The sequence below is a fragment of the Ambystoma mexicanum genome, chromosome 10 (assembly GCF_040938575.1).
Source record: "Ambystoma mexicanum isolate Mex_15411 chromosome 10, UKY_AmexF1_1, whole genome shotgun sequence".
NCBI classification, from domain to species: domain Eukaryota; kingdom Metazoa; phylum Chordata; class Amphibia; order Caudata; family Ambystomatidae; genus Ambystoma; species Ambystoma mexicanum.
Window position 1 is genome coordinate 708794167 of NC_090932.1, and position 288358 is coordinate 709082524.

The window sequence follows — 288358 nt, forward strand, 5'->3', positions numbered from 1 at the left end:
TGAGTGGAGCGGACAAAATTATTCAAGTGGATGAAGCGCGTGGAGCGGATGAGTGCGTACAGCAGATGAGTGCGTTCGAACGGATGAGTGCGTTGAATGGATGAGTGTGTAGAGCGGATGAGTGTGTAGAGCGGACAAGTGCGTATCACATCTCCACGCTTACTCTCTTCTTTACACCACCACTGAACTAGAACACAGCAATAATATGACACCATTTGGTATAGCTGTTCTCATACCATCATCTGCCTCATACTCCCCATCACCCTAATTAAACACTGCTGGTTATACACCCTCCAGCCTAGGCGTTCTCGCTAGGCCTAATGCAGCCAGAATCAGTCTGGATAAAAAGCTGCCAGAATGAACACATACTCTTTTCTCTCAACCACATCTACCGCTAGAAAGCAGCTATCACACGAATGCCACACCAGCTGCACACATATCCGGTGCTCACACACACCGTTTGACTCTCTCTATTCTCTCTACTGACTTGAACTTCGGTTCCCGAGGGCGTTCAACCTACCAGTGCCTTGAGACTATACCAATGGTACATAAGGCACTATATGAATGCAAAATAGCATAACATAACAAAGAAACGTATTTCTACAACATGAACAGTGGCCACAGCTGAGGGCCATGGCTAGAGGGTCACAAGGAAACCTATTGGTGCAACATGTACAGGGGTCACGGATGAAAGCCATGCTTATTGAGCCCCAAAGAAACCTATAGGTGCAACATGTACAGTGGACATGGCCAGAGGCTAAGGCTAGTGGGCCTGTAGAGGAGCAGCTTCATGCCTCAGCTGGACATCAGTGTCACACATTTGTAAGCCAGGACCCATTTATATGGAAGAGAAAAACTATGTTACAGCAAGAATAAGTTGAAACGTGTAGCTGCCTTTTGAGGTTGTCTGACCTGTAGTCAAGACTGAAGCAGCCAAGGTCAGCTATCGATTCTAGAAAGGAGCAAATATACAAAGGATGAATCATCCCTTGTTAAGGTGCAAAGAAGGAACACCAAGAGTGGAATGTTTTATTCACTTGGAGTCCTAGAAATTGATAGTGAGTGCCCACACTCCCATGTATTCCCAGAGACAAGGATGCTTTGCAAGGCCAAGTTCAAAGACAATCTTCATAACAGATGGCTGGGGTGATCAGAGATGCTGGGCTAATTGGGTGGGGAGGTAGAGTCCGGTCCATCTCCTTGCACCTGGGTCTGGGCTTACGTGCTGCTAAATGAACCGAATGTTCCAGACATGTCACAACCATGCCAACCAATTGTACTGCTCCATATAACGAAGGAACTTATAGTTTTTAGTTTTAAGACCAATAAGAAACCATGTAAGTGATGTTTTTGAAGACGTTGTAGAGGTAGGCATATATTGTCCACCTCACAGAGGACAGACGATCATAATCCTAGTTCCTATGGAATGTGTAATTATTTGTTCCTCTTAAGCCTATCCCGATCCCCAGTAGGTTTGTTTATGATTTGCCATGGAGAATGACATCACGTCTGATGTGTTGTTTTTAGTATTTTCTGTGTTCTTTGAAACAGTAGTTGAGGGAAAATTTAGCGTACGTCCGTTGATGTTCATTGTAAGTCCCTGTTTTAGATAATTGTTTAGTAAAACAGTACTTTGCTGTCTTCCTGAGTTGGTTCAGTTATTTAGATCCAGAGTTATTCTGTGAACTCATCTGTTGCATGCACGTTCCCAAAGGGCCATAAGCTCAGGTCAAAAGGAACCTATTGGTGCAACAAGTACAGTGGTCAAGGCCGAAGCCATGGCTAGTGGGCCCCAAAGAAACTGTAGCATAACATAACCCTTGAAATTCAATGAAAAAACTTTAGTTAAAATAGAGTTACAGTGATCTGATTTAACGGGAAAAAACATAGCGTCAAAACCTTGAAATTCAGTGAAGAAACCTTGGTTAAGAGAGAATTAAGGTGATCAGGTTTAATGTAACAATACCCTTGAAATTCAATACGAGCATTTGAGGCAAGTCTCCCTTAACTTTGCTCCCACAGTTGCATAGCATATGAACACTGGCCTTGGCAGAAGGCCAGGGCTAGTGGGCCCCAAAGAAACCTATTGGTGCAACATGTTCAGTGGCCATGGCCAACTATCATACCCAGTGGGCCCCTATAAAATCTATTGGTGCAATACGTAGAGTGGCCATCAGGGTTGTTGCTAGGTCTGGAAAAGACCCGGGCTATGCTAATGTCAGAACTGTCGGGACTGGGGTCTAGCTAGCCTTTTGGTTGGAGCTCCTGAGATTCTATCTGTGGCTACAACCAAAAGACCAGGGGCTATAGCCCCCTTAGCACCCCCTAGCAACGCCTCTGGTGGCCATGGCATTTGGCCAGGGCCATTGGCCATAGCCTTATTCTATGGCTTTTTGTCGCAAAAAGTAAACTATTGCTTTAACATGTACAGTGGCCATGGCTAAAGGTCATGGGGAGCGGGCTCCAAAGAAACCTATTGGTGCACCCTGTACACTGGCATGGTTGCAACTCCAGATAGAAGCTCAGGGGCTACAACCAAAAGGCTAGCCAGCCCTGAGTCCCGAACATCCCGACATTAGTGTAGCCCCAGATCTTTCCAGACCTAGCAACACCCCTGGCTGATGGGCATGGCTAATGGGTGCCAAGAAACTATAGTTTAACAAAACCCTTGAAATTCCATCAAAAACTTTACTCAAGAGAGCTCTACTGTTATCAGATTTAACATGAAGAAAACATAGCAACAAAACCTCTGACATTCAGTGACTTTGGTTAAGAGAGAGTTAGGGTGACCAGATTTAACACAACAAAACCCTTGAAATTCAGCACTCGCATTTTAAACCAAGTCAACCTTAACATTGTGCCCTCTGTTGAGCAGCCTATGACCACAATGATGACATCACTAATTGCATCATGCATAACATCACTGATATCACTGGCTTGATGCATTACATTTTGAAATATGACAACTCTGCTTTGTTGCGTATCATGTATTTACATGTTTCATACTTACACAGTACATTGTAGTCTGCACTTGTTTCTTTACATGTAACTTACAGTATACAATTGTGCACACATTATAAGAAAGAAGAATAGTATATATGCATTCATGTACTTTGGAAGGAATTCTGTTATATTTATATACAAATTCATAATTTATTTTCAAAAGAAATTACTAAGAATATAAAGCAATACAATTGCTTTGTCTATAGTTCAATATTTACTTTCTAATATTCTTTCTTTTCTATAAATTTAATTATATAGTATAAGTAACTGATTTTGGAGGGTATATTAACCAAACTTCAAATGCATAGATTCTATACTATCACAATGCACTTTCATTTACATGAGATTATTTTTGATAAATCTTGTCTAGAAGAAAATGTGTTCGTATAATGTTATTACGGTAAGGAGAATTGTACATTTCAGAAATGTAGACACAATTGTATAGGAGTTTAAAGCATAGCAAATGGGCAGACCTCTGCAATTATCCCTTTCACCATTTTGTTCGTGTGACGCAGTTTTCTTCTGAGCACATTTTCGTTATTGTCACGAGATGCCCCCAATATTCCCCCAATAATCTCAAAACATTTGAACTGTAACTGGTTCCTCGGACCACCCCTAACTCTCCCAATTCACATGGGATACTATTCCCACTCCACAACTCTAGCCTGATGTAATTGCATCCATTTTCCTCCTCCAAATGTCTGTTTGTGCCCATCTTGTTTTGGCATTGCTGTAGAATTACGCCCCCTTCAGATATCTCCAAAACTACTGTATGGATTTGCCCCAAACCTATCTTGGAAATTAGGTCAACACTTTTTGCCCAAGTTGTTTCATATTTGGTCCAAATCCGCCCAGCAGTTTTTGGCCGTTGGCTTAACCAAATGAATGGGAATAAGCCAAAATAAGCATTTTTTTGCTTTCTTAATAACCTTTTCTTTTATTAACACATCTTTCCCAAAATTTCAAGTCAGTGGGGAGGCGGAGGTTGTGAAAAATGCCAGCCAAATCCATCCTGCAAGTCCATAGTTGTTAGCAATAGAAATTTTGGATTTCCTACGGCTCATAGATATCACGTTAACTACCGACCACTGCCCTATAATATCTATGTTAATCTCTGTGGCACCATCTAGAGGTATGCCTCTTACCACAGTCAATTCATTCCTCCACACCCAACTCACAATCACATTAATTACAAAGTGCAGAGAAATGCATGGAAATCCTAACTTCTCAAAACCAAGCACCAGAAAAATGCAGCACAGAGATAGGGATTGTCTGAGGTTGGGTTTTAGGAAGAGGCTCAATGAGTGGGTGTGAAGGAGTAACGGGTGTGTGGAGATGCTGCCTGCACTCTGCATGGGAATGCTGCAAGAGGAATTGTGACAGAGAACAAACTCACTTATATGATGTGGTCTGTACCTAAATGGCAACCACTGTGTTTGGTGTCCTAAATGGGAGTGATTTTAGTGATAGGTCATTAGATTTCTACTTGTTACTGCTGAAATATGTGCTCAAAATGTTTCCACAAGCATCAAGCCTTTCATAGGATTCACTTGCTTACGTTTTTTACTGAAACCTATATCTGGATACTGTCAGTCTACCAATACCTCCACACTTCTTATTCCATGAATGTAGGAGAGGTTGTTAGACTTCAGCTAATGCAAACCATTATTTCATTTTTTGGGGCTGATATCCCCATCGTTGAAATCATTTCATCTTTGTTCTATGAAATATACATGAACAGCTTGGACAGTCTAACCCTGACCTACACCAGGTGAATGATTATGGGTAACACCATAACAGACGTACTGCACAATGTTATTTTGTATGCATACTTAATATAACTTGATAAAATGTACTACTCTGTGTTTAGATTGTAGATTACTTTAAGGATGTACACAAAAGACAAAAGCAGGATTGATTGCTCATGAAGAGGGAAGTCTTCCCAAAATGCATAGAGTTGATGATCACATCTTGCTGATATTATGTTATCGTGTATATGAAAAATATTCTATTCTGTACCTTTTGATTAAATAAAACATATTTTCTTCTTAATGTGAAAGGTTCTCATATAATTAATGGCCCGAAAGGTAAATGATTTGTTCTGGTGAATTTTGGTCCTCCCAAGCCCGACCAAGCGACACGTGAGTCCCACAAGGAGCATGCCTATCAGCCCTCCTGTTCAATCTCTACATGCTGACCCTCCCACGAATAATTAGTTCACACAACATCCTGTGTTACAACTACGCTGATGACACTCAACTAATTCTAAAACTCCTGAACTCAAAACCCAACTGCCCACCTGACCTCGCCTCCTGTCTCCTCGACATAGAGCTCTGAATGACCAAAAACCACCTCTTGCTAAACCCCTCCAAAACTGAAATCATGTATGTGGCAACACCGAACTTCTTCCACACCCACTATACTGGCCATCTGCCATGGGCAACTCACTGACCCCCTCTAATTCAGTAAAAAACCTTGGATGCAACCTAGACTCTGACCTAACACTCTCGCGCCAAGTCAACAACATCTCAAAGTCCTGCCTCTACCACCTTAAAACTCTTAGGCGCATTTTTCCATACCTCTCCTTTCCCAACAGACTCTACGCGGTCCAATCAATTGTTATATCAAGACTGGACTACGCCAACCCCCTCTACCTCGGAGTCTACACTTACCAACTATATAAACTACAAAGAGCACAAAATGCTGCAGCCAAACTGCTACTAGGGCTCGGCCCGAGAGACCACGTCTCCCCAGCCCTCAAAACTGTTGCCCGAAGGGTGGCCTTCAAAACATTATGCATTTCTCACAGAGCACTGCATAAATCCGGACCTCAATATCTGCAAGACAAATTAAAACCCTATCACCCTCCACGTACTCTAAGATCAACCTCAGCCGGCCTCCTAGTCATACCTAAAACAAACTCAGGTTAGGCAGATCATCTTTCTCAACCATGGCCTCCATGCTGTGGAACGCACTCCCACCACACATCCGACTCACGGAAGACCTCATGTCCTTCTGCAAACTACTGAAAACTTGGTTCTTCCCCTAAAACCAACCCCAAACTCAAACTAACTTAATCTGGATAACAGCATCTCAATGACTTTACCAAATACTAGATCATAATTAGCAACACAGCATCTTGATCCAAACGAGAAATCGAAAACTAATTAACATCTATTGGTTAGCTAAAATGAACAAACACATAGAATAAGTAAAAAAAGAATCAAACCTGCGAAGTAGATAAAATGAATATGTTGTACAAGAACATCAAAGTGGCTGAAATTAAGGAAATTGTCAAAATAAATGTAATGGACAAGAGGAACAATGTGGACGTAAGGATAAAATGGATAACAACAATTCGACTAAACAAAAATACTAGATCTTAAATAACAATAAAACAAAAAACAAAACAACATCAAGACAAAAGGGAGAATTCGACAACTAATAACCGCTAGTGTAAACTAAAAGGACAATAAGAATAAAATGAGTAAAGCAGATCAAAGGAGTAAAGTGAAAAAAGAATAAATTGTACGAAAGCAGTAAAGTGCTTGAAATTAATGAAATGGGTGCAATGACTGCAATGAACGAAAGGAACAAAATAGACGAAATGAATAAAGTGAAGAAGAGGGAAAATGAATACAGGAGACGGATGAATACCAAGACAGATGACATGGAATGTATAAGTGCATAGTAAAAATGGAAAGTACAGAATAGACGATTCAAGTACATGAGACGGGTGTAGTGCATGGGACAGATGGAGAACACGTAAAGGATTTGAGTGCGCACGACAAGTGAGATGAGTTGAACCGATAATGCAGGATGAATGAATGAAGTGAGTGGAGCGGACAAAATTATTCAAGTGGATGAAGCGCGTGGAGCGGATGAGTGCGTACAGCAGATGAGTGCGTTCGAACGGATGAGTGCGTTGAATGGATGAGTGTGTAGAGCGGATGAGTGTGTAGAGCGGACAAGTGCGTATCACATCTCCACGCTTACTCTCTTCTTTACACCACCACTCAACTAGAACACAGCGATAATATGACACCATTTGGAAAGCTGTTCTCATACCATCATCTGCCTCATACTCCCCATCACCCTAATTAAACACTGCTGGTTATACACCCTCCAGCCTAGGCGTTCTCCTCAGGCCTAATGCAGCCAGAATCAGTCTGGATAAAAAGCTGCCAGAATGAACACATACTCTTTTCTCTCAACCACATCTACCGCTAGAAAGCAGCTATCACACGAATGCCACACCAGCTGCACACATATCCGGTGCTCACACACACCGTTTGACTCTCTCTACTGACTTGAACTTCGGTTCCCGAGGGCGTTCAACCTACCAGTGCCTTGAGACTATACCAATGGTACATAAGGCACTATATAAATGCAAAATAGCATAACATAACAAAGAAACGTATTTCTACAACATGAATAGTGGCCACAGCTGAAGGCCATGGCTAGAGGGTCACAAGGAAACCTATTGGTGCAACATGTACAGGGGTCACGGATGAAAGCCATGCTTATTGAGCCCCAAAGAAACCTATAGGTGCAACATGTACAGTGGACATGGCCAGAGGCTAAGGCTAGTGGGCCTGTAGAGGAGCAGCTTCATGCCTCAGCTGGACATCAGTGTCACACATTTGTAAGCCAGGACCCATTTATATGGAAGAGAAAAACTATGTTACAGCAAGAATAAGTTGAAACGTGTAGCTGCCTTTTGAGGTTGTCTGACCTGTAGTCAAGACTGAAGCAGCCAAGGTCAGCTATCGATTCTAGAAAGGAGCAAATATACAAAGGATGAATCATCCCTTGTTAAGGTGCAAAGAAGGAACACCAAGAGTGGAATGTTTTATTCACTTGGAGTCCTAGAAATTGATAGTGAGTGCCCACACTCCCATGTATTCCCAGAGACAGGGATGCTTTGCAAGGCCAAGTTCAAAGACAATCTTCATAACAGATGGCTTGGGTGATCAGAGATGCTGGGCTAATTGGGTGGGGAGGTAGAGTCCGGTCCATCTCCTTGCACCTGGGTCTGGGCTTACGTGCTGCTAAATGAACCGAATGTTCCAGACATGTCACAACCGTGCCAACCAATTGTACTGCTCCATATAACGAAGGAACTTATAGTTTTTAGTTTTAAGACCAATAAGAAACCATGTAAGTGATGTTTTTGAAGACGTTGTAGAGGTAGGCATATATTGTCCACCTCACAGAGGACAGACGATCATAATCCTAGTCCCTATGGAATGTGTAATTATTTGTTCCTCTTAAGCCTATCCCGATCCCCAGTACGTTTGTTTATGATTTGCCATGGAGAATGACATCACGTCTGATGTGTTGTTTTTAGTATAGTCTGTGTTGTTTGAAACAGTCGTTGAGGGAAAATCTAGCGTACGTCCGTTGATGTTCATTGTAAGTCCCTGTTTTAGATAATTGTTTAGTAAAACAGTACTTTGCTGTCTTCCTGAGTTGGTTCAGTTATTTAGACCCAGAGTTATTCTGTGAACTCATCTGTTGCATGCACGTTCCCAAAGGGCCATAAGCTCAGGCCAAAAGGAACCTATTGGTGCAACAAGTACAGTGGTCAAGGCCGAAGCCATGGCCACTGGACATGGCCGAAGGCCATGGCTAGTGGGCCCCAAAGAAACTGTAGCATAACATAACCCTTGAAATTCAATGAAAAAACTTTAGTTAAAATAGAGTTACAGTGATCTGATTTAACGGGAAAAAACATAGCGTCAAAACCTTGAAATTCAGTGAAGAAACCTTGGTTAAGAGAGAATTAAGGTGATCAGGTTTAATGTAACAATACCCTTGAAATTCAATACGAGCATTTGAGGCAAGTCTCCCTTAACTTTGCTCCCACAGTTGCATAGCATATGAACACTGGCCTTGGCAGAAGGCCAGGGCTAGTGGGCCCCAAAGAAACCTATTGGTGCAACATGTTCAGTGGCCATGGCCAACTATCATACCCAGTGGGCCCCTATAAAATCTATTGGTGCAATACGTAGAGTGGCCATCAGGGTTGTTGCTAGGTCTGGAAAAGACCCGGGCTATGCTAATGTCAGAACTGTCGGGACTGGGGACTAGCTAGCCTTTTGGTTGGAGCTCCTGAGATTCTATCTGGGGCTACAACCAAAAGACCAGGGGCTATAGCCCCCTTAGCACCCCCTAGCAACGCCTTTGGTGGCCATGGCATTTGGCCAGGGCCATTGGCCATAGCCTTAGTCTATGGCTTTTTGTCGCAAAAAGTAAACTATTCCTTTAACATGTACAGTGGCCATGGCTAAAGGTCATGGGGAGCGGGCTCCAAAGAAACCTATTGGTGCACCCTGTACACTGGCATGGTTGCAACTCCAGATAGAAGCTCAGGGGCTACAACCAAAAGGCTAGCCAGCCCTGAGTCCCGAACATCCCGACATTAGTGTAGCCCCAGATCTTTCCAGACCTAGCAACACCCCTGGCTGATGGGCATGGCTAATGGGTGCCAAGAAACTATAGTTTAACAAAACCCTTGAAATTCCATCAAAAACTTTACTCAAGAGAGCTCTACTGTTATCAGATTTAACATGAAGAAAACATAGCAACAAAACCTTTGACATTCAGTGACTTTGGTTAAGAGAGAGTTAGGGTGACCAGATTTAACACAACAAAACCCTTGAAATTCAGCACTCGCATTTTAAACCAAGTCAACCTTAACATTGTGCCCTCTGTTGAGCAGCCTATGACCACAATGATGACATCACTAATTACATCATGCATGACATCACTGATATCACTGGCTTGATGCATTACATTTTGAAATATGACAACTCTGCTTTGTTGCGTATCATGTATTTACATGTTTCATACTTACACAGTACATTGTAGTCTGCCCTTGTTTCGTTACATGTAACTTACAGTATACAATTGTGCACACATTATAAGAAAGAAGAATAGTATATATGCATTCATGTACTTTGGAAGGAAATCTGTTATATTTATATACAAATTCATAATTTATTTTCAAAAGAAATTACTAAGAATATAAAGCAATACAATTGCTTTGTCAATAGTTCAATATTTACTTTCTAATATTCTTTCTTTTCTATAAATTTAATTATATAGTATAAGTAACTGATTTTGGAGGGTATATTAACCAAACTTCAAATGCATAGATTCTATACTATCACAATGCACTTTCATTTACATGAGATTATTTTTGATAAATCTTGTCTAGAAGAAAATGTGTTCGTATAATGTTATTACGGTAAGGAGAATTGTACATTTCAGAAATGTAGACACAATTGTATAGGAGTTTAAAGCATAGCAAATGGGCAGACCTCTGCAATTATCCCTTTCACCATTTTGTTCGTGTGACGCAGTTTTCTTCCGAGCACATTTTCGTTATTGTCACGAGATGCCCCCAATGTTCCCCCAATAATCTCAAAACATTTGAACTGTAACTGGTTCCTCGGACCACCCTTAACTCTCCCAATTCACATGGGATACTATTCCCACTCCACAACTCTAGCCTGATGTAATTGCATCCATTTTCCTCCTCCAAATATCTGTTTGTGCCCATCTTGTTTTGGCATTGCTGTAGAATTACGCCCCCTTCAGATATCTCCAAAACTACTGTATGGATTTGCCCCAAACCTATCTTGGAAATTAGGTCAACACTTTTTGCCCAAGTTGTTTCATATTTGGTCCAAATCCGCCCAGCAGTTTTTGGCGGTTGGCTTAACCAAATGAATGGGAATAAGCCAAAATAAGCATTTTTTTGCTTTCTTAATAACCTTTTCTTTTATTAACACATCTTTCCCAAAATTTCAAGTCAGTGGGGAGGCGGAGGTTGTGAAAAATGCCAGCCAAATCCATCCTGCAAGTCCATAGTTGATAGCAATAGAAATTTTGGATTTCCTATGGCTCATAGATATCACGTTAACTACCGACCACTGCCCTATAATATCTATGTTAATCTCTGTGGCACCATCTAGAGGTATGCCTCTTACCACAGTCAATTCATTCCTCCACACCCAACTCACAATCACATTAATTACAAAGTGCAGAGAAATGCATGGAAATCCTAACTTCTCAAAACCAAGCACCAGAAAAATGCAGCACAGAGATAGGGATTGTCTGAGGTTGGGTTTTAGGAAGAGGCTCAATGAGTGGGTGTGAAGGAGTAACGGGTGTGTGGAGATGCTGCCTGCACTCTGCATGGGAATGCTGCAAGAGGAATTGTGACAGAGAACAAACTCACTTATATGATGTGGTCTGTACCTAAATGGCAACCACTGTGTTTGGTCTCCTAAATGGGAGTGATTTTAGTGATAGGTCATTAGATTTCTACTTGTTACTGCTGAAATATGTGCTCAAAATGTTTCCACAAGCATCAAGCCTTTCATAGGATTCACTTGCTTACGTTTTTTACTGAAACCTATATCTGGATACTGTCAGTCTACCAATACCTCCACACTTCTTATTCCATGAATGTAGGAGAGGTTGTTAGACTTCAGCTAATGCAAACCATTATTTCATTTTTTGGGGCTGATATCCCCATCGTTGAATACATTTCATCTTTGTTCTATGAAATATACATGAACAGCTTGGACAGTCTAACCCTGACCTACACCAGGTGAATGATTATGGGTAACACCATAACAGACGTACTGCACAATGTTATTTTGTATGCATACTTAATATAACTTGATAAAATGTACTACTCTGTGTTTAGATTGTAGATTACTTTAAGGATGTACACAAAAGACAAAAGCAGGATTGATTGCTCATGAAGAGGGAAGTCTTCCCAAAATGCATAGAGTTGATGATCACATCTTGCTGATATTATGTTATCGTGTATATGAAAAATATTCTATTCTGTACCTTTTGATTAAATAAAACATATTTTCTTCTTAATGTGAAAGGTTCTCATATAATTAATGGCCCGAAAGGTAAATGATTTGTTCTGGTGAATTTTGGTCCCAGTAGAGGACCGTTTACAATTGTACATTCAGAAGGATTGACTGTTATACAGTACTAATAGGTGTGTGGGGGACTCAAGTGCTCCACAGTTTGTGGTTACTTTTTGTTTGTCTGCCAATTATTTGATACCTGGATTTCAGCCAAATGCCCTATGTTAGGAAAGTCTATGACCCGGATGTTATTCTTAATTGATGTTTACTTTGCAACCCTGTCTATAGTCCACATTGGAAATTCACTACAGGTCCATGCCTGCCTATTCCTATTTAGTGTGTTTTGACCCTATATCATGCTCTGCATCTGCCTCAAGTCTCAAACGACCCATGCTATTGGTCATTTTCTCTCTTGCTCCTTTTATCACTAGTTAACTGACCGAGGCTCATTGACAGGCATTAGCTCTCTTTCTGTCATTATGGGATATGGTGGAGATGTAAAAGCCATGTATGTCCGTTGCAATGGATGCTGTCAGGCTGTGGACCAAGTCCCTGAGTAGAGTGGTCCTATCCCGGAGGGGCTACGAATTTGAACCATCTGTCAGATGGGAAAGCAACTCTAAAACCTGACCTCCTTACCATACAGATCACAGATAATGTATACCTCCATCTCATGTTCAGATTCCGTTAGCTTGGCACGGGCACCTAGCATTGCAAGACCTTTACCAATTCCCTGCAAGATTCATCTCTCTCTCTCTGTCTGACATGGTCATCCAGTTAAACTGCAGAGTCTCAGCCTATGTCTTAGTGAGTCTACGTATCCATACATGGGGCCTCATTACGACCCTGGCGGAATGGGTTAACGGGTGCCGCTAATGGATGCGGACCCGTTAAACCCATTCTACCTGATTACGAGGTCCCCTCGCGGGACCCGGTAAGGACACCTGGTAAAACCAGGCGTTGTTACCGGGTCCCGCGAGGGGATCAGGGAGCTAACAACGGGCCGGTCATAATCGGCCCGTTGTTAGCTCCTTGAACCCATTCCCATTGAGCCCTATGGGGGCTCGAATGGGAATGGGGAAGGTCCGGGCCCGGGTTCCCTGAGGGAGGAATTAACGGGCCCTCCAAACTCAGAATGGCCCAGTAATTCCCCATTTAGGGAACCTGGACCCAGTTTTGGAGGCAGCCATGCCGCCAATAGCGGCATGGCTACCGCCAAAGCCGTAATGAGGCCCATGGTGTCTACCATTCATGTATACTGTGGACTAAATAATATGCAACTAGCCCACCTGGCTTGAATGGGTTTTCCAGCAGCTCTGGAATGTTGGAGAATTTCAAATGAAATACAAATTCTATGCCACAGGTGCGTTACCCCTACTATAAAAATGAGGATCAGAGGGAGAGGATCATATAGTAAGGTTTACAATGTCTGTAAAAGTAGTAACATAGATATTTTAGCCATAGGTGCATAAATATAAGACGGCTGGTGAAAAATCCAAGTGGCAATGAAACGCAAGCAGAAATATGAAGTAAACATTATTCATGCAGGAAGGTTGCATGGTGTGTTGGGGAAATGAACAAGAAATGTTTCTGTGTAAAGTAAACCTTGGCCAGAACAAGCTGTTTCTATGCAAAAAGAGAGCAATTGTTTGTATGAATAGAACGTGCATGATAAATGGAGAAAATGTATCTAAAACATTTGCAAGCAGACCTAGAGGGGTTGTTGTTACAAAGTGGACCTTTTGTTTGAAAGTTAGCATTGAGTGAGATAGGGACAAATGTGGTATGGGAAGAGATGATGTAGAACAAAGGGGGTTCGAGTAAGGTAAGAAATAATATACATGGGGCGTAGCAAGTGGAAATGTTTGAAATATAATTTGAGAAAAGAAGGAGGAATTTGTGGTTGGGTTACTGGCTTGTGAAAGGCTAATTTTGGGATTTTCTGACAGCCATTGCTGCAACTGTTTGAGGGGCCTGTTTTGGTGATTTGTAGGAAAGATTTTCTTTTCTTTTTGCAACTTTCCCTCCATAGTTTTCTATGAAACTCCATTCTGTTTGACCCTGTCCTGACTCTTTAAGGGAAGTAAAGCCTCCCGCTTCACTTCCCTTGCCTTTTGCTAATTTGTTATGGGTTTCACTTTTGAATTCTTGCATTTTTACTTTGCCCATATTACTTTCCGGTGCAGTCCAATGGGGATACTTTTGTGCCTAAAGACAAGATGCTGGCAGAAGTTACAGTTTTACAATTTTTGCATTCTTTTTGGTGTGCACGTTTGCATTTACTGCGTATGGTTACTAAGCATGGCTAGTGCCCTAAACAGGCTGTGCCATGCGATTTTGAAAGTGACCACATTGATGACCGCCTTATGGTTCTCCGAGTGATTTTGACATTAACATTCGAAAGATCCGTAGAAGCCCTTGCACTCTTGGACTACAGAGCTGTGGGTCTCTTTATGGACACAAAATTGGCAGAATTAAATAACATTGTCGCAGACGATTGGGTGATCAATCAACCTGTTGAAGGGGTGGATGGGAGACCAATAAGTTTGGGTCACATTACCAAGAAGTCTGGAAGCATCTTGATGACTGTCAATTACCATCAAAAAGAGTTGACCTTTGATAATATTCGGGCAGCTCAATTCCTCCTCCTCTTGGGGATACCTTTGTTGTGGAAACACAACCCGACTATTGACTGGGCTTCTAACCAGATACATTTCACTACAGAGCAATGCTTGAAACAAGTTGATACTGTAATCTTTTATACATAATAACAAAATTAGATATTTTTACAGCTACGGTGACATTGTGGGTGAAACAAACACTGGTGACCGGGTTCTCTCATCCATGCAGTAACACGGGCCGACCCTGCTTAGCTTCAAAGTGAGGAAAAGGCCAATCCCCTCAGGCCATGGTGCCTAATAAGTGAGGCAAAGTTAGAAGACCACTTGGAGCAACATGGTCTGAGGGGTCTGGCACTTTCCTCACTTTGAAACTAAGCAGTACTGTGCGTATATTCAACAGGACCAGCTTTTGATTTTTGCTATGGGTGCAGAAAGTACCTGGGCATATGTTATTCTTGCAGCCGGTCATTTCTTTCCCATTTCGGTGCTGCTTAAATGTGGATAGTTGGGGTTGTGCGCTGTATCCCAAAAGTCAACAAGAGACCGGCCATAAAACAAGGGGGTTGGAGCATGTTGCTTAACGAAAGTGTTTGGTACATGGCAAATAATTTAATCTCACTTCGCATGGCTCCCCCTAGAGTACCTATAATTATTAGATACTTATTACTATGGCCATGGCCAGTGTCCAGATTCTTGGTGGCATGGTCTGTGGCCATTCCCCTAAGAATCTGGACACTGGCCACAACAACAACAACAATAGAATGGAATTATATCATACATATGCACAATACACATTCAAATAGCATGACTCACCCAGGACCCCTCCCAATACCAATAATGTCAGTATCATGCAGATTTTGAAAACGATTTCTGGGCTATTGGACATCAAGAATGTTTCTGCCATCCTGAGACTTCTAAGGAGTCCCTACGGTTGGGGGTAGGCCATGCACATGCTAGTACTCTGGTATGCATTAGACCTTGCCCCAGGCTCAGTGATCTTTCATCCTCTTATAGTCAGTTCATCCCACTTTATAGGAAGAGACCACTTCAGTGTGAATGGCCCTTCATGCCCCCTGTCTGTACACAAGACTAAGCACAGATAGACTGTAAGTTCCAGGAACTCCTGAGCATGTATGCTCCCAAATCTGGGAGCATGATTAAGAAATGCCTGTGTAATGGTGCTTTTGGATTCTTCTACTTGCAGGAAATGATTGCTAATGAGAGAAAACTGTCATTCTAGTAACTGGCTCTAGAACAAAAGAACAGTGTTCATTGTGTTTTGCCTTGAGATGACAGGGGCATCTCCCCGACGAAACATGATTGGTCAGAACACTACCTCCATAAGACAATTTCGCCACCAATTGCCAGTTGTTTCCTCTCTCCAGGTAAATTACTTTTTTATTGTGGCCATACATTTTCAGGCACTGTCATCTGTCATGTGCTGGCAACTAGGCGCATGTACTGCCATTTTATGGCAATTATTTCCCTACAAAGCTGGCTATAAGTGAAATATTAAGTACCACATTACATGTCCACTATTACTTCCAAACATGAATAATCACATGGGACATCCCGGGGGCGGGGCGGATGGGGTGTGGGATGGGGGAGAGGCCTTGCAGGTCATTTCATGATGCAGCAATTCCATTACACACAGGAAGGCTTCCCTTCGTCAGAGGTGAATGAGCTAAGGTAACATCTCAGTAGCATCAATAAGTTCTCATTGACGCCACTGAGATGTCAGTGAGACATTGGACTGATTATTGGGGTTCTGAAAAAGAAGTCCCAGCTGGAATGTTTCTTTTGGAAAGAGACCAAGCCTGAGTTGAATGTGATTTTCCATTCTGTAATGAAACACGTCTGGCAAATGATGGAACTAAACGCATTTCTAATTAGTACCAAGAATCAAATATTAGAAAACAGTACTAAATCTGTTTACAAAAAGCACAGAATCGAAAGCATTGCTGACCATTAAAGTTTAACTACATTTGGCACAGTAAACTAGGGAAGTTCAGTAACAGAATTCGGTTATTAGAATAGTTCATCCCTAATTACACTAATTACTAACATGTGCCGTGATGGCGTATTTTATAAGAGAGGCAAATAATTGTACGCCCATCTAACAATCTAGTCAATCAACTTGTATGCTCCTTAAATCAATGCTCTCAGTCGCAGAGTGCACATCTTTCCCGTCTCCCTCCAATGTTAGAGACTGGTAAATGAGAGGATGAGGTCACTGGGGGGCAAGGCATCTGGGGAGCACGCGCTCCACTGCAAAGTGCACTGCAGCATTTCAGAAGTCTAATGCTGCTACTCAAATTGGCAATCAAAGTTATAAGTGAACATTTTGGTAATCCAGAAAGTCGGTACAGCACTTGCATTGCTCGTGGGTTTTCCTTTTAAAAGGAGGAGCAATGAGAGATGTATGCAGTACATACCACCTAACACTGATCTGTCTTTCCTCTTTCTTTTGTTTTTTGCACCTATACCATCCACTGTAGCTCGAAAGGCTATTTCTGTGAGTTGGCTCTTACAAAACGCCCAAATAAAAAATGTTTTAAAAAAATTAAAACTCCACTTCCGGTATTAGGTTGCAAAATACATTAAAATCTTGCTAAAAAAATTTTCTAATCCTACAGGTAGTCCACTTTCAAACTAAGCAAGAAACATCAAAACATGAGTTCTTATATTCTGAACTAGCAGGCAGCATTTTATTTTATTATTTGTCTTCTTTGCACCAATCGTTCTGGCACGGGAGCAAAAGATCTGGTTAGCTATTATCATGGCTGAAGAAAGGCAAAAATGAAAATAAAGGAATTTACAAATTAGCAAATTGGCATTATACGTGTAATTAAAACGCTGTTTTTCATCTGGTCTTTGAAAATGTTCATAACAGAAAATAAATCTAATTAGAAGTGACAATTTACTATCTAACAGAACTATAGTTTCCTTTCATTTCTCCTGGACAGAGCACTTTTAGACACTTCAATATACCAGCAGAAAAGGTGTAATGAGCAATTGCATCATCTAAAAAAAAGTCCCACCATTGGTCCTGATGGCTTTATTGATGGATGTAAGACTTTTATCAAACAAATGTGTACCCTCATGCAGCTGGGTTTTAAAGGAATACGATAAGACACGATCTTCAAATTGATGTAGGTGGCAAAAGGCAAAACCTATTGTCTTTCAGTAGGCCAACATAGATCATAGGATCTATAAAACCAATTAATCTGGTTGACTTCTACATTTAAATGTAGAGTTATTGGCAAACATTCGCACATGGAGGTAAACAACAATTATTGAAAGGTCCTTGGCAGACATCAGCCTGGAAATTAAATGTCAAGGTTGGGAAAATGATACAAGCATCAAAATATTACACTGAGTGCACAACATCTCTAATATCATAGGAGGTGCATTTCTGAATGCAGCTTACCTTTTTATTATTTATTTTGAAACTTTCTGTTTGAAATATTTAAGTGTGTGAAATGTGTTTGCTAACTCATTGAATAACAATGTGTGAGTTTCACTGCTAGAATAGTCACCAATGGCAACATTTCATTTCCTTTTCCAATCAGTTGAGGGCCAAAACATGTGTGTCTGCTTTTATATTTTTTGTTTAATATCACCCTTCTCTCTCTTGAGACTGCTCCTGTGACTTATCCCTAGATAAACAGAATTAAAGTGGAGGTCAAGAATATTAGAAGCATCTCCATACCAATGCTTTCTTGATCTTTAAGTCTAAACTCTTAAATAGTGTGTCAAGACATGTGTCTATAATTGGTATTTATATTTAGCAAATCTACCTATATTACTTAGTAGTGTTATATAAAGATAAATACAATATTGACAAGAGAGGTATATGTTGTGGCAGTCTCCTTATGAGACAGGGATCCACTCCCTTTTAGAATCCAACACTCACAGAGCAGCATCGAATTAATATACTCTATTAACCTTCTAAGATTATTCAATCTATTTTCTCAAGTGCCAGATTTACTTGGCATTAGGAGTCTGCTTAAGGCAGATATCTTTCTTTTCTGTGCAATGTGATTGTAAAACTGACATTGATTATTGAAATGGACATTATTAGGAATAATGTGGACAAAGTAATCATCTTCCTATTGAACGTTAAGTGTTATAGCTCCGCTCAGGTTTTTTCTTTTTATGTAAACTATATTTTTCCCAGGTCAAGAAGTCTAACAACTCCTGCAAATGTATGGAACACATTGTAAGCCATGTCTCAAATTTGGCATGCATTTCCCGTGTGAAAACTCAGGAATGAATTTATATTTGACTATTGTCAGATAATATTGTATGCCTTGTACAATCATACATTCAGGGGGCTACAATCCTTAATATAACTCTATAATGTTTCTCTTACATCTTACTCCCCATTCAGTGGATAGCTTGTAAAGGATTCCCTTAAAATACTTTCAATTGCTGTCAGGATTTAAATTAATTCTGAGGACATAAGTCTAAGTGCATAGGGGGTTAGTGTTCTCACTTTCAATGTGCATTTTAAAGGTATAGGACTGATAGAAACATCAACAGCTCCAGGCAGCTTAACCAAGCAAGCTCTGCTCCCAGACTGTCCCCTGCTTTCAAGATCTCTCTCTGGCAATCTGGTTATATTTTGGACAAAGCTTCTGCATCAGACTACCTCTCGACAATACTTTCTGTAGGGGAACATCCATCAGCTCCATCCAAGTGGAACCGCAAATCAGCACTTCTGCTGTCATACAAGCTCCCGTTATCTGCAGACTTCCCAATAACTCCTTCTATTTCATGTGTTTTTGGCTTTAAATGCTTTATAAACTCCACCCATGCAACATCATTTGATGCAGAATGTTCTAATTGGGCATGGCTTATGATAGGTTCTCCTCAAATACAATACAATTATTCCCCCATTGTCTTTGATGTTCCAATTTATTAATCCATCTTTACAATGTAAGGTTTTTCTCTCCTCCCACCCAGAGTTATCATCAAATTGGACTGACATCTATTTTTCTATCACAATTTATGTTATGGTATTGAATTGTTATTGAGTCCTATATATTCAAAATCGCAAAGAGATTCAGAATCCAAACACATTCCTTAATGTTCCAATAACTGGTCAAATGAGAAAGTAATTAAATATGTTCATGTATTATAAATTCACACATTTGACACACATACGTTGTATACATTGTACATTGCATACACGGTGTTTACAAATGTATAATGGAGAGCTCTTTGCTGAATTCAAAACATGTTTTCTTTCAGATCAAGAAAAGCATTCAGAAATTATGGCCGATAATGTGATTTCATTTTGGTGCAGTTAAAACAATATATTTGTATTATTTGTGTGGAAATAGCTGTGCATTGTATTTTTCCATGTAGTCAATCATTAACCTAATGCTCCATTAAGGCCTCTGAAATTCAAGGCCATGAAGCAGACACACACTGGCTAATGGATTTTGAGTATGCCTAAGGTCAACAGATCATAAATGTATGAAAGTGTTGCAGGCCGATTCATGGAATTAATGTGCACCGAAAATCTCTGCGCAAGCATGCGAACGCCTGCGAATCGCAGCGCAAGTGCGAAAATCGCAGTGCAAGCGTGCGAAAGCCACGCACATCGATTTATGGAAGTCCGTGCACGTGTAAACACTGGGATGTGCGCTAAAATACTGCGTGGCGCATGTGGGCGCACACGTCATCACACGGCATGCGCTACGCACACAGCGAAAGTGCACATAGCGCGGCGCACACAACAAAAATAGGCGGACCACGGGGCGTAACATGCAGAATCAGGAAAAATGCATTAAAATGTGGGCGTTACGGGGGGAGTACAGGAGGCAAATGCGCGGAATGCCCACACACGCGCCTACAACATGTATTCATGGAATCGAACAGGGGAAACGCGTGCGCCAAAAAAGACGCGCTAATCCGGAAAGACGTACGCCAGCAGGAAGCAGGCGTACGCAGACCCGCGCAGCATAAAAGTGCGCGCAAACAACAAACAAGCTCAGACGCTACAATGAATATACCGTTCCTCGCAGCAGTGGTCGTGGGACACTGTTGGAGGAGGAGGATAGTCAGGGCCAGAATTTTTACACCCAGGACCAGCCTTTTTGGGATGCCTGATGACCAGGTGTATGGGAGGTACAGGTTTCCACCTCACATAATACTCGACCTGGTGAGTGAGTGGGAGGATGACCTCACATCACCCACCCTGTGCTCCCAAGCACTGAGCCCCTTGGAAAAGGGGCTCAATGTACTGCACTCTTGGCCACTGGTTCATTTCAGCGGACAAGTGCCATAGTGGGGGGGTTTCACAGGCCACGCAGTCATGCTGCCTACACCAGGTGTTGGCCATCATGACTGCATGCCCATCAGTCCGCAGGCACATATACCTGCCCAGAACACCTGCAGAAAGGCAGGCTGCCGTCCAGGATTTTTCAGGGGTGGCAAATTTCCCCAAAGTGCCAGGTGCCATTGATTGCACCCATGTGGCTCTACGTCCGCCCAGGGCAACTGAGCACATCTATTGAAACCGCAAGCACTGGCATTCCATCAACATGCAGGTAGTATGTGATGCCAAGGGAATCATCACCTCAGTATATGCCAACTATCCAGGGTCCACCCATTACAGTTTAATTTTCAGAATGTGAACCCTAAACTGGGACCTAGAAGCTGGGCGGCATGGTGATACATGGCTGCTTGGTGAGTATAAATGCCTCTGCACATGCATGCATGTCAGATACTGAGTAATGTCACAACCCCACTAATGATACCCATCATCACCTCCCCAGGGGACAGTGACTACCCTCTGAGCACCACATGATGACGCCAATTCGGAACCCCACCACACCACCCGAGGTAAGATACAACACAGCCCCTATTGCAACCCGGGGCATAGTGGAGCGCACATTCAGAGTGCTCAAGTCACACTTTCGCTCCCTTGATCGCTCTGGTGGGCAGCTGCTATACGCGCCCCCAGTAGTTTGCAGGATCATAGTGGCAGCATGTGTACTGCACAACGTTGCAACCCGCCGAGGCCTGCCGGTGGACATGGTGGTGCCCCCACATCCCCAACCACATATATGGCCGCTGCGCATGGGTGGGGAAAGGGCATGTGGTGAGGCAGCCCGTACGCAGCTGGTGGCTAATTATTTCACCTAAAATAACACCTCTGTGGAGTGCACACAGCCCTGGCACATACCAGCTGACAATCAATGATGATGATGGCATAAGGGACAGTCAACTGTCACAACCATACCAGCCTGAGATTGGTCACCTGGAAGAGTTACATTGTGTGCATCCCTACCTACCTAAAGACAACCAATGCTGTGTCACAAAAAGACACACATTTATTCTGCATGAATAGAACATGAAAACAGCGCCATGTCACCCATCCCCTCCCCATCTCCGCTACCCAACACACCATGGCATGTCATGCAATGTGAAAGCAAACAAAGGAATGCACGACACATGACACAAGTGTCACAAAGTTCACTGTCCAAAATGGAAACAGGCCACAGACAATATGCTCCCAGTAATCAATAACAAACAGCACACATGACCAAATACTTACCAGCGACACAATACAGCAACACAGGATGAAACATTACCCAAATATGACAGTACCAAATCAAAGTAGTGCAAGTTTTACAACCTGAATAAGCCAGCACATTCACCCCTTCCAACTGCAGAGTGTTGACGTCAGGCAAATGTGTCAGTGTACTGCATACAACATGAACTGCATCCGCAAAGGAGACGGCCTTGTGAAGACATGAAGAAGGTACCTGTGAATAAGGAGGAAGACATGGATGCACAAGCACATATCAAGACACCATGCACTGTTCAATACAACAACAATCCCCACTAGGGATGTACACACAGTTTTGACTACAGACTGCCCACACAGCTCATGGGAGCCCAATGTCACTTTGTAAGTCACTGTCACTTGGTCACACTCTTTGCAAGCCCATGGAAAGGGAAGCAGGAGGGGTGTGTGTGTCAGGAACCCAAGCATCTAACCCACAGACAGGACAAGCCTGCATGTGCCCAGCTGGAATACACAGTGGATGCCCACGGGAGCCTCACAAGGCAACACACTGTAAAAAAAAAATAATAATAAAAATCAAAAATGGCCATGTGGCGGCCGGGGGGGAGGCCACCCAGGAGGTTCGAGGACAGGGTGCACACCAACACCCACCTGTGTGGATGTTGCGAGAAAAAAAAAAGACCTCCAGGGGCTCATGGCCTGCACGGCTACGCTATTGTGGGAGAACTGCTGCTGTTGCTCTCTTCACCCTCTGCTTCTGCATCAGGAGGTGGTGGTGCAATGGGAGGCAGCCCACGCAAAGCCCTGGTATGGTTCTCCATGGCAGAAAGCATGCCGGTGTTGAAGGTCTGATTCTGGAGGATGATAGTGCGGAGATCCACATGCAGCACCTCACGGGTTGCCTGCATTTCTGCACGCATGGCCTCGTGTGATGCCCGGATCTCCTCCCGAGTTGCCTGCAGCTCAGCTGAGAGCGAATGTGTGAGCTGTTCCAGCTACTGTTCTGACCATAAATTTCGGGAAGCCTCAAGTTCACTTAAAGTCTGCCTGAGGAACTGGAGTTCTAACCTCAGGGCTTCCCTGTGGCCCTGTGACTCTACAGAAATGGCTTCCCACAGAGTCTCCAGTGCCGCCCGTCGGTCCCTGTTGGACGCCAACCTGTCTTCCCTGTGTGATTGGCAAATGGAGTCTGTTGCCTGCTGTTGTTGTTCCATCTGCCTTTCAGGGGGGAGAATGGAAGTGGCCACCTTCTCCATTGCCTGAGCCATCATTTCAACTGATGCTCCCTGTTGTGCTGCTATACCGTACATGGAGTTTTCCCATACATTATTGCCTGGTGGCGTATGGCCACCGCGTCGGCGGGCACCACACCTGTTTGGGGCAAGGCGATCTCCACCTTGCTGTGCTGGCACTGCCTGAGGCTGCAGGACTGCATTCCCCCTCTGATCTGCTGGCCCAGGAACAGGATCAGATGTTGTGGAGTGTGACCCTGCATCCGTAACTGCCAAAGGCGGACTTACCAACACTGACATCCCCATAGAGGGTTTTACCCCTGTTGTAGTTGGGTTGGACAGAACAGAATCCCTGCCAGAGGCACTCACCTGTGACAGCACATAAGTCTCATCATACGATTCAGCACCTGAATCATAGAGGTCTGGGGAGGAGCAACCTGAGACACCCCTGGACAGTATGGTCTACAATAAGATTGGGTTTTCACCCACCACCACACCACATCCTCAGCTGGTGCCCGGTCGTGCCTGAGATTCCTACTGGGTCTGCACTATCTCCTCAAACTCAACAGCATCAAGTGCGTCATCACCTGCATGAAAGACAACAAATGGAAACAGGCATGAGCACCATAGCACACACATAGGCCTGACAAGCCAGAGATCTAGTACATGATTTACACATGTCCCACATGACAATAACCCTGGCATGCATGCACTGTCAATGAGTTGGAAGGGGAGGCAAAAAGCAGACACTGAGGACACCAAGATGGAAAAGTAACACATTTGCTGCATGCTGGGTAGCACTGGCATCACACATTAGCCTGTCCAATACACATACATGACACATGCCAGCACACAGATGGCATGTAGCCTAGCCATGGTACATTTGACAAGTACAGTCATATGTCAGTGAATGAGTACTGTCACCCATCCATGTGAGATGGACATGATGAGATGAAAAATGCTAAATAGTGTGACAAAATATGCATGTGCCACACACTGCAACACATCTAGTGTACAATAATACAGTGATCACAGGCAGATGCACACGTCAATGGTTGGTCACTTCAACATGACAGGAAACAACTATCATGTTCCACATTCAAACAGGCCCCAAAAATTAATGTGAGCAGGCCAATACTCAATCAGCCTGAATGGTCTAATCATTCACATAACAAGGCAACAAATGTGGGCCAATGTGGGGTGTAATCAATGACAGAAGCATGTCACATATGTGGCATTAGGGCTGAAAAATGTGTTGCAAAAATGGGAGAATTGAAATAATCAGCCTGAATGAACACTGAAAAATTCAGAACAATGTTGTTGCAAGATGACAGTTCAAGGGCAACTGCAGTAATGTGGCGCTAATTGGCTACTGTGGGCAGAAGGGATACTGTCATACCCAAATCCAAGGCCGGTGAATGTTTTGGAGGAAGCACATGGGTGTCCCATACCACTCAGGAGTACACACCCTCACCTGGCACTCAATCAGAACCCGTCACCCAAACAACATACACATGGATTCCACACACATGCATGGGCACTCACCGGACAATGCGTTGTAATCTGGTAGGTCTTCCACGCCTTGGATCTGTTCCTCTGTGATGAAGATTCCAGCAACAGACTCATGTTCAGTGAATTGGTTGTCCTCTGGTGGAGACCCACCGCCAGTCACCAGAGTAGAGGCATGATTTGAGGCCAGCTTGTTCTTTGCTCTGCGTTTCAGGTCATTCCACCGCTTGTAGCAATCATAAGCTGTGCGCCTCACAAATCCAATCGCACTAATGTGGTCGGCGATGGTCTGCCAGTGTGCCCTACGTTGACAAGGTGTGGTCTTGCACCCTGCAGTCACCACCATTTTGCGGCTATGTGCCGACACATGGGCCACACGTGCATCATCAAGTTCGGTGTCATTAAAGCTAGGCTTCCTTGACGTGCCAGAGTGTGTAGCTGTGTCTGGGGTCTCAGCCTGTAGTGCCAGAGCACCCTTCTTCTTCTTTTTCAAAGGCGGTGTGGATCCTGAGTGGCTTACGCCGCTCTGGTCAGTAGGGGCAGAAGCGCAGGTGGACTGGGTACTAGAAGTGTGCGAATGCACAATGACCATATGTCTTGGTGCAGGCATTGGCTGCAGGGTGATGTTGGCAGGGCCAACGTCGGTTTGATGGAACTGGACCGACACTGTCCGGGCCGGGGTACTCAGAGCAGGGGTGGATAGAGCTGCAGCTGCCCCTGCAGCCTCCCTACCCTGCCTACTTGTGGCAGCAGATGACATTGCTGCCCCAGATCCACATGGCCTGGTGACAGCAACTTGCACCGCCACACGTGGCTTAGACTTGCTGACCTGGAAGTCAGCCTGGGAGTCATCCTGTGCCGGTTCAGGTGCCAAAATGGGCCAGTCCAACAAGGGCTGAGCTGGGATGGTGTCAGCTACATTTCCCACAACCGTGGGGGGACATGGGTGTCCCTGATTGGTCCTCCACACACGGGGGTCTAAGGGCACCCTGCAAATCCTGGCCACGTCCCCTGCCGCGCCCACCATGCCTACCTTTTGGAGGTTGGCCACCTTTGCCTCCCTTACTGCTTGGTCGCCTCCCAACCATGGCACTGATGTTGTGCGTATGGGAGTTGCAGTAAACAATTGTCCTGGGCAATTGGGGTGAAAGGGGTAGGGTACCAGGTGGAATTCATACCCTAGTCCTCTAGCAGAGCTGTATGTGACCCCTGGGGGAAGATCACGGGTCATGCAATGCACAGGCATCCCAAAAACAAAAACACACGTGCACGCAACACCTGGTAGACCACGTGTGTGGAAAAATAAACCTGCACTATGCTGTGGCACCCATAAACACAAAAATAAGGGTACGCGTGTTACACGCAGCCTACAATGACCTCTGAAGAGGTACGCGACACACGGGGGCAACCACAGTTAGAAAATACGTGCGTGACTCACCGTATGCCTTGAAAAAGAAAGTGAAAAAGACGCGCATGTGTGCGTAGGCAATACCCCTGCCAAAAGAAGAAAATTTTGAGGAAAGAGGGAGTATGAACTGGAAACGTTGTGAGGTAATCGCGTGTGAACCGACAAGAAGTACAAGATACACCCGCTCGCTCTCCACAAATAGCACGTACAAGGAAATAGCGTGATACTCGTACCTTTTAAGCCAGCCCACACGTGAAGCGTCACTTACACGCTTACACGCTAAGGCCCTTTACTTCAATAGCACGGTGATGTGCAGTTTTCTCACGTGCTGATTCACTATGCACCCGTGTTGTGGGCAATGCCTGCGCGCCTAACGTCACTGACGCGCTTACGCGCTAAGGGCCTTTCCTCGAATTACACACTGACGTGCAATTTTTTCACGTGCCAAATCACTCCGTATCAAGCTGGCCACGCAAATACACACAGAAGACCGCGCTCCTGCCCAAAAGGCCATTTTCCCGCCCCCCAGAGCCTCTAGCACTGCCTGCTGCCCACGTGCCCTGCTAGTTGCTGCCTGCACATCAGCCAGGGGTGCAGTTGCTGTGACCACCCCTGCTGCAACTGAAGACTCCCGACTGGGATACCATCGCTCCACAGCCCAGCCCCAGGACCCAGTTGCCCACCCACACCTGCCTCTGGGGTTGCCATGTCGGGCACAACACCATCTGACAGCACTGGCAACCCCCAGCCAGAGAGGCAGAGGGACACCAGCTTCAGTGCCGGGGAAGTTTGTATCCTGGTGGAGCAAGTCCTGGGGCAGTATGATGCCCTCTTTGGAAGTTTGTGCGCCGACAATGAAGGATGGACCAGGATCTGGATGGACATCGTGACTGCCATCAACGAGGTGGGGGTGGCGGTCCATGACATCAAACATGTCCAGAAGCGCTGGGAGGACTTCAGGTCCAGGACACTCGACAAGGCCCAGCACCTCTTGAAGGCAGCGGATGCCAAGGGGCGCCCGGGCTACCTGTCGGACCACGAAATGAGGGTCCTGGAATGCACACGCCCAGCGCTCCACATCCAGGTCCTTGAGAGGCAGACCCGTCTGGAGTAGAGCGGTAAGTGTACATGCATACTGATTGGACGCTGTGCGTGTTGTGGTGTGCCAGTAGTGTGCAGGTTGCACATGTGTTTTTGTAGGGCCATGTATGGATGTGTATGTACAGGGGCGTAAGGCTGAAACATGTGAGTCCTCTCTTGTGTGAGACACAAGGATGGTGTATGTGCTGGTAAGCATGCAGGCCAAATGCAGGTGTGGGAGCACACATGTTTGAATTACTGTGTATGTACGTTGGCATGGTTGTGGTATCACACATGGATGGTGGTTCCAGCTGCATGTATCTGCACTGTGTACATGTGCATGTGTGTGTGTATTTGACAAGTGTGCAACTGTGATGCAACATGGATGCATGTGACACTGACATGTAGAAGGCTGAATGGCAGATGTGACATGGATGACGATCTCATCACTGCGACAGTTGGTGGAGATGTACACATGCATGTAAGTGTGGTGGCCTGTGTGCATGTGTTGTGCACTCCCCGTGTTTCATGTGACATCAGGCTCACCTTCGGCTGCTTGTGCTGTTGTTTGTATATGGATGGTGCTGCCTGGTGCAATAATGCTGTTGAATGGCTCATGTGTGTGAGTTGAAATAACATGTGTGTTGGGGAGTGTGATGCCATGTCTGAAGTTTGACACTGACACTCATGTACAACTGTCATGTGTGTATCAGTCCATTGTCCAGTGCTCTGATGCCTGTGTTCTATCTCTCCCTGTCTGCAGCGTCAACTGATGAAGAGGGCGGAGAGGATGCTGTGGAGCAAAGCGGCAGGGATCGCACCACCAGCCGGAGACGCAAGGCCCGGCTCCCCTCCCAGTTTTCCATCTTGTCGGCGAGTGAGGAGTCTGGTGCCGCGTCCCAGGCCGCAGCTGCGGAGGGTAGCTCCAAGAGGCGGAGGTTGGAGGTGGACTCCTCGGCAGCAGAAGGGGCAGCTGAGACCCCACTGGGTCCGACGGAGGAAGATGGCACAGAGTCATCCAGGTTGGTGGGGGTTTGGTGGAGGAGGAGGCTGTGGAAGGGACACACGGGGTCTGAAGGTGGGGATTCCACTGGTGCTCGTGGTGCGGGGCTGGGGCAGGGACAGGAGGCAGCACAGGCCGCCGCGGAAGTGCCTGTGTGTAATCCTGTCCCCGATCCTGTGACTGCATCATCACGCACCAGCAAGGATACCTACGTCCAGACCCGTTTTCAGGGAGGGGATCTGCTTACAACAACTGGCCTTACTCTCCCTGCGGACGTGGCTATCCGGGACCGGGTTGAGCCTGTCCTGAGTGGGATGGCGTTGCGTCAACGGGGCATGTGAGGTGACCTGCAGTGTTTTCGTGAAGACACTGAACGTTATCTCGAATGCCTCATTGACCGCGTTGACCTACTGGGACTGGTCACCAGGGCTGGATTCCTCTGTTTGCTGGACCTTGTTCCGACCCCCTCCTCACCTGAACACCCTACGCGCCAGTCGTCCTCCATGCCATCTTCCCACCCATGTATCACCTGGCTACCCTGTGGAGCTGCCTCTGACCCAGCAGCCAGGCTGGTGGGGGACACATCCCTGCAACAGTCGGGAGTCGGACGTCCAGCAGGGGTGGCCACCACGACAACTGCACCCCAGCCTGAGGAGGAATTGCAGGCAGCAAAAGCAGGGGCACAGGCACAGCAGCAGCAGCAACAAGGTGGTAGCCCTCGGGGCCATGGAAGAGGACCGCCTCCAGGACATTGAGCGGGAATTCGATGATGCCCTGGCCAGGGACATCGAAAAGTGAGCCATTGGACTAGCCCGTCGCCATTGTAAATAGTTTTTAGTGTCAGGTTTCATTTTCATTTTCCTTTGATTTGGGGTGATTGGACTATGCCCCACACATTTGTATATCGTTTTTTTCTTAGGTAGTTTCTTAGGTAGGTTTACTTTCTTTCGTTGGGCTCATGGACCCTTGACAATGGATTGTACATAGTTGGACAATGGATTTATTTGAACTTTTCATTTGGATTTGAACATGGATTAATGGATTTTTCTTTTTACGTTTCCTTTGGATTTGCTTTGGTGGAGGGAGAGTTTGGACTATTTTTCTTTTGTATTTCTTTGGATTGGTTATACTTTTCATTTACTCATCTTTTGGACATGCTTTTCATTTCATGTTTGCTCTTTTTATGCTTTTCATTTCATGTTTGCTATTTTTTTATGCTTTCATTTCATTGCTTTATTTTTGTCCATAATACATTTTGATATTTTACTTCCATGTGTGCGATTCGCTCATTGGGTTCATGCATGTGAAAATGTGGGTTTACACAATCAATGACAACCAGTGTGTGTGTGTGACGGACATGTGTTGATGTACATAGTTGACTTTTGGTTTGTGTCTTTAGATAGGCATGTCAGTGTGGGATGGATTGGGAAATCATTGCGTCTAAAGACTGGGGTGGCGTGCTGTGGTATTTTGGTGTAGAAGTGGGCCATGATTGTCCATCTTTATGTCATGTAGGGGGGGAGACATGAGTGGGGGCCTTCTGGCAGGTGCCCCTCACTGCTGGGGGGTGGAGGTGCAGGGGGACATGAGTGGGGGCCTGCTGGCAGGTGCCCCTCACTGCTGGGGGGTGGGGGTACAGTAGGACATGAGTGGGGGCCTGCTGGCAGGTGCACTTCACTGCTGGGGGTGGGGGTGCAGGGGGACATGAGTGGGACATGAGTGGGGTCCTGCTGGCAGGTGCCCCTCACTGCTGGGGGGTGGGGGTGCAGGGGGACATGAGTGGGGGCCTGCTGGCAGGTGCCCCTCACTGCTGGGGGTTGGGGATGGAGGGGGACATGAGTGGGACATGAGTGGGGGCCTGCTGGCAAGTGCCCCTCATTGCTGGGGGGTAGGGGTGCAGGGGGACATGAGTGGGGGCCTGCTGGCAAGTGCCCCTCATTGCTCGGGGGTAGGGGTGCAGGGGGACATGAGTGGGGGCCTGCTGGCAGGTGCCCCTCACTGCTGGGGGTGGGGGTGCAGGGGGACATAAGTGGGGCCTGCTGGCAGGTGCCCCTCGCTGCTGGGGGGTGCGAGTGCCGGGGGACATGAGTTGGTGATCACTAGTGCAAGGTGACATGTGGCCCGGCTGGGGGGCATGCCCATGGTGGATGGGTTGCCTGCGGGACTTGACAGGCGGTGCAGGGTAGTCCCCTGTGGTGTGGGCTGCCTGCAGGGCCTGTGGAGGGGGTAGAGGGCACACCTGGGAGGACCCACACTGCCAATTCATGTGTGGGACTCCCCACGCACCCCCGAAATACATGTACCCCGCTCGCACAGGGCGAATCACATGTGAAACTTCCTGCGCACCCCCGAAATTCATGTACCCCGCTGGCACAGGGCCAATCGCGTGTGAAAATTCCCGCGCACCCCCGAAATACATGTAACCCCTCGCACAGGGCCAATCGCGTTTGAAACTTCCCACGCACCCACAAATCCACGTACCACTCTCGCACAGGGCCTACCGCGTGTGAAACTCCCCGCGTACCCCCCAAATACACACAGCCTGCTTGCACAGGCCCAATTGCATGTGAAACTCCCTGCGAACCCCAGTAATACACGTACCCCGCTCGCACAGGGCCAATCGCGTGTGAAACTTCCCACGCACCCCCGAAATCCATGTATTACGCTGGCACAGGGCCTACTGCGTGTGAAACTCCCCGCGTACCCCTAAATACACATAGCCTGCACACACAGGCCCAATCACGTGTGAAACTCCCCGTGAACCCCAGTAATACACGTACCCCGCTCGCACAGGCCCTACCACATGTGAAACTCCCCGCGAACCCAGTAATACCCATACCCCGCTCGCACAGGCCCTGCCGCGTGTGATAATTCCAGTGCACCCCAGGAATACACGTTCCCCGCTCGGCGTTTGCTGTGTAGCGGCCCTGTAAACTGGTCCAGGGTTAGCGCAGCCCTTTGTGCTGGATTGGGGATTTTGATGGCTTTTCCTTGCGCGAGAGGCATTCTTGGGGGCGTAACTGGCGCTGCAGGATGTTCTCTGCAGCAGGGCTCTTTTTGCCTTGGGAATGCCATGAATACGCGGTACGCCAGAATGCTGTTTAGTGCACACGGCTGGCGCACGCTGGCGCACAATCCCTCTCTGCGCTGCTCGCGTGCGCTGCCTCTGCGCTGAAATTTATGAATTACTTGGTCTTTTGAAGAATTGTTCCCCTAAGAAGAAACAGACCCATTATGTGTTAATCCGGCTCCCCTCATAAACGGCGACACACCACAAAACCTGGCTTTCTGCAATGCAAAAGACTGTATTTTAATGTATTTTTAAAGACCAATATATACTCTGAATAACCATATCTGTGTCTGGTTGGCCAAGGTAACAGATTAGTTACTGATAAATGGTGGGTTTTGTTAAACCAGAGTAATCACCTCCACACCTCTTGTCTTGGGAAATGGGTTGAATAAGCAGAGGCAGATTTCAGCTGTATGCAAGCATTTATTTATTCATTGGATATTTGTAAGGCGCCTATGCAGCAAATGAGGTTTCAGTTTGCCACAAGACAAAAAAAAGGGGACGGGGATAAAGGAGAAAAATAAAAATAACGGTCCTACTAGGCCTTGGGACATTCAGATCATACAAGTGCAGTAACAGGAAGTGTGAGGGTGGGGGGAGGGCTGGTAGGACGAAATGTGAAGTGATAGGGTGGGAGGGGAAGTGCAGGCTAAAGAGGAGAGAGTGCAAGTGAAAGGGGATATGGGGGAGAGGGCTACAGGGGCTTGGCAAGTGCTAAGGGGAGGAGAGGAGGCCAAGTGCCAGGGATTGCATTGGGTGCAGGGGGTCAGGGTACGCAAGCTAAGTGCGAGGGGTGCTGGACTGGGCGAGGGAGGGGCTTAGTGCCCTATAGAAGTCAGAGGGAACTTGGCGGCCAGCCACTGCAGAAGACAGGGGTGTTAGCAGGAGAGGGGGAACATGAATGTAGAAGAGAAAAGCAGGGTATTGAGGAGTTCTGGAACTTAAGGAAATCCATCTCAAGCCTGAGAGGGGCAGGAGGACCATTCCAGAGGGAGGCTCCTGTGGAGGAGAGATATCTACCACCTACTCTCTGCTTAGAAAACCATCTAATCTGCAGTGAGTTGGAGCTAGAAGACCGAAATGCTCTAGCAGGGAGATACTTAGACAGAGAGATATGTATGTAACAGGGTTCCAGACCCCAGAAACCTTGTGGATGATGCAGAGGGTCTTGAAATTGATCGTAGCAGCAACCAGGATCCAGTGAAGACATTTTAGGGCAGGGAGATGCGGTCCCTGGATTGAGACCAAGGATAAGTCTTGCCGTCCTATTCTAGATTAGGTGAGGGGGCAAAGGGTGGATAAAGGAAGATTGAGGAAAAGGCTGTTGCAGTAGTCCAGCCTATAGAGGACCAGAGCTCCAGAGATATTGAGTTTCTGGGGGAAGGTGAAGAAAGGGAGAATGCCAGTCGTTGATGTGAGGATGGAAGGAGAGAGAGGAGTCAAATATGACACCAAGGTTTTTTTGCCTCACAAGAGGGTGAGGGCAGGGCACACATAGAGGGTGACAAGAGGCTAGGAGGGAAGGTGGGAGATGGGGGCCCAACGAGAAGGATATCAGTCTCACTAGCATTAATGCAGAGATCATTGGCAATACACCATGCCTGAATAGAAGTCAGGCAGTCAGGGATGAGAGAGGAGGAAGAGGAGGCAGTAGAGGGAAGCTTTAAGGAGAGCTGTGTGCTGCCTGCATAACAAGTGAGGAGAGAAGGAGGAGATTAATTGGACCAAAGGGACAAGGCAGATGTTGAAGACCCACGGCGAGAGGATAGAGCCTTGAGGGATGCCGCAGGTGAAGAGTGTGATAGGGGAGAGAAAAGGGGCCACTTGAACCGGGGAAGGTCGTTTGGAGAGGAATGAGGTCAACCAATACAGTGCCAGTCCCGTGATGATAAGGGTGTCATTGAGCCGATTTGTCAGGGTGGCATGATTGACTGCGTCGAAGGCAGATGAAAATCCAGAAGGATAAGAACGGATGGAGGGTTGGAATCGGGATTGCATTTCTACTTACTCAGAAGTTCAAGGCATTTAATATGTAGTGTATAGGGATTGAGTTATTGACTTAATATTTTAAAATGCAGTTTATGTGTCCCAGTAGGTCATGTGTGTAACATGGCTGCCCAAAAGGAACAATGTATGCATTTAATATTTGCTTAAAAGTGCTGTCTTGTGAGATTTAGTAAGGTATCTTTCATTTAAATAAACTTTACAAGATTGAGAATGGTAAAAATGACTTAAAGTAAAGCAACACAGAGTGAGAACATACAACTGTGTGACATGTCAAAGCTGTTCAAAGAACTATTAAAACAATTAATTTGGTAGCATGACTCTAAACTCTAATACATACATTATTATTTTCTAGGGAGGTCCACTTGCACTGAAGCAGAATACATGATTCCCCTTTTCAAAAGTCGTCTTTGCCATCAGATGAGCTGCTTCCCTTTAACTCCATTTAAAATCTTTAGTTTCTCTATAAAAAGCTGAAATTGGTGAATGTGAAATGAATGCAAAGAATTATTAAGCTTAAGGACCTACTTGATTAGTTTTGAAGTGTCCTCTGGCAGGCAACATATCCCTTGCAGCTAACGCACTCAACGTGCACCACACTAGCTATTGATTACCGCAGATGTGGTGGAGAGCAGCAGCTATGCCTTCTGCACCTTCTCATGCATCTTCAAGGGAGGTGTGATGTCAAAATTGGAAGACGTAAGATAAAGAGGGAAATGGACAAGGTGTGGGAGGTGCTAGAATGCTCTCAAAATCATAAAAAAGAGGAACAGATGTTCTCTCGATCCCTGATCACAGACAACATGGGAATTTCATAAGTATAATGATGTTAACCATGATCCGACAGATGTAATGAAGTAGCACAAATGCCATTGACATAACTCTCCTCTTCACAGAGACAGCAGAGAATCCCCTCCATTGGTACAGTTGATCCTCTGAGGTGAATTAGCAAGTGGATAGGGGGATTATGTGGCAGAAATAACAGGCATGTAGGCAGGCAACATGTCAGGTAAGCTGAGTGTGGAGTCTCATAAGGCTCATAATGATAGGCATAGAGGTTCATGATGGGTATGTTATGCTCTGGATTCTTGCCTTATATTTTTAACTTCATATTACTTCTCATGGAATGTGTCTCTGTGGACATCTAGTGGGGTGACCAAGGGGGCATGAGAACCCCCAAGCTAGAGTTTGATGGTTCTGGGGTGGTGGGATGGTATGTCACAGTCCCTGACTCCTCATCATATGGCAGTGGACAACCACATAATTTATTGCCCCACTCCTCAGGGCCAAGAGCCTGCAGGTACTACTAGCAAAACATATGGTCCTACATAGAAGAAAAAACAAATACTAATTTACACTCAGTTTTGTAAAAAAAAAAACCCATTAAAACCAACACTGTCTGAAGGACTTACAATGAAGAATAGCTCATTGAAGTACCTAAAACATGCTTAAGGTCAAGTTTGAATTTTAAGATGGAGTTGTAGGGAGAGGTTTGTAGTGACTGGAGAATAACGCAGAGTACATGCAGAAGGGAAGAGGAGAGGGCAAGGTGGTTGGTTGAGTGTAGGCAATGGTGGAAATTGTTTTGGATAATTCCCAAGTGAAAGGGATGAAGAGGGCTATGTAGGCTAAACCACACATAGCTGAATTTAAATGAAGACATCAGAGGTTACAAGGGGGGCCCAGATTGCTGAGGAGGCAATGCCAGATTGACCTGTTCTGGATGAAGACCTGGGAGATGGAGAAGAGCTGGCCATGCCTGGGTGATGGAGATGGGAAGTAATGAGTAGGAGGCTGGTGACAGTAAGGTGGAGGTTTGGAGATCATGGAGGAGCTCTGTATAGTGAGAAAGAGTTTGGGAAACACCACAGGAGGATTTTGTGAAGAACAAGGAGATGTTTGGGGCGAAGACAAAGGCAGTTGGAGAATATCAGTAGTTGGATGATTTTAGTGAGAAGGAGCTTGGTGAAGAAGCTCATGAGCTGTGTGAATGTTATCAGAATGTTGGTGGTCCATACATGAGGAGGTTGCTGATAGTGTGATTTTGGTTTGTTGAGCATACTTGGACATTGTCAAAGATAAAAAGAAGGAGATGGAAGTATGTGCAAAGGAAGAGATGGGCACATATCAGGAGGCAAGGCATTATCAAGAGGTGTTAGATAGGAGGTGGCTAAATCTGAAAAGACATTGGCAAATTGTTTAGTGAGGAGACTAACAACAAGAAAGTGTGATGGAGATTGTTGGAAATGGTAGGAAGGATATTGGTGACTACCCAGAAGTGGTAGTATGACCCACGCACCAGAGTATAGGAAGGTGGTGTATGAAAATAAGTAGGGTATGGAAGAACATCAGGAGCAGATAGAGGAAATGAGGAGCTTGAAAAACTGTCAGGCAAGGAAGATTCCAGAATGTATGGTTTGTTCTAGGCATGTGTATTGGCGAATACATGAACAAGCACATGCCATGGAGTACATCTTTGGCTTGGTGAGGCAAAATAGGAGACCAAGACCAGGAACTTGGAATGAAGGGATGCGTAGGTCTGAAATACTCTGCCATTGTAGACAAAAGGATCCCTTTCCATGTGGATCTGGCAGTTACCAAGTGAACAGTGTCCCAATAAATCAAATTCGCCAGGGGGGCACTTGCAGCCCCCCCCCCACCGAAGAGGGGGGGGAACAAAACCAGCAGGCTGAAGAATAAGGTTGCAGAAATCCCTGTTCTAATACTGAGAGTGATAGAAGAGTGAGTAACCCCTGAAAGCCTGAAACGCTAGGGTACAGGAACCCCTAGCATCCCAAAATGGAGGGCTACTGGAACCTGGTCCAGAGTTTATCAGAGGCTTTTGGTTGAAAATGTTTGTGTCCCTTAGGCCCCAGGAGAGCCGCTTCCTTCCATTAAATAAAAAAAAAAAAACACTTCCCAGACCCTAGATAGAATATTCATACTGATCATTATACTTAGTAAAATACTATTTTGTGTTGTGTTTTGGCTAAGCTTTATATAATTACCCTCAATAAGATGTTGTTTAAAATGGCTAGTGAATGGATACTGGCAAACTTCATTGACAGGTGGTCCCAGAAGTGGAATCATTGGCATATGCAACCAAAATCAACCAAAGATAGGATCCTGTATTTACCACATGGGGAACCAAACTCCAACTTGAAGAGCCAGATTTTGATAAAAGGAGTAATACATAGAGCCCTGGGATCCTTCTACACTATTCCTATCCCTATTTAGTTTTGACCTGGTGGGTTTCCCCACTTTAGAAGACTGACTTCTTAGCCAAGAGGACTCAGACCAAACCAGGGAAAAGATCAAGACTAACCACATAGAAGGTGCAGAGAGGATTGTAGTTTCATTTCTCTTGTTTGGCAAAGATGGATTAGCTCCCACTGCTATGAATGTCATGCAGTACAAACTAGCAAATTATTTCACCCATCGAGCTAGAGGTTCTCGGTTATGCTTCAAAAATTTTAAGTCCACCCCGAGGGTAGTGATCTTTTAAAGTCCCTACGGCTTGCTTATCACATCTCGATCCACCTAACTGCTAGGGCCCTCCAGCTTTCTCATACTCTTGAAACAAATAGCCAAACAGGAGAACTGAATTATCTCATTTGGTACCGATCCAGCTTGCCAGTTCAGATCCTATAAGGGGAGGTAGTGATATGCTTGCAAGTAAAGCCCTACCACCATGCAAGGGATGTCATCTAGCAGAACACATAGGATGTGGAGCTGAAGAATCAAAAAGGACTCTTCCAGTGAGAAATATCATGGGTTAGGTTAAAGCATTTCTAAAGATCCCTTGCTGCCTCTTGTGGGTGTCAGCTAGCACTTGGCACAAAGACCCTAATTACCCAAGATAGATTCTGGCAGTTGCTGTTACCAGGAAGGCATGCAAACCATCAACCCAGAATCCCAGAAGCATCCCGGAGACTCACCACAAACATACCACCCAGAGGAGGGCAGATATTGTCAAGAGAGGGGTGCAAAATGAGAAGCCCCTTACAGGGAAAGAAATAACCACAAACCATGCAGAGAAAAGGAGGCAGCCCTGAGAAGTGTTTAGTGAAGCCAAAGAAGGACCATGGAAAAGATACAGGTGAACTGTTGAGTCTCACTATCAAACCTACATTCTCGACATGGTTGCATCATGTTAACAGCTTCAGGGCACACAGACAAGAGAGAATAGCCACCTTGTAACAACAGTTTCAGAACCAAAAACGGCAGAAAGCTTGTAAAAGCAAGAACAGGACCAAGGTACCAATGAATTGTCCCCGAAACATTGTCTCCATTTCTCTGATTGCTCCAATCCATTGTGGATAACTTAAAGTTTGGGATACTGAGTCCCTTGATGATACTTTGGAAGATCCTACCCTCCACAGACACTGGGGTATCCATCCCAAGGCAGAGATAAAGGCAAGGGTGGAGTATGTGACAAAGTCTCCTACCCTTCTCTGGGTACATATAGTAAGGAGATCAAGAGGACTAGGAGCCTCTGCAAGCTAGACTGTGATGGACCTGAGGTTGCAATGGGAGTATCCCATTGTATCTTCCCTTAGCCCCCTTTACATGGCAGGAATCAGTCACTGGAGAAATCTATTTGGAGACTTTCATAGGGAAAAGAACATAATGGCCTTACTAGCCAGGCCCATGTCCTACATAGAAAAGCAAACAATCATACAGAGTCTTCACAAACTTGTAAAAAATATAATTTTAAAAGCTACACTTGTATTGTTTCTAAAGTACCTGTAGGAAAGAATAACTCACCTCCAAAGCCCAGGGAATATCTCAGTGTGGCTTGAGTTCCCATGAGTGATACAATGCTGCCAGTTCACTGGTTACCAGCAGCCAATTCCAGCCAAACACTAACACCAGAACACAGGTACATCCAGGCAGATAGGTGTTTGGAGAGAGAAGGTCGTAGTTTGGAGAAGGAACTTGAGTTGGACAGAGAAGGAAGTCATAGATTGCACAATATGGAGGGTACAGAGTTAGGGATTGAGAAGTCTAGGAATCTGAGAGAGGCCAGGTACATGAGATCCATTAGTACCCGGCGAGGGAGGTGTGACGGCCTCCCAGCAAATCTGGAGGCCAGACAGTAATCCCGCCGCTCAGAGCCTCCTCAGGGCTGGCAGCTGCCATCTCCCCTCACTGGGGAATCAGGTAAGCCTTTCCCTACCCCCTCCCCCATCCACAGAATTCCCTTCCCACCCACACTTACCTTCTTTTCTGTCCATTTCGGGAATGGACGCGCTGGGAACACTTCTGTCCCCAGCACATCTGCTCCCAATCTGCGACATATCATCATGGAAAGGAAGTAGGGACTACACATAGTCCATTCTCTCCTTTCCCTGGCAACCATTTTTTTTTTGTTTACTTTTTTTTCTATTTTTTCGAAGGCCACCATGGAAAGGGAAAACAGTCGTAGTTTTACCTCCCCAGTGGCCATTTCTGTTAATTTTCTTTTCTGTTCCGAAACACCGGAGCATTTCAGAACAGAAAAGAAATGCTTTTAGCACCCCAGACTTATGGGCCGGGGTACGATTGCGATAAGCCCCTCACAGGGGGCATTACCACTTCAGGTAATGCCCAGGGGCCTTACTCAAGGCCCTCACTTCTCTCTGCCTGTAACTATGGGTAGTGAAGTGGTAATGCCCCCCTGCTCAGGGCTTATTGCTTGATTGGCAGATAAAAACCAAGGAGGCTGGTTTCCAGAAGGACTGGTGAGATAAATTGCCTGGGAGTCTTGAAGGAAGATCCATAGGGCTGGATGGCAACTGTGGAGACTGACAAAAAGATCTGAAGCCTGGCTGGAAATTGTGACAATGATGTTGGTGAGAGTAAGGTGATTTTAAAACGGCATGAGGGGGAGATTGGTGATAGTGAGGAGGGTGTTGGCAAACAGCAGGGGAATACTGATTATAATAAGTGAGTTGTGAATGGACAAGGAGGTTGTTGGGGAAATAATAAAAGAGGTTGGAGAATAGAAGCAGACGGGTAGGGATAGACTGACATGTATTCCCCATGTCTGCCCATATTAGACATGCTTAAAATGGCCTGTTGTCTGAGCCGGAGAACAGAGCTTCTTGCTAAATGCACTGAGCAATGAAAACACTTTAATGTTTGGTGAAATGCAAGCCACGAGATTTGCTTTTGCATGTTGTGATGAAGTACAGTAGAGTTTTTTCAAACAGCCCGGGCAGTGGCCAACAGCCTTGAGTGGGTACATCACACTCTTATTGTGTAAAAAGTACTGTTCACTGATATCTAGGATTTTTCAAGGATGAGGCCAGTGTTCATGCAAAATAAAAAACATAGATAACTGTAAACATTGCAAACTGCAAAATGCAATCCTATTTGTAGTGTTATTCTGTAGTTTTAAACAGGATTCTGTAGTTCATTGACACTTTATTGGAACAATTCCTAGTGCGGAATGACAACAAGTCCTTGGCCAATATTTTCACAAGAAGAATGTTGTCAGCTAAAACATATGTGTTGGTACAATTCCTACTACCGGATAACGCTTGTGTCCTCAATATTTTGTTTAGAAAAATGTTCAGCGCTGGATGAAGATTGGGGATTGTAGGCATGGACTAGGGATGACCCGAACAATATATAACAAAGTAAGCTCCGCCCCTGCACATAGCTCTTTTGGGTGGCCCAGCTGGCAGGAAGACGGAGTCAGACGCATAAGGCTGGTTTGAGTGGGAGCACAGAGGTTGCTAGTTGGGAAGGGCCAATTCCCTCTTTTTTCATTTGCTGGTTCTGAATGCCTTCCCACTGGCTTCTGGCAGTTTTAAAGCATTTTTGAGTCCCTAAAGGACTCTGCCATTGATTCTTGAGAAGAATCTGGATTTTGTTTGCGCTTCTTGGGAAACAATTGTGTTTTTATGCCCAAAGCAAATCACCTCACAACCTAAAGAGCAAACACCTTATTTTGGATTTGCTATATCTGGCACCATTGATCCCAATTGACATTGAATTATTTTGTGATGTTTGTTATCCTATTTTTGATACTCTTTTGATGAAAAGATCATGGTGCATAAATAGGTGGCTTTTTAATATTTGTGGAATTTTAAAATGTTTTTGCTTTTCTTGAATTGTGGAAAATCCCAGGCATCCAGTCTTCTCCAGCCTTCTACAAATCCCTACCTTCTAAAGTTACTGAGTATGAGGAGGACTTTTTCCCTTCATTTGATATCACATTGAGAAAGGTATTGAGGCATTGATTGTGGCAGATGTTTTTATGAGATTGCCTATCATGATTTGGTCAGGTATATGTGTCTATGAAGATTGCTTAGCATGGATTCTGAAGTTAGCTAGTAAGGCCTGCTGGGGTAGGTAGCTTGTTTATAAGGTGACTATGGTTTCCTGGAGAAGGTTGATTACTTCTAGTCTAGATCAGGAGTAGAGGCAACAAAAATGATTTCAGCATTTTCATTGATGACTTTTTGCATTTTTAGTGTCTTGTGTATAGTGACATTAATGATAGCACTGTTTATGTATTACATAGTTCTCATGATTAAAAGAATTACCTTTTACATGAGAGTGCAAGACATATTCATTGATTGCTCCTTACTGAGTGCTATCCTATCAGATGCCTCTGAACTTGAATATTAAGTGTGGGGCATCTATTTGAACTATTGTGTATTGATGTGTTATACAAGGTACATGTCTTTTAATGCACTAAGGGTTAATGCATGGTGTGAGCAGTGGACTATCAATAACAATATAATGTGATATTGGCAACCCTCTCCCGTGTTGGCAATTGAGAGCAGCCACCTACTGGAGCGATTGTTGCCTGCTCTCTTTACTGTTGCACAGTGACAGGTACATGATTTTCCCTACCCCTATTCCTACCACAACACCTGAGGGGACATGGACACACGACTGGAGAATGCTCTGAAGGTAGTGGTGATAACAACCACTTCAAGGTCGGAGGCCATTTGGGATATGGAAACCCATAGCACATCACCAAAAAATGTAATAGGGAGACACATGACTAAGATCGAGCAAAGTCATACAGTTGTACAGAAACAGGTTGCAAACTACTACAGTACCGTCATCCCAAAATTAAGGCACCCAAGAACATGAACCTCTGTGTTGTTATACTTTTTTAAACAGTAAGCTGCATACAGGAGAATCAGTATGATATATTTAGTTGGTTACATTAACAATGAACTTCCTAATGGTACATCATTTCAACCTTAGGCGGGCATAGCTTTACAACGCAATGATAACCGAATGGGTACAGTTCTGCTCAGCCCGCCTACTTGGCACAGATCACCTCTCTCAGAGCATCTTTCTATTAAAATGGGACTTTACTGCAAACTAGGCATTCATATCGTACATGTTCTGGTTCTTGGCCAGCTGAACAGACCATCATGATGTAAACCTGGCTGTGTACCTGGTGAACATACATCTAGAAAGGTGGCTTACATCATGCTTGACTGATCTTATGGGCATTCATGGGCATGGCAAACAATCATCCTTCTCTCTTTTTCATTGCCCTTAGCATGGCTGTGGCTGCCCTGTGACTGCCATAATAATGGCTGCAATTATTCTCTGTTCGCGGTTCATGCATTTTAAGATCCTACCAGCTTCCAAAGGGAAAACAAAAAGGTATTGTGTTTTGTAGTTTATCACAAGGTTGGTGGAGTAGAACATGAGGTTAGTGATAGTGTCATAAAGGTTGGTAGAGAAGACATGGAAGTGTTCAAATATCTTAAGAGGAAAGGTGGAGCATGACAGATGGAGGAGGCAGGTGAATATTAGGAGGTTGGAAATATCAGATAGGAGGTGGAGACTTTTTAGATGATGGCAGAGATAGTTTGGAGTGGAGACTGTAGATAAGGGATAGCTGGCTGGAGAAGGTAAGGAGGAGGCAGGACAATACAGAGAATGAGTTGGAGGAAGTAAGGAGGAAGCAGGAGAGTTGAGAGTGTCAGGAGATGGCTGAAGAGAAAAAATGGGAGGTTGAAGAACATCAGGAGAAAGTAGAGGAACTTAGAGACCAGAAAGATAGAAAGACTGGGAAAATTCTGGTAGGCCCTGTTGGCCCTAGGTATTTGTTAGAAATTGTAAACAGAACCAACAAAGAGGAGTGAGTGTATGCAATGTTTATAAAGGCAAATGTGGAGTCCAAGATCATAACCCTGGATGGAAGTGTCAGGTCTGGAGGACACAGTCCCAAGGGAAACTAGAAGACCCTCCATTGGGGCACTATCAGATGCCAGGCAAACAGTGTCTCCAAAAAGTAGAAATACCTAAAGTAGAAATACCTAAGGGTGAGCTGGATAGTCTGCTGATGTGTTAACTCTGGTGCCATCTGTCTCTCTCTCTCTCTCTCTCTCTCTCTCTCTCTCTCTCTCTCTCTCTCAGCAAGGTGGGCCACCAATCCGTCAGACCTGGTACAAAACAACCTAGTCACAATAAAAGGTAGCAAGCGGCAAAACCGAGACTGAGCTATTGTTACGGGAACCGTTGACTGAGAGCTGGCATCACCAAGGATCCAGAACACCTAGCACCCGCAATGGTTGACTAAGGGAACCCGGTCCCGGACTTATCAGAGACTTTCGGTTGGGATCTGTATTTCCCTTGAGAGACCATTCCCTTCATTATGTTACCAAGATATTTATCCAGCTCCTGGAGAAAGTATCCATTCAGATTATTTTAGCCAGCGAAAGCCTGCATTTTTGTTGTTTTGCAAACTGTACAGTTATAAGGTTGCATTGTCAAGTAAAGGCTCAGTACACTAAGGTGCAAAAATACAACCTCTTCATTCAAGTTACAGCTTCTGTTTGTTAGAAGTATTAGATATACAAGAAGCCAACATCACTCTACACCTCTCATTGGGATGGATCACTTAATCTGTGAAGGTGACAGTTCAATTTTGCACATACTTTTTCTTTGATCAGCACCATTCTGTATCATACATGTTTTCTTCCCATACACAATTTTAGCAGTACAAATTTTGCACTACATTTGCCCTTATTGTATTAATGTTTACACAAGTGTAAGTCTAAGGTGATTGTGAACATATTTTAACATTGACCAGTGTTATTCTGTAATTTGTACACCGTTAACTGGATTTATGAAGAATTTTTCAATGCGATTGTGCAATTGTAGAACACTTTTGTAAATCAGGCCCAGTGTCTGTACCACAGCTATAGCCAATGACTCTGTTGCAATGTCAGCCTTTCCTTTATTTACATCCCCCTTTCTCTTTGCTTCTTTGGTCATGATTTCCTTTTTTCTTCATTTCTTGCCATGTCCCATAGATTCCATCTCCCTTCCTCTAGTGTGCTTGCTTTCCTTCTCTTTGTCACTACTTCTTCCTTTTTACTTTCTTTCTTCAAGATTGAAAGAAGAGAAGACAAGCATTGGGCCTCATCATAAGTTGGGTGGAGCAGTAAAAATGCAGCGGTAACACTATTACTGCCTCATTACCATTCCCTACGACTATGAGTTGGGTGGAATGTCACCCAGCTTTACCTCCAGCTTTTAGCTGGAGGTAAATCTGGCAGGTTTCTGCCCATTTGTGGCGCTATTACCGCAGTGCTATTTGCGCTCGCGTTAATAGCACCCAACATGCCCCATAGAGTCCTCTGGGCTCTTAATGAAATGGGGACTTACAGCCTTACCGTGAGTTGCAGTAACACTATTTGCATTGGGCGGTATCCTGGGTGGATTTACTTGTGATGATGCCCAAAGTTATATTGAAAAGAGGATAAAGGCTACCAAATGTTCTGTTTCAGGTGCTAGGTCAGCAGCGTAAGCTCCTCTAGCGTAAATGTATTATTATAATGTTTAATAAAGCACAGACACAATTTCTTTTTATCAAACCCAAACTAACAATGGGCCTCATTACAAGTGTTGCGGTGAGGCAACAAAGGTGCTGGTAGTGCTACCAGCGCCGTTGTTACCTCGCCGCAACATTACAAGTTTGCTCGCAGGTGCCGCTCTGGAAGCCTGGTCAGACCAGATGTCCAGAGCGGCACCTGCGAGAAGACCAGGATGCTAGCAACGGTCGCGTCATTAACAAATGGAGTGCGGATGTGTTTGTATTGATGTTATTGCCGTATGTGCATGAGTAAACTATGTCCATGCAAATATTGCAGTAATAATGTTGCCAAATGCTCCTGGCGTAGGGACTCATTAAAAGAGTGTCAGTAGGGCTAAAAGAAATATCAATAATGGGATTGTTGCATCTTTTACGGCACTGCCAAGTTTGGCGTTTCAGCAGGGAAACTCTCTGAAAAAAAGTCCTGGTGCTGTGCATTTCTGAAACAGAAAAGCATTATCACATGTGACATTACCATAGTTGCTAATTACTGTATGCAGCTATTGCAATCGCAATAAGAATTCAGAATGGGGAATAACTAAAGGTTTCACCTTACCCTAACACATGTGGACCCTTCAATTTGCTGAATGATTACCACATGAGGTAACTGTACATACGTTAGGTGGGTATTACCAGAGATAACACCAGCACATTCTTAATGAGGCAATTACATTGTACCAATTACTATGACCGGGTCAGCCGATGGGCATACATATATATGGGAATCTTAAAATGCCAACCCTATCATGACAGTGGCATCGCCAAATTGAAGCAGGGTGTTGAAAGTGCCCACTTCTCTCTTCAATTGCAAATTTCCAGGAATTTGAAAAATATGCACAAATCACTTGCTGATTTTTAATCAAAATGATGTGTTGTGAAATTGCACATTTCCTTTAGAATAATTGTGGCATATTGCAGTTTGTTCACAAAAGATTAGTAGCCCTGCGCTGCCCACACATGACGGAGCAGGACTAATGTATTCATCTGGGAAGTTGCGCAAACTCAGGGCCTGATTTTGCAAAAGCTTTATTCAAAGGAGTAGTCCCATTGGAAAACTCTATTTACAAAGTCTTTTTCAATGGAGTTTTCACATTCAAAAGTGTTTTGGTAAACCAGCCCCTATGTGTCTTATGGTGCAGGCTGCACAATATGGCAATGTTGTGAAGAGTAGCCCTTGCAGATGATTGGATATTACAGCAGAACCAGTTCACAACATGCATCAATTGTCAGCCACTCGCTCATCAGGTTATGCACACAAAGAGTGCGATGTGGTTAGATGCTTCTTCCCATGACCACTGCATTCGTTGGAGGATGGAGGCAGAAGTCCACACTACAGCCGCTTCATGTTGTGTTGCCAGGCAACCATAGCCCACAATAGGATTGAAAGAGACACCCATCCAAACCTTCCAATCCTCTCTCTAATCTTCTTCAGAAGATTCACTGTATTAGCCATAGCTCTATATGGTATCATGTCAATGTGATTGGTGGAGAAGCACTGATGCAGGACTGACCGAGTTACGTGTAGTTTCTTATGAACAGATTTCCATTTACCAGCACACTACAATTCCTAAAATAACACACGCTACTCACCTGCAAATACTGTCATAATCAATATTAAAAATATTACCCTTAAGCCCATCCAAGTGCTAATGTGATTTCTCTTTTAATTGCACTCAAATTAAGAATATATTGTCCATACACCTGACCCAAAGTGTGCCCTGAGAATACAACAGAGGTTCACATCTTTCCATTTCAGCATCCCCTAGTTTCAATCAAGGGGAAATCCTCCTAGAATATGCCCTTCTTAAGTGTCAGGCTATCATGCAAATCTATGCAAAAAGGACGTACATCCTCGTCCTTGGCACTTAAGGGGTTAACTTAAATTTAAAACACCAAAAGGAAGTTATGTCAAGCGGAACTCCGCAGCGCATGAATTGAACAAAACTTCAAATAAGAAACTGTAAACAAATATAGTAGAGGCAAAGCTAAAAACAAATATACAATATAACGATTTTTATTAATATCAAATAGATAAATAGCATAGAATATATAAATTCATCTCATAAAAACATCTTGAACTTTCCTGATAGAAATAGAACACTGATGGCTAAAGTGCTGGATAAAGTGCTGTTGTGTACTGCGTGTAGACCCAATATATGGTCAACACTGGATAGTGGGAGCCAAGAGGACAGAACTTGCGCCAAGTGAAGGGGATCACGTGGCAAAAGGCTGGCACTCCTAATCCCACCCAACACTAAACTTCATGAATAAACATGAGTAATGTACAGTTAAATATTCATATTTTTAAATATAGCCAAAGACACAAAAAATACACATTCTATCAAAAAGTAAAGCACAAATGGTCCTCAAATGTAACCAGGAAGAGAAAAACGTGACAAATATACATTCTATCAACAAGTAGGGTGCAAATAGTCAACTACAAACTTCCGGGGACAGTAAGCATGAACATACACAATGTCAACCCATAAAAAGTGTATTAACAAATAAGTAGTTTCAACGGCATAATGCCAGTCGTCCAAATGAGTGTGAGTGGTTGCGAGCGGTGCTCCTATACTTTTTTAAATTAACTTCTACCGTTCCTATACTTTTATTTTAAAAAGAAAACGTTCCAGAATGGTTCCCTGTACACCCTCCACGGCCCCTGCAGGCAGCCCACAAAACAGGGGACTACCCTGCACACCTGCTCATGTCCCCCTGCACCCCCACCCCCCAGCAGTGCAGGGGCACCCTCCACCAGGCCCCCACTCATGTCTCCCACCACCCCACCCCCCAGCCACCAGGGGCACCCTCCACCAGGCCCCCACTCATGTCTACCACCACCCCCACCCCCAGCCACCAGGGGCACCCTCCACCAGGCCCCCACCCATGTATCCCACCACCCCCACCCCCCAGCCACCAGGGGCACCCTCCACCGGGCCCCCACTCATGTCTCCCACCACCCCCACCCCCCAGCAGTGCAGGGGCAGCCTCCACCAGGCCCCCACTCATGTCTACCACCACCCCCACCCCCCAGCCACCAGGGGTACCCTCCACCAGGCCCCCACTCATGTCTACCACCACCCCCACCCCCAGCCACCAGGGGCACCCTCCACCAGGCCCCCACTCATGTCTCCCACCACCCCCACCCCGCAGCAGTGCAGGGGCAGCCTCCACCAGGCCCCCACTCATGTCTACCACCACCCCCACCACCCAGCCACCAGGGGCACCCTCCACCAGGCCCCCACTCATGTCTACCACCACCCCCACCCCCCAGCCACCAGGGGCACCCTCCACCAGGCCCACACTCATGTCTCCCACCACCCCCACCCCCCAGCAGTGCAGGGGCAGCCTCCACCAGGCCCCCACTCATGTCTACCACCACCCCCACCCCCAGCCACCAGGGGCACCCTCCACCAGGCCCCCACCCATGTCTCCCACCACCCCCACCCCCCAGCAGTGCAGGGGCACCCTCCACCAGGCCCCCACCCATGTATCCCACCACCCCTACCCCCCAGCCACCAGGGGCACCCTCCACCAGGCCCCCACTCATGTCTCCCACCACCCCCACCCCCCAGCAGTGCAGGGGCAGCCTCCACCAGGCCCCCACCCATGTCTCCCACCACCCCCACTCCCCAGCCACCAGGGGCACCCTCCACCAGGCCCCCACTCATGTCTCCCACCACCCCCACCTCCCAGCCACCAGGGGCACCCTCCACCAGGCCCCCACTCATGTCTCCCACCACCCCCACCCCCCAGCCACCAGGGGCAGCCTCCACCAGGCCCCCACTCATGTCTCCCACCACCCCCACCCCCCAGCCACCAGGGGCAGCCTCCACCAGGCCCCCACTCATGTCTCCCACCACCCCCACCCCCCAGCCACCATGGGCAGCCTCCACCAGGCCCCCACTCATGTCTACCACCACCCCCACCCCCCAGCCACCAGGGGCACCCTCCACCAGGCCCCCACTCATGTCTCCCACCACCCCCACCCCCCAGCAGTGCAGGGGCAGCCTCCACCAGGCCCCCACTCATGTCTACCACCACCCCCACCCCCCAGCCACCAGGGGCACCCTCCACCAGGCCCCCACCCATGTCTCCCACCACCCCCACCCCCCAGCAGTGCAGGGGCACCCTCCACCAGGCCCCCACCCATGTATCCCACCACCCCCACCCCCCAGCCACCAGGGGCACCCTCCACCAGGCCCCCACTCATGTCTCCCACCACCCCCACCCCCAGCAGTGCAGAGGCAGCCTCCACCAGGCCCCCACCCATGTCTCCCACCACCCCCAGCCACCAGGGCCACCCTCCACCAGGCCCCACTCATGTCTCCCACCACCCCCACCCCCCAGCCACCAGGGGCACCCTCCACCAGGCCCCCACTCATGTCTCCCACCACCCCCACCCCCCAGCCACCAGGGGCAGCCTCCACCAGGCCCCCACTCATGTCTCCCACCACCCCCACCCCCCAGCAGTGCAGGGGCAGTCTCCACCAGGCCCCCACCCATGTCTCCCACCACCCCCACCCCCCAGCCACCAGGGGCACCCTCCACCAGGCCCCCACTCATGTCTCCCACCACCCCCACCCCCCAGCCACCAGGGGCAGCCTCCACCAGGCCCCCACTCATGTCTCCCACCACCCCCACCCCCCAGCAGTGCAGGGGCAGCCTCCACCAGGCCCCCACTCATGTCTACCACCACCCCCACCCCCCAGCCACCAGGGGCACCCTCCACCAGGCCCCCACCCATGTCTCCCACCACCCCCAGCCACCAGGGGCAGCCTCCACCAGGCCCCCACTCATGTCTACCATCACCCCCACCCCCCAGCCACCAGGGGCACCCTCCACCAGGCCCCCACCCATGTCTCCCACCACCCCCACCCCCCAGCAGTGCAGGGGCACCCTCCACCAGGCCCCCACCCATGTATCCCACCACCCCCACCCCCCAGCCACCAGGGGCACCCTCCACCAGGCCCCCACTCATGTCTCCCACCACCCCCACCCCCCAGCAGTGCAGGGGCAGCCTCCACCAGGCCCCCACCCATGTCTCTCACCACCCCCAGCCACCAGGGGCACCCTCCACCAGGCCCCCACTCATGTCTCCCACCACCCCCACCCCCCAGCCACCAGGGGCACCCTCCACCAGGCCCCCACTCATGTCTCCCACCACCCCCACCCCCCAGCCACCAGGGGCAGCCTCCACCAGGCCCCCACTCATGTCTCCCACCACCCCCACCCCCCAGCAGTGCAGGGGCAGCCTCCACCAGGCCCCCACCCATGTCTCCCACCACCCCCACCCCCCAGCCACCAGGGGCACTCTCCACCAGGCCCCCACTCATGTCTCCCACCACCCCTACCCCCCAGCCACCAGGGGCAGCCTCCACCTGGCCCCCACTCATGTCTCCCCCCACCCCCGCCCCCCAGCAGTGCAGGGGCAGCCTCCACCAGGCCCCCACTCATGTCTACCACCACCCCCACCCCCCAGCCACCAGGGGCACCCTCCACCAGGCCCCCACCCATGTCTCCCACCACCCCCACCCCCCAGCCACCAGGGGCAGCCTCCACCAGGCCCCCACTCATGTCTCCCACCACCCCCACCCCCCAGCAGTGCAGGGGCAGCCTCCACCAGGCCCCCACCCATGTCTCCCACCACCCCCACCCCCCAGCCACCAGGGGCACCCTCCACCAGGCCCCCACTCATGCCTCCCACCACCCCCACCCCCCAGCCACCAGGGGCAGCCTCCACCAGGCCCCCACTCATGTCTCCCACCACCCCCACCCCCAGCAGTGCAGGGGCAGCCTCCACCAGGCCCCCACTCATGTCTCCCACCACCCCACCCCCCAGCAGTGCAGGGGCAGCCTCCACCAGGCCCCCACCCATGTCTCCCACCACCCCCACCCCCCAGCCACCAGGGGCACCCTCCACCAGGCCCCCACTCATGTCTCCCACCACCCCACCCCCCAGCAGTGCAGGGGCACCCTCCACCAGGCCCCCACTCATGTCTACCACCACCCCCACCCCCAGCCACCAGGGGCACCCTCCACCAGGCCCCCACTCATGTCTCCCACCACCCCACCCCCCAGCAGTGCAGGGGCAGCCTCCACCAGGCCCCCACCCATGTCTCCCACCACCCCCACCCCCCCCAGTCACCAGGGGCACCCTCCACCAGGCCCCCACTCATGTCTCCCAGCGTGCTACGTGTATTTCAGGGGTTCGCGTGAAGTTTCTCACGCGATCGGGCCTGGGGGAGCGGGCTACGTGTATTCCAGGGGTGCGTGTGAAGTTCCACACGCGATTGGCCTGGGTGCGTGTATTTCAGGGGTGCGCGGGAAGTTTTACACGCGATTTCAGCAGGGTACGTGTATTTCAGGGGTGCGCGGGAAGTTCCACACGCAAATAGCCTGGGCGCGTGTATTTCAGGGGTGCGCGGGAAGTTCCACACGCGAATAGCCTGGGCGCGTGTATTTCATGGGTGCGCGGGAAGTTCCACATGCGAATAGCCTGGGCGCGTGTATTTCAGGGGTGCGCGGGAAGTTCCACACGCAAATAGCCTGGGCGCGTGTATTTCAGGGGTGCGCGGGAAGTTCCACACGCGAATAGCCTGGGCGCGTGTATTTCAGGGTTGCGCGGGAAGTTTTACACGCGATTTCAGCAGGGTACGTGTATTTCAGGGGTGCCGGGGAGTCCTACATGTGATTTGACAGTGTGGGTCCTCCCAGGTGTTCCCTGTACACCCTCCACGGCCCCTGCAGGCAGCCCAGACCACAGGGGACTACCCTGCATCCCTGGTCATGTCCCGCAGGCAGCCCACCCAACATAGGCATGCCCCCCAGCAAAGGCACATGTCTCCTTGAACTAATGAACACCAACTCATGTCCCCCACCGCCCCCACCCCCCAGCACTGTGGGGCACCTGCCAGCAGGCCCCCACCCATGTCCAACTCATGTCCCCCACCACCCCCACCCCCCAGCACTGTGGGGCACCTGCCAGCAGGCCCCCACCCATGTCCAACTCATGTCCCCCACCACCCCCACCCCCCAGCACTGTGGGGCACCTGCCAGCAGGCCCCCACCCATGTCCAACTCATGTCCCCCACCACCCCCACCCCCCAGCACTGTGGGGCACCTGCCAGCAGGCCCCCACCCATGTCCAACTCATGTCCCCCACCACCCCCACCCCCCAGCACTGCGGGGCACCCTCCACCAGGCCCTCGCCCATGTCCCATCCATGCCCCCCTGCACCTGGGTCCCAACAATCCCCAATCATGTCCGTAATGGCCATCCTCCCCTGCCAAAAGGCCCAACCAACTATCACATCCACCCACATATCAAAGGCAATTACATGTTACACACCCAATGTAAATAATGCAAATGAACACATGTCTGTCACACACAATGGCTGCAAGTGAATGTTAAAACACCCAACATGACATGCATGAAAGCAATGAGATGATACGACACATTGAAGGATGAAAATAAAAATGTATTGAAAATCAACTAGAATGGAAATGAAATTAGAAAAACCACAAAGCAAAACAACAAAAAGAAGATGAATGTCCATGAAAAAAATCCAAAAAAGCAAAAAATCCATAGAAGAACTATTTACAAGACAATCCCGGGTCCATGAGCCCAACCAAATGAAACCTAACTATGTCAACTAACTAAAAACTGAACTATATATAAGAAAGTGGCGCATTGTCCAATCGCAACCAAATAAAAAAAAAATAATTTAAAGGAAACCTACCACTAAGTATATAACTATATACAATGGCAGCGGGCAAGTCCTGCGGCTCACTCTGTGATGTTGCCGGCCAGGGCATCATCGAACTCCATGTCGATGTCCTGGAGGCGGGACTCTGTCCTGGCCCCGAGGTCTCGCAGGGATAACCCCATGTTCACCTCAAACTCCCTGCGAGCTTCCTCGAGGCACTCAGCCCGCCTCAACGCCCGACGCATGGAGAACTCCGGCCTGACCATGGTGAGCCGCTCCTCTTCTGCCCGCTGCCGCTCTGCACCTATCCGCTGGACCAACTGCTCCCACACGGAAGACACTACCATCCCAGGGTTCTCCTGCCCTCCGGCCGATGCCTGCCCCTCTGATCTTGATGGCCCCGAGCCATGATGCCTCCCACGTCGAGCCTGCTGCTGCCTCCAACGCCACTGCCTCTGCCAGCACGACGGCATCCAGGATGATGGAAACCACCGACGCCGTCGTGCACGTGCCCTGCCTGATGATGCTGTCACATCCTCCATCTGCTGGGGTCCAGTTGCTGTGTTGTCCACCCCTGCTGGACCTCTGACTCCCGACTGTGGCAGGGATGGGATCCCCACCGAGCTGGCTGCATTGGTCAGGGCAGGTCCACAGGGGGCCCTGGTGGCATCTGGGCCGGAAGACGGCAAGGAGAACGACTGGCGTATAGTCTCCACAGAGGAGGAGAGGGCCGCCAGATTGGCCGACACATGCAGGAAACCCCCGAACATGGCCGATCCCAATTGGGCCACGTCGGCACGGTGCTCTTCGTGATGACGTGCGTGCTCCTCCTGGGAAGCACGCACGGCATCACGAATCACAGCCGTGCGCATCGCGACCCCAATCAGGACCTTCTCCACACGGCCAGGGGTCCCCTCGTCCGCAGGTGGAGGGGAGTCAGATGACATGGACATCCCCTCTACCTGCGGACGGGCCTGGGACGGGGCATCCCTGCTGGTGCAAGGTGGTGCACCCACGGGTTCAGGGACAGCGACATGCACAGGCCCCTCCACGGTGACCTGTGCTGCCTCCTGCCCCTGCCCCTGGACTGCACCACTTGCACCAGCAGGGATGCCCCCACCAGGCCCCATGTGCGCCTCAGTGGCGGCCTCCTCCTCTGTGGAAACCACCAACCTGGATGGCTCCTCGCCGTCTACCGCCGTAGCAGGCCCCTGTGGGGGCTCACCCACCCCTTCCGCTGCAGCCGTGGGGCATCCCCGCCGCCTTGCTCCACAGTGCCGTCTCCGCCCTCTCCTTCACTAGCCGCTGCGTAGAGGGAGACATAGAACACAAGCATCAGGGTACTGTACAATGGTCCCCTAGACAGGAAGCAATAGCAGATGAGTGCCACTGTCAAAGTACACTTCCATCATGTCACACCACAACACATGTGTCAGTCCAGGCAAAACACACACAGTGACAGTCATGGTGCGTGCCATGGACATTTCAATGCATGTCCAATGGACTCTCGAATCATACAATGTAATGGGACTCACATGCATCATGGGTCATGCCTATCACATGCACACACTTCACCTCAGTCACATCCATCTGGCCCCGTACACCCCAATCACAGTGCATACAAGGATGACTAGGCTGCATCAGTGAATCTGTACATTGTCACAGACATGTGTCATGCATCCATGGCACTCACAAGTCACAGACACGCAGGTCAGGCACACAGACATGGATACCACATATGTATCTGGCATCAGCACCCATCCCTCGCCCCCACCCATGTCCAGGAACAGAGACTGCCATGCTCTCATGTGTGCAATCTGCACAGGGCTCCCCATGTCGCATTCAAACACATGCAACAACCGTGCGGTTCACACATTACAGGTCGCACATGCATTCCCATGATGTCCCTGCACACATACATGCGTACATGGCCTATGTCACACATGCAGGCAAGTATCAGACAACCAGCACACTGCAACATGCCCTGTCTCACACAGCAATGCTTGGCCACTTACCGCTCAACTCCAGACGGGTCTCCCTCTCGAGGACCTGGGCGTGGAGCACTGGGTGTGCGCGTTCCAGGACCCTCAACTGGATGGAACTCATGCGGCCCCGGCCCCCCTCCACGAGGCGCCGGGCCTTCATGAGGGTCCTGGACCTCAAGTCTTCCCAGCGCTTCTTGACCTTCTGGATGGTGCGGGTTGCCACCCCCTCCGCGTTGATGGCAACCACACAGTCGGCCCAGATCCTGTCCCGTCCTTCCTTGTTGGCGCGGGACGATCCGAAGAGGGCATCATACTGCCCCAGGACTTGCTCCACCAGGACACCAACTTCGGTGGCAGTGAAGCTGGTGCCCCTCTGCCCCTCTGGCTGGGGGTTGCCACTGGTGCCAGATGTTGATGTGCCCGACATGGCAACCCCAGGGGCAGGAGTGTGTGGGCAACTGGGTCCTGGGGCTGGGCTGTGGAGCGATGTTATCCGAGTCGGGAGTCTTCTGTTCCTGCAGGGGGGGACACAGCAACTGGACACCTGCAGATGGCTGATGTACAGGCACCAAATGGCAGGGCACAGTGGCAGCAGGCAGGCAGGCAGGCAGGCAGCAGCAGATGGCACGTGGGAGGCTGCTCGGGGCACTGGGGGGCAGTAATTCGGCCTTCTGGGCAGGAGCGTGGTCTTCCGTGTGTTTTCGCGTGGCCAGCTTGATACGGAGTGATTTGGCACGTGAAAATCCTGCACGTCAGCGTGAAAATCGAGGAAAGGCCCTTAGCGCGTAAGCGCGTCAGCACGCGTACGCGATTTCATTGGACCAAAGGCCCTTACAGCGTAAGCGCGTCTGTGACGTTTTGCGCACGGGCGTTGCCCTGGCAGGGCTTGGTGATCCCGCGTGCCTTTATGTTCTGTACGTGCTTTTCGTGCGGTGCGTGTGTTTTCCATCCGTTGGGGTTCACACGCTATTACTTCACAGCGGGTGTTGGCTACGCGTTCTTCTACACGCAAGGCAGACGGTGAGTGGTACCCCGCTCCCCCAGGCCCGATCGCGTGAAAAACTTCACGCGAACCCCTGAAATACACGTAGCACGCTCCCCCAGGCCCGATCGCGTGAGAAACTTCACGCGAACCCCTGTAATACACGTAGCCCGCTCCCCCAGGCGAACCCCTGAAATACACGTAGCACGCTCCCCCAGGCCCGATCGCGTGAGAAACTTCACGCGAACCCCTGAAATACACGTAGCCCGCTCCCCCAGGCCCGATCGCGTGAGAAACTTCACGCGAACCCCTGAAATACACGTAGCCCGCTCCCCCAGGCCCGATCGCGTGAGAAACTTCACGCGAACCCCTGAAATACACGTAGCCCGCTCCCCCAGGCCCGATCGCGTGAGAAACTTCACGCGAACCCCTGAAATACACGTAGCCCGCTCCCCCAGGCCCGATCGCGTGAGAAACTTCACGCGAACCCCTGAAATACACGTAGCCCGCTCCCCCAGGCCCGATCGCGTGAAAAACTTCACACGAACCCCTGAAATACACGTAGCCCGCTCCCCCAGGCCCGATCGCGTGAGAAACTTCACGCGAACCCCTGAAATACACGTAGCCCGCTCCCCCAGGCCCGATCGCGTGAAAATCTTCACGCGAACCCCTGTTATACACGTAGCCCGCTCCCCCAGGCCCGATCGCGTGAAAAACTTCACACGAACCCCTGTAATACATGTACCCTGCTGAAATCGCGTGTGAGACTTCCCGCGCACCCCGGTATACACGCACATGTATTTTTTGTCAGCCGGTGTCCGTGTTTGTGGGTACCCCTTTGCACGTCATTTTTCCTGGAGGGCCACAGTATAGGACATTCATCATGGCAGTATATAGGTGCTATTTGTTGGCGCACCTTTTGGCGCACATTTCTTACAGCCGCAGAGATGCTACCGCCTGCTTTCTTGTGGCGGTCGTGTTTGTGCCTGTGCGCTTGTTTGAGCGTGCGCTTTTTTCCCCTATTCTATTCCATGAATACGTGTTGTAGGCGAGCGTGTGGGCGTTCCGCGCACTTGTGCCCTGTACTTTCCCCCGTGACGCCCACGTTTTCGCAAGTTGTTCCCCATTCCGAGTGTTACGCCCGTGTTCCGCCTACTTTTGTTGCGTGCGCCGCGCTATGTGCGAATTTCGCTGTGGCCTGCCGCACACTTTTTTATCGCACATCCGCTGGTTTTCTCGCGCACGGACTTCCATGAATCGATGTGTGCTGCTTTTCGTGCGATTTTCGCACTTGCACTGCGATTTTCGCTATTCCACTGCGATTCGCACGTTTTTGCCCACTTGCGCCGCGCTAATTATTCCATGAATCGGCCTGTAAATGTTGTTGACTGAAAAACCGCCTGTTTTTTGTGGAGAAAACTTCATAATAAAAGCAGTAATCGTGTTTTTTTTTTCTGTGGAATCAATTATTTTATGACCCTAACGTCCAATGATCCTTTCTTTTTTTTATTTTTTTTACTGCAGAATGCGAATTCATAAATGGAGGCATTAAGAATAAACCGCAAACATATGTGCGAGTTCTCAAAGTTTGCCTTGATGAAATTTGAATATTATTTGGGTTGGCCCAGTGACACGTTTCATAACCCCTTCAAAATCCGCTGGCGGAATAAAACTGGCCCAGTTTCAACATTATGTGGACCTGTCATAACTTGTGACAACACATCTAGAGCAGGGAAGAAGCCAGTGCGCTATTATTAAGTTAAATGCTTGAACTTGTCTGCTTATTTATAGAGAAAGGATTTTAAACGCAGGACCAGCTGTCATCAATAAACCTTTGACATTTGCCTCTGCCTCTGTCTCTGCCCTTCGGGGGTTGCTCATAGAAACACTGTATTCCGTTGCGTATCGCCTACGAAGACAGCACACCCTTCAGAAGCTGATTTGAGAACAGTTAGCAGTTTAATGCACGCATCAGTTTTTAAATCGGGAAATCCTTTCTCTTAAGGACCTTCATGGTGTGGTGGCAGCGGCCGTGCCTTGCCCTACCTACATCAATCATCTTTTGGCTCACAGGTTCACTTCATAAGAATGCATGCAAGACTGTATTCCCCGAGCTCATCATCACACTTTTAATCAATGGCAAGACAATTGCTTAATGGTGTCAAGAGAAGCAACGCAAAAGAATTACATGAAATACATGTGTGTTTAAAGCTGCAGAATCAGCACGCGCCACTACATTGGCATGGCATAAACACATGTTCAATGGCAGTCATGTATTTTTATTTTAATAATTTGCAACTGCTCTTAACAAGTGCATTTCAAACTTTGACACGCTAAAATGCTGAAATCATTAGAAAACACTTGCCAGCGCTGGGAGCAAGACAATTTGATATTGAACAAGCGCTGAATCAGAATGATGACAGTAAAAGTGCACACATCTCTCCTGCAATGGAATTGGACTTGTAGTACATTTAAAAGTGGCAGGTCAAATCTAGCTGCATTGTTCCTTTCCATCCGTGCAAATAAATGAGAAACATGCAAAGGAAGAGGAAAGGCATGTGTTCCAGTGTATGCCTCGTGGCCCCTTCCAGAAAATAAGCCAATACAATTCTAAGCTACTATGCAAGTGAGGGTCATTGTACCTTCCATGCTACCTTCAATCGGGCTTCTCCAGATGAATGGTTTAATCCAGGGATTTTGGATGGGGGTCAGGGTCCAGACTTGCTAATTATGTAGGTAGTTTAGGGCAATGCTTCGATAAGAATGACCATAAAACACCTCTCTTTCAAAGAGGCCTCCATCTCCCTTCTCCTATAGAAACCATGATTAGATGAGCATAACTTAGACAACTGTCATGCAATCTCCAATGTTCCATTCATAGATCAAATCCTGGAGAATATTACTTAGCTGACAGAATACAGTAAATCAGGAGGACTAAATATTGACATAAAATCAGGTTGTGTGCCTTTTAAAAACACAGAATCCCCCCATATAGTTTCATTAGTGAATAAATCAAGAAAACTAGCTAACAACACCTCATCAAGCTTTATGCTCCAGTGCCTGCCAGCTGACTATGCCATACGTATCAAGACACTGCACTTTGGCTTTCCCATACAAGGGCAAGCCCTTAACTGGCTTGATCATTTACTCAGAGAGTTCAACTCTAGTGAATGTCGGTGAAGTCAGATGGAATCTCGTTACCTTGAGTAGAGGGGCCCCTTAAGGGTCACCCTTATCCCCATGCTCGTTAATAGCGGTATCAAACCATCTGCAGCTCTTCTTAACTCTCACCTACATCACAGTGTTATTCTGTCAACAGGCAAATTGCATTTAATTTGTCCAAGCCTAGCTCATCTCATGAAACTATTATCAGTTGCCTCCAAGCAGCACATGAAGGAATGAGAGCTAAAAGCTGGTGCCTAAATCTGAGCACAATGATAATCATCTTTTGCAGCTCATCTTCTCCCTCATCACTCGCGTGCACTCTGTCATTAGGCCCCTTTCTTTCTATTGGTTAGAACTGCAGATAACCTAGGCATCTCATTCTGTCCCATCATATCCTTCACTCCTCAGATTGATGAGGAGGCCATTCATCTGGAGAAGCCCGATTGACTGTAGCATGGAAGGTACAATGACCATTAAGCAAATTCACCTGCTACATAAGATAGCCGACTATCTGGATATGCCCCGCAAGCAAGGTAGATCGAACCAGAGCCTTGGTCCTACTACAATTGTCACACTACAGCAGCGTCTACATTTCAGTAAATAAATAAAAAAACATAAAGGTAGACATATTTTGCCACAAAGGGCATGTTCCTATACAACGTGCATGATCCCATTCCTCCCTGTCCAACAACCCTTTGCTTGTTACCAATTGAGCATCACATTCTCTTCAAAGTACTCAGTGTGACCCATGATTGACTTCATGACAGAGGCCCAAATGCCTCTTGTCACTTCTCAGACCTTAATGCATAAACAGAAACCTGAGATTCTCAGGATAGAATCTCTATGACACGTCCAATATTAAAAAGGCTTTCCTGTGGCGGTAGATCCTGCACAGTAAATACATTAAAAAATGGAATAAACTTCCAAATGCTATCACAGCTAAATCTAACTATTTTCGATTCAAATGTTCCTTGGTGAACCTCTGGTACAAAAACACTTTCTGTGTCTGCAACATGGCGAGGGATACACACCATGCAGGCTTTCTACTGTATAACTCACTAAGGAAACTTTGCACCATATATGAGTCACTAGAACCCCAGAATGTAACAATTCCAGAGGACTTCATTCTGAACACGTTCTTTGATTTTTCTGTCTTGTGTTTTGCGTAGTGTTAACCAGGAATTTCCTGTGCGTTGCAGGGTAACCAGATTGCTTAAAAGCATTCCATACATAAACTCTCTTCCCCGTTCCATCATGTACTACTGGGCATACCACAGTAAACTCTGTTTCAATTTCTTTGATTTTGCTTCATATTACTTTTTAATGTTAGTTTGGAATGTGATTTATTTTGTACGTTGCTGTGATAATAATTTGGCATTTATATAGCACTACGAACACTCAGGTATCTGAGCGCTGATTATTATTACCCACGTGTGTGGTGCTCATTTATTGACCTTGGAAGAATGAAAGACTGAGTTTGGCCTTACCGGGACTCGAACCTGCGTTAGCAGACTCTGCATCGGTGTCAAAGAAAGCCCTCTACTCGCTGAGCCACTTGACCGGCATAACTCGCTTGACTGTCCTTCCTTCCTTCCTTCCTTCCTTCCTTCCTTCCTTCCTTCCTTCCTTCCTTCCTTCCTTCCTTCCTTCCTTCCTTCCTTCCTTCCTTCCTTCCTTCCTTCCTTCCTTCCTTCCTTCCTTCCTTCCTTCCTTCCTTCCTTCCTTCCTTCCTTCCTTCCTTCCTTCCTTCCTTCCTTCCTTCCTTCCTTCCTTCCTTCCTTCCTTCCTTCCTTCCTTCCTTCCTTCCTTCCTTCCTTCCTTCCTTCCTTCCTTCCTTCCTTCCTTCCTTCCTTCCTTCCTTCCTTCCTTCCTTCCTTCCCCCCATTATTTTGTACTGTGCCCCCCAACCCGCACACTGTATACTTTAAAACAGCTTCGTAATTTGGCACTTTCTAAAGATAAAATAAAATACATGTCATCAGTGCCATTAGTGCCTATTTTCTTGATCCTCCTTGAATTTAGTATGTTTTCTTGGCGCCTTTTGGTTTTAAGAAACAAATTAAACTTATATGGTAAGATTTTGATGGGGGAGCATAATTCTTTATGTCAGATGACAAACCAAGCAAAGGTGGATGGGGACAATTTTGTGGTATCTCAATTTACTAAAAGGTGTGGCAGTTTACTAGCAGCTGTGTTGATTGGAAACCCCAATCTCATGGTAAAAAAAAATAATTATTGAAGAGGTAGACAATATCATCAATTGTGAATCTTTGTCAAACTTAAAAATTAAAACTGTATACATCTTATTAGGTTGCACTTACGACAACACAATCCCCTACAGCTTACGTTAAAAAATGTCTGTCGCCTGCGGCAAGGATGTGGCTTTAAAGATTTCGTTTTAACACATTGCAGACAATGGAAGTTTTAGGCCCCCGATTTAAATTATGTCTGACTGAGTGCACTTTTGGTGTGGACCTGTACTACACAGGTTGGTGGTGTGACTTAGCAGCCAGGCTTGTCCTAAGAGGGGTAGTGTGAGCTGTGGAGCTGTACAGTGGAGTTAGTTAATACAGGTATCCAAGTAAACACTTATGTACTTACATATGCATATTATAACTGTATTTATATATACACACGGATATTTAGACCATCTTTAACAAGCAGCAACTAATAGTAACATTAATCCCAAAGTTAGGATTCAGTTCAACAAGAGCAATAAAGTAGTTGAGTAAACTTGTTATGCTATACATATTCCAGCACACTGAGTAACGTCATTTGAGGTCAGTAATAACACTTATTCGGATTAAGTGGATGGTAGGAACGAGTGATGTATCTGGATCGAACAGGTAAAGTATGTGGCTGGAACCGGTGAAGTACGTAGATGGATGGAATAGATGAAATATGTGGAAGGAACAGGTGAAATATATGGAAGAACAGAAAAAATGGATGAAGTATGTGGAAGGAACGGGTGAAGTATGTGGAAGGAATGGGTCAAGCATGTTGAATGGAACGGGTGAAGCATGTGGATGGAATGGGTGAAACGGATGGATCAAGTTAAATATATGGTTGGACCAGACAACGTATGGGTAGGAACAGTTGAATTATGAGAGTCGAACGGATGAACTGGATGGAAGGGATGAACTGGATGGAACGGGTGAAGTGGGTGGAAGGAACGGGTGAAGTGGGTGGGAGGAACGGGTGAAGTGGGTGGAAGGAACAGGTGGAAGGAATGGGTGGAAGGAATGGGTGGATGGAATGGGTGAAGTATGTGGATGGAATGGGTGAAGTATGTGGGTGAAGTATGTGAATGAACGGACCGAGTGGGTGGAACGGGTGAAGTGGGTGAAACGAAAGAAGTGTGTGGACGAAATGGGTGAAGTGGGTATAAAGGATGAAGTATGTGGATGAACGGATGAAGTGGGTAGAACGGATGAAGTCTGTGGATGAACAGATGAAGTATGTGGATGAATGGATGAAGTATGTGGATGAACGGATGAAGTGGGTGGAACCTGTGAAGTGGATGGAACGTGCGAAGTGGGTGGAACGGATGAAGTGTATGGATTAAACGGGTGAAGTGGATGGAAAGGATGAGGTAGGTGGACGAACGGATAATGTATGTGAATGAACGGATGACTTATGTGGATAGAACGGGTGAAACAGGGTCTATAGAACGGGTCAAGTATGTGGATGGCTGATGCATGGAGAACGGATAACGTGGGTAGAACAAATTAAATGAGCAGACCGGATGATGAAGGGATAACCTACATAGATCAGACGAAGTGCATTGATCAGAAGGAATACATAGAACTGATCGAACTGATAGTGCGCATAGAACTGAGCGAGTACATGCAATGGATGGAATGCATGGAACAGACACAGGGCACGGAATGGACACTGTACAAAAATGGTTAGGTTGCATGGAACAATAGGAAGTGCATATACCGGTCAGAGTGCATAAATGGTTGGTGTGCATAAAACAGAGTGCATATAACTATGGGAGTATGCTCGATCTCAAGCACCAAGGTAAACCACCATATCACATCTCCACGCTTACTCTTTTCTTTACACCACCACTTAACTAGAACACAGCGATACTATGACACCATTCGGTATAGCTGTTCTCATACGATCATCTGCCCCATACTCCCCATCACCCTAACTAAACACAGCTGGTTACATGCCCTCCAGCCTAGGCGTTCTCCTCAGGCCTAACGCAGCCAGAATCAGTCTGGATAACAACCTGCCAGAACGAACACATACTTTTGATCTCTCAACCACCACACCTACCACTAAGAAGCAGCTATCACACGAATGCCACACCAGCTGCACACATATCCGGTGCTCACTCGCACCTTATGACTCTCTCTCTTCTCTCTACTGACTTGAACTTCAGTTCCCGAGGGCGTTCAACCTACCAGCGCCTTGAGATCATACCAATGGTACATAAGGAGCTATATAAATGCAAAGTAACATAACATAACATGTAGAATTTGTGAATCGAAGTAAATGGATACCTTGTATCACTTGATAATACAATGTCCTCCTTCGTCGGTTGCAAGGCATCAACTGTACTTTGTAATATGCGTTACTTCTCTGGGTGCGTATTGTTATGATGCTTTATGGTTCAGAATTATGGCTGAGTGACAATTGAGCCCATCTCTACCTTTAGTAGATTTTTTAAAGTATATTTTCAACATGTTGAATGAAGGGGTCGAGGATAGGTAAATGTTCACACTTTGCACTATGAATGTTAATGTCGATGTGATTAGATTAACTGGTATTAATGTATCATGGGTTTTGTATGTATTTGTATCTTTGAACTTTTATTCGTGATCTGCTTGAATTTATTTTTGTATAAAGGTTATGATTTTTAATCAGCATACAATAAACAATTGGCATACATTAAAAGAGGTGGAGCTATCCCCCAGGGCTGCATAATATGATTGCAAAGTGTTGGATTTTTATTTCTTAGCTCAAGAAACTTGGGATTTTTTCTTAAGTGTTCAATAGAGAAGTTATCTGTAAAACATCACGTTTAGCATCTCAGATACTGTTTTTCATTCATCAAAATAGCTTCTGATAATATGTAAATGTCAGAAACTATCTTACCAGTCTTTGGTAATACCTTGATTGTTCCTTCCAGTTACTCTTGATGTTTACTTTGTTTGTCCAGAATAACATGAATATAAGTCTATAGCATATCAAAAATAGCTTGTGTCATAGACATTTATGTCTGAAAAGGGAAAACAGTGACAATGCCATGCACGTAATTCTTCCCACTGTAGGCAGTGGTGGCTGTGTACTTAATTGCAGCAGTGTTCCTAATTGTAATGCATAGCTTGCCATAGGTTTCAGGAATCAATACAATTGTCATATGTAGCAATTCCCAGAAATGCTTTCTAGGTCTTACATACGTTGGCTAAAAATGATCTACCTCTAAAATAAAATGAATATATACTTGTGAAGCAGATTATCACAATAATTCAAAAGCAATGTTGGAATTCTGAAAATGTGATTATCATGGTCCGTAAATCTGCTGAAATGCTGCCAATTAGAATTAGTGTTAGTACCACTTGATCTTGCAGATTTACTGTGGGATTACAAGTGGCAGTAGGGTGGTGTAAGTCCCATTTTTTGGAATATATGCAGATTTTGCTGAGTGTTAGCCATAAGGTGGCACATTTCCATCTAGCTTTTTGCTGCAGGAATATCCTGCACTTCACTGCCAAACCTGTAGTAGCAAGGTGCTGTAATACCACAGTAATGCAGAGATAACAGAACTACCACTCTTTTTACCCGCACCCTGCTTTAATCATAAAAAGGCCTATTGTTTTGCCATTTCCAAAACGCTGAAGCACTCGCTCACGACATTATAGATTGTACGCTACATTAGTAAATATCCAATTTATATGTATAACAATGTTGATATACAACATCTCACTGTGTACCATTACAAATTCAACCATGAAACTCAAAGTATAAACACTTACTTAATTGCACTACAAATCAAACCTTAACACACATTTCAACTATGCTATTGATATAAACTGCCTTATACTTGAAGAGAAGTGAGTTTTAAGGTTTGATTTGTAGATGTGTGGGGTGAGTGTTTATACTCGAGTTTCATGGTTGAATTTGTAGTGGTATACATTGAGTATGTGTACCTCAACAGTGTTATTCTCTCTCTTTGTACACTTTTCTTTTTGTTGATCGACCTTAGTGCTGTTATTTGGGTATTCCCACTCTATGTACACTTTTTTGTTAGAATAACGTTACCCCTTGATTACAAAAGATTTTAAATCTACAATTTCAGTATTTTGTGGGGAGTACGATATAAAGCATGCAAGTAGTTGAGTGTTTATTGTATGAGTGCATTAGCTTATGATCGTATGGCATATATGCCATACACTTTACATTTACTACATGTACGCAATCGTTTTCATATCTTTAATGGCATAAATGGGCATAATGTACATCTTCTTTATGTACCTGTCCCAGAGGCAGCTTGCAAATATATGAACTGGAGGGATGTAAATGTATACGCCAAATATGTGTGAGTGGCTAAGCGCAGAAATGGAGCCCAAATAATCCAAGAGTGATTCGAGGGGGATACCCCCGACAACGTTTTATTTTTATAGGATAAAATGGGTCATTTTACAGCACTTTCTGTGGAAAATTGTGTAAATGGTCACACAGTTTGCAATCGACTTTGGCTGGTAGCACATGAAAAAACTCAATAGATATTTTCTTAATGTGGCATGCTGTCTTTTACTTGGCATGAAGGGTAAAGCAAATGTGATCAGTGTTATTAGGTGGCAAATCTGGCCTACACTAAATGTAGGCCAGCCTAGCCCTGCAGTAACAGTAATCATGTTTGCTTTACCATTGGTGCAAAGTTACTGTGCATCAAGGGTTAAGTAAACATGATACATGTTATACCGTGGCTAGAATCTAGCCACGTAATAACACTTAATATGTATTCATTTCAAATATGTTTGCTTTACACTTGATGCATAGTTACTGTGAAGGTTAAAGAAGAGATAATACATGTTTTTATGTGGATAGACTGCCTACATTGAACGTATGTCATTCTATCCACATAATAACCATTATGTTTGCTCTACACTTGATGCACAGTAAAGTATCCTTATTGTGCATAAAGCATCAATCAAACTGAATGCCCCCAACAGCCTTCATTCCTAAATTGAGGGGCCATGGGCTGAGTGCTAAATCTAGGGGTGAGGCTGGCACACTTACACACTAACCTACAACAGTTTCACCCAATGATTTACACAACCTTATATAAACTCCTTGCTTGCACAAATACATAATAACAAAAACACAAACAAGCAAACATATATAAACACACACATACAACATGTACACAAATTACTTAAAACACACTTACCTTACCTGCTCACAGCCTCCACATGTCTCTGTGCACCCAAGTAGGACTGGATGGCCAACCCCTCCTCTCTAAAATGTAAACAAGCTGACAGACTGGAGAGGACTCCTCTCTTTTCAGTCATTGTGTCTACACTGTTAGCATAACAATGAGAGGTGGTGGGCCAGTCTTCCAAAACCCTGCCACCTCTCCTTACTACATGCCACATTTGTTGCTGAGCCAAAAGGGCTCTGCAATAAACAAGCACATATGCATAGCAGATGATGTTCCCCTCTCAGAGGCAGCAACACAGCCCCCCATGTACATGAAGCACATGGGTGGGCTGTGCTGCCTGCCACTCAGGTGAGCGGGCAGAACCCCCTTGCCCACAGTGCTGGGCTGCCACTGAACTGTATATGTCATATAGAAGCTGTATATTGATTGTGTTTGTCATAATAGTGTGTGTTATAAGAATATGTCGCTTATGTATTTGTGGCGTAAGAGCATGTTGTGGAACAGCATGTGACGTAAGGGTATGGCTTCTAAGTGTGTGTGTCACAAGAACATGTGTGCTAGCATGTGTCACAGGTGTCATAGGTGTCATAGGTGTGTTTGTTGTTGGAACATGTGTTATAGGCGTGTGTGTCATAGGAGCATATGTGTTAGAGTGTGTGTTGTTACACTGTATTGTAAGGCATATGAGTGTTTGGTGTGTACGTGTCTGTTATCAATGTATGGCATATACATAAAGAGTATTTAGCACATGTCATATATGCCTCTTATACGTATGAAAACCTAAATGTAACTCAGTTTTGACATTGATGCATAGATGTACATTTACCGTGGAATTCCATTCTGATTTATTTCATGGAAGGGTTCAAGAGCTTTTAAGGAAAGATATTGGGCCTCATTACAACTCAGGCGGTCCGGAAATAACGGTGGCGGCAAACCCGCCGCCACTGTTGTTTCCGGACCGCCTGATCCCGACTCCTGCAGGCGGGAGGTGATGTTCCCGCCAGGTCTGACCTGGCGGGTTTAACACCGCCCGGCTGCAGGCGGACGAGGAAACACCGGCAGCATTACGAGATGCTGCCGGTGTTTCCATGAACCCGATTCCCATCGAGTCCCATAGGATTTAATGGGAATGGGGATTAACACCATTCCGCCTCCGTGATTCCCGGAAAACTGGGGTTGTAATGCCCCGGTAATTCCAGGAATCAAGGAGGCGGAATGGTAATACGAGTCCGGCGGTAACTAGGTGGTTTTACCGCTGCGGTTACCGCCAGACCCGTAACGAGGCCCATTTTCTGAAACTTCATAGATATTTTGTCTTAACCTTAATTATGCCATGCACTAGCACAATGTATATTAATATGTTGGTGCATTCCGTCCAAAGGCCTTCTCTTACTCCTCTTAAAAAATTCAGAGAAGCTATCAAAAGCAGCACCATTTTGGAGACAAGAAGCAGGGCAGTTGTTACCCCCTTTAACCTCAGATGCAAACCTTAAAACGATCCTGATGTGTAGATATGGTTCTTGGTTACACATATATGTAACTGTTAGGGTGAATGCTGCTAAATATGAAATGAGCACCAAACCCAGTGCCAGTTATGTACCTAGTGATTCAAGCATAGAACCATTTTATCATAGCCACATTAGTCAAACACAAAGATCTGTAGCCATTATTGTGTTAACTCCTTGTTTTTATGCAAAGCAGCCAGGAACCATAGTTGGTTCTATTTCCCCATTCCCGTTTTTCTTAAGGGTATTTCCAAAAAGACTGTCCATCTTGGAATGAAAAGTTCCTCTGAGAAAATAAAATAAACTGGTATAATAGGTATTGATAATGTGCTTTATCCAGTATTACAAGTGTAACATTTTTTTATATGACTACAATGTATACTGCAACTTACAATTAAAAATAAACATTACAACTTTTTTAAAAGACGCAGTTTAAAATGTTAGTGTAATTCATTATTGGAACTAATCGATGTCAGACTGATTTGAACCGCAGATGGCCAGCAAGCCACGAGCCACCTCCCTATCCAGGGCGAATCTTTATGATGCTCCAACGCGACCCCCATGACAACCCTATAGCCTTGAGAAAGACTTCGGTTGAAATGCGCGTCGGCTGTTTTTTCTGTGTTATCACCATGGCACACTGTGCCCCATGTGCCGCACTGCACTTGAATCAATAAATAACAATGCACAATCAAAACTCAAGACTATAGTGTGAATATCTACTGACAGTTCAGGAGCAACTAACAAGGTTTTGCCGCTGCACCAAGTAATTTATTATTATGTATTATTTATTTTATTGTGGTATAGTTTGATAGAAACCTTTCACACAATAGCAGTACTCATCCAATTAACACTCAGATGGGAAAGGAAAGAGAAGAGTTCATACAGTCATAAAATGATTAGATAGTAGTACTGCAGTATATCAATGTGAGAGTTAAGAAAGAAAAAAAGAGAGAAAAAGGTTGGAGATCGAAAGTCGGGATATCATGTCCCGAAGATGGCAATCAGTTCATATGTGAATGTCTAGTATGTTTGAGATCTTCCTCCACAGGAGTGTGAAGTGAACAATGCACACTTCACTCATACCACTTAAGTACAGCTTCCATCCTCCAGGCGTCATTTCCGTGTCTGTCATGCATATGGCCGACAAAGTTATCTGTCACAGTGTCCCAAAAGCCTTGCACTCAAACAAGAGATGTATTACTGTTTAGAGATCTCCTGTCCCAAACAGTCGACTTTCTCTGCATTCCCTATGGATACTGTGCCACACACCCTCTATCTCTCTAGGACTGACAGCATTGAACTTCAGTTTAATGTAGTCCCAGACAACGGAGATGCCAATGAAGTGTTGTGTAATTAATATTTGTATTAGCTTCTATTGTCTAGACTACACCCATTCTTTCTCTTAAAATGTCATTCCTTCTTGAGAATGCTGAAATCCGAATAGAACCAATGATCTGTCCCTTATGTGAGCACTAGGGAAAGGTTTACGTTTGGTGCTGGCCAGTGATTACTGCTGATGAACCAATTCAGGTGTGTCGAGAGTTGCCTCAAAAACTGACCCATGACCAGAAAATTAGAAAAGTAGTTAAAAAGGAGTGTACGCCTTTGCAAGAAGTAATGCAGTTTTATTCAGGGCCCCAGACGCAGTTGGAACAGCAAATTGAAACAGATCACAGAACTGAATTGCGTGAAAAGGCAATGTCAAATAAACATCCCTAAAACTAGAACTTTTAAACAATGCAAAGAAATTAGCATTCATGATGTGAGACATGAAAACATCTCCCCACACAAAGCTGATTGGTGTTTGCACTTTGAACCCTTATAGAAAACCATACATTATGTTCAATAATTGGGTCCAGGATCCTTCCCACACCGCCCTCAATTGCAACATGTGACAAAACAATCCACCCCCAATTCCCACAGCACAAAGTTATTTCATTTAAACATTTGAGACGACCTGCCAAACTTTAATCAACTGCCCTGGTAGCCTCACCTTGGTTCAAATGAGAAGCGCTTCTTACTACCATGTCACCGCCAGAGTCTTGAACCACGCACGCACTGCTATACAAATGTTGCATATCAGGGACACGATAAGCCTTTTCCCAGCGAAAAAGTACTCCGGAGAAATTTGAAACCGCAGTGGTTCTTTTCGGCTCCATTAGAAAATCATATTTTGCAAGTGATTTTGAATTATAAAATGGTCATGCATTTATTACTTGTTGATGGAACCTGCAAGCTCTAATCTATGACCTTGAAAAAAAAACAACCATTGTGTTCTTCTTTCAGTACTGGCCTGGGATCGCAGACTCTGCACTAAGTCACCAGCCACAGAAGCTTTTTCCACACACACAAGGCTAAGATACATTTTCTGCAAAAAACAAGCTCTTAAGGACTATTTACAATGTTTCGTCCTAACACTAAGTTTCATTATGCTTCCCTGTGTTCCCTCTGACCCTGTATTTATGAATTAGAATTATTATGGATTTTATTATAGAAGCATTAGAATGAACCCCCTCACATTTTACAGTGCTACTCTCCCAGCTGATAATTGTGTTCCTCCATACCGTGTTGAACTTGCATCTTTATTTCATTATTCCCCCTTTTATAAATGTATTAATAACTAAAACCTTTTAGACCTCTATTCCTTTTTAGCAATTTCATTTTTATGTATCCACATTTTTTCCAATCTTGTCATGTCGCCACCAGTCTCCTCCCAACCATTCAAATCTTCTGCTACTCATTTTGCTGGACCATTTACCCTGCAGTGCAATCTTCATGGCAGTGCTATTTCGAGGCACCACTAGTGCAGACTTTGCAAAGGGACGAGAGCACAAACTCCACTCGAGTCAGGCAAAAGCTGGGCAAATGCTTTGGATCCGCAGGTCCACTAAATAATCAATCACCACTGCTGTTCCTCGCGTCAGCGCTGGATTCTTCACCACCTTGGCGCTGCCACAATTAGTCCCCAGGAAAATAGACCCACTTGACCTGAAATACAAAGGGAATCGTGTAAAGCTCTTTATGTCAGCTGGTAGATGTTTTTCACGTAGTGAGGTTAAGACATACACATATTTTCCCGAAGTTGTTCTGCAGCTATCATTCAACTTGGCTGCCACCATTTGTTCAAAACACACCAATCCTTCAGCACGACACTGCATTATTCCCCCTCTCACGTGTCCCCATACTATACTGCTCCCTCTATTCTGATCATTGGGCCTGTATGACACCAGGGGACGCTTTGCCCTTATGGTCTCTTATTTGTAATTACCCCCTCTTCAGGACCTTTTGTCACATATTCTATTGCCTTGTTCTGCGTTTCCTCTTTTTCCATCATTTTTGTTCATTTCACATTATCTTCATATACCTACTTCACTTCATCCATCCACTGAACTATTACCCTTTTTCCTTGAAATAAACTTCTAGTTTGGCATAGGGACAAGTGCATTAGGTATCCAGCTTCCCAATGAGACACACCTTGGGGCAAGAAAACCTTGGGTGCACCTACTACATGTGGTATGAGAGAGCAGACATAGCACACGCCATTTACTCTCTCTCAATCTTCACACACATCATTTCATTGTACCACACATATTCAGTTAATTAATTGTGTTCTTCTTCAGTGCCATGATGGAAGCCTTCCCCATACATCATACTTCTTTTCCCCTGTTGCTTTTTTCTCTAAGATTCATATAAAACAAATGTATTAATGTTATACTAATAAAAATGAACATCATCACACTCCAAAAAACTGAAAATGTCTTTTTAGTTCCTACACATTTTCCATTTAAAATGTCAACACCCTCTTTTGCAGTTTTTTTGTAAATTCTAATGGCTGTAAAAAAATTGAATCTAAGCTCAGATATACTTGCCATTATGATGTACCTTGGGATACGGTTCTTTTGTCTTTGTGAACGTCGGTCATATGGTTCCATCCTCGCCAACCTTCAAGCTTGACCGCAGTTGGTGTTGAATAGGTGATGGTGTGTGGGCCAGTGAAGGGCTCCTCTTTCCACTTTCGAACATGGTTTCTTACAAGGACCTTGGGCCTCATTACAAGTTTGCCGGTCCAGTAGTAATAGCGCTGGTAAGCTACTGGCACTGTTACTACTGTACCAGCAAACTACGAGTTCTGCTTGCGGGTGACTTTCCGCCCATCAGGACTGACCTGCCGGGCATAGCGGCACCCGCGAGCATAGCATGTCAGATGCACCGGCAACATTCACGAATGGTCTTGGTGCATCCGACCTCCCCATTTCCATTGAGCCCTATCGGGCACAAATGGGAATGGGGAGTAATTATAACCGGCACCCGGCAATGGGGATGAACCGGGTCCGCTGTGGCTGGAATGCCCCAGTACATCCCCATTGCCGGGTTCCAGTAAAAAAACGAATCTGGCGGCAGCCCTGCTGGTAATTACCAGCACGGCTACCACAAACGTCGTATTGAGGCCCCTTGTCTCTCAGCTAGAGAAGTGCTGCTTGTGCAAAGTGTCCGTTTGAGTCACCTGATTGTCCAGATTAGATTTTAGGGCTTCTCTGCAAGGATATATATTGAACGGACTTGGTATGTTCTTTGAGAAATGTATTAAATTCTCCCCCGAGAATAGAGGAAGAAGAGTGTGCGTCAGAGATTGTATGCAACGGTGGAATAGGCACATGCATTCTCTGCCCTGTAACAATTTCATGAGGAGTCAGGTGGTGATATTTTCCAGGCGTATTTCTCAGCGCAAAGCAAGAGGCAAGCAGTACACCCATGATTTTTTAAGCATTTGCATAAGCTTTGGCAATCACAACTCAAACAGTCCATTCATCTTATCTACCAAACGGTTGGCTTGTGGATGCTAAACCGTGCATAGTTTATGCTTTATCCCCAGTAGTGTTGTTATTTCCTTTATTAAATCATTAGCAAAATATTAGCAATAATCAAAACAAATTTCATCTGGAATCCCCCACCTTGGTAACACCTTCCTCACAAGAAATGTAGCTGCAGAGTGGGTGTTATTATAGGCACACCTGTCAGCCTCAAGCCAATGTGAGAATGGACACACATACTTGTAACAAGTACATCTTTCTTGCATATCAACATAGTCGATATACAAGTTCCGGAAGGGGCCTCCCGGTTGCGGCAATGTTTCCTGTACAACTCTCAATGTGTGACATTACAAAACTTTCTGGCAGGTCATGCAGTTATTTACAAACTCTGCAACATACTCATACAAATTTGGCACAAACCAGTCTTCACTGATTCTTATAGCCACGTGCTCTGTCGACACATGGGCAGGGTAGTGAAGATGTTCCAATGCAATTGTAACTGTTTTCTCAGCATGACACCCTTTCCTGTGCTACCATGTCACCAGACCAAGTCAGAAAGGGAACAAAGAACATCTTCGCCTCTTCCATAGATCTTTTTCAGTATCTGGTGCTTCTCCCTGTGACTCAATTATATGCAATATTAGGGTTGCATTAAAGTTTTCTGGAAATGCATCTTTTTATTTGCTCACTTTTAATACTGCTATTAGAGATATTTATTATATTTTCGGCAGGGAACAGCAGATGTGACCCTTCTGGAAGATATGCTGCTTCTTTTGCTGCTCTGTCTGCTCTTTCATTTCCTAATGAAATACAACCTTGCCCTCCTGTATGGGCTTTGCACTTTATTAATGATAACTCTATTGGGAGCGGTAACATCTCTAGATGTTTACTCAGTAACTATGCATGCCTTTCCTTGCCAATCTTGCTAACCTTGAGTGCACTGTGCCAGTGACATAGTCTGAACCAGAGAGGATGTTCACTGCCTGGCCCTCTGACATATTTAGTGATTCAATCAAGGCCACTAGCTCTGCTGCTTGTACAGAGTGATGGTTTGGTAGTTGCATCTGTGAGTACACATAGAATAAGACAGACAGAGAAAGAGAGAGAGCGAGAGAGAGAGAGAGTGAGAGAGAAACACCAGCAACAACCTTTTTTTCCCCAGGGCATGCAACAAGGACGCCCAAGGAGGAGACCAACACCACAGGGACAACAAATGCGCACCCGCCAGTTGTATTACAACCAAGGACAACAGAGAGGATTCCAATCTTCAACTTATCCAATCACGTAATGACCCCTGCAGAACAAAACCTCCTGGAAAAAGGGTTGTCTTTTGTCCCTGCTGCAAAAGCTCAAGTATTCAACACTGAGGTCGAATTAAAATGCTTTTTCCACAACATTCGCCTTAAATACTTCTTCGAGGTGTACCTACCCGAACACTCACAATCTGGAACTGAGTGTCCAGATAAGATCAATGATAATACAACTGGACTCAAGGTGAAATCAACATTCATGCCTCCTCCACACACCAGCCCGTGTGAATTTGAGACCTATGAAAAAATTGTGACCCTCGCTATCCAGAAGGGCCTATCACAGAGAAACTTCTATCCAGACAATGTATCCACAGAATAAAGGAGTGTTCTGACCTTGCTTAAAGACAACCACAGCATCACTATCAAACCTGCTGACAAAGGGGGCAGAATCGTCATCCTCAATACCACAGACTATGATAACGAATGCCTACGCCTCTTAAGCGACACTTACGCCAATTTACCCCTACAAAGAGATCCAACAAAGGACCTAAAAGAAGAAATTCTGAGTTTGACCAACCACGCTCGACAAGAAACATGGATATATGATGATGAACATCGGTTTCTGAATAAAACCCATCCACGGATTCCAGCCTTTTACATAATTCCTAAAATTCATAGAAATTCTCAGAATCCTCCAGGTAGATCCATTGTATCTGCATGCGACTCCATATTTGAACCTCTGTCAGTGTACACATTTTTTTTCTCAAACCTTTCGTCAACCAAATGGCCTCATACTTGAAGGACAGCACTGACACTATCTTGATGCTGGGTGAAATCGTCATGAAACAAGAATGCATTTTGTCCACTTTGGACGTTGAGGCATTGTACACATCCATACCTCAACAAGAAGGACTGGAAGTGCTGAGATTGTTCCTAGACAAGAGAAGCAACTTCAAAGTCATTCCCACCAACTTCATACTCAAATGTGTGAGACTGGCAATGACCGAATACTTCTTTTTATTCAGAGACCAGCTATACAAACAAGTTAAAGGGGTCAGTATCGGTGCCCGTTTTGCACCTGATATAGAGAACCTGTACATGGCCCACTACGAGACAGAATACATCATGTCAGCAACCAATCCTTAAAAAGACAACATCGTACTCTGGAAAAGATACATCAACGATGTACTGCTGATATGGCAAGGTGACCATCAAGACTTAATCGCTTTCCAACAATGGCTCAACCAATGCAATCAACACATCAAGTTCACCATGCAGTGGGACTTCCATGGCATTGACTTCCTCAATCTACATATTTACAGATCTGGTGATCACTTACAAACAGAATTATTCCGCAAACCTACAGACCGGAACACATTGCTACATTTTGGGAGCTACCACCCTGAAAGCCTGAAGTATAATCTACCTTACGGCCAATTTCTCCGGATCAGAAGGAACTGTACTAATCAAAACACATTTGAGAAACATGCCACATACCTTCAAACCGATCTACTCGACAGAGGATACCCCAGAAAAGCAATCAAACACGCAAAGAAGTGGGCCTGAAAAACTGATCGAACCATATTCCTCACGAAAACAACTAAAAAAGATTTGGACAGATTGGTCTGCGTTACAACATACAGTCCCCTCAGCAATCTGATAAAAAATACCATCAAACAGCATTGGCCCCTCATTAGGAACTCGGGATCCCTCCAGAAAGTTCCGCTTTTCGCATTTAAAAAAAATCGGAACATCAAAGAATCACTGGTACATACCTTTATGGAACCACTAATACAAGGCCACTACTGGTGTGGCAAATGTACAGCATGCCAATTCACAGAAACTACCAAATTATTCAAACACAATGATATCAATTGGACCCTACAGTAACATACCAACTGCAACACAAAACAGGTCGTCAACATCATAATATGCCCATGTGGACTCCTATACATGGGCAAAACCATGAGAGCAGTGAAAACGAGGATGTGTGTACATCGATCTTGTATAAAAAACAAAGTTCCGGACAAGGCTCTTGTGGAACATTACATAAAAAAAAACATACCAACATGGACTTAAAGTGGTTTGTGTTACAGAAAATTACCACCACCAAGAGAGGTGGTGACATAGACAGAACCCTCACCCAACTAGAACGGAAATGGGTCAACAAACTAAACACTGTGAAAGAAGGCCTTAACATCACCCTAGAGTGGAAGCACTTCTTATAAATCTTGTGGAAAACATTATCCAAACACCATTGTAAATGTGGAAAGTCACTTTGAGACAACCCGATGTACTGCACACACCATTACAATGTGACTGTCACACCCAGCATTGTTCTCTTTAGTCCACAATAGAAATTGGTTGTTTGTCTCCTATTCACGCCATCTAAAGATGACACACGTCAGCTGTTTTTTTTTTGATGCAACACAAAAAGTGTCACACATTGGTGCATCATCATATTGTAAAACATTGAGATATCTTAATCAACAGATTGTTAATACAGAGAATAAGTATTCCTCCATGGTGAATGATTTGTATTGTAAATGAATGCACTACACTGGGCTCTCAGTGCCTCACACATACTGTAGCCTTCTGACGTGCAGTAGCCCTGCCCCCCTTTTGCCTGTGGCTGTCCTGACTGCGCCTGTACTTCTCACGGCCCAATGTGCACTGCCCACAGACAATTTACAACCTTGAACATGCCGCCTTACACATGCTACTGTGCGTATTTCCGAGGCTCCTCAGTCCAACCTTTTCATCAGTCCCCTCTGACACAGGCGCATGTAGAGACTGCCTTCCATGATAGCCCCCAAAATGGCTGCCAGATGTAAAGAAGCCCATCTCCTTGGCTTTGGCATGCACCGTGAGCCATTCTAGAGAAGGCAACGCGACTGTCGCCAACCATTGCACAGCGGTCCCACTCTCTTTGAACCAGAACGTGAGGTAAGAATGCCCAGACGCTCGGTCCTGAATCGCTAGCAAAGTCACGGCCATCACAATCCTCACGATCACCGCGTTAACTCCAATCCGCGGTTGCCTCACGTCTCACCGGGCACCTGTCACTCCCCATGGGCAACCTAATTCTCAATTATTCCATTACGACTTGTGGCTCTCAATACAGCATTGTGCCACAGGGCACCCACGGCACTGGTCGTGTATTAGTTGTGCACCATTAAGCACTTTCATAATGATTTGTCCTTATACAGTCTGCCTCCCACAGCGAGAGGCCTCTCACACGGAGCATACTTACCTGTTGGGCACCACAATGACCTCTGCCCTTCACATAGCCACCTCGACCTGGTATGCAGCTGATCCACACACCAGCACTGTCATCTTGCTCCAGTGTTTCTTCACTCACACTGCCATAGCACGGTGCACCACTGCACATTAGTCCTCCCCTAGACTCCACATTGAGCCTCATTTTTATTGTATCAACAGTGATGACTCCAACGGTCTCTCCCGGAACTTAAGCCATATTGATTACACTGCCTGCTATTAGAACTTCCTCCTTTCAGAAGGCTCTCAATAGGTAAGCCTTTCTCGCCTATATTACCACAAATTGTCACTAATAGATATAATACAGCTATTCATAGACCCCTTTGCCCTTCATTGATCTCCCCTGACAGGAATGGCCGCTCTTTACGGATAATGAAACCTCCTCAGTGTACATAGACACTTAGATGCATTGAGCCACTGTGCTCTCCAGATCCGGTAAGCTCTGGTATCTCCTTGTATATATTTACCTCTCTACTGCTAAACTGCCTAGAATTGACTGACTCCTGATATACTCTCTGTCTGTTTAATCCAACAGACCGCATAGGATACTTCTCCCACACGAATATCCCGTCCTGGTGAAGGCCTACACCACCAAAGCTCAGTTAGCTTACCCTTTGGCTGAAACACTGTCGTGTTGACTTGTTTGTTTTGTTGTTGTTGTTCAACCCTTCATTGTGTTCCATGCAATTACGCTGATGACCATGCTATTACTTCAGTAAATTCTCTAGTTTCCTTCCCAAGGAATACATAGAGAATGCAGAAGCAATAGAACTTTGTCTTGCAAATATTCAACATTTGATCCATGTGACTTAGGTATTATACCTTGTAAATTTATAAATGTTGAAATATCCTATGCTCTAGAAATTCAAGTGTATCCGAAACACCCACTGCAAACAAATTAAATCTGAACTGCAGTATACAGAATTTGCCTTTCAAAAATGTGTGTGTATGATTCTGTGTCCACCACACCAAGTAGTGACAAATTCAGAAGTTTGTTGTTCTTCTGTCAGCAGTGAGACTCATATGACCTTGCTCATCTGTTTTCTTTATATGATGATACCCTCCTGGGCAGAGTAAGGCATCAACCAGGTGCCCCTTTGAATATTGATTTATTTTATTTATTACATTTGTATAGTGCACGGCACCCCTTGGGCATCGAGGCGCTGCTACTTGCAAGGAGCTTAGTTACAGGGCTGGGGCAAAGGGGAGCAGTAGTTATAACTTAAGCTAATATACATTAAGATAAATATAAGCATGATACATTTATGAGGGCTCATGTTTAATTGGAGATAGTAGTGCATATCAGTTGAAGAACACCATTTTCATGGCTTTGCGAAATGCCATGAGAGATGCCTCACCTTGGAGGGTAGGAGGAAGGGCATTCCAATGAGGGTGCAAGGTAGAGGGAGATGAAGCCACCTGCTCTAGTTCTTTTTACCATTGGAACAGAGAACATGTTAGTGTAGGGTGTTCTTGCGGAGGTGGAGGGATGGATACTTTGTGAAAGGTATTCAGGCGCGCAGAGGTGGATGCACTTGTGGGTCAGTGTCAGGGTTTTGAATAAGATCCTTTCTTTTATTGGGAGCCAGTGGGCTGATTTACTGGTGGCAGTAATGTGCTTTCTTTTGGGGATGCCTTGAGCTGCGCAGAGTGCGTTGTTCTGGATGACTTTTAGTCTATCCTGGTTTTTAGTGGAGGTTCCTAGGAAGATAATATTGTAGTAGTCTAACCTTGAGCCAGTGATGGCTATGGCTATGATGGTGCAGTTCTTTTTGGAGAGAAATGGCATAGCTGCGTTAATTAGTTTGGCATGGTAGGCTGCCGAGGAGCCGAAAGCACTGACTTGTCTGTTCATAGACAAGTTGGAGTCCAAATAGACTCCGATGGTTTTGACTGAGTCAGATACTGGGATTTTTATGGAGTCAATAGTGAAGTGGCTAAACTGAGTGTCAAGGTGCTTTAGTGTCTTAGGGGCGAATGCCAGGAGAAGCTCATTCTTGCCAGAGTTGAGGCATAGTCTGCTGGCTGCCATGCAAACCTGGATGGTGTTGTAGATGTCGTTGAGCAAAGTGGAGTCTGTGTCGTAGTTGCCAGTGGAGGGTGAGGAGGTTCTGGGTATCGTCCACGTAGTTTGTGTAAGAGATACCCATGGCGTCAAGGATGAGAAAGAGTGGGCGAGTAAAGATGTTGTAGAGGGTGGGAGAGAAGCAGGAGCCTTGGGGTACTCCACATAGCCTGATGGTGGGTGAGGCAGAGGCCAAGTCAGAGAATACTTGCATAGTTCTGTCTTGCAGAAAGGAGGTGTTCCAAGTCGTGGCATCGGGGGAGAATCTGGCACTGGAGGAGAGGTGGTGGCATAGGACGTCGTGGTCTATGATGTGAAACACTAGGGAGAAGTCGAGGAGTAAGATTAGGGCTGGTTTGCCTACGTCTCTGGCATCGTCCATCTGTTTTTTTAGGTCTAGTAAGGCGGTTACTGTCCCGTGCCTTCAACGAAAATCAGACTGGCATAGCCCTAGGAGCTAGTTTTCTTCGATGAAGTGCTGCACCTGCAGGTAGGCTGCTTTGTCCAGTGTCTTGAGTAAGAAGGGGACGGTGGTGATGGGCCTGTAGGTAGGGTCGAGGGTGTTTTTTTTAAAAAAGGGGGCAGACCCAGGCTTCTTTGAGGCAGGAGGGGACTTTCCCAGTGGCAAATGAGGCATTGGCGAAGACGGTCAGGAATGGTGCAAGGGTATTGGCACAGTCTTTAATAATAGAGGCAGGGCAGGAGTCACCCTAGCAATTGGACGGTTTTAGGGTCCTCATGAGGTTGATCATGTCTTGTTCCTGTATAGCTTTGAATGAGAAAAGCGGGGCAGAGTCTAGGGAGGGGGTAGGGGTAGTAGTGACAGGAAGCAAATGTTTAGTATTTTGTATTTTGGTTTGGAGTGAGCTAAGTTTGTTGAGCATGGCTGATTGAATTTCATCACACCATGCCTTGTCTTTGGTGAAGTTCAGGGGGGAGGGAGTAGGGGTCTCTAATTCTCTGAAGATAGAGAAGATCTCTTTTGTAGTGGAGTTAGCATGGGAGATTCTGGATTCAAAGGATTTTGCTCCGACAAGGATGATCGCCTTCTTGTACTCTTTTGAGCGGGTGTTGAAGTCCAGTTTGTCTTCCTCCGAGTGGGAGGTTTGCCATTGTGTAAGGGCTGTCTGTTTTTATGTTCAGAGACATGCTAACGACATACTAACGTCATCTAAATTATATGTAAACAAATAGTTTGTTCACGTTGTTCCTTCATCAAAACACTTCACAGAATGGTAATGCAATTCGATAACAACATTCTTGAAACTGTATCGGGTACATCCATCCCACATGTTTCTGCAAACTTTGGGTTCTGCTCATTGTTAGAAACCATGCTGTTCCAACGGATAAACTACTTGCAGACTATCTTGACTCTACCAACGTGCAGACGTCATAAGGGTGATGTGCAAGGTAAGCAAAAAGCGTGTCCCCCGTTTTCAGTAACCAAAATGGTGACATCCTCTATCTATACATATATCCAATAAGACAATCCATGATCTATGTACGTATATGTAATATCTGAAGTGTGTATATCGGTCATTGCACAAAACCATACTTGTTTTGACTAATAAACCGTTCTCAATAAGAGTCTACCATATAAACATGCTGTCATAATAAAGGTGATGCACTGGTTTAAGTGCTGGCCAATAATGCATGCATATTCATACCAAGGCAGTAACATTTTCATCTCTAATTGTACTTCCAAAATACATTTAGGTTGATGCAAAGTTCAACATATGTATGGTACTTCATAAATGCATTTTGCCATATGGTCACTGCTCTTAATCGTATACCTAATTGGTCATCTTATTTCAATTGTAAAGCAGGCTTAATGTCAATGCCTTGGTGAACGAAAAATAACCACTCTGGAAAACCTCTGTTCAAAGCAAATGCTCCATCACCACATTCTCAAGTACTCCAATGAATACAGTATTTTCAGTATGTCTGAACCACAACCAATGTATATTACATTTTGTAGAAAACACATAAAATCTTTCTCTTCATCCACCCTGGATATAGGGAAACAAACAAGTCAATCCATAAAGATTGTTTTGCATCACTCTAGTCTCCACATGCCAGCTCAAGTCCCTTCTAATATTGAGCAACATTGCCCTCACTGGTGGTATGAGATGTAAACTGTATATAATGGAGCCGTTCAGTAACAATTAATTAAAGCTATTTTTGCACACATGGTGGTCAGACATAATTTTGAAAAAAAAAATTCGAAAGACAATAATGTCGAAACAATAATATCGAAAAAAAATATTGAATGTTTTTTTTTATTATATATTTATTTTGGGGCAAGGAAATAAAAAAAAAATGGGTAAAACAAAAAAAAAATTAAAAAAGGGGGGTTTGGGGGAACCCCCATGAACCCCCCATTTCGAATAAAAAACGTAATTAAACAAAAATCGAACCATTGTGGTGCCATAGGACTTTTACTAGTTGAATGAGATGCAAAGCATATATATTCTAGCTGTTCAGCAACAATTAAGGGAAACTATGTTTCTGATTTCTTACAGAGTTGAACAACTCTTTTGAGAGATATCAAGGCAATTAAAGGTACAAATGATATGTACATTTCTTAAATTACAATTTTATTTTTATTTTATTTATTTTACATTTATATAGCGCTCACACAGCCCGCAGGCATCGAGGCGCTGTTACAGGAATTAGTTGCGTAATTGTGCTTTTTTTTTTTTTTGTCTTAGTTACGTATTTATAACGCACTTAAACACCCAGAGGTTTTTAAGCGCGGACCCGGGGATCGAACTTTGTTGCTTCGTGTCGTCTTGCTTCCAAGACGCGCACGCTGCCGCTGAGCTATCCTCCCGGGACGATTTTTTAGGGTTATTACGTGCTCTATAGGTTTATTTTTATTTATTTTTATCTTCCTTTGTTTTTATGTACACCTGTGTGCCTGGTCTTAGATGATTCTCTTACATTTTGTGGGTGCTGATATATAATGTTTAAATGACCTCAATCCCCTGTTCCAAGGCCTGTAACGGGGGGTAACGGTCGGCAGCCCAAGTTATCGGCCTGAGCCAATCGAGGGCAGATAAGGAGGGCTCTGGCCATTAGCACCATTGCAGCCCTTGAAACGGGGGATTAAAGCAATTAGCACCCATGTTTGCCAAAGCAGTAACATGGGGTGCTAAAAAACAAGTATTTTCCTTTGTTCAAAGAAAAATGCTTTTCCAAAATGGCCACCATGGAAAGGGAAGGCGGGGCTCCGTACAGAGGCCCTCTTCCCTTTCCATGGAGGCCAATGGGAGCCAGGGAAAAGAAGCAGTGGTGGTACTCGGGTGCTAATATAAATTGATGACTTGCGTTGTATGGCTAGGTCCCTGAAGAAGGGCTGTGTTAGGTCTGAAATGTATTGGACACAGACCCTATGGTTATCTCTTTGCTACTAAATTAAACTGGATGATTTGACATTGTGGTTGGAATGTTTTATTTACTTATGACTTCTCACATGATTAACAATGAACATTGATTGGTTATTACTTGGCAGGTTATCTGCAAGGGACAAGGTGGCACCACGGGATGTTCTCTTGGTCTCAGAGTTTCTTAATAAGATTAGAGATAATCATCATGTAAAACACATTCATTGTCTGCCTGGGGCCTACTTACTGTCCTATGCATGTGCAATATGAGCTCAGGCCACACCTCAAGTAAAGTACTGTAGGAATATAGCACAAGGCTAAGGTCTACATATTCAGCACATTTAGAGTGTGTGTATCATGTTTTCAATGCAATATTACCAGATCAAAAGGCCTCTGATTAAAATTATCACTCTCACTGAACAAAAACAACTGCCCCGATATTTGATGGCATCAGTAATGTCAATAATGATGCCATTTTTTATGTCATATTTGATGTTCTGGGTGTTAGTCTATGCAAGCCCCACACTATAGTAAAGGTGTGTATCAAGTTCCACAGGAACCCTAAAAGTGAATAACGTTTAACTTGCATGATGAATGTGGATGCTATTTTGCAAACAAAAAAGTTCTTCAACCCCCCCGCCCCCCAGACTGGAAATCTTGGGGAAGATTTGTTAAAAAATGCAAAATGTATTAAGAAAGCAGTTAAAAGCCTGGGAATAGGTTCCTCATAGAGAAACAGTCCACATTTCTGCAATGTGGATAGAATTGGACCAGGTACGAAACAACTTGGCTATGAAGCGTTTTTCAATTTACATGAGGGGTCTGGTTTTATTCTGTCCACTAGTTGTTAGAATATTTGACGGGAAAGGGGATGTATGTTGATGTTTGTTGTGATGGATGGATTCGGATCACATTTTTAAAACAAAAAGTTAGTTAAGGGCCCCCAAACTGCAAATGTTGGGAACAACACTTTATAAAATGAAAAAAGATATTAACAAAACCAAAGCCCATTGATGTCCCAATAGAGAAAATGTTCAAATTTCACAGCAAAAACTACTCGACAGAATTGGACTATTTACAAAACAACTTGGGCACAAAGCATTGACTCGATTTCCAGGAGGGGTCTGGGGTTATTCCATCCAGTAGTTGTTAAAATATTTGACAGGGAAGGGGGTGACACCTCTCCCAAAATTATAGCTATACATGTTTCCTAGAATGCATCAGAGAGGCTGCAAAGCTTTTCAGAAAAGAAAAAGAAGTCCATGTTATCCCTAAATTCGATAACTAATAACTTTTGACTTTCTGTATAGATTTGGATGACATTTTCAAAACAGTTTGTCCAGCCTCCCCCTCCCCTCCCAACCTCATATTTTGGGAACAATACATTATAAAATGAAAAACCTATTAAGAAAACAAAATACCACAGTTTCAGGGTTTTCAGCCCATTCAATTTCTAATAGAGAAAAAGTGCCATTTTTATTTAAAAATTATTAATGTGATTAGCTCATATTGAGCTTTATGCATACACATTACATACCATTTAATGAGCAATGCAATGCAACACCATATGTTTACCAATGCTTCAAATTTCAAAAATCTTACATACACCTCGTTCACTACAAATATATACAACTATAAATAAAAACATATAATACATTACACAGTTTCCCATTCTTATTCATATGCTACATGTTCATAATTCATAATCACTTAAAATTAGTTTATTAAAAAACCTTTATCTTTCATTTTAAATGCATTCTGTTAGCCTTCATCTTAAACTTTAATCTAATCTATTATTCACTCATCAAAGAACACATTTTTGCTGCTACCATATACAATATAGCCCAATGTGCAGTGACTTATTCTTGGTGTTCAAACAATATCACCTGAAGTTATCGTCTCTGGTACAGTCGTAACAATTTACAAAACTCCCAGTAACGACATATACAGGGCAGCTTTTCCATGTATTTATTCCATTAACGTATGCTTCCCAGTTTCCTCCAAAGTTACCAATTTACAAATACGACATGTTCTTTCTAAATTGGCAATACCTTTTTCAGGCCCTATCATTGTCAGAACAGGCAGGCTACTGGTGCGCAGAAGTAATATAAATCTGCTCAAACTAGGGTCTGGACATAGCAGAAGATACTTCTTGGGCTTCTGAAATTTAGGGACTCCCCCTGCTAAGGGGTCATACGTTTTTAGGCTAGCCATATGATCTTAATTATTCGTCCAGCCCCATTTTCCTAATTTGTAGATGAATTGTTTCTCTCGCTTAAAGTATTCATTCCCCCAATTGGGACACAAATTAATCAGCACAAAAGGGGCTTGCACTAATAGTGTGTAGCTCTTTGGTTGCCCTACTTCAGAAACATGTCCCAACTGTTTTAACAAGGGACATTTTGGCTTGGTTCTCGAATTTTTTATGTAGAGAAGACCTCTCTGTTTTAGAACCAGTGACATCAAGCCAAGTTCTAAACTGAGTAACTCAATGGGGACACACAGAGCCATGGCGAACATTTGCCTCCAAAATAGTCTCTCGATCACCTTCAGCCCGTGAATCCCATATTGTTAATGCCTCTAGGCCATAAAGAATAATGTCATAGACACATTGTTTGTACCATGTCAGGATACACACAAGGCTGAAACCTGAAAACTCAGTGAAGTAAAGATGGACAGCATACGTGCGCTGTCTCACGCAAGGCAAAGGCAAGATACGATGGCAGTTTACAAACTGTCAACCGACTAACGTCATCACCTCGGTGCATGCAAAGGCATTCCAAAATATAATGCATGGTTTTCATCAAACAAACCGAGGGATAGATACTACATACGTTCCTCCTTATAGATAGCAACAACATTGAGGATTGCTCAAACAATAAATAGCATGAATCAACAATTACAAATAAAAACAGTTGGAAAGGTGGTAACTGTTGTAGTATAAAAGGCATAACAAACTATGATGAGCTAGATGTTGCTACGCTGGACTGCAGAATAATACACAGATGCAGAAAATTGTCACTTGTAGAGTTCACAGTCATCCAATTTCGTCGGTCCGTTTCACATGTGACCTGTAGTCACCACTAGAATACCCAGCAGCATCATTTTGTTTCCCTCTCAATGTCAGAGGCTTGAATACCGCCTCCTGGTGCACAATTGGATGCAGTTCTCTGCTCGCTCAGGATTGGTGCTCTGTTCCCCATCTGACTCTACTCTGCACTCCATCTCTTTGTCGACTGATCCATGTACCTTTCATCTTTTAAAGCATTGTAACATGAAATCTCCACAACATATTCCCTTACTTCGGGGTGCCTCACAAAAGCCACTCAATTCATGCTCCAATGTTTACCAAAACTGGTTACAACATGTTTCTCACCAACCTTTATCACTTTAATGGGTTCAAAGTATTTTGAGCACCCTTTTAGTACTCAGAAGTGTTTTTTAATCCTCACGACATCACCCACTCTTAATGCATAGTCCACCCTCAAACACACACGCCTCTCAACAACACAGTTATCCATCAACCAATTAGGGTATAGGTCAGAGCGCCTTCTCCTTCCCCTCATCATTTAGAACGGTGAAACCTTTGTCAACATGTGTGGGGTGTCACAGTGATCCATCAACATTTCACATATACCATTTTTCCAATCCATCCCATTCGCTCTGGATCAATCATACTATACCATTCAACCACTAACATACTCGTGAATATCTTACTAACCTTGGGCAAAGAGTGCCTGTTAACCCAGATAGACATGTTTAAGTCCCTTAAGCCTACACATGATCTAACCCGCCCATCGGGGTATCGTGTGACAACAATTGGGAAACCACTTTGCTGCTCTCACGGGCCACATAAATCTTCCCTTACTTTCTTTCTCACTCTTAAAGGGAGATTCCTCACTTTGTGCACGCACAGCATTGCCTGCAAAGACAACTGGATCTTTTGGCAACACCTCTTCCATTTACCTATGCCCTGCAGAAATACCTGTTTGAATCTGGACCCAACCTCCTTGGCAAATTTCTCTGCTTTGTTAAATCCAACAGATCTCACCTGTAGCTCTTTCCCTGGGTGCAGTTGAAGGCCAAGCTTACCTTGGTGGCACCACCCCAACAAACAATCACCCTTGACTGCCACATAGATCTTGGCCCTTATGTGTTTGGCACCATAAGCAATGTCACCCCACGCAAAACCCATTATGTCAATCTGTATAGCTCTGTATGCTCTTGGCCTTATGTCAGTGGTGTGTAAGACATGTGCCTCATCTCCACAGATGTCTTTGTACATTGCCTTTGAAATGATGGTATGCGTGGGAACCTGAGTCAGCTAAGGCTTTCACTGAGTATCGAGCCATTATGATCTCAACTTCAGGGAGAACATATTTCCCTTCCTCATCCTCCTCAACTAGACCCACAATGTGAAACATTTTATTGGGCCACTTGCCTTTATGCCCCATTTTATGCAAAAACAAGGGTGGTCCTGGGAGTCCCTCTGCCGGCCAATACGTCCCTGTTTTGCAAGTCTTAGCCGGATTCTTCAGCTCACTATCTCTTTCAGAGGAGAAATATCCATAATATATCAGTCTTTGCCATGCCCCGGGCAGTCCAGCACCAACATGTCAGCCAATTCTCCTCTGAACAGGAGTACTGATCGCAGCACCAGATATGTATTTCTGACTTGTTGGGCCACATGACTAGGGTGAAGCTGTGCCTATCTAAGAGCAGCGAGCAAGAGGTCCAAGTCTGGATTACCCTAGTTACAAAGTTACTTTAATTATGCAAAAACAAGGGAGGTCCAGGGAGTGCCTCTGTGAGCCAATAAGTCCTGGTTTCAAGAGTCTTACCCAGATTTGTTAGCTTACTATCTCTTTCATAGAAGATCAATATCCATAACATTTGTCCTGTCCTGGGGTAATTCTCCTCTGAACAAGAGAACCGACAGCAACACCAGACATATGTTTCGGCCTCATCAGTAGGGTGGAGCTGTGCACTGAGAGCAGTGAGCAACGGTTCCAGGTCTGGATTAGCCTAGAAACTTAGGGTGAGATCCAAAGTTACTTCAATTATGCAAAAACAAGGGGGTCCTGGGAATCCCTCTGCCAGTCAATAAGTCCCGGTTTCGAGAGTCTTACCCACATTCTTTAGATCACTGTCACTTTCACAGAAGAAACATATCCATGACATATCAGGCTTTGTCCTGCCCTGGGGCAGTCCAGCACCAAAATGCCAGGCAATTCTCCTCTGAAGAAGAGTGCCGACAGCAACCACAGACACATGTTTTGGCCTTGTTTATTTATTTATTTATGTATTCATTTATATTGCACTGAAGCCCACAGGTTATCTAAAGATTGATGTCTTTAGCGCTTTCCCAATGATTGCCTTTGGTAGTCCATTCCATATTTAGGCAGCTCTTACTGGAAACGATCTGCTAAGCCTGTTTGAGCACTTGAAGGAAAGGCATACAATTTGGCCCGAAGATTCAGATCCCAGCGAGCGGCCGGGAGTATAGTGGACTATCTGTTCTCTCAGATAGGCTTGAGACCTGCCATGGAGGCATCAGCAGACTATGGTGATGGTCTTGAATGTAATCCGTTCCTTGAAAGCCAGCCAGTGTAGTGCTTTTCTGTCTAAAATAATATGATACTTCCTGGTTTTCTTCTTGACAATTCTTACTGCACTGTTCTGAATAATCTGGCATTGAGCAATGTACCCTTTATTAGCTCCCAACATTAGAGCGTTCCCATAGTCCAGCATGGACAGAATCGTGGCCCTTGTAGTAGTGGCACAATTCCTTTTATTCGTCAAATGTCTGATGCGGTTTAACAGCCGTAAGTAATATTGGCAACTTCTGTTCATATTACTTACATGAGAGTCCACACTCAGTGATGCCTCAAGAAAGATACCCAGGGTCTTCACTTTTTCTAAGACCTGTATGGGGGAGTTTCCTATCGGATGGTCTCATATTCCTTGCTTAGTTTGGCACGTGCCTGTCGTGATCCAAAGATCATTAACTCTGTCTTATTCCCCTTTAGACACATCCAATTGGATGTCATTCAGGACTCTATGATGTTTTCTCACTGTCTCAAGTTTACGGGCGTCAGTCTCATGATTACCACTCAGCTCTATCACCAGCTGTGTGTCATCGGCATAGTTTGTAAAGAATGTTCTGATATTATCGAGCACTGTGCAGAGGAATCTCAGATATAGATTGAAAAGAAGAGGGGACAAACTAACCCCCTGACGCACTCCACACTAAATGGTGGCCAAAGGCAAAAAGATTTCCCCCCAGTGTCTTCGATTGGCCAGGAACAAAAGAACCCATTTTGTTTCCCTTGACGAGCAACCACCGATCTGCTCCAGTGAACAATTGAGTTGCTTGTGATCTAGTAAATCAAAAGCCAAAGACTGGTCTAGCAAAACTAGGATACCCTACCTGCCTTTGTCCATAATACTAAGCATGTGTGTCTGGAGGTCCAGCATAGCTGTTTCTGTGCTATGAGCCGTCCTGAAGCCTGATTTTTGCTTATGCAGTATTTTGTTGGCTTCCACTAAGGCTTGTATCTGCAGTGCAGCCGCTTTATCAAGAATCTTCAGTAGAAAATGACGGTTAATAATAGGACAAACATTAATCAGATCTCTGTGGTCCAAACCTGTCTTTTTTACTAATGGAGTTACTGTGACAATTTTAATGTCATCTGGAATATGGCTGCCACGAAATGATGCGTTTTCCAATCGGGTAAAAAATTGAATAAAAATGTCTCTGTGTTCTAATACAATTGTTGGGCCTCATCTTGCCACACCTCCTGCATTGGACTACCATGGCCGGACATTCTTTGGCATTCATGGCATGTTTTTCAAAACCACACCTAGAACATTGGCCATTGCGAATATCTTGTGCCGGTACATGGCTCCAACTCGCTGCAGAGGACTGACTTCCCCCATTTGGTCCCATTTCTGCTTGATGTTTTTCCTTACTGCACACACCTTTGCTTTATAAACTCCAGGTTCTTTTTCACCCACATGTTCTGCTATAACATGCATCAACTCCTTATTCTCTTTAGAATTAACCTCCTTCAAACACATGCTAATTAATTCCATTCCTTTTGCAATCGCTAGAGCTTCCAGTAGCGTTTTTTTTGCCTGCCACAAGCATTGCTTGAATTCTTTGTCTAAACGTGTGCATCATTAGCTGATCTCTGATATATTCTTCCTCTCTCTCTATGAATTCACAAGAATGCAATTGTATTCTAAGATCTGCCACAAATGAGTCCACCGCTTCCCCACTCCTTGTTTCCTTGAGAAAAACCTGTACATTTCCAACTCAATATTAATCAGTTTCATAAATTGCACCTGTAATTTGTTCATGGCCATGCCACACAGCCCCTGCCCATCCCGTCTGCCCCCATCTGTGTCCCCCTCTTCCACAACATCAGGCCGTTTTTATTCTCACTGCTTTTGCCGCTAAGCAGCACATCAATGTTGTGAATTTTTGCTCATCAGTATATCTTTCACCTCCTGAAGCAACAAAGTCAAAATTAAATATATCGCACCAGTCTTCCAAGGGGATTGAGGGTTCCCCTGGTGTGGTCCAAAACGTAGGTGGTGGCCCAAGATTCTGCATGGTGGTATCACCTTCCTGACAGAATTTCCACTATTACCCAGCTGTCTTCAGACAGGAGTATCTCCCACTGCCACCTACCGATTTGAGCTGGGAATGTCCAACCAAAGCTGCAGAAGAAGTTCCATTATTATAAGTAGATGAATAAACCATTATAAAATCTGGCTGGGGTTACTATCACTGATACAGATATATCGTGGGATCAAGCAGAATGCGCAGATTACTTCTTTGATATAGAAAATGAAATTGCCAGACTCAAAAATGGCGGCATCCATATGTTCGTACAAATGTCCAGGCTCTGCCTGTCCCCAAAATGATGCCGGCAAGAGCAACACTGTGGACTCCCACTAGGGGAGCCGTCGCACAGGAATATCCATATGGGGTGGGCGCACACTGTTTGACGTGCCCCACTGGTCCCTGCAAGGGGGACAAGAGCAACCTACACCAATTGGACCAGCAACACCTCTCACCTCAGGCTGTGCTGCTCCTGACACTGCCGCTGTCACATTCAGGTTGGGGCAGTTCGCCTCACTGTGATGTAGCCGCCCTGCTTACGGCATGATTTATGCCGCCTTACCTCCAAATGTTCTCCAAGAGATAGTGCAGTATTAGGCACTGCCACCACAGGGATGCGCATAATGCCTGTTCACCCCACTTCTGATCACCACAGCTGTACCCAGGCAGATTCTGGATCTCCAATTCAGCATCAATAGATTATCTGCCGGGAGCCCGCACCTCCGAGTCTCAAAAGTTGCCTGGGATTAGCTGGTGCAGTAACTGATAGGGGTGAAGTCGTCAACCACTTCACCAGAACCTGGCACCAGGTACCTGCAATTTGGGGTCTTCCTCCTTCGTCGCCAACCGTGAAGTAAAGGCGGACAGCATGAATAGTATGGTCCTGTACGTTTGTAAAAGGTAAGGTAAATATAAGACCCCAAATGCGCTCTCTCTCCCACAAAGCAAAGACAATATATGATGGCGGTTTAACCAACTGTCAATAGACAAATGTCATTGCCTCATTGCACTTGTTGGCATTCCAAAATAGAATGCAGGGATTCCATCACACGCACCGAGAGATAGATACTACAATCAGCCACACATGTGTTGATTAAAGATGTTAAGACCACTGCCTTCCTACTTTTGGCTGAGATTATTTTTGCGTAGTCACCACAAATAGTCAAATGAAGCCTCAAGTATATCTAATTCTCAGCATAATCAATACATTTCCTATTAACAACAAAGAATGGCTTTCCAGTATTCCAAGTGGAAAAATGCATTGTTTTTGTTTTCTCAGAATTAATGCATAAACTATTTTGATCTGCATATTTATAGAGGCCATCCAATACCCCTTTTACACCCGCATAAGTGTGATCTAATATCACAAGATCATCTGTGTATGAGAGGCTACAGATTTGAACACACGCTACTCTAGGAGAACAGATATCAATTTCTCTCATTATGCCAGGTAAGTCAGAAAAATATATGTTGAACAGCAGGGGGGCAGCAGGCAATCCTGTTTATCACCACCAGTGGTATCGACGCGATCTGTGATTGCACCCTGCTGTCCAACCTCACCTGAACACAGGTGTTCTCATAAAGATGTTTCATGGACCTCAATATAGAACCAGGGCATCCCAATATTTCAATTTTCTGCATAATCTCTAATGATTAACAGAATCAAAAGCCGCGCGGAAGTCCACCAATGATGCCTAAAATCCTGGGCTTTCTTTTTTTCTTTGCTTGAGTTATCAGCCTGTCCATAAGTGTAAGGTTGTGTACCACCCAAGAGCCTGGTGTAAAACCATTCTGAAACCTGTCCAGCAGTTGGGTAGAATCTGCCCATTTTTGTACTTCGTCAAGCAAAATGATGCAACTAGCTTGACTGTGACATATAGGAGAGAAAGCAGCTTGTAATTTGCTGTGTCTGTAGGTTGTCCATTTAAAAAAAAAAAACAGAAGTAATAAAGCTTTCTTCGAGGATGCTGCTATTGCACCATCGTACAAACCTTGTTGAATGAAATCTCCAATATAGCAGACCAGACATCTGGATGTTTCATTAATACCAAGTTTGCTAGTCATCATTATTAAGGTGATCACATATAATGTGAAAATGCACAGCAACACAACCTTTGAAATTTAGTGAAAAAAACATGGTTAAGAGAGTTAAGGTGATCAGATTAAACACCACCAAAACCCCTGAAATTCAGCAATGGTATTTAGAGCAAGTCCACCTCAACTATACTCCCCCTGTTGTGCAGAATATGACAACGATGACATCATACATGACATCATTGATGACATCACTGATGGTGTCACTGATTACACCATGCATAACATCACTGGTTTGATTAAACACATTTTGAAATATGATAACTCTGTTTTTTAACAAAACATATATTTACATATTTCATACTTACAGAGTACAATGCTGATCAAACAAACCTCATTGAGTGGTTGGATGTTGGTTTCCGATGGGGAGTGCCGTGCCTGAAAATTAAATATCTGTCTCAGATACTACTGATAGCACCCTCAGGGAAATCTGGACCACAAGCAGGGAAAATATCAACAGATTGTGTACCAATTTCTCCTGATTTTACTATCAAATGGATGACTCAATGTGACCCTAACAAAAGTCTAAATAGGTCAGACCTATTGAAACTGCTTAGAATGATTCAACCTTTAAGTGTTCCGGATACATCAGACTCTGATTTTGTGGAGCCTTTAAAATGTACAAACCAAAACATATCCTCTATACACTGTGCAACTGTAGAGACAGCGAATATGGTACATGAGCACAGTGTTAGAATAGATGGGTTAGGATATGAACTTAATGTGGAAGAAGGACCCAAACTATCAGAGGTTTTGACTAAGGCTGGAGATTTAAGTGCTGAAAACAGTTTGTGAGGGGAAAAGAACAGTGACATAACCCAGAATGATATCAGAGGTGTTTTAAAACTGTTGCTTGAAGTAGTAACAGCTATAGGCCAAGTCCAAAATTTAATCCATAGTTTGATTACATGGAATACGTGGTTTTATGCATCTGCTCAGCAAAGCTGGATCCCTTAGTACCCTAAAAAAACATGAGGTCTTCTTTTTACAAGAATGTTGGATTACTACTCCTATATTTATAGATGGATACCATATATGCGAAAGACTAGCCAAGAAAGGGAAAGAGGACATCCAAGCGGGAGACTGGTCATCAGAGTCAAGAACCACCTTTCAGTGGTTAATGTAGAAGCTAGTGGTCTTCAGCCCAATGTTCTTGCAGTAGCAATTGAGTATCCGGGAAACAGCTCATTAGGTTGTAATAAATGTGTTTGACCCTCCTGGTGGCAGCCAAGCGGAATCTATATTTGAATATATTGCACATGGATCTACGTGATTTTATAGAACCCAAAAATAGAGAATGAAATTTTAACGAACCCAAAATACCAACAAAAATACAGAAAATACTGCTCTCGGCATGTCTGCAGCATGTCTTATTATATGAGCACAGAAATTTGACTGAATGACACCATTCTTCACAAACTACATTGGCTTCCACTCCAAGCCAGGATACTGTTCAAGACAGAATGTATCATCTACAAAGCAGTCATGAGTATCACACCAGCGTACCTGCCGGTTAAGCTCCACATATCTAGTGACACACGCTCCTCGCACATCTTGCTTGAATAACAACTACTTGGCAAACAGAGGACCCACAAACAATCCTTCTCTTGTCATGCACCCACCCTCTGGAACTCGATTTTGGCATCAGCTCTGAATGCCCCCATAATTCTCCAATTTCATACATCTCTCAACACATGGTTCTTTCAACACTACCTGATCAAGGACTAATTCCAATGAGTGCACATACTGACATGCAGAACTCACAGTACTGTGTTACTGTAAAAAGATGGCAGCTCAAATGCCGGCTACACACACTCTGTACAGCGCTCTGCTGCTCTCGAGTTAGGTACATGCTATAAACATTAAAATAATAAAAAATAAAAAATGAAATTTCTTTTAGAGCCTGCCTCTTATTCAGGATATGAATATTTACATGACTCTAAGAAATTGCTAACAACATGGAATAGAGCATCTTGAGCTGCTCATACCCTGTAGACCTGCATGTTAAAGACACATATATATTTGTCATTGTTGTTAGCCAATAAAACCTGTCATGATGCCTACCCCCGGAGCACCAGGCCAGGCGCAGCACCCCCGGGAGCAGGCATCATGCCCCCGGGTAAAAGCCCAGCGGCCCCTTATAGGTGCTCTTTGGACTCTGTCCTGGCGCCTTTGGCACCAGGCTCATGAGACCTGAAAGGGACTATTTTTTCATTGGGACTATTTTGCCACTCGGGCGTGGCCAGGGAAGGATACTTACCTGGAACTACTTTGGGGGCTATTTAAGCCACGCCCAGACAGTAGCTTACGCTTCGCGTTGTTCTGCATCCAAGCAGCTGAACGCTCACCATGTCTGCTCTTGCATCTGGTCTCCAGCCACGCCCACCTCGATCCTGGAAAACCTGTAAGGAAAGAAGAGAAGAGAAAGGTGAAAACCAAGAATTTTATCAAACTTCTTACCTGCATCCAGAACCTTCACGCCAGCGTTCCTGAGAAAAGACTTTCATTTAAAAGCACCGCATTGCTCGCTGCAGCGCCGCGCTTCACTCACCTGTCCTGGGGAGTTCTTCTGGCTCCACCGCGACTGTCTGCACCGGTCGCCACATCTCTGCGCCTAGGGGAGAGAAGAAGAGACAAAAGGTGAGCAGAAGGAACATATGAGGAAAGCCTAATTTTCCGCCATAACACTTACCGGTCTTCTGTTGGTGGATCATTCCTCAATTCGGGTCGGCGCCGCTTCGTTTGCAGGTACCGCAGCCCGGCCCCTATGGGGAAAAGGAGAAACGACATTACTGGAGGAATATAAAGACATTAAGAGAGATCGCCCCCATCGCTAACTCACCTGAGTTTACCATCGGCAATTCAATCCCTCAACGCATCGCCTTCATTCTGCACCTGAAATAAAGGACAGATCACAGGTTAGGAAGGCAACAGAAAAGGAGGCTCAACACTTGAACTTTTGTAATCTTCATACTTACGGCGTTCCGCTCAGAAAAGTCAAGTGGATTTTGCCAGCGCCATTCTGAAAACCAGTGAAGTAACTGGACAAACACGCGCCCCTGCACCAGAAGCAGGATGGAGAGTTCATCCTTTCAAACCACAAGGTGAGCTTTAACCGGGGATTTCGGAGGAAGTTAGAGAGAACGAAGGGGGGAAGGGGGGGCAAGCACACTATTCTGCAAACTGTTAATCCCCTTTCTCATCTGCAGAAGGATATTCCTACGGGCCAGACAAGCAAGATTTGAGGGTCCTGTTCAGTCGGTGTTCCGAGTTCTGCGCATCATGCTCGAAGAGGCCACAGCAACCCAGACTAGACCAGCGCCTCCGTGGGAGTCAGGTGAGCGTTACAGAACGCGAAGCCTTCCTACAAATTCCCACCCAGGCGCTATGGAAACTTCTGAGACTGATCAGTTGGCCCAACTACTGGGGGAATTACGGGCCGAAGTACACGCCACTCGTCAAGAGACTAATGCTCTCAGGAGGGAAGTGATTGTATCAAAGGAAAGAACTGATGACCTGGCTAGACAGTTTTTGCAAGGTCAAGCTGGACACACTCCTCTACCCGGTTCCGGGGGGAACCCCGCTCCTGTGGTTCCAAGTAACCCTGTGCAGATTAATCTACCTGGAAACATGCCACTGGCCCCACCCGAACGCTTTGCTGGGGACCCCAAACGATTCGCCCTATTCATGAATCAGTGTTGTTTGCACTTCCTATGCAGACCTGGGGCCTTCCCTAATGACCAGACCAAGGTAGCCTTTGTATTGTCATATTTCAGCGGCTGTGCTGCCGATTGGTCAGTTCCACTGGTTACTCAAGATGACCCGATTCTCCGTGACTTTCAAGGATTTCAAGCAAGCATGGAAAGGTTATTTGCTTGACACACTCAGGGGCAGGCTCTGGATGACGAACTCCTATCCGTGCGACAGGGCAATCATGACCTCCTATCCTACATTGCAACCTTTAATAGACTAATTGTGGAAACTGGGTGGCCAGAGGATAAAAGAATCACGTTATTTATCGAGGTCTACGCGGAGAACTTAAAGATGTCCTGGCCCAAGTTGTAAATCCGCCCCAAGAATGCACAGAATATATAAACTTAGTGGTCCAATTGGATCACAGACTTCAAAACAGAAAAGCAGATCGGTCCAAGTTTGAGACCGCTAACCCCAAGGGTGCTGATGTCTCTGAGCCTATGGAAATCGGAGGGGTTAAAGGACCTTTAACTCAAAAAGAACGTGAAAGAAGACGGCAGATGCAATTATGTCTTTATTGTGGGTCCTCTGGACACTTTCTACGAGATTGCCCGGCAAAACCGCCCAAGAAGGTGGTAGGAGCCACTGATAAAAACCATGAAGACTCTGTTTCGGGAAACGACCACGCACGACATGCATAGGGGTCCGCTTGCCGAGCTTGAAAACTAACTCTCAGACCTCGCATTTCATTGTGCCAATGGTCCTCGTAGATCCGGAACAGCCTAAGCGGTTGCATGCAATAAAGGCATACATCGATAGTGGGGCTATAGGAAATTATGTGGATCGTGAATTGGTCTCTAGGATTAACCTCCCTCTGCGTCCTAAAACCAGCAAAGATGTCATCACCACAGTCGATGGAACCGAAATTGCCTCTGGACCGGTAACACATTCCACTGCTGAGGTGACACTTATAGGTCCGGAAGGCCATCGGGAGGCAGTTGTGTTTGATGTAATCAAGGCTCCACAGTTTCAGGTTATTCTCGGAATCCCTTGGTTAGAGACACATAATCCTCGAATTGATTGGCGAGCAAAGAGAATAACCTTCCCGGATTGTGCACAAACCTGCTACCCAGAGAATCTGAAGATTAGTCTAGCGTCTGTAACCTCTGTCTCCATGCAACTACCTCCGGAATACCAAGACTTTCAGGACATCTTCCAAAAGAAACAGGCCAACACGTGACCTCCCCACAGATCGTACGATTGCCAAATCGATCTGGTGCCCGGTGCACAACCCCCTTGTAGCAGGATTTATGCCCTTACTGAACCTGAGAATCTGCATTTGAGACAATATTTAGATCAATACCTAGCCAATGGTTTCATTCGCCTGTCAAAGTCTCCGGCATCCTCGGCTTTGTTCTTCGTGCCCAAAAAAGAAGGCGACCTTAGAACTTGTATCGACTACCGCGCATTGAACCAGATAACTGTTAAAAACCGTTACCCTCTGCCTCTGATCCCTGAACTCCTTGACCAGGTGAAGGACGCTTGCGTATACACCAAGTTAGATCTCCGGGGGGCTTATCATCTGGTGCGAGTAAAAGAAGGCGACGAATGGAAAACGGCCTTCCGTACAAAATATGGATTATTCGAATACCAGGTGATGCCTTTCGGGTTGTGCAATGCCCCTGCTGCCTTCCAATTCTTCATGAACGATGTCATTCGGGAACTCATCAATGTTTGTGTTGTCGTATATATCGATGACATTCTTGTGTACTCCTCTTCGGAATCTGATCACAGAAACCATGTCAGGGCCGTCCTTGAGAAATTGCGCCAGCACAAACTGTTTGCAAAGCTGGAAAAGTGCGTTTTCCATACCACCGAGGTTGAGTTTCTTGGATTCATCCTGACACCTAAAGGGATCTGAATGGACTCACGAAAAGTGGATGCCATCCTCCAATGGCCATCACCTAGTTCGGTGAAAGGTGTCCAAAGCATGCTTGGTTTTGCCAATTTTTATCGCAGATTTATCCCGGAATTTTCACGTGTGGTACAACCCATCACTGCACTCTTGCGGAAAAATAAACGCTTCGAATGGACCGAGGAAGCTGAACAGGCCTTTCAGGAATTGAAAGCAAAATTCACGTCCGCACCTATTTTGAAGCACCCGTGTCCCTATCTCCCATATATAGTCGAAACCGACGCCTCCAGCTTAGCCATGGGAGCTGTCCTGTCTCAGAGAGACCCTGAAACCAACCAACTGCACCCCGTAGCATTTTGGTCCAGAAAGTTCTCGCCGCCTGAGGTAAATTATGCAATCACCGACAAGGAATTATTAGACATTAAGTCCGCCTTTAAGGCTTGGCAGCATTATCTTCTTGGCGCCAGGCATACCATCACCGTGATCACTGATCACCGAAACTTACAATATTTAAAAACTGCAAAGGCTCAATCGTCACGTCAGCTCCAATGGGCTTTATTCTTTGCTGAGTTCAATTTTGTAATGACTTACTGCCCCGGCTGTAAGAATGGCAAAGCCGACGCGCTATCTCGAATAGGAATGGGAGAAATAGTCACAAACTCAGAACCTGTGCCGATAATTCCCGAACAAAGAATTTTGGGGATAACCTCTTTACAAACCCTTGAAGACATTCAAGCACGGGTAAAACAACTCCTGGACTCTACAGCCTTGCAGGATTGGATCCAAAGGGGGTCTTACTTTTCGGTCAATGATGACCTACCTTACTTCCAAGGATGCTTATTTCTGCCAGAAAAGGAATTGCAAGAACTGGTTATTTCCCGTCATCATGATACCCTGATGGTAGGACATCCTGGCATTGCCAAAACTGAGGAAAAAATTAAACGACAATTCTGGTGGCCTTCCTGGCAAAAGGATATTAAATCTTTCGTGATGTCCTGTGGAGTTTGCGCCCAAAACAAAGGCCAAAAGACAAAACCTGCCGGTCTTCTTCAGCCTTTAGACATTCCACCAGCACCTTGGCACACCTTGTCACTAGATTTTATCACGGACCCCCTTGTAATGGATACAATACTATTCTGGTTGTGGTGGATTTATTTTCCAAGATGGCCCATTTTATTCCGTTGAAAGGATTACCTTCAGCTTCTGTCCTAGCCAAGAAATTCCTCGAAAATATCGTCCGTTTGCATGGATTCCCATCCATAGTAGTCTCCGACCGGGGAAGCCAGTTTATTTCTCATTTTTGGAGAAAGTGTTGTCAACTGGCACAAATCGACGTAAGACTCTCAACCAGCCACCACCCACAGACCGATGGTCAGACGGAGAGAACGAACCAGACCCTTGAACAATACCTACGATGTATGTTGCACCAATCGGAGGGTAATTGGAAGGATATTTTATGGGTGGCCGAATATGCATACAATAACTCGGTACACTCTGGAACTGGTCAGAGCCCCTTTTATACCCTATATGGACATCACCCTCGTACTTCAGACTTGGACTCACCTCTGAGCCTTGAAATGCCCGCAGTGGACCATTTGCATTCCATGATAACTCAAGCCTTCAAGGATGCAACTGCACATTTGCAACAAGCGAAAGGGAAATACAAAAAGAATGCGGATCTGCATCGGAGTGAGGCGCCTCCATACCAAATAGGGGATCAAGTATGGTTGGCTACCAAACACTTATTGCTCAAGGGACCTCAAACTTTTAATCCAAGGTATTTGGGCCCTTACTCGATCAAAGCTATAATTAACCCAGTGGCAGTCAAGCTCGATCTACCAGCTAACATGCAGATTCACCCCGTTTTTCATGTGTCACTTTTGAAACCAGTGCAACCAGGAACCAGATTAATAAAGCCACCAGAACCAATCCAGATATATGGGGAGCCTGAATTCGAGGTGAAGAACATTTTGGATTCTAAGATCTCAAAATCAAAACTTTTCTATCTAATTGATTGGAAAGGGTACGGGCCTCAGGAAAGGTCTTGGGAACCCAGCGAACACGTACATGCACCTCGGCTGGTAAAAAGGTTCCATCGAAATTTCCCAAACAAACCGAAACCTCCAGAGGGAACGACCTTGGGAGGGGCCTTGGGGGGGAGTGCTGTCATGATGCCTACCTCCGGAGCACCAGGCCAGGCCCAGCACCCCCGGGAGCAGGCATCATGCCCCGGGTAAAAGCCCAGCGCCCCTTATAGGGGCTCTTTGGACTCTGTCCTGGCGCCTTTGATGCCAGGCTCATGTTGGACATCATAAAGGAAGGTGTTTTGTGCACTTACCTGATGCAGACCATGCTGCAATATTCAGGCCTCCCTGAGACCTGAAAGGGACTATTTTTTTCATTGGGACTATTTTGCCACTCGGGCGTGGCCCAGACAGTAGCTTACGCTTCGCGTTGTTCTGCATCCAAGCAGCTGAACGCTCACCGTGTCTGCTCCTGCATCTGGTCTCCAGCCACGCCCGCCTCGATCCTGGAAAACTTGTAAGGAAAGAAGAGAAGAAAAAAGTGAAAACCAAGAATTTTATCAAACTTCTTACCTGCATCCAGAACCTTCACGCCAGCGTTCCTGAGAAAAGACTTTCATTTAAAAGCACCACGTTGCTCGCTGCAGCGCCGCGCTTCACTCACCTGTCCTCAGGAGTTCTTCTGGCTCCACCGCGACTGTCTGCACCGGTCGCCACATCTCTGCGCCTAGGGGAGAGAAGAGGAGACAAAAGGTGAGCAGAAGGAACATATGAGGAAAGCCTAATTTTCCGCCATAACACTTACCGGTCTTCTGTTGGTGGATCATTCCTCAATTCGGGTCGGCGCCGCTTCGTTGGCAGGTACCACACCCCGGCCCCTATGGGGAAAAGGACAAACGACATTACTGGAGGAATATAAAGACATTAAGAGGGATCGCCCCCATCGCTAACTCACCTGAGTTTACCATCGGCAATTCAATCCCTCAACGCATCGCCTTCATTCTGCACCTGAAATAAAGGACAGATCACAGGTTAGGAAGGCAACAGAAAAGGAGGCTCAACACTTGAACTTTTGTAATCTTCATACTTACGGCGTTCCGCTCGGAAAAGTCAAGTGGATTTTGCCAGCGCCATTCTGAAAACCAGTGAAGTAACTGGACAAACACGCGCCCCTGCACCAGAAGTAGGATGGAGAGTTCATCCTTTCAAACCATGAGGTGAGCTTCAACCGGGGATTTCGGAAGAAGTTAGAGAAGAACGAAGGGAGGAAGGGGGGGCAAGCACACTATTCTGCAGACTGTTAATCCCCTTTCTCATCTGCAGAAGGATATTCATACGGGCCAGACAAGCAAGATTTGAGGGTCCTGTTCAGTCGGTGTTCTGAGTTCTGCGCATCACGCTCGAAGAGGCCACAGCAACCCAGACTAGACCAGCGCCTCCGTGGGAGTCAGGTGAGCGTTACAAAACCAATCCAGTTTGAATGACAGACTGTGTGCATGATAGTAGTCCCAATGAAATGTGGCTTCCACACCCCAGCGGGGGAGCAGACATGGCCGGTAATGCCCACCAGCCCGAACCATGGCAGGACCAAGCAAAGCAAAGGCATTGGTGAGGGCCATGGGCCATTACCGGCTACATCTGCCCCTGCTGGGGAATGAAAACCATGTGCACCCTGGGGTTCATCCGTTGAGTGAATAGATTTCTGTTTCATCCAGAGATTGGCTGCCGTAAGCAATGGCAATCCCCAAAAGAAAAAAAAAAGAAGCCAAGATGCCCGCTGCCGTAGTGAAAAGTGACAAAATCCCTTTTACATCTCTATGATGGCGGCAGGAGTGGGAGTTCCTTCAGGTAAGTGGAAAGGGAGGGAATGGGTAGGGAAGAGATATGGAATTTGGTTTTGTTGAGTGGGGGTGTAGGCAGGCAAGGGGGACAGACTCCCTCTTGCCTCCCCAAAAGGATAAATAATTGCACCACCCGGGGATCGGCCTCGGGTGGCTGGAGCAGTGGGCAGAGAATGTATATTCTCTCCCGCTGTTCCAGCCACATGATTGGCTGATGGCGCTTCCCCGGGTGCGAATTTGTACTTCACAACCATGAACTAAGGGATCAACATATGGATCCAGCCCATCAGATAGCAATGCCGTTTTCTGCAGAGCATTAAACAAACACAATGTTGAATATATTGACCAATTAATCAGCATAATCAAATATTATTTTTTCATAATGATGATACCTGGAACGTCACAAATTCAACAGAATACTATTAGTAGAAATCAAACAAAAACATTTGTTATGGAATAAAACATGTGAATAAACTCACAGCAATGCATTATACAAATAATAGTTTCATGTAAACAGATTTCAACCACAATTAAGTTAATGTATCCACAATAAGGTACCAACTTAATACCCCTATCTGCACATAACCCAATTTTATAAACTCTTCCAAGCGATTCAATATATCTACATAGAGCACCTTAATAAGAATTCATGCTCATGAAAAATGAATACGTTCACCAGCAACATATTCTTTTTTGAAACAAGGGGTTGCCAGCATGTCATCCTCCAGATGTTTAGGCGTACATGTCCCACGATTTTAGACCACTGAATATGCTATGTTGTGTGGATGGGAGTTGCATGCCAAAACAGGTGTATGACAGGTTGGCCATATCTGTTTAAGACTAATTTGATACCTTGAGGTGCAATCAACAATCTTTTTTTACTAGATCCAAGGAGAGTTTAATTGACTCATATAAATATATCCAAATCAACTTCGACATCATTTTAAAGTTTCATTAATTGATTGAATACTAGCAAAAGTACCAGTTCTCTGAACGGGATCTGTAGAAAGACATGATGAAACGCTCATTAAGGGCACGTTTCCTGGAAATATTTGCATTTAAAATAGGGGATTTGCACTCCAAACTGCGAGCCTACTCGTGTTAGTCGATCCATGGAATCTTAATGCAAGGGATTTTCCTTGGATTTACGTGGATATTGCAGCAGCCTGGCACACCCCTGTGAGTGGCCAAGTGCCTTGATCAAGACACCATGCAGAGCATGGGTGTGGCTTGCGCAGAAGTCGGTGAAGGAGGCAGAACACCGAAAATGGGGAAGAATATGCAAAAAAGTGGGGTTTCTGAGGAACATCCAAAGGCAGTTAATCACATGCCTACTGTTGCATGGAGCAATACGTATTCAGGGATCCGACAGTGCAACTTCCTGGCAGGGAAATGGCCATGCAAAACCCTCATAATATACGCGACTGAAGGCAGGCTCACAGACACTTGTACATAGGAATCACTGCACAGAGGTAAGATAGGGTGTCAGATTTAGGAGTGCTTGCACACAGCTGGGGTTCTGATTTAACTTCCATATGCAGTGTAGCTGGGTGCAGGAATGGTTTACAGGGGTTTGCATGATTGTCCGAGTTTTACCCACGTTACGATAAAGTAAAGTGTACGCATGTTGCTGGATACCGGTAACAGTTATGGGGACCCCGCGCAAGTTCCCCGAGATGCAGGCCTGCTTGCGGGGGACACAATGTACTCTTTTGAGGTTGCATGTACTCGCGCTCGGGGAGCACAGAAAAGTGGCTGTTTTGATTTTAGTGGTGGTGTGTCTGGGGCATTCCAGCCGCTACTAGCATGTACGGTTACTTTGTGCAAACAATTTCATGAATACACTGAGCACGCAGATAAACTTCTGCGCGCAGGCTCACGCAGTGATAGTCTCAGCACACGGGCGATGCAAGATTTCTGCACACTTCTCCATAGATCAGCCCCAAATTGCTGAAAATGAATGATCCTGCAGGTAACTGTTCCACCTTACCCTGGCATGGTGCAGTTCATTGCGATGCATTGTGGAGCAGATATCTCTGAAATCCTACATCCTGGGGCCTTGACACATGGGTTTAAGGTCCCGAGTGTTGTTCCTTGTGTCTGGACCGGTTGAGCAACAACATTTTAGTTTCCCTTCCTGGTGAACATTGTTTATGGCATCGTCGGCAGGCACCATCTTTCAAAAATCCTCTAAAAAAGTAATTTCACGTAATGCAGCAAAATAATGTGTTTGTCTTCTTGGTGAACAGGGTTTATCTCATTGTAAGGTTTGTTTAGAAACAACATTGTTCTTTCCCTTCCCAATGAACATGTTCTAACAGCTTCGTCAGCAGGCACCAATTTGCAAAAATCCTCTGAAAAAGTAATTTCACCTGATGCAGCAAAACATTTTAAACTTCTAGAATGCTACCTGCCTTCACCTTCACCTCTCAGGTCCATTTACCTCTCACACATGTTTTGAATCCCATCACGGTGAACATGGTTTATAGCCACATCGGCAGGCCACAGAGTCACAAACAAATGATCACTTTTGTTGAAATCCGGGGGTGGGGTATACAAATGTCATGTAGCCAGTAATGTCCAGAGGGTCCTAACAGGTAAGTATGCACAATATGGTGCATATTGGTGAAACAGTATGGAATTGTATTAGGAGCAACGCTTCGCAAAGCCACAAACAAATTTTGACTTGTGGTGAAATCCGGGGTAACAGGTGGGGTGCCCATAACTCATGTAGCCGTTAATGTCCAAAGGGTCCTAAGAGGTAACTAGTCAACATGTGGTGCAGACTGCTGAAACAGTTTGGAATTGTATAAGGAACAAAGCTGTGCTAAGCCAAAAACCCACAAACAAATGTTGACTTTTCCCAAAATCTGAGAAAATGGGTGGGGTGTCCAAATGTCATTTAGCCAGTATTGTCTGAAGGGTTCTAGCAGGTAACTATGCACAATTTGGTGCAGATTGGTGAAACAGTGCAGAAGTGTATAAGGAACAACGCTTTGCGCCACAAACCCACACACAACTCTTGACTTTTATATATAGATATAAAGCAGCAATCTGTATCGAATTTCATGTCATACAACAAAGGATGTTGAATTAAACATGTTTTTATTCAACAGTGTTGCACTGGTTGTAACACTTGACATCTGATTAGAATTTCAATAAACAGCTTGTCTAAGTCTCATCAGAAAGACAACAGCATAGGACAATCTCCATGTATCTCAACGTAAAATACTCAAAATGAATTGTTATTACAGATTCAGGAAGATTCCCCTCCAAGAGTCCAAGGATGCTTCTCAACACTGGTACTGATAACTTGTGCTAAAGAAGTAACCACTATCTGTTGGATGTTCCAGAAGCTACATATCCATTTAGGCCAATGCAATCACTATTTGTGTTAGCCTTTTGAACTCATGTCAGTTTTCTCCATGGTGGCTGTTATCTGTCTACAACACCATTCTCATTATCTAACTATCGTATTAGTTAAGAGACTAGGTAGAGTTTCCTAACTATTTTCATTTGTGGCAGCATGTCAGTTTGCAAGAACGTGCACTGACCTACCCCACAATGGAAAATATGTGTGTGTTTCTTAGCCAACAGTATTTACAAGGGTTCATGTTAGAAGGCACATTCTAACGATGAGCCTCGGTTACCATCTCATAACATAAGGGAACTCAATTTCCAAATTACTCCTCTGAAGTAGAATCTGCAGGAGAGGGGCTGGGAGAATAGCTCAGGGGCAACGTGCTTAGCTTGAAGGCACCAAAGAATAACAAAGATTCGAATTTCAGTCGCGCACGTAGAGACTGGTTTCTGCTGTTTAGTGTCCTATAAAAGAAAAGTTAATTAAGGCGAAGGATAACGTTAATGACCTAAACTAAATTGCCCACTTCAGCAGAACTGATTAATCAGATGTCAGCAATGCCTTCTGTTCTCCTCCACGCTCACGTTCATGCTCAGCCTCTCACCTCAAACTTCTAGAGTCACAGGCACTCCACATCACATCCCATGCAAGTAACGTTTCTCTTTCCAGCAAAATGAAATAACAATAATTTGTTCATAACATTAATACGTATTCTTCTACTTAAGTAAATGTGTCACAGCTTTTAAGATGGCACATAGCTCATAAAGACAAAGTAATATTTTTGTTAAAAAAAATGTTACAATGCCAAATAATAGGCAACTCATGTGCCAATTATATAGAGGGATGCCATTGCTCTGGATGGCACACACTTGAAAAGAAAAGCTCCAACAATGAGAAGTCTGTGTGTCAATACTATGTTGTTAGCTGCCTCTCTCTCATAGAACATGCATCTATTACTAAAGAAGGCCTTCTGAGCCTGGTCCAAATTAAATCATGGATAAACAATCAGATTACCAGTTCCCGTTCGTTTTACTGGTATGGTGTCTTCCCTTTCACCAAGGAACAGAATTCCCCCTCACCCTTGAGGCCTCAGCACCTAGCTTTTAGGTTTGTGCTAAATCTCATTCCTGGAATATTTATGTATTTTTTCTTGTTACCTCACAATATGGATATATGCGCTTAGTACCCCAATTTAATAACACTCAGTACATTTAAATATGGGAGCTAACATTTGGATCTGTTCATAAGCAAAGGATTGATGACCAGACATATGTTTTGTATTTTTATTAGGCTCGTAGGACCCACAGTCCTTGAACGGTTATTGATATAAAACAGGGGTGTGGGGGGGGGTCTGGGAAACACTCTCTACCAGCACAAACACAGCCCATTGACTTGTTATTGGGTGGATGGCCCCTGGGAGAGTCTCAACCAACTCTGTAGCTCACTGTTCTTTTCACAGAGAAGACATTTCCCCACACATCAGTCTTTCTCCTGCCCAGGGGCAGTCCAGCACCGAAATGTTAGGCAATTCTCCTCTGAACAAGAGTTCCACTGCAACCCCATACACGTGTTTCAGCCTAGTTGGGCATCATCAGTGAGGTGAAGCTGTGTCTCTCTATGAGCAGTGTGCAAGGGGTCCACGTCTGGAGTCAGAAAGGGGAGTATCATTCAGGGAGCGTGGATACGCTTCCTGAAGGGAGGGCTGTCAGGCAATGTGTTTCCTCTACTCCTGTGGGCCGCTTCCATCCTTAGTATATTCAATTCCCCTTTCATTGAGTAGAATTTCTGTTCCAGACCCACAAACTGAGTTTTCAGCTCCGTACATACCCAGAGTTGTTAGCTGTATTCTGCAGTCATAGATCTCAAGTCCGGTAGTAAAGATGAATTAATAAGACTGCACAGACCCACCATTGATGAGTCACTGGCTCCCACCTCACAAGTCTATTATAGGAGGGTGGCCGCCTGAGCATGGACTTCGGTTTTCAAGAGCTCAAAGATGCTCGCTAGTGAGTTGAGCACAAAGCTTAATGCAGTGAGCGTTGATTCAGAGGTGTTTGTTTTTGGGATACGGTCTATATGTGTTTCAGACTGCATTTTCTGTGGGCCCCAGGCCATGGATTACAATGTGCAGGACCCAATGATTTGGCCTTAATCCTGTCTGTGCATTGCATCTTGACCCCTTCCCCCATTCCAAACATGAGGTGGGACCTTCATTTCCAAGTCTCATGAAGCGTCTCCCATCCAGTAAAACATTATCATTGTGAGCATATGGCCATTGGGAACGTGTATATGCAACAGATGGGATTACAACAGAGTAACTCTGAGTCCAAATAACGGAACCAACTCAGGAACATGGCAAAGTACTCTTTTATAAACAATTATCTAAAACAGGGAGTTTACAACAAACATCAAGGTACGTATGCTCAGTCTCTCAATGATCTCTACACAAAATATGTTTTTATATGAAAAATACGTCAGAGTGATGGCATACTATGTGGCAATATTAAAAAACCTATCAAGGGTCGGGATTGGTTATGGGATACATATAAGTATACTTTTCTATTGGAGCTAGGATTGTTATTGGCTGTTGGTTATCAAGTGGACAACTTTATGCCTACCTCTAAAAACAGGTAATTTCAGAAACATCAGATACACAGTTTCTCATTGGTCTTCAAATGATAAGGTCTTTCGCTATATTGACTAATACAATTGGTTGGCACACTTTTGCCAATGCTGGAACATTTGGTTCTTTTAGCAGCACACAAGCCCAGACCTAGGTGCAAGGAGATAGGGCATGAAACTACCACACCACCCGATTAGCCCAGTATCTCTCATCGCCCATGCCGTCTGTCATGAAATTGACTTTGTACTTGGCCTTAGAGCATTCCCAATTGGGAATGCATGCGAGTGAGGGCACTCGCTATAGTGTCTGGGACTCCAAGTTCAAACTCTATTTCCATCCTTGGCTCATGTGATAGGAGACCACGATTTCTTGCACCTTAACAAGAGAAGATTCATCCTCCGCACACTCACTCCTTTCCAGAATGCTGACCATGGCTGCTTCAGTCTTGACTCCAGGCCAGACAGCCTCGCCATGCAGCTCCATGATCCTGTTATTCTTGCTGTGCAGAGTTTTCTATTCATTCTTTATGGGTTCTGGCTTACTAAATTCATGGTACCAATGTCAACGTTTCTGTACAATGGTGGTTTCTATTCACTATTTATAGCTAGCTTATTTGATCACTTAATCTATCTTGAATTTCAGCGTCTGTACATGTATTGAACTTCTGTTTTCTTCAACATCTTGTTTACTGTGTAGTTTTCTTCTTGTCTACATCGATAGTTCATTTGACCTCTTGCGTCATCATCTGTCCTCTACGATCCATACCGTGTCATACTTCTTTATCTTGAGACATTGTGCACACATCAAGGGTATATTTGGTAGGGTTGTCTCGATGGATATCTTACATACTGTATGACCTTCTTTTGTGTGCAAAGGGCTTCTCAATAGTCCTCTTCATTGATGAAGTTGAATGGGTATATTCCAAGTTCTTTCTTAACACATTCCGCAGTGGACAGGGCATTATGGGATTGAGGTCTGAGATCTTGTTTGATCTGGAGCTACTGTGATTTACTTTTGCAATGGTAAGTCAGAGAGCATTGACCCATTGACTTTTTTGGCCACCTTAGACCCCTTCAAAGTCATAGTGGCCGTCTCGTCTCACTCCATAGCCTTCAGATCGAGTATCCAAATACTACTCCCACTTCTCAGGTTGTAAATATTTGGCATTTGTTTATTTTCCACTTAGTACTGGGATCCTTTTCCTCATTCAATGCCTTTGGTCTTGTGCCGATGCCCCGGCTGCAGAGATAACTTGAGGGCAATCAAAGGGCGTACGCCACACCCTGCCTTTTTTGCTTAGAGAGGGGTGTAAAAGTGTTTGAGAACTTTAAGCAATTGTATGCCTTATGTAGACTTACTGCATTCTGTCAAAGAGCCCAAAATACAGACAATAATTTGGGGGAGCAAAAGTGCAAAAAGAAACAAAATCTTTACCTGCCCTTTAATGTCTGCTGTTCAATCTTACTTGCTTGCGTCTCCTCGTGATTCAAGTTAGAGGTACCCTGTAGCAGCCCATGCACTGCGAAAGTCCGGGAAAGCACAGGAACACACGGTAACACACTTCTGCAACACTCCACTATGTTTAGTTGCTGCAGCAGGTGATGGGGAGTAAGGACCGTCCTCTCAGTAAACACAGAAGAGTTGCTTCCAACAAGCTCAGCACAGCAGCACAAAAGCAAAAACGAAGGTGTCCACACGGTAACACAATCCGCGATTTCATTAGTGATACCATTCTGGCACAACCTGAATATCACTGGCTACGATTATGGTGCAATACGAAGGCTGATCTGACCCACAAGGTGATTATGTATTTAGTTCTTAAAGATCCGAATCCTTGGATCCCTTGGTTGGTGTTTGGCAAATCGAAGCTGGTGGACATAAACGCAGCCCAATATTTCTATTCATTCGAGATTTTTCCTCCTAGTGTGGCCAGAGCTGTATAAACTCGATTCTGTTGTCATTTTATGGAAAATAAGGATTCAATGAGATGTCTACGAACAGGAACTTTATGATTATCGCAGACCCAGTCCCTCACAAGTATTTGTTATGGGCCCAGGACCCCTCTCAGCAAATTCGGATAACAAGGGCACGTTTTAATTGTATTCCATTGAGAGCCATGGTGGTGGCTTGGGAACAGGAAAGTGATAGCCAGTCCTATCTTTTGTGTAATGACTCTAGAGAGGATTTGGGCCATTTTTTTGTTTTTTGCCTGGCTTTTTCTGATGCATGAGCAAATGCGATAAGGTCACTCTTGCATGAGTTGCACTCTGTGCATTACAAACTTGCTCTGTTTTATTTGTTATGGGCCAATATCCACCTTAGTTGACTGGGCTGTTTCATTATTCATAATGAACGCTTGGAACATAAGAAAATGTTTATTGGAATTTTAGAATATCATTTAATAGTTCTTAGTTTTTATATCGGTCTTTTACTGTATGATAGGCATGATGTATTGTTATGCTGTCCTGCAAGTTTCATTCAGTTTATCATGTTGTTGAATCGTTTTTTTGTATACATATATATGTGTTTTTGTTGGAATTGTATTTGATAAATCCTGAAATAAACTTTAAATGGTGATGATGAAAAAACATACAATCAAAATGTCCAACAAATAGTGAAAGGAAAACATGAGGGTGCATGGTAGTTATCTTTGGGGAGGAATGCAGTGTTTTGAGCAGAAGAAAATGTAATTAACAGAAGGGATACACGTGTCCCTTTTTGGCCTACAGACCTGTGATAGAAGCCAATACTATGGTGGTGGTGGTATTACGATAAGTCAGGTTATAGATGTGTGATGGTCCCGACACGTGCACAAGAGTTCCTAGAAAATGTGAGGGCTACTAAATTGATAATCATAATGGATACCAGGGGTGTTGCTAGGTCTGGAAAAGACCCGGGGCTACGCTGATGTCGGAACTGTCGGGACTGGGGGCTAGCTAGCCTTTTGGCTGTAGCTCCTGAGATTCTATCCGGGGCTACAACCAAAAGACCAGGGGCTATAGCCCCCTTAGCCCCCCCCTAGCAACGCCTCTGATGGATACACTTCTGCTGATGGCCAGAGGGGTTTCTGGTCACGTTAAGCGTGATAGTGGAGGTGTCAGATCCAGGATTTGTCTGCATGCAGAATGATCTCTGGGGACACAAAATGAGAGTTTGACAAAATGACAAAACGTATCACCCCAAACCAAACCAGATTAGGTGGGGAAGATGGAACAAGTGTTGCCTTGTATGCAGGCAGCTGGTAAACAAGCCAATGGAATGGAGAAGGAACACATACAATTAGAAAGAAGATTGAAAAACAATGCATGGCAGCATAGCTGGTTTAAAGGAGATATTGACAACAAAGAAAACACTGCAGTCAGCAACTGTCCATCTTTTTAACTATATGCAGTGGCTGTCACAACACCTTAAGCACATGCTGTATGAACTTTATGCAATGCATATTGAAGTGATACCCAATGGAGCAACCCTCTTTCAGCATCAAGCAGCCAAGAACAGCCAGGATACATAGAGAGGAAAGCTTGGAGGAACTAGGGGCACTATTAAATGAGGGTGGCATTAGTCTGTTACTCCACTGGGAAGCCTAAAGGTTCTTATGTTCTTGGAGCCTGCTAGGAGCGTAATGGGGATGTCAATGGAAGTGTGTGGGGTTGTATTCCTCTTGCCCTGAGACTGGGCTCTAAATGGCCATAATATGTATAATAGTCTTGACTCCCCTTCTCAACCTGTGCTGCAGCCTCGGCTTCCTTTTAATAGAGGGCAGCAAAGTAAGGGTAGTTTTTTAAGGGTTGTGGATTCTGCTTTGCATATCTACATTGGGTGATGTGGCCCTTTACTTGAACAAAGTGGCACTAACATGTCTTATTTATGTCTGTTTCCTGTTGCTCCTCAGCCTGTATCACCTTTTTACAAAGGCATAGTATGGTGTGACTTAACATGATGTGTCATATGTGCTTGTGTAACAAAACCAAGTGTATAAGTAAAGATGCACATAGATAAAAATGAAAAAATAGTGAAACTCACTTTAAATATGAAAAATAGGGAAGGAAGATTTGAAAAAAGATGGAAACTCTAGCGTGTGCATGTGTTTTTGTGGAAAGGGGGGCACTCCGATTAACACATGTGTAAGGAGGGCATTAATAAAAAAAAACAAAAAGGGTCAAACAAGAGAGTTCTCAACCCTTTTCCTTTTCAAATGTATGGGTGCAAGCTTACAGAATTGCATTCAAACCTGTCAAAACTCATATGAATGTCTTCCAAAGCAGACTCCCACACCGATGTGCTTTGCATCATCAGTATGAAAGGGGTATTTTGCATTCCATCGGCAGGTAAATCCTTCACAGGCCCTTTAAAAACCCAGACGGGACAGCAGTAAACCCCATGAAGGCTCACATGTATGTGCAGCAATCCTAATCCCCAGAGTATGCATCTTTCAAGAAACAAGAAAAGAGTCATTTAGCTCATTCAGGCCAAATATTTGCAAAGAGCTCTTCCCTTCAAGGGTTGTCCAGACATGGCCAGTTTCAGCATGAAACCTTCTATGCATTTGGTAGAACACACCCACCCAGAAACACACCCACCAAACCGTGCCTCCGCCCCTGCAGCAGTGAACAACCATTTCCTTCTAAAATGCTATGTCATGTCCTTAAGTGGAAGTAATGGTAAAATACCTTCCCCAGTTGACGGGCATTCAGTTACACGTGTGACCCACTCCAAAAGGGGACTCATGCAAGCATTGTTTGGTCATAAGCAATGTCTCTGTCTGAAAGGGAGATTGCGTCAGAGAGTAAGGGTGTGGTACACAACCAATGTGACCTGTGCATGATACAGTCTGCCAGTTGGAAAATATCAATTATTTCTGCCAGGGTGGATTTGGTTGACAATCACAACATTTAATAGGTGAGGACAAGGTAACAAGACACGTGATTCCAAATGAAATATTGCATCAGATTCTGTTGAATTACATTTACAGTGAGCCGTTTTGGAAGCATTTGTGTTTTGCTGTCGATTGTGCTGATGGGTTCAGTATGCAATGTGCATCACATGTCTTGAGAATTAAACCCAATATTTAACTTCAGATGCATACAAGTAGTTCATGTGAACCGTCCCATCATAGTTTATTTTAAAGAATAAAGTGCAATATTTGGAGATACATGAAAGAGACTTGAATGTGTACATGGGCCTTCATAATCAGCCTTTACCCATCAGTCAGTTCCCCATTGCAAGGCCCCTCTCCTCCAGATTAGAGACCATGTCAAAACATGGGAGGTGTAGCCTGCACTAGGATTGTTAATACCAATTAACAGGGTAATTCAGAGTGTCTGCGTGCGATTGTCTGCGCCAGCAGCGTGCGCTAAAACCGATTTCCGCGCACAGCGTATTCATGGATTTTAGGCTCCCAAACCAGCTGTGGCGCAGAATATCGCAGCGACCCTGCAGCAGCGCCAGTAACGCCCCCAAGAACGCCCTTGCGCAAGGAAAAGCCATCAAAATCGCTAAATCATCGCAAAGGGCTGCGCTAACCCTGGACCAGTTTACAGGGCTGCCAAACAAGGAACGCAAAGCGGGTAACGTTTATATCAGGGGTACGCGGGAAGTTATACACGCGATTAGCCAGGGTACGTGTATTACAGGGGTATGCGGGAAGTTTTACACGTGATTAGCCAGGGAACGTGTATTACAGGGGTACGCGGGAATTATCACACGCGATTTGGCTGGGTACGTGTATTACAGGGGTACGTGGGAAGTTTTACACGTGATTAGCCAGGGTACGTGTATTACAGGGGTACGCGGGAATTATCACACGCGATTTGGCTGGGTACGTGTATTATAGGGGTGCGCGGGAATGATCACACGCGATTTGGCTGGGTACGTGTATTACAGGGGTGCGCAGGAATTATCACACGCGATTTGGCTGAGTACGTGTATTACAGGGGTGCGCGGGAAGTTACACACGCGATTAGGCTGGGTGGGTCCTCACAGGTGTTCCCTGTACACCCTCCACGGCCCCTGCAGGCAGCCCACAAAACAGGGGACTACCCTGCACACCTGCTCATGTCACCCAGCACCCCCACCCCCCAGCACTGTGGGCCACCCTCCACCAGGCCCCCACTCATGTCCCCTTGCACCCCCAGCCCCCAGCACTGTGGGCCACCCTCCACCAGGCCCCCACTCATGTCCCCTTGCATCACCACCCCCAGCAGTCATGGGGCACCCTCCACCAGGCCCCCACTCATGTCCCCTATCACCCCCACCCCCCAGCCACCAGGGGCAGCCTCCACCAGGCACCCACTCATGTCCCCTATCACCCCCACCCCCCAGCAGTGCAGGGGCAGCCTCCACCAGGCCCCCACTCATGTCTCCCACCACCCCCACCCCCAGCCACCATGGGCAGCCTCCACCAGGCCCCCACCCATGTCTACCACCACCACCACCTCCCAGCAGTGCAGGGACAGCCTCCACCAGGCCCCCACTCATTTCTCCCACCCTCCACCCCCCCAGCACTGAGGGGCACACTCCACCAGGCCCCCACTCATGTCCCCTATCGTCCCCACCCCCCAGCCACCATGGGCAGCCTCCACCAGGCCCCCACTCATGTCCCCTATCACCCCCACCCCCCAGCCACCAGGGGCAGCCTCCACCAGGCCCCCACTCATGTCTCCCACCACCCCCACCCCCCAGCAGTGCAGGGGCAGCCTCCACCAGGCCCCCACTCATGTCCCCTATCACCCTCACACCCCCAGCACTGAGGGGCACACTCCACCAGGCCCCCACTCATGTCTCCCACCACCCCCACCGCCCAGCAGTGCAGGGGCAGCCTCCACCAGGCCCCCTCTCATGTCCCCTATCACCCCCACCCCCCAGCCACCAGGGGCAGCCTCCTCCAGGCACCCACTCATGTCCCCTATCACCCACATCCCCCAGCAGTGCAGGGGCTGACTCCACCAGGCCCCCACTCATGTCTCCCACCACCCCCACCCCCCAGCCACCATGGGCAGCCTCCACCAGGCCCCCACCCATGTCTACCACCACCCCCTAGCAGTGCAGGGGCAGCCTCCACCAGGCCCCCACTCATGTCCCCTATCACCCCCACCCCCCAGCCACCATGGGAAGCCTCCACCAGGCTCCCACCCATGTCTACCACCACCCCCACCCCCCAGAAGTGCAGGGGCAGCATCCACCAGGCCCACACTCATGTCTCCCACCCCCCACCGTCCCCAGCACTGAGGGGCAGCCTCCACCAGGCCCCCACTCATGTCTCCCACCCCCCACCCCCCCGGCACTGAGGGGCACCCTCCACCAGGCCCCCACTCATGTCTCCCACCCACCCCACCCCCCAGCACTGTGGGGCACCCTCCACCAGGCCCCCACTCATGTCCCCTATCACCCCCACCCCCCAGCCACCATGGGCAGCCTCCACCAGGCCCCCACTCATGTCTCCCACCACCCCCACCCCCCAGCAGTGCAGGGGCAGCCTCCACCAGGCCCCCACTCATGTCCCCTATCGCCCCCACCCCCCAGCCACCATGGGCAGCCTCCACCAGGCCCCCACTCATGTCCCCTATCACCCCCACCCCCCAGCCACCAGGGGCAGCCTCCACCAGGCCCCCACTCATGTCTCCCACCACCCCCACCCCCCAGCAGTGCAGGGGCAGCCTCCATGAGGCCCCCACTCATGTCCCCTATCACCCCCACCCCCCAGCCACCATGGGCAGCCTCCACCAGGCCCCCACTCATGTCCCCTATCACCCCCACCCCCCAGCCACCAGGGGCAGCCTCCACCAGGCCCCCACTCATGTCTCCCACCACCCCCACCCCCAGCAGTGCAGGGGCAGCCTCCACCAGGCCCCCACTCATGTCTCCCACCCCCCACCCACCCACCCCCAGCACTGAGGGGCACACTCCACCAGGCCCCCACTCATGTCTCCAACCACCCCCACACCCAGCAGTGCAGGGGCAGCCTCCACCAGGCCCCCACTCATGTCCCCTATCACCCCCACCCCCCAGCCACCAGGGGCAGCCTCTACCAGGCACCCACTCATGTCCCCTATCACCCCCACCCCCCAGCCACCATGAGCAGCCTCCACCAGGCCCCCACCCATGTCTACCACCACCACCACCCCCCAGCAGTGCAGGGGCAGCCTCCACCAGGCCCCCACTCATGTCCCCTATCACCCCCACCCCCCAGCAGTGCAGGGGCAGCCTCCACCAGGCCCCCACTCATGTCTCCCACCACCCCCACCGCCCAGCAGTGCAGGGGCAGCCTCCAGCAGGCCCCCACTCATTTCCCCTATAACCCCCACCCCCCAGCCACCAGGGGCAGCCTCCACCAGGCACCCACTCATGTCCCCTATCACCCCCACACCCCAGCAGTGCAGGGGCAGCCTCCACCAGGCCCCCACTCATGTCCCCTATCACCCCCACCCCCCAGCCACCAGGGGCAGCCTCCACCAGGCACCCACTCATGTCCCCTATCACCCCCACCCCCCAGCAGTGCAGGGGCAGCCTCCACCAGGCCCCCACCCATGTCTACCACCACCCCCCCCCCAGCAGTGCAGGGGCAGCCTCCACCAGGCCCCCACTCATGTCCCCTATCATCCCCACCCCCCAGCAGTGCAGGGGCAGCCTCCACCAGGCCCCCACTCATGTCCCCTATCACCCCCACCCCCCAGCCACTAGGGGCAGCCTCCACCAGGCACCCACTCATGTCCCCTATCACCCCCACCCCCCAGCAGGGCAGGGGCAGCCTCCACCAGGCCCCCACTCATGTCCCCTATCACCCCCACCCCCCAGCCACCAGGGGCAGCCTCCACCAGGCACCCACTCATGTCCCCTATCACCCCCACCCCCCAGCAGTGCAGGGGCAGCCTCCACCAGGCCCCCACTAATGTCCCCTATCATCCCCACCCCCCAGGAGTGCAGGGGCAGCCTCCACCAGGCCCCCACCCATGTCTACCACCACCCCCCCAGCAGTGCAGGGGCAGCCTCCACCAGGCCCCCACTCATGTCCCCTATCATCCCCACCCCCCAGCAGTGCAGGGGCAGCCTCCTCCAGGCCCCCACTTATGTCCCCTATCACCCCCACCCCCCAGCCACCAGGGGCAGCCTCCACCAGGCACCCGCTCATGTCCCCTATCACCCCACCCCCCAGCAGTGCAGGGGCAGCCTCCACCAGGCCCCCACTCATGTCTCCCACCACCCCCACCCCCCAGCCACCATGGGCAGCCTCCACCAGGCCCCCACCCATGTCTACCACCACCCCCCCCAGCAGTGCAGGGGCAGCCTCCACCAGGCCCTCACTCAAACCCCTATCACTCCCACCCCCCAGCCACCATGGGCAGCCTCCACCAGGCTCCCACCCATGTCTACCACCACCCCCACCCCCCAGCAGTGCAGGGGCAGCCTCCACCAGGCCCCCACTCATGTCTCCCACCCCACCCCCCCAGCACTGAGGGGCAGCCTCCACCAGGCCCCCACTCATGTCACCCACCCCCCACCCCCCCAGCACTGAGGGGCACCCTCCACCAAGCCCCCACTCATGTCTCCCACCCACCCCACCCCCCAGCACTGTGGGGCACCCTCCACCAGGCCCCCACCCATGTCTACCACCACCCCCACCCCCCAGCCACCATGGGCAGCCTCCACCAGGCCCCCACTCATGTCTCCCACCACCCCCACCCCCCAGCCACCATGGGCAGCCTCCACCAGGCCCCCACTCATGTCCCCTATCACCCCCACCCCCCAGCCACCAGGGGCAGCCTCCACCAGGCCCCCACTCATGTCTCCCACCACCCCCACCCCCAGCAGTGCAGGGGCAGCTTCCACCAGGCCCCCACTCATGTCCCCTATCACCCCCACCCCCCAGCCACCATGGGCAGCCTCCACCAGGCCCCCACTCATGTCCCCTATCACCCCCACCCCCCAGCCACCAGGGGCAGCTTCCACCAGGCCCCCACTCATGTCTCCCACCACCCATACCCCCCAGCAGTGCAGGGGCAGCCTCCACCAGGCCCCCACTCATGTCCCCTATCACCCCCACCCCCAGCCACCATGGGCAGCCTCCACCAGGCCCCCACTCATGTCCCCTATCACCCCCACCCCCCAGCCACCAGGGGCAGCCTCCACCAGGCCCCCACTCATGTCCCCTATCACCCCCACCCCCCAGCCACCAGGGGCAGCCTCCACCAGGCACCCACTCATGTCCCCTATCACCCCCACACCCCAGCAGTGCAGGGGCAGCCTCCACCAGGCCCCCACTCATGTCTCCCACCACCCCCACCCCCCAGCCACCATGGGCAGCCTCCAGCAGGCCCCCACCCATGTCTACCACCACCACCACCTCCCAGCAGTGCAGGGACAGCCTCCACCAGGCCCCCACTCATGTCCCCTATCACCCCCACCCCCCAGCCACCATGGGCAGCCTCCACCAGGCCCCCACTCATGTCTCCCACCCACCTCCACCCCCCAGCCACCATGGGCAGCCTCCACCAGGCCCCCACCCATGTCTACCACCACCACCACCCCCCAGCAGTGCAGGGACAGCCTCCACCAGGCCCCCACTCATGTCCCCTATCACCCCCACCCCCCAGCCACCATGGGCAGCCTCCACCAGGCTCCCACCCATGTCTACCACCACCCCCACCCCCCAGCAGTGCAGGGACAGCCTCCACCAGGCCCCCACTCATGTCTCCCACCCCCCACCCCCCCAGCGCTGAGGGGCAGCCTCCACCAGGCCCCCACTCATGTCTCCCACCCCCCACCCCTCCCAGCACTGAGGGGCACCCTCCACCAGGCCCCCACTCATGTCTCCCACCCACCCCACCCCCCAGCACTGTGGGACACCCTCCACCAGGCCCCCACCCATGTCTACCACCACCCCCACCCCCCAGCAGTGCAGGGGCAGCCTCCACCAGGCCCCCACTCATGTCCCCTATCACCCCCACCCCCCAGCAGTGCAGGAGCAGCCTCCACCAGGCCCCCACACATGTCCCCCTGCCCACAGGTCCTGAAAATCCTCAAGCATGGGCCTCATGGCCAGCCACCACAGCCCAAAGACACAACCAAGTATTACATGCGCCCATGATACTACTCCAATGGAAACAATGTAAATGAACACATGTGTCTCACACACACACAATGGTTGCAAGTGAACCTGAAAACCCATATCATGACATGCATGAAAACAATCAGATGAAACCACACATTGAAGAATGAAAAAATCAAAATAATGTATTAAAAACAACAGTAATGGCAATCAAAATTAAACAAAATACACAAGTAAAAAAAAAGAAAATTAAGCTGGCTGTCCCTTTTCAAATTAAAATCAATAAATGATAATCCGAAAAAATGTCTGCCAAAGTTCCAGTCCATAAAAAGTAAATGAAGGGAAAAAAGAAATAGAAAACCATTGCTCCATGGAAAAAACATTCATAGTAAAAAAAATATCCAAATGCAAAGTCCAACTATGTACAAAGTATTCAGGGTCCATCATCCCAACAGATGAAATGAAACCTACAAAAAAACTAAAATGGAACTATATACAAAAGGTGGAGCAGTGTCCGTCGACTCCAAATAAAAATAAACAATAAAGGAAACCTATCACTAAATAACTATACACAATGGCGGCGGGCCAGTCCAGCGGCTCACTCAGTGGTGTTCCAGGCCAGGGCATCATCGAACTCCTCGTCTATGTCCCGGAGGCGGTCCTGTTCCATGGCCCCGAGGGTCCGCAGGGACGCCGACATGTTCACCTCCAACTCCCTGCGGATTGCCTCGAGGCACTTGGCCCGCCTCAGGGCCCTCCGCATGGAGTTCTCCTCCCTGACCATCGTGAGCCGCGCCTCTTCCGCCCGCTGCCGCTCCGCATCTATGGCGTGGCCCAACCGCTGCCACATGGAAGACACTTCCCGTTCAGGGTCCACATGCCCTCCGGCCGATGCCTGCCCCTCCGATGTTGAAGGCCCCGAGCTATTGTGGCTCCCACCTACAGCCTCCTGCTGCTGCAGCTGCTGCTGTCAATGTGCCGTGTCCGATGGTGCCTGCACATCCTCCTCCAGCTGGGGTGCAGTCGTTGATGTGGCCACCCCTGCTGGACATCCGACTCCCGACTGTGGCAGGGATCTGTTGTCCACCAGCCTGGCCGCACGGTCAGAGGCAGCTCCACAGGGCACCCAGGTGACACATGGGTGGGAAGATGGCATGGAGGACGACTGGGGCATAGGGGGTTCTGTGGAGGAGGGGGTCGGAACAAGGTCCAGGAAACGGAGGAATCCAGCCCTGGTGAGCTGTCCCAGTGGGTCAACGCGGTCAACGAGCCATGCGAGAAGACGTGCAGACTCATCATGAAAAGACTGCAGGTCAGCTCGCATGGCCCGTTGACGCAACACCACCCCACCCTGGACAGGCTCAACCTTGTGCAGGATAGCCACATCCGCAGGGAGAGGAAGGCCAGGTGTTGTAAGCCAATCCCCTCCCTGAGAACGGGTCTGGAGGTAGGCATCCCCGCTGGTGCAAGATGATGCAGTGACAGGAGCAGGGACAGGATTGCACACAGGCACCTCCGCGGCGGCCTGTGCTGCCTCCTGTCCCTGATCATGCACTGCACCACTAGAACCAGTGGAATCCCCACCTCCAGACCCCGCCTCTGTCGCTTGCACGGCCTCCTCCTCCTCCAAACCCCCCACAAACCTGGATGACTCCGTGCGATCTTCCTCCATTGGGCCCTGTGGGGTCCCAGCTGCCCCTTCTGCTGGCGAGGAGTCCAACTCCAACCTCCGCCTCTTGGACCTCCCCTCGGCAGCTGTGGCCTGGGACACGGCACCGGACTCCTCACTCCCCGACGAGATCAGAACATGGGAGGGGATCCGGCCCTTGCGTCTGTGGCTGGTGGTGCGACCCCTGCCGCTGTGCTCCACAGCACCTTCTCCGCCCTCTTCATCAGTTGACGCTGCAGACAGGGAGAAAGAAAACACAGGCATCAGGGCACTGTACAATGGACTCATACACACATGACAGTAATACATGAGTGGCATTGGTAAACCTCAGACATGGCATCACAATCCCCAACACACATGTCATTTCAACTTGCACAAATGAGCCATACCACAGCCATATTGCAACAGCCAGCACCATCCATTCACATACAACAGCATGAGCAGCCAAAGGTCATCCACACATCACATGCAACATAGGGAGTACACTACACATGAACACACACCACCAAACTTGCATGCATGTGTACACCTCCGCCAACTGTCGCAGTGTTCCGATCGACATCCATGTCACACCTGACAATCATTCCTCCACATACTGTGCCATGCAAGCCCACACACACAAGCACCATCCATGTGTCACACATGAGACCGCTCGCATGTATCACTCTCACGGCCCTGTACACCCCCCCTACTTGCCCACATAAAAATACATGTTCAACCTGCACACTCCTGGCACACCACCACACGCACAGCTTACAATCAGTATGCATGTACACTTACCGCTCGACTCCAGACGGGTCTGCCTCTCAAGGACCTGGACGTGGAGCACTGGGGATATGCGTTCCAGGACCCTCATCTGATCTTCCGACAAGTGGCCCCGGCGCCCCTTAGCATCCGCTGCCTTCAGGAGGCGCCGGGCCTTGTTGAGGGTCCTGGACCTGAAGTCCTCCCAGCGCTTCCTGACACGTTCGTAGTTGCGGACTGCCACCTCCTCCGCGTTGATGGCAGTCACGATGTCCATCCAGATCCGAGTCCGTCCTTCCTTGTCGGCGCGCAACCTTCCGAAGAGGGCATCATACTGCCCCAGGACATGCTCCACCAGGACACCAACTTCGGTGGCAGTGAAGCTGGTGCCCCTCTGCCTCCTTGGCCGGAGGTTGCCACTGGTGCCAGATGTTGCAGTGCCCGACATGGCAACCCCAGAGACAGGAGTGGGTGGGCAACTGGGTCCTGGGGCTGGGCTGTGGGGCGATGGAAAAGCAGTCAGGAGTCTTCGGTTCCAGCAGGGGTGGTCACAGCAACAGCACCCCTGGCTGATGTGCAGGCAGCAAATGGCAGGGCACGTTGGCAGCAGGCAGTCAGGCAGCAGCAGATGGCAGGTGGGAGCATGCTCAGGGCTCTGGGGGGCAGTAATTTGGCCTTCTGGGCAGGAGCGTGGTCTTCCGTGTGTGAACGCGTGGCCAGCTTGATACGGAGTGATTTTGCATGTGAAAATCCAGCACGCCTGCGTGTAATTCGAGGAAAGGCCCTTAGCGCGTAAGCGTGTCAGCGCACGTCTGTACATTCATTGGCCCAAAGGCCACCAGCGTATGCGCGTCTATGAAGTCAAGTGCAAGTTGAATATGGCACACGTTTGAAATGTTGCGTGTTAAAAAAATGAAAGACACGTCCGAGTGTCAAAGCGTGTAATTGGTGGAAATGGCCTTAGCACGTACTCGCGGAAGTGACAAAGCGTGTAATTGGTGGAAATGGCCTTAGCGCGTACACGCGGAAGTGACGCTGGACATGTGGGCCTGCATAAAAGGTACGTTTAGAACACCATTTCCTTGTACGTGCTTTTCGTGGAGAGCGAGTGGGTGAAATCTGTACTTCTTATCATTTCACACGCGATTTACTTCACGGCGTTTCAAGTTCGTACTCCCTGTTACCTCTGACAGCTTTTTCTCTTTTTTCTCTTTTTCTGGTTTTCCTGGGCCTGTTCCCTCAAACAGCGTTCCCTTCTACTGTTGTCCTGTCTCCTCAGACAGCGTACAATTCTTCTTTTGGCGGGGGTGTTGCCAACGCGCACACGCGCTTCTTTTTCACGCTCTTTTTCCTGACAGACGGTGAGTCACGCACGTATCTAACATCTGTGCTTGCCCCGTGTGTAGCCTACCCCTTCAGAGGTCATTCTAGGCTGCGTGTGACACGCATACGTTCATTCTTGTGTTACTGGGTGCCACAGCGTAGTGCAGGTTTATTTTTCCGCACACGTGGTCTAGGGGGGGTTGCGTGCACGTTATCTCCCTTTTTTGGGCTTCCTGTGCGTTGCGTGACCCGTCATCTTTCCCCAGGGGTCACATTCAGCCTTGCTAGAGCACTAGGGTACGATTACCATCTGGTACCCAACCCCTTTGACCCCCAATTGCCAGGACAATAGTTTACAGCCACTCCCATACGCACATTAACATCAGTGCCATGGTTGGGAGGCGAGGAATCCGTAAGGGTGGCAAAGGTGGACGAGCCACAAGTGGTGGCCGTGGTGGATCCGGTAGGGGACGTGGTCGTTACTTTCAGGGTGACCCTGTCCCCCATGTGTGGAGGACTAGTCAAGGGCACCCATAATCCCCCCCGCCCCCCCTGGTTGAGGGTGATGTGGCTGACACCATCCATGCTCAGCCCTTGTTGGACCAGCCCATTGTGGCACCAGACCTGGCTGACTCCATGGCTGACTTCCAGGTCAGGAGGCCTATGACACGTGCGCTCGTGCACGTTGATGTCATCAGGCCACGTGGATCAGGGGCAGCAAGGTCATCTGCTGCCCCAAGTAGGCAGGGTGGAGAGGCTACAGGGGCAGCTGCAGCTCCATCCACCCCAGCTCTCACACACCCAGCCAGGACAGTGTCGTTCCTAGTCCATCCTGCTGACATTCCCCCTGATACCATTACACTTGAGCCAATGCCTGCACCAACTCCCATGCTGAGTGTGCAATATCACACTCCTGATACAGAGTCCACCAGGGCTCCTGCCCCTAGTGTCCAGAGCGGCGTAGGACACTCAGGATCCCCACCACCTTCCAAGCGGAAGAGGAAGAGTGCTCGTCCGGCACAGGCTGATGCCCCAGACACGGCTACACAGTCCGGCCCGTCGAGGAAGCCCAGCTTCACGGATGCTGAACTGAATGCACTTGTCGAGTATGTGTCCGCACATGATAACGAAATGGTAATTGTTGCAGGATCCAAGACCACACCTGCACAACGCCAGGCACACTGGCAGACCGTTGCGGACATCGTAAGTGCCCTTGGAATCGTGAGGCGCACAGCCAATGATTGCTATAAGCGCTGGAATGACCTAAAGCGCAGGGCAAAGAATAAGCTGGCCTCAAGTCATGCCGCAACTCTAGTGACTGGAGGTGGGTCTCCAGTAGAAGACATGGAACTCACTCCACATGAGTCAGTCGCTGGGACCTACGTCACGGAGGAACAGATCCAAGGCATGGGAGATCTGCCAGATTATGAGGCATTGTCCGGTGAGTGCACATGCATGTGTGTGTCATCCATGTGCATGGTGTGTGTGTGAGGGCTTCTGTTTGTGTGCCAGGTGAGGGTGTGTGCGCCTGAGTTGTTTGGGTCACCCATGTGCTTCATCCAATACATTCTGCGCAGCAGCATTTGGCCATAGCAGTATCCCTTCTGCCAACAGAAGACATCTAGCCCAACAGCACGCCAGTTGCCCTTGAAGTGTCACCTTGCCACAACATTGTTGCTTATTTTTCTCTGTTCATTCAGGCAGATTATTTGCATTCCACCACTTTTACTAGGCATTTCTCAGTCCTCTAGTCACATGTCTGACATGGCTATGGTAAAGTGGAGTGACTTTGTTACCTGGATATCATTTGTTTAGACATGTCCCTGTGCAATCGGACCATTTTGGACTGGCAGCTCCAGGTGAAAAATCAGACCTGTTTGAATTAGAAAAGCTGTTACATGAGGGAACTGGACTGAATGAATAAGTGCTGCCCTCCTCTCCATCTTCACTCAATAGCAATGGTACATGCCATCTGTGTGATGGCATGTGTATTTCACCTGGCAATCACAGGCCAATGTGTGATGCCACTGCTAGGCAGCATTCAGCAAATGTGTTGATCTTCCATCTTGGTGTCATCAATGTGTGCCATTTGCCTCCCCTTCATACGCAGTGAGGGTGCATGCATGGGAGGGTTTTAGTCATGTGGGACATGTGTCAATCAAGTACTGGTTCTGTTGCTTCTCAGCCCTAATTGTGTGCCATAGTGCTAATGCCTGTTTCCATTTCTTTTCTTTCATGTCTTTGCAGGGGATGACGCACTTGATACAGCTGGGGTTGTGGAGATGGTGCAGACCCAGGAGGGGTCTCAGGCCCGACCGACCACCAGTGAGGGACGTGATGTGGTGGTGGATGAAAACCCACAACTGCTGCAGGTCGTGCTCTCAAGGGGTGTCTCTGGGTGCACCTCCCCCGAGCTGTATTCAGGTGTCGATTCGGATGATGAGACCTATGTGGCATCGCAGGTGAATGTTCCTGGGAGGGATTCTCTTCTGTCCGACCCACCTGCACCAGGGGTAGTACCCTCAATGGGGATGTCAGTGTTGGCAGGTCCGCCTTTGGTGGTTACGGATGCAGGGTCACACTCCGCAACATCTGATCCTGTTCCTGGGCCAGCAGATCAGAGGGGGAATGCAGTCCTGCAGCCTCAGGCAGTGCCGGCACAGCAAGGCGCAGTTCGCCTTGCCCCAGACAGGTGTGGTGCCCGCCGACGTGGTGGCCGTACGCCACCTGGCAATACCGCATGGGAGCAATCCATATACGGTATGGCTACCCAACAGGCATCATCATCAGAGATGATGGCTCAGGCCATGGATAGGGTGGCCACTTCCATTGTCCCCCCCAGAAAGGCTGATGGAGCGACTGCAGCAGGCAACAGACTCCATCTGCAAGTCACACAGGGAGGACATGTTGGCGTCCAACAGGGACAGACGGGCGGCACTGGCGACTCTGCAGGATGCCCTTTCCATAGAGTCCCAGGGCCACAGGGAAGCCCTGAGGGTGGAACTCAGTCATATCAGGATGACCCTTGTTGAGCTTGAGGCTTCAACACACAGAAGGACAGAAGAGCAGCTGGAGCGTCTCACACGTACGCTCTCAGCTGAGATGCAGGCAACTCGGGCGGAGGTCCAGTCATCCCGTGAGTTGTTGCATGGGGACCTCCGCACGATTATCCTCCAGAACCAGACCTTCCACACTCGCATGCTTGCTGCCATGGAGGAGCAGACTAGGGCTTTGCGTGGGCTGCCTCCCATAGTGCCACCACCTCCTGATGCAGCTGCAGAGTCTGAGGAGAGCGACCACAGTGGTTATCTCACAATAGGGTAGCCGTGTCGGCCACAAGCCCATGGAGGTGTTTTTTTTTCCCAGAATCCACACAGGTGGGTTCTGGTGTGCATCCTGACCTCGGACCTCCTGGGTGGCCTCCCCCACCCCCCTGGCCCATTCATTGCCATTTTTTTTTAATTATTTTTATTTTATTTTTTTTCATATTTTTTTTTACAGTGTGTTGCCTTGTGTGGCTCCCGTGGGCATCCGCTGTATTGTGGCTGGGCACGTGCAGGCTTGTCCTGATTTTTGGTTAGATGCTTGGGTTTGGAAGACACACACCCCTCCTGCTTCCCGTTTCCATGGGCTTGCAAAGGGTGTCCCCAAGTGACATTGACTTACACAGTGACGTTGGACTCCCACTACATGTGTGGGTAGTCTAGTCAATACTGTGTATACATTCCTAGTGCATATTGCTGTTGTGTTGTACACTGCATGTTGCATAGATGTGTAACTCATCATCCATGTCTACCTCCTAATTTGCATGTCCTTTCCTCATGTCTACACAAGGCCCTCTACTTTGGAGATGGAGTCCATGTTGGCAGCAGTGCACCTACAACTCTACATGGCGGCAACACTGTACAGTTGGAAGTGGTGGGAGTGCAGGCATTTCAAGGTGGTGAGACTACTAATTTCTTACATTCGTAATGTCATGTTGATGGTAGTTTTGAGGGTCAGTAGCTGATAAGTGTTATTGCTAAATACCTGCTCAAATGTGTTCTTGGTCCTGCATTACTGTGAGCATTTCAGGTGTCGCGAGTTTCAATTAGGGACACTGGCCCTCATTACGACCTTGGCGGAGAACCATGGTGCTATTAGCACCATGGTCCATGGCGCTAAGCTGCCAACTCCGCCATGGTGGTTGGCGGACTTACCGCCCCATTCCGACCTTGGCGGGGCGGTAAGTCCCCAATCCCCATTTACCCTTCCCCATTCCCATTTTTGCCCCATAGGGCATAATGGGAGTGGGGAAGGCGTTAATTACGCCACCGTAAATTACGGTGGCGTAATTAACAATGAGGTCCATTAGCACCATGGATTTTAACACCTGCTAAAAGCAGGTGTTAAATCCGCCATGGCGCTAAGGGAACTCGTACTCAGGCGGTAAGGGTCGGCGAAGTTTACGCCGGCGTAAACCCCTTACCGCCTGGGTCATAATGAGGGCCACTGTACTTTGTGACACTTGTGTCATGTTGTGGGGATTACTTTGTTTGCCCTCACATAGCATGACATGGCATTGTGTGTCGTGTGGCGGTGCTGGGGATGGGTTGGGTGACATGGCACTGTCCTCATGTTGCATTTTGCAAGTGGGTATTCATTTTAGCTGCATGAATGTGTTTTTTCACGAAACTGCATTGGTGGTGTCTGTGTAGGTAGGGATGCACACATTGTAACACTTCCAGGTGAACAATCTCAGGCTGATATGGTTTTGACGGTTGATTCTCCAGACATTCAGGATCATTGTCAGGTTGAGTCATCATTGATTGTCAGATGGTATGTGCCAGGGCAATGTGCACTCCACAGGGGTGTGATTTCTATGTGAAGTAATTAGCCACTAGCTGTGTACGGGCTGCCTCCCCCGTGCCCTTTCCCCTCCCATGCACAGCGGGCGTGCATGTGGTTGGGGATGTGGGGGCACCACCATGTCCACGGCTAGGCCCCGGCGTGTTGCAATGTTGTGCAGGACACATGCTGCCACTATGATCCTGCACACTACTGGGGGAGCGTATAACAGCTGCCCGCCAGAACGGTCAAGGGAGCGAAAGCGTGACTTAAGCACTCCGAATGTGCGCTCGACTATGCCCCGGGTTGCAATGTGGGCTGTGTTATATCTTACCTCGGGTGGCGTGGTGGGGTTCCGAATTGGCGTCATCATATGGGGGCTGAGAGGGTAGGCACTGTCCCCTGTGGAGGTGGTGATGGGTATCATTGGTGGGGTTCTGACCTTGCTCAGTATCTGACATGCATGCATGTGCAGTGGCATTCATACTCACCAAGCAGCCATGTATCGCCATGCCGCCCAGCTTCTAGGTCCCGGCTTAGGGTGGACATTCGGTAAATGAAGCTGTCGTGGGTGGACCCGGGATAGTTGGCATATACTGAGGTGATGATTCCCTTGGCATTACATACTACCTGCACGTTGATGGAATGCCAGTGCTTGCGGTTCCTATAGATGTGCTCAGATGCCCTGGGGGGACGTAGAGCCACATGGGTGCAGTCGATGGCACCTAGCACTTTGGGGAATCGTGCCACACCGTAAAAATCCAGGGCGGCAGCATGCCTTTCTGCAGGTGTTCTGGGCAGGCAGGTGCCTGCGGAGTGATGGGTGTGCAGTGATGATGTTCAAGACCTGGTGTAGGCAGCGTGACTGCGTGACCTGTGACACCCCACCCACTATGGCACTTGTCCGCTGAAATGATCCAGTGGCTAAAAAGTGCAGTACATTGAGGACCTTCTCCAGGGGGCTGAGTGCTTGGGAGCACAGGGTGGGTGATGTGAGGTCATCCTCCCACTCACTCACCAGGTCCAGTATTATGTGTGGTGGAAACCTCTACCTCCCATATACCTGGTCATCAGGCATCCCAAAAAGGCTGGTTCTGGGTGTGAAAATTCTGGCCCTGACTATCCTCCTCCTCCTCCTTTGGTAGCCCACGGCCACTTCTGCTAAGAACGGTATATTCATCCTGGCGTCTGAGCTTGTTAGTTTTTTGCACGCAATTTTATGCGTTGCGGGTCGACGTATGCCTGCTTCCTGCTGGCGTACGTGTTTCTTTGCGCGTGTTGTAGGCGAGCGTGTGAAACTTCCCGAGCACCCCTGAAATCCACGTACCCAGGCAAATAGCGTGTGGAAATTCCCGCGCACCCCGGAATACACGTGCGCTGATGTACTCGCGTGTGTAAGTGCCCGCGCACCCCTGAAATACACGTACATAGGCCAATCGCGTGTACGCGCACTTTTGTCCGATCACACGCGATGACACTCTGACGTGCAGTCTTTCCACGTGTGCTCCGTCATCACGTGCTATGAGGGAAACACCCGTGCGGGTCACGTCACAGATGCGCTTACGCGCTGAGGGCCTTTGGTCCAATAGAATCGCGTATGCGTGCTGACGCACTTACGCGCTAAGGGCCTTTCCTCGAAGTTCACGCTGACGTGCAGGATTTTCACGTGCCAAATCACTCCGTATCAAGCTGGCCACGCGAAAACACACGGAAGACCACGCTCCTGCCCAGAAGGCCGAATTACTGCCCCCCAGTGCCCCGAGCAGCCTCCCACGTGCCATCTGCTGCTGCCTGCCTGCCTGCCTGCCTGCTGCCACCGTGCCCTGCCATCTGGTGCCTGCACATCAGCCATCTGCAGGGGTCCAGTTGCTGTGTCCACCCCTGCTGGAACAGAAGACTCCCGACTGGGATAACATCCGCTCCACAGCCCAGCCCCAGGACCCAGTTGCCCACCCACTCCTGCCTCTGGGGTTGCCATGTCGGGCACTTCGACATTTGGCACCAGTGGCAACCCCAGGCCAGAGGGGCAGAGGGGCACCAGCTTCACTGCCACCGAAGTTGGTGTCCTGGTGGAGCATGTCCTGGGGCAGTATGATGCCCTCTTCGGATCGTCCCGCGCCAGCAAGGAAGGACGGGAGAGGATCTGGGCCGACTGTGTGGTTGCCATCAACGCGGAGGGGGTGGCAACCCGCAACGTCCAGAAGATCAAGAAGCGCTGGGAGGACTTGAGGTCCAGGACCCTCGTGAAGGCCCGGTGCCTCGTGGAGGGGGGCCGGGGCCGCATGAGTTCCATCCAGATGAGGGTCCTGGAACGCGTACGCCCAGCGCTCCACACCCAGATCCTTGAGAGGGAGACACGTCTGGAGTTGAGCGGTAAGTGGCCAAGCTTTGCTGTGTGAGACAGAGCATGTTGCGGTGTGCTGGTTGTCTGATACTTGCCTGTATGTGTGACATAGGCCATGTACGCATGTATGTGTGCAGGGACATCATGGTAATGCATGTGCGACCAGTGATGTGTGAACCACATGGTTGTTGCATGTGTTTAAATGCGACATGGGGAGCCCTATGCAGATTTTACACATGAGAGCATGCCAGTCTCTGTTCCTGGACATGGGTGGGGGTGAGGGATGGGTGCTGATGTCAGGTACATATATGGTAGCCATGTCTGTGTGCCTGACCTGCGTGTCTGTGACTTGTGAATGTCATGGATGCATGACACATGTCTGTGACAATGTACAGATTCACTGATGCAGCCTAGTTATCCTTGTATCCGCTGTGTTTGGGGTGTATGAGGCCAGATGGATGTGACTGAGGTGAAGTGTGTGCATGTGATAGGCATGACCCATGATGCATGTGAGTTCCATATCATTGTATGTTTTAAGAGTCCATTGGACATGTATGGAAATGTCCATGGAATGCACCATGCCTGTTACTGTGCATGTTTTGCCTGGACTGACCCATGTGTTGTGGAGGGACATGATGGAAGTGTACTTTGACAGTGGTACTCATCTGCTATTGCTTCCTGTCTAGGGGACCATTGTACAGTACTCTGATGCTTGTGTTCTATGTCTCCCTCTACACAGCGGATAATGAAGAAGAGGGCGGAGACGGCGCTGTGGAGCAAGGCGGCGGGGAGGCCCCCACGGCTGCAGCGGAAGGGGTGGGTGAGCCCCCACAGGGGCCTGCTACAGCGGAAGACGGTGAGGAGCCATCCAGGTTGGTGGTTTCCACAGAGGAGGAGGAGGCCGCCACTGAGGCGCACATGGGGCCTGGTGGGGGCATCCCTGCTGGTGCAAGTGGTGCAGTCCAGGGGCAGGGGGCAGCACAGGTCACCGTGGAGGGGCCTGTGCATGTCGCTGTCCCTGACCCTGTGAGTGCACCACCATGCACCAGCAGGGATGCCCCGTCCCAGGCCCGTCCGCAGTTAGAGGGGATGTCCATGTCACCTGATTCCCCTCCACCTGCGGATGAGGGGACCCGTGGCCGTATGGAGAAGGTCCTGATTGGGGTTGCGATGCTTCCCGGGAGGAGCGCGCACGTCATCACGAAGAGCACCGTGCCGACGTGGCCCAATTGGGATCTTCCATTTTCGGGGGTTTCCTGCATGTGTCGGCCAATCTGGCGGCCCTCTCCTCCTCTGTGGAGGCTATACGCCGGTCATTCTCCTTGCCGTCTTCCGGCCCAGATGCCACCAGGGCCCGCTGTGGACCTGCCCTGACCAATGCAGCCAGCTCGGTGGGGATCCCATCCCTGCCACAGTCGGGAGTCGGAGGTCCAGCAGGGGTGGACACCACAGCAACTGTACCCCAGCAGATGGAGGATGTGCCGGCATCATCAGGCAGGGCACGTGCACGACGGCGTCGGTGGATTCCATCAGCCTGGATGCCGTCGTGCTGGCAGAGGCGGTTGCTTCGGAGGCAGCAGCAGAGTCAACGTGGGAGGCATCATGGATCGGGGCCATCAACATCGGAGGGGCAGGCATCGGCCGGACTGCAGGAGGACCCAGGACGGGAAGTGTCTTCCGTGTGGCTGCGGTTGGGCCAGCAGATAGGTGCGGAGCGGCGGCGGGCAGAAGAGGCGCGGCTCACGATGGTCAGGTCGGAGAACTCCATGCGGAGGGCCCTGAGGCGAGCCGAGTGCCTCGACGCAATCCGCAGGGGGTTGGAGGAGGAGATGGCGTTGTCCGTGCGGACCCTCTGGGCCATGGAACAGGACCACCTCCGGGACATCGAAGAGGAGTTTGATGATGCCCTGGCCCGGAACACCACAGAGTGAGCCGCTGGACTTGCCCGCCGCCTTTGTATATAGTTCTTTAGTTTTAGGTGTCCTTTGTTTCTTCTTATGATTTGGAGTCGACGGACACTGCTCCACTTTTTGTATATAGTTGCATTTTAGTTAGGGTTTTTTGTAGGTTTCCTTTGTTCAGTTGGCCTCATGGACCCTTGGATGTTTTGTACATAGTTCTTCATTGGATTTTTTTATTTTTTTAGTTTTTATTTATTCACCATGGAGCAATGTTCTTTGCATTTATTTTTCTCTCTTGGATTGATTTTATTTTTACTGTGACTTTGGACAACATTTTTTTGAATTGGGATTTGTAGTTTTAATTTTTTTTAAGGACATGCAGCTTGTCTTTTTTTTATTGACATTGTAGTTTGTTTCATTTCATTTACAGTCAATTTTTTTTAATACAATTTTGTTTTCATACTTTACTGTGTGGTATCATCTTATTGGTTTCATGCATGTCATGTTGGGTGTTTTCCCATTCAATTGCAACCATTGTGTGTGACGGACATGGGTTCATTTGCTTTATGAACATTGGGGGTGTAACATGTAATTTCCTTTTCCATGTGGGTGAATGGGTTACTTGGTAGGGCCTTTTGGCTGTGGAGGCTGACCATAACGCACATGATTGGGGATTGTGAGGACCTGGGTGCAGGGGGACATGGGTGGGAGCCTGGTGGAGGCTGCCCATGGTGGCTGGGGGGTGGGGGTGATAGGGGACATGAGTGGGGGCCTGGTGGAGGCTGCCCTGGCACTGCTGGGGGGGGTGGGAGACATGAGTGGAGGCCTGGTGGAGGCTGCCCCTGCACTGCTGGGGAGGGGGTGGTGGTAGACATGGGTGGGGCCCTGGTGGAGGCTGCCCATGGTGGCTGGGCGGTGGGGGTGATAGGGGACATGAGTTGGGGCCTGGTGGAGGCTGCCCCTGCACTGCTGGGGGGTGGTGGTGGTGGTAGACATGGGTGGGGGCCTGGTGGAGGCTGCCCATGGTGGCTGGGGGGTGGGGGTGGTGGGAGACATGAGTGGGGGCCTGGTGGAGGGTGCCCCTGCACTGCTGGGGGGGTGGGAGACATGAGTGGGGGCCTGGTGGCAGGTGCCCCACAGTGCTGGGGGGTGGGGGTGCAGGGAGACATGAGTGGGGGCCTGGTGGAGGGTGCCCCACAGTGCTGGGGGGTGGGGGTGATAGGGGACATGAGTGGGGGCCTGGTGGAGGGTGCCCCTGGTGGCTGGGGGGTGGGGGTGATAGGGAACATGAGTGGGGGCCTGGTGGAGGCTGCCCCTGCACTGCTGGGCGGTGGGGTGGGTGGTAGACATGAGTGGGGGCCTGGTGGCAGGTGCCCCACAGTGCTGGGGGGTGGGGGTGCTGGGGGACATGAGTGGGGGCCTGGTGGAGGGTGCCCCACAGTGCTGGGGGGAGGGGGTGGTGGGAGACATGAGTGGGGGCCTGGTGGAGGGTGCCCCTCAGTGCTGGGGAGTGGGGGTGGTGGGAGACATGAGTGGGGGCCTGGTGGAGGCTGTCCATGGTGGCTGGGGGGTGGGGGTGATAGGGGACATGAGTGGGGGCCTGGTGGAGGGTGCCCCTCAGTGCTGGGGGGTGGGGGTGCAGGGAGACATGAGTGGGGGCCTGGTGGAGGGTGCCCCTCAGTGCTGGGGGTGGGGGTGGTGGGGGACATGAGTGGGGGCCTGGTGGCAGGTGCCCCACAGTGCTGGGGGTGGGGGCGCTGGGGGACATGAGTGGGGGCCTGGTCGCAGGTGCCCCACAGTGCTGGGGGGTGGGGGTGCTGGGGGACATGAGTGGGGGCCTGGTGGAGGGTGCCCCACAGTGCTGGGGGGTGGGGGTGATAGGAGACATGAGTGGGGGCCTGGTGGAGGGTGCCCCTGGTGGCTGGGGGGTGGGGGTGATAGGGAACATGAGTGGGGTCCTGGTGGAGGCTGCCCCTGCACTGCTGGGGGGTGGGGTGGGTGGGAGACATGTGTGGGGGCCTGGTGGAGGCTGCCCCTGCACTGCTGGGGGGTGGGGGTGGTGGTAGACATGGGTGGGGCCCTGGTGGAGGCTGCCCATGGTGGCTGGGGGGTGGGGGTGGTGGTAGACATGGGTGGGGGCCTGGTGGAGGCTGCCCCTGCACTGTTGGGGGGTGGGGGTGGTGGGAGTCATGAGTAGGGGCCTGGTGGAGGCTGCCCATGGTGGCTGTGGGGTGGGGGTGATAGGGGACATGAGTGGGGGCCTGGTGGAGGGTGCCCCTCAGTGCTGGGGGGTGGGGGTGCAGGGAGCAATGAGTGGGGGCCTGCTGGCAGTTGCCCCACAGTGCTGGGGGTGGGGTGGGTGGGAGACATGAGTGGGGGCCTGGTGGAGGGTGCCCCTCATTGCTGGGGGGGGGTGGGAGACATGAGTGGGGGCCTGCTGGCAGTTGCCCCACAGTGCTGGGGGGTGGGGTGGGTGGTAGACATGAGTGGGGGCCTGGTGGAGGGTGCCCCTCAGTGCTGGGAGGGGTGGGAGACATGAGTGGTGGCATGGTGGCAGGTGCCCCACAGTGCTGGGGGGTGGGGGTGATAGGAGACATGAGTGGGGGCCTGGTGGAGGGTGCCCCTGGTGGCTGGGGGGTGGGGGTGATAGGGAACATGAGTGGGGGCCTGGTGGAGGCTGCCCCTGCACTGCTGGGGGGTGGGGTGGTGGGAGACATGAGTGGGGGCCTGGTGGAGGGTGCCCCTCAGTGCTGGAGGGTGGGGGTGGTGGGGGACATGAGTGGGGGCCTGGTGGAAGCTGCCCCTGCACTGCTGGGGGGTGGGGGTGGTGGTAGACATGGGTGGGGCCCTGGTGGAGGCTGCCCATGGTGGCTGGGGGGTGGGGGTGGTGGTAGACATGGGTGGGGGCCTGGTGGAGACTGCCCCTGCACTGTTGGGGGGTGGGGGTGGTGGGAGTCATGAGTGGGGGCCTGGTGGAGGCTGCCCATGGTGGCTGTGGGGTGGGGGTGATAGGGGACATGAGTGGGGGCCTGGTGGAGGGTGCCCCTCAGTGCTGGGGGGTGGGGGTGCAGGGAGCAATGAGTGGGGGCCTGCTGGCAGTTGCCCCACAGTGCTGGGGGGTGGGGTGGGTGGGAGACATGAGTGGGGGCCTGGTGGAGGGTGCCCCTCAGTGCTGGGGGGGTGGGAGACATGAGTGGGGGCCTGCTGGCAGTTGCCCCACAGTGCTGGGGGGTGGGGTGGGTGGTAGACATGAGTGGGGGCCTGGTGGAGGGTGCCCCTCAGTGCTGGGGGGGGTGGGAGACATGAGTGGGGGCCTGGTGGCAGGTGCCCCACAGTGCTGGGGGGTGGGGGTGCAGGGAGACATGAGTGGGGGCCTGGTGGAGGGTGCCCCTCAGTGCTGGGGGGTGGGGGTGGTGGGGGACATGAGTGGGGGCCTGGTGGCAGGTGCCCCACAGTGCTGGGGGGGGTTGTGGGGGACATGAGTGGGGGCCTGGTGGCAGGTGCACCACAGTGCTGGGGGGTGGGGGTGCTGGGGGACATGAGTGGGGGCCTGGTGGAGGGTGCCCCACAGTGCTGGGGGTGGGGGTGATAGGGGACATGAGTGGGGGCCTGGTGGAGGGTGCCCCTGGTGGCTGGGGGGTGGGGGTGATAGGGAACATGAGTGGGGGCCTGGTGGAGGCTGCCCCTGCACTGCTGGGGGGTGGGGTGGGTGGGAGACATGAGAGTGGGCCTGGTGGCAGGTGCCCCACAGTGCTGGGGGTGGGGGTGCAGGGAGACATGAGTGGGGGCCTGGTGGGGGCTGCCCCTGGATGCTGGGGGGTGGGGGTGGTGGGAGACATGAGTGGGGGCCTGGTGGAGGGTGCCCCTCAGTGCTGGGGGGTGGGGGTGGTGGGGGACATGAGTGGGGGCCTGGTGGCAGGTGCCCCACAGTGCTGGGGGGTGGGGGTGCTGGGGGACATGAGTGAGGGCCTGGTGAAGGGTGCCCCACAGTGCTGGGGGGTGGGGATGATAGGGGACATGAGTGGGGGCCTGGTGGAGGGTGCCCCTGGTGGCTGGGGGGTGGGGGTGATAGGGAACATGAGTGGGGGCCTGGTGGAGGCTGCCCCTGCACTGCTGGGGTGGGTGGGAGACATGAGTGGGGGCCTGGTGGAGGGTGCCGCACAGTGCTGGGGGGTGGGGGTGCTGGGGGACATGAGTGGGGGCCTGGTGGAGGGTGCCCCACAGTGCTGGGGGGTGGGGGTGGTGGGAGACATGAGTGGGGGCCTGGTGGAGGCTGCCCCTGCACTGCTGGGGGGTGGGGGTGGTGGTAGACATGGGTGGGGCCCTGGTGGAGGCTGCCCATGGTGGCTGGGGGGTGGAGGTGATAGGGGACATGAGTGGGGGCCTGGTGGAGGGTGCCCCTCAGTGCTGGGGGGTGGGGGTGGGTGGGAGACATGAGTGGGGCCCTGGTGGAGGGTGGCCCACAGTGCTGGGGGGTGGGGGTGCTGGGTGACATGAGCAGGTGTGCAGGGTAGTCCCCTGTGGTGTCGGCTGCCTGCAGGGGCCGTGGAGGGTGTACAGGGAATACCTGGGAGCACGCAGCCAAATCGCGTGTAGAATTTCCCGCGTACCCCTGAAATACACGTACCCAGCCAAATCGCGTGTGGAAATTCCCGCGCACGTACCCGGCCAAATCGCGTGTGGAACTTCCCGCGCACCCCTGTAATCCACGTACCCTGCCAAATCGCGTGTGAAACTTCCCACGCACCCCTGAAATCCACGTACCCTGCCAAATCGCGTGTGGAAATTCCCGCGCACCCCTGAAATCCACATACCCTGCCAAATCGCGTGTGAGACTTCCTGCGCACCCCTGAGATCCACGTACCCAGACAAATCGCGTGTGGAAATTCCCGTGCAGGTACCCGGCCAAATCGCGTGTGGAACTTCCCGCGCACCCCTGAAATCCACGTACCCTGCCAAATTGCATGTGAGACTTCCCGCGCACCCCTGAGATCCACATACCCAGACAAATCGCGTGTGGAAATTCCCGCGCACGTACCCGGCCAAATCGCGTGTGGTTGCACACAATGGTTGCAAATGAATGGGAAAACACCCAACATGACATGCATGAAACCAAGGAGGTGATACCACACAGTGAAGTATGAAAACAAAATTGTATTAAAAAAAATTGAATGCAAATCAAATGAAACAAACTACAATGGCAATGAAAAAAAGAAAAGCTGCATGTCCGTCCAAAAAAATCAAAACTACAAATCAAAATCCAAAAAAATGTTGTTCAAAGTCACATAAAAAATAAAACAATCCAATGAAGAACTATGTACAAAACATCCAAGGGTCCATGAGCCCAACTGAACAAAAGAAACCTACAAAAAACCCTAACTAAAATGCAACTATATATGATATGATATGATATGATATGGCATTTGTAACGCGCCTATACACAGGTGTTTCAAGAAGTACAGAACAAAAAGTGGAGCTGTGTCCGTCGACTCCAAATCATAAGAAGAAACAAAGGAAACCTAAAACTAAAGAACTATATACAAAGGCGGCGGGCAAGTCCAGCGGCTCACTCCGTGGGGGCCTCTATATTAAGGTCTTCACCTGCAAGGAGGCACATTTTTCATCTCAATTCCCTCTTTTGGTCACAAGTCTCCTGATTGAAACCATATTGATGGTTCTTAAGCGATTGCCACATATTGACACTTGGGTTACAAATTCCCAGATGAAATCTAAGAAGCCTATTGGGTTCATTAGTTCACTAGGGACCTGCCCATTATCTGGATTCCCAGAATTTAAAAAAACTGGGCATACAAGTGTCCAATGTTCTCCCGGACGGAAAATCACCTAAGAAAATATGGAGGGTTCTCAAATGGGGAGATAGGTAGGAGATTGGCGTGTGAGCAAAAGGTCAAGGTGAATGAATCTGGGCCAAAACAGGAACGGCAAGAGTGGTTGAGGAGACAGTGCATTTGGGAAATAAGGGTGGAGATAGAAACAAGCTCTGGGCAATGCTCCTTACTGACATCTTTCAGAAATTCAGTGGTTTGCAGGATGGGCTTTAGTTGGCGATCAGCTGAGGTTTCTCATTTGGAACATGCAGGGCTCCAGTTAGTTTAAGGGGAAGGAGATGAAGAACTTTATTTTTTGGGCACATGACCTGATTCTCTTCCAAGAAACCTGGTTGGTTGATGCCTTCAAATCAGACAGATTCACAATCATAGATCAAGTTGCTTTAAATGTCAATGGGGGAAGAGCCTCAGAAAACGTATGTGGTCTATATCATAGGCTGATAATAGGATCAAATCTGGTATTTGCCTTGTTAATGCCAAAATTGCCCCCTGATTCAGGTCTCCCCTCATCTTATTTTGGTCAAATTTATTGAGCCACACAGTGGGTAGAGCGACGGACTATTATCCTGCATGTTGGTTATGTTGTCCCCTTCCCTTCAACACGTGTGTATTCCTAGGTTCCTGCCGAGGCTCATGCTCATCGCCCCGTTGATTGTTTAAGCCTTCCCGTCCATCAGTACTAGTACTCCTTTCTCCTGAACATGCTGTTGTACAACCTCTTTTTTGGCTCTACAGAAAATTGATGCCAAACGCACCGGTTTTGTGCACACATCTAATGGGTTTATTGTTTGTAGACCCACACTAATTTTTGTAAGAGCCAGAGCAACCTCCTGATTTTTTTTTTTACACTCCGATCTATTGCACCATCTTTATCACCCTCCCTTACTTTCAGAGGAATAATGTCCACTTGCTGGGTAAATGAATGATTGGGAGCTTCCACGTTTTCAGTAACTGCTGTCTTATTTAAAGCATTGAACAATTGTCTCTTTCCCGATTTCTGTTGTTTTGGTTGTCTCTGATTCTTCATTTTTTGGGTCACTCTCGATGTCACCTCAATGGTTGCAGGAGAGCTTTGTGTCAGGGCTTTGTTTTTTTTCTTCATTTTCCTACCTTTTTTACTGCCCTCTGGATCTGTTTTAGTGGTAGTTGGCTCTGCAGTAGCCACCAGAGCCTGCCCTGAATGACAACTTGACTCACTATTTAAATCATTTTGTTCCTTTTCATTGGGCAGTTCACCCAAGGCTGAACTGATGCCCCTTGCTGTTTGTAGATTCTCCATGACAGCCACCCCAGTTTGTGCCAACCTATTGAATTCCTCCAGGGTCGATTGAGAAAGGGGAGTATCATTCAGGGAGCGTGGATACGCTTCCTGAAGGGAGGGCTGTCAGGCAATGTGTTTCCTCTACTCCTGTGGGCCGCTTCCATCCTTAGTATATTCAATTCCCCTTTCATTGAGTAGAATTTCTGTTCCAGACCCACAAACTGAGTTTTCAGCTCCGTACATACCCAGAGTTGTTAGCTGTATTCTGCAGTCATAGATCTCAAGTCCGGTAGTAAAGATGAATTAATAAGACTGCACAGACCCACCATTGATGAGTCACTGGCTCCCACCTCACAAGTCTATTATAGGAGGGTGGCCGCCCGAGCATGGACTTCGGTTTTCAAGAGCTCAAAGATGCTCACTAGTGAGTTGAGCACAAAGCTTAATGCAGTGAGCGTTGATTCAGAGGTGTTTGTTTTTGGGATAGGGTCTATATGTGTTTCAGACTGCATTTTCTGTGGGACCCGGGCCATGGATTACAATGTGCAGGACCCAATGATTTGGCCTTAATCCTGTCTGTGCATTGCATCTTGACCGCTTCCCCCATTCCAAACATGAGGTGGGACCTTCATTTCCAAGTCTCATGAAGCGTCTCCCATCCAGTAAAACATTATCATTGTGAGCATATGGCCATTGGGAACGTGTATATGCAACAGATGGGATTACAACAGAGTAACTCCAAATAACGGAACCAACTCAGGAACATGGCAAAGTACTCTTTTATAAACAATTATCTAAAACAGGGAGGTTACAACAAACATCAAGGTACGTATGCTCAGTCTCTCAATGATCTCTACACAAAATATGTTTTTATATGAAAAATACGTCAGAGTAATGGCATACTATGTGGCAATATTAAAAAACCTATCAAGGGTCGGGATTGGTTATGGGATACATATAAGTATACTTTTCTATTGGAGCTAGGATTGTTATTGGCTGTTGGTTATCAAGTGGACAACTTTATGCCTACCTCTAAAAACAGGTAATTTCAGAAACATCAGATACACAGTTTCTCATTGGTCTTCAAATGATAAGGTCTTTCGCTATATTGACTAATACAATTGGTTGGCACACTTTTGCCAATGCTGGAACATTTGGTTCTTTTAGCAGCACACAAGCCCAGACCTAGGTGCAAGGAGATAGGGCATGAAACTACCACACCACCCGATTAGCCCAGCATCTCTCATCGCCCATGCCGTCTGTCATGAAATTGACTTTGTACTTGGCCTTATAGAGCATTCTCAATTGGGAATGCATGCGAGTGAGGGCACTCGCTATAGTGTCTGGGACTCCAAGTTCAAACTCTATTTCCATCCTTGGCTCATGTGATAGGAGACCACGATTTCTTGCACCTTAACAAGAGAAGATTCATCCTCCGCACACTCACTCCTTTCCAGAATGCTGACCATGGCTGCTTCAGTCTTGACTCCAGGCCAGACAGCCTCGCCATGCAGCTCCATGAGCCTGTTATTCTTGCTGTGCAGAGTTTTCTATTCATTCTTTATGGGTTCTGGCTTACTAAATTCATGGTACCAATGTCAACGTTTCTGTACAATGGTGGTTTCTATTCACTATTTATAGCTAGCTTATTTGATCACTTAATCTATCTTGAATTTCAGCGTCTGTACATGTATTGAACTTCTGTTTTCTTCAACATCTTGTTTACTGTGTAGTTTTCTTCTTGTCTACATCCATAGTTCATTTGACTTCTTGCGTCATCATCTGTCCTCTACGATCCATACCGTGTCATACTTCTTTATCTTGAGACATTGTGCACACATCAAGGGTATATTTGGTAGGGTTGTCTCGATGGATATCTTACATACTGTATGACCTTCTTTTGTGTGCAAAGGGCTTCTCAATAGTCCTCTTCATTGATGAAGTTGAATGGGTATATTCCAAGTTCTTTCTTAACACATTCCGCAGTGGACAGGGCATTATGGGATTGAGGTCTGAGATCTTGTTTGATCTGGAGCTACTGTGATTTACTTTTGCAATGGTAAGTCAGAGAGCATTGACCCATTGACTTTTTTGGCCACCTTAGACCCCTTCAAAGTCATAGTGGCCGTCTCGTCCCACTCCATAGCCTTCAGATCGAGTATCCAAATACTACTCCCACTTCTCAGGTTGTAAATATTTGGCATTTGTTTATTTTCCACTTAGTACTGGGATCCTTTTCCTCATTCAATGCCTTTGATCGTGTGCCGATGCCCAGGCTGCAGTAATAACTTGAGGGCAATCAAAGGGCGTACGCCACACCCTGCCTTTTTTGCTTAGAGAGGGGTGTAAAAGTGTTTGAGAACTTTAAGCAATTGTATGCCTTATGTAGACTTACTGCATTCTGTCAAAGAGCCCAAAATACAGACAATAATTTGGGGGAGCAAAAGTGCAAAAAGAAACAAAATCTTTACCTGCCCTTTAATGTCTGCTGTTCAATCTTACTTGCTTGCGTCTCCTCGTGATTCAAGTTAGAGGTACCCTGTAGCAGCCCATGCACTGCGAAAGTCCGGGAAAGCACAGGAACACACGGTAACACACTTCTGCAACACTCCACTATGCTTAGTTGCTGCAGCAGGTGTTGGGGAGTAAGGACCGTCCTCTCAGTAAACACAGAAGAGTTGCTTCCAACAAGCTCAGCACAGCAGCACAAAAGCAAAAACGAAGGTGTCCACACGGTAACACAATCCGCGATTTCATTAGTGATACCATTCTGGCACAACCTGAATATCACTGGCTACGATTATGGTGCAATACGAAGGCTGATCTGACCCACAAGGTGATTATGTATTTAGTTCTTAAAGATCCGAATCCTTGGATCCCTTGGTGTGTGTTTGGCAAATCGAAGCTGGTGGACATAAACGCAGCCCAATATTTCTATTCATTCGAGATTTTTCCTCCTAGTGTGGCCAGAGCTGTATAAACTCGATTCTGTTGTCATTTTATGGAAAATAAGGATTCAATGAGATGTCTACGAACAGGAACTTTATGATTATCGCAGACCCAGTCCCTCACAAGTATTTGTTATGGGCCCAGGACCCCTCTCAGCAAATTCGGATAACAAGGGCACGTTTTAATTGTATTCCATTGAGAGCCATGGTGGTGGCTTGGGAACAGGAAAGTGATAGCCAGTCCTATCTTTTGTGTAATGACTCTAGGGAGGATTTGGGCCATTTTTTTGTTTTTTGCCTGGCTTTTTCTGATGCATGAGCAAATGCGATAAGGTCACTCTTGCATGAGTTGCACTCTGTGCATTACAAACTTGCTCTGTTTTATTTGTTATGGGCCAATATCCACCTTAGTTGACTGGGCTGTTTCATTATTCATAATGAACGCTTGGAACATAAGAAAATGTTTATTGGAATTTTAGAATATCATTTAATAGTTCTTAGTTTTTATATCGGTCTTTTACTGTATGATAGGCATGATGTATTGTTATGCTCTCCTGCAAGTTTCATTCAGTTGATCATGTTGTTGAATCGTTTTTTTGTATACATATATATGTGTTTTTGTTGGAATTGTATTTGATAAATCCTGAAATAAACTTTAAATGGTGATGATGAAAAAACATACAATCAAAATGTCCAACAAATAGTGAAAGGAAAACATGAGGGTGCATGGTAGTTATCTTTGGGGAGGAATGCAGTGTTTTGAGCAGAAGAAAATGTAATTAACAGAAGGGATACAAGTGTCCCTTTTTGGCCTACAGACCTGTGATAGAAGCCGATACTATGGTGGTGGTGGTATTACGATAAGTCAGGTTATAGATGTGTGATGGTCCCGACACGTGCACAAGAGTTCCTAGAAAATGTGAGGGCTACTAAATTGATAATCATAATGGATACAAGGGGTGTTGCTAGGTCTGGAAAAGACCCGGGGCTACGCTGATGTCGGAACTGTCGGGACTGGGGGCTAGCTAGCCTTTTGGCTGTAGCTCCTGAGATTCTATCCGGGGCTACAACCAAAAGACCAGGGGCTATAGCCCCCTTAGCCCCCCCCTAGCAACGCCTCTGATGGATACACTTCTGCTGATGGCCAGAGGGGTTTCTGGTCACGTTAAGCGTGATAGTGGAGGTGTCAGATCCAGGATTTGTCTGCATGCAGAATGAGCTCTGGGGACACAAAATGAGAGTTTGACAAAATGACAAAACGTATCACCCCAAACCAAACCAGATTAGGTGGGGAAGATGGAACAAGTGTTGCCTTGTATGCAGGCAGCTGGTAAACAAGCCAATGGAATGGAGAAGGAACACATACAATTAGAAAGAAGATTGAAAAACAATGCATGGCAGCATAGCTGGTTTAAAGGAGATATTGACAACAAAGAAAACACTGCAGTCAGCAACTGTCCATCTTTTTAACTATATGCAGTGGCTGTCACAACACCTTAAGCACATGCTGTATGAACTTTATGCAATGCATATTGAAGTGATACCCAATGGAGCAACCCTCTTTCAGCATCAAGCAGCCAAGAACAGCCAGGATACATAGAGAGGAAAGCTTGGAGGAACTAGGGGCACTATTAAATGAGGGTGGCATTAGTCTGTTACTCCACTGGGAAGCCTAAAGGTTCTTATGTTCTTGGAGCCTGCTAGGAGCGTAATGGGGATGTCAATGGAAGTGTGTGGGGTTGTATTCCTCTTGCCCTGAGACTGGGCTCTAAATGGCCATAATATGTATAATAGTCTTGACTCCCCTTCTCAACCTGTGCTGCAGCCTCGGCTTCCTTTTAATAGAGGGCAGCAAAGTAAGGGTAGTTTTTTAAGGGTTGTGGATTCTGCTTTGCATATCTACATTGGGTGATGTGGCCCTTTACTTGAACAAAGTGGCACTAACATGTCTTATTTATGTCTGTTTCCTGTTGCTCCTCAGCCTGTATCACCTTTTTACAAAGGCATAGTATGGTGTGACTTAACATGATGTGTCATATGTGCTTGTGTAACAAAACCAAGTGTATAAGTAAAGATGCACATAGATAAAAATGAAAAAATTGTGAAACTCACTTTAAATATGAAAAATAGGGAAGGAAGATTTGAAAAAAGATGGAAACTCTAGCGTGTGCATGTGTTTTTGTGGAAAGGGGGGCACTCCGATTAACACATGTGTAAGGAGGGCATTAATAAAAAAAAACAAAAAGGGTCAAACAAGAGAGTTCTCAACCCTTTTCCTTTTCAAATGTATGGGTGCAAGCTTACAGAATTGCATTCAAACCTGTCAAAACTCATATGAATGTCTTCCAAAGCAGACTCCCACACCGATGTGCTTTGCATCATCAGTATGAAAGGGGTATTTTGCATTCCATCGGCAGGTAAATCCTTCACAGGCCCTTTAAAAACCCAGACGGGATAGCAGTAAACCCCATGAAGGCTCACATGTATGTGCAGCAATCCTAATCCCCAGAGTATGCATCTTTCAAGAAACAAGAAAAGGGTCATTTACCTCATTCAGGCCAAATATTTGCAAAGAGCTCTTCCCTTCAAGGGTTGTCCAGACATGGCCAGTTTCAGCATGAAACCTTCTATGCATTTGGTAGAACACACCCGCCCAGAAACACACCCACCAAACCGTGCCTCCGCCCCTGCAGCAGTGAACAACCATTTCCTTCTAAAATGCTATGTCATGTCCTTAAGTGGAAGTAATGGTAAAATACCTTCCCCAGTTGACGGGCATTCAGTTACACGTGTGACCCACTCCAAAAGGGGACTCATGCAAGCATTGTTTGGACATAAGCAATGTCTCTGTCTGAAAGGGAGATTGCGTCAGAGAGTAAGGGTGTGGTACACAACCAATGTGACCTGTGCATGATACAGTCTGCCAGTTGGAAAATATCAATTATTTCTGCCAGGGTGGATTTGGTTGACAATCACAACATTTAATAGGTGAGGACTAGGTAACAAGACACGTGATTCCAAATGAAATATTGCATCAGATTCTGTTGAATTACATTTACAGTGAGCCGTTTTGGAAGCATTTGTGTTTTGCTGTCGACTGTGCTGATGGGTTCAGTATGCAATGTGCATCACATGTCTTGAGAATTAAACCCAATATTTAACTTCAGATGCATACAAGTAGTTCATGTGAACCGTCCCATCATAGTTTATTTTAAAGAATAAAGTGTAATATTTGGAGATACATGAAAGAGACTTGAATGTGTACATGGGCCTTCATAATCAGCCTTTACCCATCAGTCAGTTCCCCATTGCAAGGCCCCTCTCCTCCAGATTAGAGACCATGTCAAAACATGGGAGGTGTAGCCTGCACTAGGATTGTTAATACCAATTAACAGGGTAATTCATAGAATTTTGCAGAAAAGTGTCGCAAGCGGCTGGCGCAGAGTGTCCGCGTGCGATTGTCTGCGCCAGGCGCGTGCGCTAAAACCGATTTCCGCGCACAGCGTATTCATGGATTTTAGGCTCCCAAACCAGCTGTGGCGCAGAGTATCGCAGCGACCCTGCAGCAGCGCCAGTAACGCCCCCAAGAACCCCCTTGCGCAAGGAAAAGCCATCAAAATCGCTAAATCATCGCAAAGGGCTGCGCTAACCCTGGACCAGTTTACAGGGCTGCCAAACAAGGAACGCAAAGCGGGTAACGTTTATATCAGGGGTACACAGGAAGTTTTACACGCGATTAGCCAGGGTACGTGTATTACAGGGGTACGCGGGAAGTTTTACACGCGATTAGTCAGGGAACGTGTATTACAGGGGTACGCGGGAATTATCACACGCGATTTGGCTGGGTACGTGTATTACAGGGGTACGCAGGAAGTTTTACACGCGATTAGCCAGGGTACGTGTATTACAGGGGTACGCGGGAATTATCACACGCGATTTGGCTGGGTACGTGTATTACAGGGGTGCACGGGAATGATCACACGCGATTTGGCTGGGTACGTGTATTACAGGGGTGCGCGGGAATTATCACACGCGATTTGGCTGGGTACGTGTATTACAGGGGTGCGCGGGAAGTTACACACGCGATTAGGTTGGGTGGGTCCTCACAGGTGTTCCCTGTACATCCTCCACGGCCCCTGCAGGCAGCCCACAAAACAGGGGACTACCCTGCACACCTGCTCATGTCACCCAGCACCCCCACCCCCCAGCACTGTGGGCCACCCTCCACCAGGCCCCCACTCATGCCCCTTGCACCCCCAGCCCCCAGCACTGTGGGCCACCGTCCACCAGGCCCCCACTCATGTCCCCTTGCACCCCCACCTCCCAGCAGTCATGGGGCACCCTCCACCAGGCCCCCACTCATGTCCCCTATCCCCCCCACCCCCCAGCCACCAGGGGCAGCCTCCACCAGGCACCCACTCATGTCCCCTATCACCCCCACCCCCCAGCAGAGCAGGGGCAGCCTCCACCAGGCCCCCACTCATGTCTCCCACCACCCCCACCCCCCAGCCACCATGGGCAGCCTCCACCAGCCTCCCACACATGTCCCCCACCAACCCCCTGCAGTGCAGGGGCAGCCTCCACCAGGCCCCCACTCATGTCTCCCACCCTCCACCGCCCCAGCACTGAGGGGCACACTCCACCAGGCCCCCACTCATGTCCCCTATCGCCCCCACCCCCCAGCCACCATGGGCAGCCTCCACCAGGCCCCCACCCATGTCCCCTATCACCCCCACCCCCAGCCACCAGGGGCAGCCTCCACCAGGCCCCCACTCATGTCTCCCACCACCCCCACCCCCCAGCAGTGCAGGGGCAGCCTCCACCAGGCCCCCACTCATGTCCCCTATCACCCCCACCCCCAGCACTGAGGGGCACACTCCACCAGGCCCCCACTCATGTCTCCCACCACCCCCACCGCCCAGCAGTGCAGGGGCAGCCTCCACCAGGCCCCCACTCATGTCCCCTATCACCCCCACCCCCCAGCCACCAGGGGCAGCCTCCACCAGGCACCCACTCATGTCCCCTATCACCCCCACCCCCCAGCAGTGCAGGGGCAGCCTCCACCAGGCCCCCACTCATGTCTCCCACCACCCCCACCCCCCAGCCACCATGGGCAGCCTCCACCAGGCCCCCACCCATGTCTACCACCACCCCCCAGCAGTGCAGGGGCAGCCTCCACCAGGCCCCCACTCATGTCCCCTATCACCCCCACCCCCCAGCCACCATGGGCAGCCTCTACCAGGCCCCCACCCATGTCTACCCCCACCCCCCAGCAGTGCAGGGGCAGCATCCACCAGGCCCCCACTCATGTCTCCCACCGCCCCCACACCCCCCAGCACTGAGGGGCAGCCTCCACCAGGCCCGCACTCATGTCCCCTATCACCCCCACCCCCCAGCAGTGCAGGGGCAGCCTCCACCAGGCCCCCACTCATGTCCCCTATCACCCCCACCCCCCAGCCACCATGGGCAGCCTCCAAGAGGCCCCCACTCATGTCTCCCACCACCACAGCCCCCCCCCAGCAGTGCAGGGGCAGCCTCCACCAGGCCCCCACTCATGTCCCCTATCACCCCCACCCCCCAGCCACCATGGGCAGCCTCCATCAGGCCCCCACTCATGTCTCCCATCACCCTCACCCCCCCCAGCAGTGCAGGGGCAGCATCCACCAGGCCCCCACTCATGTCCCCTATCACCCTCACCCCCCAGCCACCATGGGCAGCCTCCACCAGGCCCCCACTCATGTCCCCTATCACCCCCACCCCCCAGCCACCAGGGGCAGCCTCCACCAGGCCCCCACTCATGTCTCCCACCACCCCCACCCACCCCAGCAGTGCAGGGGCAGCCTCCATCAGGCCCCCACTCATGTCCCCTATCACCCCCACCCCCCAGCCACCATGGGCAGCCTCCACCAGGCCCCCACTCATGTCCCCTATCACCCCCACCCTCCAGCCACCAGGGGCAGCCTCCACCAGGCCCCCACTCATGTCTCCCACCACCCCCACCCCCCAGCAGTGCAGGGGCAGCCTCCACCAGCCCCCCACTCATGTCTCCCACCACCCCCACCCCCCAGCCACCATGGGCAGCCTCCACCAGGCCCCCACTCATGTCCCCTATCACCCCCACCCCCCAGACACCAGGGGCAGCCTCCACCAGGCCCCCACTCATGTCTCCCACCACCCCCACCCCCCAGCAGTGCAGGGGCAGCCTCCACCAGGCCCCCACTCATGTCCCCTATCACCCCCACCCCCCAGCCACCATGGGCAGCCTCCACCAGGCCCCCACTCATGTCCCCTATCACCCCCACCCCCAGCCACCAGGGGCAGCCTCCACCAGGCCCCCACTCATGTCTCCCACCACCCCCACCCCCAGCAGTGCAGGGGCAGCTTCCACCAGGCCCCCACTCATGTCCCCTATCACCCCCACCCCCAGCCACCATGGGCAGCCTCCACCAGGCCCCCACTCATGTCCCCTATTACCCCCACCCCCCAGCCACCAGGGGCAGCGTGCACCAGGCCCCCACTCATGTCCCCTATCACTCCCACCTCCCAGCCACCAGGGGCAGTCTCCACCAGGCACCCACTCATGTCCCCTATCACCCCCACACCCCAGCAGTGCAGGGGCAGCCTCCACCAGGCCCCCACTCATGTCTCCCACCACCCCCACCCCCCAGCCACCATGGGCAGCCTCCACCAGGCCCCCACCCATGTCTACCACCACCACCACCCCCCAGCAGTGCAGGGGCAGCCTCCACCAGGCCCCCACTCATGTCCGCTATCACCCCCACCCTCCAGCCACCATGGGCAGCCTCCACCAGGCCCCCACCCATGTCTACCACCAGCCCCACCCCCCAGGAGTGCAGGGGCAGCCTCCACCAGGCCCCCACTCATGTCCCCTATCACCCCCACCCCCCAGCCACCATGGGCAGCCTCCACCAGGCCCACACTCATGTCCCCTATCACCCCCACCCCCCAGCCACCAGGGGCAGCCTCCACCAGGCCCCCACTCATGTCTCCCACCACCCCCACCCCCCAGCAGTGCAGGGGCATCCTCTACCAGGCCCCCACTCATGTCTCCCACCCCCCACCCACCGCCAGCACTGAGGGGCACACTCCACCAGGCCCCCAAACATGTCTCCCACCACCCCCACCGCCCAGCAGTGCAGGGGCAGCCTCCGCCAGGCCCCAACTCATGTCCCCTATCACCCCCACCCCCCAGCCACCAGGGGCAGCCTCCACCAGGCACCCACTCATGTCCCCTATCACCCCCACCCCCCAGCCACCATGGGCAGACTCCACCAGGCCCCCACCCATGTCTACCAACACCACCACCCCCCAGCAGTGCAGGGGCAGCCTCCACCAGGCCCCCACTCATGTCCCCTATCACCCCCACCCCCCAGCCACCAGGGGCAGCCTCCACCAGGCACCCACTCATGTCCCCTATCACCCCCACCCCCTAGCAGTGCAGGGGCAGCCTCCACCAGGCCCCCACTCATGTCTCCCACCACCCCCACCCCGCAGCCACCATGGTCAGCCTCCACCAGGCCCCCACCCTTGTCTACCACCAGCCCCCCCCCCCAGCAGTGCAGGGGCAGCCTCCACCAGGCCCCCACTCATGTCTCCCACCACCCCCACCCCCCAGCCACCATGGGCAGCCTCCACCAGGCCCCCACCCATGTCTACCACCACCCCCCAGCAGTGCAGGGGCAGCCTCCACCAGGCCCCCACTCATGTCCGCTATCACCCCCACCCTCCAGCCACCATGGGCAGCCTCCACCAGGCCCCCACCCATGTCTACCACCAGCCCCACCCCCCAGGAGTGCAGGGGCAGCCTCCACCAGGCCCCCACTCATGTCCACGATCACCCCCACCCCCCAGCCACCATGGGCAGCCTCCACCAGGCCCACACTCATGTCCCCTATCACCCCCACCCCCCAGCCACCAGGGGCAGCCTCCACCAGGCCCGCACTCATGTCTCCCACCATCCCCACCCCCCAGCAGTGCAGGGGCAGCCTCCACCAGGCCCCCACTCATGTCTCCCACCCCCCACCCACCGCCAGCACTGAGGGGCACACTCCACCAGGCCCCCACTCATGTCTCCCACCACCCCCACCGCCCAGCAGTGCAGGGGCAGCCTCCGCCAGGCCCCCACTCATGTCCCCTATCACCCCCACCCCCCAGCCACCAGGGGCAGCCTCCACCAGGCACCCACTCATGTCCCCTATCACCCCCATCCCCCAGCCACCATGGGCAGACTCCACCAGGCCCCCACCCATGTCTACCACCACCACCACCCCCCAGCAGTGCAGGGGCAGCCTCCACCAGGCCCCCACTCATGTCCCCTATCACCCCCACCCCCCAGCAGTGCAGGGGCAGCCTCTACCAGGCCCCCACTCATGTCTCCCACCACCCCCACCGCCCAGCAGTGCAGGGGCAGCCTCCACCAGGCCCCCACTCATGTCCCCTATCACCCCCACCCCCCAGCCACCAGGGGCAGCCTCCACCAGGCACCCACTCATGTCCCCTATCACCCCCACCCCCTAGCAGTGCAGGGGCAGCCTCCACCAGGCCCCCACTCATGTCTCCCACCACCCCCACCCCGCAGCCACCATGGTCAGCCTCCACCAGGCCCCCACCCTTGTCTACCACCACCCCCCCCCCAGCAGTGCAGGGGCAGCCTCCACCAGGCCCCCACTCATGTCCCCTATCACCCCAACCCCCAGCCACCATGGGCAGCCTCCACCAGGCTCCCACCCATGTCTACCACCACCCCCACCCCCCAGCAGTGCAGGGGAAGCCTCCACCAGGCCCCACTCATGTCTCCCACCCCCACCCCCCCAGTACTGAGGGGCAGCCTCCACCAGGCCCCCACTCATGTCACCCACCCCCCACCCTCCCCAGCACTGAGGGGCACCCTCCACCAGGCCCCCACTCATGTCTCCCACCCACCCCACCCCCCAGCACTGTGGGGCACCCTCCACCAGGCCCTCACCCATGTCTACCACCACCCCCACCCCTCAGCCACCATGGGCAGCCTCCACCAGCCCCCCACTCATGTCTCCCACCACCCCCACCCCCCAGCCACCATAGGCAGCCTCCACCAGGCCCCCACTCATGTCCCCTATCACCCCCACCCCACAGCCACCAGGGGCAGCCTCCACCAGGCCCCCACTCATGTTTCCCACCACCCCCACCCCCCAGCAGTGCAGCGGCAGCCTCCACCAGGCCCCCACTCATGTCCCCTATCACCCCCACCCCCCAGCCACCATGGGCAGCCTCCACCAGGCCCCCACTCATGTCCCCTATCACCCCAATACCCCAGCCACCAGGTGCAGCCTCCACCAGGCCCCCACTCATGTCTCCCACCACCCCCACCCCCAGCAGTGCAGGGGCAGCCTCCACCAGGCCCCCACTCATGTCCCCTATCACCCCCACCCCCCAGCCACCAGGGGCAGCCTCCACCAGGCACCCACTCATGTCCCCTATCACCCCCACACCCCAGCAGTGCAGGGGCAGCCTCCACCAGGCCCCCACTCATGTCTCCCACCACCCCCACCCCCCAGCCACCATGGGCAGCCTCCACCAGGCCCCCACCCATGTCTACCACCACCACCACCCTCCAGCAGTGCAGGGGCAGCCTCCACCAGGCCCCCACTCATGTCCCCTATCACCCCCACCCTCCAGCCACCATGGGCAGCCTCCACCAGGCCCCCACCCATGTCTACCACCAGCCCCACCCCCCAGGAGTGGAGGGGCAGCCTCCACCAGGCCCCCACTCATGTCCCCTATCACCCCCACCCCCCAGCCACCATGGGCAGCCTCCACCAGGCCCCCACTCATGTCCCCTATCACCCCACCCCCCAGCCACCAGGGGCAGCCTCCACCAGGCCCCCACTCATGTCTCCCACCACCCCCACCCCCCAGCAGTGCAGGGGCAGCCTCCACCAGGCCCCCACTCATGTCCCCTATCACCCCCACCCCCCAGCCACCATGGGCAGCCTCCACCAGGCCCCCACTCATGTCCCCTATCACCCCCACCCCCCAGCCACCAGGGTCAGCCTCCACCAGGCCCCCACTCATGTCCCCTATCACCCCCACCCCCCAGCCACCAGGGGCAGCCTTCACCAGGCACCCACTCATGTCCCCTATCTCCCCCACCCCCCAGCACTGAGGGGCAGCCTCCACCAGGCCCCCCTCATGTCTCCCACCCCCCACCCCCCCAGCACTGAGGGGCACCCTCCACCAGGCCCCCACTCATGTCTACCACCACCCCCACCCCCCAGCAGTGCAGGGGCAGCCTCCACCAGGCCCCCACTCATGTCCCCTATCACCCCCACCCCCCAGCCACAATGGGCAGCCTCCAACAGGCTCCCACCCATGTCTACAAACCCCCCACCCCCCAGCAGTGCAGGGGCAGCCTCCACCAGGCCCCCACTCATGTCTCCCCCCCACCCCCCCAGCACTGAGGGGCAGCCTCCACCAGGCCCCCCTCATGTCTCCCACCCCCCACCCCCCCAGCACTGAGGGGCACCCTCCACCAGGCCCCCACTCATGTCTCCCCCCCACCCCCCCAGCACTGAGGGGCAGCCTCCACCAGGCCCCCCTCATGTCTCCCACCCCCCACCCCCCCAGCACTGAGGGGCACCCTCCACCAGGCCCCCACTCATGTCTACCACCACCCCCACCCCCCAGCAGTGCAGGGGCAGCCTCCACCAGGCCCCCACTCATGTCCCCTATCACCCCCACCCCCCAGCCACAATGGGCAGCCTCCACCAGGCCCCCACTCATGTCTCCCACCACCCCCACCCCCCAGCCACCATGGGCAGCCTCCACCAGGCCCCCACTCATGTCCCCTATCACCTCCAACCCCCAGCCACCAGGGGCAGCCTCCACCAGGCCCCCACTCATGTCTCCCACCACCCCCACCCCCCAGCAGTGCAGGGGCAGCCTCCACCAGGCCCCCACTCATGTCCCCTATCACCCCCACCCCCCAGCCACCATGGGCAGCCTCCACCAGGCCCCCACTCATGTCCCCTATCACCCCCACCCCCCAGGCACCAGGGGCAGCCTCCATCAGGCCCCCACATGTCTCCCACCACCCCACCCCCCAGCAGTGCAGGGGCAGCCTCCACCAGGCCCCCACTCATGTCCCCTAGCACCCCCACCCCCCAGCCACCATGGGCAGCCTCCACCAGGCCCCCACTCATGTCCCCTATCAACCCCACCCCCCAGCCACCAGGGGTAGCCTCCACCAGGCCCCCACTCATGTCCCCTATCACCCCCAGCCACCAGGGGCAGCCTCCACCAGGCACCCACTCATGTCCCCTATCACCCCCACCCCCCAGCAGTGCAGGGGCAGCCTCCACCAGGCCCCCACTCATGTCTCCCACCACCCCCACCCCCCAGCCACCATGGGCAGCCTCCACCAGGCCCCCACCCATGTCTACCACCACCACCACCACCCCCCAGCAGTGCAAGGACAGCCTCCACCAGGCCCCCACTCATGTCCCCTATCACCCCACCCCCCAGCCACCATGGGCAGCCTCCACCAGGCTCCCACCCATGTCTACCACCACCCCACCCCCCAGCAGTGCAGGGGCAGCCTCCACCAGGCCCCCACTCATGTCTCCCACCCCCCACCCCCCCCCAGCACTGAGGGGCAGCCTCCACCAGGCCCCCACTCATGTCGGCCACCCCCCATCCCCCCAGCATTGAGGGGCACCCTCCACCAGGCCCCCACTCATGTCTCCCACCCACCCCACCCCCCAGCACTGTGGGGCACCCTCCACCAGGCCCCCACCCATGTCTACCACCACCCCCACCCCCCAGCAGTGCAGGGGCAGCCTCCACCAGGCCCCCACTCATGTCCCCTATCACCCCCACCCCCCAGCAGTGCAGGAGCAGCCTCCACCAGGCTCCCACACATGTCCCCCTGCCCACAGGTCCTGACAATCCTCAAGCATGGGCCTCATGGCCAGCCACCACAGCCCAAAGACACAACCAAGTATTACATGCACCCATGATACTACTCCAATGGAAACAATGTAAATGAACACATGTGTCTCACACACACACAATGGTTGCAAGTGAACCTGAAAACCCATATCATGACATGCATGAAAACAATGAGATGAAACCACACATTGAAGAATGAAAAAATCAAAATAATGTATTAAAAACAACAGTAATGGCAATCAAAATTAAACAAAATACACAAGTAAAAAAAAAGAAAATTAAGCTGGCTGTCCCTTTTCAAATTAAAATCAATAAATGATAATCCAAAAAAATGTCTGCCAAAGTTCCAGTCCATAAAAAGTAAATGAAGGGAAAAAAGAAATAGAAAACCATTGCTCCATGGAAAAAAACGTTCATAGTAAAAAAAATATCCAAATGCAAAGTCCAACTATGTACAAAGTATTCAGGGTCCATCATCCCAACAGACGAAATGAAACCTACAAAAAAACCTATCTAAAATGGAACTATATACAAAAGGTGGAGCAGTGTCCGTCGACTCCAAATAAAAATAAACAATAAAGGAAACCTATCACTAAATAACTATATACAATGGCTGCGGGCCAGTCCAGCGGCTTACTCAGTGGTGTTCCGGGCCAGGGCTTCATCGAACTCCTCGTCTATGTCCCGGAGGCGGTCCTGTTCCATGGCCCCGAGGGTCCGCAGGGACGCCGACATGTTCACCTCCAACTCCCTGCGGATTGCCTCGAGGCACTCGGCCCGCCTCAGGGCCGTCCGCATGGAGTTCTCCGCCCTGACCATTGTGAGCCGCGCCTCTTCCGCCCGCCGCCGCTCCGCATCTATGGCGTGGCCCAACCGCTGCCACACGGAAGACACTTCCCGTCCAGGGTCCACCTGCCCTCCGGCTGATGCCTGCCCCTCCGATGTTGAAGGCCCCGAGCTATCGTGGCTCCCACCTACAGCCTCCTGCTGCTGCAGCTGCTGCTGTCCATGTGCCCTGTCCGATGGTGCCTGCACATCCTCCTCCAGCTGGGGTGCAGTCGTTGATGTGGCCACCCCTGCTGGACGTCTGACTCCCGACTGTGGCAGGGATCTGTTGTCCACCAGCCTGGCCGCACAGTCAGAGGCAGCTCCACAGGGCACCCAGGTGACTCATGGGTGGGAAGATGGCATGGAGGACGACTGGGGCATAGGCGGTTCTGTGGAGGAGGGGGTCGGAAAAAGGTCCAGGAAACGGAGCAATCCAGCCCTGGTGAGCTGTCCCAGTGGGTCAACGCGGTCAACGAGCCATGCGAGAAGACGTGCAGACTCATCATGAAAAGACTGCAGGTCAGCTCGCATGGCCCGTTGACGCAACACCACCCCACCCTGGACAGGCTCAACCTTGTGCAGGATAGCCACACCCGCAGGGAGAGGAAGGCCAGGTGTTGTAAGCCAATCCCCTCCCTGAGAACGGGTCTGGAGGTAGGCATCCCCGCTGGTGCAAAATGATGCAGTGACAGAAGCAGGGACAGGATTGCACACAGGCACCTCTGCGGCGGCCTGTGCTGCCTCCTGTCCCTGATCCTGCACTGCACCACTAGAACCAGTGGAATCCCCACCTCCAGACCCCGCCTCTGTCGCTTGCACGGCCTCCTCCTCCTCCAAACCCCCCACAAACCTGGATGACTCCGTACCATCTTCCTCCGTTGGGCCCTGTGGGGTCCCAGCTGCCCCTTCTGCTGCCGAGGAGTCCAACTCCAACCTCCGCCTCTTGGACCTCCCCTCGGCAGCTACGGCCTGGGACACGGCACCGGACTCCTCACTCCCCGACGAGATCAGAACATGGGAGGGGATCCGGCCCTTGCGTCTGCGGCTGGTGGTGCGACCCCTGCCGCTGTGCTCCACAGCACCTTCTCCGCCCTCTTCATCAGTTGAGGCTGCAGACAGGGAGAAAGAAAACACAGGCATCAGGGCACTGTACAATGGACTCATACACACATGACAGTTATACATGCGTGGCATTGGTAAACCTCAGACATGGCATCACAATCCCCAACACACATGTCATTTCAACTTGCACACATGAGCCATACCACAGCCATATTGCAACAGCCAGCACCATCCATTCACATACAACAGCATGAGCAGCCAAAGGTCATCCACACATCACATGCAACATAGGGAGTACACTACACATGCACACACACCACCAAACTTGCATGCATGTGTACACCTCCGCCAACTGTCGCAGTGTTCCGATCGACATCCATGTCACACCTGACAATCATTCCTCCACATCCTGTGCCATGCAAGCCCACACACACAAGCACCATCCATGTGTCACACATGAGACCCCTCGCATGTGTCACTCTCACGGCCCTGTACACCCCCCCCCCACTTGCCCACATAAAAATACATGTTCAACCTGCACACTCCTGGCACACCACCACACGCACAGCTTACAATCAGTATGCATGTACACTTACCGCTCGACTCCAGACGGGTCTGCCTCTCAAGGACCTGGACGTGGAGCGCTGGGGACATGCGTTCCAGGACCCTCATCTGGTCTTCCGACAAGTGGCCCCGGCGCCCCTTAGCATCCGCTGCCTTCAGGAGGCGCCGGGCCTTGTTGAGGGTCCTGGACCTGAAGTCCTCCCAGCGCTTCCTGACACGTTCGTAGTCGCGGACTGCCACCTCCTCCGCGTTGATGGCAGTCACGATGTCCATCCAGATCCGAGTCCGTCTTTCCTTGTCGGCACGCAACCTTCAAAAGAGGGCATCATACTGCCCCAGGACATGCTCCACCAGGACACCAACTTCGGTGGCAGTGAAGCTGGTGCCCCTCTGCCTCCTTGGCCGGGGGTTGCCACTGGTGCCAGATGTTGCAGTGCCTGACATGGCAACCCCAGAGGCAGGAGTGGGTGGGCAACAGGGTCCTGGGGCTGGGCTGTGGGGCGATGGAAAAGCAGTCGGGAGTCTTCGGTTCCAGCAGGGGTGGTCACAGCAACAGCACCCCTGGCTGATGTGCAGGCAGCAAATGGCAGGGCACGTGGGCAGCAGGCAGTCAGGCAGCAGCAGATGGCAGGTGGGAGCGTGCTCAGGGCTCTGGGGGGCAGTAATTCGGCCTTCTGGGCAGGAGCGTGGTCTTCCGTGTGTGAACGCGTGGCCAGCTTGATACGGAGTGATTTTGCACGTGAAAATCCAGCACGTCTGCGTGTAATTCGAGGAAAGGCCCTTAGCACGTAAGCGTGTCAGCACACGTCTGTACATTCATTGGCCCAAAGGCCACCAGCGTATGCGCGTCTATGAAGTCACGTGCACGTTGAATATGGCACACGTTAGAAATGTTGCGTGTTAAAAAAAATGAAAGACACGTCCGACTGTCAAAGCGTGTAATTGGTGGAAATGGCCTTAGCGCGTACACGTGGAAGTGACAAAGCGTGTAATTGGTGGAAATGGCCTTAGCGCGTACACGCGGAAGTGACAAAGCGTGTAATTGGTGGAAATGGCCCTAGCGCGTACACGCAGAAGTGACGCTGGACGTGTGGGCCTGCATAAAAGGTACATGTAGAACACCATTTCCTTGTACATGCTTTTCGTGGAGAGCGAGTGGGTGAAATCTGTACTTCTTGTCATTTCACACGCGATTTACTTCACAGCGTTTAAGTTCGTACTCCCTGTTACCTCTGACAGCTTTTTCTCCTTTTTCTCTTTTTCTGGTTTTCCTGGGCCTGTTCCCTCAAACAGCGTTCCCTTCTACTGTTGTCCTGTCTCCTCAGACAGCGTACAATTCTTCTTTTGGCGGGGGTGTTGCCAACGTGCACACGCGCTTCTTTTTCACGCTCTTTTTCCTGGCAGACGGTGAGTCACGCACGTATCTAACATCTGTGCTTGCCCCGTGTGTAGCCTACCCCTTCAGAGGTCATTCTAGGCTGCGTGTGACACGCATACGTTCATTCTTGTGTTACTGGGTGCCACAGCGTAGTGCAGGTTTATTTTTCCGCACACGTGGTCTAGGAGGGGTTGCGTGCACGTTATCTCCCTTTTTTGGGCTTCCTGTGCGTTGCGTGACCCGTCATCTTTCCCCAGGGGTCACATTCAGCCTTGCTAGAGCACTAGGGTACGATTACCATCTGGTACCCAACCCCTTTGACCCCCAATTGCAATAGTTTACAGCCACTCCCATACGCACATTAACATCAGTGCCATGGTTGGGAGGCGAGGAATCCGTAAGGGTGGCAAAGGTGGACGAGCCACAGGTGGGGGCCGTGGTGGATCCGGTAGGGGACGTGGTCGTTACTTGCAGGGTGACCCTGTCCCCCCATGTGTGGAGGACCAGTCAAGGGCACCCATAATCCCCCCCGCCCCCCCTGGTTGAGGGTGATGTGGCTGACACCATCCATGCTCAGCCCTTGTTGGACCAGCCCATTGTGGCACCAGACCTGGCTGACTCCATGGCTGACTTCCAGGTCAGCAGGCCTATGACACGTGCGCTGGTGCACGTTGATGTCATCAGGCCACGTGGACCAGGGGCAGCAAGGTCATCTGCTGCCCCAAGTAGGCAGGGTGGAGAGGCTGCAGGGGCAGCTGCGGCTCCATCCACCCCAGCTCTCACACACCCAGCCAGGACATTGTCGGTCCTAGTCCATCCTGCTGACATTCCCCCTGACACCATTACAGTTGAGCCAATGCCTGCACCAACTCCCATGCTGAGTGTGCAATCCCACACTCCTGATACAGAGTCCACCAGGGCTCCTGCCCCTAGTGTCCAGAGCGGCGTAGGACACTCAGGATCCCCACCACCTTCCAAGCGGAAGAGGAAGAGTGCTCGTCCGGCACAGGCTGATGCCCCAGACATGGCTACACAGTCCGGCCCGTCGAGGAAGCCCAGCTTCACGGATGCCGAACTGAATGCACTTGTCGAGTATGTGTCCGCACATGATAACGACATGGTAATTGTTGCATGATCCAAGACCACACCTGCACAACGCCAGGCACACTGGCAGACCGTTGCGGACATCGTAAGTGCCCTTGGAATCGTGAGGCACACAGCCAATGATTGCTATAAGCGCTGGAATGACCTAAAGCGCAGGGCAAAGAATAAGCTGGCCTCAAGTCATGCCGCACCTCTAGTGACTAGAGGTGGGTCTCCAGTAGAAGACATGGAACTCACCCCACATGAGTCAGTCGCTGGGACCTACGTCACGGAGGAACAGATCCAAGGCATGGGAGATCTGCCAGATTATGAGGCATTGTCCGGTGAGTGCACATGCATGTGTGTGTCATCCATGTGCATGGTGTGTGTGTGAGGGCTTCTGTTTGTGTGCCAGGTGAGGGTGTGTGCGCCTGAGTTGTTTGGGTCACCCATGTGCTTCATCCAATACATTCTGCGCAGCAGCATTTGGTCACAGCAGTATCCCTTCTGCCAACAGTAGACATCTAGCCCAACAGCACGCCAGTTGCCCTTGAAGTGTCACCTTGCCACAACATTGTTGTTTATTTTTCTCTGTTCATTCAGGCAGATTGTTTGCATTCCACCACTTTTACTAGGCATTTCTCAGTCCTCTAGTCACATGTCTGACATGGCTATGGTAAAGTGGAGTGACTTTGTTACCTGGATATCATTTGTTTAGACATGTCCCTGTGCAATCGGACCATTTTGGACTGGCAGCTCCAGGTGAAAAATCAGACCTGTTTGAATTAGAAAAGCTGTTACATGAGGGAACTGGACTGAATGAATAAGTGCTGCCCTCCTCTCCATCTTCACTCAATAGCAATGGTACATGCCATCTGTGTGATGGCATGTGTATTTCACCTGGCAATCACAGGCCAATGTGTGATGCCACTGCTAGGCAGCATGCAGCAAATGTGTTGATCTTCCATCTTGGTGTCATCAATGTGTGCCATTTGCCTCCCCTTCATACGCAGTGAGGGTGCATGCATGGGAGGGTTTTAGTCATGTGGGACATGTGTCAATCAAGTACTGGTTCTGTTGTTTCTCACCCCTAATTGTGTGCCGTAGTGCTAATGCCTGTTTCCATTTCTTTTCTTTCATGTCTTTGCAGGGGATGGTGCAGACCCAGGAGGGGTCTCAGGCCCGACCCACCACCAGTGAGGGACGTGGTGAGGTGGTGGGTGAAAACCCACAACTGCTGCAGGTCGTGCTCTCAAGGGGTGTCTCTGGGTGCACCTCCCCCGAGCTGTATTCAGGTGTCGATTCGGATGATGAGACCTATGTGGCATCGCAGGTGAGTGTTCCTGGGAGGGATTCTCTTCTGTCCGACCCACCTGCACCAGGGGTAGTACCCTCAATGGGGATGTCAGTGTTGGCAGGTCCGCCTTTTGTGGTTACGGATGCAGGGTCACACTCCGCAACATCTGATCCTGTTCCTGGGCCAGCAGATCAGAGGGGGAATGCAGTCCTGCAGCCTCAGGCAGTGCCGGCACAGCAAGGCGCAGTTCGCCTTGCCCCAGACAGGTGTGGTGCCCGCCGACGTGGTGGCCGTATGCCACCTGGCAATACAGCATGGGAGCAATCCATATACGGTATGGCTACCCAACAGGCAGCATCATCAGAGATGATGGCTCAGGCCATGGATAGGGTGGCCACTTCCATTGTCCCCCCCAGAAAGGCTGATGGAGCGACTGCAGCAGGCAACAGACTCCATCTGCCAGTCACACAGGGAGGACATGTTGGCGTCCAACAGGGACAGGCGGGCGGCACTGGCGACTCTGCAGGATGCCCTTTCCATAGAGTCGCAGGGCCACAGGGAAGCCCTGAGGGTGGAACTTAGTCAGATCAGGACGACCCTTGTTGAGCTTGAGGCTTCAACACGCAGAAGGACAGAAGAGCAGCTGGAGCGTCTCACACATACGCTCTCAGCTGAGATGCAGGCAACTCGGGCGGAGGTCCAGTCATCCCGTGAGTTGTTGCATGGGGACCTTCGCACGATTATCCTCCAGAACCAGACCTTCCACACTTGCATGCTTGCTGCCATGGAGGAGCAGACTAGGGCTTTGCGTGGGCTGCCTCCCATAGTGCCACCACCTCCTGATGCAGCTGCAGAGTCTGAGGAGAGCGACCACAGTGATTCTTTCACAATAGGGTAGCCGTGTCGGCCACGAGCCCATGGAGGTGTTTTTTTTCCCCAGAATCCACACAGGCGGGTTCTGGTGTGCATCCTGACCTCGGACCTCCTGGGTGGTCTCCCCCACCCCCCCTGGCCCATTCATGGCCATTTTTTTATTTTTTTTATTTTTATTTTATTTTTTTTCATATTTTCTTTTACAGTGTGTTGCCTTGTGTGGCTCCCGTGGGCATCCGCTGTATTGTGGCTGGGCACGTGCAGGCTTGTACTGATTTTGGGTTAGATGCTTGGGTTTGTGAGACACACACCCCTCCTGCTTCCCGTTTCCATGGGCTTGCAAAGGGTGTCCCCAAGTGACATTGACTTACACAGTGACGTTGGACTCTCACTACATGTGTGGGTAGTCTAGTCAATACTGTGTATACATTCCTAGTGCATATTGCTGTTGTGTTGTACACTGCATGTTGCATAGATGTGTAACTCATCATCCATGTCTACCTCCTAATTTGCAGGTCCTTTCCTCATGTCTACACAAGGCCCTCTACTTTGGAGATGGAGTCCATGTTCGCAGCAGTGCACCTACAACTCTACATGGCGGCAACACTGTACAGTTGGAAGTGGTGGGAGTGCAGGCATTTCCAGGTGGTGAGACTACTAATTTCTTACATTCGTAATGTCATGTTGATGGTAGTTTTGAGGGTCAGTAGCTGATAAGTGTTATTGCTAAATACCTGCTCAAGTGTGTTCTTGGTCCTGCATTACTGTGAGCATTTCAGGTGTCGCGAGTTTCAATTAGGGACACTGTACTTTGTGACACTTGTGTCATGTTGTGGGGATTACTTTGTTTGCTCTCACATAGCATGACATGGCATGGTGTGTCGTGTGGCGGTGCTGGGGATGGGTTGGGTGACATGGCACTGTCCTCATGTTGCATTTTGCAAGTGGGTATTCATTTTAGCTGCATGAATGTGTTTTTTCACGAAACTGCATTGGTGGTGTCTGTGTAGGTAGGGATGCACACATTGTAACACTTCCAGGTGAACAATCTCAGGCTGATATGGTTTTGACGGTTGATTCTCCAGACATTCAGGATCATTATCAGGTTGAGTCATCATTGATTGTCAGATGGTATGTGCCAGGGCAGTGTGCACTCCACAGGGGTGTGGGTTGGGTGACATGGCACTGTCCTCATGTTGCATTTTGCAAGTGGGTATTCATTTTAGCTGCATGAATGTGTTTTTTCACGAAACTGCATTGGTGGTGTCTGTGTAGGTAGGGATGCACACATTGTAACACTTCCAGGTGAACAATCTCAGGCTGATATGGTTTTGACGGTTGATTCTCCAGACATTCAGGATCATTATCAGGTTGAGTCATCATTGATTGTCAGATGGTATGTGCCAGGGCAGTGTGCACTCCACAGGGGTGTGATTTCTATGTGAAGTAATTAGCCAATAGCTGTGTACGGGCTGCCTCCCCCGTGCCCTTTCCCCTCCCATGCGCAGCGGGCGTGCATATGGTTGGGGATGTGGGGGCACCATGTCCACGGCCAGGCCCCGGCGTGTTGCAACGTTGTGCAGGACACATGCTGCCACTATGATCCTGCACACTACTGGGGGAGCGTATAACAGCTGCCCGCCAGAACGGTCAAGGGAGCGAAAGCGTGACTTAAGCACTCCGAATGTGCGCTCCACTATGCCCCGGGTTGCAATGTGGGCTGTGTTATATCTTACCTCGGGTGGCGTGGTGGGGTTCCGAATTGGCGTCATCATGTGGGGGCTGAGAGGGTAGGCACTGTCCCCTGTGGAGGTGGTGATGGGTATCATTGGTGGGGTTGTGACCTTGCTCAGTATCTGACATGCATGCATGTGCAGTGGCATTCATACTCACCAAGCAGCCATGTATCGCCATGCCGCCCAGATTCTAGGTCCCGGCTTAGGGTGGACATTCGGTAAATGAAGCTGTCGTGGGTGGACCCGGGATAGTTGGCATATACTGAGGTGATGATTCCCTTGGCATTACATACTACCTGCACTTTGATGGAATGCCAGTGCTTGCAGTTCCTATAGATGTGCTCAGATGCCCTGGGGGGACGTAGAGCCACATGGGTGCAGTCGATGGCACCTAGCACTTTGGGGAATCGTGCCACACCATAAAAATCCAGGGCGGCAGCATGCCTTTCTGCAGGTGTTCTGGGCAGGTATATGTGCCTGCGGAGTGATGGGCGTGCAGTGATGATGTTCAAGACCTGGTGTAGGCAGCGTGACTGCGTGGCCTGTGACACCCCACCCACTATGGCACTTGTCCGCTGAAATGATCCAGTGGCTAAGAAGTGCAGTACATTGAGGACCTTCTCCAGGGGGCTGAGTGCTTGGGAGCACAGGGTGGGTGATGTGAGGTCATCCTCCCACTCACTCACCAGGTCCAGTATTATGTGTGGTGGAAACCTCTACCTCCCATACACCTGGTCATCAGGCATCCCAAAAAGGCTGGTTCTGGGTGTGAAAATGCTGGCCCTGACTATCCTCCTCCTCCTCCTTTGGTAGCCCACGGCCACTGCTGCTAGGAACGGTATATTCATCCTGGCATCTGAGCTTGTTAGTTTTTTGCGCGCAATTTTATGCGTTGCGGGTCGACGTATGCCTGCTTCCTGCTGGCGTACGTGTTTCTTAGCGCGTGTTGTAGGCGAGCGTGTGAAGCTTCCCGCGCACCCCTGAAATCCACGTACCCAGGCAAATAGCGTGTGGAAATTCCCGCGCACCCCGGAATACACGTGCGCTGATGTACTCGCGTGTGTAAGTGCCCGCGCACCCCTGAAATACACATACATAGGCCAATCGCGTGTACACGCACTTTTGTCCGATTACACGCAATGACACTCTGGCCACGCGAAAACACACGGAAGACCACGCTCCTGCCCAGAAGGCCGAATTACTGCCCCCCAGTGCCCCGAGCAGCCTCCCACGTGCCATCTGCTGCTGCCTGCCTGCCTGCCTGCCTGCCTGCTGCCACCGTGCCCTGCCATCTGGTACCTGCACATCAGCCATCTGCAGGGGTCCAGTTGCTGTGTCCACCCCTGCTGGAACAGAAGACTCCCGACTGGGATAACATCCGCTCCACAGCCCAGCCCCAGGACCCAGTTGCCCACCCACTCCTGCCTCTGGGGTTGCCATGTCGGGCACTTCGACATCTGGCACCAGTGGCAAACCCAGGCCAGAGGGGCAGAGGGGCACCAGCTTCACTGCCACCGAAGTTGGTGTCCTGGTGGAGCATGTCCTGGGGCAGTATGATGCCCTCTTCAGATCGTCCCGCGCCAGCAAGGAAGGACGGGAGAGGATCTGGGCCGACTGTGTGGTTGCCATCAAAGCGGAGGGGGTGGCAACCCGCAACGTCCAGAAGATCAAGAAGCGCTGGGAGACTTGAGGTCCAGGACCCTCGTGAAGGCCCGGTGCCTCGTGGAGGGGGGCCGGGGCCGCATGAGTTCCATCCAGATGAGGGTCCTGGAACGCGTACGCCCAGCGCTCCACGCCCAGATCCTTGAGAGGGAGACCCGTCTGGAGTTGAGCGGTAAGTGGCCAAGCTTTGCTGTGTGAGACAAGGCATGTTGCGGTGTGCTGGTTGTCTGATACTTGCCTGTATGTGTGACATAGGCCATGTACGAATGTATGTGTGCAGGGACATCATGGTAATGCATGTGCGACCAGTGATGTGTGAACCACATGGTTGTTGCATGTGTTTAAATGCGACATGGGGAGCCCTATGCAGATTTTACACATGAGAGCATGCCATTCTCTGTTCCTGGACATGGTTGGGGGTGAGGGATGGGTGCTGATGCCAGGTACATATATGGTAGCCATGTCTGTGTGCCTGACCTGCGTGTCTGTGACTTGTGAATGTCATGGATGCATGACACATGTCTGTGACAATGTACAGATTCACTGATGCAGCCTAGTTATCCTTGTATCCGCTGTGTTTGGGGTGTATGAGGCCAGATGGATGTGACTGAGGTGAAGTGTGTGCATGTGATAGGCATGACCCATGATGCATGTGAGTTCCATATCATTGTATGTTTCAAGAGTCCATTGGACATGTATGGAAATGTCCATGGCATGCACCATGCCTGTTACTGTGTGTGTTTTGCCTGGACTGACCCATGTGTTGTGGAGGGACATGATGGAAGTGTACTTTGACAGTGGTACTCATCTGCTATTGCTTCCTGTCTAGGGGACCATTGTACAGTACCCTGATGCTTGTGTTCTATGTCTCCCTCTACACAGCGGATAGTGAAGAAGAGGGCGGAGACGGCGCTGTGGAGCAAGGCGGCGGGGAGGCCCCCACGGCTGCAGCGGAAGGGGTGGGTGAGCCCCCACAGGGGCCTGCTACGGCGGAAGACGGTGAGGAGCCATCCAGGTGTGTGGTTTCCACAGAGGAGGAGGAGGCCGCCACTGAGGCGCACATGGGGCCTGGTGGGGGCATCCCTGCTGGTGCAAGTGGTGCAGTCCAGGGGCAGGGGCAAGAGGCAGCACAGGTCACAGTGGAGGGGCCTGTGCATGTCGCTGTCCCTGACCCTGTGAGTGCACCACCATGCACCAGCAGGGATGCCCCGTCCCAGGCCCGTCCACAGGTAGAGGGGATGTCCATGTCACCTGACTCCCCTCCACCTGCGGACGAGGGGACCCGTGGCCGTATGGAGAAGGTCCTGATTGGGGTCGCGATGCGCGCGGGTGAAATTCATGATGACGTGCGTGCTTCCCGGGAGGAGCACGCGCGTCATCACGAAGAGCACCATGCTGACGTGGCCCAATTGGGATCTTCCATTTTCGGGGGTTTCCTGCATGTGTCGGCCAATCTGGCGGCCCTCTCCTCCTCTGTGGAGGCTATACGCCGGTCATTCTCCTTGCCGTCTTCCGGCCCAGATGCCACCAGGGCCCGCTGTGGACCTGCCCTGACCAATGCAGCCAGCTCAGTGGGGATCCCATCCCTGCCACAGTCGGGAGTCGGAGGTCCAGCAGGGGTGGACACCACAGCAACTGTACCCCAGCAGATGGAGGATGTGCCGGCATCATCAGGCAGGGCACGTGCACGACGGCATCAGTGGATTCCATCAGCCTGGATGCCGTCATGCTGGCAGAGGCGGTTGCGTCGGAGGCAGCAGCAGAGTCAACGTGGGAGGCATCATGGCTCGGGGCCATCAACATCGGAGGGGCAGGCATCGGCCGGAGGGCAGGAGGACCCAGGACGGGAAGTGTCTTCTGTGTGGCTGCGGTTGGGCCAGCAGATAGGTGTGGAGCGGCGGCGGGCGGAAGAGGCGCGGCTCACGATGGTCAGGGCGGAGAACTCCATGCGGAGGGCCCTGAGGCGGGCCGAGTGCCTCGAGGCAATCCGCAGGGGGTTGGAGGAGGAGATGGCGTCGTCCCTGCGGACCCTCAGGGCCATGGAACAGGACCGCCTCCGGGACATCGAAGAGGAGTTTGATGATGCCCTGGCCTGGAACACCACAGAGTGAGCCGCTGGACTTGCCCGCCGCCTTTGTATATAGTTCTTTAGTTTTAGGTGTCCTTTGTTTCTTCTTATGATTTGGAGTCGACGGACACTGCTCCACTTTTTGTATATAGTTGCATTTTAGTTAGGGTTTTTTGTAGGTTTCCTTTGTTCAGTTGGCCTCATGGACCCTTGGATGTTTTGTACATAGTTCTTCATTGGATTTTTTTAATTTTTTTAGTTTTTATTTATTCACCATGGAGCAATGGTCTTTGCATTTAGTTTTCTCTCTTGGATTGATTTTATTTTTACTGTGACTTTGGACAACATTTTTTTGAATTGGGATTTGTAGTTTTAATTTTTTTTAAGGACATGCAGCTTGTCTTTTTTTATTGACATTGTAGTTTGTTTCATTTCATTTACAGTCAATTTTTTTTAATACAATTTTGTTTTCATACTTCACTGTGTGGTATCATCTTATTGGTTTCATGCATGTCATGTTGGGTGTTTTCCCATTCAATTGCAACCATTGTGTGTGACGGACATGGGTTCATTTGCTTTATGAACATTGGGGGTGTAACATGTAATTTCCTTTTCCATGTGGGTGAATGGGTTACTTGGTAGGGCCTTTTGGCTGTGGAGGCTGACCATAACGCACATGATTGGGGATTGTGAGGACCTGGGTGCAGGGGGACATGGGTTGGAGCCTGGTGGAGACTGCCCATGGTGGCTGGGGGGTGGGGGTGATAGGGGACATGAGTGGGGGCCTGGTGGAGGCTGCCCCGGGACTGCTGGGGGGGTGGGAGACATGAGTGGGGGCCTGGTGGAGGGTGCCCCTGCACTGCTGGGGGGTGGGGGTGGTGGTAGACATGGGTGGGGCCCTGGTGGAGCCTGCCCATGGTGGCTGGGGGGTGGGGGTGATAGGGGACATGAGTGGGGGCCTGGTGGAGGCTGCCCCTGCACTGCTGGGGGGTGGTGGTGGTGGTAGACATGGGTGGGGGCCTGGTGGAGGCTGCCCATGGTGGCTGGGGGGTGGGGGTGGTGGGAATCATGAGTGGGGGCCTGGTGGCAGGTGCCCCACAGTGCTGGGGGGTGGGGGTGCTGGGGGACATGGGTGGGGGCCTGGTGGAGGGTGCCCCACAGTGCTGGGGGGTGGGGGTGGTGGGAGACATGAGTGGGGGCCTGGTGGAGGGTGCCCCTCAGTGCTGGGGGGTGGGGGTGGTGGGAGACATGAGTGGGGGCCTGGTGGAGGCTGCCCATGATGGCTGGGGGGTGGGGGTGACAGGGGACATGAGTGGGGGCCTGGTGGAGGTTGCCCCTGCACTGCTGGGGGGTGGGGTGGGTGGGAGACATGAGTGGGGGCCTTGTGGCAGGTGCCCCACAGTGCTGGGGGGTGGGGGTGCTGGGGGACATGAGTGGGGGCCTGGTGGAGGGTGCCCCACAGTGCTGGGGGGTGGGGGTGGTGGGAGACATGAGTGGGGGCCTGGTGGAGGGTGCCCCTCAGTGCTGGGGGGTGTTGGTGGTGGTAGACATGGGTGGGGGCCTGGTGGAGGCTGCCCATGGTGGCTGGGGGGTGGGGGTGGTGGGAGACATGAGTGGGGGCCTGGTGGCAGGTGCCCCACAGTGCTGGGGGGTGGGGGTACAGGGAGACATGAGTGAGGGCCTGGTGGAGGGTGCCCCACAGTGCTGGGGGGTGGGGGTGATAGGGGACATGAGTGGGGGCCTGGTGGAGGGTGCCCCTGGTGGCTGGGGGGTGGGGGTGATAGGGAACATGAGTGGGGGCCTGGTGGAGGCTGCCCCTGCACTGCTGGGGGGTGGGGTGGGTGGGAGACATGAGTGGGGGCCTGGTGGCAGGTGCCCCACAGTGCTGGGGGGTGGGGGTGCTGGGGGACATGAGTGGGGGCCTGGTGGAGGGTGACCCACAGTGCTGGGGGGTGGGGGTGGTGGGAGACATGAGTGGGGGCCTGGTGGAGGGTGCCCCTCAGTGCTGGGGGGTGGGGGTGGTGGGAGACATGAGTGGGGGCCTGGTGGAGGCTGCCCATGATGGCTGGGGGGTGAGGGTGATAGGGGACATGAGTGGGGGCCTGGTGGAGGGTGCCCCTCAGTGCTTGGGGGTGGGGGTGGTGGGGGACATGAGTGGGGGCCTGGTGGCAGGTGCCCCACAGTGCTGGGGGGTGGGGGTGCTGGGGGACATGAGTGGGGGCCTGGTGGCAGGTGCCCCACAGTGCTGGGGGGTGGGGGTGGTGGGAGACATGAGTGGGGGCCTGGTGGAGGCTGCCCATGATGGCTGGGGGGTGGGGGTGCAGGGAGACATGAGTGGGGGCCTGGTGGAGGGTGCCCCTCAGTGCTGGGGGGTGGGGGTGGTGGGGGACATGAGTGGGGGCCTGGTGGCAGGTGCCCCACAGTGCTGGGGGGTGGGGGTGCTGGGGGACATGAGTGGGGGCCTGGTGGCAGGTGCCCCACAGTGCTGGGGGGTGGGGGTGCTGGGGGACATGAGTGGGGGCCTGGTGGAGGGTGCCCCACAGTGCTGGGGGGTGGGGGTGATAGGGGACATGAGTGGGGGCCTGGTGGAGGGTGCCCCTGGTGGCTGGGGGGTGGGGGTGATAGGGAACATGAGTGGGGGCCTGGTGGAGGATGCCCCTGCACTGCTGGGGGGTGGGGTGGGTGGATGACATGAGTGGGGGCCTGGTGGAGGCTGCCCCTGCACTGCTGGGGTGTGGGGGTGGTGGGAGACATGAGTGTGGGCCTGGTGGAGGGTGCCCCTCAGTGCTGGGGGGTGGGGGTGGTGGGGGACATGAGTGGGGCCTGGTGGAGGCTGCCCCTGCACTGCTGGGGGGTGGGGTGGGTGGGAGACATGAGTGGGGGCCTGGTGGAGGCTGCCCCTGCACTGCTGGGGTGTGGGGGTGGTGGGAGACATGAGTGTGGGCCTGGTGGAGGGTGCCCCTCAGTGCTGGGGGGTGGGGGTGGTGGTAGACATGGGTGGGGGCCTGGTGGAGGGTGCCCCTCAGTGCTGGGGGGTGGGGGTGGTGGTAGACATGGGTGGGGGCCTGGTGGAGGCTGCCCCTGCACTGTTGGGGGGTGGGGGTGGTGGGAGACATGAGTGGGGGCCTGGTGGAGTCTGCCCATGGTGGCTGTGGGGTTGGGGTGATAGGGGACATGCGTGGGGGCCTGGTGGAGGGTGCCCCTCAGTGCTGGGGGGTGGGGGTGCAGGGAACAATGAGTGGGGGCCTGCTGGCAGTTGCCCCACAGTGCTGGGGGGTGGGGTGGGTGGGAGACATGAGTGGGGGCCTGGTGGACAATGCCCCTCAGTGCTGGGGGGGTGGGAGACATGAGTGGGGGCCTGCTGGCAGTTGCCCCACAGTGCTGGGGGGTGGGGTGGTTGGTAGACATGAGTGGGGTCCTGGTGGAGGGTGCCCCTCAGTGCTGGGGGGGGGGTGGGAGACATGAGTGGGGGCCTGGTGGCAGGTGCCCCACAGTGCTGGGGGGTGGGGGTGCAGGGAGACATGAGTGGGGGCCTGGTGGAGGGTGCCCCTCAGTGCTGGGGGGTGGGGGTGGTGGGGGACATGAGTGGGGGCCTGGTGTCAGGTGCCCCACAGTGCTGGGGGGTGGGGGTGGTGGGGGACATGAGTGGGGGCCTGGTGGCAGGTGCCCCACAGTGCTGGGGGGTGGGGGTGCTGGTGAACATGAGTGGGGGCCTGGTGGAGGGTGCCCCACAGTGCTGGGGAGTGGGGGTGATAGGGGACATGAGTGGGGGCCTGTTGGAGGGTGCCCCTGGTGGCTGGGGGGTGGGGGTGATAGGGAACATGAGTGGGGGCCTGGTGGAGGCTGCCCCTGCACTGCTGGGGGGTGGGGTGGGTGGGAGACATGAGTGGGGGCCTGGTGGCAGGTGCCCCACAGTGCTGGGGGGTGGGGTGCAGGGAGACATGAGTGGGGGCCTGGTGGAGGGTGCCCCTCAGTGCTGGGGGGTGGGGGTGGTGGGGGACATGAGTGGGGGCCTGGTGGAGGGTGCCCCTCAGTGCTGGGGGGTGGGGGTGGTGGGGGACATGAGTGGGGGCCTGGTGGCTGGTGCCCCACAGTGCTGGAGGGTGGGGGTGCTGGGGGACATGAGTGGGGGCCTGGTGGAGGGTGCCCCTCAGTGCTGGGGGTTGGGGGTGATAGGGGACATGAGTGGGGGCCTGGTGGAGGGTGCCCCTGGTGACTGGGGGGTGGGGGTGATAGGGAACATGAGTGGGGGCCTGGTGGAGGCTGCCCATGCACTGCTGGAGGGTGGGGGTGGGTGGGAGACAGGAGTGGGGGCCTAGTGGCAGGTGCCGCACAGTGCTGGGGGGTGGGGGTGCTGGGGGACATGAGTGGGGGCCTGGTGGAGGGTGCCCCACAGTGCTGGGGGGTGGGGGTGGTGGGAGACATGAGTGGGGGCCTGGTGGAGGCTGCCCCTGCACTGCTGGGGGGTGGGGGTGGTGGTAGACATGGGTGGTGCCCTGGTGGAGGCTGCCCATGGTGGCTGGGGGGTGGAGGTGATAGGGGATATGAGTGGGGGCCTGGTGGAGGGTGCCCCTCAGTGCTTGGGGGTGGGGGTGGGTGGGAGACATGAGTGGGGGCCTGGTGGAGGGTGGCCCACAGTCCTAGGGGGTGGGGGTGCTGGGTGACATGAGCAGGTGTGCAGGGTAGTCCCCTGTGGTGTCGGCTGCCTGCAGGGGCCGTGGAGGGTGTACAGGGAATACCTGGGAGCACCCAGCCAAATCGCGTGTAGAATTTCCCGCGTACCCCTGAAATACACGTACCCAGCCAAATCGCGTGTGGAAATTCCCGCGCACGTACCCGGCCAAATCGCGTGTGGAACTTCCCGCGCACCCCTGTAATCCACGTACCCTGCCAAATCGCCCCGCGCACCCCTGAAATCCACGTACCCAGCCAAATCGCGTGTGGAAATTCCTGCGCACGTACCCGGCCAAACCGCGTGTGGAACTTCCCGCGCACCCCTGAAATCCACATACCCTGCCAAATTGCGTGTGAAACTTCCCGCGCACCCCTGTAATCCACGTACCCAGCCAAATCGCGTGTGAAACTTCCCGCGCCCCCCTGAAATCCACGTACCCGGCCAAATCGCATGTGGAACTTCCCACGCACCCCTGAAATCCACGTACCCAGCGAAATCGCGTGTGAAACTTCCCGCGCACCCCTGGAATCCACGTACCCAGCCAAATCGCGTGTGAAACTTCCCGCGCACCCCTGGAATCCACATACCAGCCAAATCGCGTGTGGAACTTCCCGCGCACCCCAAAATACACGCACACGTTATTTTTCAGTCAGCGGGTGTCCGTGTTTGTGGGTACCCCTTTGCACCTCATTTGTCCTGGAGGGCCACAGTATAGGACATTCATCATAGCTGTATATAGGTGCTATTTGTTGGCGCACCTTTTGGCGCACATTTATAACAGGCGCAGAGATGCTACCGCCTGCTTTCTTGTGGCGGTCGTGTTTGTGCCTGTGCGCTGGTTTGACCGTGCGCTGTTTTGCCCTATTCGATTCCATGAATACGTGTTGTAGGCGAGCGTGTGGGCATTCCGCGCACTTTCACCCTGTACTTCCCCCGTGATGCCCACATTTTGGCAAGGTGTTCCCCATTCCGAGTGTTACGCCCCGTGTTCCGCCTACTTTTGTTGTGTGCGCAGCGCTATGTGCGATTTTCGCTGTGGCCTGTGCGATTTTCGCTGTGACCTGGCGCACGCCGTTAGATGGCCTGTGCGCCAACGTGCGCCGCGCACTTTTTTAGCGCACATCCGATGGTTTTCTCGCGCACGGCCTTCCACGAATCGATGTGCGCTGCTTTTCGTGCGATTTTCGCACTTGCACTGCGATTTTTGCTATTCCACTGCGAATCACACGTTTCTGGCCACTTGCGCCGCGCTAATTATTCCATGAATCGGCCTGTTAGTAACCAAGACATTAGTTGCACAGACCAACGGGTTCAAGAATACACCCATTTCTTCATTACACTCAATTGCTTGGAGGTTTGTGCTTGCAATTGGATTAAAAGAAGTTTGTTCCTCTGGAAAGACCAGACTGGCACACCCCTTGTTAGTGTTTCCACCAGTGCTGCAACAATGTAAAGACTTGTTGGTGCCTGTTAACCCTCTCTTATTGCAGTGCAGGGTATGTGTATTTTGTTGCAGTAAATACAAATTAGAGTGCACTGCTTCAAACCCTTCTAAGATGGTATCACTTTCTGATGCTGTAGGAGCAAAACTGCGTGTGTTCGGGCATAGGAGGTGCTATCTATATATCTCTAGATAAGAATCACCTCAGTATGTTTGCCTTGATACACAGCAACATCTAGTCACACTCTAGGAAAGTGCTCCTTCTGTTTTCTTTTTAGCTCAACATCTGAGGGCGTTTCATTAAAATCATGTGTTCTGTGTTTAGAGCCTCTAGTACCATCTTCATCCTGTGTAACTGTTAACAATTAATTGTCTTAAGAGAAACCCCTATTTGCAGGAGAAGGCACTCCATCTGTCCTACCACACAGCAATTCTGATCTAAACGTATAAGGCGAACTTATGTCATTTAATTTAAAGGGGCTCCATTGGCTGCCTCGGTGTGGCTCTTATTTGTTAAATTGTGTTTAGGGTGGGATGTGAAAATGTGGACAAACCAATAATAGGCTAGATTCTTTGCCAAGACCCTTCCTTCCTATGGCAGTGTTTCAAGCAGAGTTCTGATATGATTGTGCTAAATAGTTTTGCACACTTGGAGTCAAATGATTTTTAGGGAGTAAAATATAATTTGGATTGCAAATTGGGGTATGTTTTACACATATGGAAATAGGTCTTAACTCACCTGGTATTTCATGCTTATTAAAGGTTTTGTTTTTCCTGTTAAAAGTTCTCTTCAGGTCATGCAGTAATATTATTATATATCCTTCTTATGCCACTGATTCAAAAAGAAATCTGTACAATTTTGCGGATAGAAGCAGGCCATTTGTATGTGTCCATAGTTTCTTTATTTTTGTTTATCATATTCTTACTTCCTGATGTGATGTGTACCTGCGTTTAGGATGCAAACATGACTGTTTTGCCACTTATATGCTCGGGCAGATTATTAGATGTTTTCAATTCTCTGTTCTCAGGACATGTAATAGTGATGGTAAGCATTGACACATCATACCCTTTAATGGAGCAATTGTGATGCAACTGTTCTTCTTTATACATTATGAGGGGCGTCTTTCCCTGACTGCTGAATTATGTCACTGTGGTGGCACACAAACTCTTTTTTTTAATGTTTTCTGGCACACTTTCTTCTGTTGTCATTTTTCCATCTGGAAAATAGCCTAGCATGTCTGAATTATTTAATTGGCAAAGGTAATAATAGGCAACATGTGTTAGATGTAACACCCAAGAGTGTCATGAAACATGTTCTGTATTGCCTCTGGGCAATATGGGCCATTGGCCCAATGAATAACCACAAAGTAAATCCATTGTTTATACTGATAGTATAATGTTTTCTTTTTCTCTGCACATGAGTACTTTTACTATGTAATGTGGCAGATCTTGAAGCCTCTTACAAAGCGTACAAACAACATTCAAATTAAACTCCAACACACCACTCCACTAAAACAACCAATTGCATACACCTGCACTGTTACCAACTGCACTCTGCACCTGCTCTCACACATGAAACCAATGAACTCATTAGCAAACACTCGCCACATATACTCCTTATAGAAACATGTTTCGACCCCCATCATACATCTATTATCCCTGACATGCTTCCTCCACAATCATGATATCTCATCCAACACAGCGACCGCCCACACAAACAAGGTGGTGGCATTGCCATCATATATAAAAAGGACACTCACATTTAGCAACCCTACACCCCCATACACATCATTAGAAGCACTCTCTCACACTTGCTCACATCCATCACACCCACACCCAACCTTTTCCATCTCATTTACCACCCCAACCATACAATCCCAACTTCGACACGGACTGGACTGACTTTACAGCTAACAACTGTAGCTCCCCCGCATCAATATCTACCTGTGTGACTAACCCTAGAAGTTCCCATCCAGACAGCAATCCCATACTAAAGATTATTGTCACACCACTCACCCCCTATGACCCCGCAGAATGCATCGCCTATCCCACACACACATCTGGAAACACACTGAACCTTTTAATTTCAAGCAAATATCATGCCTATGTGGAAAATCTAATCTGGGTGGCATGGTCAACCCACTTTGCTATCCCCTTCATGCTCACTCTACTGCACACCACTCTCCTAAACAATTACACTATCATCACACAGGCACTTTCCAAAATTGCCCCCCCCCAATCGCCAGTTTCCCACAGCAACCACCAAAAACCATGGTTCAACAACTCCCTCCTCTCTATCAAACAGGAAGCCTGATGCCTAAAAATAGTTTAGCAAATGAACCCTTGCACACCACCAGATGAACACTCATACTCTGCTGCAAGAAACACAAATCAGCCATACATAAAGCCAAACCCACCCATTACCACCAATACCTCAGGTTCACCAACAATTGCACACAGAAACTCTTCAACAATGTGAAATCACTCTCCAAACCACTATCCAAACCTCCCATACCACCGTCTACTGCAGTATTCAACTCACTCATGGACTACATTCAACTCCAAAATACAAAACATTAGGCATGCCTTCCCCTCTGCTCTCCCACTTCCCCACCCTCGCATATTCCAACACATGGGACATACTCCACTCCATTGACCAGACACCCTTACTACCAAAACAAAACCTGCACACTTCCTGAATAATGCATGGCCACCTGAAGCTGCATCCCACTGCATCACTACCCTCGCTCCCCACTGGTTAAATATCATCAGCTCCTGTCTCTGATTTCTCACATGGTACTATCTCCTCTGCTTTCAAAAGTGGACAAATCTCATCCCTCCTCAAAAAGCCACTTCTCGACCCCACACTCCTTGAAAATGACCGCTGCATCAATATCCTTACTTACCACGGCGGAATCATGGAATGGTTTGTCAATACCCAACTGCCACAATACATCAGCACAAAAAACCTAATCAACCCCTTCCAATATAGATTTTGACTGGAAAAACAGCACTGTAATCGCTACACTTCACTTCCATGATGACCTCAACAACATCACTGACAAAAGACAGACAACACTACTCATACTCTGCAGCCAACAAAACCATTAACCATGCCATTCTCATCAACATACTAAACCACAGGATGAAACTCTCAGGCACAGTCCTCGACTAGTTCACATCCTTCCTTGCTGACATGACACATTTTGACTATATAGCTCCCTTTTGGTCCGATCCCCTCAAGGTCAAGAATGGGTTCCTACAAGACTCCATCTTGTCTCCACTCCTCTTTAATCTATATGTTGAATTCATTGGACAGAGCCTTAGCAAATACAACATCTATTTTCAATATACAGATGGCACACAAAATACTTCACAATTTCATCTCCCTCACAACACCACATCCTAAAAAGCTGTCTCTCCACAAACACTGTGTGGATGGACACTGACTTCCTTAAACTCAACCATTACAACATGGAATATGTCCTCCTCTGCTTCCCAGAAACAAAGCCAAACTCACCCCCTTGATCAAATAACTAGCCATGGTCAATCCTCACACATCCTTCCCCACACCCATTAAATCCCACAACTTCACAATGGACCCCACATTTTCCTTCACACACCGCGTAGCTGCTGTTACCAAAACATTCAATTCAATGAACAACGACACTTCCTACGGAAGATCAGACCCATCCTCCCTCTGAATGAATTTGGCATTGCAGTCCAAGCACTGGTTCTCTCCAAGCTGGACTATGGGAATGCTCTACTCACTATACTTGCCCCCCTGCAAGTAATACAAAACACAGCATCCAGACTCATTGTCCACCTACCAAAACATGCACACATCTTCCTAGCTCTCTCCAACTCCACAGACTCCCCATATCACAAATAATTCATTTCACAGGACTGCATTGTTTTCAAAGTCATCAACCACAAAACTCCATTTTACCTTTGTGGCAAACTCAAACCCATCACCCACACAGACACCAGACAAGCAAGCTTACACATTCCTCTTTGCAAGCTAACATGAACACAAAGGCATGCATTTACCCACTGGAGATACAGGGCATGGAACACTTTGAAACATCAATCCACACTACACCCTCCATCGCCACTTTCAGAAAGAACCTCAAAACACACCTGTTTCCCCACACCTAACCCCCTCTCCATCTCCCCTACTACCACTTGTCTATTCTAATCTTTCTATCCTATCCTGGAAACATTTTGTAATTTCTTTTTCACCTCCCACCTTTTTAACCTTTGAACCTTGTAATGTACTTTGGGACCCTCTGGGTAGGGCCAGCATTTAACAAATATTCTAATAAAATAAAAAAAGAATGTCAATCAAAATATCTTTCCATAACCTGCTCAAACATGTAATGTTCTCATTTGCATTTTCTTTTTCTCGCCAAATCCAGACTTAAGGCAACGCTTTGCCAGCCCCACTCTTAATATCATTTTAAACATGTAATTTTCCCCATTGCAAAATTTAAATTTTCCCAGTTATATCTGTGTTCTTTTGAAAAGATCACAATATTGTAACTTTTCTTGCAAAAAGACAAAAAAAGGCAAGAAATAGTGGCTACTGAGCAACTATGATGAGAAAGAGTGAGGTGTCAGAAGTGGGGACTTTGATGAGCAAGAGTGTGGTGGGGTTAGTGAGGCACTGGGACAAGAAAGAGTGTGGTGAGCTAGTGGGGGACTGTAACAAGGAAGAGTAGGGGGAGTGGGAGATTGTGAAGGGAAGGAGGGATGTGGGCGTAAAGTTAATATTTCCATTGGGTATTGGATGAGGAAGTGGGATGCGGAGCTATTCGTAAAATTACTATTTAGTAGTGGGACGAGGAAGAAGGATGTAGGGGCTCAGCTAGGATTACTAATTAGGTACTGTGATGAAGAAGAGGGAGGTGCGATGATGTAGAGATCTTCTCTGCTGAAGTCGGGAGAAAATCAAGATATCACTGTTAAGTCACGTGAAATGTTTTTCCAATCAAAACAAAGGATATAGTGAGCAAGAATCGGCTTCCCTAGAACACTTTTATTTCATTGTAATCAAGCAAATATAAGTTTTTGAAGCAAATTTAAACCCCCTAAACACGAATAGGCCTCTTGTACTCCCCTGCCACACATTGTAAGTTACTTAAGGAAGCAATCCCTGTAATTATTTTTAACAAACATGGATTGCTTCCTAAATCAGCTTAAAATACCCATCTTCCCAACTAGCAGTCACATTGATTGTCACATCTCAATATATTATATTATTGAAGTATTTACTTTTTTTGGCACTGAAAACAAATTGAGATCTCAGCAAAACAGTTGAAAGAAATTAAAAAACAACACAATCTCCAAGCCCCAAACCTTCATAAATCATCCTTTCTTTTCCTGCTCACGAGCTCCCTACCATTGAAATGACCCTTCTTATTTCCCTTATATTATTCTAGGGCAATTTCAAAAAATGAATCTAGATCTTGACTCTCAAACCCTTGTAATAGTGGATTTTCAGAAATGAAAAGCCATTGCACAAGCAATTCATCATGTGCGATGTAACTAACTTTTTGGGTATCGGGGCACCCCACCGTACGCCAAATTAAATATAATCTACTGGATGGATTTACACCAAACCAACAAAAGCATTCCTTCGAGCGCTTTGCGCCCAACTTGTTTGTTATTTGGCACAAATCTGTCCAGCGCATTGGGCTGTATGCTTGATTTAAAATTGTCAATTTTCCCTATAGAAAAATGTATCGAAAAGTGAAAGACACATTCTTTGTTTGACCCTTTACATCTTTTGAACCGTAACACGGATTTGCACGGAAGTATCCAGAGAGGGAGAGAAAGGGCCATGAAGTGAGCTGGTCCTTTTAGGGAGCCCTGACCTTTTGTTACGAAGTTCAGGGGTCTATGAAAATGCATTAATTTTAGATTCAACCAAGATTCATCCTCCTAATAATATTCACGGGACCTTTGCAAATCAGTCTGAAGCTACTCCTAAAAATGTGTGGCTCCCATGGACCTACTTTTGGGAGATTTTTCCAGGCCTACTTAGTGGTCAGATGCTATTTGGAGCTGCAAAGGAGAGTACAGGGTGTTAGGGCCAGATTTAAACAATGCACATATAACTATAGGGCCTTACGTGCAGGTTTAGAATATAACTGGACATAAAACGTCTGTGACTCGGTAGGAGGAGGGCAGATACAATTTCGAACTACACATGAGAGTGCAAGGTCTCAGAGTCCATATTCAGAAAATAATTTCACAATCAAAAATAGGATCGTAGATGCTAAATTCAGAATACAACTGCATATTAACACTGGTAGTATTGCTCAGTGGCAAGGCACTCGTCTTGGAAGCGAGATGATGCAGAGCAACACAGGTTCAGGGGCAGGGTCAAGATCAATGGTGTCGTCACAAATAACATAAACATCAGAATGTGCATAGAGAAAATAAGACAGTGGACATTTCTCAGCCTCAGAGAAGCAAGCTCACATTGCAGTTCAGTACATTTAATTCTGAAGTTCAGGGTCATGGTGTGGATAGGGTGTGCCTATAGGTCCTTGCAGGGAAGAATAGTGATGTCAGGCATAGTGCCCTTTTCCAAGGGCCTAGTGGCAAAACACATTGGGGCCGTATTAGAAGTCATTTGCACCATGACAAGTGCCATTGTTCATGGTAGGATCACTGGGGTAAACATTGCCCTAGTGCAGAAAACATGCACTTTCAATGCATTTTAGCACAAGGGCAAACTTTGCCTAGGTGCAGCAATGCATTGGAAGCGCATGTTTTTGCACTCAAAGACCGGTGGATTGTCTTTGGAATGTTACTGTGAAAACACAATATACCTACTGCACAAAGATTTGCATGACCTTTCACCAAGTGACCTGTTGCTAATATTTTAGCTTTAGCACTCACCAAAAAGCTTGAGGTCCCTAATCAGAACATATTCTTCATGTGCACAACACTGTGCAAAATGTGTGGTGGCTGAACTCCTCATTTCCCAGGCTGTTCCCTCTGATATTCGGGGATCATTACAGATTGGGTGGTGTGGTATTAACGGGCCGGTAATTCTGTTTACTGGCACGTAACTGCACGGGTCAACTACAAGTTTGATTGTAGGGCACCTGAATTACCTCCAGATAAAAGCTGGAGGCAAGTCAGCAGCCCCACCAAAAAGAATTGCTAGTAATACCGGCCACTTATGGAATGGGGAGTAGCTGCCCTACTGGCACTTGGAATCTGGTGGTAATTCCGACAGACTAAGTGCAGGTAACGGTAATTCCTTTAGGGGTTTCCCACCGGATTTACTGGCGGGATACCACCAAACTTATAATGACGCTCATTGTTGCATCATATTTCTAAGATTGGAATGGAACTCCCTGAAGATGACTAAACTCCAACCTCTTTCATTCTGCATATGGCGTGGATCTATCCGTGTAAACTACCTTCAGTCTCACCCACCACCCAATCAGAAACCTAAGAAAGGACACTACCAACTAATATTGGGACAGAGTACCATCATGTTGTCTTCGTGTGAAGGAGATATCACAAAACAATTGTCTCATTAGGACCCTACCAATTCAGATAGTTGAATATTGTACACTTGTGTGATTTAATTCCCTTCTTCTTATGCATACCCTCCCTTCTTCAGCACTTTGAGGGGCCTTCTTCAGGCTTGTAAAGAGAATAAAAATACTAAAATAAAAATAAATACGAAAAACACATGAAATGAATCAAACACTGTATTTTGTTTGCCATTTGGTCAACCACAAATTCTGTCAGAACTGCAATTGACAACATGTATTTGGAGTTTGAAAACAAATACATATAATAATTTGATAGAACCATGGAAACAATTGTACACTTATTTTTAGTTGTGAAAGTAAATTCAAGTAGTTAGCATTTCTTTTACAAAATGCAATAAAAAAAAATACCAATTAAAGCTGCTTTGAAATTAATGGATAGTTGAAAGCCTTTAAAACGAGAACAGACCTTGCAATGCCATTATATGGAGCAAATGGCACGGGCACATTATCGTTATATTTCCTAGTAAATCTGCGCCTCCATTATATTCTTTATTGGCTGATATTCCCTTCTAGAAGAGTCCACATTTCATAACTCGAAAACGCTAATGTTACAAGATTTGTGTTTTATCATTGCAATGGCCTGCGAGCTGTCAGTGCCGAATGCTCGTCGTTGTGCACTGTCTGAGCTTCCACGCTTCAGCTGCTTTTCTCCAAAATGAGATTCTCTCTATCAAGAAACGACTGGCCTAGAGGCATAAACTGACATGGTACTAGGCTCAGAATTATTTTTTTTCTGAAGTGACATTTGCCAGCCTTTCCAGTGTGGTCACCTCTAAGGGGCATTGGTTTTAAAAGGTTTGTGCACACGTGTGTGTAAAAGCCACCATCCATTTAAACACCACCTAGAGCGACATACATCTAGTTTGAAGTAATGTAGAAGAGAAACAGGTGTAATGATGCCGTACCAAGGACCCTAAAGGGAGGTCCGCCATTTTATCTCTCCAGTACTTTATTTGTGCTTGTTAGTCTTTGCTGACATATCTCACAAACTGGGCGACATTCCGAGAATGTGTCTGCTGACAAAAAAGGCACACCAGGTTTGCAATTTTAAAATGTTGGGGCATATATTACAAAGATAATACTATATGTGCATGAAGGAAACATTCATCGTTTACTTAAATAATGGCTTCTCCCTAATGACTGGAGAGGAGGCCAGGGCAACGCAGCATTACTGCTAATGACACTCATGCATTTGCATTCAGTGCTTCGTGCCGGATGTGTCGCACTTGTAAGCGTGCCCCTTTAAAAGATGCCATAGCGACCTAGTGTTGCATGGAGATATGAGCCAACTCCACTGGGATTCAAACTTGTGACTACATGTTGCACACATTATTGAATGCAGTGTTTAACTTGCTGAGCTATCCCACTGGATGCAGTACAGAGGGCATTTGTGTTTAATGCTTGTGGGACATGGGCACCTTTAGCTCAAACATCGTCCATATCCAGGGTCGGACTGGGACAAGAAATAGGCCCGGTTACCCAAAAGAAAATGGCACACCCCTTGCCTCACGACCCTTGACCTCTGATGACATCACCGGAAGTGATGCCATTTGACCCCACCCCAAAGTAACATCCCAGGAAGTGATGAAACACGACCTTTCACCCCTTGACAAAACGGGAAGTGGCATCAAATAGCATTGTTTCTAAGTAAACTAAATTACTGTGAATCCAAGCAGACATCCAAGGTCAAATGATAATATGTTATTGTATAGCACTTACGCTTAAGCTCTTTTTTATAATATGCATACAATATCACCCAACCTGTGTTGGTACTTATTTGTCGACCTAAGAGAGGCTTTTTGGAAAAAAAAAAATGTTCAGTTTTTTTTTTTTAAAACCAGCCCAGGCAGAGCCTGAAACCGGCCCCCACTCCTCAGGGACGATTTCGGCCCGGCCACTGGCCGAAAGGCCGAGGGGCCAATCCGACCCTGTCCATATCCCCTCCTATTGTTAGCGATCCATGCCTGTTCAGTGCAAGGAGCTTTGTAGACACATCATTAACAAACACCCTCTAAAAGCTGTCTGCAACCATTACTGTTTGCCTTCGGCCTCAAGGGAAAAAAAGCTAAAGCAGTGGAGTGCATCATGTTGAAATGCATCTACACATGTTTTTTCAAACCCAAACTAAAATTGTCTTGAAGTGCATAAAGAGACTAACAGAGGGCAGCTTGCAATCAGAGAAGCAGGGACGTCATTTCACCAAAATGCCAGCGGTAGCGTAGGTGATGTCACATGACCCTGGACTTCGGATGCCATCACAGGAAGTGATGTCATTTGACCCCACCCCAAAGTGACATCATGGTAAGCAATAGAACATGACCTTTCACCACGTTAATGAGTCTAGCAATTATTGTATAGAATTCTAGAAAGACAAATTATTTGTTATTCATATTCTTTCTTATTTGGGGTCACCCCCGTTTTTTTTTAAAAAAAAAGAGGTGTCAACATAAATTCCAGACCATAGGGGTAGCAAGGGAACCCTCAGGGGTCATAGTTGCGACCCCTGTCGACCCCCAAATGACGTCCCTGCAAAGAACCTTGTCCATTCTTCCGAAACCTTTCGACAAATGGCTTCATATAGCAGGTATTGATTTTATCCTTCAAGGAAAAAACCGCCATTTGCCGCACTGGACGATTTCTGTACAATAACGTGTGCTGAAAAGTATCTCAGCGACGTTGCCTCACCTTTTGCATTGTTGGTCTATTCATGTCGAAAATATGAAACTATTTCAGAAGCCTTCAGGCTCCCGCGCTTCACATGAACAGTTAGGTGGTGTTCATGCTCACTCTGGCTGACGTTGCACTCAGTGAGACACTTGAAAACGCTGAGAGACATCAATGCAACTTTGTGTTCTTTTTTGTCTGGAAAACTCCAGAGGAAATTCCCACTACTCCTGACATTAGTCGTAAAAAAAACTCCCACCCAATTCTTACTTTACCACCGGATACAGTGTTAATGGCTGGGTCATTTCTTGAATACCGCCAGTGGTATTCTAACAATAACACTTGGAACACTAGTGCTTTTTGTGAATTAGGCTCATTTTGCACAGTGCAAAGTGACTTTTCTCCGCAAAAATCGACACTTTGCACAACTCTGTGAATTAGGCTTGGTGCAACTTGTTTGTTGGCAGTGCAAACTCACTTTGCACCATGCTAAACGTTCTATGAATTTGGCCCTCAGTACTGTGTTTAGTACATGTTCGCACAACCCTTTAGGTTCATTGATGCTGATATGTAAGTCCCTTTTTTGGCTAAACAGCAACATGGAATTCTGCCACATTGCTCGTGACTTATTTTAATAGCATGAATGGTGAGCTGGATTGAACCTTAATGCAACGGATGGTCTGGGAGATGTTGTTGTATTCACTTTTAGGTCAACAGAGGTGATGAAGAGCATTTTAAAATGGTCCCCCCTTTTTAGCTTTATGGATAAATCCACACATGAAATCTGCCCCCTACTGATGCTGTTAGCCCATGTCACATTCACATGGGGAAAAGAAGGGCAGGTGTGAGGAGAATTGAAGCCATGTGGCTAGTACACCACATGGGTTCTACCGCAGTACAAACAACTAGGAAATTGACGATCCCCCGAAATGCTGAAGGCCTGGCTATGGTTAAAGGAGAGGAGTTTTCTGTTCCTATATCAAATACATAATTGATTTTGACTTTGATGGATGATGCAGACTCACTGATTTGTGGTTAATTTCTGCATTTCTGTTTGTCCAATGATGCCCCTCAAGGGACATTTAAGTGAAGTGATGGTGTCAGGTGACTTGAAGTTGAAATGCATGAGTTACTTTATCATGTGCAGAGCATTCATTGCAAAATGGGGGGTGGATTTCCTTGAGGCTTGGTAGACTCTAATAGTAAGACCATATGGGCTATACCACAAACAACAATGGTTTACGGACACTGATGACGAGGGCTTACGTCTGTATTTGTTTATGTCTGCATAGGTACTTACATAAAGAAAGGGGTGAACCACGTTACTTAAAATAACACTTAGTAATACTGTGCAACCAATTTCTTACTGTCTGATTGAAATTAGGAGCAATTGTAAGACAACAAGTAGATACAATGTTGAGCCATTCACATTTTTATTGAAAGCTAAATTACAGAATCGTTTGTCACTCCTTCAGCTCAAAGGTAACAAGCAGGTTCATAACTGCAGCGCATCATACAACCATACAAACATTATCATTGAATATCATGAAATCATTCCGAATCTGGATAAACAAACATCAAACCGTTACAGCACGGATCGAAGTGAAAACCAACTAAACAATAAGAGAAAATAAAAATAAATCAATAATGGGTAATGCGACACATCAAAACATAAAATAGTCAACACTGGAGAGATTGACAATCTCGTAAAGGTCGCTCCGCAAGGTCATAACATCACAGTAGTGTAAACAAAACCATGTAATTTGGTTTATGATAAAGTCCAGGATTATCATTCTGAGCCACAAACCGGATGAAGGCCTCCAACTCAACAAGGAATTTAGACATTTCCCTTTTCAAGGTGGCTTCAATTATGCACATAGCAACAATAAACCACAGCTTGGCCCACCACAGGAAGTGTGTGAGTAAACTGGCTGACGTGGCAGGCAATTTATAGTGCCCTTCAAGGTCTTCATCCCCCAAGAGTAGCGTCAGAGGTGCCATAGGAAGATGTATCCTGGTAATTCCCTTAATTTGAGCTAAAACCTCTTTTGAGCAGGGCTAGACCACAACGCGTGACCACCAGTTAAGATATAGGGTCCCTAGAGCCTGTGGACATCTCAAACACTGATCTGGTATAGTAGGGTCCATCTTATGGAGCAGAGAGGGAGTGATATACTATTGAAATAACAACGTATAGCTGTTTTTCTTCAAAAGTATGCATCTGGTTGACTTAGCAGCCTTACTCCAAACATTGTATCATGTAAGATCCCACATAGGGACCTTCATCTCCTCTTCCCACTGCAACATATAGGAATGCAGGGGCTTGAAGCAGCAAGCATTTAGCACATGTTACAATGAAGAGGCCTTCTGGGATGGGGGTCAGCAATAAAGAGACTCTCAAATGGAGTTGTGTCCCTCTTAGCCTGATGGGAAACCTTCATGCCAGATATCCAATGGCTGAGTTGTATATAAAAGTATTTGTCAATGTCCCGAACCAGGAAAGCCTGATGACATTTCTCAAAAGTCAAAGGAAGCTCAGACTCAGAGAGTTGCCCCAGTCTCTCAAGACCAACTTCAACCCACCTAATGAACCTGACTCATTGGAAATCCAGTGGGAATTCGGGTGTGTTCCAAATACAAGTGATGGGAGAGGGGAACATTGTCCCCTGGTACTTAGAAGCTATCTTATCCCATTATTCCATCAGAACCTGGGTCAATGGGAGGAGATTGACTTCCTTCCTATGGATCAAAGGGGACATCCAACACCAATCATGCAAGGGAGTTTGTTGCCTAGACTGCTCAATAGTTAACCAATGCTTAGGATTATGGTCGCCGATCAAACTATCGAATAGCAGGGATAACTATGCCGCATCAAGGTAACTCTCTACATCTGGGACCGTCAGATCCCTTTTCTCTTTCGCAGACATCTAAGTATGGCGGGAGACGCTTGGGGATTTTTTGGCCCAAATAAATCTAAAAATAGAAGTTTGTAGGTCTTTGAGGGCTCGCTTGGGGACTCAAACCAGAAGAGCTTGGAACACACACAGTAGGTGTGGCAGAATTGTCATTTTAAGGGCCGCCACCCACTCCAACCTTTAGATATCAGTTTGTGCCTATCGAAGAAGGTCAACCTTGACAGAAGAGAAAAGTTCAGTAATATTCTACACCTAAAACTGGGAGTGAGAGGGTGCGATCCTAATCCCCAAATATTTAAGAGAAGTCTCGTCCTTTGGAAAGCAAACCTCCTCTGAAGTTCCCACTTTGTCTCCGGATCCACCGAAACATCGAGAATAGTAGACTTACTAATTCATCTTGAACCTCGAAACCTGTTGAAACAACTCTAGCAAAGAGACTATGTGGGGCTGGGTGGTCAGAGGATGATGTATAAAGAAGAGAAGGTTGTCAGCATAAAGCGCAACCTTATACTGGTATCCAGTTATATTGATCCGCAAATATCGTCTGACTTCCTAATCTTATTCACCATGGGTTCCATCAATTGTGAGAATAAATGTGGGCATAACTGGCACCCTAGACAAGTTCCTCTAGACAAGGCCAATGGCTAAGATAATGCCCCATTTAGAAAGTGAGTTTATACTCTTCGAGTAAAAAGTGGCCCAAACCACCCAGCACTTTGAATAGGTATGACCAGTCCACTTTTTCAGCATCTATAGATAACGCCACCAGTTCATGGTCATGTTTCTTCATGTACTCAATCACATCCCGGGTTCGTCGAACCTTAACACACATTTTACATCCTGGAATGAAGCCTGTTTGATCTATCTGCACTGTAACTGGAAGTACAGCTGGCAAGCAGGCCACAAGGACCTTAGAATAGATTTGGCAATCATAGTTCAGAACTGCAATAGGGCGGTATTTATTTATTTTATTTTATTGTTCATTTAGAACATGCTTAATACCAGCATTGTGGTTTCTAAGTGCGGGATTGGGATTCAAATCTGTGTGGCACTGTGTTTTCTTGCTTCCAAGACAAACACGTTGCCCCTGGGCTATCCTTCCTCACCTTGATGTGCATGATGTGCAGAGGGTAGGATTCTTATCCGGCTTGTCGATAAGCAAAAGCAAAGATTCACCAATAGTGGGTCTAGTCACAGCTTCATCAGTAAAACTGTTAAAGAGAGAAACCAGCTGGGGATCAAGAAGGTCTAAACATTTCTTGTAAAAAAGGGCTGAGTAACCGTATGGCCTAGGGGCTTTATTGTTAGGAAGGGAATGTATGACCTAGCTTACCTCCTCTAACATGATCGGATCCACCAGCCTTTGCCGATCTTCAGCAGAGAAAGAAGGTAAGTTAGCCTCCATAAATCTATCCTGGGCCCCCTCATCCAACCTGTCAGCGCTAAAAAGGGCTGCATAGTATTCCATGAGTACACACATTTTAAAGTCATCATCATCGCTCAACTAGCCCGCACCATCCTGCAGCTTAACAAAGGTGTTTCTAGCCCTATGAGCCATTAATTTGTACACCAGCTGACGTGTGGCCTTGTTGGATGTGCTAAAATAAAATTGATTGGTCTGAAGTAATTTGTAGGAAATATCTGATGCCCATAAAGCTTTAATATCAGCCCTAGCTACTTGAAGCTGCCTGTAGACCCTGTAAGACTCCCTCCCTTTTATATAAAGTCTCCAATTCTATCACATGCCTCTCTACTTCCTCCCGCCTTGGCACTAAAACATGTTTCATAGCGGAGGCCAGGCTAATAATCTCTCCCCGTACTTTAGGTTTCAGTGCATCTCAGATGGTTGAAATTGGCAGTTCCCCAGTAAGATTATCCTGAAAATACAAATCTATGCATTCAAAGATGGCGGTGCAAAAAGCTACATCAGAGAAGTCCTTCTGGCCCCTAGCGCCAGTATATCCAGCCAGAGTGTCACCGGGGCATGGTCAGAAAACACTGCCAAACCAATGGAAGTATCAACCACTTTCGGGATCAGGGAACGGACACCAAAAATAAATTAAGCCGGGAGTGAGTGCAGTGCACATGGGAGAAATTAGTATAATCCCTCTCTTGAGGGTGCTGCGACCTCCAAATGTTCACCAATAGTAAATCATCAATGGCCAGATGAAGTGATTCAGACCTCACTGTATCCACCCCTCCCGCCAGGCCGGACCTGGCCAGCTTTCTGTCAAGTATTACATTAAACCCCCCCCCACTATAAGCTCTCACACCTGAAATTGAGCAATGTGTGGGAGCGTTTGAGCATAAAACGAATTTTACAATTGATTAGAGCCATAAATCGAATAAAAAGTGATATCAACATACACAACCCAAACATGCAAGCCCAAATAACGCCCCTGTGGATCCCTAAGTGACTTTATCCCTGTACCATTTCTAGAATGAGCAAATAAAATAACAACACCTGCCCGTTTAGCTGGGGAGGATGCCACTTAGAGCGAAGCCTCTGACAAACTGCTCTCAGTAGATGTGTTTCCTGTAGCAGGACGACATTGGGTTCTACAAACTTAGCCAATACGCTCTTCCTCTTCCTAGGAGGATTAAGCCCCTGTACATTTAATGAAATCACTTTGAGATCACCCATTCCCCCGTTGTTTTGCAACTAAACATCTACCCAGTTCCAAACTACAAACCCAATTCCACAACCGCTGCTTAGAAAAAAACAACACATGATCAATGGGAAGCCGCCAAAATAAAACCCCATTGCTGTAATGACCAAAAAACCTAAAACAGAAAAACCTAAAACAGAGAAACATTTTCTTGTATGGGACGTGCATCGGGTCACCAATGAACCCTAGCAGGGCAGGTACTCCTGTTGCCCTGCCAATATATAAATGGATGCAAAAACATTAAGGAGCTTTATGAGCGTCCCCAATTGAACCCAACAAAGAGCCAACAACTGTAAAACCAGCAGACCCCAGCTAACACAGGTAAGATTAAATTTAGATCCGATTATCACACTCAGTCCCGCTCCTTTCTCGCCTATCCATGGAGGGTCATCTATGATCCCTGCATCTACTCTTCTTAGAGGAAGTCTTGGAGCACTCGTCCCAAGGGTCATCACATTGGGAATTCTCCAGGAATTGTAGCTCCGCACAAGGGATCTGCAACACCCACAACGCCGCAGCCAACAATATAAATTGATGCTGTACTCCTTTATAGCTAAACATAATACGAAAGGGGTACCCCAATTGGTACAGAACTCCCTTCTCACCAACCACTGAGTAAGTGGCTTCACCTGCCGGTGCCTCTGGATCGCCCCTTGGGCTAGGTCCTGGAATATTTTCAGTTCAACACCTCACAAAGTAATGCTAAACTGAGTGCTAGCTTTCTGGAACATGAGCTCCTTAGTACAAAAGAAAATGATTCTATACATCACATCCAGAAGGAGATTCTGGCACTGCTGAATATTGGAGTACACTCTACGGGTGCAATCCAAAAGTAAGTCAGTTTGTTCCGTTTCTCCCAGGATGCTGCGAAAGAAGTCGCTTGCATACGCCTCCAGATCGCAGTCCATAATCTCCTGCGAGATCCCATGAATCTGGAGATTGTTTCTTCGGGAGCAGTTCTTGTATCCTCAACATGCTTATCCGTAATTGCTTTATGCTGCTCCAATGCCACCACTCGCTGTTCAAATGGTTCCTGGGAGTTTGCCTCATTGTAGAAGGCGGTCTCAAGATCACTTAGATGGTGCTCTGATGGATGGACATTATTAGATAACTCCTGGAATGATCCTTTCAACTCTTGTAGAGTAGACACCATCTCTTTTTGAATGGACTGCAAAAGCTGCGCAATATCCCCTTTGGTGGCTGGCTGAGAATTCTGGTCTGACGCAATGGGCAGGTCCATACCCACTGACCCCAACGTGGCCAGATTGGATGATTGTCATTGTTAGGGAGAATTCTCACCCAAGTGCTAAATTACTTCTACCTTAGAGCCCTTTAGCTCTTGTGCTATATTTCGGGACTTCGAACTTTTCATTTTCAATGTGTTTTACTTTTGTGTTCTTTGGATATGGAGTTTTTAGACAAACTCCACAAGCATCATCTTTTTCTTGTGTGTCACACAGCACCTGCAGTGCAGTGTCACAGGGATGTCTTTCCGACTTCCCAATGTTTAAATACCTTCTCTGGGACTGACTACTGTCTCCCAGTGCATGTAAATTTAAATTGACTTTTCTAGTCTTTTTTAATTCATAGACCCAACACACACTATCTTCCTATAGAGTGCTAGAGGGGTTGCCTAGCATCCCCTGTGTCTAAACACTCAATGTACAGTCAAATGTTACCCTTTCCTCTTGAAATGGCTGGTGGCAGTGGTTTTAGAATGCACTACCATGATTTTTCCTGACCGCAAACACCGGTAGCTAAAAATCGGTTCAGCCATGTTTTTTAATATGGCACCCATGACCCCTCTGTAAATACAGACTCCGGTCATCTTTTTTCACTGTTTCTTTTAGGAAAGGCCCTTATAGTGTTTAACTCTGCATGCCAAAGCCAGGTTTGGTCCCTTTGTTTGATGCCCTTTTGCGGGCTTCAGTGCTGAAGCCCTCCTCTGGCGCTTGAGTGTCTGGGGTGGACAGGATGTGAGGGAGGTGCCCAAAACTCCCTGTGCTTAATCTCCTAGGAGACCTGAATGCATTCTGTTGTGATTGACTGGATGACTGTCCGTCAAGGACACCCACCCTGCTGGGTGAGTGGCAGCTAGGCTAGAATGAAATAGGAGAAAACTGTTTAAAAGCAGGTCTCTGAGACTTGGAAAGCAGAGTCGACCACTGGAACGAAAGAACCAAAGATGAGCTGAAGGAAGACGACTGCTGCAACTCCTGGACCGTTGGTTTGCCTGGTGAAGCCCTGCTGCAGGTCTGAATTGCATGAAAGTCTGTCGACAGAGAAGCTCCTTCAAGGACGACTTCTTCCCTTGAGCTGGTGGGAACAACCAACTCGTAACCCACCTGGACACCGTCTCCATACTGGTCGAATTTTCATCAGAGTGGTGTTGAAAACCGGATGGCCAGTGATAAGGATACCAGTTAGTGGACTTTAAGGCACTCCCACCTTAAAACCGACGCTTAGCCAAGCTTGTGGCCTCTTCCCTGGGCAGTGCAGGAACCTCCTGACGTCGCCTACTTGTCCCCATGACTGAAGCTCAGGAACAGCTAGCTCTGCAGGAACAACTGCCTCAGCTACAACTGTTCTTCATACCTAAGGTACTGTGCAAACGCGGTGTGGAAAGCTTTTCTGCCGTGGTGAAAATTTGTGAAACTTTCCCAACTTTGGAGTATTGTTCGCTCCTAATCCAACATATAACTCTTTTTCTGGCAAACTACTTCTTCGAACATTGGCAAAGACTTGACCGTTTACTACCAGAACTGTGTTATCCTAGCAAAGACTCTGAACCATTGACTTTGGCCCAGGCCTATTGAATTGAATTGCCATTTGTAGTGAACTGAAACTATTTGCCCTGCCCATGAAAGTAATTGTGCTTTAATTCTGTTTAACCTTTGTCTTTCTACCTTTTTTGAAAGTTACTGAAGTGCCATTTTGCTCCCACTTCAGGGGAGCCTAACTTGTTCAGAAACGTATTGGTTGTGTACTGTAGTGTATTCAATTGTGATATTGAGCTGTTTCTTACTAGTGGAATGTTTTCCAATTGACTGTGTAAATAAATGTATATTCTTTTACCAAGAAACCTTGAATAGTGTTTGTTTGAACTACCGTGATTGCAAGTCCTTTGTGTAACATCTTGTACTGCTCACATCCCTCCTGAGATAAGTCTGGCTGCTCAGCCACTGCTACCACATAACTGTGCAGTGCAGGCTTGTACCAAAGGTGAGATTGGGCTTACACCTGTAGTCTTAATTATGTGTAGTGTTCCGAAAGGGTACTGCATGCAATTCTGCCTAACAGTCATACATCTCTAATTGAGGGAGCAGAATTCTCCTTGGATTATATGGATTTTATGGCACACTAATCTCCTTACTGCGCCTCCAAGGACTAACTTGCATGGCTCAGCTCACCACAGCGCAGATGCAGGCACTCACTTGAGGAGGGGGAAGGTAACAAACTCAGCATCAGCCAAGCGGCCCTCCAAAATTCAACCTGCACATCTCAGAAACACAGTGCAAGAGACATTGGGAAATCAGTCCAAGGGTGAGAGCCACAAGGGTTTAGCAATGCCCAATCTCCCAAATGAGCACTAATCGAAGTGACAGTGCACAGTACAGTCTATATGATCAGTAGTCCAATCTTCAATTAGGCATGCAAACGTAGTGAGGGCAGAGGGTGCAGACAGCCGCGTCACCTTCCTGTTATCTATGTCTATGGTTCAAGCAGTATTGCTGCTTCCATAATGGCCATCCAGCTACGGCTGTACCATAATCACCATGTCCATACCCCTCTCCAGGACTTAATTGATGCTGATAATGCCTTTGTGATAGAAAGGAAGTTACACGTAAACATCTCTAAAATTGCTTGGTAGTCACTAGGAATTGTTCAGTTATGTGTTGTTCTGAAGACGAACATGTGGAGACAGTGAAAAATGTAATCTATTTAAGAATAGATTTTTCAAAAAAGATATCAGAGATTCCTCAGAATTTCAAGTATGCTCTTAATGAGGCCAAGGCAGACAGAGCACATTTTCGTGCATTTACGTTTTAAGACAAACTACAAATTCCATCCTGTGCCCTTACAACACACAAGCCTGAGCTTTAAGACTTTATTGGACTTAAAGATCATGACTCCTGTCATAGAATAGTATCAAACTCATCGAGGATGCAACTTCTAACAGAAATTTGGAGTAAAACATATGTCAATTATGCCGATCAAAATTAAGTGTATCGGTGATATATTTCATCTGAGACCATCGTGAGACCAGTGTTACTTTGGCTCTCACATTGGTGTCATCTGGCGGTGTCCTTTTCTAGTTTCATCTTGGGCGATGCTTGCTCTTTTGACCTTGTCAAAAAGCCATGGATTAAGTATGTTCAGCACATATAATGATGAGTGTGGGCAACAACTCACAATTACATCTCTCCTTAATAAGGGGGATAGGCACAGCCTGAAATGCTTGATCAGGCAAGGGACTGCCCCTAGAGGGAGAGTTTAGAATTGCAATAATAGAACTTAGTCTGCCCGTTATATTTTCACTTCCGGTGCTCAGCTGCAGAGCTACCTGACCTGGATATTAGACCTTGAGAAGAGGAAATGGCGAACTAGAAATATCCTTGTACTTCTCCCACCAGATAAAACGTATGGCTATGGCAGAATATAGGGGATCTCCCTAACCCTTGTACCTTCTATTCGTGTCAGGAAGAAATTGAAATTAATTGTATTCTATTTTCCCCAAAATGGATGATGTTAAACCATTTAGTTAAAAGTCTGTAAATTTAGTCAGGGGTGACCAGCTATGTTTTTGTTAAAATGATTCCCTAGTATAGCAACAGCGTGGGCGCTGTGATGTTTTTTGAGGAATGCCTCAAGAATTAGAGTAAAACCTATTAATACCATATGCTGTCATCACTCTTGCATAGTTTTTCTTTTTTAAAAGAGTGACATAATAAGGTATTATAACTGTTAGTGCCTGTAACTCAGTGAAGCATTTACTTCGTGGCCTAGATCAGTACATAGGCTATGAGGATGTGGAATGTGGTAGCTGTGTTGATGATGCTGTAAAGTTGTGTGTACGCAAGTACCATAGCAAGGAACTATTGGACCCATAGGCCACTCTTTTCCCAAAATGAACATAAACTGTTGCACTGATGTACTTTAAAGGGTTCAGCCACACGCACATGACGAGAGACTGCACAGTAAAAAATAAATGGCCATCGCCTCTGGAGACAATATTCAGAGCTTCCTAAATGTGTTCTATTGCAATGGTCTTAGGTTACCCATAGCTACATTGGCCAGTGACACCCAGAAAACTACAACAGTTGACTAGCCCGCTGTCCAACAGTATGATTGAGCTGCACACATATGTAATTTGGCATGTCCAGACTGATGTTCTAGATGTGGATGCACATGATGAGCATACAGATGTCTGCAAGCTTTGGATGGTATATTTCCATAGGGGTAGTTAGCAAGGATGTCATTTCAACAAAATGCCAGCGGTACCAGAAGTGACATCACATGACCCTTGATTTCTGATGACATCACAGGAAGCAATGTCATTTGACTCCACCCAAAGTGACATCATGGGAAGCGATAGAACACAACTTGTTCACCGCTTTAATGAGTCTAGCGATTATTGTATAGAATTCCAGAAATGTGTTATTACTGTTCTTTCTTATTTAGGATCAGTGCTCAAAGTGTTACACCTGTGGAACACCCTGTTTTGTTTAAGAGGTCTCAATAAAAAAAAATACCAGCCACTCCAGAGTCAAGGAGCCACATGACATTGGTTACAGCACAGGAGCTTCAATGTAAAAAACAAAATCATTTTTTTGTAGATTTTTTTAGATAAAGATCACAGGTTTAGGAAGGGAGACCTCAGGGATTGCAGATGTGACCCCTGGAAACCCCCAAATGACGTCCCCGGTAGTTAGGTTATAGTTGTGGCTGCTGTAGCAAGTAGTATTTGCTCAAGGAATATGCTTGCTATTCCTTTGGACAAGGATTTCTTGTTACGGGCCAGGCAGGCCTTTGCTGCACGCCACTTCAAAGGATGATTGTGGCTGCCTGGATAGTGAAATAACATGTTATGGTTCCTGCTTGTGTACCCACAATGGGGTGGGGGATGTTCACATTGGTATCTTGTGCCTAAGTTCTTTCCGAAGAGTAGTGTAGGGCCAGGTACCCATCTCCAATAGACTTGCTCGATTTCATCATGCCAGATGTTATGGCTGTATTGGCGACATCTGTAGCTGCAGACGCGGAGACGCTTCCCGACCTCCTGTTCAGAACGCTTGTGATAAGTGGAATGCGATCATTTAGCAGGCGAAGAATGTACTCCTCCACGAACAACCCACGGCTGCTATAAATTCCGACACTGATGTAGAGTTATGCTTGCACAAGTACACACACTGCAGAGATGAGTACACTATCTCCCCAGCTACAGCCTCTACTCACCAGAATGTCCCATGTCTCAGTACTTGACGGTATGTCTGGACAAAAATCAAGTACCAAGTCTGCACCCAAGGACTTCTGTGAAAGCAGTGCACAGATGACTGTAAGGAAAGTGGATTGCACAGCTTTCGAGTTATGATGCTTATCTGACAGAGCCAGCCCTGAAGAAGGACCTAGAGTCCGCAATGCATCGGCCCGGGCTTCTGCTGATGAACTTTAAATAAAGCCGATTTGATTACTTGCAAGTTTGGACCATTTGAAGAACATTGAAGCCTAATTAGGTTCAATAGAAAGATAAAAACTACCAACTATTGACAATAGATTTTAATTTCTTTTTTGAAGTAGTATTGTCTACACATCAGGCGTCTCCAAGCTCAGTCAGAGCTCCACTGAGCAACCCTTGCCTGTGTGGGCGAACATGCCAAGGTGGCACTCTGGCACTGAGGATAGCATGAGGTTACTTTTAGCTTGATGCTAGCACCCATTATGTGCTTTGCATTAGTGGCATAACCACATAGCAGCACGCGCAGGATAAGGATGTCTGGCATTGGCATTGCGAGCTAACCTGTCCACTGCTTGCCCACCAGCCGATAGTGTCCAACGCATGCTCTGCATTTACATCTAGCCCCCGTCATTGGGCAAATGAGCACTCACCTGTTGGTGCTAGACTTCCTGCACCTGCTTCAGCTGATCCTGCTACCTCGATGCTCGTCATGCGTATGTTTCTGGACCCCTTTTGGTCCCAGGGTGTGAGGTGCAGTAGCTCTGCAGTGCAACCTCCGGTGGCAGAAGTCTTTTAGTGAAGGGTAGCAAGGAGGCCGTGTACATGTCCCTTTAAATGGCCCCAGAGCCCGTGATGTCCTCAACATATCGCTGCACTTTCTCCCACTGGCAAAACCTTATTATATTTCTATTCCCACATTGCATGATTGCAGTGGGGGTGATAGTTGGCTTCTGTGTGGCAAACCTCAGCATTTGCCACCACCTCACAGCCAGCACCAATAGCTACTCATAATTTAAGGCTTTTGCAGGTGCAATTGACACATTTTTGGATTTACCTTGTCTCATTACTTTTTTTATTTATTTCATTTGCAAAGCACACAAACAACCCTGCAGCATTGAGGCGCTGTTGCAGGTACAAGTCAAGGAAACGTACATTGCCATACAGATGGCAGATTACGTCAGTCATGTGAACAATGGAGTAGTTACATAGAAGATAAGATGGTATCATGCATGTTAGTGAGCAGAGTGCTGATAATAAATACGAGACTAAGGGATGAGTGGGAGGTTAAGAGAAGAGCTGAGTTTTGAGAGCTTTGCGAAAGGTGTAGTATGATTTCTCAGGGAGGGTGGGGGTATTTTTCTAAGTTTCACAGCAAGGTAAGGGAAGCTTGGACCTCCTGCTGTGTATCTCTTGACTTTGGGCACAACTGGGCGGCCAGGGCAAAGGTAATACCACCCCACATATGTATCACCATTTGTGTCACCATACTGGTAACAAGGCCCCTATTTTAACCTGCCATGGCCATTTTTATAATATGGAGAGGAGACTATCTGCGGCTAGCAAGTCAGTGCACAGTAACAATCCGAGCATACATACAGTACTCAAAGCAGCAAGCAGAATGCGTATTCTGTGTTTTTCCATTTTTTATTTTATTGTATTGCTTGACGATAACAAAACGAACCAATCAAAATATAGTTTTAAAGAGGCCTATTCTGAAATGCATTGTTGGAGGTAGGATTCCAGCTCAGTTCTCCGCTGGGTTCTTGCCAATGGAGTTGAATGCTCTTACTGCTTCACAACCAATACCCTGACGGTGAAACCAGGAAAAGTATAGCAGGACATGAACCTTCTCCCATACATCACAATGCACTCTGCGACACAGTGCCCAATACAACTGCACCATACTGCAGTGTGCAATGCTCATGGCCTCTCTCAGTGTGTCTGTTTCTGTTTCCATTTATAATGTTACAACACCAACACAAACAAGCAATGGCACATCTAATGTTGGCTCTTATGTAGGCATTTGCCATATGGCAGTTATTGCCAGCATCTGCTCTATTGTTCACATCATATGTTAGTTTTTGTATCCCGTAGCAGCTATTACCTTGAACATTTCAAGTATTCACTCATTTCCAGGTTTTGACACCAAAAGTTCAGGCACTTGCACTGTGAAGCTGGGTTGTCCTCAAATGTGCATTCACTGATATAGTTGAACATATAAACACCCTCTTCTCTAGATGCCACAAAATAAAGGTTAGTCACCATGCTCTGCATTCATACTCATAGGATAGCTGAAGAGGTGGCACACTTTTTGTCTCTTGTCTATTGTCATCCCACCCGAGGCCTGCCCCTCCACCGTGCATGCAACCTACTGTACACTTGAATTCTCTCTCGTCTCTGCCCCTACTCCTATTACAGCAAAGCAATATATTTTGTGATGTAAAGACATTGCAGTTACCTTTGGTTACTAATGCATGTTAATGGCTACAACTCACTAATGGATGTTTGGTGGCTGTTCTCAGCTGTAGTTACATTTGTGATCATAGCCAATGTGTGATTATAGTAAAGGATTGGGTTGAGGGAAGGCAGGGATCACTGCTTTTAAAGGGTGATCAATTATATACCTTGTGGGTAAAACAATAATAGTTGCAAATGTGACTCTTTATTATTGCATCTTAATTGAAATGTGCTGCTATCATTTGGTCTGCCATTTTTCATGTCTTACTTTTCTTGCAGCGCTGTAAATGTTGGTGTCTAGTGGCTAGTATGGTGGAGATATTAACATCCTGTAAAATGCTTAATACTGTCTCTTCTTGCACCTTTCACCTGTTGACATGGGACCAACTTTCTGTGATGAGTGGCCTGCTGGGAACTGGGGGGTAGGGGGGTTAGTGAGCAGAGGGCAGCTTGAGCACTCAAAGAAATGCAAATAGCCTTAAATGTATCACAGCTTGTTTAGGCATCTGTTTGAATCGAGCGTGAAGAGCAGTGTTGGTTGTGACAGAGCACAGACCCCAATGCATGTTACACACAACACTGTGCAGTCTATGACAAGATTATGATATTAAGGGCATCTGGTCATTTAAAACCTTTATTTTGGTCTGCACTTTTGGTTGACCAGAATGCAACATGCTTTTTATAAGTATAAATGTGAGTGTATGTGAGGGTGGAGAAGTAGCGGGTGGGGAGTAGGAGGTGGGTTTAGAAGTGTTTGGTAGTGTTGCAAGGCCACATTGCGGGGAACCTAGAAAATAAAAACTGGTTGTCAAGTTTTTCAAAACAAGTAGAGTCAATATTAAGAAGTGTAGTGCATGCCTCTTCCCATTCCACAACAATAAAATAAACACAATGAAACGGATAAAGCAAATTAAAAAAGCCAATGATCAAGGCCATTTTAGGAAAACGTAGTGGATTGAATTTGGGAATGTAATCAAATAAGTAAAAATAAAATAAAATTGTCTTTGAATTGCAAGGGGGTTTGAAACATACGGATACATATAGAGCAAATGTTCCCGTTGGCGCACCTACCCGCAAGTTTAGTTGCATACTTAATTGTCCATGCTCTGAGGCTGTGTATTTTCATTCTCTTGTTTTGCAATAAGTAATATTAAAAAAAGACAAGCTCCATTTCAAAATATAATGGTAAAGGCAGTATTCAAAGCTCAGATCTTACAACACAACTGCTCCTCATTCATAAAGCCATTTTGTATCCAATCTCCTGTCCAACGCAACATGTGAGCGAAGCCCACAGGGGCACCTATGAGCATTTCCATTTTCCTCCGTCAACAGTACCATAGGGTTCCAATAAATGTTTATTATGAGACATTGGGGGTCATTATGAGTTGGGCTTTAAGGGATTACCGGCACCGGTAAGGAGACTGGTGCCGGTTGTCCCATACCGCCCAATTCCGAGGTCCCTTAGCGGGAACCGTAAGGAACGTGTGGTCTGACCACACGTCTCTTACGGGTCCCACTAAGGGACCAGGGTGCTAATAATGGGCTTGCTAGTTGCAAGCCCGTTATTAGCGCCTTCCCCATTCCCATTGAGCCCTATGGGGGTTCAATGGGAATGGGGAATGGTTTGTTCAATGGGGACTTACCAGTCTCTCCAGGGTCGGAATGCACTGGTAAATCCCCATTGAACAAGACGGGTGCCGGACCGGGTATTGGAGGCAGCCATGGCGCAAATAGCGCCATGGCAACCTCCAATCTCGGAATGAGGCCCATGGTCTTAGAGTATTACCTATACTCATCCTTATGCTTACTGCAAGTATACAATGAGATGGCGATGGCCTATGAACACAGACCTCCCCAAGTCAGATCCATTGCAGTCGACATGCCCCCACTGGGTCTCCCCTTCATTGCAGAGGAGGTAAACAGTGAGAGGGTTTGGTAGATCTCAGATACCAACGGCTTCCTCAGTCAAGTTTGTTGTGGAAGAACAAGATTATAGTCTCCAGAACCAATTTTGGAATTGTATTTGTAGGGATATATTTCTGGCCTCAGCAATTCCCTGACAGAACTTTCATTGAATTCAGACCAAAGATAGGCTTTGCCAACATCTTCTGATTTGCCATTAAAGCCCAGCCTTTTCATTACTCCAGCCTGGTATTGGCAATTCGGATGCATTCATTTATCTCTTGCCTTTGGATGGCTGTGGAAAGAAGATGTGTATGCCCATTTGGCAAAAGTCATCTCTACGCTTCCATTCCATACAAGCAGGCCCCCTGCTTTAGAGTAAAAGACCTAAACATGTTTGGGCATGCTTGTGGTCTCGTGCAGAAGCGATATAACCAAGCAGTGTGGGCTGGACTGCCCCTCTCTCAGCAACTGCGGCCAACTGCACCTGCTGCCACACATTCATCGCTGGCTTTAGGGCATAATGTTCTCAAGTGTGGCTCCCAATGTAGTCCTCCTGGAAACAAAGTAGTAAGACACCAGGGATCCCAGCACTCACCAACTACACTAGTAGTAGTGCACACAGTAACTTTAATACTACCAAGGCTAGCATTACTACCAGTAACATCAGTAATAATAGAAGTAGGCAAGTAAGTGTTAGTGTTGTAAGTACTACCTAAATAGTAATACAACTACTACTTCTAGATGTATTACTACAAATATAGTAGTAGCAATAGAAGTATTCATAGAAGTAGTAGTGGTGTTACTTCTGCTACTAATAAAAGTAGTAGTAGTAGTAGCACAATAATAACGTTAGAAGTATTAGCTAACAACTATTCTAGTAGTAGTACTAGAAGTAATGGTAGTATTACTAGTGGTTGTAAGTAATACCGGCATTACTAGTACATGTGGAGCTATTAATATTAGTAGTGCCTGTAAGACTGTTAATAATTGTATGAGTGAGAAAAGTAGCATCACTACAACCATAGTAGTGTGAGTGGGAGCAACATCTTGCAAGGTATGAATGATCACGATGCGTTGTGGTTGTTTCATTGAGTGTTGGGGCTAGATTGCCAGGTACACGTGCCTAGCTTTTGGGGACAAGATCACCGTGGAAGAATGAACACCTAAACATGTAAGGGAGCAAGATCCTTAGGTGCAGGATTGCTCGAAATAAAAATCAAAAGAAAACACAACTTTGCAACTGGAATGGATCTGGAAATGGAACTTACTTTCCTCACAGGTTGCCACTTTCTATTTCAGAGGTTGAAGGCAATTTGGAAAAAGCAAGGCAATGTAAATACAAATAACGGAGAGAGGTTTTGTCTGGAAAATCGGCAGCAGAGAAATGATTCATGTAAACAAGCAAACTATTTTGTTTTTGTAGTGGAAGCAAAATTATATGGAAGCAAGTCTAAATTAGAATGACAAAGTGGTCTTGGCGATAAAACACACGTTAGGTAACAACAGTAAGACCACGTAAGCATCATTCCACTAATTCAGGCGTAGAATCGTTACTCAGCACACAGTTTGACACCAGATAATGGACCTGATTTACAGAAGCCTTTTTCAATGGTTAACTCCTGGTGAGAAATGCTTTGTAAATCAGGCCCACCATATCGTCTTTGGCTTCTTCCCAGAGGATGCCTCGCAATTGCAGAATAATGGTTGATACTTCTTCTTAAAAATATGTGTACCCCTTTACACCAAGATAATGTACTTTTCTATGTCAATCATTTTATTTACACTTATGAGTTCTAAACTCTGTTTGTTGAAGGTAAATTACCATATTTCTGAAACTGGTGAAGGATCATGTGACTCCACCGTAAAGTCCCAAATATACATTAAAGGTTGTGACGTTTTATGACTTCTGATGAACTGAAAATTTGGCCTGCAAGGGTTTTCTTGCCGGTAATAGTAATAAACCTTACACCGACAATCCCACTATGAATAAGTGAAGATTTTTAGGGTTTCACCCATCTCAGCACCTCGGCGATCCAGTTGGACAACACCAGTCACAGGCTGCCATGGAGGTGCCTTAGTAAGGGCTCAGGGTTGTTCCACTGCTGTCTGCTACCGAAAAAGTGGCGATAGCTATCACTATCCCTGGATAGTTCCCTGCGGTGCTAAAAGGTTTTCCCATGTACCTAATTTTCCTTAAAATAAACTACAAATGAAGATGGCGACAATGGAAAATAATAAAGGGAGTAAGTCCCTTTACTATTTCCATGGCAGCCATTTGGGGACAGCAAGATGGATGAAAAAGAACTAAGTGAGTATGTTAATTGTAATTAGGGCGGTAAATGGTGCAAGTTGCGGGTCGAATACTGGAGGTTCCAGGGGGGTCTTGGGGAGATGCGAGATATGCTAATACATCGAGGCTTAAAAACATGGAAAACACATGGGGAAAGCATTGATGGCCATCATAAACGCGGGCAGTTAAAATGGAATTCCGCAAACATTCCAACACACCTGTTTGGCCATCACCTTTCATCGGGTGCTAATTATTCGTAGGTCATGCACATTGAAAGTAAATAAAGAGAACCATGACAGTTTTAATAAAATAATGTGTGCACTTCACATAAGAGAAATATCATCACATAGGAGGAGTGTGTCAATGACAGGAAAGCAATGACAAAACACGACATTTGGTGCATTTCTTTTATGGAGTTGGGGGCCATGCATAAAGGATGCACTATCCTTCCCCAGCTGATCCTTGCAAAAAATACCCTTGCAAATTTGTCCACATTGATTTAAATGCAGATGGGGTGGCTGTAATCCACAAGGCATTACGTTTGGTTTTTGCACCTGCAAATCCGAACAGAATTCATTGGGATTCGTGGACATGACATCATCAATGCCACGATTTTCGGATTTCATTTATAATTGTTTTTGTGTTTGAATGTAAAACATCACAGAAACCTGGGCCTACTCAGGGCCAGATTCTCGACTAGGGGCCTGATTCTCATGTAGGTGTTAAGTACCGAAAAGGACATTAAAAGGCTTAACAACCTTTTTCGGTACTTAAGACCTATTCTGAAGGTGGCGCATTCTTCCGAAGTCGGAAGGAATGCGCCACTTTCGGAATGCGTGTGGCGGTTGCTAGGATGGGTTGGAAACCAACCTAGCAAACGCCATATTCGTAAATTGGCTTTTTGGAAGCCTATTCTTGTGGCACTCCTCCAGTTTAATATGTGCGCTAAACTAGCGTACATTTACAGTACCCTTTTGGTGCCGTTAAACTGGAGGAGTGCCACAAGAAGCCTTGTTTGGTGTAAATGGAAGTGTCCATACACCCGTGTTGTATATGGACACTTTCATGTACACCAAAGCAAGCAGCTTCAACGTTGCTGCAACGTTGAAGCTGCTTGCTTTGGTGTACATGAAAGTCTTCATATACAACAAACGGGTGTATATGCATCGTTGAAGCTGCACGCTTTGGTGTAAATGAAAGTGTTCATATACACCGCAGAAGTGTATATGTGAACTTTAATTTACACCAAACCGAGCATCTTCAACGTTGCAGGATGCAACGTTGAAGCTGCTCGCTTTAAATGAAAGTGTACACCACACTGGTGTATAGGAACACTTTCCTATACACCACAGTAAGCAGCTTCAGCATCCTGCAATGTTGAAGCTGCTCACTTTGGTGTATACGAACTGTGTTCTCGGCAGTGCTGTCCGCCTGTTTCCATTAGAAACAGGCGGATTACAGCAAAAGCACTGTCGTGCTTTGCGAAGACGCCCAGGCCCATATGAGAATAGCAGTGGTGCCCGGGCGTGAAGAAATGGTGCAGTGAGTTGTGCTATTTAGCACGCTCACTGCGCCAAGATGAGAATCAGGCCCTAGGTGTTAATTACCGAAAATGTCAGATCATGATTTATGACATTTTCGGTAATCTGATGCTGTCGGATTTCACAGAGGGAGCCCACAATGGCCAGTTCAGGAACCTGTGAGCCCGTTTCAAGCATTGGCGGGACACCACCCTGACATCCTGCAGTTCTGCAAACCGGTCATTTGCATGTGGATTCTCGTAGCCTGCTTAGAAAAGGCTTCCTAAGTGGAAGTTTTGTATACAGTAACAAAAACAGTGGGTAATAAAGATTGCATGCTGAACGACATAACCAAAAATAAAATGATAATCAGAGCTTTTATTGCATCAGACATATTTAACAAACCATTATTTGATCATTAATATTGTCTCCCAAGCGAAAGGCTATGGGAAGCGTTGAAATAGAATCTCATTTTCTAGTGAAGGCTTCTTAATGTGCAGCAGAGACAGATTATAGCATCTTTCTTGTGAGAGAAGATTTGTGCGACAATATATTGCATGGTTAGGATTTGATCTCCAGCAAAACCATATTTACATATAGAAGGGGTGTTGATAATTAACTATTGGCCCTGTCCTGCTATGCAAAAGCAGCTATGATTGGGTCGATCCACAAAGCCTTTAAATCCAGGATTGAGCTTGACTTATTCTTGGAAATAGTACTGACCATCGTACGAGTGAAGTAACTCTGAATTTAAAGAAAACAACAACTTCCAAGGGATTCACAAACAGGGCTTTGCTTTCGTATTGGCTTACTCAAAAGCCAGCACGTGCGGTTGTTCCAAGAGGCTTGTTCGATGTTATAGAATGGTTTGTGTTTGAAGGGGATGTCTGAAGTGCAAAGCGGTATAAGTTCCAAGACGTATATGTTGTTCTAAGACCAGAAAATTGCCTTAGAACTATTTGTGAACAAACTTAAGTTACACCTGAACATTCCGAATGTAAATATTGTTTTCAGTTGTTAGTTACAACGACACAAGGAATAATTTACGCCTGTATCAACTTTAACCAAAACATGGATTCTGTGTAAATCTACCATTATTTCCTCTTTTGCTATACACCATGTGAGAAATTGGCATTCATAAGAAGGAATGTTACCATTGTATTTTAACTCACCATTTTATTTAATTTTGTTTATCCTGGAGAGCTTTTTTAGACTGTTAACGTCTTCACTGCTAGGATCATCTTTAATTGACCTGAAATCTGTCTCACTGCTGTTAAGGATCTCTCAATTGTATCTTTGGCTACAGCCACAGGGAACGCACGTGGTGTGTTAAATGCTCCCTTTGCATGCCGTCGGTAAGAAGTCATCATTAGGGTGCATCTTTTCTCTGCATTTCATTATCAATTCCTTATTGGCTTATAGGGAGAAGGGGACTATATTGCTTCAAGAGGTTACACAATGTCATCTGCATTAACTCTCAATTACTGCCGGATGAATTGCGGGAGAAGAGCAAAATACTGTCTGACAGTAAAACCCAGTCCACCAGATTACCACTGGTGGAAAAATATAGCCAGCAAAACTATGTTACCTACAGCAATTGCCATTATGAAACAAAATGCTGCCAGACTTTGATTGTATGTATTGTCCAGAGTAAGAGCAGCTAATAGCTGACAAGCTACTACATGGTCTTACATATGTAAACACCATCATTTGCTAGTGCCTTATGAAGAATGAGTCATGTGTGAAGAGTTTTGGGCGCTATGGATTATCTGCAAGACCCTAAAATGTGATAGTCTGCCCAGCTGTGTTTTCAACCCAGTGGCAATTATCCTAGCAATTTGTATGCAGCTGCTAGGAAAGTTTACAAATACGTAGGCTGCATATTTTAAATGCTGGCTGTATTTATCACTGGTGGTATTTATCTCCTGAGGTAATTTCATATTGCCAACAGTAATATGTAATTGCACCACCCCAACCATATTCAGCTGTAGAGCAGTAATGCCAGTAGCGTGGTGATTTACCCCAGGCAGTAGTATTTCCATGCAATACGGCCCAAGGGCATTACTGGAGGAAAAGGGGTAAGGCTGGCTTTTTGTGTTTCTTAACATTAAGAAATCACTTAATGCTGAGGTACCATGGAAGGGATGCAATCACACACATGAATGAGTAAACACAAGGTTGATATATCTTGAGACAGAACAATGGTTCTCCAGCCATCAGGATAACCACATTACTGCACCATGCCTCCATTCCACATGTGGGCATATCATCATGACACATCATTTTTTGTAGCTTCTAAAACTATAAAGACCAGACAGTAAAGAATCAGAAAACATAACCACACTACCTTCATCATGTCGAACAGTTACTTGGTTCAATTATCCACTAACTAGCAATGTGTCTGTGACTCTAGAAACATGAATCAAACATAAAATCATGTCTGGAAATTGCACATGAAACATCTAGGCCCCAGGCTACAGCGAAGCCAAGGAATTGATATATAGGGGCCAAAGTTACATGCCTCCCTAGCCGTCCAACCAAATGCTTCCTTTGTGACCCAGAATAATGCACAACAACACATATGACTGAATGCTTGGAAGAAATAGTGGCACTCTCACAATGTTATCCACAAGGTTCATTCATCACAATGTGTTGTGTATAGTCAGGTACGATTCCCTTGCTTTCAGTAACTCACACTCATCCTTCTCATCACCACTCCAACCTCACCCCTGATGCTTTCACACAGCCCGTTTCAAATCAACCGCACTCAGCAGACAGCCTTCTTGCCACTGAAAAGGTCAACCTCATTTACACAAACAAGTTTGATGCCATCTTCATCACTGAAACATGGTTCTCCCTCACCTCCTCCCACCTTTTTCAATGACTCACCACCCACACCAAGGTACAGCATGAAATATGCCAACCACATGGGGAAATTAGGTGGAGGTGTGAAAGTCCTCCACAAATCCAACTATGGCTGCAATATGCTCAAACAGCCATTTTCCATCTCATGTATTGCCTACTTCAGGTGTGAGTCATTCCTTGATGGCATATCTAATCTCATCACACTGGCCTCAACTACACACTCAACAAACATCTTCCTTGGTGATCTCAACTTACCAGGAACCCAAGCCATCAAAATCTCCAGGGATGGTCTGTGTCATCTCATGTAATCACACGCATAAAATAACATGTTATGAACCTTACCTATATGAGGGGAAACATACTCAACCTTGTCTTCTCCATGTCCTACCCTGAAAAGTTCCTCAAACCAATCCCACTTGACTGGATAGATCTTAATGCTATCTCAATTGTTGTTATGCTTATCTCCCCAACTAATAGGGGACTTCCTGCTCTTCCTTTGAGAACATTTTCTTAGACGTACTCGATCACAGTCTTGCAATTCTAGCTACCCAAGCCAACACAACACTGATGTCTTATTGCCATCCTTCAACCATGTCAAGAATGAACTGTTAGACACATATGCCTCTCTAAAATATCATCTCAGCTCGGTGAAACCTCCACCACTGGTGAACACAAGAACTGAATGACAATAAACACACATTCCAAAAACTAGAAACATGCTGCCACAAAAACACATAAGCAAAAGGACCTCCTCAACTTAAAGGCCTTTCTCAGTACTCGCCTAGCACCATCACAACTATTGTAACAGCTGCTTAGAGGAGGAGAGACTTCTTTGTGGCAGTCACACAGTGCTCTAACCTTGTGTCCAGACATTAATCATCTTTGGGTCCACAGGCAAAAGTAATGCAATTAACAACTTCTTCATCACCAAGACGTATAAAAAAGTCAATTTATCTATGCAACAACACAGGTTCCACCCTAACTATGACCCCACCTGTTGCAGCACAACAATCAACAAACTTCACATCCCTCACCCACAAGGACCTTGCTGATTATCTGGCATTGCTATAGTTTACCTCAACATATGATATCATTCCACCTGCTATAAAGAAACAATTCACAGGATCCGCCCTTACACCATACCTCCAAATGGCAAGGCTTCACTCAAATAGTGCCTCTTCGCAAGTACCTTAACAATGATTAATCTACCCACTGCTCAAAATACCCATTCTCGACCAAGGCAACATTGATAAATACAGGGGGATCATTAGCAGTCTGTTCACTAGTATAATTATAGAGAGTGCAGTTTTCAACCAACTCCACTAGTGAATTAACTAAAGTGAGTTAACTAAAATGGCCTGCTTTGTGGCTACCCATCTGGATAGAGACCCAGATGCAGTGTGGAAACTACCATCATCCAGGCCATAGATAGTCCTGGAATCAGGGACAAAGATGACTCCTGTCTCTTGCCTCTCTTTGCCCTCCCTGCCAGTTATCGTTGACTACCTCACACTTATTCTAAAATGGTTTGCCTCTTACCACTGAGTCAAATACCAAGCGGTCCAGATGGATAATTTTAGATCCGACCATTACTGGTATCCCGCAGAGTCACACAGAGATCGATTCTCTCTCCAGTTACCCCCAGTCTTAATGTAGAACAATCTAGGCTCATTTTCAATCAATACAGTGATGATACTCATTTATACCTCAAAGTAAATTGTACACAAGACAATTCAAGCCTCAAGAAATGCCTCTCCTGCATCCATGCTTAGATGCAAGCACCAAGCTGAAACTCAATCCCACCAAATGGCCAACTGCCCTGTATCAACTGCCACTCCAGGAGAATATAAACTCATTGCTCCCACCTGAGATTTTGAGAACCACAGCCAAAGGCTCTGCTAATCTCACACCTGGACAAAGGTAACACTGTCACCCCCAGCAATCCAGCCTCAGACTTGATGCCCTTTAGGGCCATTCAATATGCTGCTGAAAGACGCGTACCGGGAAATAAGGAATTTGGCCATATCCCCCAAATAAAACAAATATATTATACTTTCTATACATTTGAGCCTGGGCACTCTTTGAAACCACATGCAGCACATACAAAGCAACTACTGGCCGCAAACTAGACTACCTAGACACACAGAAATAGGTTCTGATGGGACACACTCCTCTGTAAGCCAGACGATTGTGTGGCTTGATGCTGAGTGAAACCAGGAAACAGGCCTTTTCTTCTTACACCGACCTACTGAAAAACTCTAATTGTCACAATCAAGACTGTTCCAACGCTCCTGCAGTTCAGGTAGGAACTGAAGACCATCAAGAAATACCTAGTCATCACTTAAGACCTGCTAAGAATAGGTATATGCAACGACTGTAGTTCAGGGCATCCAAGCAACATAACCTACAATCTCCCTTTTCACCGACCTCTGCTCACCGACCTCTGTTAACCACCAATGTCTTGCACTGAATTGTATTTTTCTTAGCTAGGTTTGCACTATATAAACCCAAATGCAAATATAAATACAAGGACACATATCATTGCCCACTGAAAATTCAATGTCAACATTACCGAAGCTCCATCTAGCCTCCCATGGGTCATGTCATTCCTCTGATTCACCCTCAACTGGCAGAGCCATCCACACACCATTCCCTAGCAATGCACATTGTAACATGCATCATTACCTTTCTGGCTAATATGGTAGGCCATAGACCGCTATATTTTTCCAAGGCTGGGCAGTTAATCAAGAAGTGTTTTGGGAATGCATGTGTATTCCAAAACACAAGTTCTTCGAAATGTTCACCAATTTTCAATGGATATATTAACTTGTTTAGTTTGCAATGATGTACCTCTCTGTCTGTCAAAGGCCTTACTTTGTTAGTTATACCACAGAAGATGTCATTATATCTGCCCACCCGAATGCAAATGTTGCCTTGCTCTGTGTCCAAGAAAACTCTCCAACACTTCCTATTTCGAGCCCATTTAGCCTACCACTGGAACATGGCACAGCTCATCCACAAACGCATTCAGTGGCGGCAGTTGACTTTGACAATCACACAACTCTCACAACAATACAACCTGCAGCTTTTAATTGCTGTGTGACTATGTTTTCTCATATGTTATGAAATTCCTCATGGCATATAGTGTTCATTCTAGTGTAATCAAAGCACACCTTTGTTCAAATGCTTTTTCATGTGCAATGTGTGTAGGGCCTGCCATTTGTCATGCCAATACCACAGTCTTCAGGAAACTCAGAACTGTGCAACACTCAATGCCCATACAGTCCATCACACTCTAAAGCCATACCAATAGCAGATCGTCACTTTATAAATAACATATAACTATAACTGTAATGGTAATATTCACACACATCTAGGATCTGTAAATTCAACCAAAAGTAGCCCACAGGTAAGCCATTAGTCACTGAGCGAAAGGTTTAGTGACCTCTAAGGTGTGCATAACTACTTACTCCCACAATGAGCACCATGGTCCTTCTTCCACACCCTCCATCAACCTCCAGTATTCCCTGGTGCCCTGCCCAGCCATAAAACATGTTTTCATGCAATAGAAATAGAAAACATGTTTAACACTTAGGGGGTCATTACAAGATTTTTAGAACCAAGGCAAGATTATGAAAGATTTCCACTGGTGCTAAAGAAGGAGCAAATGCTTAGATATTGCAAAATGGAGCAAACTGATTTTGTCTCAATCCATCTCAAAATGGTTGCACTATGGCAAACATGTATCATTTATTTTCATGCTACGCAGCAAACATAGCAAATAAAGCCACCTGCTCCTATTTCCCCCAGTGAAATATTTTTGAGAGAATACTGATTGGGGCTAAACCTGTTTGCTCCCTTCTCTGTTATCAGAGCAGCAAAACTAGTGCTATATTCATTTGCTCCACTTTTTTTGCACCAGTGCAAATCCTTGATAATCTGGCCCCAGGTGGTTAGAGTGTTGCTGGAACTGCCCTACTCACTCCTAAAATGGATGAGATTTCCAATTGACTTCACAGTGCAAATTAGAGAACAATAACCCAAGAGATGTATAAGTCAGATGTTGTGAAGGGCTTATTCCAAAGTTAATGTAACATTAACATTGGTCGAACTCTTGGTGTAGTATTGTTTGTCATTTAATGCAGATGAACTTCATAAGTCGGGTCTATTTTATATAAAGCAGCAACGTATGGTCTGTGGACACCGCTGTGACATAGTATCAGTGTTAGACAGTACCATGCAGCTCTTGCGGAATGCCTACTTTAACATTAGTGGAGTCTGGAAAATTCAATGCAAGGCATTTTAAAACCGCCATTTTCATATGGAGCTCAGAGTGTCAACTCCTATTGCCAACACAAGGGCATTGAATGGTAAATGTACAAGACCCATAGATCCTGATCTGCACCTTTTTAATGTATGAGTAAATCCTCATATCAATTGATGGTTGTGCCTTCCGGTGATTGAAGCTACATGTGTTTCTGTGCACAACAAAGATGCAAGTATCAGAATACAAAGCAAAACAAAATGATGTTCCACGCATATGTGAGACGACATTGTTGAGTTATTACTGAAAACGTTGCTAATGTGCCTTCCACTCGAGCATTTAGCTCACAACAGTGTCTAAAGACTACACACCATCACAAATTCTGGTTTCATTCTCGATATAGACAAATGTGCCACATATTAGACTGCTCACACAAACAAAGGGAACAGATATCAGTTACACAGTTATTAACATTAACTTTAAAATGTTTAGAAATGTCACGAACCTTGCAACACGGATGAAATTTTAGAAGTATATATTACAAAATATGTGGCATATGCCCAAGAGGACTTGTTTTAACAATCAAAAGAATTCCACCAATGGTAACACGTATTTCTCCATATCATTAACGAAGATCAGAAATGTAAGAAAATTTTAGTGAAAAATTGCGATATTTTACAGACTGACCCATAATTGGGAAAAGGGTTTTCTCAACAACCAATGTTGTTATTTGCAGAAATAGCAATCTAAAGAATTAATTGATAAGAGTTTGATTTCAATCAACAGTAATCATGTAATTAAATGTAAACTATTGTTATTTCCCTACTCAGACATGAAGATAATATTGAAAAATATTTGCTCTTCTGTGAGAAACAGAATGTATTCAATCTATTAAATGCTACTGCAGGCTATAGCATGTCCCAAAAACAATCCAACCAAAGTAAGGTGGAGTGAGAATCAATCAACCTTATGTTGTGAGGCATAATAGACCACTTTTGGAAACACTGCCATTATATTTCTCAGTTTGAGTTTCCAACTTTCACAAGCTTTACAAACAACATGGCACAAAGCAAATGCCATTTGTGTTATGAAAAAAGTGTTATTTTGTCAAACCCCTGAGAAGTTAAAAGCATATTGTCTACACAAGGAAGAAGACTTTATGGGACCAATTCACAAATAGGTTACTCAGAAGAACTAGCTGTTACTTTTATAGAAAACATATCCAATTGACTAAAAGACACCAGTGGTAACTTTGACTTACCTATGAGTTAATATTCTCTTTCCAGGATAAAGGGGACTAATCACAAGTTGGGCGGAGGTATAAAAAGGAGGCAGTGCATATTACCGCCGCTTTACTGCTGTGCCCAACTATGAGATGGGCTGAAAGTCGACAGCTTTACCTCCAGCTATTAGCTGGAGGTAAATCTGACGACTTTTGACCCATTTTCGGTGCACCATGGTAATTGTGTTGATACTGTCCCATAGAGTCCTCTGGAATCTTTGAAAAATAGGGAGTAACAGTATTGCCACATCTCGCGAGCTGGCGATATTCGTGCTGGACCGAGTTGCGGTAATGCTATTTGCGCTGGGCGGTATCCCGGCAAATTTACCGCCGGGATGCCATCCGCTGGGATATCTTCCACTCCTGATAAGGCCCAAACTCTGATTTATTGAGGTAACAGCTTTGTGAATCAAATAGTCTCTCTCCGGGAGTAAGTCAGGAGTAAGTCAATTTTGCCACCAGTAACATCTTTGTGAATCTGCCCATGTGTGTTTTGTCTAAGAGCTTTGGTTACCTGGAGTCATAGGCATCTCCACCATGTGAACATGTAGGATGTCTGATATAAAGATGGGTGAACCGGCTCGAATCAAATGGGTGTTTGAATCATCTGAAATATTTAAACCATTTGGATCTGAAGATCGAAATGGTTCAAAACAATCGGAATGGAATTCAAGCCACTTGTATGGATAGGAGCATTTGAAGATTAGGTCTGAATAAAACTCAATAATAATATTGAATTCTGGGATACTTGTGGCTAGTGAAATGTTGCAATAGGGCCATCATTTCCTGTCTGGTTCCATTCTGTTGGCGGGAGAGAAGAGAGACATACCTCAATGCGTTGTGTGCTGCATTACAAAACAGCCTTTACTCAGTCTCTACCTAGCTGAACATCTTTAATTCATTTTCGTTATTAAATCCTTTCATTTTAAGAAAAACATTTTTTGCTTCACTTTTGATACACTATATTTTAATATAGAATTAAAATAAAACCAGGACTTGCTTCATTAAGCCAAGGCTATGTCATTGGGCTCTTGAATGAGTCAATGCTTTTTTCCTGTCATTAGTTCATTTATTTTCAATACTAATCTTTTAAAATAAATGTCCTTTTACTTTTGGAAACTGGTCTTTTTTATTTATATTTTTAAAGCGCTCACACTGCCCGTGGGCATCAAGGCGCTGTTACAGGAATTCATTGTTTTTAGTTGCGTAGTTGTTTGTTTTAGTTGCATATTTATAAGGCGCTTAAATACCCAGAGGTTTCTAAGTGCTGACCCGGGGATCAAACCTGTGTTGCGTCGTGTCGTCTTGCTTCCAAGGCGAGCACGTTGCCGCTGAGCTATCCGCCCGGGAGAGCTCAGCAACTGTTTATAAAAACAATTGATCTTTTTTAAGTTTAAATCGTAAATGCTTTCTTTGGCAGGCAGCTGATTTGCTTGTGCCATTTATTCTATGTTATGTCAAGCCCCAGCACCAAAGGTTGCTAATTGCTGGAAACGTGTAAAAGAAAGGAAAGGGGGAGTTATTACAATTTTGAGAGCGAATCATTTCTGTACGCTAGAACTATTAGGATTTTTGAGTGCACAGCCTTTTCTAAGAGGTACCATTTTAATTTATCATGGATTTGCTTTTCTATGAAGCAGAGCCATTACATTATTCAAGAAGCAGCTTTTCTGCAAAGAAGAGCCAGAGCTAAATGTGTGTTTGAGAGAGATATTTTCTTTGAAATTCTGAGTGAGAAACTAAACTATTTCTCAGTGTTTAAGAGAGTCACTTTACTGAGTGATAGAGGGGGCTGTTTAAAACAAATACATGTACAGAATAACTGGACCACCAAAGCATCATCTGCTAGTATGCTGAAAGACAAACATATCTTGCAGATGACAGAACTGGTTGCTACAAACATTTCTATGGTGCTGCCAAGGAAATTGATTATCCACAAACGCTTGTGAAGGCACTGTCGCTAGAATTGTAGATGATGATCAGAACACTTCTGCAAGGATTGAGGCACCTGTGAAGTATCTATGACTAGTAGTGCAGCAAGACAATTTGTAACTAAAGTAAGAGGTCCCATTACTGATAATACACAGATGAACATGTGGCAATTTCTGAGACCATAGTAGAGATGGAGGGAGAATCTAATCCTGGTCAGACCTTGAATTAAAATTGGTTTCTTGAAAGAGGAACACGCAGTGATCTTGGTGACAGCACAGAAGGATTGGACACACATGTAGACTCTGATAATGTTTAGCCCCTGAAAAGTTGGACAGAAAGAGAAAACCAACAGGCTGATAGACAAGAGATAGAAAAAGATAGTAGGACAATGTTTCAATATTTTGAATCTAAAAGACCTGAAAACAAAGTAACAAGAATCCTGATAACACGCATAGAAAAACATGCCATAATTGCCCACCTCCAGAATAGACATTGGTATCATCTAAAAAACCTAGAAACACATGACACATTGTTCCAGGTTTGATCACTAAACCTCCAACGTCTAATGTTGGAGCCACTTTCAAATGAACCCTTGAAAGAATGTTACTGTAGCTATCTGTAAACTGACACTGAGCCATGGAAAACTGGCAGTGCTATTCAGTAGAACTTTTGTTAAGCACCATCTTGAACAATGTTATTCAATGGCTATTTTTAACTTCAAACTGACAGCACAAAGTGTGTGGGCAGATGGAATTTGTGGTTGGACATGACAAGGGCTGTATCTCCAGAATGTAGTAGAATATTATTTTATCAGCACACTATACGTGATGAAGTAGAAACAGCTAATCAAAAATAAGTCAGATTAAAAGTCTGGAAATCAAACCGTTAATTGGAGAGTTTATAACCAAAGAGATGTAGATACTCAGTGTTCTTTAAAAAGAAAAAATCAAATCCCTTATCAATTGCATTGCAACACACTACAACATTCCAAACCACTATTAAACAAAAACCTGAGAAAAAAGGTATTCTGCCAAGATGGCCTTTGAAAGGCATATTGTCCATTTAACAAACAATCTGTGTACCAGATCCAAAACGACAAATCATATGTGCATTACTGAATATTGGGTCTGTAGCAGTATACAAACTAAGACATATTTGCTTCTAAAAGCTTGCCTCTAAAAAATGCTTCTCCTCCAGAATACAAGCATTGGTATGCCGGAAATGACTGTTCTTTGCATCCATTTGTTTGTAAAAGTCACACTGCAAATAATATTTTAGATGAGCTTCCAGGTTGCATCAGACAAATCTACATGCACATTTGAGGTATAAGATTAAGGGACAAAAATCGCAAATAGCCATGCATTTTCTATTGCTTGAATGTTCTAGTACTTCACAAGAATCTGCAATTTGACCTAATACCATGTTTTTCTTCTGTCAATGTGGGAAAGTATCTATGACTGCTCAAATTGACTCAATGTGTCCTACTCGTCCAGTAGTCTTTCTACCTCTGATGTTAATTCTACAGCTGGAATATTGTATTCTATTATTTCATTTTCTTGGGATAATGTAGAATACACATGCAGCTCAATCATTCAAATATTCTTTATTTCAGCAAAACCCATGAAAGCTGAAAGAAATGTAGGCATGCATACACTTTTAGTATAGTTCATGAAATAATTAATATAACATATAAAAATCCTAAATCTGCCCAATTGACAATTCACTATGATACACGTGAATGAGTTGTGAAATCATCCACATAGTCATGTATGGCTTTTCTTATGCTTGTGGCAAATTCTAGATACTTTTGTAATGCCCAGGCTGCTGGTATATTTGGTATACGTAATAGACACATCAGAACAACCCAGCACTCTCTAAAATTTCGAGATCGGAGAACTGGCACCAATATTTGCTCCCTTATATTAAATTATTTTGGGCAAAGTAATACAAAGTGCATTATAGATTCTTTAAAATTAGGTCAAAATGGACAGAAGACAATTCACAAAGCCAGGTTTTGCCACACTAGCAGTACATTTAACCTAATACATTTAACCTAAAACACGTCAAGAAAAACCTGTCCTTCGACCGAGAGATCCAATTTAACTAAACCTCTCTTTGGATGTAAGCGGTCATAATGGCATGTGGTCAATTAGCCATCTTTGTCAGTTCTCTAAGCTCTCCACTATTAGCCCAATGTCTTTTAAAATTAGAAATAAAAATATGCTTATCCTCTCCTACAAGAGACAATGGAGCGATATATTTAATCTGTATTATGCAGTCATATTGAAATGATAGCCTAAAGAAGGTTGATGGGAAAAGTAATTGCAAGTGAATTTATATGAAAAATAGAAGAGTATGTTGATTGGAGAAGGGCTAGACCTTCATATTTAGTACCTAGCCCTAGGGCAGCTCAAAAACTCCAATTTGAATGATATGCTTACAGTTACGATGGAGAAAAGAAACGGCACACCAATGTGGTATTTAATCACATGCTTTTGTTCTGCTGCCTTGGCCAATGTATCCATTGCCCAGCTAACACTGCTAATAGTATATTGATGTATTACCAACCAAAACAGTTTGAAATTAATGATGATAAGAGTGTGTGAGTCTTAATTGTGTAATGAATACACTTGTGTGCTAATATCTTTTTTAGAGTGACCTTGGGGGACCAGGCTTAGCCGTCTCTTTATAAAAAACTATTCTGCTAATTGGAAGGAGTTAATTAATCTCTAGTAAAGTCATAGAATCTTCGGTTAGTTGCATTGGAGTCAATGGGCCTCATTACGACTTTGGAGGTAGCCGTGCCCTTAATAAGGGCACGGCTACCTCCAAAACCGTGTCTGGGTTCCCTGAATGGGGAATTACCAGGCCATTCCGAGTTTGGAGGGCCTGGTAATTCCTCCTTCAGGGAACCCTGGCCCGAACCTTCCCCATAGGACCTAAAGGTAATGGGTGCAGGAGCTAACAACGGGCCGATTCAGACCGGCCCATTGTTAGCTCCCTGGTCCCCTCGCGGGACCCGCTCTGGACGTTTGGTAAAACCAGACGTCCAGAGCGGGTCCCGCGAGGGAACCTCGTAATATTGCGGAATGCGTTCAACGGCTCCGGCACCATTACCGGCACCGTTAAATGCATTCCGCAATAGTTGTAATGAGGCCCAATGTGTTGAAAACCTATGAAAGGTGTTCATAAAGGGCATGCGTAACAAGGCATTGGGATTTCTTGGGGATTATCGCTATCCAGTTCCAGTGTTCACCTTGCAGTGCTGCTATTAAACATTATCAAACTGACCTCACCCAAGATTCCAGCCCCGTCTTTGATTTCCACAATGATAAGCTACAAATGCAATCTCCTTTCCTACCTAATGGCAAACCTCCTTGGACTTGCCCATCTGGAATAGTAAGTACATGTAGACCTCTGCTTCACTGCGCAGAATGTAAAGGGTTGGAAAGCAAATCCCTTGTGAGTTTGTATTCCTTTTCATAACTATACACATTATTGTTTGCCACCATTAGTGATGCCAAATTAAATTTTGTTCAGACTCTCATTTTATCTGATGGTTCTTCCCATCAACAGCTTTTTCCCAACTCTCACCCCAGTAGATCCTTCCTCAATTAGTTTAAATGAGTTTGCATCCTATTTTTTGAATACAGATAAAATGTTGGATCCCTCATAATCAAATCACCTCAAATATGTTTTTTGAATCTCTTCACTTATACTTCTTCTGTACCTTTTTCTTTTTCTGATATCTGAAATTTATGTGGCTCACATAATTTCACAATTCTCCCCCAATCGCTGCCCCTTTTGATCCTGTAACATTATCATTGGTCAACCCTATTTTTCATCTCGGTCTCCTTTTTTGGGACCTATCATAAAAGGGCCCTTCATCATAGTTTGTTTTCAGACAATTTCATAAGGAATACTATTATTCCTCTTCTGAAGAAACCCAATCTTGTTTATTCTAATCTGTCTAATTTTGTTTCCATCTCTCTTGTGCCTTGTGTATGTATGGTCTTTAAAAAGATTGTGATGTGCAACTTTACCCTGACTTAGATATTTATTCTCTACTGTGTTCTTCCCAATCTGGTTGTCACCATGGGTTCTCTACCAAGACCTGTCTTTTCAATGCTTGTAATGTAATTCTTCACACTCATCATCATAACTGTCCTCTTTTCTGTTTTAGTTAGACCATAGAGCTGTATTTGATAATGATTAGCATTCTGTGTTGCTTTTAAAGTTGTATTCTCTGCAGGTCTCTGGTTCAGTCTTGAATTGTTTTAATTTGAATCTTCTGAATCACAATTCTACTCTCTCTTGGAAACGTGATATGTCATTACCTTATCCACTTCCTTTCAGCAGGCATCAGGTTTCAGTCCTGGTACCTCTTCTTTTTACGATGTTCACTATCCCAGTAGCTTTAATAATTATGGTGTTTGGTTTTCAATCACACTACAGCAATGAAAACTATTTCTTTTTCTTTCTCTCCTTTACAGACAAACTACATAGAAAACTGACATTGTGTCAATAATGTATCAATTATGGTAAGGCTTATCTTTTTGTTGTCTTAATGCAAAGAGTACAGAAATGATTTTCTTCCTGTGTCTTCTTCTACTAACCCCCTTTATTGAATTAATAGCCACTGCTTTAGTTACCAAATTCTTAGCATGCCCATAATTGTGTGATTTATATTTGAGGCTAATCTGTCCTGCCAAGATCACATTCTCTCTGTTGCGTGCCTTTGTCCTTTTCAACATTTTAATATTTGTTAAAAAACATTATTTTACCTTTTCTTCCACTAAACTCTTGTTTCACACCTCAGTAATTTAGTTCAAATAAAGTTCAGCAGCCAAATCATGCTCTTTCTCCTTTTTCTCAACATCACATTTTCTTTTTTGGGGTTTCTGCCACTTGAATTTCTTTTTATTTGGCTCAGCTTTGCTGGCTTCCTATTCTTGCTCATTTAAAGTTAATTTCTTTCTGTATTACTTTTAATTGGCGCACCCGCTCATCTTTTTAATCATGTTTCTTCCTATCAGCCAAAAAGTCTCTTCACTCTTCAGTTTTTTCTTGCTCCTCACCGTCCTCTTTTTGCACCTCGTCATTTCTGTTCTTTGGGCTTTGCTTGTGGATGTCATGGACGGTGTAGATGTCGCGGACAGTGTGGATGCCGCAGACGGTGCCTATGGTGTGGATGTTGCAGATGGTGTGGATTGTGGCAGACGGTGCAGTTTGTGGAGGATGGTGCGGATGTTGCAGATGTTGCGGATGGGGGGAACACCTGTTTGCCATGTTGTTGCCATATATCTGTATCCCTATATATGCTATCTACCCGTATCCCAATATATATCTGTATCCCATATATACCTGTATCCATCATGTCGCTATATATATGTATGTCGCCATGTATGTCCCCACTGTCCTGCTTACGTGCCTGGTCTCAGGCACTTATACTGAGAACCACCATATCACACCACTATGCCTACTCTCTACTATACACCATCATTCAACCAGAACACAGCTATACCACTGTTAATTCGGCCTAGCTGTTCACATACAAACACGACTCCATGATCACCTCATCACCCTAATAAAACACAGCTAGCTGAGCACATTCGGGTTAGCTGCACACATAGGCATCCCTCAGGCCTAATGCAGCCAGAAAACCTATCTGGATGTCCACCCACAAGAATGAACACATCCAACTGATTTCCTCAGCACCACACCTATCGCTAGGAAGCAGCTAGCATCCAACAACGACACCAGCTGCATACATACCCAGTGCACCCACGCACCATATGACACTCTCTCTCTACTGACTTGAACTACAGTTCTTGAGGGCGTTTAACCAACCAGCGCTTTGAGGTCATACCAATGATACATATGGCGCTATACAAATGCCAAGTAACATAACATAACATAACATAACTTATCACTTTATAATTCTGGAATCCTCTTCCACTGGATATCTTGCCTTTCTTTGAATATATTTACAAAATGTGACTTTGCCTTTTCCTCATAATAATTTAAGCATACCTTTGATTTTAGTTTTTCATATGCACTTTTTCACCTTTAAGCTGACATGTTACAAGGTTCCTTTAATATGCTACCTTTTTGTGTACTGAATATTGTATTGTGCTGAGAGATTTGAATACATGTGTACAATATAGCTGTAATAACTGTAAAATAAATAAAAAAAAACATTACTCTTTGAAGAAGAACAGTAGAATTGTAACTTTATTTGTAGCTGCAGAGAATATAGTTAACAATTTTCACAGTTGTGTGAAGGCACAAGCAGATTGGCAAAATTCAAGCAAAAGCAAACTTACCATTTAACAACCTGTGCATGATGTGGGTGTTTGAATATATCTCATACACAAGACCCCTTTTTCAGGCTTTAAAGAAAGCACGGATAAATAAGGAGAAAATAGAATGGACCGAGGAAGGAGAGGACGGATTTCAAGAGTTGAAAAAAAGCAATTTGTATGGATTCAGCTTTAGGAATTCCCAATTATGCTGAAAAATTATTTTAATTGTCACACACTGATGGGACAGTTATGACAGCACAAATAACTACACTAGGGTATACACCCATGGCATATTACAGCGGAATGCTAGACCCAGTTATGAAAGGGCATTTTCTGTGCGAATAGTCATTTGCAGCTGCCAAGTTCACAATTGAGAAGTCTGCAAGCATTGTAATGGGTTGTTCCTTGACACTTTATGTAGAGCATGCTAAGGGTACATTGACATCTCAGAGGGCTTCCGTCTATGAAGTTATTACATCTTATCCAGCGACTAAAATTGTTAGATTTTGAATAGTGAAATGATATGAGAATTTTGATTTTCACTCTAATGCGACAATCAAGTTAGTTAAATAGGATTCGGTGAGGACGCTTCATATAGTTCAATAATGATCAAATTAAGTAAATCATTTCACCAAAGTCCAAAGTTTCTGTTCCAGTATACTTTAATCTTCAGTTTTCCTCATGTTATCACCACATGCTTTAAAACATAATCCAAATGTTCGTTCCACATCTGTTAGTTTGTTAAACAAATTAAACTCATCATTTTCCTTCAATGTCAAATATATTAACTCTCTACACGTGTTTCCCCATTATTGTGTAATGGTTCTTCAGGAGAGTAATTTCACTCAAGTTTACTGTTTACTCTGAAAATTTCTAAAAGAAAAAAAGAAACAACCACTGTTACTTCTATTTGCCACTAGTTGATTCGCTCATGAATCTCAGAAAATAATGTTTAGAATTAGCATCACTCACCTAGATTGATTCTTGGAAGAACCTATTTACTGGTTCTGATAATCTTAAATTCTAATGTTTGTTCTTGCTCATAACATGTTTTTCTTTGATCAGCTCACTGTTGCTGACTCCTGTCTGATTCTAAAAAGACAGAGAAGGCTAAGTTTTAAATAGTGAACCCTGCCACATTTGTTGCTGAGGCAGTGGCAGAGGATGAGCATGTGCATGATTGCACGAGCTACAAGGAGTTTTATGACCACACGTTAAAGAAAACGCACTGTCAGGGGGGGAGATTCCTTTTATTGATGGTGCTTCAAAAACTGATCAGACAAGTGGGAAAAGGCATACAGGTGCAGCTGTAGTGAGGCATAGAGGAAATGATGAGTGCGATGTTGTGGCAAGTGCAAGACTATGGGCCTCATTACACGGTATGCGGTAACCATGGCGCTATTAGCGCCATGGTTGCTGCCAGTATTTTACCGTGTCCGCCTTGGTGGATGGCGGAATTACCGCCCTACTCCAAGGTGAGCGGGAACGGTAATTCCCCATTCACCAAGGCACTTCCCCATTCTATTTTTGCCCCCATAGGGCTCAATGGGAATGGGGAAGGAGCTAATTACGGTACAGCAAATTGCGGTACCGTAATTAGCACCAAGGTCCCTTTGCGGGCCCGTTCCTTAATGGCTGGTAAAACCAGCCGTTAACGTCGGGTCCCGCAAAGGGACCTCGTAGTAAGACGGTATGGGTTTACCGGTACTGGTGCCCTTACCGGTACCGGTAAACCCTTACCGCATTCCGTGTAATGAGGCCCTATGTCTCACTTTTCAGCACAAGAAGCAGAAAATAGTAGCGCTTATTGCGTTGCTTGAAAATTACAAAGCACAGGAAGTTATGATATACAGTGACTCAGCCTATGTGACGTTGACTGTGCAAACAGGGTTAGCATATTGGAAAAGGAGGGGCTACCTCCAAGCAGACGGCACTCCAGTGCAACATGCATCGCTATTGGACAGGCTTATTAAGGCACTACAACTCCCAGTAGCCATAGTGATAGTTAAATGCGCTGCACATACTAAGAAAACTTATTTTATTTCTTGCGGGAACAAAGCCGCAGATGTAGAAGCCAAAAGGGTTGCATTTTCACCAGATATTTCAAGTTGTGATGCTCCAAATGTTAAAGAATAAGTGGTTTAGATTATGGTGGTAAATGAAGGGTTGAACCATTTATCAAGAGCTCAGTTAACAGAGATCCAAGGCAGTGTGCCACAAGAAGAGCAAGAGATATGGAAACTGATGGGGTGTTCTTTATCCCCCACAGAAACATTGTGGTGACAAGACAGTACCGGAAAGCAGGCGATGCCAGTAGCATTATTGAGGGTAGCGCTTGAACAGCTGCACTACCCAGCGCATGTAACTAGGGAGAGTCTTGCTGCAGCTATTGCAGAAGACTGGTTCATACCAAACCTGTTAGAACATGTTGCATTTTATGTAGTAAATTGCATCATATGTCAAAGGTTTACAACTGGGCACACACTGTGAACAATTAGAGGAGTGAGGCCTCGACTGAATTGTCCTTTTCAGCATTTACATATTGATTATGTTGATATGCTGCAAGTATGTAGTGGAAATTTACACTGAAGAAGGGACGGCTATATTGCCTGCCCTTAGCGCTATATGCCCTAAAGAATCAGCCTGGTTTGGAACATTACCTCACATGCCACAAATTAGTGACAGGGAGACAAATGAGAATGCCTTTGATTCCTCCATCGAGGAGCAGAAGTGATGCCCAGAGTTCTGCAAAACTGTTAGGAAATTAATTAAATGTGTACTTAGCATGTATGACTGCTAGTATCTCTGTCATTTCAGATCAACTCAAGCGCCATGGGGTTCGGTCTCCAGAGTTTCTAAATTATTATCAGCACCCAAGTTATTTATTGGTGACACAGTGCTAATTTGGAACTTTACCAGAAAATGGCTCAAGCCTAGATTCTTTGGCCTGTTTGTCATGGAAGACATTACTCCTTCTGCAGTAAATGTTCAAGGCAAGAGAGTCTGGATCCATTTTAGCGATGCTGAAACCTGCATTGGAGAGGCCGACAAACCCCTAAGGATCGATTCGGAAGCAAGACAAGAAGAAGAATTTCAGCACGTGCAGACTCGATCGATGACGAGGAAGAAGTACAATAAACCAATGACTTGTTCGATAACTGAGGATTTGCACTTGGAATGTCGCTCTCCTGAACACTCCTTATAGGTATTATAGCAGACATGCAAATCCATTTCGTGAGCCACAGAGTTCTTTGAAAATGAACTTTAGAAAGTTGTTGACACATTGTGAATATGTTTAAGAAGCAACATTTGATGAAATATTAGAAGCGTGAACAATACGCTGATTCTTTTCTTACAACGCAATCATTTGGTTGAATCTATGGTTTTGACAAACGACGATTCCTACTTGCTGTTTTCATATTTATACTTAGAGCTTATCCTTCTCTTGTTGGGCGTAGTGTCAACATACCTACTTTTTTGCATGATCGTAAAATGGCCCTGCGATAAGTAGGCTACTCACAGCAATAATTGAGCCGATCGTGCAGCTACCTGCTTTCCCTGAATTGTCTGATTGAAAAGGTTTTTGCCTTTCTTAAAGTAGTACACAGGCACAATCAGAAATCTTGAAAATGGTATGATTTTGGAAAATGAGTAAGGCCAAGAGATTCCACAATGGCACAAGTGGTGGCATATGTTAGTTTTTCATATATATGTTCGCAGTTATGCTTTGTGCTTTCCTGTCTCTTTTGATTTATTATTTTATCGATCCAAAGAAAGCAGAAATGTCTTTGATTCTCCCCGCTCCAGTAACTTGTGCAGATTTACCAACTACTAATCAACGTAGGTCTGGAGTGTTCTCTGCCCAGAGCAGAGTTGCTTTAGAATTATTTCCATGAGCAGCAACCATTCTGTTGGAAAGACGTAAAAGGGCACATATTTAGACACCATGGCACATTTGGGTAATAACATGCAGTATCAACACATGAAAAAGATGGGTGAAAAAACCTCTAAGGAGAGCTGCTAAGTTTGTGCACCCATAAATTATGCTGTGGTGGCCTCTAAGATCTTCATAGCTGCACACGTACCATTACAAAAAGCTCATTGTCTCACGCATCTTGCACTCTGCCAGGCACAAGGTCAGTTCCAGGGTCAAACAGTGTAAGTGATTTCAAACCAGCAATTCACCTACGTCATTGCCTAGCATGGGATGCACAACTGAAACCCTTATTTATTTATTTGTGTCTATAAGTTCTTTTATTCTGAAGGATGTACCACTGATATCACGCTCCTCTCTTTGAACCTCCCCTGTCACACTGAACCAGGAATCATGCTGGTTTGCAAAGATAAAATATTTATTTATAGATATTCACAATATAATCACACTATGTTTAATGGTTATACAATAATCACCAATGGGGTGATGTCATACTAATCAATCTCTTTAATCACAAGGAGTACTAATGAGCAAAAACAATGCAACAGAAATAATACCTTTGGTGGTATATTCAAATCAAATAGCAATGTGGTTACTCTTTCCCCCTGCACACCCCTCAATCCCCCCAATATGCAATATGAAGAAATAGGAAGAGAGAACAGGTTTCAGGAATGCAGAATTCAAGCAAATATATCAATCCCAATTTCCCCCCAGCAACACACAAGATAGAAACAGGAATAATTGGCAAACTGTCAAAATGGTTTTAAAGTTGGCTTTGAATGGAATAGGTAAAACACTAAAAATGGTCTAAATCACTCAAATTGTTTAAATTCTAATGGGAGCCACTTTATCTGGTTGTAGACAAACACTAGCAATGATGTGAGAGTAACAAGCAATGAGAAAACTTAATTTTGAGGTCGGGGGCAATGAAAAGCTATTTTACACGTTATAGATTTTGCCAAAGCGAAAAATTTGCGGCAAACTTTTCCGCGCGCAGTAATCGCGGGAGAACTGTAAGGATTTGGGATGCGGTTTTGGGTATCTGGAAAGCTTCGGATGTTAGCTACAAGCAGACACTTACATTTCATTTCTAGCATGAAGAAATTATGGACGTTTTCGTGGAGGTCATTTTTTTCAGATAGAGGCAAATTGTAAAACAAGGATGCGCTTTTAAAAAGACAGCAGGATTTCTTTAAACTAGGGATGGACTATGAATAAACAAATGACATGACATGACAGCTACCAGCCCAGGACGTCGCTGGATGGTTTTTGCCTGCCGAGACGCTCGCCTTCTTCAGATGAAATATATATCAGCACAAAGATTGGATTAACACTACTAGTACAGAAGATAATAGGGATGAGATAGAGAGTTCAGGCAGTTCAAAAGTACAATGCAGTACTGGATTTAAGAGAGGATGGGTTTGGATGGGGATGAATATGGACAGTACAGGAACTAGTGACAGTCCTATACTAAGGATACTCACTACGTAGATTTGGACAGAACCGTCAGGGATTCAGGTCAGTCAAGATTTCTGGACAGGAATTCTGCTGGGCACACCGGACTGGACAGCAAGATGCTCTGGTCTGCAATCAGCAAGGTGCTATGGTCACCGCACGGTAGAACTGGACTGATCTGCAATGGCTCTGGTTCACAGCACAGCACGGCTCTACTGGGTTGGGTCTTTGGATTCTGGCAATGATTCTTAGCAGGAAAGGAGTTACAGCACAGCCAGGCTATTCTTTGGTTCCCCTTAGAGGTCTGGGGTAAATTCCGGTTTCTGGAATTTTCAAGGCCAAGCTCTGAATGATTCAGCTCTGGAATGGGCCTTTCTGCTTGTCAAGTTTCTGGAGTCTGGAGCAAGGGAGATGTCACGTCCTCTGGCAGGGTGCTCCACCAGAAATCAGTTGGTGGGTGAATCTGTCTGTTTCTAGCTGTCTCTATGTATGCATTTAATAAAGGGGTGGGTATGCTGAATTATTTTAGGTGCACCCTCTAGGTAGTCTATTGACTGGAATCCGCTCTCTCCCTTGATTGGTGAGAAAACGGTGTGTCACCATGATGAGGTGGTTTTATGAGCCAAAACATCCTCCCGTTTGCCTTTTGAACATGAAATCTACTTTTGGTAAAATACCTATTTAAATGTGTGCAATCTTTATACCAATAACACACATAGATCACATATTTTTGGAGCAAACCCTCTTCCGTTGCTGTGGGATCTTAGATCTGGATTTGACAGACTTTCGCACTTTTTGTCCGGGACACAATATCTGATTTGTCCAAATATTGGTACATATGTGTGCATTGTCTATGGGCATAAGTGTGCAAAGTTTCATGATTCTGACATAAATACATTTGCTACAAAACCAGAATCGGCATCTTTTAAAATGTGCACCCAAAAATCACATTAATAATGCTATTAGTTCTATAATTTTTACAAATTCGCATAGTCCTTTATCAGTCTTTTTCAAAAATATGCTTTCTGTGCTTTGTGAATCCACAAGTGGTCCTCTGTCCCCGCCTCCTTTCCTCCTGGCAGGTCTGAAGCAATCTGCCCCCTTCCTTCTGAGAGAGGCCACTCTTGACACTTCACAATTTGCATATCCTATCAGCCAATGAAGGTCCATTGTCTCTTTCTGGTGCAGCCCAAGATCTCCTGCCCTGATTTAATTCTCACAAAGTTATGACTTCCTGGCCTTGGTAGGAAGCAGGAGAGAGATGCCTTTTGTTGGGGGGAGGCTGTGGAACTTGCTTGGGTGGCTTTGAGTTCAGCTTAAATTCAATGGGCTTCATTACACGTTAGGCAGTAAGGGTTTACCGGTACCGGTAAGGGCACCGGTACCGGTAAACCCTTAAAGTAGGGTGCCGCAAAGGGACCTCGGTGCTAATTACGGTACCGCAATTTGCAGTACCGTAATTAGCTCCTTCCCCATTCCCATTATGCCCTATGGGGACAAAAATGGGAATGGGGAAGTGCCTTGGTGAATGGGGAATTACCGCCCCCACTCACCTTGGAGTAGGGCGGTAATTCCGCCATCGACCAAGGCGGACACAGTAAAATACCGGCGGCAACCATGGCGATAATAGCGCCATTGTTACCTCCTACTGTGTAATGAGGCCCAATGCCATTTTCTTACATGTTTCTTGGTTTAAAACAAAACTTGCAATTTTCATACAAGCAGCTAGAACTCTTATTCCAGCTTCTAAACCATGGAAATTAAATAGGTCCAACCTAGGTTCCTCTTAATAACAGATCACTTAATTTCCAGACATTTGATTTCAATTGTACGAGTTTAAACTTCTGATACAAACTAACGACAGCTGTCATACAGGCGGCCGCTGGTACTGCGCCCATATTTTGATAGATCTTCACAGGCAGGCACACTTTTCACTGTGGATATTTTGATGAAAGATTCCTCTTTCCATGACATTGTAGGTTCATAATGATTTCTTAAAGGAGGTGAGGGGTAACACCCAACAAGGATATTGGATGTTTTGTGGTGTTTTAGGCCAGTATTTTGTATTTTCAGCAACCAAGAAAAAGGGATTTAAGGACAATTTCTGGGTTTTCTTCAGTGAAGCACTGCCTTTCATGCAGTTTCCATTTTTACTTGGTGGGCAGCCCAGTGGCATGGTTCAGCAGTGAGGTCTCCGTTCCACCACTGACACAGGCAAGGTAGATTTGGCAGCCATCTTTTTGTGCTTGGTAGAGTGCAATTTCCTTAGGTTTTCGCCCGCATGGGGTTTTCGCGGCCATTTTGCTGATTCTGGTGCCACCAGCACACAGTGATGCCACAGGGCAGAGCGGAGTGGGTTAAAACATCCCACAACAGCATCCTTGATATGGTTGACTGAGAAGATGTCCCCAAGAGAAGACAATTATGTACAAGATTTGATTACAAAAGAAAAGCCAGACACATGAAATCTAGTGATAAGATATGAACAGTCTGGAATAAATGGAGCAGGTATAAGAAGGGAAGAAAACAAGATGTTAGATTGTCAAGACAAGAATCCAGAAGCCATACGGAAATGCAAGGAAAGAGGCCAGTTACAAATTAAAGGAACAGTGTTTATTCCGGAAGGATGGGCGAAAAGCCTGATTGTGTGCAGGGCAGCAGCAATAACAGAATTTTACAGCAGAAAATGAATGCAAGCACCACCAAAGATTGTGAAGCTGTTAACATGGGTCAACGACAAAGGAGGACCTTTGCAGATAGTGCCTCTGGCCAGTGTAGCCCTATGCTTCAGAAATAATGGTACAAGGACGTTTGGAGTAAATCATCAGTGTGGCTGAATTTTTGATGTACCAGGCATGAAGGATGGAACAGTAGTTCTAATGGATCATTACTGGGCCTGTGGGTCCAGAGCTTATATGAGGCTTCCCAAGGATTGGGGAGGGATGTGTTCCTTAGTGCTTATTCATGTTCCAGCATTAGTGATCCTGAAAAGTGACGTGAGTATTGAAGAATTTCCAAAAGAAGATGCCCATTTGAGGAGGAGGCGATCCCTTGGATTCCTCAATCTAACCAATAGGGAGGATTATTTCTCTGCTAAATCAATAGAAGCCTTTGATGCTATTCTGTATGAGCACAGGTTGTTCAGTCAAACTTCAGCAGTCTTTACAGCTATCTTTTTGGCAGGAATCCAGATAATGTCCAATGCCAAATGGCTGAAGATTACCATATGGGAACTTTTTCAGACGATCAACACCACTATTCAGGGATTCAATGCGAGCAAGGAGGAATTGAGGGCCATAAGTCTAATGACCCTCCAGAACAGATATGTCCTTGATATGATCACAGCAATGGATGGAGGTGTGTCCGTCAAAATCGGAGAATCATGTTGCACATTCATACATTCTCATGATGACGAGAATGGGACTTTGACGGAGGCCATAACACTGCTGACAAACCTGCACAAAAAGATGGAAGATGAGACAGAAGACATTGTGGATGACAGCTGGTTTGTGTCCATCTTCTCATGCGTTCCACAATTAATGGAGAATATCTTCAAGCTCTTGGGAGCTATACTTGTGATGGTGATGATTGGATTCTGTTTAATAAGAATAGTAATTACACAGTGCAAGAAGAGAGCAAAGAAAGAAGTAGGAATGAAGATCATGACAGATGTTGAATCAGGGTTTGGATCCAAGGAGTTGATAGATGAAAAAATCAGAGACTACAGAAAGGCCTGTATCCTAGCAGCATAGGAAACCAAGTTCCTGCATCCAAGAAACCACAAGAAGTAAATGGTGCAATGGATTTACTGTAACCCGAATGGCTGATGTAGCCATATGACCCGGAGTATCAATGAACATGTAAATTCAGCACGATCTCTGAAAGGAGTAATTAAAATGTAGACTCCGAAGAAGCACCTTTCCAAAAATCGAAGTTGAGATGTTGAAACTGGTGAAGGAGTGGTCGATGAATTGAACAGAGGCTGGAGTGTAGAGGAGCAGCTGAGTACCTCTATAGGAAGTCATGTCCCTATTCTGCCTATATGCTGGAAACCGGAAATTGCAACATATGCAACGCCAGTAATTGTATCTATACCACAAAGAATCTTTGAGGCAAGGTATCCACTAAGAAAGCCCTATGTAAAGTATCACTGAAAGACTGATGGTCTCCTGAGTGAAGCGCCTGAAGAAGTCTGAAGATGTGGAAAGAAGAAGCTGGTGACATCACGAGAAATGAGTGTGATGCACTGAGAAGGATGACCAGAGAAGAGAATGCGATAGTGATAAAAAATCTGATAGCAAAGCAAAGAATCAAGAAGATTTTAATGTGCAGAATGAAGATTGCATGTGTGAAGAGCACTGCAGAAAACACAAGTCATTCTACAATTGTACAGACGCTGTAAGGCAAGTAGACTAAGTAATAATAAGGCTGGCCATACGTACTATATAGACTGCAGGAGGTGCCGCCAACATATATGTATATAAGAGTTCTGGACATTCAATGATATATTTTAGTAAGCAAGTCTCCATTAAGGAAGACGTATTGAAAGTTATGTGTGTCGCAGCAAAGAACAGGCTCAAATTTGAAGCAAGAACAAGGAGGCTGTCTGACTTGATGTCAAAGACTGTAAGCAGCCAAGAACTGGTTATCAGCTGCGAAGAACAGTAAAACGTGAGAAGCCAAGGCATCCCTTGATAAATTGCAAGGTAGAATACCATGAGTGCTAAGTTTCTTTATTAAAGACAATTAGGGCTATAAAACAAGCAAATTCTCTGATCACGTGAGCTGAGGCTGAAATAGGTGATGGGCATGGTGCACCAAATTCAAGATGGCAAGTGCTCACACTCTCTTAGATTCCCAGAGACGGGAAGCTACTACAAGGCCGAGTTCAAAGACAATGAGCATGGCTGATGGCAGGAGTGATGAGAGATGTTGGCCTAATTGGGTGGCGACACACAGTCATGTTCACCCACCAGCACCTGGGGTACCAGCGTATGTGCTGCTAGAGCATTGAATGTTCCAGAAGGGTACAAGGGTGGTAACCAATTATAGAAGGCGGTATAACAAAGAGCCTTATAGTTTCAGAGCCAATGAAGTGTTATGTTTCTAATCGTTGTCGAAGATGACTTGCACTATGACTTGCACTTGGGGTGGACATGCGTGCCCACCTGACTGTAGAGACACAATTACGATCCTATCCCATATAGAAAGTATACTTAGACGTTCCCCTTGAGCCAACGTAGGTTTTCTTAATTTTCTACATAGTATGATGTCACTTATTACAAACTTTAGTATAAGTGTGTTGTTTTTCGTGAAATATTTTGAGATTATGCTGTGCGACATCCATTGATGTCCGTTGTTCTCCATGTTTTAGACAATTGATATTAAAACAGAGTTATTTGCCAACTTCCTGAGTTAGTCTTATTATTTTGTTTGAGAAGTTATTCTCCGTCCCATCCATAGTACAACATGGTACCTTGAGTTAAAGGGCCTCTAGGGTTCAGGACAGTTATTACAACCAAATCCAATCTTTTTTCAGCTACAAAATAGACCAAGACCAGGTTTCTGGTAGAAAATAATCTGAGTGCAGGAATCTGGTGAAACATTGAAACGTAAGTTACTCTGGTGCAAAACCATAATAGAATCCTGTGGAAAGATTGCTTCAATTTTAATCTTATCTGAAGGTTGGGCAAATGCAACCCTTGATCCATCATGCATCTCTGCTGCATTAATTCTGTCCTGGAGGTGCTGCTTTGTAGGCCCCCATTGATCACATCCTAAAAAGCCTTCGGAGAGACTGTGAGTCACTGGAGGAAGTGGAAAGCTACCTTTTGCCGATAACAACATATCTGCAGACTCCACTGTAATGTTTTCCTTGGTTTGAATACTGGAAGAGATGGTGGTTGGTGCACTATTTGGGTTAACTGGTGGGGAAACTGTTTTTGAATGTCTTTTCTTTTGTTCAAGCCCATCTTTGGGGAGCCCATCAATGGGTCTTTGTTAGGCAGCTTGTCAACATCCAGGTCATCTGATTTGATACTCAGTTGGATAATCATCTCCGCTGGTCTGACTTGATTTTTGTAGAATAGTGCTCTAAAGAATTTAGTGGATGATGTTTTGTTCATTTTCAAGGGCTTTTGGTTTTTTGACTTACTTGGCCTTATTAGCCTGATGGGTCTTAACAGGTATGTTGAGCAACCTAGAGCTCTCCATGCGCAGAGATGATATACAGCTCACAGAGGTCAAGAATGGCACATCTGATTCACAAGGCAGCTTACTCAATCTATCAAAATCTTGTATAAATTATATTGAGGGAGGAGTCTGAGGTGATATCATCTGGGGTTGCGCACTGAAAGAGTATGACTTTGTCCCCTCATCCTCAGACCATGGACCCCCTTCGAGGTCAGCAGAAAAGGATCATGTAATTCTGCAAATATCTCTGTCAAGGAGAAAAAGCAGCTCTGAATGTCGTTCAGTAGTGTAGAATGTGTTTTTATTTTATTACAAGGAGGGTGCACTTATATCCTGGTGCTCTATCCCTGTGTAGAAGCCAGGGGTGACAGAAATGAACTCAAAGAATCCACATAGGAAAGTGAGATATTAGTTTGAGCCTCTGGTTGGGTTTGAAAGAGAGCTGGAGTATCCGGAAAGGCTCTCGGAGAGGAATCCCTTATGGGGACATTCCCAATGGGTCCTGCTGTAGGAAAAGTAATCGAGCTGTGGGAGCTTGGAGATCTAGAAGAAGGCAGGTCACCCTGTGATCCCAATGCAGTAAAAGACCTAGTTGACACAGGAATATCTCTCTCACTTACACTTCCATGTCAACAAATATTAGTGATTTTCTTTTATATTTGTGGGGGTGACATTATACTTCTCTAACCTCAAGACTGTACAGTGTGGGGATCTTAGGCTTCATCCTACACTTGAGGAGATGGCAAAGTCCCTTGAAGGGCTGCACTTAAGATATTTTCTGCAAGTGGACTCCGTTTTTTCCCAGCAGTCCTGTGTCTACCTGGCCACCATTCGCGATCATGTTACTACCATGTAAAAAAAACATTGCCAGCCTCGCTCTGTTTTCTCTAACTGCTCCAACTGCACACTCTTGCCGTACTCCACTGCGCTCTGCGTGACTGCTGTGTTAAATGGTATTCGACATTGGGTCACCAGCAATACAGTCCATGGTGCAACTAGAAGCAAGTCGCTGTCATGGCTATTGGCCCGGAACCACATACCCCTCATCATCAGGGGACGAGAGCAAGGGGTAACACAACCTTTTATTGTCCCTTGGGGACAAAACAGCATAGAGGGCCCAGCTTGACTCAGTCCTGGCGACTTGGCGCTAGTCTTATGAATAAGTGTGCACTAGCACACTTTTATTTGGTGCAAGGTACTTCGTTTCACAGCAGGGGCCTCCATGTGCATTTGTTCAGGCGTGGCTTATTGAGAGGGTTGGATTGCACGTGCAGCATCCTTCAGGAGTGGCAGGGTGGGGCCGGTGTGCCAAGACTAATGGGCGTGGCCAGGGCTAGACTATATAAGCCCGCCCAGCCTGCATGCTAGCGCTTTGCGTTATTCTGCTGATGGCAGCGTATCTCTCATTGCCGCCTGAGCGCATCTTACCTTGTTTCCAGCTACCAGCATGAGCGCATCTTACCTTGTTTCCAGCTACCAGCCGCAGCACTTACCTCGGAATCTGTTTTCGGCAAGCATCGTCGTTGACTCTGGTATTCATCATCCATCTCCAGACCTCCGGAAGGCAGGGCTCCAGGACGACACTACGAGCAATCCATCGGAAGACGGTGCCTGCAAGAGAAAAAGATATAAAGACAAGGTTAGAATTCGCTATGACATTACGTTTAAGGTTGCGCTTTGAAAAATCCTTGTGCTTAACCTTAAACCAACACTCACCTTCTGTTGGAGCATTGCGGACTCCCTTCTCTTCCCATTGGGCCTCGCTCCATGCACCGCAACTACCGCTGGGCCACATTTCATCTGTTGGCAGAGGCGGAGGAAAGACATCATTAAAAGATACGGACAATAATCAGGAATCAACATCACAATATTTTAAAGCCATAAAACACTTACCTTCAGGAGTGGTTAAGCCACAACTGGTCTGGGCTGCCACGCACAATGGGCCAGTGAAGGAACTCAGTCCACCAAGAAGCGCCCCTGCAGTGAGAAGCAGGACGGAGAGCTCATCATCATCAATCAACAGGTGAGACTATATGGGTCTGCGCATGCTTATCACATTTTGGGAAGAAGGGTTCGAGAAAGACAGAAGTCACATACCAGCATTCTCATGATCTCTCGTATCCATGTAGGAGCAGTGTCAACAATTGTCACAGCCCACAGCATATGAGCAGGGGAAGAAGCCTGACAAGGGGGATCCACTTCCAGGGAGGGCTGAAACCGTGCCCCTAGGTCCGTGCAGCGACCAGGTGAGCGTAACACACCAGTGGGGGTACCTCCAAATGCACACTCTCACCGCATTCTGCTGTGCTCTGTGCAGATGCAGTTTTATGTGCTACTCGACATTGGGTCAACAGCAATACAGTCCTTGGTGCAACGAGAATCAAATGAGCAGGGTTCCTGCTCCAACTGCGCACTCTCAATGCATTACGTCAAACATTCTTTTCATTGTTTGAACTGGTTTTACAGTCAATCACATTAAGGCCTGCCTACCCCTAGTCTGATACTTAACAGAGCTGAAAGGAACACACACTTCAGTTTAGTGAGTGATAAATGAGGAAATATTTTCAAATGAACAATAATGGAAGATGTTCGATTTTATAATAAATATTTACTTATTTCCCTTATTTACATTGTTCTACTGTATTTAACTATATTTTATTTAATCTACACGTATACAGGAAATAGCAAAACACAATAATGTTAAGCAATGAGGTACTAAAGACATGCTATAACTCAAACTGTGATATCAAATAATGTAATTCACATGTTGTTTGCTATTAAACAAGAATACACTTGGAGCAGTTTTCATTGAAATGATTGCGCTTCCACCACAAACAGTGTGTCATCTGGCAGTGAAATCACTGCAATGAACAATTAGTACATTCTGGAAAATGTTCTAAGGTTAGAGCATTGAGCTGTCAGCACCAACAAACGTTTAAAAAATGTCAAAATGTTCTAGATGCACATGAACAAGATATGCATCACACAGATACCTATATCATTTCATATCATAATATCTCTTGCAGTGTGCTATTTTGTAATGATTGGCTGTGTGTGTATTTTTCTTTGTGTTGTAACAAAAAAATAACAATTTGAACCTCATAGATCAAATATATAATGTATCAAATATTACCAGTATCCTTCCTTATTCTTTTCTGTGCATATATGGTGCTTTCCTATGGTAGTTTATCATCAATCCACATAAATACATCTATGATTGAATTGACTAACAACTGATAAAAAGGCAATACAAGAACAAGACCCTTGACGTTAAGAAGCCAGGAAAATGTGCCCTATGGCACACACCATGGCTGCACCCTAACTATCCACCCAAAATCAACCAGCCCAAATCAGAATTTTCAGTTCCAAATTGTATACATCAGGAAGTAATTCAAACATGGTGGAATTAATATGATAACCATCAGATGCACTATACGACCCCAGGTCACTATCCCACAGTCTTAGATGAGGTCCAGGATGATGGTTAGATAACATAACTTAAACTCCTCAAGTGGCATGCTCACACAAGACTCCAAGGATGTATTAATTACAGGAGTATTGCCATCTAGTAACCCCTGGTCTAACAATCCACAACTATAGCTTGCTTGGGAACAAACTAACATTACAAGCTGGGCATTAATTATGCAAACAGGTGTTACTCTGGCAAAAGAGAAGAAAAGTCACCATTCTAAACCCAATGTATGCTATCAGGGATTTTATATGGGTAAATACTCACAAAGGAAGCTGTGCCTACATTATTGCAAGATCTAATGATTTTTTGGAAGATGTGAAAGTAGGCAAGAATGCACCATGACTCTCACAATGCTATACCATGACGAACCATTCCTTGGGGCTCTGCTGCAACTACACCACACCATGTTTTTTCTGGCGCTTGGATTTGGGGAATCACCGGGGCATTGCAGCCCCGGCAGTCCTGGTAATTCCCCAACACATGGCGTCGGAAAATATTACTCCCCATTCCCATTCGAGTCCCATGGAACTCAATGGGAATGGGGAGGACGGATGCACTGGCACTGTGTGCAACAGTGCCAGTGCATGCGTCAAAGTCTGCGAGCGGGTGCCTTTCCGTCCGCCAGGTCAGACCTGGCGGGTGGAAAGGCACCTGCACACAGAACTCGGGGTATGCCGGTCCAGAAACAATGGTGCCTTACTGGCACCGTTGTTACCGGACCAGCATACTCATAATGAGACCCATGGTCTTTATTAGCATAACTGTTCAGAAAATACTGGGAGATGTCATCCTAGTAGGTTTTCTATTGATGCAATAGAACTCAAAATAAGAACTATGATAGATTATCCGAACTATTCAAAGGTCTGCTACTAACAGATTTTCTGGAATTCTACAGCATGTAAAAAATAATTGACATTAAATACATGTCACAGACCTCTGCCAATGTCCTCAGATTTTAACAACTAGCTCTGTAAGCGAGAGACATTTAATTATAATGATGGGTAGGTATTTATGTAAGAAAGCCTGGACCATCATGCTGCCTGTCAATGTCCAGGCAGAGGGCATTTCAGGTCATGCGCTAATGGACCATAACTGATGTCCCAAAGCTCTGTGTTAACTAGGTTTTGGGACTGCATAATCACTCTTCGCCCCGCCGGCACAGAAACTACTCAGCTACCACATAAAGACCACCCACAACTGATCAAGACCCACACGGGACAAGATGTACTAATGTTCTGCCCTGAGAAAAACCCATGGTTGAAACACGTGTCGGCACTGAAAGCACAAGCAAGCAGTTTATGACTTAAGTCTGAAAAATTGTATGCTAAGATGCATGTCACACAAGTGACAAATATTTCTAACTAACGTGCAACTGACCATCTGGCATAATAAATACATCTTATCTCAAAGCATAGAATGGTGTCAACTATCATTGAAGAATGAACCTTGAGCACTCCAAATTGAAACAGGTTAACATCTGATCCAGCGCCACTGCACAACAGGCTTCCAACCCCCAAACTGCTCTCTACTGCTCTCTAGAGTCACCTTGAGCACAAAACGAAAATGGTTGCACAGATATAGGAACATCTAAATTCTATTTTTCTAGACAAGGCATCTTGTCGTCAGGGAACTCTAAGGCATGCATAGCATTATAGTATTAATAAGACTGGTTGATAGGTAGCTATCAGTGTTCAGAGGGGAAGAGGTATGCAAGAGTAGTAGATACAGGGATAGTGCGCATGCAAGAAGATGGAGCGTTGTGCCTTATGGCAGCTTACCGCAGCGAGTAGAAGTTGCATCAAACAAAAAGTTCTACAAGTTTGGAAAAGGATTGTAAGAAGAGGTGCTCCTTCACCCTCGACAGGCCAGCTTCCTCACCTGCTGGCTACAGGTTGGTCCAGAAAGAGGAACAGTGGGCCAATGAGGAGCACTGCGATACCGTTGTCATGGTTACCCTACGAGGCACTCCGGTGCCGAGGAAGAGGGCGGCAATGCTTGAGTGGTGGAGTAGCCAACAGAGCTGAAGCGGCGTGCTCTTTGGTTCAGCCAAAGACACGACTAATGGGGTGAAATTGGGTGCTGGTGACAAAGGGCACTGCTGCTGCCTGGGAAATTATTTATGAGTGGTGTGCAGCACCACAAGGCAGCATGCGCCTGATGGGCTTACCTACATACATTATTGCAGGCCGAGTAAGCTGCCATCAGTGCAGGGTCGGGTTGTGGGAAGGGGAACAAGGAGATCCTCTCCCTTCGGTGAGCATCGTTGAAGGAGGCCTGATGGAGCAAGAGGCCTTGTGTGGGCCTTTGTGCTGTGATCGGCTTCCTCGCCTGCCAGCTTTGGGTTGGTCCAGGAAGAGGAACAGCAGGCCAATGAGAAGCATTGCGATACCGTTGTCATTGTTACCTTCTGAGACACTCCGGTGCCGAGGAAGAGGGCAGCCATGCTGTCGTGGTGGAGTAGCCAACAGAACTGGAGCTGCGCGCTCCCAGAGCCAGGCAAAGACAAGACTCATGGGGTGAAATCGGGCTCTGGTGAGATGCAGCGTGCACCCAATGGGCTTACCTGCATGCATTATTGCAGGCCGAGTAGGCTGACATCAGTGCAGGGTCGGTTTGTGGGAGGGAGAACCAAGAGATCCTCTCACTTCGTTGAGCATTGTGAGCACACTGTAACAAGGATGAGTGAATTGGTGGTAGTGGGGGATTGTGATGAGGAAGAGTGAGGTGGTGGTAATTGGAGACTGTGACACAGAAGATTGGGTTTGTGTTAGTGGGGTAACATGAAGACAATGTTATCATCTTCCTCAACAAATACTCAGAACACACAGCCTGATGTCTGCGGGTATTGGTGCATTATAAATAAATATATAAATAAATAAGGAGGGCTACGGACCATTATCTTCCATTGCAGTCCGTGAAATGGGGGATAAAGGCCATTAGCACTCCTGGTTCCCAAAGCGGGAACCCAGGATGCTAAAACATAGATTTTTCTTCCTATAGCGGGACGCCTGTGGCGTCCCACTGTAAGACGGAAGGATTATTCTTCCTACAGCGGGACGCCTGCGGAGTCCCGCTGTAGGAAGGAAAATCCTTTTCCAAGACAGCCAACATGGAAAGAGAAGGTGGGGCTCCGTACACAGCCCCTCGTCCCTTGCCATGGCAGCCTGCAAAACCCTATGAATATATTACCACAAGCACTTTTTTTCCCTTTCAAACCTATCCTACCTTCGAATAACTTTACCACATAGCCGGTCCCAGGTAGACATAGCCACTTTAACACAATTTTTTGGCACTAGCGGTCATGGCCAGTGGCCAGATTGTCCGTGTCATAACCTTATGCCATGACCCAGACAATCTGGCTACTGCTCAAGGCCACAGGCTATATACCTCAGTCACCAAAGGTATATGACAATTTTTTGTACCTACATTATTACACTTAAAAATAAAACACATGCACATTTGCAAAACCATGCTTTAATGTCCTTGCCAATGCTCTTCACGAGTTTGCTCGAAATCCGCCCATGTCTAATTTTAAAAAGTGTCAAAATGTATGTACATACAATAGTCATATAACTTAGACCCACTTTACAAATCCATTTTGTCACAAAATTGACACAAACATTGAAGGTTGGGTATATAATCTTTCTCAAAACTTTTTTCCACATTCGTCAAATAGCAACAAAGTTATAAGCCATCAAAAAATGTTAAGACACCCCCTCTAATTTCACCCCCTCTTGAGAAAATCCCACCAACCTTTCGAAAAACATGTATATCTAGATCCAAAATCATTTTGCCAAATGTTGTGCAGATTCGTCAAATGACACCACATTTATATGCCTTTACAGTATTTTGGGACCCCCCCTCTAATTTTGCCCCCTCTTGACAGAATCCCTAATAATTTTGCAAAACCATTCAGCATTAGTTCTAGAATAAAATTGCAAAATTACATGCAGTTTCATTGAGTGGCACAAAAGTTATAAGTCATCCAAAAACTGCTTTTCCCCAACACTGTAATGCAGTAATTGGGACGTATGTCCTCGGACATCTGAAGTGTCCGCGAACACCACAGGACTGCCCCAGGACATCTGGAGTGTTCATGGACTTTCAGGGGGTGAAACAACCCGTTTCTTGGCTTCTTACAGCCATATTCAATCCAATCCTCATCCCCCACATCCCCAGAGATTGTTTGTTGAGTTTGACAAGTACAATGCTGCTTTTTAAAAAAAATATTTTCGCCGCGCTGTCCATGGAATTCAAAAAAAGTCTGAGACACCAAGATGGCGGGCGTTTCGGGAAAACCGACGCATTTCACGTTTTCTCATCATCCAATCAGCGGGCGCGTCTGGTGTCCGTGGACCACGCAAAAGTCAATGAATTTTTCTGGACAGTGCAGCCAATCAGAGGCCTGTCCGCGGACCGAACAGGGAAGTGAGTCCGCGGACCGGACATAGATATCACTAATTTCTTTGCCTTACGTTTTGGTCATTTAAAAATGAAATACTGGACAGATTTACACCAAATTACCAAAAGCATGATTTAGGGACCAAGCCACCGCTCCTGCCACCAATTTGGTGAAAATCCGTCCAGCGGTTTGGGCTGTAGGCGTGAGCAAAGTTTTTTCCCATTATGTCTATGGGGAAAAAAAGACATTTTGGGACCCCCCCTATAACTTTGCTCCCCCTGGACCAAACCTCACCAGACTTTGCAAATAAATTCAGAGTGGGCCATATACTTCTTCTGCAATGTTTGGTGAGGATTTGTCGAGGGGGAGCGAAGTTATAAGCAGCCCGAAAAGTGCTCATATGCGATGAGCTACCATGGCCGTGTATTAACAGGACCTGTGGTAGCGGTCCTGTAGTTATAGTTAAGTTGCTCAACTTATAGTAAGAGCACTTTCTCGGTGGGTTGTAACTTTGCCTCACCTGGATGAATCATTATGAAAGTTTGCAAAAGAAGTATATGTCTCAGTCAGATTGATTCTCCAAAGTTTGGTGAGGTTTCCCCAAGGGGATGCAAAGTTATACGGGGGTCCCAAAACGTTTGTTTTTCCAATAGAGGCAATGGAAAAAATATCCTGCTCATGCCTACGCCCAATCCACAGGACAGATTTTTTTCCAAATTTGCATCAGCAGCGGCGGCTTGGTCCCGAAATCGTGCTTTTGTAAATTTGGTGTAAATGCCAGTAGTTGTTTTTTAAAACAGCCAAAAAGTAGATACAAACATTTGTGATATTTGGGTTCGGTGTGCGGACTCACTTCCCTGTCCGGTCTGCGGACGGGCCTCTGATTGGTCCAGAAGGTGCTGCAATGTCCGCGGACATCGGACGTGCCCGGTGATTGGATGGTGAAAAGCATGAGTTGCGTCATATTTTTTGGAAACGCCCGCCATGTTGGATTTATGGACAGCGCCCATTTGACGGCAAACGCCACATTAAAAATGTATTAAAAACACAACATTGCACTTGTCAAACTAATGAAACAATCTCTTTGGAGGTGAGGGGTGATGAGGATGGGATGGGATATGGCCATTAAAAGCCTAAAAATTGGTGTGTTTCTTCTCCGATGTTGGCAAACAGTCCGGGACAGTCCTGTGATGTTCGCGAACTCAAAGATGTTTGGGGACATCTATGCTTACTTGTGCATTACAGGGTTGGTGAACATCCATTTTTGGATGACTACTAACTTTGGCGCCACTCAATGAAAATGCATGAAATTTTGGAATTTCATTATCGACCTGACTCTAAATAATTCTACCAAGTGTGGTGCTGTTTTGTCAAGAGGGAACAAAATTAGAGTGGGGGGTCCCAAAATATTTTAAAGGCTTTTAAATGTATTGCCATCTGACAAATCTGCACATCAGTTTTCAAAAATATTGTAGACCTAGATATTAATGTTTTTGCAAAGTTTGGTGGGATTTTGTCAAGAAAATCGAGGGGGGTCTCAACATTTTTAGGTGCTGTTTAACTTTGTTGCCATTTTAGGAATGTGGACAAAGGTTTTCAGAAAGATTATAGACTCAACCTTGAATGTTTGTGCAAAGTATGAACAGATTTTTTCAATTGGGGGCTAAGTTATAATACTATTGTATGTATGTACATTTTGAGACTTTTGGAAAAATAAAACATGGGCGGATTTGCAGCAAACTCGTCTAAAGAGCATTGGCAAGGACCTGAAAGCATGGTTTTGCAAATGTGTCTGTGTTTTATTTTTTGAAAAGTGTCATAATGTAGGTACAACAAATAATGATATACCTTTAGTGACTGGGTATAGCCGTTGACCATGGGCAATGGCCAGATTGTCCGGGGCATGGCCTAAGGCCATCCCCCGGACAACTGGCTACTGGCCATGGACACAAGCGACCAGCAATGGGGTTAAAGTGGGCATGGCCATTAGGGACCTATGTGGTAACGATTTTTGAAATTGGGATCGGTTTGAATGGGAAAAGGAAATGTGCTTGTGTATACAGGTTGAAGAGTTGGGTGCGACAGTAGAAATATACAAGAGGAGGAGGAGCAAGTCCTTGAAAGCATGGATTTGTAATTATGTCCTGTGTTTTATTTTTTTCAAAAGTGTAAAATGTAAGAACACAACACAGTGTTATAACATTGGTGTCTGGGAAAAGGGACTGGCTGTTAGCAAGGAGAAATGTGTACTGTAATTTGGTTATTGGGGCATGCGGCATGGCCGAAGTGATAGGTTTGAATGGGGAAAACAAAATTCTGCTTGCGGTTACAGCCTGAAATGGTGGACTAGATTACAACAAACCTGCGTGAAGAGAATTAGCAAGGACCTGAAAGCATGTTTTTGGATATATGTCTTGTCTTTTATTCTTCAAAAGTGCAAGAATGTAAGTAGAAAAATTAGTGATATACATTTGGTGTGTGGAAAGTGGGCCTGGCCCTCGGCAAATGCAAATGATTTGCTTATTGGGGAATGCGGCATGGCCGAAGCCTATACCCCATGGCTGCAAGGCATGAGCACTAGCCATTGGTTACATTATTAGGGTATAGTGGACACTGAGCTAGAATGCAGGTTAGGTTTGTGAATACTAGGGGTGGTTTGGTTTGGCTGGTGTCATGGTGAAGCCTTATGCTATAGGCAATTGAACAATGAGTTTCATCCCCAGCATGAGTCGCTGATAATGACAGGCATAAGTATGTGTTGCAAAAAATATGTTTCTTAAACGAGGTTTATAGTTCTCTCAAATATGTGAAAAAAAGTATTATTAATAACTTATATATAGTGATGTAACACCATAAAACATTTTGAGTAATGAAAACCTATTAAATTGACAGAAAAAAACTTTGTTAAAGGGATATTACGGTTAAGATGCATCCCACCCTTGGGACTCTTCTGCTCCAGTAGTTAGCCAGTGGCATCCCAACTTGGCATCCCTTGGCATTTCCCTCCTGTGTTATCATGAGCAATTGCCCATTTGTACTGCCCCTTCTATGTAAGCACTTATCTCACTGCACAATGCATATGGGCATTTATAGGAGCATTGTGTACAATTTGTTTTTATAAGTAAGGGAAATGTAGATGCACAAATTTTTTTAAAAGATTGTAAAGTGGCAGTTGGTGTGTGGAAGCTGAGTATGGTCATAGAGTTATATGTATAGGTTATGGACGTTATTGGTGGATGGATGTGTGTCTGTTTGAAAGCAGGCATTGAGTGAGTGTTACAAATATAAAATAAAATAAAAAAAATTGTAGATGGGCTGCCCTGTGCGATGGTGTGCACGTGCCATTCGGGTCTTTTAATGATCCATGACCTGGAAAAGAAAAGGGACTGTGGAGACCGTGGATATTTTTATAAAGGTTCATCGATTATGGTCCTTATTGTATAATAGAGAAAAGTATTTCAGACACAAAATGGTTTCTGTCCTTTTATATTTTTCTCTAGTATACAATGGTCCATTAGCTCCCTGTACGGGGGAGCCAGACAATCAGGTAGCTAGGAACATGGGCATGAACCGCTTTTACAATCCCGTGTTCCAAACCACTTGATGGCTGGGTCTACCTGCCGGCATCTTCCCCCCACACTCCATCCCATTTTTTATTGATTTTTCACCCCCAACCCCTCGACTTACCTTATTTCAGCAGCAGTGGGTGACGCTGCCGCATTTGCTCCTTCTCTTTGACTCCTGCAGGGCATCATGGAAAGAGAAGAGGGGCTCAGTATGGCGTCTCACATTCCCTTTCAATGGTAGCCATCTTGGAAATGGATTTCCTTCCATCCCGCTGTCAAATCCATTTTTTTGCATCCCGGGTTACCATTTTGGCAACCAAGGATGCTAATGGCCTTCATCCCACTTTGCATTGGCTGGAATGGTGATAACGACCCAGAGACCTTGTTATCCACCCTGCTTCGTTTGGGCTGATCATTTATGCTGCCAGGCCATTATCCCCCATTCCAGCCCCTGTATTGGGGGATGAATGCCACATTTTTCACATTAGCGTAACACAAAATGCTAATGGAAATGTTTGAGAATCTTATTGGGTCTATCTACTTTATCGAGAAATGTAAATGTAAACATTTTTTTTTTTGCAGGACAAGCCAGAATGTAAGGTGGGGAGGGAAATGAAGGAAGATGCACCAACTACTAATATGGAGAGGCAAGTGGACAGGGGGAGATGTTGTGCATGTGTTACATCTAAGGTAAGGGGTAGTGTTTCTCATGCTCCTTGATTAAAACTTCAAAAGCACTTCGAAATTGCACCCCCATGCATAGTGGTGTGTTGCAGTATATACATAGTACTGTTGTCTTTGAAAGATATGATCAACATACTCTTTTATCTCTTGCAAGGTAGCTGGTGGGACTTTGTGTCCCACAGAAGTAGGCTGTGTGGTTACAGTATTGGTTGAGGAAGATGAGGTAGAGCAAGACAGCCTAATACTTGCTAAGAAATGAGCAACCTTTCTGAGAGCATTGCAGTGGTTGGATTTGGTGTGGCAGCACATGGAGGTGGTCCCATAGGAGTACTGTCGAGGTAGTTCGCGACTGAGTACAACGTTTCACTCAGTGCATTTTACTTTAGTAGCTTGAGCCTTTGGTACATTCCCAACAGTGGTAAAGAACTGCCACATAAATGACATTTGTGATGTCATCTTTCATGTCCTGGGTGTTAGTCTTAACAGTGCACAGTGGTCGGGCGAGTTATGGTTGCTTATCTTACAATAACTGGCGAACTTCAGAGGTTTTTCAGTTTTACATGTAACCGTAACGTCCCCTTAACAAAGTGTTTTCATTGAATTTAATATGATTTTATTTGTGCAACTTAACCATAACGTACCTTTAACAATGTTTTTTCAGTGAATACATATATATATTCAAGTAAAAGACTTTAGTTACAGGGACTTTAAGGTGAGAATTTAGTGCATCAAAACCCTGGAAATTCAGCCAAAGCCACCTTAACTCTGCACCCCCTGTTGGGCAGACTATGATCACAATGATGACATCACAGATCACATCACTGATGACATCACTAATTACAGGTTGTATGGGAGCACTGATGACATTATAAATCACAGCACTGATGCCATCACTGGTGACAACATTAATTGCATTGTATATAACTGATTCCATCAATAATGGCTTTAGACATAACATAATTTATAAGTTAGCTCATAAAAATGTTGATTACCTTTAGGCCGTGGACTTGGCCATGATAAGGGCTGGGGTCACTGGCCAGCACCAAAGGCCATAGCTAGTTTTCGGTTAGTGTTAAAAAATACCAATGTGCATGGTTAAAAGCCATGCCTAGTAGCTCATCACTGTTTTAAAATATACAGTGGGCAACGTTGAAAGCTGTAGTCAGTGACCATGTCTGGAGGCCATAGCCAGTGCTGATTAATATGTTAGAATATGCAGTCGGCACAGCCAAAGACCATGTCCACTGGCCAGTATTGTGTTGAAAACCATGGCTAGCGGCTGGTTAGTGTATATAATATACAGCGGGCACGTTTGAAGGCCATAGCTAGTGTCTGGTTAGTGTTATCTAATACACAGTGAGCACAAATGAATGCCATTGCTTATTGCATTTTATTATTTTAAAATGTACACCTGACATGGCCAAAAGATGCACAAACTGATCAAGGACAAAGGTCATGGCTAGTGGCCCATTTATATGTTCGAATATATAGTGGGCAAAGAGAAAGATTGTGGCCACTGAGCTAAAGTCCACAGCTAGTGCCTGTTCAGTGTATATAACAGACAGTGGACACTGTTGAAAGCCGCATCCACTGGTAAAGACCAACATCTACGGTTGGTAGCTTGTTAGTGTTTTAAAATATTCAGTGCACATGGGTGGAAATTGTGACCACTGTCCATAACTGAATGCCATGTCTAGTACCCATTCATATGTTTAAATATATTTGACCATGCACACTGACCATAGCTGAAGGCAATTCTTAATGCCAGCTACTGCTGTAATGCAATCAGTGATGTCATCAGTGATGTCATCATTGTGGTCATAGTCTGCACAACAGGGGGCTTGAAGTTAAGGTGGCTTTAGCTGAATCCACCTTAACGTCCCTAGAACTAAAGTTTTTTCCTTGAATTTTAAAGGTTTTGTTGCAAAGTATTGCTCACGTTAACATCCCTGCAACTAAAGTTGTTTTCCTTGAATTTCAAGGGTTTTGTTATTCCATAGATTTTAGAATGCTTCCAGACCACTAGCACGGTATTCAGCCATGGTCAATGGTCATGGCCTTTGGCCATGCCCACTGTCAATTTTAAAAAGCTATCAGACCAATAGCCATGGCCTACGTATTGCAGGATTTGAGAACTCACAATGTGTTAAAGTAATGTGCAATGAGATTCAATTATTTTCTATGGAGCACACACTTTGGTTAGGCAGCGTTCTCCAAGAGTTACACACCTTTTTGGCACCATCATTTTTGCACGGGACAATTTGGTATGCCCATTCCACTGCAGCGCCCATCCCGGCATGCACTTTTATACGCGAAAGTCATTCCGACATCGTTATTTTGGCACGAGGGATCTTTGGACGTAGCTGACATTGCAGCCACGTCTAAATGATCTCATGCTAAATAAGATCACAGGACTGGACTGTAACAAACGTCGCCACCTCCCACTTGTGTTGCTTTTCTTTTCATTATATTTTTTAAAAAACATACAGTCTTGAACCGTGGTCTGCCAGAGCTCGAGGCCCAGCATTTAACCTATAGGACAGAATGGCATGGTGCTTCATGTGGCATACATTTCATACTTATCCAATAATTTAATATGTTCAGTGATGAAAGGCTAGGTATGAAACTTGGGAAATTTCAAACTGTAACATCATTGTAGCATAATGGTTAAGTGATGTGTCTCAAAATCCTTAAGACCAGGTTTCTCTGATAGCAGAGTCCAGCATAAATGTGATTTTTTAATTTAATTTTTTCTGTTTTATATTGTTGCCCCGAGACGATGTAGTCCTATTTATGAATATATGTGCAGTGTAAGGGAGAATGTGTGGTGTGAGGTTGTGCATGTCATCTGAAAGTGTGTGCATGCAATGTGTGTGTGTTCGATGTGAGAGTGTGTGTGTACATGATGTAAAGTTGTTTGTGAGGGATAGCTGAATACAGTTTATAATGTTGCAGTAAATAAATGTGCTTCATGTTTAATACATATTCAATTCTGCAACAAAGGTGTAACACATGTCCCATCCTGTTTATAATGTTGCAGTAAATAAATCTTTTTCACGTTTAATCCATGTTACAAAATGTAAAGTGCCTGCAGGTTCATGCCAATTGCAACCTCTTGTGCCAAAACATCCTTGTGCCGAGAGGTACAAAATGCAAAGTCCCTGTAGGTTCATGCTGTGCCGATTGTGACCTCTCACGCCAAAACATCCTTGCGCCGAGAGGTCCCTACCCCAAAGGGCTGCGTTTAACTGGGTGCGCACAAACAGAACCTGCAGCGAAAAGGTCACGCCATAACTTCGTGTACCTAACTGACCATGCCGAAAATGTCCAATGACTGTTGTGTTACATCGCGCAACCCCAACTAACCACATATAAGCAGCATGGAAACAGGAGAAAAATGACTGGCTGCAAGAATAACATATGCCCAAGCACTTTCTGCACCTGTCGCGAAAATGAAAAGCTGGCACCCATGAATATATGCACTGTACTGCTTAGCTTCAAAGTGAGGAATTGACCAGCCCCCTCACGCCATGTTGCTCTAAGTGGGCTTGTTACTTTGCCTCATTTGTTATGAACCATGGCCCGAGGGGGCTGTCCTTTTCACCAGTTTGAAGCTAAACAGCGTCAGTCCTGGATACTGCATAGATGAGAGACCTGGATCACCAGTGAATTTTCACCCTCAATGTCACTGTAGCTGTAAAAATATCTATTTTTTTATTACGTATAAAACATTGCAGGCTTTTAGATCTCCCAATGTTTTTAGTTAATGAACTGTGTGATTAAGTTATTTTCAGAGGATAACACACTTTGGTTAAGCAGCGTGCTACAAGCCACTTGTTTCATGGCCGGTCTCTTGGTGACTGTTGTGAAACATTGCACAACCCCCACTACCCGCATTTATGCAGCACAGTAAAAGGTAAAAAATGATTGGCTGCAAGAATAACATATGCCCAGGTTCTTTTTCCCCCATAGCGAAAATCAAAAGCTGGCACCCATGAATATACACACAGTAAGTGGCCACATATTTTGAAGTGAAATATACAAATGTAGTTCAATTTACCTTCTGCTTAGAAGAAAGTATGCAAGACAAAAAAGCATTGGATGTTTAAAAAAAGTAATGAACACCGAAAAAAATAACCTGAGAAAGGAAATATTTCATAAATATACTGGCAAAGTATAAAAGGTGCTCACCTTTTAAATCCAGCAATCTGTAGTGAAATATTCTATGGAAACAAAATCCCAATATGAAACAAGTGCTTGTGGTCTTTTGGGTAAGCGTCTGCACTGGGAACATGACAACCTGAGTAAACTCCTTGTATCCAAATACTTGAGCAACCTTACCAAACCCAAAAACCCACGGGGTTGCATCCACCCTCTGAAAAAAAGTTATGCTGTCAACCCACATGTGTCCTTTACTGGTGCCCTGAAAAAGCAACCACAATCAGGGGAAAATAACTGCACCAGTGTCCAGGATTGCAAACTCCCTTGCCACATCGTGGGCAAATACTCATGACTTACTTGCCCTCTCATCATTTCCCCCCCACACCCACACGTCTGTCTTTCAACAATACTCTGCTTTCTAAAGCTAACTTCAAAGGTACACATACCATAGTGTCACTCAAATATATAAACCTTTATAGAACTATGTCAGCCAAAAGTGTATGATTGTCGCATTATTCCCCCATCTTGATAGTGAGACTACAAATACCAGAATGCAATGCAGCAAATGGCAAAAAAGTGTCTCTGAGTGCAAAACTTTCATGGACTGACAGTAGCACGGTTTAAAAAAAATAATGTGGATGCCATGTGTTATGAAATATTTAAAGCTTTAAGAACTCACAATGTTTTTAGGCAATGCGCAGTGAGATTAAATTAGTTACCATGGAGCACACACTTTGGTTAAGCAGTGTTCTCCAAGCGGTACACCCCTTTTAGGTGCCACCATTTTGACGTGGGCTGATTTGGCATGGGCATTCCGCCACAGCGCCCATTGTGGCACGCCCTTTTCGGCGCAAAAGCCATTCCAGCACCGTTATTATGGCATGAGGAATGTTTGGACATGGCTGACACTGCATGTGTTCTTCTAATTTGGAGCCCATATATATCACTCAACATGGCCTTAGTGGGCTAGGTCCTTCCTCACTTTGTAGCTATGAAGGGTTCGTCCCAGTTACTGCAGGAATGGGAAACCCACTGTTGCTGTAAAAATACCTGTTTTTTTTTCATTTTGTATTATTGACCAGGAGACTACAAATACCGGACTGATAGTAGCACAGTTTAAAAAAAGAAAGTAATTTAGATGCCCATTTGGTCGCCCATCAATGCAGTAACTGGGACTGACCCTGCTTAGCTTCAAACAGGGGCTTACCCTGCTTGGCTTCAAAGCTAGAAAAGGGCCAGCCCATTCCTCTAAGTGGTCTTGTTAGTTTGGCTTATTTATCAGTCAACATGGCCTGAGGAGGCTGGCTCCCCTCCTCACTTTGAAGCTAAGCAGAATCTATCCTGGTTACTGGATGAATGGGAGAGCTGGATGGCAATTGAGTCACTGGACATAGGCTTTGTTGTAAACAATATCTTTCACAAATGGACTGTTGGCAAACCAGCTGGAAATAAAATGCTTGCTCATCACCCTCGTCTTCTCTGCCTGCACTCCTCAGTCAACCTCCACACCTTCCATGCCCTCTTCCTTTCATCCCAGAGCACTGCTTTCAGATGTCAGCTACAAAAAGCTTTGTGTTGCAAACCAGTTCCTTGGACCCCCTCCAAATACCATCCCCCCACCTCTACTCTGATGGCATTTGTATGTTTTTTGACCTGCAAATAGCTCTCTACTGCATTTCATTTTCCCATAACCTTAGCTTTAGCTGCAAATTTCTCTGGCATTGAGAGAAAAACAAGATGGCAGTCATTTCATTTCTGAAAACCATGATCCTGCAATGCACCATGGAAGATATAACTATCATTTTTGGGGAAGGGGCCCCCCCTTCTCCATCAAATTTTAAAATAACTACAGTATGGAATAACCCCAAACCACACATGGATCGCTAGTCAATGCTTCGTGCCCAACTTGTTTTGGACCTGGTCCAAATCCGTCCAATGGTTTAGGCTCTGCGCTTTGGCAAAAATTGACCCTTTCTGTCAATGGGAAAATGAATGGGAAGCAGGCCGCAATTTTGGAGAATTTTTTTTTTACGCTTAATCACTTTTATATCTTTTTAACAAATCTTTACGGAACTTTGCAGTCCGGGGGGTCCCGCAGACTTTTAATAACTTTCGGAATTCCGGCCAAATTCATTGTCAAATTAAAAGTTATTAAAAATCGAATTTGGAGGTGTTCCTATTTGTCTCTGACTCACATTAACTATAGGGCGGCTATCGCTGCCCTATAATATATATTTAGATATATATATATATATATATATATATATATATGTATATTTATATATATATTCAATTCAGCAACCACATTTTGAGCAAATCCACCTTAACTAAGGGCCCATGTTGTATAACATATGACCGCATGGATGACATCACAGATGGCATCACTAATGACATCACTAATTACCTCATACGTGACATCACCCATGAGGTCATTCATTACATCAAATGTGACATTATTAATTAAATAAGTTAGAATATTTTGTGTTGAACTCTTTTGATACATATTTTATTGTATTACATTTAATAATAACAATATGACATGGAACAAAACCTTGATACTGAAGTATGATATGATTAGGTGTGGAGCAGTCGTTTGTAGTACTTATGAACTTATAAACTGTAAAAATAAATTATGTAATTCTGTAGAAATGGTTTGAATTGAATGTATTAGTAAACAATTACAATACTTCATTGCAGGGGAAAGTCCATGATTCTTGCAAGATTGGTGTTCTGCTAACAATTTCTGTCTGAATGCCAGCAAGACTGAAATCCTCCTCATCGGGACACCTTCTCCATCCTTTCCCCTCACTCTCTGGCCGGCCTCCCTTGGCCCTCCTCCTACTCCAACCTGGGAGCGTAAGAACCTCTGGGTCATCTTTGATTCTACACTTTCCTTCTCTACCCACATCTCTGAGGTCTCTAGAAAGTCAAACTTCCTACTGCACCTCCTCAGAGGTACTCTAACTTTCCTCTATTTCCCCCAGAAGCCCACTGTCTCCCAAGCTCTGGTTCTCACTAGATTGGATTATTGTAACAGCCTCTTTCTAAATCTATCTGCCTCTTCTCTTCTCCCTCTGCAACTAATCCAGAACAGGACTGCAAGACTTGTCCTTGGCCTCAAGCTCTGGGATTATATCTCTCCAGCTATGAATTCTATTAAATCTCTCCATTGGCTCCCAGTGGATGCAAGGATTAAATTAAAAACCCTCTGCATTGTCCACAAGGCTTTCTGGGGCCTGGGTCCAAAATATCTTCAGCTATCCCTCCAAAAATGCCTCCCCTCTCGAGCTCCCTCAGGGTTAGTCGTTTTTCTAAGAAACAAGCTGGGGGCAGATCTCTGTCTTCAGCTGGGACCTCCCTCTGGTACAGCCTCCCTGCCACTCTAAAACTTGAGGAAAACCATCTCGGGTTCCGGAAGCACCTCAAGACCTTCATCTTTGCTTCTGCCTTTTCCCCCCCTCTCCCCGGCTGATCTGTTCTCTCTTGGTACCTTGCATCGGGACACCCTCTGTCCTCTGGTCCCAGGTTCCTGCTCACCCTGACACCCTACCACACTACCTCCGAGCCACCCCTTACACTGGGGTTTGTATCTGTGCCCATACAGCCCCCCCCCCACCTTTTTTTCCCTCCTGCACTCATCAGACCCACCTTATCTGCTGCTGTAAACCTAGCACTTGCCACTTGGCTGTGCTACCACTTTGTGCTGATTTTATTATTTATTAACTTTATTATTAATTATTCTGTTTCTCCTTTGCTCTGCACTTTCCTCTTTCTCTCTCCCTTCCATGCACTTTTCCCCTCCCCCTCTCCCATGCACTTGCACGTTCTCAATGTCACTAGGCCTAGTAAGACCGTTGTTTTGTTCTCCCCTGTTCCCCTCCCTTGCCTTGTCGCGCTCTGAAACACCTGTGTATGAGAGCGATATTAATAAAATATCATATCATAGATCATATCATTGCAAATCTATTTCAGATATTACAAACATAATACCATACATACATGTTGTAATAGAAAAAAATAAGAATAGATAAAAGTAGAAACATGCTTAATACTAAGGCCCTCATTACGACCCTGGCGGTAAGGGGTTTACGCCAGCGTTAGCTGCGCCGACCCCTTACCGCCAACTACGAGTTCCCAGAGCGCCATGGTCACTTTTCCGCCCGCTTTTTGCGGGCGTAAAAATCCATGGCGCTATGGGACCTCGGTGTTAATTACGCCACCGTAGTGTACGGTGGCGTAATTAACACCTTCCCCACTCCCATTGAGCCCTATGGGGCCGAAATGGGAATGGGGAAGGGTAAATGGGTCAATGGGGACTTACCGCCCCGCCGACCTCGGAATGGGGCGGTAAGTCCGCCATCCGCCATGGCGTAAAGGGACTTTGCGCCATGGCGGAAAAGTCCGCCGATGGCGGAAAAAATCCGCCAGGGTCGTAATGAGGGCCTAAGTGTTATGAAAATAGTCAATGTTCACATTTAAATTTACAATTCTCCCTATCGTAGTAATATTACATAAATACATTATTTTAATCACATACAAAAGAAAATATGTGCCTGTGTGTATTGTGACAATATAGACTTATAGACATAGTAATGCTATTACTAATATTTCTTTTGAAAATAAACTATGAATGTTTACTCCAATATAACAGATTGCATTCCAAGGTACATAAATACTTACATACTATTCTTCTTTGTAATAATGTCTGCATTACTGAAAATTGTATACCATATGTTACATTTAAAAAAACAAGGGAAGAGTGCATTTTACTGTGTAAGTGTTACACATGTCCATATATTTACAAACACCCAATGCCCCATGCCCAGTAAATGTAGGCACTGTAGATGTTAAACCCTCTTTTTCTAACTCCTTTTACTTGTGATAATTTCACAGTAGTAATTTCCCAAACCAGAAATTCCTGCGGTAGAGTGGTGGGTAGGCGATTCCTGCGATAATAGGAACAATTGCTCAGAATTAAAATTGTCTTGCACGTCCTCACAGGCACTCAACATGTGTCACACTTCTTTTTGCCAGGTACCCTCACTCCATTCAATTGTTTTTTCCCTCCCAAACCCTCTCTCAGTACCCCCTTTTACTCATCACTTTGTATGATGCACATTCTTTCTGAGCTTGTCTTGCAGCATTGCAGCTGTAATTTAAAAAAATGTTCTACCCATAATTGGCTCCCCAACCAACTCCCAAATCCCTAAATTCACATGGTGTCATTTTTCAACTCCCAGCCTCTAGCCTGATGTATTTGCTATTGGTATTGGTATTTAAATAGTGCCTATGGCCAGGCCATCTAGGCGCTGTCGTTCAAAACAATCAGTGGGCCTCATTACAAGTCAGGCGGAATGTGTTAATGGGGTCCGCTAATAGATGTGGAACCGTTATTTCTATTTTGCCTGATTACAATGTCCCCTCGCGGGACCCGGTAAGGACGCCTGGTAAAACCAGGCATCGTTACCGGGTCCTGCAAGGGGACCAGGGAGCTAACAATGTCGTAATCGGCCCGTTATTAGCTCCCTCTCCCATTCCCATTGAGCCCTACGGGGGCTCGAATAGGAAAGGGGAAGGTCCGGGCCCGGGTTCCCTGAGGGAGGAATTACCGAGCCCTCCGAACTCGGAATGGCCCAGTCAGTAATTCCCCATTCAGGGAACCCGGAGCCAGTTTTGGAGGCAGCCATGCCGCCAATAGCGGCATGGCTACCTCCATACCCGTAATGAGGCCCAGTGTCTAACTAGGAGTGGCTACATAAACAGAAGAGTGTTGTGTCTTTTTCTTACATCAAGAACGTTATTAGACTCTGTAAGGTCATGGCTGAGTTCATTCCAAAGTTTCATGGCATCCTTTTTCCTCCTCCAAATAGCGTTTTGAGTTCTTTCATTTGCAGCTTCTCCTGGTAAAAAAAATGGTGGATTTTCATTTCTGAGAAGACTCTAAGCCTCTCTGCTACAAAGCACCAAGGCAGATATATTGATCCTTTAAGCAACAGGGGACACCCCCAAGTCTCAGTTGAATATATTAAATACTACTTGATGGATTCACCCAAACCCCAAAATAATGGTTCCATGTGCATGGCAAAGTTGATTACAGTGAATATGGAAGTGGGTAGAGCAATGGAGAAATGGCTGGCAAAGGTAGTGGTTTTTGTGGACTCACTGAGTGTGTTACAAGCTATAAAGGAATGGAATGATGATAGAAATTATTTAGGAACTGATGCATGGAATACTTTGTGTGGAAAAAAGGAACTTTGCGGGCCCTTCTGCATGCAAAACCCCCTTTGTTGATTCATGGACTCGACTTTGCAGGACTTTTCCGGACCTTGCAGTTACTCCGCCCAGGCAAGACACGTATCTGCGTGCAGTCAAGCACATTGCACAAGACTAAGCATGGCTGGGGCTTGCGCAGAGCCAAAATAAGGGACAGAATATGCATATACCCCATTTTCCATGTAGAATAAGGAATAATGTGGGCGTGTTGAGGGCCGGGACATGCAAAGCAATCACACACTCAATCCACTGCAACCCCAAATGAATTAATGGATTCCAACGTGCAACCTTACATCAGGAAAAGTAATACGCAAACCTTGTGATCCAACAGCCACATGATAGCAGGCATAGAGTTCAATGTGCAGAGGATCCAATGCATACAAAGCACGCCTTGCACACCATACTTAAGTCGCATAGCCACAATGAACGCTGCAATAGTGGGAGCCACCGTATATGGGCACAGAGGGAAGAGGAGGATGTCCAGGCCCCAGATTTTGCTAGTCGAACCATGCTGTTTGGGATGCCTGATGATGACCAGGTGTATGCCAGATACCGGTTCACACCCCATGTCATCCTATACCTTGCCAGGGAGTTGGTTCAAGACCTAGAATAACCTACCGCCTGCTCCCAAGTCCTTATCCCCCTTGAAACAGTTCTGACAGCTTTACATTTCATTGCCACAGGCTCCTTCCAGTGCACCACTGCCATAGTTGGTGGAATGTGACAGGCCACACATTCCCGCTGTCTCCACCAGTTCCTGGCCTGCATAACATCATGTGTGTGTCTGTGTAGGCACATATATATGCTGATAATACTGGAGGAAATTCAGAGAGCATGCCAGGATTTCTATGCAGTTGGACACGTTCCACATGTACTTGGAGCAATCGATTGCACACATGTTGTGCTACAGCCCCCCGAATGACGGACCACATATACCACGATCAAAAGCACTGGCATTCCATCAACGTGCAGGTTGTCTGTGATGCAAATGGAGTGATCATAAAAGGCAATGCCGATTTCCCTGGCAGCACACATGACAGCTACATTTACTGCCACTCAACAGTGTTTCGGGACCTGGCATCGTGAAAATATGGCAACACTTGGCTCATTGGTGAGCCAACACAGTCATAGCAAATGGAAACAACAGAATCAATGTAGTTGTCATGAAGCACATTCAGTCCCAGCCCCTCCCAAATGATTCACATTACGGAATGAACACTAACATATGGGGAATGCAAAGGGGTGGGCATAGTGGGGAAGGGAATCATGTGGGTAGAGGTGACTGGCAGGAGACACGTGTATTATAGAAGCACATACATATTCAAGTGAAAAGAACCACTTGCTTTGCAGAAGTGTCACATACAATAGATGGCATGAGCATGATGTACAGAACATAAGCTAACCCTGTATTCGACAGCAGGCCTCAATCCTTGAAGGCTGTGTTGGAAATACAGAAAAACAAGACCTCTTCACTTGCTTCACTATCACATCTCAAACCCCAAACAAGGCAGGGAACATGAATGTACCCACAAATACAAATATATCAAGTTACAACTTTGTACAATTAGACACAAATACAAGTAGTCAAATGGGAGTAGGGCTGTGGCCGATTGTGAAAGTCATCCCCATGGGAGCCAGGGCAGAGGTCCTGAGATGAAAAAACACCAGCAGAGATTTAGGACACCAGCACCCCGCAGGATAATGGTCATCCCATTTGAATCACCAGATGCCCAGGGATAAAGATCATGAATTTCTCATGAATCAGCTGGGTCAGTGTGATATGCAGGAACCCCAGGTCTTCCCCTTCAGAGCAGTACCTGACACTGGGGGTAACAAAGAACTACAAGGTCCATAATTTGTACCATGGACAGCAAAGGGCAATGACACTGTCAATAAGAAAGCCTACGGATAGGCCTGATGTGGGTGCATTTTTGATTGAGATGAGAAAACAGTTACCTTGTTTGCAAGGACCAGGCTGACCTCAAAGTTATCTACTGAACTCATGTTGATGGCCAGGTGCACATCATGTGGATAGACCCCAAGATAGAGTGGAGTAATTGAAAGCCACATCAATCATTTTTTAGTGCATCACCCAGAAGAAGTTGGAGGAGAAGATGAGACGGCAAATGGGAGAGTGCACAATATGGGAATATAAGCATGTAAAAAGGTGGTAGTCATTGAGGGTGGTGGCTGAACACTGTACATGAAATATGTGACACATGATGACTTACATGGTCATAAGATGCTGCTTACTTTGATTGATATGATATGATATGATATGATATGATATGATATGATATGATATGATATGAGGTTGCATTTATGACATGCCTGTACACAAGTGTTTTGCCAGGCGCGACAAGACAAGGAGAGGGAAACAAAGGGAGGACAAAATAACGATCTTACTAGACCTTGTGCCATTCAGATCATGCAAGTGCGGGGAAAAGGGAATGGGGAACTGCAGGTAACTCACAAGTGCAGCCAGCAGGTGGATCATAAGTGCTTAGAGAAGGGACTGTGGGTAGCAGATACAGACTCTTAAGTGCTTGGGAGACTGTAGGCAGTGGGAGGGCAACTGGACATGCAGGAGCCTGGGCCCGATTTCAGGCGGTGACCAGGTGACCATTGCACGGATCAGTCATTTGCATCGGCAGGAGAGAGGAAGAGAGAAAGTTGAAGCAAACAATAAGTCCTTGAGTTGCTTCCGGAACCGGAGGTGGTTCTGCTCAAGTTTGAGACAGGCAGGGAGGCTGTTCCAGAGGGAGGCCCCAGCCGAGGAGCTAGATCTGCCCCCAACTCTCTGCTTGGAGAAGCATCTGACCCTCAGAGAGTTTGAGGTGGATGAGCGAAGAGCTCGAAAAGGAAGATTATTGGAAGAGAAAGTTGGAGGTAAAGCGGTCCCAGGCCCCAGAAATCCTTGTGGACAATGCAGACGGTCTTGAACTTGATCCTTGCAGGCACAAGGAGCCAGTTAAGAGATTTCAGAGCTGCAGAGATATGATCCATGGGCTTGAGGCCAAGGTCAAGTCTTGCAGTCCTGTTCTGGATAAGTTGTAAAGGTCGTAGAGTACAGGCAGGAAGATTTAGAAAGATGCTGTTGTAATAGTCAAACCTAGAGAGGACCAGGTGCCTTGTACCAGTTCTCGAGACTGTGAGCTTCTGGGGGAAAGTGAGAAAAGGAAGAATAGCTCAGAGAAGGTACAGCTGATAGTTTGACTTCTTAGAGACATCAGAGATGTGAGGAGAGCAGGAGACGGTCAAGTCGAAGATGAAGTTTCTTAGCCTCACAGGAAGGAGCAGGAAGAGGGCCTAGAGTGGACAGCCAGAGAGAGAGAGAGAGAGAGGAAAGCAGGGAGCAGGTGTCTCAATGAAGAGGATCTCAGTCTTGCAGGCATTAAGGCAGAGATCATTGGCAACACATGATTCCTGATTTGGGGCTAGACAGTCTGGTATGAGAGAAGAAGTAGAGGTGGCTGAGGGGAGCCTGAAAGAGAGCAGCATGTCATCCACATATCATTGAAAATTGGAGCAGAAAGTAGCGATTCAGCGGGTAAGAGGTGCCAGGTAGTGGTTGAAGAGCCAGGGAGAGAGATTAGACCCCTGAAGAATACCACAAGTAGAGAGAGAGATAGAATAGAGGAAAGACCCTAGTTGGACCTGAGAGGGTCAGTCGGTGAGAAAGGAGGTCAACCAGGCCAGGGCCTGATCAGTAATACCAAGGTTATCACAGAGACGATTGAGCAGGATGGCATGGTTGTCCATGTAAAAAGCAGAGGATAGTTCGAGGAGAATGAGGACAGAAGGGATATTAGAGTCAAGATTGGAGAGTGAGTCTTCACGGGTGTTCATGAGAGCAGTTCCTGTGCTTCTGGCAAATTAAGACAGAGAGCCCTGTGATAGTGGACTAATAATACCCTGTCGCCATTTTCATATGTTTTAAACAAAACACAGTTCTTGTTCTTCCAAAAACGGGTACACCTAGCCTTTTTCCCCAGTGGGCTGTCAATTCATTGTCAGTCTGTTGTGAGGTTACCATGCATTGTCCACAACAAAGCACATAACTCAAGCAACAAATTCCCCAACCACTGTAACATTTTCCTCACTGAGTGCCATGCTACAAATGTAAACAATAACTCCCCAGCCAGCCATCACCATGTCTCCCTGCACCCAAGCAGTTAGATCCACCCACAAAACCTACACTGCCTGCCCCCCAGAGCCCCATTCAGTGAAGAACCAGGTACCACTTACCCCTGTCCTGGTGAGGGGACATTGTGAACACACACATCTGACTTGAGTCAGAATAACACTGAAATGACTCCCAAATAGAGATCACTGAGAGTTTGGAACCCAGGAACCCCTTGGAAGCACTCCCAATGTCACAAAATGGCATCTCCTGATTAAAGTGGCATCAGGACAGTGCAGTAAACACTGTTAGAGGAGCCGATAATGGACAGTCCAAGACGACAGAATGCAAACATCTCATGAATTGCATTGAAGATGGGATCTGGCACAAGCCAACTGGTCAAAGAGGCAGCAGTCATAAAGGAAGGCAGGGCATAGAGGCAACTGGCATACAACAGACAGCGAACAAGAGAAAGGATTGAGAAAAGGAGGCCAAGGAGACTGCCACAGTAAAGGGAGTAGGGAACAGGCAAGAGTAAAGGAAGGCAGAGTTCACAGGAACTGGAATGAACAGGGACCAATGTGCTGAGAACTGAAGGGAGTGTTCAGATGCACTGAGCAGCAATCAACAGGCATGCCATGCATGGAGCATGTCCCCATGGCAAACAACAACAGCAGGCCAATGGCATGTGCCTGGATCTGTGGTGATCATGGCATCCCCCATATGGCCTGCTGCATGCTGTGCTATGTGTGTATTTGTCTCGGTAAACCACCCCCAGGAGGGGCATAAGTACCTGACAGTGACAGCCTCCCTCACAACAATCCCCCTGCAACCAGTGCCCCATGAATGACATGCAGAAACAGCAAGCATGCAACCACCAGCTTACTATCACCATGTGTTCCTGCAGCCATGAAGCCAGACCTGCTCACCTCAGTAGAAGGAAACAAACAATACACCCCACACAGTGCCAGCTGCCCTGCCACCAACAACACCACAACAAGTGCCACCATGAGTGCCTGTGACTTACCTGCAGAAGGCTCCCAAATGTCTGCCATCCACAGCATACTACCTGACACAACATTCAGATCTTGCAAAGACATGCATTTCATCAATGTAAAGACACTGTACACCCATGTCAAATCCCATATGGAACATGGAAATAGCCATGACTATCCAGTGTCAATATCCGGAAGTACAAAAATCCAAGCGTCCTCAACTATCAACATACCAACAGCAAATCTCACCAACAGATCATTCACTGGCAGTGAAGCAAACAAAATACAAGCACAGCATGACATGCACCCTGGAAACAGGCGTCAGTCCACCCTGGTATGCTGCCACAAGTGGGGACAATATTTGCAGGCATACAAGTCCTGCACACCCACTGTCAGGTGTCACATGTGTCTTTGGGTTAACCATGGATGCAGGGGAGGAAAAGGACTCCAAGTGAGGAGGTGATAGTCCCGAGAGTGGAAGTACAAATGTGGTAGCTGATGAGAAGAATCACAGATTGCAAGAGTGAGACAGATAGAACACTGAGTGATGAATGTATAGCAGTGGAGTGGAGAGAGAGTGGGAATGGGGAATTGCTGTGCAAGGAGGAGACTGGCTTGTGGGGAGCTGAGGAGAGACATGTAGGTAATTACAGTGCATAAGGGGCAGAGAGAAGGAGGGCAAAAGAGGAAGACAGACACAGTCAGAGAGCCTAGAAGCCACATAGCTGGAAAACTAGCACATGTTGGGGGCGAGGCAGGACAAAAGTGGGTGATGGAGAAGGGCAGACTGGAAAACAAAGGCCATCTGTGAAAGGGATATCAGCAGCTTCACATCAAAGAAACAACAAGCAGAACCTACGATGCCATATAAACCAAACAGAGACTCATTGTGCAACATCCCTGCAAATAAGTGCCTCCAACCACATCCCCAAAACCTTCACCAAACCCCCCTTTGTTGGATATCACTGTAAATGGATATGAGGACAATACACAGCTGTTCAATCACCTTCCAACAGACCATACAACCTGGACGTGATTCTCCTAGTAAGTGTGCGTGGATCAGAGGGTACACTGGCCAAATCTATAGGGACAACAGATAGATGAACAGAAGGTGGGTAGAGTGGATGGTGTACCATATGCATGTGGACAATCGCACATCTGAACTAACATTTACCATGACTCAAACATTACACCCCAGAAATTAAATTTGTGAGAATGCATGCAAATATTGTGGTGACTACTATTACAGATAAAACATGAAAGACTGTGCTCATTCCTGTTGATAGAGCTGCCTTGATGTGATTCCCTCATCACCTCCACAGGAAACCGTACCTCCACATTAGTGAAAGGAGGGCCAATGCCTGGCAGAGGGAGTAGGGGGGTAAATGGGTGTAGGGTGGACCCCCATGGAGTGCGATCACTGGATGAATCAGGATCACTGCAACACCATAGGACATGGTATGTCACCAGCCATAGGACCAAATCATGCATCCAGCACACATGTGTATAAAGTCTATCAACTCATTGGTACCTGCATTTGTCTTCTTTCTGTTTTCAAAGCAACCATGGCAGTTGACACCAATGTGCATGGCTGCATCTCTAGTACTGCACTAATCATTCCTTTGAGAGGGCAACAGCACATCTTTCAAGGAAAACAAAATACAAAGAAAAAGTACATCTTGGATTGGGGAAAAAAAAAAACAAATGCATCTAACCTGGACATGGGTATTAAAAACTAAGAAATATGGCTCCATCCTGATCAAGGGGTCAACAAAAACAAAAAATCAGACCATACTGGTATGGTAAAAAAAAAACAATGTCCTTCCTGGACTGGGGTACAAAAAAATGTCTACGGAGGGGATAGGGGGATGGTGCATGTCAATAGCCACACAGGTGCAAATTCAAAAATAAAAATAAAAATAAAATCCTGCATTGGCTCATGGACATCACAGGAACATTGGTTGAGGGGACGTGGGTGTGCTGGGTCCCCCGTCCTACGGTTGATCTGCAGGTGGGTGTGGTGATGGATTCAATCCATGCAGTGCCAAGGCCTGGTCTTCATTGGCCAGGGCCAGCCTTGACACGGATGCATGCACCAGCATCCCAATGGCGGTGAGGTCATGATGCGCTTCATCATAAATGGCTACAGAGTCTGTATGTGCCCTCACTCATGACGCATGGAGTTGCTGAGACAGTGTCTGCCTCAAGACATCCATCTCCTTGTGGAGCAGTGTCCTTGTGGCTGAGGACTCATCATGCAGTGCAGTCCTCAAGCTCTCCATCTCACAGCAATGTGATCTATGAGATGCTGACTCAGGTCCTCTCTGGGTACCCTAGCATATGGAAGCAGGGACTCCTGCAGACACATCAGATCAGCCCATCTGCCCTTGATATTGGCCTTCACGCAAAGCCTCTGGCAGCAGCTTGAGTACTGCATGCTCTGCAGCCATTGCGCATCCCGGGCCACTGCTGGGGACATGTTCTCGCCCAGTCTATCCATGCCCTCTGCAATCCGATCCAACACAGTGCCATGCCGGATGGCTGTATGCAACATTTACTGCTCCCACAATGTCCCTCCAGCCTGCATACATCCACCACATGCACTGGGCCCACAATCCCATGATGCAGGGGACCAGGAACATTGCTGTGGTGCCCCTGTCATTGGCTGCAGGTCTGCATCCCTCTGTTGGTTATCAGCCCCAGAACCTGACACCAACTCATGGGAGGGTTGCCTTGCAGCCATAACCACTGCAGATGTGGGGCCCACCACTGACTGGCCTTATCAAGGCATCTGCACAGCCGCAGACCCAACAGCCCCATCTGACCTGCCCATTGGGCCACTCACCTTCTCCTTCAGTCAGACATCCACTTCTGGTTCTGTATCCAAATCAGCAAAGTCAAAAGAGGCCAGAGCATGACTGATAAAGGCCTGTGACACGTGTGGATTTTAACTGTGCACTACACCACGGCCTCGACTGGTGGAGTGAAATACCAGCACCTCTTCTTCATCCTCATCCTCCTCCTCTGCATCCACTGCATCATCAGCTGCACATGGACATAGATTGACATTTGTAGTCATGTGTGTCCTGACAAACATAAACATGGGCATCAAAGGGCAGACAGACACAAAATGGCAGGGCATCTGATTTTGTGACCTGGCACACTTTGAGTTGTAAGCCATGGATATATTGTATTTGTTGACATGCAGCACCACCCCACCCCATGCCCAGTCCATGCCGTTAGTGGACTCATAGACATACTAAGGTGGCAGACACAATGATGCAAGGGATAAAGCATGTGTCTGTCCTGCATCGACTGATGGACAAATACAGGAATATCACGTGAGACAGGTGTTACTATTTTGAACCATATGAACATATTTGTAAATCAACCATGCACCTACATGACATGCAATGCACACAGGCACACTCATTGGCCTTATTAATGCCCCTAACCTTTAGCATGGGATCTCTACAGTCATTTCAATTGGAGTATACCTGACTGCCCATGTTGCCATGAAGACCCAACATCATCCATCATTCACCATGTTTTGTCTAGTGTTGTCCCTTGTGTCACACAAGTCAAGTTGCATATTCACAAGGCCTGCTACACAGAGCAGTGGTCTGTGTGCACTGATTCCCTGGCAGACTCCTCACAGCACACAGTTTCATGGCAGGAGGTCTGGATGTACATCCTGACAAGGAATAGCGTAAGAATAGGTGACAATACAAACATTAAACTCTGCAGCATATGATGTGTGTGGTCGCGTATATCAAATGTACTTGATCTACAATGCAATGAGACAGGCACCAAAACTGTGGCAATTAACAATACATGTGGATGTGACATTGTTTGGCGTGACACAGAGGTGTGCCATGAGCGTGATATGTGCCTGTCATGGGTGCACGTCATGGGGAATTGCAATATGCACATGTGTCGGACAATCAAACCCTGCATGCAAGTACTGGCACTGCTATGGGGGCCAGCAGACAGTGATGTGTAAAGTCATGCTAACATGTGCCACATATGTGGGGAATGCAGGATAATCAGTGAACGCATGCCATGTGACAGAAGTGTACATGGTAGCAAACATGAATTGGCCAAGGATGGCTGACAACTGCAGCCGGCCATACTGTTACACAAATATAGGTAGGTCAACCCCTCTCCTGCCTCTGTGCCAATTATAAGGCTTCCTCCTGCCCTGTGCTGCCTCCTACTTTGTCATCTGCTGCTGCCTGCCCAGTTTGAGTGCCTGTTTCCCATGCGCACTGCCTTGGGAATGCCTGCTGACCTGCCATTGCCTGTGCAACTGTGTCTGGCCCTGTGACCACCTCACCTGCCATGTCAGACTCCCGCCTCTCATTTCACCACCACTATTCCACAACCCATCTCCAGGACCACTATGCCCACCCACACCTGCCTCAGGGGTTGTCGTGTCTGCACCATCATCCTCTGAACAGAGGAGCAACACCACAGCCGTGAGGAAGAGCGATACCAGCTTCAACTTGAGAGAAGTTGGTATTCTGGTGCACGTTTTCCACTCCCGACATGTGGGTCCTGGCGAGGTTCTACCCAAAGCTTTATCCCCAGATATGCAAGTGAAAACGGTGTCTGGATGCTTCTGGTGAGTAGCCATGTGGTGCACCTCTCTACAGTGCATGTGTGTTGTGCATGGGCCTGCGTGTTTGCAGTTACACACTTATGTGCAGCATGTGTGTTTCAGTGATCCACAGCAGAATGCCGCCCTCAGACAATGTTCCCCATTTATGAAGTGTGACATCTGTTCATTGGACATGCACTGGTACTTGCAGTATGTGTAGTTGTACAGACGCTCAAACCGTGCACTTGCAATGTCACTTGATGGTTAGACGTCTTTGGACAGCAAGTGGGCCAGATGAGGATGTTGTGCCCATGTGAGGGACATGCTTGATGGACATGACACAACAGTGTGGACCATTCCAATGTGTGCCTATCCACCCTCAATGTCTGAAGTAGACAAGTGTGTATGGATGTTTGGTGGTGTCACGTTGTGGAATTGACATATCGGGGACATTGATGTGATTTGTCATGCCGCTGCATGTGTGCATTGAGTTGATGTGTGTGCATGCCATGTGTATGTGATTGAGGCTATGGCATACTGCATCTAATGTGCCTTCCTGAGGTGGCAGTCCCATCAGTGTCAGCTGAGGTGGCCACCGTGCCTACCGATGCACTGACATGGCCACAGGCAATGGAGGATCAGCAGGCACTTTGGAGCAGTCCAGGTGCTGTGTGCCCCTGACAAATGGCATCAAGTTGGATGGTGTACCAATACAGCGTGCACTGGGCATGGCATCAGTAGATGGCAACTGCGAGGAGGAAGACTGTAACAGGGCAAACCACCCCGATGATGCAGGTGGCAGGAGGATGATAGGGGAGCCTTGATGGCCCTATCCTCTGTGTTCCTGTGGTATTAGGGGCAGCTGCGTGTAGAGAGGCAGTGTGCACAAGAGGCGCAGGTGATGCTCACCAGGGCTAAAATGGCACTTCATCGGGCACAGAGGCATGCTGACAGCCTGGATGTGACCTGCAAGTCGGCAGAGGATGCAGAGCATCAGTTGTTGTCCATCCTGCTACGGAGGCCCACCTGAGGCAGGATGGCGTGGCCTGTGACTCAGCCATGGTGGACATGTTGTCGGAAATTGGAGAGGAGGACTAGCCCGCTGCCTTTTTATATTGTTCTTTAGCTATAGGTTCATTTCTGGGGTTCTTTTCCCCCTGGACTTCAGAGACTTTCCTTCCCTGTTTTACATTCATACAGTTATTTTCAATACAGGTTTTCAATTAGTTAATTGCACACTTCACGCAGTTCATTTGTCTGTCTGTGCATTTGATTGTTTCAATTACACCCAGTGCATCTCTTCATTGCAGGACATGTGTATTGTGATGTGACTGTGTTTGTCATGTTTATGCTGTGATGTTTGTGGGTGGAGGGATACACATGTGCCTGACATGTGGGGTGAGGTCATCAGACAACTTTAAGCTACACTGGATGATTTTCTTTTTCCATTACGTGTTAAGCATCACTGTGTGTGTGGTGCCAGTGTGTAATGTGGTTGGCGTGTAGGCTTTGGTTGTGTGTGTGATGATGCACATACGGGTATGAGTGCAGTTATGTGTGGATGCCTTATGAATATTTTTGTTGGCTCTCATTGGGGATGGATTGCCACCTGTTCATGTGTATTTGCATGCTTTTGCATTGACTTCATTTCAGGTCCACTGTTGTTCATGAGTCCCCTTTGCACATGCTTGGGATTGAGTATGTGCCCACATTCTATTCACTGTATTGTGTATTTATCATTGTGGGTGCTGTGGTGGGAAGTGGCCATCTCTGTGGATGGGATGCCTGTACACATCAGTTGTGGATTTGTTATTTCATTGCTGTGTCACTCCCATGTCATGTCACAAGCCCACCGACATCTGCAGTCACACACTGCCTGCGTTCACGCTGTGCACCACCTCTGCCACTGGAATGCAGTTGTGTCCCGTGTTTGCTGCTTATGTATGGCAGCACACAGTTCCTGTCTCACTGAGTCATGCACTCTCTAACTGTCCTCCCAACACTCATGCATAATTCTTTCATGTTTTCATCCGTGACAGGGTCTTTTCCACCCCCGGCTACTTATGCACAGGCTGTAATATCGCCTAGTTATTATTCATGGATATACCCAATGTGTGAATCTGTGTTCTTCTGTCCTAAACACGCATTCACTTTGAAGCCTTTGCAATGACCCATGGCCAATATGCACATGCTCCTTTGCATTGCATTCACATGTCACATGTGGATAGGGTGCCCAGAGTGATGTTGGTGCAATATTGTGTTGTCCAGTTGAGGTGCTGCAGATTCAGGTCTGTTAGGGAGTGACAGGAGAAGCTCTGGTCCTGGATATCTCATCAGTGTTACCAGTTGATCGTGTTTGTGGTAGACATGTCAGGGGACTGCTTCATGGTGGAGGAAGACCACAGAGGTTCAGATGAGTTGCAGCTATACATTAAACTAGTAGGGCGTCAAACTGTCAGGGGGCTGGTGGGTGGTGTCTGAGCTTCAGGGGGATGCCTGGAGTAGTCTTGGAGGTGGAAGGGCTGGTGTGTGGTGTCTGGGCTTGAGGGGGCTAACTGGTGGTATTGGCGAGGAGAGGGGGCTAGTGGGTGCTGTCTATGCTTCAGGGGACTGCCTGGAGTAGTGTTGGAGGTGGGGGCTGGTGGGTTGTGTCTGGGCTTGAGGGGGCTACCTGGGATTATTGGTGAAGGTGAGGGGGGCTGGTGGGTGGTGTCTGGGCTTGAGGGGGATGCCTGGAGTAGTGTCAGAGGTGAGGCTAGCTGGTGGGTGGTGTCTGGGTTTGAGGGGGCTGCCTGTAGTAGTGTCAGAGGAGAAGGGAGCTGGTGGGTCAGGTCTGGGCTCGAGGGGGCTGTCTGGAGTAGTGTCAGAGGTGAGGGGGCTGGTGGGTGGAATTTGGGCTTGAGGGGGCTGCCTGGGGGTATTGACAGAGGTGAGTGGGGCTGGTGGGAGGTGTCTGGGTTTGAGGGGGCTACCTGGTGGTATTGACAGAGGTGAAGGGGGCTGTTAGGTAGTGTCTGGGATTGAGGGGGTTGCCTAATGGTATTGACGGAGGTGGGGGGCTGGTATTTGGGCTTGAGGGGGCTGCCTGGAGTAGTGCAGAGGTTTGTGCACAGGTTGGCCAATGGCTATGGTTTTGGTATGAATGGGGGTGAGTTGTGGGCATTCCTCAGGCAGCTCGGTTTTCTATCCAGGTCGGGTTGCTTTGCAGTTTGGAATCCATGAATATACGGCCTGCACTTACTTAACTTTACACGTGGGGCCGCACAGAGTAGTTTTTAGCACAGGGACTTTTTTGCGGGATCAATGCAGGCTTTTCTGGAATGGAGCCCATAGTGTTGCATATTAGACAGCAGCTGGAGAAATATGCAAAGTGGGAGGGGTGGGAATTGAGTTGGCATGGATCCCCAGTCATTGTGAGATATTGGAAAATGAGTTGGTGGGCAGGGCTGCGTATGAGGTCACTACTAGGGAGGTGGTGGATATAGAGAAGTATGTCTGAGGTTCAGGTGGCGGTGAAAGGCAGAGTTACCCGAGAATGGCATAGCAGGTGGGATACGAACAGGAAGGGGTGGCACTTGTAATGCTTTACTAAGGAACGTTCAGTGTAAGAGATGTGGGTGGAATGTAGAGTTGGCACGCAGAGAGGAAACTATCTCGAATTGGCTAAGAGTGGGCCACGGAGGTTTGAAAGGATGGAAATTAAAGATGGATAGAGTAACTTCTGTGAATTATAAGGCGTGAAGAATCCCAGAAACGGTGGATCACTATATGAAGGAATGCGAAAAACTCAGACTGCAGAGGGAATTGGTAATACCAGGAATGAGTAGCATTGTGGTGTCAGTGAAGAGTGTATCTGTCTTGCTTCACCTCAAAACAGGGTGAAAGGATAAGCAGTGCAGGTTCCTCCATCAGTGTCTTAGGGAGACTGGCAAGTGGGGAAAGCTTTAGCAGAGGTGCACAGCTGATAAGGGTGTCTAATGGCGAACATCATCTCCCCAGATGGCAATCGCTGGCTCCATCAATTGAAGAGCCATCCGTTGAAGAAGAAGAAAAAGAAGAAGAAGAAGAAGAAGAAGAAGAAGAAGAAGAAGAAGAAGAAGAAGAAGAAGAAGAAGAAGAAGAAGAAGAAGAAGAAGAAGAAGAAGAAGAAGAAGAAAACAACTGTCAGACATTAATGATTCTTAATAAAGGTGAACACCGGTATGTAGTTGTCCGCTTTATTAAGAAATTCTCATCTTGGGTTGATTAAGCAATATTTGAAGTAGCACTGCTTTGTATAATGAAGGCAATTTTCTGGTGCAGAAGACTTCCATTGGAGCTAATTTGCATACGAAAAAATGTCTTGCTGATGTGGCTCTGAACTGGAGCTGAACTTCCAGCGATGGTTATGAGGTGCTGTTGTGATATGTGTGACTTGGCTCAAATGGAATATGATACTTTTATATTTCAGGTGGAAGGAATTCTCTTCCCTTTTTAAACCCAACATAACTATATTGATGTTTGTTAAACATACTTCAACCATAAGCATGTCAACTATCTAAGATTGGTGATCCTTAATAAGGGTGAATCCAGGTTTGTAGCTGTCTACAAGTTTGAGAAATATCTGTTTTGGGTTGATTAAGCGATGCAGAAATTATCACTGCCCTTTAAGACAAAGGCAACATTTTGGATAAAAAAGGCTTGCATGTGGCTATATAATGGTGGTGAAAAACAAACAAGCTCACACCAAGCTCAACAATATTGAGCTAAATGTTCATACATTTATGCCTCAAATTTCCTCATATACTGTGGCATAAGGAATTCAATGTATCACCAATTCATAGAAAGGATTTTATTCTATGGTTTTAAAGCCAAGATGGCTAATGGCAGAGCTCACTCCTAAGTCAAAAAATTTAGCAACAAGCCAATGCATTTTGGAGTTCTACTCCATTGTCAGGGCTGTGTTTACATTATCACCACATTCATCACAATACACTGTATCACATTCAATATACATACCATTATTCATCATAGTTGTCCATATCATGTAAAAGAAGAGAACAAGAAAACAAAACATCATTGTAAGCATGTTTGGCAAACACTTACTATTGTTTACATGTGCTTTATGTTTCAAATAAATCCCAACGTGTAAGTCTATACGGGTCACACCTTAGTTTAGGAGTCTTCTCCCTATAAATCAAAGTGATAAACAGATACAGTTTGGATTATGTGCAGAGTGTTTTGGGTCCTTAGTAGACCTCCTCTGTTTATAATTTAGTTTGTATTACCTTGCATGCTCCGACTTCCCACGTCGGAATCACTTGATCAGGTACTCGATTGCCTGCAATATTAGTTTACATTAGAATGCTAACGTCCCAAGTATGTAGGGCTATGCCAGGGGCCCATAGATCTATAGAAATACTAACCTACGCCAGCTGTTCGTATCATCCCGCCGCCATGGCTAAACGCGTGTGCACGCGTCTCAAGGAAATGCTTTAAGCGTTACCATGGAGACCTTCTATGGTGACGCAATGCGTCAGCTGGAAACTGACGTGTCAGCGCCTCACATCCCACCCTCCTTTAGCAACGGGAGGGCGGGACTCTGTCTCAAGTTTAATGTTGTATTTCCATATTAATCTATATGCCTAGATGATATAGGGCTTTTAAACTTTGGCAGGGCAGTGCCTGATCTTACAGTCAGTTAATTTGTATCCAATGGCGTCTACGCTGCCCTTTTAATGGCTTAACCTTGTAAATCATGTGGGTCTGTGCCGACTACAGCAAATCTCATACTGCAGCTTTCTGTGTAGAGGACCAGAACATCCCTTTACAAATGTTGCCAATGCTGTGTAGCCCACGGTAGTTACTACAGTAAAACAGTGAACCCTTTTGTACTCTTCACTAATACTTATGTTGATCAAACTTAGAATAGCGCCTACAATATTAGTAGTCTTACAAGTGGGTATCACATTCTATATTTCCTATTTTTCTTTCCATTTGTTTTATGGCATACAACACTTGCAAAACATAATATATTTGTTTTTAATCCTAAACATAAAGAAAGCATATAAGCATATAACTGGCCGATCTAACCTTTGTCTGGATTATCAATGTTATATTATTACCAGAAATAAATATAAACACCATTTGTTTATGGCATATAACACTTTGCAAAACATATTACATTGTTTATAGACATAAACATAAAGTAAGAATGTAGCTGTCCATTCTATCCTTTGCCTGGTTTATCAATGTTACATTATTACAAAAAACAAACATAATTGAGTTCTTCTTATAATCCTTTTGGTGTGAAATTCCAAGCCAGTCTATCCAGAAGGAATCTTTCTGGTCTAATCTCGTTTGGATATTTTCGTGGGGATCTCATCTGGAGACCACTTCCAGAATCTGAAAAGGTATTTGCGTTAGGTTGTGCTTCTTTACTTGCCACTGTCTGGCTACAGCTGAATTAATTTTTAGGTTTCTAATGCAGGACCTATGTTCATTCCATCTGAGCTTAGCCGCCCTTCTTGATTGTCTATTGTAGCATAAACCACGCAAGCATTTAATTGAATAAATTATGCTATGTGTCACAAGTCGTACAGTTCATCAATTTGACCTTCTCTCCAGTGTGCGGATGATTGATTGTCTCTCCTTTCTGCACGTTCCGACAGTTACTACAATGCAGACACAGGAATGTCCCCTTTCGTTCCGTCCTTCCAATTTCTTTCACTGGTTTCGTCTTTACTAGTCTGTCTCTGAAATTCCTACTCCTCTAATAGGCAAATGTAGGGAGTTCTTTGAAAAGATGTTCAACACGTTAATTGCATACACGTGTTCTCCAGTTCTTCTCCATTATGCTCTTGGTGGAGTACCTTGACACATAAACTAATGGCGGTTCTGATCTTTGCTTTTCTCTTACTTCTGGTAGTTCTTCCCTCTTCTTGCATTCAACTCGGGTCACGGTCATCTCGACTTCCTCCTTCTTGTAACCATGGTTGATGTATTGCCCATCTCTATCAGTTCCTGTGCATAGTCTTCTGGGTCGCTGACAATGCGTTTTACCTGTATCATCTAGCTATATGGTACATTTTTTATCAGGCTGGGCACTTGAAAACTCAGTCGGTGGAGGAGATTATTCGATATTCCTATCAGTCTCTTTGTAATAAATGTTGGTTTAATATCTGTTTTCAGCTGTTACAATGTTGACATCCAAAAAGTGTATCATGTCCCTTGACTATTCATGGATACATTGTAATCTTTGATCCACTGTGTTCAGATACACGAAAAACTCTTGCAGTTCATTCTCTGAGCCTGTCCATATCCCAAAAATGTTGTATATGTATCTAATCCACATTCCCATCTACTGTTACCATACTGGATGTGTCAGAACGTGGTCCATCTCAAATGTGTACATAAATGTGATTGCACAAGATGGAGCCATGGTGGCCCCCATGGAGGTACCACCCGGTTGTTTGTTTTTCTGAGGTTTTTGCGGATCCATGTGTGAAACCTGGTATCTCGTAGGAATGTTATACTCAATGAAGAACATTGGATTTAATTGAACAAATATAGAATAAAAAGGACATAGTGGTGCCCACTTCTGCCATTTCTCACATTATGAAATGGTGGTGAACTTCCACTGATGGTTACTAGGACGCACATGTGACTCTGCTCAAATGGGATATTCCACTTTCAAATTTCAGATGGAAGTTTTTTTTCAAACCTTTTTAAACCCAACATAACTTTACTGCTGTTTGTTAAACGTGCTCCAACCACAAGCATTGCAGACTATACTAGATTGATGATCCCTAATGAGGATGAACCCGGGTATATAGTTGTTTGCAGTTTTTAGAAATGTCTCTCTTGGGTTCTTTAAGGTATATATACATTAGCACTATCCTGTAACACAAAGGCAATTTTCTGGAGCAAAAGGCTAACATATGTGCTCATTTGCATGCCCACAAAGCCTTGCTGCTCTGGCTCTGAACTGGTTGTGAAATTACAGTGATGGTTACTAGGAAGTATGTGTAACTTTGCTCACATGGAATATGCTACTTTCAGCTTAAAGTTTTTTTGTTTGTTCCCAAGCCTTTGTATCCCCTCAATACTTGTGCTGCTGTTTGTTAAACATGCTCCAACTACAAGACTGTCAGGCTGTTCTAGATTGATGATCCCTAATAGCAGTGAATCCAGGTTAGTAGTTGTCTGCAGTCTTCAGACATGCCTATCTTGAGTTGATTAAGCTATGCATAAAGCAGCACTTCCCTGTAAAGCAAAGGGAATTGTCTGGAGCATAAAGGATTGCATTTCAGCTAATACGCATACCCACACTGCCTTTTTCATGTAGGTCTGAACCAGAGGTGAACTTCCAGTGACTTTTATTAGATGAGGTTGTGGCACATGTGACTTGGCTCAAATGGAATATGCTACTTTCACATTAAACGTCGAAGGGAATTTTCACGCATTTTTAAACCCACCACAAATTATCTGGTGTTTGTTAAACTTTCCCCACTTCTCCAATCACAATTCTCTCAGACAATACTACACTGTTGATCCTACAAAGGATGAAACCAAGTATGTAAGTGTCTACAGACTTGAGATACGTCTGTCTTGAGTTAATTAAGCTATGCATAAGATAGCATTGCCCTGTAAGCAAAGGGAATTTTCTGGAACAAAAGGCTTCAATTTGAGTCAATTTGCATACCCATGATTCCTTGCTGATGTGGATATGAACTGGAAGTGAACTTCCAGCGATCATTATTAGGTGGTGTTGTGCCGTGTATGCCTTAGCTCAAATGGAATATGATACCTTTGATTGTTTGATTGTTTGGTGAGGTTTTGTCCAGGTGGCAAAGTTATAGGAGGGGGAGGCTCCCAAAATGTGTGGTTTTCCTCATAGCTGGAATGGTAAAAAAAAAATGTGCTCGCGCCTACAACCCAACCATTGGAGGGTTGTTAAGGAATTTAGGCTAGGAGCAGCAGCTTGCTGCGGAAAGCATGCTTTTGTAAATTGGTGTTAATCTGTCCAGTATTTCTTAGAAAAAAAATAAGAACAATTAGGTAAACATAGTTTAGTGATATCTGAGTTTTGGTCTGCAACCCACTTCCCGATTTGGTCCACAGACAATTCTCTGGAGCATTCAGGGGGCGTGATATCCATGGACATCGGACATGCCACTGATTGGATGGTGAAAAGCGGGAGGTGTGTCATATTTTTTTAAGCGGCTGCAATGTTAGACCCGCAGACAGCGGCCTATGTCTGCGGACAGCGCAGCAGGGAAAAAGTCTGGAAAACATATTTTGGGTTATTTGGTGGCGAAAGAGGGCCTGGAAGGGGTGGGTGAGTGGAAGAAAGATGATATGGTGCTGTTTTAATAGATGAAAAAAGTGCATGCTGGTGCCGTCGAGTCCGTGGACACCATGGTAGTCCATGCACAATGCTGTGAAAGAACACCTTGGAAAACACATTTGGGATTATCTGGTGCCTGAAAGAGGGCCTGGAAAGGGATGGGGAGTGGAATAAAGATGATATGGTGTGGTATGTGTAGGTGAAAAGGAGTTTGCGAATGCCACCAAGTCCACTGTCAGTTTTGGTGTCAGTGTACATTATTTGAATTGCAAGGGGGTCAGGGCGAGTTTTGTTATTTGAAGGTATATTGTATGTACTTGTTATATGGTTTAATTATATTGTGGGGGAGGTGTGGCCAGTGGGGAGATCCTTGGGGCCATAGAGGCCATGGGCCCAAGAATATGGAACCATTATAGTAATATGTGTATAGTAATTATAGTTACTGCAGTGGGAGTGGAAAGTATGTGGTATTACTGATTGTTCTACAATTGAGGATAGTGCATATGGAATATGTATTTGTTTACACTTGGTACGGTCATTTAGTTGTTTACAGTAGTAAAGCTGGAATCTCTGGTGAGAAAAAAAAACAAAAACAGTATAAGATGTTAAGCAGGATAGTTAGAAAGCTTTAATTGCATACAATTTTAAATATACATTTACTTGTTTTGACCCTCATAAACTGTACATTCTATGTATTATGTTTGATAGTACATTAGTGTGATTTGCATGTTGGAACGATTGTCTGAAATGCAAAAATGGCACAATATGCTACAATTTGCACTCTGCAGAAGCTGGTGAAATGGAATGGATTCAAAATTTGGTATGGATACATTAGTAAATCTGAAATCTCTGGTTCGATTTCTGTGAAGAAAAACAGTACAATTTGTAAAGCGGGATAGTTGAAAAGCTTTAATTGCAAGACATTTTACATATACGTTTACTTTTTTTGACCCTCATAAACAGTACATTCTATGTCCTAAGTTTGGTTCAACATTAGTACATGGTACACTGTTGTTGTATTGACTTGAATAATCATTGGGTCATTGGAAAAAAAAATCCATAGAGCATACAAAAAAAAATACTACAATTATGTCAGTGTAAATGTGATAGTATGTTTGTTTGAAGTGTAATCTTATTAAAGTAGTTAGATATCTGTTGGTGTATTCTAACTACATTAGACCTTAGAAGAAGTTTTGTAACAACAAGAATGGTGATGGCGTATTTCAAATGTTTTGCAATGAAGGGTATTTGTTAAGTAGTTATATACCTGTTGGTGTATTCTACCTATCTTGACTTTTAAAGTACTATTGTAGTATTATGGATGTAGTTAGATACCTGTTGGAGTATTCTGTCTATTGTGCTACAGTTTAGTGAGTACATTTCGGTTGAAGGAATATTAAGTAGGCATGTGTTACATTTGCTGGTGACCTATGTATTGTAGTTACTGAGGTGTTGTTATATTCAAACCAACCACTTCTTTTTTGACATATGCAGTATAGTGCCCTGAAGTGGTTGTGGCACAGTGTTGTATATTATACCTACACTTGTGATTGTATTCTTCCCAATCGTGTGTGAAGCCAGTAAGCGTATAGGTATGTTTGGTACCATCTGCATTGTATTCTAGAAGCATTATTATGACATATTGGCTATGTGAGTTGACTTGCATGCTGGAACGATTGCCTGCATTGCAGAAATGGCATATTATGCCACGATTTGCATTCTGAAGATGCTGGTGAAATGGAATGGATTCACAATGTGATATGGCTACATAAACAAATCGTTCATTAGGGATGTGCTCTTGTGAAACATCTTTGCACAGAGTGAATGTATGTTTCCATGCGTATGAAATCCAAAATTTATAATTGATAGGGATGCTTTTGGTTTCCAGAACTTGCAGTAAGTACATTAGGCATTCTTGTGGATCTTCTTGTGTGTTTATGGTAAATGTCACCATTCCTGCACAATGGTCCAATTCATGTCTTATATCTGGGACACTGAAAGTGTTGTCAGGGTTATTTGTGGCATGTCTATAAAGGACATGCATTAGGAAACACAACTGGTCTAAGCCGTTTAAATAATGTTGTGAACGCCTGGTGGCATTTGGAAGAGAAGATTGATAGCTACATTTGCATAGCAATTTACTCCAGTTGTGTTGCTGAATTTAAATGGATGAGAGAGTTGTGTTTGTCCATCGTTTGATGGGCCTGGCGATGTTTTTTGAGAAGAGACATTTGTTTCTTTGCTTTCTATTGGATGTGCTGTTGAGTTTGTACTAGACAGTTCTGTGGTTTTATTATTTGATGGAGAAGGAGTTGGTTGTTGTTTCTTTAGCAGTATTGTTGGGAGATCTGTTGTAGATTCTGTTTGCATTAGTTTTCTTTTTAAAAGTTTGAATTACAGAGTACATATCTAGATGGGGTGTACATTGCATGCAGCCTGTTGTATTCTGTGATGCAAGGACTGTCAGCGTGAACTTTGTTTGCATCAAAGTTAATGAGGAATAAATCATTGAGTGTACACAGACATGAAACTGCTATGTAACTCATACCTTCCTTAAAGACTGTGATGCCAATGTCAATGCATGATTTACGGTTAGACCGTGTGATTTGTGAATATGACAGCATATGCAAGAGATAGAGGAAATTGTTCTCTGCATGTGTACATGTCTTTGCAAAGAAGGAAACTTGCTATTGTGCGGCCAATTATTTTACCTTTTGCAAGTTTGTCAAAGTGAATTTGACAAACTGAATACTGTTGTCAAGTGGATATATTTGGAAGCCAACAACTGAACCAATTGCTCCAGTGACTAAACCTTGTTCTACATCAAGGTTACGTTTTAGAATTGCTCTGCAGTTCAGGCACAAAGTTAATATTGCCTCCAAACCATCTGTGTTGGAGATAGATTTTTCTAAATTATTTAGTTGTGCTGTTGCCTGTTGACACATAGGGAGTATCATGCCATGCACTTCTTTTTTAAATGATGTTTTTACTGAATAGAGTTGAACAACTCAACTTTTAAAATATCAAAGCCAAACATAATGTTACATTGCACCTCAAACTTGTAATTACGAACAATTCATAGCAAATTATTTGCATAGGTCACCAAGAATAAATGCTATTTTTTTCCAGAACATTGAAAAATGATGAATGTAAATCTCCAAATTACCTCACATAAACTATTGTCATAAATTCTTAATGTATGGCTGCTCCCGTAGGTCAATGGCTCCACATATGCATACCCTTAGGGGCATCAGGGCTTCAAAGGCCAGTAAGAGGTGTTTAGCTGTCTCGACACTGTCCTCTCCACATAATCGGCAGTGCCAGCAAGCTCTAGGTATGTTAGCCCAGTTCCCAGCTACTTCATTTGTTTTAGCTGTGTTAAACTAGACCTTTAAATAATCCCATACAGTGGAGTTTCCAAGACAATCCGAGATGTATCCCGGCGCCTTTTCTCTATTTAGAAAGTATTCCCATAAAGTTAGTTACATGCTCTTTGAAGCAAGGTCTACCGTTAGCTGTTCATTGCACTGAGTGTGTGAACAATTATCTTATTATCTTCATATGTTTTTTTATATTTCATAAACAGCCATTCCAGTGCTTCATTTGATACCAGTGCAAGCTATCTCTTTGCTACAAGACAGATTTTGGCCAAGCATCTAATGGGAATAAAAGGAGTCTAGACTGCAAGGCTACATATAATATACCTAGGATGAAGGTCACCGGAGCATTGTGTGCATTCCAAATCAAGAACAGACAACTCAATTATAGCTCTGCTTGCATGGGTATCATATTGAACTCTAGGTAAGGCATTTCAATGGACGTCCGAGGGTGCAATCTTAGCAATCTCTTAATTATCATGGCCTCTAATATGCCAATTTATCTGACCTATTTCTGCCCCATGTGAGATAACAGAGGCAATCCTAGCCTGATACAAGTGTAAAATCGCACCAATAGAATAATCGCCACCCCTTGAGGCAAAGGCACTTATGGTCAAATTTGCACAGTTCAGTTTAGTGTCATGAAGGTGCATGGCCCCCTCATCCCTTCATCCAAGTAGAAAAATAGGTTTTTAAAGGCTGGAACAGCTTCAACTGCAATCCATTGAGTGTCCATTTAAAGCCTCTATGCTGCGCTGCCTTCGGACGAAAAAACATAATTTTAGTTTTGTCAGTGTTTATTAGCAGAGAGTTGGATTGAGCAAAATCGGCTAGTTTGTTCAAAATTGCCTGCAGGCCCCAGGGAGTAGAATCCAATAGAAGCAGATTATCATTGTAACCCAATCAAGACACAACTCTATGACCCACCCACACAGGGTTCACTAAATGGGTCAGTAGTGCACTTCCCAAATCCAAGTACAAATTAAATAACATGGATGCCAATGTATACCTTTGTTCAAGGCCTTTGGTAGTTGCAATCCCCCCAGTTGTCCGGCCCACATGGTCCATACGAACCTTAACATGAGTATGGTTGTATAGACAAATTATCATATTTAAGAGGCCCAACATTATTCCACCCAGCAGCCAACAGTTTGTTCCATAGTGTCGCCCTGTCGATGGTTTCAAACGTGGCACAAAAATCAATAAATGCAGCATACACCGTTGACTTGCGAATAAACCATGCCTGCTGGCTGATATTATACAGGGATTAACAGTTGATAGTGGTATTGGAACCTTTACGGAAACCAGTCTGATTGCAAGGAATAATTTTAAACTTAGTAGACCATTCTTCAAGTTCCTGCATTAATAGGTGTGAGAAAATCTTTGAAGAAATGGCTAGTATCGCCAAGAGATGGTAATTTTTTGCGTCTGTGTAAGAATTTTTCTTATTAACTGCCACAATTATACCTTCATGCCATGAGGCCGGTTTTGTTTGCTTGTCAATAATCCAAACAAACATGAAAAAAAGGATCTCAGCCCAAATTACCTGATCCTTCTATTGAGGGAGTTACAAATCACATCTGAACTTGGGGCTCAGGAATACATACACGTAGTTATTAATCTGTGTATGCCATTAATATGTTTCCTGTATCCCATGGATGTTGACTTAAAGACAAAAGGATATCACTCAGGCTTCCTCCTCCAAGTGTTGTGCCACATATTCTTCCCACTCATACCGCACAGCTCAATTTAGATCCCTTGCGCTTTCTGCATGGCCATTGATCATTTTCCAAAGTAGGGCTGAATCATGGGTTTGGGAGGAGTGCACAAGGAGGCACCACATTGACCATTCCCTCACACGTTTACATTTCCTGAGCCATGGAACATAAGCCCTGTTTAAGGATTTTGCCTGTGAGGCATGTGAGACCAGATCCAAGGACTCTTGGCCTAATGCTCGCAGGGCTCTATGTAGGGGGCATTTATTCTCCTTAATTTCCTTGTCAAACCGATGTACACGATTTTTATTAGACATAATGCCCATCCTGTTATTGGTCTTACATTTTACCATGGAACAAGACCTAATACTTTCCATAAAGGCATCAAAGTGGTTTATGGCTGTGTGCCCATCTGCGAACCCATGAGAGGACGAAACGGTGCCCCAAGATCCCTAATAACTATGTAAAGTATCCCGGGCAACAGCATAAGCTCTCTCCAGGTTGTTCTCATACCAGGAAATCCAGCTCAGTGCAATGTTAACCTGTACTTGCCCAGGATGTGTGGGTGCAGGGGTTACTTCTGCCAATTTTAGCATAACCCACACACATATCTTTAACAAGATCATATAGTTTAGACACAAAGACATAATCTATTATGCTACTGGACACATTTCACATGCATGTATATCAAGGTGGAGTATTGGATGGATAGGAGCCAATGGCCATGGTGAAATTATGGGAATAAAACAAATCAGTCCAGCTAAGGCCCTGTATGCAGAATTTATCAAGTATAGTGTACTACACAGGGGAAGAGGTGCTTGCCAATTCACTCGGAAGTAGGTGAATGGCTTTCGGTATCCTTGCATTAAAGTCCCTTCAAATGATTACCAAAGAGCTGTGCCCAATTTAGTAGGGAGTCTTTCATTGCCCTTAGCATCAGTATGTGACACGTCTTGTAGGGCGGATCGTACAAATTCACAACAAACAGGACTTTCTTAAATGGGAAGGTCGTCGCCGAGCTGAAGGAGACTCTACCCACAAGAATATTCTCATTGTCAAGTGGAACAGCCTCTAGGGAAAATGGTTTCTTAACACCCAGAATCAGCCCTCCTTTTGGGTGACCTTTCGGGTCCTGAATGTCTAGGCGGTAGTTGGTAGTCCAGCCGTCAATTACTTGGTCAGACGCAAGTCAGGTTTCCTGTAAGGACAGGGTTGTAAAATTATCAATAAAGGCCATTAGGCCTCTCTCTTCAAAGATGTGTTAATTCACTTGTGTCTTCCAGTTGAAGCGCAGGGAAATAAAAGTCACGGTCACAACTAGGGCCACACCCTGCTGTGCTGGGCCACCATGTTAACCAACCATCAGCCTGGTTGACAGCCGTTGGCTTGTAACTCTTCGGCGTTGCCTGAGATGCAGAGTTAGAACTTTTGTTAGTGGATGACGCAGATTCGTGGCACCCGAGCCATGCCTATTACTATCATACTTAGAGCTGAGCCTCCCATCTGCAGCCAGGACCATGTCGATTGGAGCACATTCATAGCTCAGCTTATATAGGGCTGATCGATGATCTAGAACATATGTCATTGTAGACTCAGCATGAAAATATATGTAAGATGCAGCCCTCTTGTCACACCATTTATCTTCGCAGATGTCTGTGATACAAATATCATTGCAGGTGATGAATCAGAGTGGAATCATAGAGTGGAAGAGCTCTACCACCAGGGATCGATTGATGTAAGTTGTGTTAGGGGTGCCAAAGATGCCTTGAATTTGTACAGCCTTAGATTTGATGGATTGAGGAAGTGTGGAGCCCACCAGTGCCGCTTCCTGATATGGCTCTGTTTGTGTGGTGGCCGTGTTAGAACACCGACCAATGACCACCACTGAATCAAATGGTTGACTCGAAAATAGATATTCTAAGCTATACGTAATCTCTACTGTGTTAGTAAGAGCTTGTGATTTTTTCTTGTTTGCTAGCAATATTGCTGCCTGAGGTTGTCACCTTTCTCCCAGGCTGATACCCTTGCACTTTTCTCTTGTTGCCATGCCCTTGATTGTTTTTTTGTGGGCATTTTAATTGGGCATTAGCAGTGCTCAGATTAGCCTCAGGAAGACTTTCAATTGTTGTTACAATAATTGCAGCAGTTTGTTGGACTCGGGCGAGTCAGTGAAGCTTTTAAGGCTCCCGTCCCACCCTCATTTGAGTGGGCTTTGCATTCAAAGGGCCCAGAGTAATTAGGGCCACAGGGACAGAATACACTTTACGCATTTTCTTTTCTTATTTGCAATGTCTTCATACTTTATGGCCTGCTTAGGTACTTTCTTTTTTATGCGCTGATAGTAAGCAATAGTATTCAAATCCGGCATATGCTTCACTGAAATTTTTGAATTCGGATCCATAGACAATAACATGTTGCACTATTTTTTTGACAATGATTCCAGCACGCTTATTGTTACATTAATTGTCTCCTGCAGGTTAGCAATAACGCTGGTTGCATTGACTAGTTTTTGTACGGTGAACATACTTTGGTCTCATTGTCAAAGGGCCTATGCCAAACTGCCAGTCATGTCCTCACATTTCCACTTGAGATGTTCTAACACATTTTCCAGGATAATGAACGTAATTGCAGAGGTGGTGCTCGAGTTGACACTGCTGCTGTGACCAACTCCTTGCAATCAGCACAGGCTTCTTGAATGTCCTGTGGATACTCCTCCATGGGCGGCCCTCACCCCCCACACCCGCCACAGGCCACTCCGAGTATGCCAAATAATCGTCCAGTCCCCCACAGGGGGAAGAGACTCAGGGTTTCTTTCACTTTGCCTGTTTGTTCATGATGTGACATTTGGAATGGTGCCATTTGTAATATTTGCAAGGTCGGGAGATGCCATTCCTGGGAGCAGTAGTCTCTCATAGAGCAGTTCAACCTCAGCGCTGGGATTTGCGACGCTTGCAAATGGACTTAATGAAAGGGAGCCAATAGGGAGTGACCCATGTACAGGCAAGCTCGCAGTAGCAATAAAGACAATGGTGACGTTATCACCTCAATCAGCATTGGGAGTGGTTAATGCTGTTAGAACCGATTTGATGGTTTTAGACCCTAAACAGGGTACGGAGGCCAAAGGTTTATTGGTAAAGTTTATGTAAAAAACATCATCGGTATTGAGGGATTTAGTTACCCTACCAGTTGCCCCACAGGCCACAGCTGTATTTTTAGAGCAGGTAGCACAATGGTCAATACCTGGGTAATAGTTGGGCCTCATGCCGAGATTGGAGGTAGCCATGGCGCTATTTGCGCCATGGCTGCCTCCAATACCGGGTCCGTGTCTGGTCTGGTTAAATGGGGACTTACCGGGACATTCCGACCTGTGAGGACCCGGTAAGTCCCCATTCAACCAACCATTCCCCATTCCCTTTTGAGCCCCCATAGGGGCACACAACTGCCCTCGGGCATCGCAGTGTTGTTGAGAAGGCTTACTTAGTTACATCGAGCATGTGAAATCTTGGATACAAAAGTGCTAGCAAACACATACCGTTTGCGTGGTCTCCTTTTGAAGGGCGGCATCAGCATACAATGAGTGCAGAAAGTCAAAATATTTGGCATAGACATGAAGCACAGCCAAGTCTTGATAGGTGGCATCAGCATACAATGCAGAACGTCAAAATAAGTTGCACAAACATGATGCACAGCCCGATCTTAAAGGGTGACATCAGCATATAATGCAAAAAGTCAATGGCCCTCATTACAAGTCAGAAGGTGGACCATGGTGCTACTAGCACCATGGTCCATGCCGGATTCTGCCATGGTGGGTGGCGGAATTACCGCCCCATTCCAGGGTGAGTGGGGCGGTAATTCCCCATTCACCATTTGCCCTTCCCCATTCCCATTTTTGCCCCATAGGGCATAATGGGGATGGGGAAGGCGCTAATTACGGCACCGTAAATTACGGTGCCATAATTGGCACCAAGGTCGCCTAGCGCCTTGGACTTTAATGCATGCAAAAAGCAGGCGTTAAAGTGTGAATCAGGCGTTAAGGGTTAACGGCGCTGACGGCGCCATTAAACCCTTAACGCCTGACTTGTAATGAGGGCCAATATATGTATCACAGACATGATGCACAGCCCCATCTTGATGGGTGGCATCAGCTTACAATGCAGAAATTCAATGTATGTGGCACAGACATGTTGCGCAGTCCCACCTTGAAGGGTAGCATCAGCATACAATGCAGAAATTCAATGTATGTGGCACAGACATGATGCGCAGCCCCATCTTGAAGGGTGGCATCAGCATACAATGCACAAGGCCAATATATGTGGCACAGACATGATGTGTGGCCCCAACTTGAAGGGTGGCATCAGCATACAATGCAGAAAGTCAATATATGTGGCACAGACATGATGCACAGCCCCATCTTGAATGGTGTCATCAGCATACAATGCAGAAAGTCAATATATGTGGAGCAGCCCCATCTTGAACGGTGGCATCTGTATACAATGCAGAAAATCCATGTAGAAATATATGTGGTAGAGATGGGTGGGGCTCATGCACATGCAGGCGACCAGTGGGATGGGAGGGGCTCATGCACTCACCAGTGAGATGGGGGGCGCATGCACAAATAGGCGACCAGCAGGATGGGGGGATGCATGCACAGACAGGCGACCAGCGGGATGGGGGCTCATGCAACCACAGGCGACCAGTGGCATGGGGGGCTCATGCACACACAGGTGACCAGTGGGAAGGGGCTCATAAGCACACAGGCGACCAGCAGGATGGGGGCTCATGCACACACAGGTGATCAACTGGATGGGGGGCTCATACACACACAAGCGACCAGCGGGATGGGGGGCTCAAGCACACACAGGCAACCTGTGGGATGGGGGATCTCTTGCACACACAGACGACAAGCAGGATGGGGGCTCATGCACAGACAGATGATCAGAGGGATGGGGGAGTGCTCATGCCCACACAGGTGACCAGCAGGATGGGGAGACTCATGCACACATAGGTGACCAGCGGGATGGAGGGCTCATGCACACACAGGCGACAAGTAAGATGGGGGAGGTCATGCACACATAGGCGACTAGCGTGATGGGGCGCTCATGCACACAGGCGACCGGCAGGATGGGGCTTCATGCACAGACAGGCAACCAGCGGGATGGGGGTGCTCAGGAACACACAGGCGACCAGCAGGATGGGTGTTCTCATGCACACACAGGCGACCAGTGGGATGGGAGGGCTCATGCACACACAGGCGACCAGCGGTATGTGGGTGGGCGAGTAGAGGGTCACGGGAGGCGGGTGGTTAACCATGGTGGACAGGGGTACACAGGGCTTTAGTACAACTGGGCCGACTCCCGCCTCCCGGGTTTGCTGTGATTGGCCTTTCAAGGTCAGGCAGCCAATGGGAGGGGGAGTGAGGCCAGGCAGGCCTGCAGTGTGCAACAGAAGAAGGAAAAGAGCGGCCATTATAGAAAGGCCGAGGAGCACTGATTCAGGGTGAGGAATAAACCAGAAGTCACATATTCACCAGCATCAGAAAGAAATCAGGGCAGGGAAAGTTCCATCCTGCAAAACATCATGCTGCTACTTCAATAAGCTCTTACCCCACTATTGCCTCGTGCACATCAGGATGTAGGTAGGCAGAGGTATGCAATTTCAGGAGCCCTGGCATCGGGGCTCCATCCATGTTGCTGGAGAAAGGCAGAAGAGTGTTTCCAAAGCCCCGATGTGGGCCTTAGTGCAGCTGGGCTGGATCCCTCCTCCCGGTTGCTGTGATTGGCCTTTCAAGGCCAGGAAACCAATGGGAGGAGGAGTGAGGCCAGGCAGGGCTGCAGTGTGCAACAGAAGAAGGAAAAGTGTGGCCATCATAGAAAGGCAAAGGAGCACTGATGCTGAGTGAGGAATAAAGCAAAAGTCACATAATCACCGGCATCAGAAAGAAAGCAGGTCAGGGAAAGTTCCATCCTGCAAAACTTCATGCTGCTACTTCAATAATGTTAAATTTCACCAAGAAATGACGAAAATTCGTGCAACGGGTGTGCTGCATGGCAAAATCCCAGGTCTTACCCCAATAAAGCTTTGTGTACATCAGGATGTAGGTAGGCAGGGATTTGCAATTTCAATAACCCTGGCCTCGTGGCTCCATCCATGTTGCTGGAGAAAGGCAAAAGAGTGTTTCCGAGGCCCCGATGTGGGCCTTAGTGCAGCTGGGCCGGCTCCCGCATAATGGTTGCTGTGATTGGCCTTTCAAGGCCAGTCAACCAATGGGAGGCGGAGTGAGGCCAGGCAAGGCTGCAGTGTGCAAAAGAAAAAGGAAAAGTGCAGCCATCATAGAAAGGCTGAGGAGCACTGATGCAGAGTCAGGAATAAAGCAAAAGTCACATAATCGCCGGCATCAAAAATAAATCAGGGCAGGGAAAGTTCCATCCTGCAAAACATCATAACATCATGCTGCTACTTCAATAATGTTAAATTTTGCCAAGAAATGACGGAAATTCGTGCAACGGGCGCACTGCACGGCAAACTCCCAGGTCTTACCCCACTAATGCTTCGTGCACATCAGGATGTAGGTAGGCAGGGAGATGCAATTTCAGGAGCCCTGGCATCGTGGCTCCATCGACGTTGCTGGAGAAAGGTGGAAGAGTGTTTCTGAAGCCCCGATGTGGGCCTTAGTGCAGCTGGGTCGGCTCCCGCCTCCAGGTTGCTGTGATTGGCCTTTCAAGGCCAGGAAACCAATGGGAGGGGGAGTGAGGCCAGGCAGGGCTGCAGTGTGCAACCTAAGAAGGAAAAGTGTGGCCATCATAGAAAGGCAGAGGAGCACTGATGCCGAGTGAGGAATAAATCAAAAGTCACATAATCACCGGCATCAGAAAGAAAGCAGGGCAGGGAGGGTTCCATCCTGCAAAACATCATGCTGCTACTTCAATAATGTTAAATTCCACCAAGTAATGATGAAAATGTGTGCAATGGGCTTGCATGGCAAAATCCCAAGTCTTACCCAGTAATGCCTTGTGCACATCAGGATGTAGGTAGGCAGGGATATGCAATTTCAGGAGCCCTGGCATCGTGGCTGTATCCTCGTTGCAGGAGAAAGTCAAAAAAGTGTTTCCAAGGCCCCAATGTGGGCCTTAGGGCAGCTGGGCCAGCTCTCGCTTCCCGGTTGCTGTGATTGGCCTTTCAAGGCCAGGAAACCATTGGGAGGGGGAATGAGGCCAGGCAGGGCTGCAGTGTTCAACAGAAGAAGGAAAAATATGGCCATCATAGAAAGGCCAAGGAGCACAGATGCCGAGTGTGGAATAAAGCATAAGTCACATAATCACCAGCATCAAAAAGAAAGCAGGGCAGGGAAAGTTCCATCCTGCAAAACATCATGCTGTTACTTCAATAATGTTAAATTTCACCAAGAAATAATGAAAATTCATGCAACGGGCGCGCTGCATGGCGAAATCCCAGGTCTTACCCCAGTAATGCCTTGTGCACATCAGGAGGTAGGTAGGGAGATTCAATTTTAGGAGCCCTGGCATTGTGGCTCCATCCACGTCGCTGGAAAAATGCAGAAGGTTTGCATTTGATGCAGTATGGGTTGCATTTCTTTTTTCATCATTGTCTCGTTAATTTGACTACAGCTTGCAAGGTTTGACATTAAGGACACACATTTTGAATTTTGTTGAGTTCATTGTTCCATGACATCAGGACCAGATGTGTTTTGTTCATATAACTCGTGGATTAGTCTACTATTTAAGATGGATTTTGCATATTTAGTAAGTAGCCCCGTTCTAATGCTTTTTAAAATGTTAGCATATGTGAGGTCTGCAGACTGGCACAAGTTTTGAGTTAGTTCTCTGTAGTGAAAATGTTGCCAGAGATTTACATTTCGAATGCTGCCAAGGGTATTACAACATTCTTTGTGTTCTTATGTTTTGAAAATAGGTTGCCTTTTCACTGATGTTAACTGTAGGAGGTCCCAGAAAACAATAACATGTCTTCCTCCAAACAGTTCTTTGTAGTTGGATTTTAGGACTTCTTGCATTCAGAGATGAATTAAAGCCAGCATGAAGTTGGAAACCATGCTTACTTCATCTGTCAGGAGCACTTTCATTTGTTTTAGAATTCTGTCTACTTCAGTAGCAGTTTCTACTGACAATTTGTAGTATTCTAATTTGTTTTGCTGTTCTCTTGGGAGGAGTAGTAGTTGGCGTAAAGTTACACAGCCTATGTTGTAGGAAGCTAACCTCTGGCAGCCGAAAGATTGTTGTTTGTTAAGTTTTGTAGAAATATTCTGATTATTTTAATTAAGAATGTTTTGCCAGAACCAGCGTCACCACTTACATACAGGAGCAGAAGTATATATTGTTTTACAGCTACAGGTTTTCATTTCATGTTTAAAATCATGTTCAATTTCTTGAGTGACTTCTAGATAAATGGTGCATTGTTCATCATTTAGCTGTGATTCCAGAACTGACAAATCTTCCTCAGATTGTTTCTATTGATACATGGTATTTTCTACCTCAGTCATGGCTATTTCTGCTTCATTTAGAATGAATTGCACTTGCAGGGGGGTATTGGCTTCCTGCAGGAGAAGGTTGGCTGCCCTCATAAGTGTCTTTGTCTAGTTGAGCTTCAATTTCTTCCTCTTGTTGGCATTCATTGTCCAACATTTGTTTGTATTGTTTGGAATTGTCATTTGTTATACTGCTTTCATTTGCCTTGAATGACGCTTCAAATGCATCATAATCACCTAATACGTATATTTCTTTTCTCCAAGGTTTAAAAAGTTGGAGTAGGGCCATGTAATACAGTTCTCTATGTTGTGGAGATGTAAATGATAATTTTACATGATTAAGTAGTATGGTTTGGGTTTGGTGAGCTTCACAAGTTGAAACGGAATATTGCAAGTTGTCTGATGTGCTGTGACATTATTTTTATAGATAGCTTTGGGCGATACCATACAGACACATGTTTTCCCAAGACATATTTCTCTTTGGATATTGTGTCAAGTAAATTGTTTTTTGAAATGTCCTGTCTGTTGGGATCATTTGTGGCTATGTTTTTCATCTCTCGGTAGGATGTTAGTACTCTTTTCCGGGATGAATCTAGTCCAAGGTAGACAATGTGCAAATTCCGGGATTATTTTCCTGCGGTAGTTTTTAAGTGGAGATCATGACTTGTCAGATGTTTTTATAAGATTGTGAAGAATTGTATGGTAGAAAATATTTTGTAACATAATTCTTTTGGATTGCTTTACCATGACTATGTTAACACTGGTTGATAGTGGACTGGGTTTGTTAGTAGGTCTGCTTTTCTTTGTACATAATATTTTACTTTTTGTTTTTGCAAGAGAGGCATTCCTTTATTTAGGTGTGACTAGTTTAGATTTGTTTAGTGAGGTTACTAGCTCTTTTGTTTTCTATAAATTGCTCTAGAGATGGATAACCATGTGCTGTACCTTTAGTCTTATCTGCTCTACTTTTTCTGTCTTTTCTATGGAGTTGCTGTTTAGTAGGCATTTAGCTGTGTCTGTTGGGAAAAGAGAAAGGTTGCATTGGAAAGTTGTGCAATGTATATGCATGTATGGTGCATGGGTGTGTGGGTGTGATTGTAGAGATTAATACAGTGCTATTTGATTGTGAGGTGGTATATTAGGTGTGGTTGGGAAGGTTGTGAGAATATAAGTGTACAGAGGTGTGATGGTGTTGGGTTAGTGAGGAAAGCATTGGTGGTGTGATGGAATCTGTACGTGATTGTGCTGTTTTGAGGAAAAGAATGGGTGTTGCAATGGTGGTGTGAATGGAAATAGTAGTGAATTGTTGAATATAAGGGGTAGAGTGAAAGAAATGTTGGTTTGAAAAGAGTAGTCTAGGGTAATGTATATAGTGGAACTGTGCTGCTATAATTACTTGCACAAAACTGGTACATTAATGTACTTACTTTGTCGGCTGCAAAGGGTATTTGTTTTTCGGTTGCTGATTACAGTGATGTGCTTCTTTCCTGTTCTTTCCTTCAGCATTTGCTGAAGCTCTGTAACGTTTTGTAAAAGAGAAGATATGTTAATGGAAACAATTAGTACTACACTTTAATTGGCAGTTGGTGTGTAGAAGTTTAATATGTTAGAAGTAAATGCATACTTGCCAACATGATGCATTCTAATCTGTCGGTGTTTATATAGTCCTAGATTGTGGCATGACATTGTTTCATAATGAGCCAACATTTTTCAGTGAGATGGAGACCATCCAAAGGATGTGGGTAATCAGATTTTTGTGGAAAACATTCAAAATACTTTGAACACTTTTTGTGAAAGTGAGAAGAAATAATGAAAATCAGTGAAATGTTTTCTTAGTTCATTTTGTAAAAATATAAAAGCCAAAAAACTCAAAAAAAGGTTCTTTTAAGATCCATTCTTTTTGAACGCAAAACAATTACAATGATTCCAACCGCCCCACGCTTGGAAATGTTTGGATGTCCACAGACTACCTCGCTGTCCACAGACTTTGCAGGGTGTACGATGGCCTGCAACTTTTTTTCACACTTCTATCTTTTACCTGTGAAGACGTTGGGTGGGCCTTAATCAGGTAGGTGGCAGTGTTTTTCATGATCCTTGAAGGCAGCCTTGAAAGCACTCTGAAATGGCTCCCCCCTACAGATTGGAGCTTCACAGTACATGCATAGCACTGTGACCCTCCAAAGGTAAGGGTCAACAGCGTTCTGTGTGGTCTGTGAAGCTGCCCCTGGGATCCTCTTCCCCAATGGAGTCTCCTTTTTGGTGACAGGAGCAGATTAAGTTGATGGGGTGGATGAAGTCAACCTGCTCTTACATGAGAAAAGTATCGCCTTCCTCAGAGAACGTTGGTGGGCCAATTTGGTCTGGCACCTCATGGGAGTAGCCCCATAGGAATACAAGCCAGGTTCCCCACAACTGAGTACAACATTCCACTCAGTGCATCGAACCTTGCTTGCACAAACCTTTTGGGACATTTTCAACGGTTGTGAAAAATTGCCACACCCATGATTCACTCCAAGTACTTGTGACAGGGACTTCCTCCGATTCATCCTCTTCTTCTTGATCCTCCTCTTCTGCATCACCTTGCCTGTTTCCCTCTAAAGGACCTCCAGGTTGTTGAGGTGGGGGTTGTGGTGGGGGTGGCTGGGAAGTAGGGATGTCCATAACAGATACTATGATGGTCTCCAAAAAGTTCTGCAAACAAATCTGCAAAGCAGGTGTCCTGGTTAGCAAGATTGAAAATGAGGAAAAAGTAATGGTTGGATCCCTTTGGAGGAACCATCCATCGACATCCATCGACAGTCATACTCTCCGCAGACTACTGACTCACAAGAAGCCTGTGCAAAGTTGTAAAAGGTTGCCAGATTAACATAGAATGGGTCTGGGAGCTGTGCAAGAGTAACGTTTCCGGTTGAAACATCCTAGAATGGCTGCAGAAGCATTTTCAAACTTTCAAACTGTTTGCAGCTCCGGACACCATTCACAGACACAGCTGTGACACTGCACAGGCGTGGTCAC